Below are 278,906 nucleotides of genomic sequence, written 5' to 3'. Positions count from 1 at the left end.
AGGCGGAGGAAGGAAAATATCACTTAAAGCCCTGAAGAGCTGGGGCTTTGATTTAAAAAAAAGAAAAAAAAAACTGTGAGGACTTTCATTTGTATTTGCTTAGTGAGTTAATGACTTTATTTCTCATTCTGATTTGATGCTCTTGTCTCTGATGAGCCAGACACAAAAAGGGAGAACAGGTAAGAGCAAAGAGGCCTGGTTGGAGGGATGCTAGAGGCTGCTCAGGGCCCAGTGTCCCCCAGCCTGGAGCCCTTCCAGGGGATTTCAGAAATGCTGTTGGCACTGGGAGTGGGACCACAGGCATGGGGAGGGCAGCAGCCACCCCTGATAAGAGATGGGCTCTGCCCCATTATGGCTACGGCAATTGCACTAACAAGAGCACTAGGTATTTTATACTTGGCATGATCTGCCCAGATTGCCCTGTACCACCCCAGCCCTCTGACCTAGTCCTCTTCTAAGAGGAATAAACCTCTCTGATGGGGAGGAGAGGAGCACTTCTTCCCCAGACACCTCCAGCTGGAAGTGGGGACCTGGTTGCCCACCCCTTGCCCCTGGGTAATTGCCAAGGCCTGGCAAGACTGTGGGGAATGCCCCCAACCTGGGGGAGTTAATCAGTCCCAGACAAACTCTGGGCCTCCTGGCTGCATTGCTCTATTGTGAGAAACAAACAGATGTATTTAGCCTGAATTAGCCTTTTTAAGATCGGGAGGACAATCCCAATCTCTTTGCACCCAGTTTCCTCCAGCCTAAACAAGAAGCTGGGAAAAACACACAATTTCTTTGGTGTGAGGGAGGTTTTTCCTCTCCCCCATCCCTTTTTTCCAAGTTCTGCAAGCCCTGTAGAGATGTGAGCAGAGCTCTCTGCAGCTGGAGGGCTAGCATCTCAGCTCTTCCAAATAAACAGAAAAATGACCCAGTTTCTTTATTTTCCTCTGTTCCCAAAGTCCAAGCACCCAAAAATGAGAAGGTATGTGAAAGCCACAAAAAGATTTCATGTACCATGGCAGAGCCGGGTAATAGAACAGGGGAAACGGCTCCTGCCTCCCCTGCTCTGACCCAGGGATGGCGGCAGCACATCGTCCCCAGGGTCAGCTGGTTAGTTCCCAGATCAAAGAAGCAGGAGAGGCTTTGGGGCTGACCCCCAGCTCAAGTCCCACATTGCCTATGAACCACTCAGGAAATCCGTCATTCCCTGTCAAACCCCAAGGGCTCTGGTGCTCTTTGCCCCCAGGTGCATGGGGGTTTCTGGACCAAACAAGGTCCCAGACTGGTGCGAGCAGGATGCTGGCTCACTGACTCCAAGGAACATCTCACTGGTGTGGTTCAGTCTCACAGCCCCAGGCTCTGCTAGCACTGCAGCTGGATGCGCCTCTGCTTCCACCCAGGAATGGCTCAGGGTGCAGGAACAAGGGTCTTCCCCCAGGTTTTTTTCCCTCAGTCCTTTTTTTTTTTTTTGAACGATGTCCAGGGGGTTCATATGGTCCCTGCACCCCACAGGGACCAGGCTCTTCCAGGGCAGGGTGGAAGCCTCTGCAGGGCTGCTCCAGTCAGCTTTGCTCCAAGTATTAAGGTAAGCGGCAGAATGTGCCCGGCCTTTAACTATTCCTATCACGTCCCATCTGGAGACAGAAATCTGCCTTCTAGCTTTACAATTAAAATTGAAATGATTTGATTACAGGGCTTCATTAGTAAAAACAAATACCAGGCACCCTTCTTCCCTCTCCCCTCCACCATACCCACCCAGCCGATCTACCCTGGGGCTGTTTTAGATAAATCCCAGCCAGGATGAGGGCTGGGCACACAAAGGGGGTTTGTGTCTGTAGTTTGTAACTATACTCAGGTGCAGCCCAAAGGAGGGAAATTTTATACCCACAAATCACCCTTGTCAGTTAGAGATGTAGCAATAGCCTCGGATTGACAGCTCGATGGACTGCCACCCAACAGCAGTTGTAGCAATGGCTTTAGCAGCAGCAGGACATCTCCTAGCCCTGCACAGCCTGCTGAACTCTTGCAGACCTTACTGGGAGGCTCCCAAAGCCCATGGGACTTCTGATTTACACTTTGACTCCGTTCCCTTCATTCTGTGAGTCCTTGCAATGGGGCCATTTGCACCTACATGCTAACCTGGACTTGCCATTGCAGGGTCCTTTTTTCTTCCCCGCAGCTGGCTCATCTCAGTGGGAAAGCAGGGAGCATGGGGAAGGGCTGAGCCGGCACAGAGCAGGCTGCCCATGGTGTATGCAGATGTTCAAGTCCCTGAAGCTGCAGCAGTTCTGGGGGAAGTAATTCAATTAACACTTGGGTGTTGGGAACAGGCTGTGCAGGCTGGGAGAGGAGGAGTGCTAATGAAGGAGGGCTTGGGAATGCTGCTGGCTTAGAGTGCCACTGCTGCTCACCCGGCTGCTCCCAGCAGCCAATTTTTCCTAAGAGTTGGGATGGCTCCGGGCAGTGGGGAGGTGAGGTGGGAATTAGGCAGCCTTTCTGCCTCTGGTGCCTGATGGAGGAGAGGGCTTTGGAATGGCTCTTGATGATGAATTGGTGTCCTATTTGAAAGCACCTCTGGCAAAGAGCTGCTATCCCTCCTGTGGCATGCTGGCAGGCACCCCACCAGAGCCCCAAGTCTGCAGAAGGTAGGACACCCCCACTCCCTGCCTGTAGGCAGGGAGGCTTCCCTTCGGTGCTCACCTGAGCTTCTCCATCCCCACTGCCCACCTGCACTCTGCATTTGCTCCAGGAAAAAGCTGCTTTTTAGGTTTCCCCAGCACCACAGCATGTGCAGCAGCAGGGCTATGCCTCTAGCAAGCAGCCAGCTGAGCTGGGAACTGGCTGAGGAGACTGAGCCATGGTGCCTGCACACCAGAGGCTGGCTGGGACTCAGCAACCCCTTTAGCCCTCCCTGTATAATGAGTGAAACCTGGGCCCAGAGCTGCAGGGCCAGGGGCCTGCAGCCACAAGGCTCAGGCTGGGGAGGAAACCCCTGGTTAGGAGTGGGGCCAGTTGTGCCAGCTCCAGCTGATGGCAGTGCCTAGTGGCACACAGGGATCACACACACAACTTTTCCTCAGGACGGCAAGGCTGTCCAGGCAGTGTAAGTCGAGAGAGGAGCAGAGCTGGTCTTAGGAGTCACCGTGCCCAAAATGGCTCAAGGCCATTGCGGCCTGGGGGCCACGAGTGCCCAAGGTGGGACCGAGGGTTTTATTTGGGATGCTTTTGCAGGGATGTATTTGGGATGCACTTGCAGTCCTAAATACCGCCACTGCAATGGCCATGTGCAGCCACCCAGAGGATGGAGGCACGGGGCCACAGGAGGAGAGCTGTGGCCGTGGGTGTCTGTCCCCTTTGCCAGGCAGAGCAGTGAGAAAGGGCAGCTGTCACAGGAGCTGTCAGGAAGGCAGGGAGGGTGCTCTGCTCCTTAACTCCTGTGGCCCCTGGAAAGCCCCAGGGTGCTCTCTGGCAAGCGGAGTGTCCTTGGGGACAGGACAAAACCACAGGGATCTGCCTTTTGCAGCCAGGTGGGTGAAGCCACTCATGCCATGGGGGCAAGGAAGCCCCAAAGGAAAGGGTGCATCACCCCAGGACTGCCTGCTCGGGGGTTCCCTGCCTGGGGCCCCCTGGGGTATGACAGAGCAGAGGTGTGTGGTGCAGGGGCTGGCATACTGGCTGAAGTACTGTCCCCAGCCACTCCAGCTGACTCATGTCACGTCAGGGACCTCCTGGCTTCCCAGTGGCATGAAGCCTCCCCCTGGCCAGTGGCACTGGGCCAAGCTGCGTCCAGGACAGGCAGAGGGGCAGGTTATAAGGTTACACTGAAGAAAGATCAGCTCCTGGCAGGATGCTCCCATCCCTGGCTGTGTGCCATCTGCCTGCCCAGCCTCAGCTCGGTGCCTGGGGATGCTCCAGCTCCATCCCCTGTGCGGGGTCCTAGGTGCGGCCCAGGGATGGTCGGCTCTGACTGCAGGGATGTGCTCCAATAGTGGGGTCTGGCTGCGGGGATGTGCTCCAACAGCAGGGCTGAGCTGCCGGCCGGTGGGCAGGGGGTTAGTTCCCTCTGCCTGGGCAAGTGTCACCAAGTCAAAGATGCTAACAGCATTGTTGTCCTACCCAGGCTTGCCTTGCGGGCTAAATCTTTAACCAGATCAAGGGTTTAACTTTATCAGTGGCTGGAAAAACGTGTCACCATTTCCCTGGGGCAAAGTATCTTGATCCCTGAAGAAATCCCAGGCATGGCTCCTTTTCCTGGGCCCCACTCAGCAGCTCCCCAATGCTTGTGTCCAACTATTCGGCACAGGGACCCATGGGACCCTCTGGGCCAGGGAGCACCCTGTACCCTGTGCATGGCCAGGGCTCCCAGCTGGCCTCATCTTCCTTCCAAAATCATGGTTTGTGCAGACCCAGGCACACCGGCACAGTGCCAGTATGGAGGAGCTGGCACTTCCCCTTGCAGGGTGTAACTGGGCATGGATTGCCCTCAGTGCAGGCAGCACAATAGGAAAGCAACTGCCGGAGCAGAGACTTCTATGTCCCCTCAAGGACAGCTCTCCCGCTGGCACCAGAGTCTCCCTGCCAGCCCCACCAGCACCCCAGCCCTGAGAAGCCTTCCACAGCCACTGCCCATAGCAGAATGATTGATTATCGTTATTAAGGCTGGAGAACAGTTTCTGTGCACATCAGGTGGTTCAAAAACGATTAGTCACCCTCTGGTGAGGGGGGACCAAGCTGCACCTCTGTCCCTGCAGAGGTGGGAGCCCACCACCACCTGAGCAAGGGTCCAAGGCAGTTCCTGGCACTCCTGGCACAGCCAGAGGGAGACCTATCTCCTTGTGGGCAGTATCTGATGGGCACACTACCTGCCAGCCCTTCCTGGGAAAGGGCAGGGCTTTGGCAGCAGCGCAGCCCCAGGGCAGGGCTTGGTCCTGAGCTGACCCCTGCACCCTCAGGGCATCTGATGGCGGGGCAGGGGCAGGGGGAAGCAGGGTCTGCAGCCCCCAGCCTGGCCCAGCCCCATGGCAGGTATTCATCCCCCTCCAGGGTGATACGCCCACAGCAGCTTGTGCTTTTGTGTGGGGTGGGCGCACTGGAGGGGCTGAGGAGGTGGGGAGGGGTCCCTGGGTGGGTACCATCCAGCAGCAGTCCTGGGGGCCTGCGTCAGGCACAGCTCCAGCCAGGGGCTCATCTGGCAGCGCCTCGACAGCAGGAATACTGGCAGCAGCTGGCTGCCTGCTGGGAAGGGAGGGCTGTAATGATGGTCCGTCTCAGCAAAGGTAGCAGAGCATGAAAGAAATTTCACACTTTATTAGACAATTCAGGTGCTGGCTGCGCAGGCCTGGAGAGAGCATTGCTGCTCATGCCTCTGCTCCTGTCTTGCAGCCCCAGGGCCACTCTCCATGGAGCTCAGCCCTCCCTCAGGCCACACAGCACCACGCTGTCAGGGCTGGCGGCATGGCCAGCAAGGACCAGCACAGGCTGCCGGGGGCCAGGGTGCCGGGACTGCAGGCTGCTTCACATGGGGTCCCACACATGTGCAGGTGCCTGGGGACAGCATAGCTAAAGGCTGGCTCTGCTCGGAGCCAGCTCAACTTGGCAGTGGTGGTGAACTCAAGCACCATGCCTGCAAACACAGCTCCACTCAGGCTGGCTGTGCCCTTCAGCCTGGGGCAGCCACCCTGCTCCTCTCCTTCCCTGCCCACTGCAGCCCTGCTGTACCCCTTCTCCCCTCCTGGCACCCCATGATGAGGGGACAGGTCTGGGTGTGGAAGCCCGGGCTTGGGGCTTCCCTGGCAGCTGCTTTCCTCTTGCACGTCCCCTCTGCCTGGGTGCCCCAGCAGAGCCAGTGGACACATCGACACCTGGGCATGCAGCCATCCTCCCTGTGATCTGGGTGTCTCCATCTGGAGATGTGCTTTGCAGCTCTCCACCCTGCCCACGGCCACTGCCGTGTCCCCAGTGACAGGCATGCCCCACAAGTCAAGGGAGAGCAGAGTCTGAGCTGCCAAGGCCCGCTCTCTGGCATGTGGCCAGGCTGGTGCCCTGCACCCCAGGGACACGGCTGTGTGCTGTCACACCTCGTCGGTGGACGCTATCCAAATGCCTGCATGTCCAGGATATGAATCAGCCTGGACAGGAGTGCAGCAGCCACTCCTGGACAACCCGAGTTACCCAGCAGGCTGCTCCAGCAACCAGGCTGTGCTGGTACCAAACCCCTTGCAGGTCAGCAGGCAGGTTGCAGGCAGCAGTGCCTGCATCACTCTGCTGCCGCCTTGCACATCAGCCCCGGGCATGGCAAGACCCCGGCCAGTCACATGTTTCCCTCCCCCTTTGTGCAGCCCTGCTCCCGTGGTGCCAGGCCACAGCACAGTGGCGCCCAGGCAGGGCAATGCCTAACCTTGACCTGACCTGGTGAGGAGCTGTCTCTGCCCGGCTGCCCCCCCGTGCCTCTGGCCACAAGCATGTTCCACCGGGCCAGCCAAAGCATTCCTCCCAGGAGAGCCTGTCCTCACTGGGCTATTTAAAGGCACACTGGTGCCCTTTATTCCCCCTTGTGTTTAGGCTGGAAGAGCCCTGTACCCTCCAGCGACTTCAAGAGGGCACTTCCAGGCTTGGGGCAGCAGCAGGTGCAATGAGTTTGGGTGAAATTATAGGAGAATTGAGGGATGTTGGTGCCCTGTGTCCTGCAGACAAGTACTAGGGCATATCCTGGGGATAGACCCCGTGGGGTAGGTCCCACAGCTATCGAAGCTGGGAGCAAGAGTGGTGGATACTGCAGAGCTCAGCTCACTCCTTCAAGTTCAGAAACGGAAGGAGCCACACAAACTAATTCCCTTCTTCCTAACAGGGATGTCCACAGTGTGCTCCAGCTGCTGCTGGACCTCAGGGTAGGCAGGACACCAGTGCCATTGCTGCTGGGCAGGATGCTGGTACTGGCTGGCTCAGCACCATACGAAGGAGCCTCATGGTGTCTCAGCTGCACCCAGCTTGGAGCACAGCCGTGTTATCTGGCAGGGCACAAGCCTCACACAAGCACCATGTCCCCAGTGTGCTGCCACCTCCTGCAGAGCACTGGTGTGTGGCTCATGCACATCTCCTGGTAGGATGTGCATGGGCTCTTTTCACCTTGCCCTTCATGCCTGTCAGCCCTGGCAAGCACTGGTAGATGGACATTTGATGGGTAGAGTGGCGGCCCAGGAAAGGCAGCGGGGATCTAGGACACCTCGCAACAGCCTGCACCCCCTGTGCCAGCTGTGGGGAGGGCGAAGAGCTCCTTCTGGCCAGCACTGACACACAGGCAGCACTGGCGGTGGCTGGGAAGGGGGAAAGGGGAGCTGTTGTTTCTGAGCACGTGAAATCCAGAGTCCTGAGTGGGATGGAGAAAGCCCAACTGATTTTATGAGCTGCCTATCAAGTCCTACCCACCCCAGGTCACCTTCCAGCAGGCAGATCAGGGCATAGGCAGCAGAAGTTTCTCAGTGCTCCTTGTCTCGGTCTCACCTTTCACCTTCTGAAGGGTCCCAGGCACCTATGGGCTGTGGAGCAGGACCTTCCTGAGCTGCTGATTCCTGCTATCACCTGCGCTGGCGTGAGGCTGATTGCATCTGCACCCCACTGAGCTGGCAGGAAGGTGGCTGGGGAGGGAAATCCAACCTGATGTGATTTGATTAGGAACAGAAAAATCCGGAGGAGCCATCAGCAGTGAGCTGGAGGTGTGAGCCCTGCTGCTGCAGGGCTGGCACTGGGCATGCGAGCCTCAGAAACACAGCCTCTGCCCAGCAGCCCTCATCCTCCCAGGCTGCCTGCTTTCCCATCCCAAGTTGATCATCAACCTTTCCCCAGGCTGGGAGCATCCCCAGGCAATGTCCCCAGCTCCTTCGCTGCTGTCTTCTCCCAGGCTTTGTGAAGGTGAACATGTGCTTGGGCTTTCAGTGGCACCTGGGCAGAGGTAGAAGGTCCCCAACATCCCCACAGATAAAGCCCCAGGACCCTGCAGGTACAAAGGAGGGTGAGCCCCACATGCAGCTCTACCCCAGACCAAGCACCTGGACCCACATGTGGGATGCAGAGCAAAAGCAGAGCAGCGTCTGGGGCCTGTCCCCACCTGCCTGGCACCCACCCCATCCCTCGCCACACAGTGTAAGCTTGGGTGAAGACATACCACATCTGCCCCCCTGCCCAGCCCGCAGCCTCGGCTGCATGGCAGCACTGTGGGAACCCACACCGAGCCACCGTGCTGCCAAAGTACATCCCACGGGGAGCCTGTGGGCAGCCAAGCATGCTGCCTCCCTGCCAAGCAGGGCACAGGAGCTGGCATGCCAGCGCTTGCCAGCTGGGCCATTGCATCTTTGATGTGGGAAGCGGCAAGTGCCCAGGGCAGCCGGGACGACGCCAGGCTGCTGCACTGGCGGATGCCTCCAAGATCCACCACCCGTGGTGGGCGAGGGGTGGGCAGTGTGGCACCACAGGCTGAGCTTTCCCATGGAGGGAACAGGGACCCAGTCCCTTAGGGCTGCAGGTGGGAGCTCCCAAATTCCCCTCTGACACCATGTCAGCACTGCCGTGGGCACGGCTCCCTGCCCTGAGCCCCATCAGCATCATGTAACAGCACAGCATCAGAGCAAGCCATGGGGAAATTGAGGCATAGAGTTATGATGTCTCAGGCAGTGGTGGGAGGGAGTGCTGTCTCCGTACCCAGACTGTGCCTTTGGTCAGGGACTTACCAACACAAGTTGGTTGTCCCAAAAACCTCTTCCACAGGGCCTGTGCTTCTAGAAAGCATGCGTGTGTCAAACCACTGGAGATTTGTGTGGGTTGGCAAGGGGCACATGGTCTCCTGAGAGCCCCAGGGGCTGTGTTCTCCATCCCCAGCCCTGAACAGTACAGGCTGGGAGGGAAGCAGTGCACAGCTCGCTTTCAGCTGCTGCCCCGGCACAGCTGTGCTCACACCGGCACCACCAGCCCTGCCACCTTGGGCTGTTCCCATGCTGGCCAAGGACACGTACACTCCACTGCAGCAGCAAAACCCCTCCACAGACCTGCCAGCGCCCCAAAACCAATGCTGCCGGTGCCTCCGCTGAGGCTTGCTGGTAGGAGGGTGTGGCAGCTCCGCCATCTTGCGGCCGCGCTGCTGCTGCTCCAGGCTGCCATGGGCACTGTGCAGCCCCACGGCACGGCCCCATGCGTGGGGGTGAGCCCATCAGCACGGGTGGGTCAAAGAGACAGTATAATATGTTATAATGTCAGCATATCAGTCACACGAAATAGCACTGGTGGTGTACACAGGGTTTCTCATCACAAGAGCTCAAAGTGCCTCTCAAAAGGGTCAGTAGCATCAGCCCCACGGTGCTGCAGGGCGAAACCGAGGCCAGGAGCAGTGCTTGGTGGCCAGGAGGGCTGGGGAGGACCGCGGCCACAGCACTCAGCCCAGCACCTTCCCATTGCTGACGGCATGGCCAGGCACAGGCTGGCGTTGCCATGCCTGTTAGCAGGGCATGGAGGCTGTGCCCTGGGGGACCACAATGGCACGTCAGGGTGGGCACCCAGGAAGGCACAACACCCTGGTGAGGAACAAGGAGCCATGTCTCCAGGGCTGTTCTGCTTCGGTCTCTGCACTGAAACCAGCAATTTCCCCAAGAGCTCCAGAGGCTCTGTACCAGGCTGAAGATCCCCTCTGCAGCACTGCACCCTTTGCAGCTTGGTCCTTCCTGTCTCATCACCCCTAGGGACACTTTTATCACTGACATGGATTTCAGCAAATCCCTGGAAAACTGCAGCTTCCTGCCCTCACTCCCCCATACTCCTTTCCTTTGTACAAACACAGACAAGGCACCCTCGGGCCTACCCATCCAAACGTGCCTCCGGACTGCCATCCCTTGCACCCACATCCCTGGGCCATATTCTGCCAGCTGCTTCCCACCACCTCCCTGGTCCAGGACCACCACGGTCACCCCACTCCAGCATCTCCCGTGATGAGTCCTTGGGTGCCAAGCAGACAGCTCTCATCCAATCAAGCCTGTACCCTTGGATGCCGAGCTGGCCATGCTCACACAGGTAAGCTCCAGCCCATGGGCTCCTGCACAGGGATGGTCACCAGGTAGCTGGAGGGCACATAGCCCCTCTGGCCGCTCACATCCACCAGACTCCATTCCTTGCTCCCCTTCTTGTCATGTGGCTCCAGCACCACCACAGGCTGCCCTGCCTGGAGGCTCACCTCCTGCGGGCTCCTGGCTGTGAAGGAGAAGCCAGCAACCACCTAGAAAAGGCAGCAGAAAGAGGGAGGAAGCCCTTTGCTGGACGTGAGAGTCAAAGGGGGAAAGGACATACATGGCAGGGCAGCACCTAGAGGGGACATGGAGGTTGTTTCCAAGAGGGTCCCATTGGATGGAGGAACACTGAGGACCCCACCAAGCACAGTTCTTTTGATCTGTCCACCCAAGGTCCCAGCACAGCAGACACCAGCCTCATGGGGCATGTGGCCAGGGGCTGTGACACTCCCCTGCTAAGCACATGGCTGCACATGTATGACCACATGTGTGCTGGAAAAGCAGGTCCACCTTCCCACCCACACACTGCACACACAAGGACCAGCATGGAGCTGGTGGGGTTGCTAGGAATGGCGCTGGGGGGTGTCTCCCCACTCTCACCTGGAAAGCTGGGGTGAAGGTGGCCATCTGGGGCCTGGGAGCTTCAGGTGATGCATACGAATGTCGCCTTCTCTCTGTGCTGCTCTCCAGGGCTGGCATCTGCATCCCGGGCTGCTGGCTTTGTACCGGGCAATAGGGCTGGAGTTTTCCAGCAGGCACAAACCCTCGGGGACCTGGAGGACACACAAACACACACAGGTCATGGGGCCCTGCTGACTGGTTGGAGGAGAGAAGAATGACCACTTCGCTGATGCCTGGCATGGCATAGCAGCCCTGTTCGAAATAGTCCATCACTAGGGGATAACCAGCAGCAACACCCCACCCACCCCACCCACCCCCAAAAGGGGTTTCAATACGTTTCTATGTGCACAGGATTTTCCCTTCCCAGCCATGATGAGGCACGAGTACTCCCTCATAGCTAAGCCTGAACTTTACAGCTAATGGCATGGGTGCAGCTGGCAAGGCAGAGGTGGGTTTGGGCTGAGCAAACCCTGGAGGGGAGGATCCTGGAGACAATGGCCCGCTGTTTCATCCAGGATGAAGAAGTGGTTCAGTTTTGGATTCTGACCCTGGTACCAAGGCAGGGGGAGGCTCCCCGTAGTGCTTACAGTACCTCCAGCATCCACCAGCCATCTGCTCCTGTTCCCCTTAGTGTCCACACTTTGCAGCAGAGCTACAATCTGTCCCCTTTGCAAGGTCAGGTCCAAGTCTTTGCTGCCTCTGATGTTGCTTGTCACTTGGTAAAGTTTGTCTGGGCCATGCTTGCTTACAAGGGAAAGGACCTTCTGCTCCTCAGTGGGGTTCAGAGGCTGGTAGGGAGCAAAAGACACAGGAGCACTTGATGAGACAGACAGGAGGCTGAGGCCTTCCATGTACATGTGTTGTCCTTTCTGCAGAATCACATCCCCATGAGAGGTTAGAGGAGAAACTCCTTCACACTATCTGCTCTACCTCATGGTTTGGAGATGAGTGTCCAGAAACAGAAGAGCTGAGACTGTTTCATCCCTGTTTTTTTCCAGCCAGCTGCTGTCAGGGCCTGGGGGAAATACCATGGCTGTGGCAACTCCCTGTGCCACTTTCTGATCCAATATCACCCCAAGAGGATGTTCTGCCTTGGGAAGCCACAGTCCTACCTCTTCATCCAGCTGGCCTGAGACACCCCCTTCCCAGCTCCTACCTTTGTCACCAGGCTTGGCGTGACCATCTCAAATGCCTGGCAGAAGGTACGGAGCTGAGCACCAGACTGCTGCAAGGTGTCTTCCACCATCTTCCAGAAACTGGGCAGAGGCATGCGGCTATGAGGCATCTGCGGAGACAGACCCTGAGATCAGAGAGGGCCCTGGGGCGGGAAAGAGCTGTGGGTAGGGTCAAGAGAGAAGGAGCAGGAAGAAAAGAGGTGAGAAAGGAAGAGAACTTGTCACTAAATATGTACCTTGCATCTAGGATGTGGTTCCCTTTGGCAAGGAGAGCTGCTGCTCCCTGGCTTTGAGCCACCTGCCCTGGGCAGGGCAGCCACACGTGGAGGACTTGGGCTGTACCCAGCCCACAGCAGGAGTCCCTGGGTCCTGCTGTCCTGTCCCAAGCCCATGGTCCATCCCACCTGACTAAAAAGGCAGACAGGTGGATATAGCTCCAGGGCAGATGTCTTCAGTGTAAGTATCCCAAACTAATCAAGGGAAATCGACCTTCATGACTAGGTACATATGAGCAGTGCCTGAGAAAATACCTCTCCATGGCTGCATCTTATTCTAATCTTGGTCATGGGTCAGGCCATGGTCATGCTCTAACCCAAGGCTCTGGACTGGCCGGACTCACCACGTTTGCAAATGTCAGGCTCAGAGAGTGCTGTGTGGTGAGGAGTTCTGGGAGATATCTCTCAGGGGATGGAGGTTTGAGGGATGCTTTTTCCTCAGGCCAGGAGCTGTCCTTCTCCTCCTTGCCTTCCCAGCACAGTGCTTTCAGGAGCTCAGAGTTAACACTGATCTCTGAGGCAGCACAACAATAAAATACCAGTGGTGCCCTCAAAGAGAGAGCAGGACAGTTCCTGGCAGTGAAGAAGAGACAGTTTGTCTTTCCCCAGCTGAAAGAAAATAGAGATCACTTACAAATGCTAGATAGGAAGCAGTGTGTCTGCAAGGGCAGGCTTGGTCTACAGCAAACCTTCAGTGCCCTGACAACCAAGTGGTGTCCCAAGCCTGAAGAAGGCAGGTCTGGCTCAGCACATGTGCCAGTTTGGGCACACAAACCAAGGGGTCACTCTCACCTGCTCTAGCTCCTTTTCTGCCTGGTGCAGGACCTGGGCAGCCAAGTCCTGTTGCAGGGTGCTGAGGGAACACAGTATCTGCCCCAGGAGCTGCAGAGCCACCTGATTGAATCGCGGGAGCTCAGCCACAAGCAGGGCGTTGATGGCAAGGTAGGTGTTCATGGCTGCCTCCTCGTCGTATGTCACGCTGCCCATCTCGCTCTTCCGCTCCTGGATCTCCTCATAGTCCAGCAGCTTGTCCAGTCGCTTCTTGACCAGCTGTTGTGGCCCCACCAGCATGTCTGAGAGACTGTAGAGGGGCTGGCAGACCAGCCTGTCCAGCCGTCGCTTCTGTGGGGCAACAGAACCCAAATCTCCACGTGAGTCCCCCAGATGGGCCCAGCTGTCTGCATGGGGCACTGTTACACAGGAGAAAAGGCTTGTTGAAGAACCTGTTGAAGGGCTTGTGTAGAGTGGGGAGCACCTGAGGCATCCTTCCCCGAAGGCACAGAGGATGCCAACCAAAGCAAACCCTTGGTAGAAAGCAGTCACGCATGCCACGATTCAGAACTTGTTCTCCATGCAAATGATTGGGTAGGACCTTCACGTACCAGGTCCCATGGGCCAAGGGGGATGATGCAGTGACTGCCCCATGCAGGCCATAGTCTCCTGGTTTGACAGAGGCCCTCAGCCCAGGGTCTGTGTGGTTATCCCACATAGCTACCCTCCCTCCCTGTGCTGGCACTCCCTGGGGATGCTGGCAACCAGGTGTGGGGTTCAGGCTGTCCCAACACACTCTTCACTGCTTGGAAAACCTCCCTTACCACATTCGCAGTGGCACCTACCACCCAAGACAGAGTTCTGGGGAACCAAGCAGGGGTGGTAGAAGGAGGCAGATGGGGGGCTCTTGGGCTCCCAAATGCAAGTACGGATGCCCACGAGGTGTGGGTAGGTTGGACTGAGGTTTGGTGACAAACACCTTGTGTGAGTCAAATAAACGGTACCCCTGGTTTCCCACCACCCTGTGCTTCTCTTCAGCCCTGCGTGCATAGCTGGCCATGAACATGGCAGGGCTCTGAAGGCACAAATAGTCTTTAATGGCCCAGACCAGCCTCACCTGGGGCCTACACACACACCCCTGTCCACAGCCCATTTAAGGGCCTTCAGCTGCTACTTAAGCATTGTTGTGAGTGAGCTGGTTTCTGCCTCTGTCTCCTGGGTGGGCTTTGGACCTCTGCTGTAGGTAATTCAGCTTGTAGATGGACCCCTTCAGATGGACACTGCAGCTTGTCTCCAGCCCTGGATGGACTTTGGAGATGTGTTGTAGCCATGTCCCTGTCTCCTCCTGTGTCCTGGATGGACCCTGGAGCTGGTTCTTCACTTCATGTGTCTGGGACTGCTGATGGACCCTGTTACCTGCCCCTTCACGTTCAGGCCCCAGGAGGCTGTGCCTGTTGGTAAGGTCACTGTCTGGTCTGGTTCCCCTTAGCTCTCGGCTGCCCTGCCCTGGAGCTAACCCCTGCCGTACCCTGGCAGAAGGTGGAACACCAATGCTTGGCTGTGGCCCTGGAGGAGATCTACAGGGAAGGAGCACTCACAAACTCTGGGTAAACAGTGCAATGGAGGTATTCCGCAAAGTGGCAGTACTGCTGGGCAGGTCCCTCGTCGATCTGCAGCTCACACTTGTGCGGGGTGGGCAGTAGGAATGCCTGAAAGGGAGAAAGTCATCAGACCTTACCTGGAGAAGCTACCCAACACTGGCTCACCCATCTGTAAGTTGTCCCTGTGCTCCCAAAGACATGCCAATGCCCCAGCCTGGGTCTTCTATGCTAGCAGACCGGTGGGACTGATGCTCTGGGCTACTCCTATCTGCAAGCCAGGGAACTTACTTGGGTGTTGACAAACCGCTCTCCTTGAGCAGGGGTCATGCACTGGCTTGCAAAAGCACTCCTACCCAGCAAAGTGGCCAAGGCTGCCCTGTGCTCCCAGGCAGCCTGCCCCAGCTTAATGTTGCCTGGTGCTTTGATGCTTGGGTTTGGTGCTCCAGTAGATCCATGGAGTTTCTTGTATTTGTGTACAAAATCTTCCCCCTGCCTCTGCATGGAGATTGAGGCTGGTGGGAAAGGAAAGCAGCTAACGGTGGTTTGCATGGAAATGCTCCTCTGCTTTGAGAGGCTTTGCTGTAATGTTAAATCTGTAGCCAGCAGCCTCCTCCCTGGCTGGAGCCAGATTTTGACCCACAACCTCTAGACCCAGGAGGGAGCACTGAGCTTCCAGAGCCCCAGCCTGCTGCTGGTGCCAAAGGAAGCCTGACCTCCTGCTCCTTTGAGCACTGTTCCTGCAGTCAGTCCTGGAGCAGCAGGGGCAGTTTCTGTTTGAGTCTCATCAACCGTGGCTGCCATCAGGGCACTCAGAGAGGCCCATCTCTGTCCTAAATCCTTTTGCCTGTGATCATCTTTAGGAGACACTTCCTTTGTAGTCCTCCTTGCCATGAGAGGGACTGGAGATGGAAATATAGAAGGGGAAATGCATTGACCCTTTGAGCAGAAGGTGGCAACTGAGACCTGTGTGCTTTTCCCCAACCCTACCGGGGCTCTTACACAAGCAGAGGTGGCTGTGATGATCTTGGACACACCAAGATTCGCCTCTCCTTGTGGTGGGGGCATTGGTACAGACAGACACACAAGAGGGAACTGCTAGCCATCACAAAGGGAGGCCAGGCTGTCTCTGCCCTGTAAGAACATGTCTTCATCGGCTCCTCAGGGTGTCTTTGAGAATCTTTCAGAGAGACAGGGCATGCATGCAGCCTCACCTTCCCCCACCAGCAGCTCCTCTGAAGTAGCATCCAAGCCCCAGCATGAATCTGAACCACAGCTTATTATCTAGGCTGCCCAGCCTATTTGCTTGATGTCCTGTCTGAAGCCAAGAAGCTGGCTTAAAGAGGTGCAGCTCACTGAGGGGCAGTTCCAGGCAGGTCCCCAGGAGCACTTGATGTCCAAAGGAGTGATCACACCCTGTCCCCCTAGCTGATGCCACATCTCACTATCATACAGATTGCCATCCTGTTTTCCATTCTAATCCTATTTTACCCACTCTTTGGGCTATGGGGAGTCTTTCTGTCCCCTTCTCCTTTCAAATCCTGTATGGGGAGCCCTTGTCAATGTTTTTATGACAGGGACTTTCCAGCCTTTGAATTGCTGCTTTCTGAACCCTCTGCCCTTTCATGACACTTTCTTGATAATACCGTGTCTGGAGATTTCAAGTTTTGCCATTGCTCATACTTTCATTTCCCTCAGATGCCCCAAGGGATTTAATGAGAAAACCACAGCAGCTACTCAGCTGGGTCATCTCAGCAGGGAAGTTTGTTCCCTTGATTTGGGAGCACTTCTGCCTTACACCAGTTATGCAAGAATTGCCAGGCTGAACAACACTTAGCCTTCTCAGCTATTTAATGCCTTGAAATAATGATCAGTTTAAGTACTGATTATTCTCAAAAGAGACACAGCTCAGACTGTGTCAATGAAGCCTTGACTTTGCTTTAAGCTCTGCTGGACCCGAGTGATCCTTGGATGTTGTGCAAGCCCCTGGCACAACATATTTAGCTGAGAGATGCTAGTCCCTGAATATCCCCAACTGACAGTGGTTTCCATAGGGCTTGAAAGTGTTCTGCAACCCCAAGAAACAGGTCCTGAGGCCTGGGTGGGGCTAAGCCCCTGCAAGTTATCAGGGCTTTACCTCTAAATGGCCCAGGTAGGATGCCATGTTCTCCTTCAGCACAGCCACGCTGGACACCACACACTGGAATTTCTCCTCCAGCTCGTCATATTCCCTGTCCTCTGTCTGCAAAGCAAGAGGCAGCTTATCCCCATCATGGGCAGGCCAGGTGATGCCCCTCACTGGGTGGTAATGTAAAAAGCAGCCAGGCACCTGCCTGAAGCTCACAACGCTGGGGATGGGCAGGGGAGACCTTGAGAGGCTCCAGTAATCTGAAAAAGGCCAAGATCTAGGGCGCTTGGGATGCATGCAGAAACATGGCTTTCACTGTGGTTGTGGGGCTGGAGAACACCGGGGTGTCTTTTCTTTTGCTGGGGTGCCTGAGGGTCTGTGGGTCCTTTGGGAGCCAAAGCACTCTTCTGCAGTGCTCTGAGGCAGGGAGCGAGGTATGTATCTGCATCCCTCCTACCCTGCTTGTCCCTGGGACTGGGACCAGGAACTACCCTTATGCTGCTTGAAAATGGGACTGTGGCTTGTGACAGCACAGGCCATTGGGTGCCAGCATGGGCCACACCACCTTGGCCCCGCTCTCTCCATCCTGCTGGCGAGGTGTCTTGGGAGGCAGCGGAAAGCCCCAGAAACAACCCAAGGAGAGGCAGTGGGTCCACAGGGAGTGGGGTGCAGACTGCCCACCTTGGCCACAATGCCAGCCTCATGCATGAAGAGCCGGCTCAGCCGCGTGGTCTTCTTGGCAATGGAGTGCGTGTTGAGGCGTGCGAAGCGGTCCCGCAGGGTCAGGTGCTCGGCCTTGTTGTATTTGTTTGCTGCCTCAGATGGGGGCACACAAGGTGGGAGGAAAAAAGATCAGAAGAGGAAACTTCAGGGCAGCATCCTCAGCAGCCTGAGCAGGCAATGTGGGTCAGCAGCACTGACGCCCCAGAGCTGACAAGTCCTGATCAACAGGATAAGCACAACCCACATCAAAGAAGGGCAGCCCGGGGGAAAGTACTATGAAAACCAAAAAGAAGAGCAAGCTCCAGTTTGTGGTGAGCCTGATTTCTCCTATCCCAAGGGCAGGACTGTTCCTCCCCATTCACCAGCTCCAGGAATGCAGACAGACTGGTTTTGTGCGCAGCCCCCACCATGCTACCCTCCTCCTGCAGTGTTCAGGTCTTGCCCAGAGTGGCATCTGCAGGACCAGAGCAGTGCCAGGAGCTCCCTGCATGAGTCTGCAGCTCTACCAGGCAGGACGGGTGGAGGGCTGGAGAGCTTTCAACTGGTTTAAGTGGAAATTACTGCAACACCAAGGGGAGATGACTGGGGTTGGGACAGGGCTTCCCAGACACCATGCTCCCTACCTGCACCGTGCCCCCTGCCTGCTCACCTACTTCTCTGCGCCGTTTGTACTCATTGATGTTGGTGTTGACCTGGGCCATGGCGCAGACAGCTGCCTGCAGGGCTGGGTAGGCGCTGGTGCTGGCAGGGGTGTTCTCCAGGATCTTCCCCAGCAGAAGCGGGTATTTGGTGATCCTCTGTACTGGCATCACCAGGAAGAAGCTGAGGTCCGATGCACCTGTGTGAGGCCTGATGGAGAAGGGGAATCGCTTGAGGTTGGCATGCAGGGCTGCCTGCCTGCCCTGCTGTTCCTCCCACGTTCTCTGCAAGCGTTTTTGGGGGAAAGCAGCACCACTCCAGCTGCAAGGGAGATTTGCCGCCTTGGACCCGCAGGCAAGCTGTGCCCAGCAGCTGGGGAGGTTTTACGGCTGTGAACCCCTGCTCCCTGCAAGCTGCAGGGCCGCTCCTCCGGGTGCGCTGGCAGGGGGATGCCGTCCCCGCTAGCCCCAAAGGCAGTGCCAGCCCCGGACAGGCACCCTGCCTCCCTGAACAGTGCTGTGTTTGTCTAGCTAGGAGGCACGGGATTGGCGCTTGCTCCAGGGGCAGCGGGGAGGGAGGGTGTGGGCAAATTGCAGGCAGGCTGCAGGCAGGACTCCCCTTCTATCCGCATGCAAGGCATTATTCATTTGGGGGTCACATCACCTGTGCCCTGAAGCAGAAAGCAGCAAATTCCAGTAGCTCCTCTGCTGCCACTCCTGCTTCTCTTGGTTCCGACAGTGCTTGTGACCCCCCCAATAGTTCAGGAGGGGTACAGCAGGCCCCCTGCAGCCAGCCCATCTCTCTGATCAAGCTGGGGAACATGAGTCCTCTGTGGACACAGCCTCTTGGGCTATGAAGCAGGCAGGAGCTGTGGGTGCCACCCCATCCCTTGTTTTGGGGTCCACCATAAAAGACTACCAACCTGTAGTGCCCCTTTCGCCCCAAGGATGCAGGTCAGGCTGCCAGAGACTATACCAGGCAATGCCACAAAGGTGATGGCCATGATATTACACTCAGCCTGGTGGCATGTACCCATGCAGGCAGCTTGTCCAGAGAAGGGTAAGGCCAGTAGGTAAAGCAGGGAGAGGGAGGTGGTGGCCTCAAGCAGCAGGTACCTACACTGTTGCATTCAGGGTCTTCAAGATCTCCTCCTGCAGCCTGGGGTCCTTGCGGTAGCTCTCCAGCAGCAGCAGAGCGTGCTCGTAGCTGGCACAGTAGATCTTGTAGACGTTCTCCATCTCCTCCTTGAATTCCTGGAACAGGGCACCTGGGGAAGGAGAGTGAGGCTGGGAAGGATAGTATTTTTCTATGGCCTCAGAGAAAGGTGGAGGTTTCTCCCCAGCCTGCTGGAAGGATGAAGCCAACAGAGCAGTGTCAGCCAAACTTGCCACAGCAGCACTCTGCCCCCTGGGCAGTGCCGCTAAGCTGGGCCTTATGCTGCCCCCATTACCGTGGGTGGTTGTCTGCGGATGGCAGTGTCCAGGCAGCAACGCTTCCCAAAGGTGCAGGAGGTGTCAGGGTGGGGTGGGTGGGCTGGGAGCTGCACAGCGCCAGGCAGCAGCACTGCCAGCACCAGCAAAGGCATGGGTGGACACAGGTCAGCTCTCAGCATTGCACCACTTACTGATGCATAGCAGCTGCTCATGCTCCTGGGTAGCCGTGGCCTCAAGACCCTTCAGGAACCGTCTGGAGACATGGAGGATTTCGTTGGTGTTAGAGAAGAGTCCTTCCAGGTCAAGATCAGGCAGCTGAAGTAAACAAAGGTGCCCCAGGGTAAGCCAAATACATCAGACAGAAGTGGACCCTGTGTTCTGGAGGCACTCAACACCCGCCTGGGCACTTGTGTCCTTCTAGCTGCCCCATGCGACACCTGAGGAGCTGGAGCAATGCTCTTTTTCAGGAGGCATTGGGTATGTGCTCCCAAGCAGGGCAACGAGGCCTTTTCATGTTACATATGCAAAGTTAAAGCCATAGGACCCAAAGTCTATCCAACCCAAGACCTTGGCTGATCAGGGGGGCCCAGGAAGACGGAAGCTCAGCATGTGGTCACCTCTCTGCACTGATTTCGGCATCTTGCAGCTCTTGACAGATTCACCCTAAGGTCCCCAGCCCCTGGTAAAGGGGACGCACCCCCTCTCACCTGCTTCTTCTGAAGGTGTGCCTGAATGTCCAACACGCAGAGCTGGATGTTGTGGACGTAGCTGGCCTCAGTGGTGATGAGCTCCTCCACAGCCAGCTGCTGGCTCAGCTCCATCCTATTGCAGGGTATCACCTCATAGATGGCCTCTTCAGTCTCTGCTGCATCCTTGGCATGGGGGTCTGCCCCGCAGGCATTCGCCATCTTGGTGTGACGCTCTGCAGGGGGTGACAGAGGATTAGGGACAGGCTGTGGCAAGGGCATCCCTGGGACTGGTGTCCTGGTGCCCAACCCAGCTCCATGCCTGTGCTCCCTCCCCTGTGCTGGGGACACCCCACAGCACAACCCTGGGGATGCTCAAGCCATCTGCACTGACAAGCAAGGCATGGACGACACTCCAAAACTGTAAAACTGCAAGCCTGCTGCAAGCCAGGGGGTGGGCTGGCAGCAGAGGGCAGGCACCCACGTGTGGCAGGCAGGGGCTTGCCACACACATGTGTGCAAACCCCGGCAACCACGTGCAGGCAAGGAGAGCCCCAGGTGCAGGCAAGGAGAGCCCCAGGTGCAGGCAAGGAGAGCCCCAGCTGCAGGCAGGGGCCCGGCAGCAGCGACCCAGCACTGGGACTGCACAGGGGTTGGTCCCCAAGGGCAGAGCAGAGTTTGCCGCCTCCATGCTGCCAGGGCTAGCTGTTCCCTCCCTGTTTTGGTTGTCGGCGCCTGGCAGGTTGCCTCGTGTTCAAGAGTCCTATTCAAAGTACAAAGAGTGTTTTGCAGTCCTTGAACAAAGGATGTTTCTGTGGCAGGGAGAGCTGGTTTAAAAAGTGACGGGGATGGGAAGAGAAGTGGTGAAGCTGCAGGCACCTCCATCAGAGGCACTCGCAGCCCCTGGTGTGCAATGCCTGTGTCCTGCCCAGTACAGCCTGCTCCCCTCTAGTTTCTGCCTGTGGAGACTGTGAAAAAATGCAGCTGATTCATGCTGTTTCCTTCTCAGGGAACATCCGCTGCTCTAATTGATGCCGAGGAGGATGGAACAGCTCCCAAAGCATCACAGATAGTGCTCAGTCCCAGGCAGGAGACCTTGAGAGAGAGACACAGTGCATCCCATGTTAGCCTAGCACACAGCTCATCCAGATCCGGGCCCCAGCCAGGGGGAGGGATGCTGCCAGGCAGCCTGTCCTCAGAGGCTGCAGAGGAGGTGGCTTGGCAGGATAAAAGTAAGACTGCACAGGGAGGGTGGCTCGGCATCTGCCCTCCGCTGCCTGCCCAGCCAGTGCCAATGCCTGCGCACCTGACTGCCAGCCAGACCACGCCAGGCCAGGCGCCCCATTTGGAGGCTGCAGCCCCCTGTGCCTGCAGTGGGTGCAGAGAGAGGGGCTGGCAGGACAGCCCAAGCCTCCACTGGGGAAAGGTCCAGCTGATAAGTGGGTGATGCTGTTGCGAGCACTGGACAGGATGAATATCCCCTCCTGGCACATGGCCACAGCTGCGCTGGAGGAGAGCTGGGCTTGGCACAGCAGGCAAAGGCCAGTGAGAAGGTATGGGACCTTCGCCTGCCTTACAGGGGCATGTCACCCTGCCAGCGTCATCCCTGCTGCCGTGCATTTGGCTGCCACCCGTGCATTTGGCTGCCACCCCTGCCTGTGGCATGGCATTGGCTGCTATAGGACACAGGGTGTGGGAGACACTTTCCTGAGCCCCTTTGGGTGCTTCCAAGGTGTCTAGGCAGAATGATGCCCATCAAGGAATGGGACAAGGTTGGACAAGCCCAGCGTACTCTGCCTGGGTGTGACAGCAAAACCCTTGCTCAGAGGAAGTGCTGCAGTGGGAGCAGATGGAAAGCCGTGACCTGAGACACCCCTTGAGCTCTAGAGAGGTGCCCTGCAGCTTGAGGGCATGCAGGTGCTGGGGTGTCACTGGTCCCTGTGCCAGCATCCCCCAGAGCACACAGCTACTTTCAGGGGGGGTGTCCCCAAGCTGGGGAAACGTCTTTCCCTCCCTTCACCATCCCCCACCGCACCCCACCCCCCGCCCTGAAACATCAGAGGAACACGGGAATAGTGCAAAACCAAAAAGACGCGTTTCTGGGTAGCATTGGACCAGGTGGAGGGAGGAGGAGCAGGTTTCATTTCTCCTCCCAGGCAGCTGCCTGCCTTCAACATGTCACTTCGCCTCGGTGCCTCCGAGCATCCCCGTCCCTAACGCAGGGACCAGGCAGTGTGTCCCCGCCCAGCCAGCGCTCAGGACCCCGCCGCGGGGATGGGTGGGCCGGCTGCCACCCCGCAGCCCGCACCCCGCACCCCGAGAGACGGGCTCCGCGCAGGGCCGTGCCACCCGCTGCTCCCCACGCCGCTGTCACCTCCGCCCCCCAAAAAGCAGCTGCCCCAGCTCTTACCTGCGGGGGAGGCAGGGGCTGGAGCCAGGGAGCCGGGCCCGGCTGCGGCCGCTCTCCTGCTGCCTGCGGTGAGTTAATGATAAACCCGCGGTGCCGCAGCCGTGCTGGCGCGGCCGCTGTGGGCAGAGCGAGCCGCCCACGGCGCGGGGCGAGGGCAGCCGGGCGCCCGGCGCCGGCACCCGAGGGAGGGGAGCTGGGGAAGGCGAGCCGGGGGAGTGGCTGCAGCGGCGGGGGTGGCGGGGGGGTGGACACACACGACACACTCTCATCTGCAAAAGCAGCTGGTCCCCAAGGGCCGTGCCTGAATCTGTGTCACCGCCTCCCCCCTTTTTCCCCTTGTCCATTCTCAAAGCAGCACAGGCGCCCTGTGCCGGGTGGCAGCTCCCGCAGAGAGCAGGGACCTTGCTGCCCCTCCAGCGTCCTGCCACCCCAGCACTAGTTGGGGGAGCCCGGTTGGTGCCCTGCTGCTCCTACAGCCCATCCATGAAGGCACAGGCTTCCCGTTGCCGTGTTATCCTGCAGGCAGGCGTGACCCGCGTGCCCCTCTGATCCTGGCTGATCAGCCACAGGAAAGGGTTTGGAGTAAACAGAAACAAAAATATATAACTGAGGAAGTGGTTGCACAGATTGGGCCAGTTGGAGCTAGCAGCTATTTGGTGTGAAGTTTCTTTCACTTGTGAGGTGTTTGCATGCTCATAAACAAGCTATTGAGAAGCTGAGAGCTCAGCCTGGCCTCAGGGAGGGGACGGTGGCACCTGGGTTTTTTCCAGGCTGACCCACAGCGTCCAAAAAGCATCACAGTAAAAAGGACTCTGAGTCTTTCAGTGTCTCACACAGGTCACAGGCAGCATTTGTGTCTAGAGCCAAACCTCTCACAGGCCAGGATGAGCCCCACAGGCTGCACCTCTGCAGGCAGGGTGGGATGCAGGCAGGGAAGGCATCAGGGCAGGCTGGCTTTCCTGGCACCAACACTGGGTGGGAGCCAGTGGGGCAGATACATGTGGGCCCCCATTCTGCCCTGCCCAGCCCACATCAGCTCCTGCACCTCATCTGGGGGGGGCTGGCTCACACCCCCAGAAACAGACCCAGAGGGAAGGGCTGTGCTGGGGGCCCTGAGCCAAGAGCATGAAATGGCCCACCCTCGTCCCCGCACTGGAGGAATGCAGCAGCACACAGGAGCAGTTGTGGATGGATAAGCTGGGCAGCAACGCGGCAGGAAGAGCCAGGGGCGGGAAGAGGCAGAAGCATTAACGCCTAGGCAGGTTTTGGGGGAGAAGCCAATGCACAGCCCTGTTCCCTGGCTGGCTGGGTGGCTAGGGTAAAGCCGCCCCATGAGAATGATTCCCAGGCTGGCCCACACCATACGGGCTTAGGGAGAGACTTGTGGCCACAGGAGAGACCCGCACATGGCTGGGCAGCAAGGGCTTTACCTGGCTGTGGCCTTGGGGACACAGACGTTGTCCTTCCTTGCAGGTGGCAGCAAGGTTTCAGTCCTCACCCAGGTGCTTTCTGAAGCAGCAAAACGCCTGTCCAGGCAGCCTCTGGGCTGGCATTGCAGCAGTGTCAGGAGTTCCCCAGCTCCATCCTTGGGCAGGCCCTCTTACTGCTGCATCCAACAAAGCCATTGCCCCTTGAGGCACATCACCGCCACTTTGCTCCCATCAGCGTCTTATGGCTGATCACGCCAGGGCAGGAACCATGCTCCTGTGGCTGCCAAGGGAGTCCCGGCAGGGCAGTGCTCCCTCCTTGGAAAGCATCCTCACCCCACTAGGGCTGGCACAGTGGGATGGCATCCCTGGCCACTCGCTCCGCCCTGGCTGGCTTATGCATGGGTGTTGCCTTGGGCATATTTCTCATTCCAGTCCGGTTTTTCAGATGCTGGGTAACCTGGCTCTTGCAAGTTCCTTGCAGGATGGCCTCACTGTGGAGCCCTGCAGGGAGCAGCTGATGCCTCCTTCCCCTGGTGCAAGTTTCCTTCCTGCTGTGCCACTGGCCCCATACTCCTCCCATCCAGACCCAGAGCTGGGGCTGCTGCAACTCCACTCAGCTCGCCCAGGTGGCTCAGGGACTGGGAGCAGTGTCGCAGCACTGTCACAACCCCAGGGCTCCCCAGGGAGGCATGAGAGCAGGCTGGCCACCCTGGCCTGGCTCTTCTTAAAAGGGAGAAGCAAATAGGCACCAGCTGTTTGAGCACAAATTGTGTCCCAGGGTAGGGTGTTGTGCTCAGGTTAAGCCAAGCTAAAGGGTGCCAGCAGGGTGGGCCATCCCCTGGCACTCTTGGCATCAGCACCCTTGTGGGCAGCCAGCACTCCCACCCTGCCAACACGAAACCTGGCAAGCAGTAGCAGGGCGCGGGACTGTGCGTGGGGCCATGCGTGGGACCCTGATGCGGAGGGCAGCAGGGAGCCAGGACTGCCAGGTTTGTGTAACCTCATTGCAAAACTGTGTTTGCAGGATGCTTCTCACAGAGCAAGGGTGAGCCACCTTCATGGCACCGCCTGGCCCTCTTCATACCTGCTGCCAGAGCAGGAGCACTCTGCCAGCTCTTTCTGGAGCATTTAAGAAAAAAACCAACCCCAAGATGCTGGTGGGACAAGGTCTCCCTGTGAAGCTCCTTGTGTCATGACCACAAGCCCAGTCCAGAGGCTGGAGAAACACCCACTTGATGGAGCTGGGCTCTGGCTCAAAATAGGCATTGGGTTAAAAGCATCAGCAAGAGGGAGGCAGGCTTGCAGGGCAGGAGGCTGCAGGCTGTCTGAGCCAGGCTCAGGCAGGAACATACAGCTGCCCAGCATGTATGCAGCCATCCTGGAGAAGGTACCATCGCAGCCAAGAAGGCAGTTATTGCCCCCCTACATCTCACCCCAAACTTCTGCTGGCTCCTGGAAAGCCTTTTGCTGTCGACAGGGATTTTCCCAGCTACCTAGAATGTTAAAGCTCAGACTATTACGATGAAGGCCATCAGGGGGCTCTCTGGGCACACACCAGATAAGCTTTGAGTTAGATATGGCTTGCTCAGAAAGTAAACACAACTTCAGCCATGCAAATCACCACAGGCTGTGCCTAATAACAGCAGGCAGGGGTTCCTCTCTGAGCAGCAGGTTTGCACAGGAAAGTTGCATTTCCTCTACTTAATCTTTTCCATTATTACTGTTCTTTGGATTTCTTTTCTGTCTTGAAAGGTCTTTGTGACCACATGCTGTTATCAGCCATTCATGGTGGAAATGAAAACGTGGAAAAAATAGCAGCACAAGAGCGTGCTTGCAGGTGTGTCCTAATCGCAAAACTTTCTCCCACACTGCAGGTCTAGGAAGCAGACTTTGCCTCCAACACCATTGCTTGTGTGTGCTGTGCAAAGCAGGGGAATTTGAGCAAAGGTGATAGGGAAAGGAGGAAAAAAAGCACATGAAATGAAAGGTGTTCATTCTGCTGAGCTGGCCATAAGCATGAGCAACTCCTGAAAAACCACATAGATATCATTCCTTTCTCTTCCTTTTTCCCTTCCCAGCTAATGTAACCTGTGCTTAAATTCGCCATGGGGGGGAAGGAGGGCTGTGCGTACCTGCTCGGGATAATCCCACGCATGAACTTGGCCAGGGCTGTGCCTGCTCCTAAGCAGGTAGAAATTGTGGCAGCTCCAGCAGTCTGGAAGGAGTTGCAGGCTCCAGCCTGACAGCTGGGGGAGCACTGCCTGCACCACGAGGCAGAGCACAGCCTAAAAATAAGCAGATAGAATTTGATCCAAGCAGAATAAATTAAGAGTCAGCTCTTTATTTCTAAGAGGGTTATTTATGGGCCTCAGACCTCCTTCATGGAAGAGGCTTCAGCCTCTCTCAGCCTCTCTGGGGCTACAGCAGCTCAACTCTCCTGTATCTGCATTTTAGTGCTTGAAGCTTCATGTCCATCAGCCTTTGTGGTCCTTCCTTCTTCCTACTGAGTCCCTGCTGCCTTGCATTGCTTTTCCTACCCCAAGATCTCCATTTCTCTCCCAGGGCCAAAGACTCTGGCCCTTTTACCCATCTGTCCTATGTCATCAGCTGAGCCAGCTGATGGTGAGGACAGCTCGAGGAGAAAGTCAGATGCTAATTTGAGGGCATTGAATGCCAAGGTATCTGCCTTTCTGCCCAGACAGCGGTGCCTGCTCTCTTAGGACCACTGCAGAGGTCTGCTGGGGGCCTTCTGCCATCTCTTGCTCAACGAACCAAGCAATACTGCTATTTATCCTTTTCTTCCTCCCATTAATGCAGGGATGCCAGTGGCTGCTTTTCCTGCTGATATCTCTGCTGATGAAGGATAACAGTTTGCTGGAGAGCACAATTACTCAGTTAGCAAACAGGTTATTTTGTAAGGGCTGTGGTCTGCAAGGTCTCCCAACCCTGTCCATCAAGGACACACACACCAGGCCCTTCCTGCGGGCTGGTAGCTCCAAACCTGTGAGCAGGACAGGCACTTAGTCCCTGCTTCTGCCCTGGCCTAGCCTGGAAAGCCATGGCCAAGCAGCACGTGGAGGTGTCCACAGTCCATGGGCACATGGGCAGGGGTGCCAGGGAGGGATGGAGGTGTCTGCAGCACCCTGCAGCTCTGGGAGGAAAGAGAAATATCTCCAGGCCAGTCCAGCCTCAGCTGGGGTCACCAGCACCCCATCATGGGGCAGTGCCAGCAACAACACCCCTTGCCCAAAGCACCCCACAGGGTGGACATACCATCCCACTGAGCATATTCTGCCTGGAGCAAGGAGGTATTGAGACATGAGAAAGGTACAAAGAATTTAGAAAATTCTGGTGGTTTATGCTGTTTAGTCATTTCCAATGATCAAACCAGCATCTTCTCCCTGCCTGACTTTGTATGGTTTCTGCTCCTGCTGAGGCATTGCCACCACCCACCTGCAGAGCTGGAGCTCCATGTGCCCACCACCTCCTCCCAGGGGCATACCATATTTTTGCCCTGGGCCGCCCACATGCCCAGGCGCCCAGGCACCCTGCTGCTGGCACCCCACCCTGGGGTGCAGTTGCTCTCCTGCACAGGGTGAGGGAGTGAGAAGATAAGCAGAGAGGCATCCCCTCAAGATTCACCTTCTCCTTTGGGTCAGGTACCTCTGGAGTCCCACCAGCACCCGCTCCTCCAGGCAAATTCCTGCAAGGGTCGTTGTTCTGGAGGCACTGCAGTAGCTGCCGCCTGCACAGGAGATGTTGCAGGAGCTGACTTCTCTCACTCGAGAGAGAAATGAAGGGTGGCAGGAAAGCAAGAGCAGCCCTTTGAAGCTGCCAAGCCAGTCTGTGTGCAAGCTCTCCATCCCTTGCTCCACTGACGCAATGGGGAGTGCCTCTGCCTTGACTGGGCTTGTGCCTCCACCACAGACAACCGTAACAGCTGCCCCTTTGAGAGGGATCATCGTGTGCTTGTTTCACTACTGAAGGCAGACACCCAGCCCAGGAATCTCAGCTGATGCACTGCATCTCACAGCATAGCAAGGACGTCTGAAGCAAAGACCTTACAGTAGGCCACCAGCTTCATGCACTGCCAGGGAGGAGGGCAGGGGTGGGCAGCCCCCAAGTTTTGTGCAATGGGCTAGGGAAGCCCACGGCCAAGAGCCTTTTCAGGGGAGCAGCCTATTGCCTGGGCTACCCCTTCATTTCGTGAGCAGATAAACAACCAAGCAGGGAGAACCAGGCGTCTCCACTGGAGGCTGCGGAGAGGTGGGGGTGGGCAGCTGCCTGGCATTAATGGAGGTCTGACTGCAGATCCCTGATGGGACAGCGCTGGTGAGGCTGAGAGGACAAAGAGATGTAGCTGAAAAACCCAGAAGGGGTGAAAAGAGGCTGAGGTTGATGGAGAGGTCCAGGGGTCCCTGGAGCCCCAGCAGCTGCAAGGCTCCAGGACCAGCTTATGGCATTGCCCACACATCCTCCTCTACCTACCTCCTCAAATCTTAGCATGGAGGATATTCTACTAGTGAGGAGTTTGCTGTCGAGCAAAACGAGCAGCTAATATCATGGGGTACAAAACAATGGCCAGGAGTCCCATGTGGTGGTGGCACTGTGGTCTGGTTAGAATGGGCACCCGTTTGCCCAGGCCCCAGGGCCCCATACCGCTCAGCTCCCCCCATACCTGTCAGGTTATCCTGGCTCCGGCAATGTGGGGCTTCCTGCCAAAGCAGTAGCACCTGGCTGGGTGTGCTCTGCCCCTCAATCACTTCGGCTGAAAGCAGAACTCCCCTGTGCGTCAGCAGCCACTACTTCATCTCCTTCCTTCCAGCCACAAGATGATGGCAGCGTCAGAAGGATGTCTCCATTATTAATGTGTGTAGATGAGATGCCATCTCCAGCTCTTCCACCCGCCTTGACTCACCCGCCTACGCCCTGGCTGCAGCTCTCCTCCCCAGGCCATGCTGGCGGAGAGCAACTGGCTTTGCCACCCTGCAGTTAGAGACCTCTCTGCCAAGCTTTGGGTCCTGCTCTTGGCCAAGGGGGTTCACAAGACCATCCAGCAAGGATGCGGGGAAGGAGACCTGGTTCACATGGTCTGCTGGGGTGTCCAGTGAGATGTCTGTCCTGGCTTCCCACCACAGGCCCTTGGGGACAAGGTGCTGTACAGGAGGGAGAGATAAATACCCACTAGGCAGATCAGTCATTACAGGAAGGAAAGGAAGGACTGAATAAAGGGTCTGTTTTCACAGCAAAGGGATGTTACCTGTGAGAACCACTGAGTGTGTCTGGAAATGGTCTGAAAAAGGGCAGGAATAGCAAAGCAATCATGTTTGCCACCAGCATTGAGATTTTCAGAGCAGAGCAGACAAGTGCAGGCTGCAAGGAGCTGCCAGGTCCCTCTCACTGAACAGTGGGATGGTAAGGAGGACAAGGAAACTCCATGCAGGCAAAGGCAGAGCAAATGCACAGAAGCCAGTCCTAACGCTGGTAACCCGGTGATGGGCTCTGACCAACGTGACTCCTCCCAGGAAGGACATCTTGGGGTTAGTGCTAAATGATGTTTGCAAAATGTCTGGAGCAGAGAAAGCAGAAAACTGAATGTTGGAAGTGAGCAGGAAAGAAACAGGATGAGAAAAGAAACCCTGCCGCTGCGTAAGCTGGCGATGTGCCCATGGTCAGGAGGCTGCGTGCAGGTCTGGCTCTCCCTGTTGCCTCCATCTCAAGAGGGATATGGAAAAGGCTCAGAGAAGAGAAGTAGGAATGACCAGCCTCTGTGTGAGGAATGGCTCCACAGCCTGGTAAAAAGATGACAGAGAGGGGTGTAATACAGATCTGCACTGTCTTGGGAGGCACGCAAGTCTATGGAGGGGTGATTACTCACCATCTCTTCCAGTATAGGAGTACAAGCTCCAAACGAATCTGCCTGGAGGGAAGTTTAAAACAAGGAAAAGGAAGTTGTTCTCAGTGCATCGTATAGTTAAACTGTGGAGCTCCTCACCACAGGATGTGACAGATGCAAAGCATTTAAACAGGAACTGGATGAATTCATGGAAGAAAAATCCTTTGGGTTATTACATACAAAGAACCATCATCTCTTCCTTAAGGCTGGAGGACTGGTGGGAACTGGGGGACTATTCTTGGGAAGTCTTGCTGTGCCCTTACTCTGTTCCCCTGTAAACATCTGCTGTGGGCCACAGCTTGAGCCAGGATGTTAGCCTAGATGAGCTGTCACATGGCTCTTATGTTTTGTCAAACCACTGCCCTGAGATAAAGCCACAGACTGGGCAGCTCCCCGGGAACATCACACACTGCGTCCTCACCCGGGGGGATCCCAGGCTGCTCCGGTCGCAGGCTCTGCAGGCAGGCTGCCCCACATGAGAGGACTCAGCCCTGCCTGTGCTGCATACCAGACCAGCCATGCCCCCATGAGATGGTCCCATTCCCTTTGGTCATAATAGTCAACTGAAGTTCACTATTTTTCTTGAAGTGCTTTTTGGAACACTTCACCACGGGGAACATCCCTCTGCCTGGTCTCCTCTGGATTTTCAGGCAGCATACAGCCTAATGAAAGCAAATACTTCTGCTGCTAACAGCTGTCTGGTGATGTCCCTGAGACAGAGGAGGGGGAAGAGTCTGGGAATTCATGGAAACCACAGTATATGTTCCAGTCACAAAAAGTAATTTTAAAAAATTTCTTTTGCTAGAACTCAGTCCCGCCTTTTTCACCAGCCCGCTCCTCTGCGTGCATGTCTCCCCTCCGCTGCTTAATGCTCCCAAACATTTTAATCAGCTCAGAGGTGGCAGGAACAGGCTGTTCAGACATAGCAGCTGACTCCAGTGTCTTCTGTTTGCCTGCTGCCACACGGTCTGGTGATAAGATCTGATCATTATGATAGCCAGGCAACCCACTGAATTCAGTCTGAATTTGGAGATTTCAGAACACTGTCTCCAGTTTCCCGGGGTGATAAAGCAAGCCTCACAGCAAGGGCATATGGGGAGATGCTGTCATGTGCCTGGAGTTCCCTGCAATGCACCAGTTCTCAGCAGCTGGGTACCAACTGCTGGGTATGGAGATGTGACTCCACCAGCTTTAATGGGAAGATCTGACTCTGGTCAGGCTCCTCTGTTTGGGATAGGGTCCAGCAGAGGTGAAACAAGGAGACATTTCTATTTTTAGAAACATTTATTTTCAGGATAATTTTTCAAAGAGGTGACCGACAGGGATCCATGTACTCCAGAGACTGAACACACCAATTGCAGTGTGGGTCACTCTGGCAGCTACCTGACCCTTGGGAAGTGAACAGGATGCTTTGAGGGGAATGATCCTTCTTGTAGCTCCTGTCCAAACCTGCCATGAGAAACCATCCTGGTACAGCAGCACAGAGACGCTGGGGATATCCAGTGCCATGGCTGGCAGAGAACTCACAGCCAGGACCTGGAGCCTGTTTTGACTTAGTGCATTGCTGCTGCAGTTCATGCTGCAGCACCCAAGGGGTGCTCTGGATGCCTTGCCCACCTTTTGGCCAGAGGAATGCTGTCACCTGCTGCACCCCATGGCTGCAGCAGGTCCACCCTTGGGTGAACGACAAACTTTCATTTCTTCCCCTCCGGTCTCACACCTTTCTTTTTCTCCCTGCAGAGGGGAGGCAGGTCCCACATGTCTGAATTTTCCTGAAAAGCTTCAGAATGACATAAATTGCCTGTCTCAGACGCAGGTTGGGTGCCAGTCCTAGGAGTCTGGCTCTGTCAGCCTAGGTATCATGGGCTTGCCATGGGGAGCCACGGCTTAGCCACCACGCACCTTCCCCTTCTCTGGGGATCCAAGGGGACTCTGCATCCCACTGGAGGCAGGATCACAAGAAACTTTGTGACAACAGGGCAACCCCCTCACTTAGGAGAGAGGTGATGAGTCTTGTGCTTGGGTCACACGAGATTTTGATCTGCTCCCCAAGCACTAGTGGGTTTTGGACCAGACCAGCAGCACCTGTAATCAGGGCAAGTCATCCTTACCGTGTGGCGTTCCTGTGCTAGGTGTCAGTTGCCACTGCACAGATGTGGCCTCGCAGACCCAAATGAGACGGCTGCAGAAAGGAGCATGGGTACGAGAGCTCTGCACCCAGAGCTTCTGCAGCTAAATCTTGTCATGGGCTGTTAGAGGTGCCTTCTGCTCTGTATCAGGGACCAGTCCCCACCAGCACCCACTCCCCCACAGTGGAGGATGATGCAGAGGGAGTTTGTGCTGCTCACGCCTGAGCTGCAGTGGGTGCAGAGCAGAAGGGAGCCTCGCCCTTAGCTGGTGCTGCTCCCAAATTTGCATCATGGGCATCAGCGAAGTGCCGTACTCTTCAAGGCACCCAGCTACTTCCCAGGGCACTCACATGACTCGCTCTGTGCCTCTGAGCAGCAGGCAGCAATTCAGACTACTACCAGAAAACACGGTGACCAAAAGCTGCCTTGCTGTGTCACAGAGCCAGAGTTAAGCTGTCCCCACAGGGTCTTGCTGCCACCCAGTTCTGGGACTGAAGCTGGTGTGTCCCCAGCTGGTTTCGAGTATGGGCACAGTGAGCTCAGGGCTGCCCATGAGATCCAACAGAGCCATTTCTGTGTCTGCCCACATGCTGGCTGGAGGGTCTAATACAGACACCTGCTTTTGCAAACCATAGCCCCTGCTCCTCTGAGCTGTGCTGAACTGCTGTTCATTGGTGCTAAAATTAGCTGAAGGTCCATCAATAAAGGAGCCTTGAAAGAGCTCGCTCTCAAAAGCATAAAAGCATCAAAGTGGGACAGCCTGCACCCTTTTCATCTGCTCACTCTGCTCCTCAGATGATAAAGTGGAACCCACACAGTGTAACTGCTGGTCCAGAGGAGATGTGGAGCAGGGCCTTGCGCATCAAGGGGTTGATTGATTTGTTAGTGATATTTCCAGCACTGTGGTGACAATAACACGTGATGAGCCTTTCCCCTTATCTGGCACTTTCCACCCTGCGCTTTTCACAAACGCTAATGAACCAGAGCTCGTGACGATCTTTGGAGGAGGGGAGAGAAAAAATTCAGGCATAATCAGACAGCATCTCTAAGCCCATGTGGTTTTTTTTTAATCTCAACAAGAATCAGGTTGTGAATGACACGAAAAGCTGCTCCATTGAGCAGAGAAGGTGTTCATGCCTGCAGGTGAGTGTTGGAAGGGACAAGGCACAAATGGATCCTCCCCCTGGGAGGACACACTCAGGAAGGGGCTGGAGCCCCAAATTTCCAGCCACAATTTGTCTGGAGTCAGGTGCACTGGCCTGAGTCCAAATCCTGGGACACTTTGCCCATTAGCATCCCAGTGCAATGACCTTGTCCCTGGCTTCTGGGAGATGGGCCAGCACTCAGCATCCATCAGAGCTAGACTCCTGCGAATCTCCCTCAGGATTTAGAAATCAGGAGGGATGGCCTAGGAAACACCATGTTTAAAAATCACAGAGACATTTGCAAGCAAGCCCCTGGAGGTATGGGGCTCCTTTCCACGTGCCATGCTCTCCAGGCTCTCTGGGGTGCTCTGAAACATGTTTTTCTTTCCAATATTGGGAGAAACCAACTTGCTTTGGAAAAAATGGAAGGAACTGTCATGCCCTGACTCCACAGGACTAACTCTATGACCCCTGAGGAAGTGCTGATAAAAGCCACCATGTGATGTGCCGTTAGTGATAAAATCACCAGACTCAGTAGCCTTTGATTGGGTCCCTCATCTGCAATCTGCTCGAGTGCTGATCCTTATCCAGAGGGAGCCTCTAAGTATTTTAAGGTTCAGGAGGCAGGAGGCAGAAGGAGCATCCCTGCTGCAACAGGGCCTGGGGGACAGGGGGACAAGGCCTCTGCTCACAGCTCCATGTCATTTCTCTCCTGATGTGTAAAGAGATCCAGAGCACCCCAAGAAGAGGGTGATGGGGAGCCTGCTGGGACAGACTGTGCTCAGCTGGCTTCTGCCACTGGAGAGCAGCAGTGCCCACCCAGCACAGCCAAAGCCTGCACTGGGGCAGGCAGGACCGAGCTGGCCACATCCTGCACTCCAGCCCCACTGCTCTACTGCTACAGCACACACTCTGCACCACCTTCTTTCATTCGTCTTATCCTCCCAGGCATCCTAAACCACAGCACATGGCACATATAAAATCCATGCTCCCTAAAATGGTTCAAGAAACTATACTTAGAGGGAAGATTTACTCCCAGGTGTATCCATGAGCTGAATTTTTTTTGCATTAGAGGAGACTCACCTCAGTGATTTGAACCTGACTGATTTAAGCAGTCTCACAGGGGAAATGTGCCTTGGATGTCAAATACCAGTACTCTGCACTAGCAGGGTAATTAATTCAAAAGCACCAAAAAAACTGCTGCTGAAGACTTACCCATAGTACTTGACATGCAGTGAATCAGCTGTGCTGCCATTTACATATTTTTTGGCCCATGACTTCTTCAGAGTCTCTCACCTCACCTCCCAGTGCATCTGCTCAAGTACCTGAAGCAACTTCACGTCTGACATCACTGGAAAATTTGGACCTCAGCTGCACCACCGTTCAGCAAATTGACCCTAGTGATTGTGCCAAAGGAAAGGAGATGCAGTTCCTCCATCTACCTACAGACGCTTCTGGAGCTGCACAGCCTCTTGGCACTGGATTAGGGAAGGAACCTGCTTTTGGAAATCTTGTGACCTTTCATGGAGTTAAGGCAAGGTAAAACAAGGTATCCCAAAGGAAATCAGATGAGCTCCATCAAGAAAGAAACTTTTTGGGATCTCATGTCTCTGAACCTTTTTGCCTGGGTGGATAGCCCAAGCTCTGCAGCAGAGCCAGGGCAATCCAAGCAGTCTGCAAACACTGCTGCTTGGCACTAATATGTTCACGAGAGAAACTGCAGCAAAGAGTCTTCCAAGGAGCTTCAGCTGTGCACTAACAGCATTTCCTATGAATCATCAAGATGACTTGAAAATCCCCCTTTTCCTGCAGTACTTTAAAAAAACCCCTCTCTCCAAACAGCCAGGAATGTCCCAGACCACAGAATTTCCCTCTAACTTCTTGCAAGGCTTGTAAATGGCGCTTTTAGCTCATAGACATCTTCTTCCCAGACCCAGATACCTTTGGTTCAATTCAAACACTGTGAGAATGAGATTTCTCCCACTGTCCCAGCCCTGCTCCAGGCTCTGCCCAGCTGGCCAGAGCTGTGCCCCAGGTGCAGGGTCTCCCATGTCCCTTCCCTGATGGAGGACGAACAAGGCACGATGCTACATCCACGCTGTCATGGCTGTGGATGATGGGGTCTGTCTGGAGATAATGATGTGATCAAATGCAAGGGCTTGCTGTAACTGGGGAAGGCTCGCCACAGCCTTGCCTGTCTCTGCTGCCTGACTCCCGCAGTAGTGCTAGAAATGAAATCCCAGGCTCCAGGTCAGACATGGCATGGCTGCTTGTATCTTTTCTGATACAATAAGGCATCAATGGTGCTGGCTTTACCCCTGAACTACAAGGGATGACAACTTTCTGAGGGTTATGTGAGAACACTTAAAGTAGGCACCCTTGCCAGAAATAATGGTGCCTCTTGCCTTGTGCCAGCACTGGCATTGAAGCTTTGCACTGAGAGCCAGCCTGGCAAATGCAGCCAGTATCAGACTGCTTTGGAAAAACAGAGTTATTTTCAACCTGGACCAGTTCCCTGGGCTGGCTCCCTGCAGCCCCATGCTTGGCCCTGTCAGCACAGGGGAGGGACCAGCGGGAGGGCAGGGACAAGTAGCCCTGGCAGGGGTGGCCAGCAGCACCTCTTTGGTGCCTGCGGATGCTCATGGCACGGGTGGGTGTCAGGCAGGATATTGCTTAAGGAATGCGGAGGGATCAGATCCCTCCCGCCCCACTCAATGCCCTGGTAAGCCCCACATCATCCCACTCTGCCAGAGGCACCTGCAGGGGAGCAAAGTTTGGCCAGATGGGTGGCAAAGCCACCCTAACAGGTGTCTTCAGGCATGCAGACAGGACCATCTGAAGGTGAGCTACCTCATGTGTGGGATCCCAGCACAAGCCTGGTTTGGTTCCTACCAGTGCAAGCTGCTCCTCTCCAGCAGTTTTCCCAAATGCCAAAAGCTCAGCAAAAAATAGCTGGATGGAGAAACAGCTAAGGTCAGCACAAAGCTGAAGCTCAGGGGCTCTGGAAGGAAGGTGAAGGCCCCTGCAAGAAGGGAATGCTGCTGGTATAATGGCTTGGGCGAGGAGATGCTAGAGCAGAGCAGGTGTCCCCAGACAAGCAACCCGCTGTGTCTACAAATCTGCAACCCAGATCTAATTTAAAACACAAATCCCTCAGCCTTGCTAGAAGCTCACTTGCCCCTCCTGCCAAAGAGCAAAGAAATGCTGAGATGATTTTGGCTGCCCAGGACTCAGTAAAACCCACTGGTGGTGTCTTGGTTTGTGCATCTGCACACAGGTTTTGTCCACTTACAGAGAAAATTGGGGGCAAAACTGCCTTGGGTTCTCAATCTCTCTGAGCCAGTGAACACTTCAGAGAGCAGATCAGACCTTGGTCGGAGATATGGACCCTGCTTGTTCTTGGCTACACAGGGTACACAGGGTGAACTTGACCCTCTGGAAAGGGTCTGATGCCAGGTGGCTGGAGGGACGAGTCAAAAGACAGAAGACAGAAGTTTTATTTCTGAAGATCTTGGGTTTTTGTTGATCCCACTCTTCTTTTTCCTTTGCATTAGCTCCAGCTTGTTTGGACTTTGGCATGAGATGATTTGATTCCCTAAACAATCAGAAAACTAGCCTGGCCAAACAAGGGTGTCATCTCCTGCCAGGTTAGGAGGTGCATTGGCTCAGTGAGGGGCCGGACTGCTGGAGCAGCTGGCCAGGAGTGAGCAGGACTCTGCCACTGGGCAGGGGATGGGATCTGTCAGCTCAGTTCAGCTGTGGCATGCGTCTTTGCCCTTTGCAGTCTGTATTGCTTCTGCGCTCAGGATGTGCATCCGTGGTGTCCTACCTGCAGTAGTGGGAAGAAAGCCATGGAAGATGACAGCTCTACTCTGGAGAGGCTCTGAAATTATAACTTGACCTGAACGCGAGCTGACCGCTCTGGAGCAGAGGCACTGCATGCCCTTTGACTTCTTCAATCGTGACTTTGCTTAGCTTGTCATTTCACTGTTCCTCCCTCCTCAGGAGCCTTTAGACAGGACCTTGGGATATCCCTGCTGCCCAGAAGGATGAGCAGTTCCCTCCTGCTCCAACTTCATGGCAGAACATATTTGCTGACATGGTTACAAGCATGCAAAGAGGATGCTGCTCCATCAGCGCTGCATCAAACAGCTGGTTTATTACACCAGAAACACTCTTCTCCTTTGCTGGGATCAAATTAAGAGGTTTGGGGATGCTTAGTTGCAAAGCAGGCACAAATAAAGGATGAGCGACACTGAGATCAAGAAGGGCCAGTCACACTGGAGGCTTCGTCATGCAGCAGGCCTTCTGGCCTACCTTCTGGAAAGAGAAGAGGTGGGATTTATTCCTTTCACTTTATCAGGTGATACACCTAAGCTTGTTTTCATTGTCTCAGTGTCCCTGAAAGATGTGAAAAATAATAATGAACAGGAGCTAAAGAAGAGCTTGCGGATGCTCTAGTTGTCCAGTTCACTCCATCCTCTTTGGTGGTGGTGCTGAGGCAGGTGTTGTCCCTGTTAGCAGTGAATTCTATGATTCTGGTGTTCTCTCCTGGGTGCCTGCAGAACACCTTTCCAGTCAGTAGGGGATGTTTCTTCAGTTTTCTCATCTGACCACTCCTGTCTGGTGTTTTGGCTGACAGCATGGCATTGCCAACAGGGACAACCCTTGCACTGTCCCCTAGAGCAACTTGAGCCATTCGAGTCACTAGTCTGGCAGAACATTAACCCAGGGAGAACACCAAGAGAAACCATTCAGACCATTTTCTGTAGGCTTGGAGAGCTGAACCAGCCACAGAGGTGCTGACGAGCCACCAGAGCTCGGCATTGCGAGCAGGGTGAGTAGGAGTATAGATGGATGCAGAAGTGAGACCACACTGTATGAGCAGCAGTGAGTCCTTAGAACAGGCCAGCTGCCGTGAAACCACAGCCTAAAATTCCCCTCCCAACTTACAGTTTCAGTGCTTTTATTTGACATAATTTTAAGTCCAATGAGTATCTTTGTGGGTTTTATGGTTGTGTAGACCTTGGTATTGTTTGTATTTGTCTTCACCAACTTCTTTGCTTTCCTAAAGACTTAGGACACAAACACAAAGGCAGAGACCATGGTAGGACTTTTACAAAGCCAGGACTTCTTTCAGACTGTCAGAATCTTAATTGCTCAGCATGGCAAACCCCAGACACGGTGTCACAGGATGTGGTTTTCCACAAGGGCTGGGAGGGGAGTTTTCCTGCACTATGGCATGAAGACAGAACAGATCTGGTGGCCAAAACAAAAACCAGCAAAAGCTCTTGCATGGGTAGACTTTGTTCTGACACAGGAGGGGACAACACACCAGGTGAGACTCACCTCCAGATCTGATCAGATTCTGGACATCTGGGACCCTTCAGGCTATGGGTCTCCTCCAAACCCATGCTCTGAATAGTGCTGTTCATTCACCGGGTTAATTTCTGCCTACCCAGAAATACACATGCACCTTCCTCTTCTCTGAAACTGAACAAAGCTCTCCTTGCTACTGTGGAGATATAAACAGAGCCCTGGAGTGGCTGAGATGTAAATCTGAGAGGGAGGATCCAACCTGGTGTCCCCAGCCCACAAACAGATGTGGTCTGCAACCACAGGAGTGAGGAAACGGGAAACAGGCTGAGGTCATCTCCGCATAGCACACAGTGGGATGCTGGTGCATAGGGCTCTCCAGCTTTTCCTTCACGGAGCAGCCAGAGCTGGAGATGGGGTGGAGGTTCTCACCACACTTCTGGTCCCAGAGCAGGAGGGTGTTCACAGGTATCCTCACTGCTCCTTGCCAGGGGTGATGAAGCTGCAGCTGTGCTGGTAGGTCTTTCTTCTCTTCGGCATCCTGGTTTTAGCCTAGTTTGTGCTGGCTGACTTCTGCCATCTCTCTGCTATCCTCCAGCCTGTCCTGCAGCCCTTCCCACATTGCCTAGACTGATCCTCCTTTGAATCCCCCCATTCCCATTCCTCCTGCAGGACCTGTTAGTGAACGCAAGTTAAAAATAACCAAGACAAAAAATACCAAATGCTGATTGCTGGCCATCTATTTTTGCTCAACCCTCAACCAGACTGCAGACATTTTGGGGAAGATGCGCGCCTGGGTGTATTTGCACCGGGCTTGGCTCAGCCAGTCCCTGCCCTGTGTGATGTTCCCTGACCCAAGGCGCCAGCAGTGTCCCCTGGACACAGAGATGTCCCCCGGCAGGCAGGAGGTGGCAGCATTGCATAGCCCAGGAGATCCTACTCTCCTCCATACCCATGCAGGTCTATTTACCGGCCAGGAGCTGCAGACCTGTTTTTCCAGCTACTCCAAGGATACGTGACTCAAGCCAAACGCCTCCAAACTGCTCAGACCCCATCCAGAGCAACCATTAAAAACAACTAAACCCCAAAGGCCGCTAAGTGCATATCAGTCCTGAGCTGTCTGCAAATCACCATCCACAGCAATGTGAGGGCAACTGGGGACACAGTGGCTCTGCATTTAGAAATGAGTGTGATGTTTAAAGATACCTCATTTGCCCTTGAAACTCCAGCCCCCTTAACTAGCATGTGATGCATCTGAGCTCCTCCACACAAGAGCCACGTTCCCTTTGAGTGACAAGAGTGCAGATATTCTTGCTTGCGCAAATGCTCCTGACAGAACCGAGGCGGGAATGAGTTGGAGGCTAGCTTGCTCTCGGAGCATCGTTTTCATTCTGGTGCATCTGGCACAGTCCGAGCTGAGTTTGAATCCTTTGTATTTTATTTTCATTAGAGATGCGGAGAGACCTGTAGTAAAACCTTGAATCTAAGCTCTCTAAAACACAAGGGGAACTTGTTGCTGATATTTGCAGTTCAGGGCATTGCTGGCTGCCAATCTTCCCTCTCCATTCCTCCTGTCTTTCACTGTGGAGTCATCCTGTAGCTGACTGAGTCCACCACAGGAAGAAACACAGGCAAACCACAGCCTTCCCTCACTGCCTAATAGCCAGATGGACACAAGCCAGGACTTTTTTGCGCTTGTGCAGACAGAAAGTGTTTGTACCACAGTGCCTTTACCAAGCTGGAAAGCAACATGGTGAGCGCAGTAAAAGCGTCTATCACCATGTGGATGCATTCTGTCGAGACAACTCCTCTACCTTTATATGAACAACTTCCTACAGCTGTAGCAATGTCCTAACCTGGACCTCTTCATCTCACTTTTCCCCCAAAATAGTTAGCTATTCAAAAAACTCCATGCATAGACCAGTCTTAAAATAAAACTTTTTATTATTATCATGGCTTTGGGTACACCAGGCAAGATGGAAAGCAGTTTCTTTGACTGCTCCCCTTAAAAGCAGACACTCTGAGTAGGCTTTCCTTCTACATACATGAGCTACATTACCGTAGGAGCTTTCTTTCTCCTGCAGACTGAATCATTTCCCAAATGTATGCTTGCACAGCAGAAGACGCCGCTCTGACAGAGAGTGATGATGAGTCACCGGGAATTCACAGTTTTGTGTTCCTGCATAGGAAAAACTTAAAGTACCAAGCAAGGGGGGAATGGAGGAGTTCTCACTTTTGACAGGCAGCAAGAAACAGCTCCCAGGGCACAAGCTGCTGGTGGGTCAAAGCAAGCTGGGGAAGAAGAGCTGAGTGTAATGGCCACGTGAAGGCAAGGGTTGCAGGGCCAAGAGATGTGGCCATGATGGGTGGCTCTGCCCAACGTGTGGTCCTTGTGAGGGGCCCACAGCTTCCTCAGGCTCCTCCTAAATCCTCACCTGGAGTGAGAAATGCCCAGCAGGAACACACACAGATCTGTACTGCGCTGCAGTCCCAGAGGGCTGAGGCTGAGGGTTGCAGGGATCAATCAGACATGCCAGGCCAGGCAGGGAGGGGTGATGGAGCAGATGATGTGTGAGGACAGGAGCGGGTAAAGCAGCACCGGTCCCTCAGCTCTGCCCCATAACCTGACATACTGTGGGTATCACAGGGAGCATGAGAGACAGGTTATTGTGAATTCATTTATATACAAAACTAGGCCATCAGTGTGCACACAGGCCAGGGTTTGGGATCTGCTAAGAACCTCAAAGCAGTGCCAGCAGCCCAACCACAGCCCCACACAAGAGAGGTGTGAGGCATGCATCATGGCCGTGGCTCTGGTCCAGCCATGCCACCTGCTCCCCAGCCCCAAGGGCTGCTGTGCCACCAGCAAGAGAAGGGCTAGTGACAGGCTCCCCACCACTCAAGGGGTACAGGGTCTGCCGAGCAGAGCGGACACCTGGACGCTCAGCAAAGGCTTCGCCGCCTCGAAGCACCGCTCCCAGCCCCGAGCGAGGCAGCGCTCGGTGTAAGCCCAGCCAAGGCCCACGAGACAGCGGCGTGGGACGTCTGCCCCTTTAAGAAGCGGGTGAATGCTCGTAGGCGTCTCGCCTTCCTCTTCCGCCCGGGCTCGGCTTCGAGCGGTACGCATGCGCGCAGGCACCACGCGAGGCGTCGCTGGGTCAGGGGGCGGGTGAAGAGTGACGCCGATCATTGGCTTGGAGGGCGGGCGGTGCGCGCGCCTGCGCAGAGGGCACAGGGCGCCACCTCTCGCCAGCGGCGCAGCCCTCCGCGCAGGCGCAGTGCTAGCAGGAGGGGCCCGGCGCCCGGCCCCGCCCCGCTCCCAGCGCGCCCCGCGCGGTGAAGAAGCGGCGGCTGCGGGTGGGGGCATTTTGTGTCCGCGGCTCTAGCGCCGGGCGACAAGATGGCGGCGGTGGCGGCCGAGTGAGGGCCCGGCGGCGGCCGGGACCCGGCGGAGCCAGCCGGCCTTGCGTTTCCTTTACTTCCCTCTCCTGTCCTCGAAGCTTCTCGGAGGCCGCCCCGCGTCTTTCTGGAGGGCGCCGAGCGCCGCCTGTCCGGGGAGCGGGACCGAGCCACGGAGGGGGCGCCCGCCGGGGGGGCCCGGCCGAAGCCGAGCGGCGGGGACCCGCCTTCTTCTCCTCTCCCTCCCCTACCTCTCTCCCCCACTCCGGGGCGGCGGTAGCGCCCTCTTCGCCGCCGAGGCTCCCAGCGCCGGGAGGGCCCTTTAGCCACCCCTCGCCATGGCGAGCAGTAGCGGCTCCAAGGCCGAATTCATTGTCGGAGGCAAATACAAGCTGGTGCGGAAGATCGGGTCAGGCTCCTTCGGGGACATCTATTTGGCGATCAACATCACCAACGGGGAGGTAAGGGCGGCTCGTACTGCCTCACCACCGCGGGCCCCTCCGCGCCTGGGGAGGGGGGGTCCGGGGGATGTCCGTGACCCTGCCGAGGCCGCCCCGAAGCCGGGGTTTGCCCCCGGTGTCCCGCCCGAGTCGCCCTCTCTGGGGCGGGGGGGCGAAGGTGCGCACTCCGGGGTTGCGGCTGCCCTGGGCCGCCGGAGGGGTGGCGCTGCCCCTCCGAGCACCGCGGCCGGGACCCCGGCCCGGCGGCGGCACAGCCTGGCCGCCCGCGGCGGGGAGAGGAAACAACCGTCATGGGGAAACACACTTTGTCCCTTCCGAGTGACCACAGTCGTCCCTCTCCTGCCACTCATCCGTCCCCCTCTCTCTCTCACCTGGGGAACACTTTATCTCATTTTCATCAACAGCAATAGAAACAAAGAAGATCCCGTTTCTTCAGCTCTTTTTTCCCTTTTTTTTTCTTCCACCCCCTCATGGCTCTGAGCTGTAAAGAAGAAACACCCACGTATGTTCTTCCTCACTTACATGGATCTGAAGACTTTACATCTCTAGTTCAATTTCATGACCTGGGATGGATATTTATGTACAAATCATCACGATATGGATTTTATTTGAAGACGCAGCAAAATGCAGGATGTTGAGGACCGAGAGCTTAAAAAAATAGTAATTGTACCTCATCATTTGCAGCAGAGCAGGGCCGTGTGGGGGATATTGAAGTGCTGTGCCCTTAAACCTCAGTGGCGAGGCTGTGTGTGGTGGACGCTCTGCTCTGACTCCTTGTTCCCTCTCACTGTAGGAAGTTGCTGTGAAGTTGGAGTCTCAGAAGGCTAGGCATCCCCAGCTGTTGTATGAAAGCAAACTATACAAGATTCTGCAGGGAGGAGTTGGCATTCCACATATACGGTAGGAATCATTTGTGTATGCCATTGCAGTGGATTTTCTTTAATGTTGGTGTGAGGCAGGACACAACCATTAAAAAGGGATTTATCTGGATACGATTGGGCTGTTGGCAGGGCGGGGAGGGGGGGAAAATGCTGCATTCCCAGCTCTACAACTAGTTGGGTATATTCCCCACCCGCCCGCTGTTTTTTCTTGCCCGTACGTACTGTGCTTTGAAAGTGTTCTCACAGCAGTTCCTGAGCTGTGAGAAATACGTGTCGTGATTAGAACAAAGTGTGAGTCTGTTTCGGTGAGAGCCAGTGTCGACGAGGTTGAGAGTTTGGACCCAGTACTGGAAATGGCTGCTTTCTTTTGTTGCCTTTTTTTTTTGTTCCAACATGTCTTCCTCCTCCGCTCAGAAAATGGCGGATGGACGTGATTAACCCTCCCCCTTCTTGTGTTGGGACAAGGGACATGCTTAGGCATGTATCTTTACCTTTCATAGTTAGGTGCTGCAAGGTTTGAGACTGCGGAGAACCTCAACCAGGAATAAAATGGCAGCCCCTTTCTGTTACCCGCAACAGATGTGTCACTGGGATTTCCGTACAGTTCAAGTGCCAAGATTAATCCGTCCTAATTGCTCGTTATGTGGCTTCCTTGCTTCATATTCTGTCTGAAACTTTCAATAGTGTTTAATAATCTTCTGATCTGGAAGAAAATCACTGGTGCAGCAGACTCTAGGAGGAGTTATTTCTCTTGAGATTATTGAGTTGTCATACTGGATTAGTTCCCAACTACTGCATCTGTGCATCAGAACAGATTAAATGAAACTTCAGTTTTCTCCAGGAAGACTTTGTATAAAGAAGTTGTTCTTTTTTTTAAACTTCCTTAATATTTGTTTTTGAAGTTAGTATTTCTTAAGTTTGCACTGTGGCATAAAGGAATTTTGTTCCTTGAGCTGCAGAAACGATTTTGTTTTAAATCAAACTAATCGATTTAGTTCAAACTGTAGATTCCATTTAACCCTTCTGTGACTTTGTTGTATGTGCACCTGTATCACAGTGGCCTGTAGGGTCTATTTTAAGGTTATAATGATGACATGTTCTAAATCATGTATTTATTTTAACAAACCCTAAGACAAGTCTGTATTTCTGAGGTTAATAGCTACGCTCCTCACGCCAAACACAACTGGCTGTAGTCCTGAATGTAAGCTGGAGCTATATAGTGGAGGAGACAGTGTTGCCTTGGCCATCTGTCCTTGTTCAGTAGTCTTTTGCAGCAATAGTGTAAACATACCTGAATTGAGTAGGATACTTGCAGCTTAAACAGAGCTGTTTATGTGAAAACAGATTTAGTCTTGATTTTAGACTACAGGTTCCTTCTTCAAATGGGTGCCTTTATTTCACAACTGAAAGAACAGGAATCGTATTTTGGAAAGCTATCACAGAATAGTTACGTGCTAAAACAAGGATAACTGCGTAAACAGCCAAAGCAAGGAGTATCAGGTGTTTCGTCACGAAACTGGAAAAGCAGGTATTCTTAAACTATTTTTTTGAAAAAGTAAATGAATGTCTGGTGTTATAATGAGGCCTAGGTTGCCAATTCTTCAATTTTTCTGTGTAACAGAAAAGAACTACTGTGTAAGTTCCTGGATTTGGTCAAAATGCCCTATGAGTGTTTTATTTAAAGCTGAAATACTGGCAGTAATCTTGCACGTTGAGAAACTTGCTTCAGTTAAACCAGTCATCTTTAAGTTCTTTCCTCTGTATTTGATGTTTTTGTATCTGACTTTGTTTTCTGCATAACTAGTGACTGTGGTTTAGAAGCCTCACCAACGCAGGTGAATTACAACCTTTCCTTAACACACACTTCCTTCCTTCCCCCCCCCCCCCCAATAATTCCAGATTACAAGAATCTGAATAAGAATGGGCAACTGCGGCAATACTCAAAATAACTGAAATATATTCATAGTGTTAAAGTGTGTGATCTCTTTGATAACGTTACTGAGTCTTAAAGTTTTTCGCTTTCAGGTTCTCACAGCATTAATCTTTGTAGTATTTTGCTATAAAAGTGCCTTTTAGAAAATTTTTGGAAATAACTCTTTTGTCTTCAGAAGCAGCATTAATTTTAAATCTATTTGTACCAGATGCTGCTTGACAGGTTCTTTGACTAGGTTTTTGTTACTGGTTTTCTTCTTGCTGTATGACACCTGGTAATGCTTGGAGAAATCTTAAAATAGTATTTTTATGTTTATCCTCTTTAAGTGGAAGCTGAGCAGGGTGTCCAGCACAGTTCTTGAGACAACCATTAAAATGTGATGTGTTTAGTAGAAGTAGTCCATGGTACTCCTGAATCCAAGGGGAGGACTTGGCCTACGGAATGAGGTGTGTCACTGAGGTGCTTAACAAGGATACATCTTTGAATAGGTGATTACAAGACCAAAGTGAAATTACTGTGCATATTGTTTCAGACAAGTCAGGATTTTCTGACGTGGGTTTTTAGCAGCAGCTAAGCTGGGAGAATGTATGACTTCGTACTTAGGTCACTTTGCATCTGTAATTGATAATACACATTCTGCCATTGTTTTATAATAGTATGCTGTCAAGTCGGAATAATCTGTTTTAGAAGGATGAATCCAGTTGAAAAAAATCTTTCAATACATTTGTTAAAATTTCTGTAATGTGACACCTTTAAACAACAGCACAAACAGAGCATTTGATAGAAAATGAAGGAATCATTCTGAGGTTTTCCCATGGCCACGCTGTGTAAGCTGGGCTCAGCAGCATTTTTATCTCAGTGCTACACATCTGGTTAACAGGCATGTAATCTTGCATTCCTCATTTAAGTATGAGGGGCTTGTTCTCTGTTTTTTGCCTACTTAAGTAATGCAGTGGCCAAGATCAACTTAGTAGAAGTTGCATTATGTGGCTTTGCCTTATTAAAGTGGTCTGCTGTGGTTCTTTGACTCACAAAGCTGAAATAATAGGTGAGGTATGGATTGCTCATTCATTTTGGGAACCTGCTCTTAAAACTGAATCCCACCCTTTAGGTGTGATTGCAAATTTAGTAATAAGATAGCATATCTGGAATTATCTAGAAGCAAGCAGGGTTTTTTTTAAAGAGCCTTTAAGGTTGATTTGATGGCATTTCTGGCTGATTGCAAGAAAGCTAATAAGCAAAATCTCAGTTTTGGAGTTAAGTTTTTTAATATTGCTTCTGTGGGGTCAACTGAGCCTTCATTTGTTGTGGAGGGTGAACAAGGGGCCTTGGTACTCCCACTGTAACACAACATGTTTGCACATAAAATAGCAAAAATTGAGATTGAAATCTGTTTATTGTCTGAATATTCTAAACCCTTTTAGGCTTGCAAATCTCTGACTTATTGTTGTTTCCTGAAAGAGTAGCAAAGCTGCTGAACTTGCCTCCGGAGTGTCACAAAACCTTATAAATGCACTATGGATTTTTTAAGCTGATGTTTGTTCTTGATGAAGAAATCTTGGTTAATTATTACCTTCATTTTGCCACAAAAGGCTCTTGAACCACGCTTAACATTCTAACAATCTGATCTGCTTTTTAGGACACAATGCAAAGTCTGTAGTATTCTGCTGGGCTTATTCTCATTGTTCTCACCATCAGCTGTCTTTTTCTTTTTTCCTCTCCTTTTCAGTGGCAGAGCATTTTTTGCTGTAATCTTGTTAACTGGGCACTGATCCTATTAGTTTGGACTATCTACCTTTATTCCCAACTTCCTGGTTCTGGCTTGGAGGAATGCAGCAGAGTGTGTGTGGTGATTCTGTATGTTGTTTGGTCATAGTGTAACTGTTAAAACACTTTTGACAAAAGCAATTGTTCGAATTCTCTGTGGCAGCCACTCTTGATTTTTGCTATTTATGGTGTTTATAAATGGTTGTTCGTATCCTTCAGAAGATCACCTTTAGGTACTCTTTCAGATGTACTTTTGAAAGGAAAGCGGGCTTCAGATTTTTCCCTTGTCAATATCACAGGATAACTTGTCTTCATTATCATCGGTTTCAAATGGAAAACAGCTATGCTGGAACTAGCTGTGGCTATTGCTGGTCTATTAGATGTGTTGTGCTTAAGAACAGGAAGAGAGCCTAGTGAATGTGAAACAGATACTGCATGTGTTCTTGTGTGGGCAAAACCAAAGAGATACTGTACAGCACTGGAGGCTAATCAAGGTGATATTTAAGATTAGTCATTTGTTAGTTTAAAAACCAAAAGCTACTGACTTAGCGATTTTTGTTGCGACACTGTCTTGCAAACTGAACAAGTAAATCCTTAAATTTCTGAGTTTTTCAATGCAGGAAGTTCTTGCAAAATATTTTGATGTTGAGAAATTCAGTATTGCCACCCATCTATCACTATGCAATCTTCTAAATAGTGAAGCATGTTGTAAAGTTTCTGGCAAAAAAAAAAAAATATATAAAAGCATATAAAATTTCTGTTCTGGTTGTTTGCTGCCATGTTGTTGGATACTCTATTAAAACCAGATTCTGCCTGTATTCATTTTCAGTAATAGATGTAATGGAAATATGGTCAAGTTTGCTAATCTCAGGGTTGTTCTCACAATGGATTTTTTTTCCCTGAGCACTTCAAATTTTGATCGTTTTAAGCACTGTTTTAAAATCTGTAAATAAACCTCTCAAACACCTCCATTTTAAACTGTTTTTCCAATAACTTCTTGCAGCATAAAAAAAACCAAACCAGAAACACACACACCCCCACACACACTCCCACCCCCCGCCCCCAACCAAAATCACCACTGGAAAAATACCCAAACCCACAAACAAAAAACAACCCCCAATACTTCCCCTGACAAAAAAAACCCACACCCAACAAAAAAAAAACCACCAAAACAGACTATACCAAAGCCAAAACTAGTAGTCAGATAAAGTCTCAAGTTTTCTGTTGTCTTTTCATTGGTAAGACCGATGCTTTCATCTAGGTCTGCAAGTAATGAGGAAGAAGGTCCTAGCAATAGAGCCTTCTATTAATTAACCTTCTGTTATTACTTAAGGCTGCATACTGAAGGGCAGAAGCACTCTAGCAGATAAGAGGAAGCCTCATGTTCTGGTAGCTCCAAGTAAAATAGAAAACTAGTCTTTAATACCTAAAATTCTTCTACTGAGATAATTAATGTCTTTAAACAAAATCTATTTTATGTTTTACAGAAATCTAAACTTCTGTTCTAACTGGTCTTTGTGGACTCCTTAGAGGTATCCAAGAGAGACCACGCTTTGAAAACGAATGAAGCTGTCCTTTTTTTATTTTGTGGGTTTTTCCCTTTTCTTCCTTTTTGCCTTAGCTCAGCCTTTGCAGAAACAGCTGCAAAAGTATGCCCTTCCAGTTCAGTGTTACTCTTGTTTGGAACAGGTGATCAGCAGAGGTACTAACAAAACACACTTCTCCTCAGATGTTTCCTGTACCTACAGCAGATTAATGGTTTACCTTCTCAAATGAACTGAGCCTTCTGACTTTCATGGAAGAAACTTGACTTGAGGTCTCCTTGCTTCCTCCCTGGTGTTAATGTACCTCATTAAACAGCTAGCAAAACAGCAAGTCAGCTACTTGGAAGTATGTATGCAATGAACACTAGGCGGATGAAATTACCTGATAGCTTAAGAGATGAGTTGCACTGGCATATTTCATGTATTCATATTTATCTCATAACTGTATAAAAAATGATACCAAATTTTATTTATAGAGTCTAACTTCATAGTGTAGGGTGTTCATTGCTGTTTCTTTATTTAGTACTTGGGTGGCCTAATTTGTACTCACCATGGCAACTATGTTAGATGACATCTGCTAAATATTCCACTTCAGTATTGCAGTCATGCCATATTATATTAGGTTCATGTATATTACTCCTAGCTGGCTAACAGTTAAGTGCTTTTCCAGCTTTGGGGAAGATAAACTAGAAATATAAAATGTGTCAGTTCAGACATGAATCTTACATGTGTTGCTTCAGTATCTGCTAAGACTCAAATTAGTATATTTTTACAGGCAGAATATACTTCCCAATTTGTCTGAAACATCATTATTTGTCAGGAGATGTCTGTTCTGAGAAGCCTAGGACCAGAAGGGACCACTTTGGTCCAAATCCAGCACCTGTTTTGGATGGCATGCTATTCTGTCTGTGAATCAGTCAGGTACAGTGTTAAAACCTTCTAGGTTAGCATGACAGTGCTCATGATTCTGTTGTTGGACAGAGAGAGCAAGCTTCTGTGTACAAGGTAAATGCTTGTACCCATAGGCAGTTAGGGCCTGTTTATTTCTTATTTTGTTAATAACCTTCTCCCTATTACAGTCTGCCTGTATGTATGAAGAAGAGTTGCATAACTCTAGCTGCCTTGCTGGGCTGTTTGAATACATGATTACAGAGGTCACCACCGTCCCATCTTTCTTGAAGTCTCTTTTCTGTCCCTGTTCTGATTTGGATTTCTTTTCCTGAATATGGCTGACAGGGCTTGCATGTCAGCGCCTTAATTATCACTACAGATTGCTTCACAGTTCCTTTGTAGAATACTTATACGTTTTCTGGTTAGAATTACTTGTTATTTTTCAGTGATGCCTGATGTTAGAGCTGTATGATTGTAGGGAGGTCTGTGTTTTCTCTTTAGTTACATCACCTGACTAATGCCTAGTTCAGAGACTTTTGTATAAATGACTTGGTGCTTGCAGAAATGGAATACAGTTCCAGAGTGTTCATCAGTTCAGTGTCATTTGGTTTTCTGTAGGATGTTGGAATCCTTTGTGTTCATGAGGCCTTCCAGTCTTGCATATTCACCCTGACCATGTGCCTGCTGACTTGTCAAACTTACTAATAAGGTGATCTCAGGTAATTCTAGTAGTTAGTTTTTTCCAGCTTGCTTGTTCACCCTGTGCTTTTTGTTCTAACAGCTTTTTAAATCCACCTTAGTTCTTCTGACAATCTCCATTTTTGTCATGTGAACTCTTCCACTTGGTGTTTGAAAGCCCAAGTGCTGGGAAACTAATTGCATAGGACTACACAGTGATCACAGGGTCACATATTATGAATTATGAACATGGTAAAAGTTTATATAATGTCAAAGGAGTCCAAATTGGCCTTCTTTTATGTGACTGTAAAGGCTTCTGGAAGTATAAAGGTTTGAACTTAATTATTCAAGCCTTGTCACAGAAGCATTGTACTTCCTTGCAGTGAGGCACCACGAGATGCTCTTTTGTCTCACAAAAGCGTGACCTTCTGCAGTTCTGTTTGTAATTTCAGGTTGCCACAGCCTCCACTGGAATAGTCAGCAATTGAATTCACAGAAGCCTTTAGTGGAGGATAGGTTACCTGGCAAAGCAGGTGTTGGCTGAGGAGAGCTTTTATTTAGCTGGAGGAAAATAGTTGTGTCACTGTGGTAGTAGGAACACTTTCTTGTGACACTGAGCTGGTGCTCTGGTTTTGTATGTAAGAAACTGTAGAGAAAATGGCATGCCATTATCCGAATGGTGACAATGCCTTTACTACCTTCATGGCTTCAGGATGCATGGGGTTCAGGGTTTCTTTACCAGTGATTAACAGCTGAATAGTTATTGAGCAATTTAGTTCATCTTGATGTGAATTTGACATATTTTCATGGGAATCTTCTGAACCCTTTAATCCATCATGTGACCAGCTGACATGGCTTTGATAATTGTGCTGGTTTTGTTACGTTATTGTTGTAATTACAAGTGCTGATGCAATAGATGAAACTGCTGGTTATCTGCTAAAATCGTGTAAGTGGTACAGTAGTCTGAAAATGGGCCTATAATTTCATGGCCTGTATCTGAATTCTGTTAGCCCTTTGCCCACCTCTCTTTGCTAGCTGACCTACCTGAATTTGACCCTAGATGTGAAGAGAATACTCTAATAACCAAACAAAATGTTTTCTCAGTTAAAAAAAACCAAGCTATTAAGGAACACTTGCTCAAACACTTTTGTCATTGATATTATTTACAAAATAAGCAGTCATTGGAACATACATCCTACAATCTTTGAAAGATGAAGCTCTGAAAATAGAAAAGGATTTTATGTTTGGGTAGGCCTGACTACAGCATTTACTGCTAAGGGCTATGCATCAGTAGTTCACTTGCTTGGATCAAGGTTGGTCAAGGGAGTTAAAAACAACCCACGTGAGTTCAAGTAAACATTCCCATGTCATGTGATCTGGCATCATACCCATTTTGCTGTATGGGATTTGAAAACTAAATAGTTTCAAACCGCTGTGTCTTGTGACTTGGTTGTTCAGCATAGAGCTTCAAATATTGAAATTCCAGATGTTACAAAATTTTAGCCATGTGCGTATACTGGGACAATATATCAGCCTGCTAAACCGCATGATTCAGAAACTTGCTGACGTGGTGAGTCTTGATCTTTCGAATCAGACAGGTCACTGAAGTCAAATTAAGGTTACTGTGTTCAGTCTTTAACCGTGTTTTGACAGGAAGCTCCATAAAGAATATTTACTGTATTCTGATGGATCTGTAGTAATTCAATCAGTAGCTTTAAACAGATGAGGCAAGAGTGGGTGCCGATGCTTAAAATGTATTGCTGCTCTTGCTTCCTTAGCTTTAGTATGAGAAAGAGTACTTCCAAGAGTGCTTAAAAAAAGTCCATGGAGCTCTAACAGACGTGTGGGACACTTGTGTTCTGAGATGGTAATGTTGCCTAATAGTTGCCCAGGGCTTTGTATGGATCATTCCTTCGTATTAGTAGTTCGCTCCAAGTTTCATTGCTGATGTCGTATTAGAACTTCTGAAGAATTTTCTTTGAGACACTAGCTTTTTTTTGGAGTTGTGCTCAGTTTGTTGCCGTATTATTTTGCTTATCCAAAATGTGAGCTTATATGCCATCTTACATTGATTATGTGAATATGGGAGTAAGGAGTACTTGCTGAGCTTTTAATTATCATAATAACTAAGGTTTCCTAAGAAGAGCCAAGACTTCCGACATTTTTATTCGGAGCTGCCAGTAGTAGCAGGTACTTTGAATGGACGTGATATAGCCCTAATTCTTAATCCCCCTTTTCCCTGGAAATGTTCCAAGAGAAATGAAGACTTACTTGCAGTGTTAGCAAAGTAAATAAAGTACAAGTTACTACAGTACCCTAGGAGCAGTTTCAGTTGCCAGTAGTGAAATGAATAGATGGTGGCAGTCTCCTGTAAGGAATTAGAGGCAGATAAATATGAAAACAAAATGTTCAGAGGTCCTGTCTTATTTCTTTGTTTGCAGAGCTGATATTGCTTTCCACCAGTGCAGAATGGTCAGGAGATTAAATTTTTCTTGTGCGTGTGTAGAAGTAGGCCAAATAGAGGTTGTGCAATCAACCTGAATTACTGCACTTACTAAGCAGAGAGATCCCTACAGAGGAACCAAATGCTTTATAAAATGTAGCTCCCAGGGTAGGCATCTTTTTCATGACCTTCACTTTTTCTGTGATGCTGTAACTAAATTTTCTTAGCTCAGTTGAAGACTGATATTTGATCCTTTTCACTTATACTGCAGTCCCTTGGGCACTGGACAGTTACTCTCAGCATCTGAACTGGACTTCCATTTCTTGAAGAAAATCATATTTTATCTAGATCTTGATGTACTCCTTAAAATGCTTCAATTCAGCTCATTGTTCTTTAGACTTTTTCACAACAAACCTAGATTTCATATGCCAGAATAACTGGGCAGGTCATTTGGTACAGTTTTCATTACTCTAGGTGATGATAACATTTCATTTTTCAACTGTGACCTATGGAGTTGTTTATAGAGCCTTGTCGAAATTACTCAGCCGGTTGCAGACGTGACTTTGATAGGAACCAAGTAGATTTACAGGCATAGTCAGTAATTCTTAAACTGAAGCTGGTTTGTAGTTGATTAAGAACTTTTCTCAACAGCATCTCATTTTGACTCTCCATCTCTGCATTGCATTTTTAAATCTTCTTTGTTGCTCTTGCAGTTGAAACTAGTTTCTGATCACTCCTTAAAAGGGCCTAGCTAGGCAGGTCTTCTCAAAATTTGTGCGTTTCATGGCTCGGTGTCAGGTTGCAGTGTGAATATTTTAACCTTCTTATAAATTAGACTTCTTCAAATAATACCATTAGCATGCTTTCCTAATTGAGTTACTTGTAAGGCTTTTTTGTATGTCATAGTGAATTTTTAGAAGGCAAAAACTGATAAATAGTACTTACAGTATTGGTATGGTCATTAACATGTTGGAGGAAAACTGTTTTGTTGACATGTCATTTGAAGGACTGCTTTCAAAATACATATTTTCTTCATCTTCTCTTGATGTAGAGAATGAATAAAGGGTCTAGGCTGACCTGGAAAACAATAGAGTATGACCCACAGCTCATATATAATTTTAGTCAACTTCACAACAATACATTGAAGTGCATGGTTTCTGCTAGAGTCCTGACAGTGAGAAGGTACAGGTTGGCAGTTCTTGAATCGAATCCAAATACAGAATCTTTTCTCTGTGGTTTTGTAAACATTTTACTTAACTACCCTGGATAAGGTTGGAATCCTGTGAGTACCAAGGAATTTTTTGTCATTATCAGTGATAGCTATTTTCCAGACAACTATGTGTTAAATCATATGGAATCATCGCCTGAAAGTGGAAGCAAGATGTCTATGCAGATCTTTAAGCCCCAGCTACTACAGTGTTTGAGCTGAATCTTGGATTTTTTTTTTTTTAATCTGCATGCTCTTATTATGGGGTACGTTCTTGGCGCATCTTGTCTGTGCCACTGTCGCTGGGAACTTCAGGACTCCTCTAGGAGAGAGCTGGTCAGTACTGTATACATTGACTACTAGTACTTGTCCTTTACAAGTGTCATAAGGACTAGGTACCTTGCAACAGCAGAATCACATGCAGCCTTCTGATCAATAAGGTATTGAATGTCTACAGCGATGTACTGGTACTCAGCACAGCTTTGTAAAAAGTTCTTCACACACATCTCACTTAACTGTGGGTATTTGGAATGTGCAGGAGGGCTGTAGAAGGAATATTCAGGTTCTGTTTTTCACTGCCCATTTAGAGTATGGAAATTCACAGCTGAGTTTAGCAGAGGTGAAGGGTGTGACTCCAGGTCTTCTCAAGCAGCTTCAGTGGTGAAATGCTATCCCCCAGTTGTAGATAACATAAAGCAGTACTATTATGGAAATGCTAGCCTTGGATTCGAAGGAAAAATATGCATGGGAGGCCGCCTGCTTGTCCTCACAACATTGCTAACATTTAGGTTTTTGCCCCGAATTGATACATCAGACACTTAAGGGTGGACATAAGTCTGTTTGGCTGCAACTGATATTTTGCTACATTTGTGGTTTTGTTTTTATGACACTGAAGTGTTTTTTGCTTTATGATGTTGAAAACCGGGTAAGGAGTCCTCATCTTCTACTGAACAGGACATTAGAACTTGATTGCTGTTTGTTAAATTTGAATAAATGAACAAAGAGGTAGTATATGAGTTTAACTGCATGAGCTACTTTGCTCTGTTGCAGAGAAGTCACACCTGAAAACAAAGCCTATAAAGTGTTTAGGATGTTTCTGTGAAGTTAAGTAATGCAGGAAACAATGATGAGTGTTAGGTGTCCTGCAGATGAGTTTCAGTTCAGACTTTGTACACACCTCAGTATATTGACATATAATGGCTTCTGCTTTTATTGCAATTTGGTGTTTAGTTTTTTGGTTGCTGCTAAAATGTAGTAGTGTTTTCTCAAGGGAAAATTAAAAGTGCGCATACATACTTGCCAACTTGTATATTCTGTTTGTCCTCGCACTTTGTTTCTGGGAAAAATAAGGCACTACTAGCCTCAGTTTTTAGTTAGCTTGCAAGATTGAACATTAGTCAGCAATGTGCCCTTGCAGCCAAGAGGGCTAGTGGTATCCTGGGCTGTGTTAGGATTCCTGATAATGCTGAATAATTTTCTTCGTTGCAGGTGGTATGGTCAAGAAAAGGACTACAATGTTCTAGTTATGGATCTTCTTGGTCCCAGCCTTGAAGACCTATTCAACTTCTGTTCTCGCAGGTTTACGATGAAAACAGTACTTATGTTAGCAGACCAGGTATGTACAAATTTTACTGTGAGGAAGTTAAAGTACTTTGTGCAACATAGTTCTCTTTGAGTGGGTTAAATAACGTGTTATGCAGCATTGTGTATAGCTAAGTGAACACTTGACCTATATAGGAATGGAGTGATGGTGGCTTCTCTGTGCTATGGCGTACAAAGTGTACATAGGCCCGTAGTGGGAGGGCAGCACAGATACCAACTTGTTGATGCTGCAGATCTAACAAGTGCAACTTGAATAAAGTATTGAGACTGATATGGGTGTATTAACTCCCCATATCAGTCATGGGGGTGGTATGAGGTCTGAAGCGGTCTCCAGCTATGCTTGATCTGATTAAATGGAAACCTGTTGTGTGTTGGCCAGCTGAAGTGATAAGTGGGCAACATGCAAGCCTATAGGTCTGTTTTTATTGAATGTCCCTGTGCACTCACAATGTCCTGTAATGTCTAGTAGCAGACCACAAGCTAATAAATACTGTTTTGGTTGTTGTGGTGCTTAAAGACAGTTCTTAAAGCTGTTGGTGGAGGTGCCACTCTACCTCAAACTCAAGCAAGGCCTCTAAAACTGAGGTCTGTTAAGTCTTTTTGTAGCAATTGTTATTTTTTCAGCTTGGTCATGACAGTAAATGATTTGAAATGGCCAGCCATATTTATTTCTTGGTATTTATTAAGGAGCTAGATTGTGCTGTCTTCAGCTCCTTGAAAGAGGCAGTAGGCTTTCTCAAGTTGAATTTTCAATGGTAGTTTAAATTTCATCTAATACTACGTAATTGGTTTTAGTACCAAGCTGTCACTTAGCCAGATGCTCGTAGAATCCCAGGCTCCTGGCCAAGGAAGCTCATGGCATTTGTATGGAGACAAGGTCAGCAGTCCTTATTCTCAGCTGCCTTCAGTGAGTGGTATGCTTGATTTAGAGAGCCATTTGCCTGCTCCGTTAGCTAGAGTCTGGGCATTAGAGTATTTCCAGGGAATCTGTATGGTGCTTGTACAGTATTCCTTTGGATGATAAACACGGGTTAGTAGTCATCTGGGAGACATAGACGGGGTGTATGATATCAGTGCATGGAACTGGCTTTTAGGGCATAGCGCAGTAGAACAGTTGTCAAGGTTATGATGTAGCAATTCAACTCACTGAAGACTGCATGAAGAGTGTCTTAGTAGCTGGAAAGCTGTACTGCATAAATGCATGTGTTGTGATCTCATGCACAAAAAATCGCATGACCATATATGAAGATATGGACGTGCCAGAGTCGTCACTGCTGACTGTTATTCCTGGATCACAGTAGCCTAGATATGACAGTATGGGCCACAATCAAGTTGTTACTTGCTCTGTGAAAACTGTTACCTGGAATAGTGGTGCTTGACGATGAATGAATAACCAGATGAATTAATAACTGGGACAGGGGGAGGGAATAAGCTTTAAAATTGTCTTGTGGTAGGTATAGAAAAACTTTGTGTGAAGTAAGAAAAAGAAATTACTCTTTAATGGGATACATATGAACTTGAATGTCTGGGAAAGTAGCTTGAGGTATTGAATCAGCCATTTCCTGACTAAGATTATGGAATTTTAACATACATGACAGATAAATTTGAACAGCATAAAGAAAAAACTTGGTTTTCACTATGCAAATATATAAGGTTAGGTTGCAGAGGATTGTAGCACTAAAAATTCATGCTTTCATTGAAGGTTTAAGTGAATTGTATTGTTCCGACTGAAATCTGACCTGTTTTGTTGTCACTTTGTTTTTTACAGATGATCAGTAGAATTGAATATGTGCACACAAAGAATTTTATACACAGAGACATTAAACCAGATAACTTCCTAATGGGTATTGGGCGTCACTGTAATAAGGTTAGTCTAACGCTCTTTGTTTAAAAGATCCAAAGGGAGTGGCTATGTTATGTGATTCAAGCTGCACAACCTTTCTAAAAGTCATTGCTAAAATGATGTTTTGGATGGCTCTTTGATGTGAGAACTTGGATTTCTTAGTGTCCGCTTCTAAATGCATTGGCATGCACATGTGGGTCTCTGACCTGCCCTGTGACCTACCTGCACTTCATTGCAAGATGATTTCTAGGCTTGCAAAAAGACTATAAACTAACCCTAGAGAATACTTAGGCACTTTTCTCAATGATGGAGTTTCATTATTGAGATGACTGTTGTAATAGCATTTTTTTTCCCCTCAAATATAAAGTCAAATCTTATCTTTGGCTTTGGGGCTGACTTCCTGGGATGAAAAGAATTCATGCCAATGTGGGAGCTCCTGACCTACCAGTCACTAGGGCATTAAATCTTGCATTGACAGACTGGTAAAGAGAATTCTTCAGCCATCAGAATTGTGGATATGACTAATAACTTAACATATAGATCAATTGCCTTTATAAATAAATTATGCGAATATGTTGATAGAAAACTGTTAAATTGTAGAGTACCTGAATATGTTGTACAACAAAAAATTGCTGTCAATATGCTTTGTGGAGGAAAAAAAAGGCAGGGTGGGGGAGCGGGCTGAGGTTGTTGCACTTGCTTGGATGGGTAAACGTAGTCAGAAGTGCATGTTTCCTGTTGAAAACCTTATATAGAAGAAAACTTTTAATTTTATTTTTAGTTCTCTTGAGTGAAATATGCTTAATCCTGCAATTTGTATGTCGAGCTCGGGCAGACAGGCAGCATTGGCAATGCATTAAGCATGCTACTTAATAGAAATTAACTTCAGGACAAATGTACGTGATCAAGCTGTTTATTGGAAGCAAGATTCCCACTTATCTTCTCTATATGCCATCCAAGAATGTCTCATCTCTTTAGGCACTACTAGTATTTAAAATGTTTACCTTTGTTTGCCTGTATGAATGCCAACTTCAGGGTCATCAACATTAGAAGGGGAAAGCTTGATTAACATAAGATAACAACTCTTGTCTGAAGAGGTGCAGTGCACTGAATGTTTAGATCCAACCATTGTTGGAAAAGCTCGGAAGTCCAGCTGAAAAGCAGTCTTTATGTAATCCTGTTGCTGTTAAACTTTGCTGTTCCCAAGTTTCATACTTTAACTCTGTAGAGCTCTATTTTTCTCTGCTGTGTCAAGCAGTTAGGCTCCTTATTATTCTGGCATGACTTAGAGTATAACTTAAACTTCAGTTTTTTTCCTAGTTTTAGTTTCTGATTTCCAGTTGCTGGGCCATTTTTCTATACTTCGCATAGTCATGCTAGGTTGGCATTGCTGCACTCTGTTTCATCTTGATGTGGACTAATGGCCTAGAAATTGCCGCTGTGCTTACTTTAGTGGAGGAACACATTAGATTTGCATCAGCCGAAATGAAAAACAAAATTGCCTGTAAACCATTGTATTTTTTCCCTTTAGTAGACTAGGGAGCCACGCAATGATGTGGTGGTAAAGTAAACACTGTCTATAGGCATGGGCTTCATTACTTTTGTAGGGTTTGAGATTAGGGAGGTAATTCTTGATGTGCAAACTGATAGGTTTACATGAGCTAAATGAGGAATGGGTTGCTTCAGTTTGGAACCAAGTGCTTTATCTAGGGAGCGCTTGGCTACCATAGAATATTTACTATGTTTCTTTTTGTAACTAACTGTAGTTTTGGGGTTTTTTGAGATGACTGTACACAGTTTTAAGAAAGTCAGCCACAAAGACTAGAATAGCATGGTAATCTTGTTCCAGTAGCTTCCTGTCAGTCATATTTTTAAAAAATTAAATTGAGTTTTTCAAATTTTAATTTGGTGATGGGGAGAAATTTTGCTCCCACCTTAAAAGACGAATTTTCAGCTCTGCTAGAAATAAGCCCTGCATGCTTATGAAAGTAAACTTTAAGGTGACTAAATGCCTTCTACCTCTTCCTTACTGAAGATTTACTTTTCCTAAATGTCTTTTGGGGGAAGGGCAGTTTGTGGAACCAAGGGATGCTTTTGTAAGCAAAACTTCAATTTCCTTTTTTAATAGTGCCAAATGTCACCATTGCTATCACTGGTCAAGGCAGTACAATTTTGGAGTGGCTCACAGTTGAAATTTACCTTGTCACATCTGTCAAATTTTCTCCTTGGAAAAAAAAGAACATTCAGAGTTTTTTGAAAACTACAGTGCTTGGTGGAAGAAGGATGGCATTTGGCTACCCTGTTCTTTCTTGAACGCCTCGGTGTTGCCTGTCTGCGCCGGCCATTGTTGCAATGTAAGCAATACTGTTTGATGCACTGCCACCCTCTATTGTTTGTTCAGTGTTTAGAATCTCCAGTGGGGAAGAGGAAAAGAAGCATGACTGTTAGTACTTCTCAGGACCCATCTTTCTCAGGATTAAACCAGGTCTGAACTGTCTCCTATTCCAACCTCAACCCCAAATTCATGTGCTTTATTTTTGTTTTGTTTTGGTTTTTTGTTTGTTTTTCTGGAGAATGTAGACCTTGCAAAAGCACCTCTTATGTTGGCATTATTCAGACATACTTGGCAAACATGTAACATTACTAAGATGTTTCCCTGTGGCGCTTGTTTAAATTGTGGAATTATTTCTAAACTTGATATTAGAGGGCAAAATGTATGTGCTTGATTTCATATGCAGAAGCAGGTTTCCTTTTTGCCTTTAAAACTCAAAGGCAATCTACTGAATGTGTAGGAGGATAGATGTGCCACCGTAGTGACTAGCAGGGCTTCTGTGAAGGGCTGTCTGCTTACCTTCCTGTAGGGTTCCTGTGGTGTCTTTGAATGCACGTGGAGTAGTTCTGTAATCACTTCACCCAGGCTCCTTCCCTTGCGGTATTTGTCAAAAATATTTCCAAATGTGTAATGAGGACTCTTATATTTTCATCCATTGTGCTTATAAAACGAAATTACTCCAACGAGCTGTGTCTTGGGGAAGCGTGATCTTATCTTGTCATGTTAAATATAGTATTCCTGACTCTTTAAGAGAAGATGAATTGGAGAGGAATGAAGACATAGGCCAGTTTGTAGCAGGACAGCTGGAAATTGCTGAATATGAATCATAGTTCAGGATTTTGGTCATAGAATCAGCCTGTAGCTTTCCACAATTATAGTCTTCATGTATTAAATCCCAGGCAGCTAGCTGTACACAAGCTGACAGGCTTCTCTGTTCTCTGCTATGGAAACTTTATCAGCTGGGGCAGAGGCTTTGATCTACTTCTCTAGTTGTTCTTGGCTAAAATCTTGCCCTACTTCTCCAGTTCCTGCTGATTGTGCAACAAACAGAATTAAGGTGGTACGAGGTTATCTGTGGCAATACATCCGTGTTCCTGCTGGCTGGCATCGGTACATTCTGTGCTCATCCAAATCAGGCTGTATCTTCCAGCCTAACTCTTTGCAAGATGGACTTACTCCTTTGCTTTCCACTCATCTGGAATGGGAAATACAGAATGAGCATAAGCTGGGAAACAGAGTAAACTTCCCCAGAGAAGTCAGTGCTTTAAAATAATATCCAGTTACTTGACTAGTGTAAAACAGGTGTGTGTTGCTGAATTGATTCCCCCTTTTTGTTTTTTAAGAGGCTCTACCCATATGTCTTGAAAGAATGCAGAATTACCTTGCTCAGGTCGAATATTGAGATCTTGTAGCAGCTGTGGAAGAGACAGAGCATCATTTATTTTTATAACTCATTTGAAGAAAGTAGTCTTACAGTGTCTGTGCTAAAAAGGGGTAGACATCAGCTATTATGTATCAGAGTCACACCTGCAGTGTTAACTATTTTGAGTCATGAACTGGGACTTTGTAAATAAATGTGCAGTGAAAATGTTCTGACGCTATAGTGCTTGGTTTATTCCCCTATAGTGTTTGGGTTTTTCCCTCCTTCTCAAGGCGTAGTATTTTGATGAAACTGATGGGCAAAGTCCCTGCAGAAGTAACTTGTGAACTGTACATCAGAGGCTGTCATCAGACCAGAAAGCTTTAGTCAGAAAATAAGATTGCATTTGAGCTCAGGCTTTGCTTCTAGGAAAGTTGCACTTACAGTATAGTAGTCACTTAGAAGCTGTATACTACCTGTTTTAGGAGTTTAGTATCAAAACAGCTACTTTCCTGGTAACTGGAGAACACGTCTGTACTCACTAAGTAAATAACTACCTCTAGTGGTAGCTGTGGCAGGTGCAAAAAAGGCAAGACCCCTGCCTTCCTTAACGGTCTGACCAGTGTAGTTTAAAAACTTGGTTTTACGTCCTCTTGCTCAAAGCATTCTGGGCTTTCAGGGTGACTTTCACTAGAACAGCAAATGTAGAATTGCTTTGCTTTGTGGTTGCATAGAAATCATGTCAAGGCTTCAACTCAAGGTTTTCTGCTCTGACATCAGTAGTTTAAGAAGGTTCTAGCTTTGTTTTTCCTGTCTAGACTACTATAGTTAGAAAATATTCTTCAGCCAGAATTCTAAAACATACCTACCATGCAATTCAGAAACTTTCAGTCTTTCAGTGTCTTTGATACTTCCATGTCAAGTGTTACTTTATAATTCAGAGCACTTCAGTGTGCCAGAGTGAGCCTTTGTTTCAGTCTTGGATGCAGCTATACCTGCATATCAATCTCCAGTACTTGTTTGCATTTAAAGCTGCATCGTCTGTTCTGGAATCACCTTTAAGAGGATACGGAATAGGTTTTTACTGAGAATTTCTTGAACCTTATGTCATCTTTCCATTATCTCCTTCCCCCATCCAAGTTACTTCTGCAGTATTCATTAATCTGTAGGGATTGTAGTCCTTGATCCTGTAGCATTAATCCAGCATTGGAATCGGGAGCTCAGCCTGATGATTTGTAGCTTGAAGACTGATGGCTAGAATTTGAAGTGTTCCTTACGTACTTCTGCCTCAGCTTTTTTTTGCCTAGTCCTGAAATCTTGTCATAAGAAGGTACAGTCTGTATTAACCTTTGTAGATAGGTTGTATGTTAGGATGCTAATTAGCACGCACTCAGTTGTTGCTAAATATCAAATCATTGGCAAGCTTGGTTATTAGAAACCTAAATTGGATTACATGTACTAGGTTCTAGCTTCCTGGCTGTATTAATATCATCAGCAAGTGTGTCATTGTGCTGTGATGGTGTACTGGTAGTCTTAAAATGAGCATATGATCGAAAGCAAGATGTCTTGTTTGCTGTTGAAGGTTTTGGCCTTATGCTCTGCAGAATGGCCAGTGTTAGAGACAGAAGAATACAGGATGTGCATCATTTGCATTAAACTGCTGAGCTGCCATTAACTATATGTGTAAACTGCTCTAGTGGGGGGGGGGTGTTTGTGAAGCGTGCTTTCACACATACTATTCATTCCTAAATTGTGCGCTGTAGTTATCGAGCTAATGTGATACCGACTACAACAGTAACATAAAACAGTTGCAGAACTAAGCTACAGATGCTGAGTAGCACAATCTAATCTATTCCACTGGATTGAGAAAAGGCTTGAACTAATTCACTCTTAAGTTTTCGAAGTGGCTAGTTAAAGCTAGTTGTGACTCTGCACTGCTACTTTGCTTCCTCTTAACTGTAGGCTGTTACATTGTGTGGATGCCTTAAAACGTAGCTAATGCCTAGTGAAAGATGTCTTGCATTGTATAAGAATATAATCTATTTTCATTTTTCTTTAAGTTATTCCTTATTGACTTTGGTTTGGCCAAAAAGTACCGGGACAACAGGACAAGGCAACACATACCATACAGAGAAGACAAAAATCTGACTGGCACAGCTCGATATGCCAGCATCAATGCACATCTTGGTATTGAGCAGAGGTGAGTTCAAGGAGATGACTGTGGTTTTGGAGGCTGCGAGATTCTTATTTGTAAGCTTCCAAAGTGTTTGAAATAATGTTATATGAGTAAGTGTGTATATCCCTTTGCAACTGCTTTTTTCTTTCTGTCTGCCTAGGCAAGGGGGTGTGTGTAAGATCCAAGCGACTGATTTGCTTCTTGAATAGAGTCTAAGTCTTGCAGGCATGAGGTGGATGTTTTGTGTACCTTTTTTTTTTTTTAAAGGATAAGGTATACTTTCACGTGAATCTCTGAGGACTTTCAGAAGTAAAATGGTGCACTTTCCTGTTTGTGCTGATATCCACTACTGCCACTACCAATTGGCTTGAGGTGCAATTTGTAGCCAGAAAGGGTATTCTAAAGCTGGTGTCTTTGCTGTCTTCTCACTGTCCCTTTACATCAGTTAATTATTGTTTATCCTTTTGTCTGCAAGAAGGACTTAAAGATCATCTACTTCACTGATGCTGTATTTTGGTTTCTGGTATACACAGCCATAGTTGTGTATGTATATATGTACACACATATGTGTGTGTATATACGTATTTATACATTTGAGCTTTGCTTGATCCTTTTAATCATGCTTTTATCATCTGATCAAAAGCATATTGCTGCTATGGTATCCTAGCAGCGGTCCAGCGGAGATAGCATTTTAGGTGTTCAAGTAAGGGAACCCAAGCTGTTCATGTAAGGGAATAGCTGTTCTAGCAGCTTATGGTGAAGGGAGGGAACTGCAAAGAACTACTACTTTTGAAATTATTTGGAGGTCTTTTACCATATATGCTGGTACTGGGAATTCTAATATAATTAGAAATATAGCTTGGTGCATGCTAAAAGCTACTGAACTGTCGAGGCAAACAAATAGCATATTCCTGTAATCAAGATGGTGCTTTAAAGTGCTCTATGTTTCCTCTTTGCTCTAATTTCCCTAAGGTTCCTTAAGTCTGTTTTATTGTCTGTCAGTGTCATTATTTAAGCCTACTCGACAGGTGGGTCAAGCAGGGTGAATGACAGGGGTCACTTCTAAAGTAAGTACATTTCATAGAACCCAAGCTGTTCATGTAAGGGAATAGCTGTTCTAGCAGCTTATGGTGAAGGGAGGGAACTGCAAAGAACTACTACTTTTGAAATTATTTGGAGGTCTTTTACCATATATGCTGGTACTGGGAATTCTAATATAATTAGAAATATAGCTTGGTGCATGCTAAAAGCTACTGAACTGTCGAGGCAAACAAATAGCATATTCCTGTAATCAAGAGAAACTTGATGGCAGAATATTTCAACTGTTAGTACTGTACTTGAACTGCTACAGAACATGCTTTCCTATATGTAAAGACACCTGTTCTCAAGGAGCTGTTTGCAATGTTATCCATTTCTCATTTTAGTAACAGAGTACTGTCCTGTTCTCCAAATCCTGAAAATAACTTTTATCAGTATACACTAAAATGTAATATATCCATTACAGAACTCAATGTTTTCTACTACAAAACCATAATAAATATTTAAAGCAGTGAACTGGATGGGGGATGGAAACTGTTAATCCCTATATTGCTTCTGAATTTACCACTGCCTTCTCAGAAAATATAACTTTGTCATGGCCCCATACCGGTTTGCTGAATCCTGTTGATGAATAAAATCTGCAATTCTAATAGAATTAATAAGTTTTGCAGGTTGGAATTTGTGGTCTTAGTATCACTTTCATCCCTCTGTCTTTGGCTGTGCTTTCATGTTACAGCTGAGATGACCTCAGAGCTAGCTGCTGTCAAGAGGGGTGAATCAATCTTCTCTTCCCTGCCTGATTCCTGGGCACAGCTAGGGCTTTTTTGGCCTGTGGTGAAATGGTTAAGGAAGCCAAGCTGATTTTCATGTGGAATAGCTCCCTGAACCGTTTCCCCAAAATGTCAGAGAGCTGGAATACAAGTTGAGAGAATGACAGGCAGGCCATTTTGGCGTTTGGGGTTATATTGGGTTGGCTAGAATATAAAGCATCACCTACAACTTCTTTCTTCTAATACCACAATCTGGAGGTAGATCTGTCCAGGTTCTTACAGATTGTTCTCACTTAAAGGGAGCTGTTTTACCCTCACCCATATGTTTAATCCTGTTTGCAATATCACTTTCAGCCTTTTGCTTCCTTATGGGACTAGTAGATACGTAGTCTTTCCTGCCACCATTTAAATGCGCTTTTTTTGCAGATCTGCCTGGGTGGCAAAGCAGCAGCAGCAATACCTGTCAGGTTCTCTTGATAAGGGAGCTGGGAGGAGAAAAAATCAGTTATTTTTGTGTCTCATGTTAAATAGATGTCAGCTGCAGAGGGGCAGTCAGGAAAAATCTGATTCTACCACAGCTGGGAAGATGCAACTTTGCCAAGAGGAAAAAAATCATGGAACATTTTTTCTGCTTCAGTGAACTGTACTAGCCTTAGCAATCATGAAAGCTGTGTAGCAAAATATGATGGTGTTCACATGGCTGAAGCATGGATCTGGAGCATATGCAGCAGAGAGAACATTTGAAGCCTTTTAGATGAGAGTTTGTGTGCAAATTCTCAGGGAGGTCTATGGATGGATAACTTCAGAGTTCTTTCGCTGCCTTGAAACTGACTTCTTGTGGGAAGTATGTAGAGGCACCTCTTTGCATGCACCTCTCTAAATACTGCTCGTCTTCTAAAAATCATGGAGACAATTCAGGGTTTGTTAACAAAAGTGAGGAAGGAAAGGAGTTACGCCCTTTTGGGGCTAGATGTCCAGTATCAGTCCCAGACTGAGACACGGTTCAAGGAAAACTCTTCCTTAATGAAGTTAAGGCTAATGTCATGTCTGTCTCCTACAACGCATTCCATGGTTCCTATAGGTAAAACTTTAGTTTCTAGTCAAGCTACTTAATTAGATGGGAAAGGCGTTCTAATATTTCATTTCTTAATTTTCTGAAGTTTCCATGTTTCCCAAATTATTTTAATGTAACTGCAGATGGAAACTTACCATGCACAATATCTACTGACTATTCCTTGCTTGAAAAATTAGTAGGATCTCCTTCCTGCTTTTGAAGACTTGTCACATGCCTGCCTGTGGAATCCTGAACACCTAGATGTCTTAGCTGTTTTATTCCTTGATTATTCTTTTTTTAATGCTTTTACTATTTGGGATAAAGTATGAAATGCCAAAATGCATAATTCATTGTGTTCTTTCTCTAGTCGTCGGGATGACATGGAGTCTCTAGGCTATGTATTGATGTACTTTAACAGAACCAGTCTGCCTTGGCAAGGATTAAAGGTAGGCTATGTTGCCTCCCTCCCCCCCGCCCCCCCTTTTTTTTGGTCATGTTTGGGTATCATGCTTCTGCCTGCTGACCTGGATAGGTGGTTGTATGTAATGTTTAGCTTCAGTTATACAAAGCAGCTTTTCCCAAGGCATGATATTTACAGGATGCAGAAGAAAGGATCTTTCTGCTTCTTGTGCAGCAGGCAAAATGTGTGTTGTTTGACTGTCTTAACATTTGTGCTAAACAATAGCTTATGTCATCTTTGCAAATTATTATTGTCCCATTGTAGGCTGAGGCCCTTTTTGGGAAGTAGAAAATAACACTGTTAGTGGCTTTTTGAATTGCTGTAGAGAGCATGGAAATAATCTCTCACCTAGCAAGTTCAGCTTTAGTGATATCTTTGGCCCAGTTTATGGCATGACTGAATAATTGTTAGCTGTAACAGACTTGATTCAAGTATTCTCATGTATGGTAGCCAAGTACAAGCCTGGCAAATATTTCTTATTTCTGTTATGTAGACTTTAGTGATTTGTTTTTGTTTAACTCTTCCTCCGTGCGAGTTGTGTAACTCAAATGGTGTTGCAGCTGCAAGTTTTCTAAGACAAGCAGCCTGTGAAAAACTAGAACTCTTCAGCTGCAAATGAATGTAATGGCTGCTTACTGAAACACAGGCAGCCGTTGAGTGGGTTACTGAGTGGGAATTAATAGAACTTTGGCAAATGTAAATGCAAGTCCAGTCTGTTTAACAGACAAAAGCAGCAGCTAGAACTACATGAGCTGTGCCATGTGATGGAAGCATTAGACTGCAACAAATGATATTAAACTGTGTCCAAATCTTAATACCAGATTGACCTTCATTCTCTTTGCAATAAGTGTGTGGGACTTGGTGATTTCACGTAAAATACTTCTGGTTGACCAAAGGATTTTTGTCATTTTTTTGCTACTGTCCTTGTTAATCCAGTGTTGCACAATATCTCTTACGTTGTGACCTATGTGTTCCACAGGCTGCAACAAAGAAGCAAAAGTATGAAAAGATTAGTGAAAAGAAAATGTCCACTCCTGTTGAGGTTTTGTGTAAGGTAAGAGTTTCCAAATGATGTCATACTGTGAAATGGGAGTTCTTTTATTTCTTGGTTTTTTTTAAACTACAGCCAATATATTAGACAGTCTTACATGGCATTTGCTGCTGAATAATACTTACCTGGCAGTTGTGAGTGCCTTGTGTTTGGCCACCCAGCAGGACTGCGAACATGTGTAACAGGCCAGGCGTTCGCTGCTCTTTCTCAGTGTAGTTCATGCCACCATCATTCCAGTTCTTGGTGACTGTCAGCTATGCAAGCTCTGCAGCTCTCTTAGGTGAGGCTTGTTTATTTCTTTAACTTGCACTGTGGAAGTTCTACATGTGCCCTATTAGATAAATAGAACCAAGGCAGAGCTGTATAGGTTGCCTGTACTTGGTTTTGCCTCTTCAAGATGGTTCATATAGTCTTCTGTATCTCAAATAGAGGATATAGTGGAATTGGATGTCAAGTGATCTTTAAAGCCATGTCACAGCATTATGTTTTTTCCAACGCAATCCTTTGGGTCTTAAGATTTCTCTTGAACCGTGGCAGCCACATGATTGCTAACAAAGGTCCTTGAGAACACATGGTAGTTTTTGCACAACAAACAGCAGCAGCAAGGATTGCACTTCATAGTTACTCACATTTATATACCCTTACAGTCTGACAGCATCTTCCAAACTGCTGAACTGTTATACCCCGTGTTTTCTTTCTTGTAGTAAAGCTCTATGCTGTATGCTATTACCTGTTTACATATAGGCTTTAATATAGCATTGACTGTATAAATATGTAAAGCAGGCAATCTCTGAAAGAGGTTTTTGTGGGTTAAGTCTGCACACTTAATAGTGGTAACTGACCTTACCTCTAGTATGTTCAAGTAGATTATCAAGGAAACGTGAGTGGGGTTAAGACACAGTTACAGCTTATTTCAGACACCTAGTTAATAAGAACTAGGTTTAACTAGGATGAATGAAGTGCTTTAAATGTGTTGTATGTTGAAGGCTTTGGTAGTAGAGGACATGTGACTGCAAAGCATACATCAGGGAACAATTCTGCAGAAGGAATGTTCCCCTGATAACTTGCTGATCATATCCACTTTCTGAAGTACAGAATAAATAAATAACTAGAAGCAAAGTGGAACTTACACTTCAGAATCTCCATCCAGTTTTTTCTCTGCCATTATAGACAGAAATACAGCCTTTCTGCCTTCTAACAGGGTTGTTAGAATTTTGCTGCAAGTCATGGCTTGATTAACACTGTTGACTTACAGGGATTCCCTGCAGAATTTGCCATGTATCTGAACTACTGTCGTGGCCTGCGCTTTGAAGAGGCACCAGATTACATGTATCTGAGGCAATTATTCCGTATTCTTTTCAGGTCAGTCTCAAAGTGGAAAAGTACAGAAAATTGTCAGTACTTTACCAGTTGATAACTGTTCTGTGGGACTTGTGCTGCAGAAAGCTGCTCTGTATGTGTGTGGCTGTTCTGTGACTTCCATTTCAGAGTCTGAAAAGCTGTTTAAAGGACCTTAAAAATACTGTTCAGTGTTTAATATGAGGGAAAAGATTCTGTTCTTTTTGCATTGCATAATCTGATCACTAATGCTAGAGGGTTGAGCCCATGCTTCAAGTTCTGTTGCAAGTAACTTAAGAAATTGGCCCGTTGGTAGAAGTGTTTGAACCTTTTTATGTTTGGAGATTGGTGATGGGACTAGCAGTGTGCCCAGGAGATCTGTGTTGTTGGAGGGGAATGGTGCAGTTTCATTGAGCTTGTCAAAGAAACCAGAACATAAACTCAACCTTGTGGAGTGAACAGTACCTGTCAAAAAAATAAGGCTGGTATTGGTCTCTCAAGAGTCCCCTCTAGGTTTCTGGAATCCAAAGCAATTTTTATTCAATGTTCTGCAATACTGCAGTCTTTCCTTAAAACTATATATATTTAAGAAAAAGAAGCTGATAGCCTCAATGCAGACAAATGGGTAAGCTGGGTTGTGAGGAAGTGCTGCTTCTACAAACTCCAACTTCAGTGTAAACAGTGAAGAAAATGCTGCTTGATGGTATTTGGTTTGCTTCAAAAATCCCTTTTAAGATAATAATACTTAGTGTTTATATACCATTCATAATCTCCAAAGCAGCTTACAAAAAGACTTAACCTCTAGTGCTGGGTTTTCAGCAAAGGCTTAGATTAGCAATAAGGAAGTTATGATGCGTTACAGTAAAGTATTTCACTCTCTTCCAGGACCTTGAACCACCAATATGACTACACATTCGACTGGACAATGTTAAAGCAGAAAGCAGCACAGCAGGCAGCCTCTTCCAGTGGGCAGGGGCAGCAGGCCCAAACCCCCACAGGCAAGCAAACTGACAAATCCAAGAGTAACATGAAAGGTTAGTAGCCAAGAACCAAGTGACGTTACAGGAAAAAAAATTACACTAATTTGGACAATGTCAGCAATTTAAGTGTTAGATCAAGGAGGTGGTTTAAAAAATATATTTGGCTGTTAATTTAAAAAGCAAAAACAAAAGACGTCCTTGGAGAATTTGACTACTAACTTTATACCAAAATGTCCTTGTTCTTCATATCATTTCTTCTGGGGATGTTGGGTCATTTTAACCACTGCATCTTTTGCTCCTGCATTAACCACTTTCCAAAAACAAGAAACTGACTTGGTGTTGGGAGTGTGACTTTTTTATTTTATATATACAAACATATATTTATATATATAAAAATATACAATACAATCCAAAATCCGAGACCTAACACTTCTTGAGTGATAATTCTCATTAACTAGGCAAGGATCTAGAGACTTTGGGTTCTACTCTGTTCTGGCTGGTATAGTGCTGTGGGTTTGCTTCTGTTCTGTATACCTCAAACATTGGAAACAGAAAATTGTGAATGATCTGGCTTCCTCCAGTGGGTTTACATTGAGACATCTGGTCTGGAGTTAAAGGAAAGGACCAGTGAGATCAAAATATCTTGCCTACATCAAGGAGTAATCCCAAACTGCTTTGGACTGCCAAGTCACAATTTTCTGATACTTCAGAATTTTTTGGATGCTCTGGGGTGGGGCTTCAGGTTTCTTGACTATTTTTAATGTTTCTAGGTTATGGTTTTGAAGGGAAATGTTGTGAAATGTTTGAGATGTAATTGTGTAAAAACTGAAAAATTGAGTTCTGAACAGACACGATTTTTTTTACATGCTCTAGAAGCTTTTTCTTTCATGATGTAAATCTGTTAGTGTTAGTCTAGTAGGTCACTAGAGTGAAACTGCTATAGCTAGGGACTACTACAGCCAGTTTTGTAACGAAAGTGATTTCTAAAGGTGAGCTGTGGATAAAAATTGAAGCAATGAGGTTGTTCAAGTGAGAATAGAGAAGCTATGTTTAAATTATGTACTGAGGTATTGCTAGCACTTGCTATTCTCCAGTACTTTCTTGTCTTTACTCTCACTTTATATGCATAAAATTATATATAAAACTAACATGGCAGACTTGAAAGTCAAAGAAATGCAGATGTGTTTATAATAAACTCTTCCAAACATTGTTTTTCATGTATTGTGGCAGCATTCAAACATTACCATGTGGCTTTAGTCAAAAGAGCTATCCAAAAATATAACACTTCATCCAGAAAAAAGTAGTAAAACAATCTGCTGGTCTTCCCAAGACTCAGTCTGAAATGGTTTCTTGAAGAAAAAAAAAAAAACAATAAGATACCATTAAATGTCAGATTCTTTGGGGCATAGGGACTCCAACTTGTTTTGCTGGAGCCAACAGATGTTACAGCATTGAAGACTGTAAACCAGTTCCTTCAGCTGGAACACCGGAATGTAGCAGACTCGGTGATTAAGCACCCGGGCTGAGATTGCTTCCTGAAATACAGAACCTATGAGTGGAGTTCGGAACCTACTGCTGATCCCAGCCCAATGGCAGGGTGTGGAGAGTTTGGCAGTTAGAGCAGGAGAAAATAATCTCAGCAAAAATGTGGATTCTTCACAATGGCTTGGGCTTAAAGTGAAGGTCATACAGGAGGCGATGATCTGTAAATGGATGGACGCTACCCTGAATCAATTTGTATGCACTTGAAATACTGTTGCTGGTGAAGTATTCTGAGCTGTAATGTGCTACTGTCCTGGCTCAGGCAGTCTCTGACCAAGGGCTGTACCATAAGTGAAGAAAAGGTTGTTATTACCTGACTCCACCTTCTAGTGATGATTTAGTGACAAAGCACAAAGCTGCAGCTGACTGACAAGCATGAGTAATGGGGAAGCTGTCCTGCGGTTGGACCTCATAGACCATTTCTGTTTCTTGATGGACATTCCTCATTGCACTATCCTTTGATAAAGAGGCCCATTGCTATAGCTGTGGGGAGGTTGCTGTTTGTCTAGCTAAATTTCGTTGGCCTTTGCATGGAGTAACAGTGACTCCCTCCTCTCCCCTCCCCATCATGAAGAAAAGGCTTGTGATCTTTGGACCCATCAAGCTGTAATGTCAGCAAAGCATTAAAGTAGTGCATGTCAGGCATCTGAAGACTTCCCCAGCTTCCTAAAATAGTTAGCTTAGTCTATTCGTCAAAGAAAAGATTCCAGATTTCTAAAATCCTACATGCCTTTTTGTTGGGAATATGGCCTGTTAATGAAGGTTTTTCTGAAACCAGCTAAGCTCAGGCAGGAAGCTGTGTGGCTTATATGTTGCTGTCACATTGAAGATTAATGAAAATACCTGGTTATTTTTTCCAGAGTTCAGTTAAAGCCTTATGTACTTGCTGTAGCAAAGCCTATGCTGAAGTGGCTTAAAAGGCTTCACGGGATCAAATTATACCCCTCTGGTAACCATATCCAGTTTAACAAGAGTACTGGAAGTAGCAGTTTACAGGTGCATTTATTGGTTGAAATCTTACAGTAATACTGTATAAGGTGCAAGTACTATTGAAAATGTGCACCTGGGGAGGGTAGTGAAATCTTAATTCTTTCAGTCAATGTCCAGAGACTTTAATGACTTAGATTGTTTGGCCAGTGTACTTATTTATAGATATTCCTGGCTGCCATAGCTCAGATCCGTATTAAACCATCTCACTGAGTCCTGTAGATTATTCAGGCTAAATATTCTGTTTGGTTCCAGGGTAGCCTGTTCTGTCAATGGCCTTTTTTCTCTTTTTTTCTTTTCTCCCTCGTCCCTCTCTGGAACCCCATGCAGTGTCTTTTGTAACAGCAAGATCAGCTGGTTTTGAACCTGGGAGAGGTGAACCGTTTCAGCAGACAGAGCTGCTCTGCTGACTCTGGGAAGTTTAGCTCTCAGTCTCTTGACGGTGCAGCAGTTGTTGAGGTGTGATTTGTAACAATGCTCAGTCAGCTCCCCTCAGTCATAAAACTGACGCAAGCAGTCAATTCCCAGGATAAAGTCTATCAGTTCCACTTGTGAGATGTTTTTATTCACTTAGGTATTGAGTTCTGTAAGCCTGTCAGCAGTCCCATTAGCATTCACCGGACACCTATGGTCATGGCAGTATTTTTCAGAACAGACTATTAGTTCAGTACTTGAGATTTAGCCAGTTGACAACTGAATACTTCTCACTGCTTGTCCCTGCAGCTACTTAAAAGAGAAAAAGCTTAAACACCTCAAGTAGAGGAGCTTCTTAGAGTATGATGGTACAGTTACTTTCCCCTATTGATCAGCTCTGCAGCTATTGCTTTATTAGTACCATTTGAGTATCCCTCATATATCATAATGGTTATCAGAGTTTCAGGTAACATTCTGGAGGGACAAGGAGTGATGAATGTGCAGATTTGAGCTGACCCTGTATGTAGTGAAGATCTATTAGGGAGATGCTGGCATAAACTCCTCAGCACGTTCTTCATACTGGCAGTCTTGTGTGCTATGTGGATGTCTCAACATTTCATTTGACAGCTGTGGTTGGGCTCTGTTTGGGAACACTTCTGTGTAGTCTTAATAGGACTTGCAAGGGATGTTGTGGGTTGAATCCAGTTCCCTATTGCTCTCTGTAGAGCTGGGCTTTCTCTTGCCTGTAATACCTTAGATTTGAGGTATTCTGGCAAATAGCAGCATATCACTTGTTAGCATGTCCTTTGTCTTCAGGTTCAGGATCCCATTTTCATTTGAAATGCCCAGGTTGTAAAGCAGTGAGTTGACCTGTTTCTTTCCACACTGGGAGCACACTCTTCCTTTGTTGCCTTAGTTTTGGCTGCTTTGATGGAGAAAGTGGTTCAAGTGATGAATCAGTGTTCAATGCTGAACACACTAAATGGAAAAACTGTGTAACTCTTGTATGCATTGAGTAAAGGTTACGGACAACTTCAGTTCCACTGGTATACGGAATCACTGGGCTTTCTGTGAGGATTTGCACTGAAGTGGGAATGACTGTCTTAATTCTGGTGCAGGATTTTTTTTGTTAGAATTGCTAGTGTTGGATAGAGAATTGTCCTTCAGTGCAATAAGATGGGTTCAAACAAAGCTATTGAATCTCTTCTAAATTACCTGTAGCCTATTCTGGAAGAGTTGAAGCTCTCCTCTGTGTACTACCCAGATACATTTTTGATTGAATGGCAGGCTATGTTTAAGACTTGTTTGCACTTGCTTCTTTCTGGATGACAGCACAAGCCATAGCTGAGGTCAGGTCTGTCTGTATTTCACTGTGAAGAGATTTCTCTTGCAAAAACTCAGGGCTGTTGCTGAGGTGACTTCAGATTTCAGCAGAATACCATGCTGTTTGGAGGGCATCCAGAATGGAGACTCACTTGGCAAAGTATTTGTTTGAGACTCCTGTTACCTCGTTAAAGCACAGTGCTGCTACCTGAGTCACCAGAAATAAGTATATAAGCAGTCACATGAAGAGCAGACTGGCTTAGCTTACAGTAACTGGTTCTTTGAGATCTGTGTATGTATTCCTTCACTCCCCCTTTTCCACAATGTCTTGAACTTGTAATTTGGAGTACTGCACTCTAAAAGCATTGTTCTTGATGCCCCACCTCTGCTGTCGCATGAGTTGTTTCACTTCCAAAGACAGAAGGTATGCTGGGTTCCTAGTTGCTGTCAAAGGTTCTGTTTTGATTGCTCAGAGCGTCGTACATGTGGGCATGTAGTGAACACCAGTTACTGTAAGGTAAGTTATTCCTGTTCCTTCCGTGTGATGCGTCTCTGAAAAGTATTACTGCAATCAGATGACAGCTTGACTTTCAAGGATATAAACACGAGACATTGCAGACAAGTAGAAAACAATCCTATGAAATTACATCCTGCTTCCTAGTGGCAAAAACACATCTTGTTTTCAAACTGTTGGTCTGAATTCCTAGTTGAGGATTATGACATCCAGCTGGTGCATAAGCCTGTCTTCCAGTGCAGCAATAGGTGTGAGGGGGGAGGGGGGGGGGTGTGTTTGAGCTAAAGGGTGGTGGCAAATGCTGGTTAGCTTTGGAAGTGGACACGAGGAACTCTGCAATTCTGAGACAGAGCAGCATTTTCCCCTTTGAATGACCATAACTGATGTTTAATTCTCCTTCTGTGAAGGCTGTTTCCCATTTTCATCCCGTATCAGTAAATTGCCCTTGTGTTTATCTTGCAGGTTTCTGAGCATGGCGAGGATGGGACAAAGCAGAGCAGATCGGAGCAGGACTTGTCACTCCCCAAATCCTAGAAATTTTAGTTCATACGTACACTTGCCAGTGGCTGTGGGCAACCATTTACTTGGTGTAAAGAACTTACTATCAGTATAAACTGGCTCTGGGCAGTGTCAATGATGCTGCACTTTGAGTTGTAGCAGCTGTAATTGTGAATATTACTGAGATAGTGAAACATGGTGTCCAGTTTTCTATTGCATTTTTTCAAGTGGAAAAGTTAACTAATGGTTGACACACAAGTGGAGAAAATTGTGCATATGCCAATTTTTGTTACCTTTTTACTTTGAACTACACTGCTTATGAGATCTCATTGTTTTGGAAGAATGGCATGAACAGTCTTCGGCAACAGTTGTGAGCATTTACAATTATCACAATTGAGCACTCTTTTCTGGTTATTCCTCCCTGGGTTTTGAAAGTTGTACACTTAAAACATTCTTAAAGTTGTTGGCTTCTATGTGCAACATACCAAGCCAGCTGACATGGTAGTAACCAAAGATTCCAGTTTTTAAGCATATGAAAGACTCTGCCTGCTTACCTGTGCTAGAAATAACAGCATCTAAAGTGAAGACTTAAGAGAAATTTAGCGACTACTAGATAATCTTTAGGACTCTGCATTAACTCTATAATGTTCTTGGTATAAAAGGAAAAACAGCATATTTGTCACAAAATTTAGTTAACATCTTACAACTGAACCTGTATGTAAGTTGCTTAGATAAATGTAATCACTGTAAACATCTATATGATCTGGGATTTTGTTTTTATTTTGAAGCGGGAGCTTTTTTGTTTACAAGTTCATTAAAAAACTAAAAGCTGTTTCTGTAAGGAAATTACATTTTTTTAAAAATTTGCCTTGTTAATTCAGTTTGAAAAATCTACATTACCCTGTTTTTAAACCAAGTTTCGAGGCCATTTGTTAAGCAAAAGAAGTCATATTTCTTTCTAAATCATTTTAGATTTAGTGTTGTAACTCTTCCTCATTTTGTTTTAAAATAAATTTTGTATTTTTTCCTTGATGGGGAAGGGGCAGTCTTGCATTTTTATAACTTGTTGTTTGAGACCAGCCCTCTCTACTAAAATTGGATTTTTAAAAATGAAATGGCATCTTTTGCAGACCTGGTATTGGCAGGCTCTGAGCATTGCCGTGCCATGCATTGGCTGGACTGACTTGTGATTGCTAGTTTTGAGAAAAATTTGAATGGAGTATTTGGATGGCTTTAAACCAAGGCATTTTCTTTCAAGTTCTTGTGAAGTGGATATGACCAGATTTATTCTTGTTCTTTGGGGACAGCCTCGCACCATGCAGAGTTCACATTGGTTACTGCCCCAGGCTGTCTTCCTTCTCACTCCTATTCTAGCCCAGCTGAAAGAAAGAAATACTTTTATTGCTGGTAATTCTTTAACAGTGTAATTTATTCCTTTATAGCATGTCAGAATAAATTAAAAAAAGTCTGAAAATGCTGCCAGATGCCTATTGTGTAAATGTTGTTTGTGTGTTAGCCTTTTAGACAGTTTCCATGCATGTAGCAGAGTTCCTGCTCACAGTACATACTTCTACTGTTTGAAAAGGTCTTTCATTTTGAAAACCATTTCTTTAAGGTCATAAAACTTACACCGTCCACTCTCTGTCATGGAGTGGTAATGTGGATTAAGGCTGCACTCCTGTGTGGTCACTATGCATACTCTTTATGAGAAGGATCTGCCCTGAGATGATGTTAAACTTTAGCTGGAGAACATTGTGTGCTAACAAACATTTATGTAGATGATCTGGGAGTACAGGGAGGCAAAAAGTCTGCCAGGCTTCAGAGATACTGGTGCATATTGAGAAACTTCAAGTCAGAGTGGTCTCTCTGCTACCTGGAAGGTGGAAGAAGAAATGTAGCTCATTTTTCTGGCTAGGATGTTTTTCTACACTCTTGAGTATTGCCCCATCTGAATAGGATGCTTTACAAGCAATGTTTTCATATGAAAAGTGGTGTGTTTCTAAGAACTGGTATCTAGAGTACTATATTATGTCCTTATATATCATTTCACTGTCTAGGCAATGCATCTGACAACATGCATTAGCAGAAGGGGAAGAAGCATCAATGAAATGCCGCCTTGGCAGCTGTTTTCAGAGTGGCTGCTCAGAATTGTTTTGGCATCACTTTTCTTGCTTTGACATGAGATACTCAAAAGTCAGAGGAAATAATTTGTTTTTGGGAGAAGAAACTGTTTCCTCTGTCCATTACATTTATTCATGACTTGATGAGGGTTGTAAAACTGTAGAAACAAAAATGCCCGTGATAAGCACTGTAAGCAAGAAGAGTTCATATGTTTGGAGTGTCAAAATGCCTTGGTTTGCAGTTCTGAAATCTGCAAGCGTTGTCCTGTGGAGGAGCACGGAGTCCAGTTAGTTGTTCAGACGTGGTGTGTTAATAGACTTTATTTCTGCACAGAAGTGTGAGTTCAAACTGTCAGATGTGTCATGCTGCTTTGCAGAAAGCCAGCCTGCATCAGATGTGCTGAACAGCGAACAAGATGGCAACCTTCCTTAAAGAGATGCTGTGATACTGAACACTCATTTGCTGTATAATCTATTTGGTTTGTAATGAAGACTTAAAATTGAAAGCATTAAAAACTGTGGATATTGACTTCTGCTTGCAGCTCTGCAAATCGTTTGTGTTGGAAGGTTTACTCTTACCTAGTGTCCTGATGCAAAGTCAAAATCTTGTGCAAGCAATCCCAGGCCGTTTACAAGTAATTATCATTATAACACAGGCCATAAAGCATAAGAACTACAACCTCCTGTTCCCTGGAAAGTGCTAGAATTCAGGTAATGACTGACAACAGGCTCTTAGTTATCTTACTAAACTGTGTACAGGGTTTCAAAGCAATTTATTAACCTCCTTAAACAACTCGGAGAGGCATCCTAAGGCTACCTTCTAAAGAATCGCTGAATTTGGAGCATGGAGTGCTCTTATGTGCAGCGTGCTGGTTCATTATTTTTAATCTATTGATGCTGTTCCTTGTTACAGGCAATTGAGAGCAGTTTTTTTCTTCTCTCATGAAAGGCTCTGGAAGAAGTGCAGACAGGTCTAGGTCTCAGTTATTAGTAATTCAGTAATGTCGCTCTCACTGCCTTGTCTACTGTTCTGCATGGTGTTGAGTATTGGTAATAAGTGATGAATTCAAGCCCTGGTTGTGTTGAAAACACTGTTGATCTCAAAGTTAGATATGTTTCTGGTAGGTGTCAAGCCTGTCCAGTGTGTGCCATCCTAACTTTCTTTGATTTTTCTTTGTTATTGAATTATATCTGTATGGGAGTTATTTTTTGAGCTTAGATGTTGACTTGCTCCGCTATTGCATTGTTCTGCCTGTTCTCGCAGTTGGCTCTTACAGGTGCATTGCTTACAACTTGCAGGAACTTGTGTTGTGTGTGCTGTGCTTTTCTTAAAACTGACTGCAGCAGAGGTGAGGGTGCCTCAGTTGTAGCTGTGCTGCTCTGAGTGGGAGGTTGGGCTAGGTGCTTCCCTGCAGACCCTTCCAGGTGGAATTTTTCTCTGATCCCAAGTTGGCTTTTTGCATAAGGCTATAATTTTTCTTGACAGCATTCTCCAATTTAGAAGATATTTTGCTTAGCCAGTTCCATCAGCCCCATCTGCTCCTTACTTAATCACAGTGAAATCATGATTTCATATCCGCTTGATGTCATAATAGAAGTTTGAGCATGGCAGGCTCCAGACAAAAAGGAAAAGTGGGCTGGGAGGAAGAGCTCTCTGCTCTGAGCACTGATGCCTCAGGAAACATGAGGCAAGGGATGACACAGAGGAAGTACCCACCCCCCTAACAGGGCCTGTGAGTAGAAGGACTACTATTCATGGCTGTTCTAATGTGGAAATGGCTCTTTAATGTATTCCTTATCCCGGGCTGAACAGGAAAGGGGGTAGGGTGGTATCAGCTCTCTGTGCAAAGAATTGAGATTGACTGTTTTGCTAGGACGCAAGGACTATCATTCTCAGCTGCATTAACAAAGCTTTTTAAAATAGACCCAGGACTGTGTTGTTAGCCATGGAGGAAGGGGTGGTGTGTTAAGGGAAGGCTGCTTCCAAAGCACAGGACTCTGTCCTTGCATTTAAAGGAACCACAGTGGGTTCAGCTGCTTTGCAAAGCTCAGTACTAAAGGTGTGAAAGCTTTTAAGATGCTAACTTGAGGTTTTGCATCATGTGAGATATTCTTAGATGTGACTGTTGCTAGTGCTGAATTCGGGTAGCTTGAAATCAGGAGGAGCTAGGGAGTATTCTCACACCAGACTCCAGTGATTAGGCTTCCAATTATTTTTGTCCATAAAAGTAACTGCAAAGGCGATGTAGTTCCTTTTTCAGGGAACAGCTTGGCATTTTTGTCTCAGGCTGCTTCTGGAAGGACCTGACCACACTTAGGACTAACTGCTGTTTTCCCTCCCTGGGAGCCTTTTAGTTCCTGTTGATAATGTGGATTGTTTTTTTGTAAATGTAACTGGTCTCAACCTCACTTCTTTCCCTTCCTGAGGTTGAAGGATAGCATCATCATCTACAGCTGGTGGAGAAGCTCTTTCAGAACGGCTGTGTACACTGCTTGTGTCCCAAAGAGCAGGCTCCTGGCTCCCTGTACTGCTACCTCTTCACCACCACCCTTGAAACCAAAGTAGCTGTAGGCTACTTTGCAGGTGACGGACTTCGAACTTTTTTTAGTGAAAGCAATTTGAGATGATTGGAAGACCCTGAAGGAGTGTACATGCTGTCGTACAGGGTAGATGGGCTTTTGAGCTTTTCTTGTTGCGGTCAAAGCCCCTGTATGTAATGATAAATCTGGGCCTTATCCTTTACAGCCCTGTAAATACACAGGGCAGGTGCTCCACTCTGCACACCTCAGATAACTGGCAGAGGTGGGGCAGTGGTACTTGCATGACTCGGCTGTGCACTGTGGAACCTCATGGTCCGCTAGACCAGGGGCATGATGAACAAATCTTCCCTTTCCCTTCCTTGTACCTTGGATGAGTCCTTCATATGTTGCTGTGGCACAGAGATGTGCAGTGGGACTTTCCAAATGAGACCATCAGATGTTTTTAACCAAGAACCTGTGGGGTTTAGCACTGGTCTCCTTGGCATTGCTTAACCTGATGTCTGTCTGGCCTGCCTTTGCTGCTGCACACACTTCTCGTGGGTTTTGTATGCCAGCTGGTAACTAATTCTCAGCAGCGTGGGTGATTTTAAAGATCCTTGAGCCCATCTCTATACAACTACAAGGACTGACACTTCACAAATTCTGCTGTCTCCAGGTAGGTACAGGGGGCTGACCAGAACCAGCTTGGGGCTTGCAGCTGGCTCCAGTGTTCAAAAGCAGTTTCTCATTGCTGGCCCCTAGCTGGACCAAGCTGGCTGGCCTCTGCTGCTAGGATTTGCCAGATCTTTGTGGCAGCTCTAGGTAGGGCTTTGCCCAAGCCAGGCAGAGAGGAGCAAGGATGTGTTTTGCCTGCCTTGGTGTTCAGGCAGGTAAAGTCAGGCAATGGGGGAGGAGAGCAGAGAGGTAAGGCCAGTTTCTAGTCCTATGAGATGAGGAGAATCACTTAGGCAGCAAATAGATTCATTCATGTGTATTGAAGGCTTCCCCCAGCACAGCTTTGGCTTGTGCTGTGCTCGTTCTTCCTCCTTAGTGGCTGATGCTGTGGCAGCAGCTGGTGTTGGGCCAGGACTGTTCACAGCAGGTGTGTCTGGGTTAGGGTTACCTGGTGGGGTGTGTGTTCGTGTTCCTTTGGCGCTGGCACTTACATTATATAAGTTGGACCTCGGGTAACTGAACAACAGGTATGGCCAGAAATTGCTGCTGACTCACATCCTGGAAGTGCTCGCCTTCCTTCCTGAGACCCCTTTCTTATGGGGGAGCAAAGGAGAGGAACCCAGCTGTGGCCATTCTTCCCTTGGGCTGCCCAGGAAGTATTAACTGAAGGCTTTTATTAGACAGGCTTGTGCTACAATGGCCCTGCTGTGCTGCTTGCATTTGGGTAACCCAGGAGCACCAGTGAACCCTGTTTGCGTCGCGCCCCTGGTGTGGGAAGGTGCTGCTGTGCTAAAGCTGAGCTGATGCAGTCATAACAAGTTCCTGGCTGGCTAGCCTGAAGCTGTTGACAAATCCCATAAACTGATGATGGGTATAAGTCACTGTTAGTGACCTTTCTCCCTCTTGCCAACAGCTCTTTCCATTGCACCTCTTGACCTTCCCCGTACCTGCTGGCGGGGGGTTCCCAGCTGTGGGGCAGTGCGGGTGGGATATGAGCTGGGCGTGGAGCCATATGCTGCCTGCTGGGGCTGGCTTGTGTGCCAGCAACCAGCAGGCTCTGGCAGTGTCTGTTAGTGTGTTCCCAGGAGGCAAAGCACAGGCTTGGGTACTTGATGCTGATCAGAAGTGGCTTGGTTTTGCTTCTGAAAGTGCAAACAGCTTGTGGAGTCTGATCTGTGCTGGGCTCAGCCTTTCCTAGTGAAAGACTGATGGGGTGTGTTGGCCCACTTCTCCTGCTCCTGTCTTGTCTCCCAAAACCCCAGCTGCAGGCAGGTGTGGCTGCATGGGCAGGGTCCCTTCAGTGCCCACAGAGAGGTCGATCATGGCACTGGACAGACTGGCTCAGTTGTAGCTAAGCAGCTCTCCCTGGGCTGTTTTTTTCAGGGAAGTACTTAAACATGGGTGACAAGGGACACCTGCGTGTCCCTGGGACACACAGTACAGGATGTGTTTAAATGTATTTATGGCCCTTCATGGGGCAGGAGGCAATTTCTCTAACACGAGCTGTGTTCCAGTGCCAAGATAATTGGGGGCAGCTGTCTGCCCCTCTTCCCTCAAGGACTTTGTCCCCAGCCTTGGGAAGTCCCGGGGGAGCTGCCTGGTCCCTGTCCCCTGGTGAGGGAAGACATGGTACTGCCTGCTTGCTGGTCTCCCCTTCTCCCCTGCCTTGGTGGTGGTCCCATGGTTCAGCAGCCAGGCAGGCAGTGCAAGCAGAGCCAGTGCTGCTCTGCTTTCCTCAGCAGGGTTGCTGGGTGACAGATAAACACAGCAAAGGCAGAGGTGGTGGGGCCAGCTGCCCTTCACCCCCTCTTCATTGAACTGGGACACAGCTGTGCCCAGCAGAGCCCAGCAGCTGAGGAAGCAGTGAGGGACTTTGTTTGAAGGGCAAATGGCCCTGTGCTTGGGGCATGGTGAGCCCCAGCTCAAGGGCAAGAGCAGCCTGCCTTGCCTCAGCCAGGTGTGTGGCACACCCTGGTGACCCTCTGCAGGGCTCCTTGCCCAAGGCCGGGGGGGCTGGTGGCTGCAGGAGGTGGCTTGTTTCTTACCCCAGTGTTGAGTTTGGCTACCCAAAGGAGCTCCGCTGCTGGAGCAGCTGTGTGCTGAGCCTCCCTGGGGCTGGCCAGCCCAACTCAGGGTCACACTGCTGTAGTATCCTTTCATGCCACCATGTCTATCAAACACCCAGTCTGCAGCAACTTCCCTATAACCTCTAGGAAGAAGCCTGAATACAAGACACTGGAGCAAGTAGGGCATAGGCAAGCCTGTCGCATGCTTGTCTCTTTCTAGGTGTCACATGGTGCTTATGTGGAGCATGGTGGCAAGCCTGTGAGGTTCTAGTATGTGCAGGGCTGCAGTGGGGTGGTCTCCTGCAGTGCTTGCAGGCTCTGGCAGGTAATGGGAGAGAAAAGTGGTGCTGGGAGCAATCCTGCTCCTCTAAATAGCTTGCCAGCTGCTGTTTGTTAATGTGGCTGAGCTGTAGTCCTTTGGGAATGTGGGGTACTCGGGATCAGTGTTGCAAGGGGAGCTTGGTGAGATGGGAAGGAATCTTAAACCCCAGGGAACACTTTCTAGGAGAAAAGTGCTTGTGCCCAAATCCCATTTCTAGAAGGGAGGGCAGCCTCCTGTGTGGATCTATGGCTGGTTTTATTCTTACTGCAGTAATCAAGCACTGGGGCTTGATTACAAGTCCTGATCGCGGCCTCTCTGCCAACATCCTTGGAGCTAAAGGCTCAGCCAGCTCTATGTCAGCTTTCTTGACAGCTCTTCAGCTGTCCTGGAGCTGGCTGCTGGCATCCTGAGGGTGTTGCCCTGGTCTGGAGACCTGCATGTCTGCTCTGGAGTGGGTTCAAAAAGCACTGGCTCAGCCCAGACCTCAGTCCCATCTGCACCCTGATGATCTCCCCTGTGGCTGGGTCCTCACCCTGGTGCTAGGGAGCATCCGCGAGCATCCTGGCTGTGTGGGGTGAGCTGCTGCAGAGGTGGTAGTGTAACTGCTGCAGCAGCTCTGCTCCCAGCCTGCATGTCAGCATGCCTGGTGGGATCGGAAAGCTGGAGATGTCCACAGCAGGGCCACCTCTGCAGGGCTTGCCCTGCTGTCCTTGGACCTGCAGCTGTGTGCCAGCAGCCTCTTTGGGAAAAGCCCTGATTCTGCTAAACACCCTGTGGATGATCTTATGTGCACACAAAGCAGCTGAAGCCTTAAGCTCATCATTGTGCCTGGCTGCCAGGGCTGTGACAGTCCATGGAGCTGTGCCCCAAGTGGGGTGAATGCCAGGGGACCTGCCATATCTTTCTCTCCCCAAGAAAAATGTTTCCTGCAGCGCTTTGCAGACAGGGGTTTGGAGGTGCCACTATGCCAGGCTAGCAATGGTGCTGGAGGCTGGCTGAAGTGTTTCAACAGCTCTGCTGCAAGACCCTGTAAAGGAGATGTGGGTGGTCCAGCAGCACAGGCAGAGCTGGGTCAGGGCTTGCCTCCTCTGTGGGTCTGCTGGATCAGCTGTGTCTCTGCCAGCTTGGCTAACCTGTTGCTGCTCTTTGGGGCATAGGCAAATGTCGGTGCTGCTTTGCACATGGGTCCAAAATGAAGTAGTGAAAGAGACTTTTATATCAGCCAGATAACACAGCTCAGTCTGGCTGCCCTCTCAAACCCACCCACCCGGTTCTGGGGTCCCCACAGTCCAGCTCAAAAAATAACATTGCTTTTCTTTCAGATGGGGTGAGAATAAACTGCTTGTTGCTTCAGCTCGCATCAGGAGGAGCGTGGTAAATCCCTAGTGTCTAGTCTGACTTTGCCTGATAGCTGGAGTAGGGAGGTGTTGCTGGTTGAAGGCTGAGTGCAGTGTGGGAAGTGCTTTGGATTAAAACGTGTGAGCTGCCACCCAGTCTCCTTCCTGCAGAGAGGCCCCCAGGTGCAGTGTCTGCTCCTGCTGGGGTTGGTTTGGGGCAGCTGGCTTTCCCAGGCTGCAGAGCAGGAGGGGAGGCTGCCAGCTTGGGGCAGCACCCTCTAGGAGGAGAGGTACACACCTGACTTGCACGTCCTGTTAGATAAGCTCTTTTAATGTGCTTGCAGGGTAGGACCAACACCTACCTTTCAAAGCTGCCATCGAGTTGAAGCACTGCTCCTGCTGTCAGCAGGATTTCATCAGGCAAATGCATACCCACCTGGGAATGCTTGCTCCTGCACTGTAAGGAGGCTCCAGCCCCCCACTCCCACATCCCAGCTGAGAGCATTGTCATGGCCCCTGGCAGGAGAGGAGCTCAGAGCCTCCTTACCACTGCTGAATGGGCTGTCCCAGCCCATGCATCTACCCTGAGCCTCTCTCCTGGTCCCTCTACCCACTTTTGAGGCACTGGGGCTGGCTGCGGCCTGGATGGTGGTAGGGGCTGTCCCCTTGCTGGTGGGAGGGTGAAGTGTGAGGTGGTTTCCAGATGGGGTTTCTCTTCTGGTTATTTTAGGGCATTTCTTAAAATGCTCTGAACTGGCTTTTCTGTCCTGTATAAATCTGGGGCTCCTGGGCTCAGCCCGGTTTGTGCTGTGCCACCCCTAAGCAGTCAGCTCTGGCTCCTTCATCTCCCTTAGCCCAGACTTTCTCCTAAATATGTCACTTGTTAACTGAGAGCAAGTACAAAGTTGGTCTGTTTCTTCTAGTCCTCCTGGGCTGGGCAGACCCACTCCAGGACCTGTGAGACCTGGAGCAAGGCTGAGTGTTGAAATCCTCACTGGGCGCTGCAGCTCCAGCTGGAGCCTCTGGCTCCCGGACTTTGGTCACTGGTGTGTGAAGTTGGGAAGGGTGGGTCTGGGCTGACTCTCAACAACCCTGTGAAGCCTGACCCTTGCTCCTTGGCAGGAAGAAGATGGTAAAAGCAGGATTCAGGGTTGTGGTCATTAGTGAGGGAGGGAGGAGTGCTGGTCTAGGGGCATGGGGTTGTGTACTTCCATGGTGGAGGGGAAACCAGTGCTGTGTGTATTCCTGCCCTGGAAAGCTGCTTGGCATGGGGACCCTGGTGCTGTGCTGAGGGAGGTGACAGCTGGGGTGCAGACCCCAGCAAGGGCTCAGGGCTGGGGGAGGAGACAGCATGAGCTTTGCTTGTCACCTCCCCTTGTGGTGCACTGTTGCTGTGCTGTGAAGACCCTGCAGGTGCCCCAGTTGTAAGGGGATCCTGGGGCAGCTGGGCAGCCCACAGGGCCCATCCTGGCGGCAGCCTGCTCCTACCCCACCGCAGGCTCTGACTCCCAGCCTCTGTGTGTGTTCAGCTTTTCCCACTTGTCACCATGCAAATCAGGGTGGATGGAGGGAGCCAGCTGCATCCCTTTGTTCCCAACTCCGTGGACCAAAGCCCATCTAGGAGTGCAGCCATGGGACTTTTTGCTGGCCAGGGAGGGGCTGGTGGAGCAGAACAATCTGTGCCTCAGAGTCCTACCACTTTGGTTATGGCATTACCCTCCTCCTGGATGGTCTGGGGTAGCCAAAGCAGCCTGAAGTTGTTTTATTCTGCGCTGATTGCCAGCCCTGGGGTAGGGGTTAATGCAGCCTTGGGACCTGGTGCAAGGGCTTGGGCTGCTTCCCCAGAAGAGGGGATGAGAGAAAGCTGCAGCCTGGCCTGTGATGCCAAGGCTGAGGTGCGCCCTAAATGAATATTAGTTTGCAACAGCCTGTGGGTGATCCCAGTGAGGGGAGTGGGGCAGGCAGCTGCTGCCCTCTGGGGCTGAGCCAGAGTCTGTGCAGCGAGTTGTTCCTAGTCTCTGCTCTCAGATCCAGCGAGAGGAGGATCAAAGCCATTCTAATCCCGGGCCCCGAAGGGACGCGGGCAGGAAGGAAAGGTGGTGGGAAACTGCCCTGTTGGCGATGGGCTTGCACCACCTCGTCCCTCCCTGGGTGCGTTTTGCTTTCCCAGGGTGCTGGGTGGGAGCGGGGCAGGGTGAGCCGGCCCCGCCTGGGTGCTGTGCCAAGCAGGTTTGGAGCCGCTGGGCCTGCTCGCCGGGGCGGCGAGGGCTGGGAGCTGCTGACGGAGGGGCTTTCGGGAGGCGCGTCGGTCTAGCCGGTGAGCGTGCAGGGCTGGGCCTCCTGCCCCGGGGCTGGGCCGGGCGTGCTGTGGGCGCCGGTGGGTCTGCGCCCCCGGCGTGGTGGGGCCGGGCCGCGGCGGGGCTCCCGCTGAGTCCCCTTGTGCTGCCCCTGCCACAGCTGAGCCGGGGTACGCAGAGGCTGGTGACACGGGCGCTGGCAGTGTCCTGCCTTCCTACCCTTTCCTCTGCCGGGACAGGGCTGCTGAGCTCCTGCTCCCCTGGGTTTGGCACTGCCGGGGTTCAGGCACACCGGGCAGGCCAGGCAAGTGCCAGCTGCTCACACGCCCTTCCTGGGTGCTGACTCAACAGGGTGGGTGGCTGCGAGCCCAGGCCGGGAGCCGGGGAGGCCACGGGCACTGGGCAGGCTGAGCCATCCCCCAGCCCTGCGCGTGGGCTTGCACCCTCCTCTGTGACTCCTGCACGGTTGGACTCCTCAGAAGGGCCGTGCGTGCCCCTTCCTTTTTCCCTCTCCAGCTTCCCACAAACATGCTAATCCCATCCTGCTGCAGCAGCAAGAGTGGCCCAGCTCCAGCCGTGCTGGGTTTGCAGGCACAGCTCCTGATGTGAAGGCCCTGGGCTCCTCTGAAGGACACGATCCTGCCTGGATGGAGCTGCCCAAGTCCCCATGCTCACGTTTCCAGCAGAGCTCCAGGGAGCTGGGGAGCTCAGCAGCATGGCTTGCGGGGAGCAGCTCTTTGGAGCTAGGGAGGTGGTGGGTGTGGGCAGGGGGCTGTGGTTGCAGAGGGCTCCTGGAAGGTCTGTGCAGAGCAGGTGGGACCAGGGGTGTGAGGGGGCGCCCCTAGGGATGCAGGTGGGTTCCTCTGCTCTTCCACCTCTCACTAGGGGTGTATGTGAGCGTGTGTGCACATGCACTCGCCTCCATCCCAGCTGAGCTGTTTGAAAATCTCTATATGCAAAAAGCCTTAATCCCAGGAGCCTTCCCCTGGTTCAGGGGTGTTTTGCCTTTGGCAGGAGCTAAACCTGGGTGCTGTGAGGGCCACAATGCTGAGCGTGTCAGGCACCCAGGGGTGTCTGCCCCCAGGGCCTGCAATGGGGTACGTTCCTGTTGTGCTGGCCCGCAGAGCCTGGAGAAGGGCAAGGGGATGTGCTGCTGTGAGGGATGGTGAGAGCCGATGGGGCGCAGGCGTGCGCGTGCCATGCCAGCACCCACCACTCTCCTCACTTAGAACCACCCAGTTCTGTTCAGGCCCTGGCAATGGGCGGCATCAGCCGGCCCCCGTGGGGGCCCTGTGTCCGAGGCCAGTGCAGGACATGGGGATTAGTTTTAAGCCGATTGCTGCCTGTTAGGGAAGTACTGAGATACTCAGCTGTGGGTAGCCCGGCGGCTGGCGAGTCACAGGGGGAGCATGGCCACTGTGGGCCTGGCACTGCACCCTGGTGGGGAAGGATGAGGTTTTACCCCTTCCCCACTGTATTTATTTTTGCCGCCACAGTTTATAAGGCCTTTCCCCCCACTATGGCCTCTAGGAGTGAGGGTGACCGGCCCCTGTCCTCCCCAATTTAGTGGTCTGGTGGGACACCTAAAGGACCCCTCCTGCCCACCTCCACCCTGGCTGCCCATGGGGTTGAGTCTCCTGTGCTGGGGCAGGAATGGCTGTGGGTTTGGCTTCCAGCACAGTGCCTCTTCTCTCTATAGTTAGCCAGTGAGAGACCCCTGATATTTATTTGGAGGGCTGTGGCACACCACGTAGGGCTCTGGGAGGAGGTGAGGAACAGGCAGTGAAGCACAAGAAGGCAGCTCCTGTGGGCAGAGGAGGATTTACAGCTGCTGCGTACCTGCAGAGACAGTAACTGTGCAGGGCTCTTAGGGGGAGTGGAAGAGGAAAAGCTGCCCAAAAAAGGGAGCGTGGCAGCTGGGCTTCCCTTCCTGCGTGCTTTCGAGAAAGCAGGGAACATGGGTGGCTCATCCTGTCAGGAGCAAGGGAGGAGCGAACATGTCTGCCCACAAGCCTGGGGGAAGCCCTCCTCTGCCATCGCTGTCACATCCCTGGCTCCATGCTCCAGCTCAGGGCTGCGCCAGCGGGTGCTGCTCCCTGTTGGTACGGGCTGTGCCAGCTGACTCAGGGGAGCGCCCTTCCCACCACGGCAAGGCCTCACCGCAGCAGCCAGCAGCACCGGGCAGGCTGGTCCTGGGCCAGTGGTAGCGCTGAGCAGGTGGTGACTGAGCCATGCTGAGTGTCTGAGCGCTCCCCAGTGACTCTGCCAGTGCTGTCACCAATGGGGAAACTGAGGCAGGGAGCGTGCAAAGCCTGTGACTGATGCCAGGGTGGCATCTTGCTGGAGATGGCATGACTTCCCTTGCTGTCCTTGGCGCTGAGTGGCATGGCTGCCCGCCCCACCCCAGCCCTGGGCTCTAGCACTGCCCCATGCCTGCTCTGCAAACCCTGGTGCTGCCCAGAGGCCCCAGCTGAACCCCACAGAGGGATGAGGCTTTGCTCCCCTCTCCTATGTGGCCTGGCCATCCTCATCCCAGTCATCCTTGTCCTGGGATCAGTAGCAAAGCCCTGGCTGTGTTGTTCTTGAGGCAAGGGAGAGGCAGGAGGTGTACACCTCAGTTTCCCTATCAGGTGGATGGGGTCAGTGCTCCAGGCTTTATTCCCAGAACTGCTGGAGCCACTGGTAACCGCATGCACAGGGCTGCGGGAGGCACCCAGTGACTCCCAAAGGGGACATCTGCTGAGTGCGGGGTCTCCCTTCTGCCCCTACAGCTGCTGGCACTGGTGCTCCTGCCCATGTGGGCTCTGCAAACCACCTGGCTGGAAGGTGGGGGTGAGAGGCGGGGAGCCAAAACCCAGCCCTGCTTCAGTGACAAGGAGGTTGGTGCTTCCCTGCAATGGCTGGAGCAGCTGGTTCATAGGCAGGCTGTGGGCAGGTCAGGAATTCTTTAGTTAAAGGGCTTTTTTTTGGCCAGAATTTGCCAATAGTGTCCAACTTAAATCTCTCTCAGGGACAGGTCAGCCTTGATAAATTTTCTGGCTGAGAAAAAGCGGAGGGGGGAAGGAAAGGAGGAAACAATCAAAGCTCTCTGAGTTAGCATTTCCTGAACTAAGTGCCATATTTTTTTAATTTGGGGGTGTGTGTGAGAGACATGGCTTTCCATCCTGCACCAGCATGTTATGTAACCCCAACAACTGAAATAAAAACAAACTGCTTGGAAAGGGTTGAAACAGAGCGGTCGGAGCCATGGCAAGCCAACAGTGCTGTTTGGGGGAGGGGGGAGCTGTTGGGTCGGGGGAGGATGGGTTTGGGTTTTGGCTTGTCATTTCCAGAGAGGTTTTGTGATTTCCACTTTTCTTCCTCGTGTGGGACGGGAAGGACTTTCCTCATTGTTGCCCTCCTCCGGCTGGGTTTTGGGGTGGCCCCTCTGCATGGGATCTTTTTGCCCTCCCAGCCCTGTCCCATCCACCCGCCCGTTCCAGGCACACCAAACCCCACTGGGAGCCTTGGGAAACCAAACAGCAGCAGCCTGGTGCCCCTTCCAGCTGCTCAAATGGGCTGCCAGCCTTTGGGTCCCAGCAGAGTGGGCAGTGAGCACTGCAGGCAGCACCAGATGCAGGCAGGCGTGGTTTGTCCAGCTTTTCCCTGCCAGCTGTGGGGAGAAGACTTGGGCACGCATGGGAGGGTCCCCACGGGGAGGTGCTGGTCACAGGAGGCGTGGGTGATGCGTGGCCCCGTGTTGGTGCCGAGCCCCACCAGGTTGAGCTGGGTGCGCCCTGCTGAGTCAGCGTGATGGGCGTGGAGGCAGTTAGCCCTGGAGCATTTCGGCACAGGCTGGCGAGCCGGGAATGGCCCAGTGGGAGAGGGCTGCATGATGTGCAGGGTGTGCCATGCCAGCGGCGTGGCGTGGCAGTTATGTCAGCATCACATTGCTGTCCCCAGGGACCTATCCCTGATATGGGTGTCTGTCCACCTTACGGGTAAATAGGTCTGGCTGCATTTGGGGGTGGGGATGGCTGAAGGATTAGGGCCTCTCACCTATCCTGGCTGGGAGATGGGTATCAGCTCGACCACCCCACTGTGTCCCCTGGCACCCAGTGCTGCCCCTCACCCCACACTGTTCTTACAGCCAGGGCAAGGGGATGATACTCATCCATTGCTCAGCCATGAACAGTAACCAGAGCGGGGGCAAGCTGGGTCCCTGTCCCCACAGCACCCACCCAGAACAGGCTTTGAGTCTCCCCATCCAAGGCTGGCATCAGCGCAGGCAGAGCATGAGCTGGAGAGGGGACATGGGGACAGCATGCCTGGGGAAGGAGGGGACACTGGCTGTTTCTCCGGTGATGTGAGGACAATTCTGCTGCTGCATGGGATGAAGGTGCCCGGGAGGGAGCCAGGCAGCCGCAGCCCCTGCAGGGCCTGCTTGCTGGATGCTCTGGCAGGGGCCCAGGGGTAGGCAGGGCTGGCAGGGTGGGCAGCCCAGCATGCCTCCTCTGGCCTAAGCAGCACTGCCACCTGCCCTGGCCGCCCTACCTGGCCACGCTGCCTGCACCTGCCTGCTGCACCTGCAGGCAGGACCCCATGCAAGCAGCGGGTCGCAGGGCAGAGGTTCTCCTGCAGCGCCGGGAGCCCCCAGGGAGTCAGGTCAGGTCGGCAAGCTGGGGGCTCCAGTGCTGGCAGGGATGTGATTAATGTGGGGTGGACCTGAGAGCCTGGGAAGCTGCAGGGAAAGATACCAGCTCCCGGATGAGGCAGCCGCAGCCTGGGGTGCTCGCACTGCCCAGCAGCAGCAGGGATGGTGCATCAGTTTGCTTTGCAGGAGCACAGCAGGGCTGGGAGCTAGGAGGGACATGGAGGGGGACAACAGAGGAAGCACAGAGCAGCTCCCTGGGCTATGCTCCACAGGTGGCTCTTGTCCTTCCTTTCTGCCCCAAACTGTGCTGGCACCAGACCATAGGCTCCCACCCTGCTCCCAGCCCCAAAGGACAGGCCAGGAGAGAGTCACTTGGGAGGCAAGACGTTTATTCACCCCAGGTTGGCTAGGTGGCACGTGCAGGGCAGGAGCGGTGGACAAGGCCATCTGCCCACCAGCTGCATCCTCTTGCAGTGAGCGGTGACCCATGGGGACATCCATCACCCCCCCCGGCATGGGGCAGCTGGGGCTGCCTGGGCTGGGTTGCCCATCTCCCCATGTTTGGGGTAGCCAGGGGGCTCCCCCTCCCAGTCGCAGCCCCCCAAGTGGTCCCGTACCTCAGTCACCGGCTCTTCTGCAGGCTGTGGCTCCCTGTGGGATGGGCCATCTCCAGCCGCCGAGCCGTGGCCCCAAGAACAGTATTTCCAGGAATCCCCAACGTAGCGCCTAAGGGATTCCTGGGAAAACTGGACCCTGAGGGCACGGCGACCTGGGCTCTCCACCAGCCCTGAGCATCCTCACCGCTGGCTGGGCTCCGTGGTGGCTCATCATAGGTGCTGCTGCTGCATCCCTGCTGTCCCCCCACCACAGAAAGCTTCCACATTTCTGTGTGACCCCTCTGACTAGTGCCAAGCAGACACAGGGGTCCCTCTGCTGCAAGGAGAAGGCTCCCCACCTTCCTCTCCCTCCTTGCTCTCTGCAGGAATCTGGAGTTTTGGGGTGAGCCCTTTCCTGTAGCAAGGGGTCAGCTCTCCTTCTGTGACTCATCCCAGCGGGTGGAGGGTCCTGGAGGTCCCCAGGGTGCACAGTTCCTCCCTTCCCGAGCTACAGTGCTTCATCTCAGACTCCCAATTGACCAGAGATGCAGCACTGCACCTTGGGCTGGGAGACATGGAGGAGCTGCAGTGACCCTCACTGCAGCTGCCGTGCATCCATGGGTCGTGCCATGGCAAGGCTGTGTGTCTGCCTGCCTGGCTGGGTGCAGGGAAAAGGGTCTTCCCACCCTCCCCCAAGCCATGTGCCTGCATCCCCTGTGCCCAGCCCCAGCACGATGGCAGGACAGATCTGGGCTTGGTAGATCAGCCTGGCGCCAGCTCTGCAGGGACGGACAGGGATAGGGACAGGTTGGGGGGGTTCTGCCTCTAAATCCATGTTCCCCTCCCACAAGCTGGTGCAGAGCTGGGCGAGAGGGTGAGTGTGACAGGATTCCCCCCAGGGCGCAGGGCTGCCACTCAGTGGGGCCAGGACACCTCAGGACAGTTTGGGGCCGTGGGCATCACCCAGTGCATCCCTGCCTGCCCTCTGCCCCTTCCCCACCCCGGGGGATGAGGAGTGTGTAAAAGCTCCTGCTGTCCCTCCCCACCCCTGTCCCTGTCCCAGTCCCCATCAGAGTAGAGCCTGCAGCTGGCCAGCACCTGTGGGAAGGCTTCAGCCTCAGCTTCCTGACCTCAGACATCAGCCCAATCCATTCCCAGAGTGGCAGGACTGAGCCCAGTCCTTCCCATGAGCAAGGGCCAGGGGCTGTAAGAGGGGTGCCTCCTGGACCTTTGCCCAAGGGTGAGGATCCAGGGGGAAGCAGGAGGAGAGGGAGGATGGAGGGAGTGGCCAAGCCCAAAAATGTCTTTCGCAGGCGAACTCTAACTTCCTGAGCAGAGCCGAAACGTGATAAACAGACCATCTATCACAACCGCATCCTGCTGCTGGGCCCCGGCAGCCGTGGCGCTCCCAGCAGCCTGACAAGAAGCAGATGGCCCATCTCTGGCATGAGCTCCTGCATCCGGCACTGGCCCCCCCAGCCGGGTGCACCCAGCTGGGAACAGGGACAGAAATGACTCTGTGCAATGTGCGGGGCTCCCCTGTCTGCTGCTTGCGGTTCTTGGTAGGAAAGAGTGGGGAAAAGAGCCCCATGGTGCCCCAAGCTTGCAGCATCTATCAGGAAGGAGGTTTGGGAGCAGGCATGGGGTTATCTCCATACCAGCCATGGCTGGGCCAACCCTGAGCCCCGGCCAAGTGTGGGAACAGCCACAGGGACCTGGATCCAGGGGAGGTGCTGCAGGGACCCTCCTGTCACCCTACGCCTTTGCGAAGCCTCTGCTTTGCTGCTGTCCCCACCGGGCAGCACCCCAGCCCCATGCACATCCCTGGGGAGGGGCCACTATGCTTTTAGCAAGGAGCGATGTGCAGCACTGCAGTGTACCCTGGGAACCAGCCCTGCTTTGCATGGCTCGGTAGTGGGGAGCAGGGGCAGGTTTGTCCGCAGCATGTGGCTACCTGTGCCCAGGGAAAGGGCACGCAGTGGTGCCCGTGCTGGCAGTATGCCAGCTCTGCCCATATCTCACTGCTGGCCATGTCTCCAGGACTGTACAGTTGTCATGTGCCTTTGGCAGCCTTGATACACCCGGGGACTCCCATGGCTGAGCCTGTAAGAGACAGAGGGTGGCAGTCAGCATGGTGGTGTGGAGCCATGAGCTCTCAAGTCCTTTCCTGGGCAGCTGCCATGGGGGCCCCCTTGGTGCCCAGCATGCCACAGGACTGAGGACAGCAATGCCAACAGCTCTGTGCATACAAGAAACCCTATGATAGCCACTCAAAGGCCTCCCTTTGATTGCTAGAAGCCATATGTGCCCAAAGCCCAATGGCATGGGGCACGTTCCCCTCTCCCAGTGGGTGGCTGGCACGTCCCCAGGTGTGCAGGGAGTCCCGCAGTGGGGCCCAGGGATGGCCCCTGTCCTTTCCCTGCCACTGCCCTGACCCTGGTGAGAAAAGCTGGGATGGAGCCTTCTCTGCCCCCACAGTGTGGAGCAAGGAGACCTCAGCTGCCATCCCCAGGGAGGTGGCGGCGGGGAAAGAAATACCAAGAAAGGCTGGAGGAATGTGCTGGGCTGTGCATCCTGCTGGGCTGGAGGCAAAACATCTGCTGGGGCTCGCCTGCCCCTGCCCGAGGAGAGGTCTTGGGAGGAGGGAGGCATCCTCACCCTGCCTCCGATGTCCAAGTCACAACCTTCTCGTCCCAAGATGGGGCAAAAAAGCCGGTGCTGCAGGGCCTCCCCGTTCTCCCTTGTCTCCACACTCGGTTTTATCCCAGTTTCCCAAGGAAAGGAGGCTGCTACCAGCGTGCCGTCCGGCCACCACCCTCTGGTCCCCAGCACTCATGTTGCTGCTGGGGACCTCTGTGTTGGGGGACACTGGTGTCCCCCGAGCAGTGCCTGCCAGGAGGAGAGCTCCAGCCCTCAGTTGCTTGTCACGTTGCTCATGTGGGTATGAACACGCCACGTGGCTTCAGAAGAAGAAACCAGACCAACAAATGTCTGGACTTATAGTCCTGCTGATGCTGGCAGGACCACCAGCCACCACTGCATCCCCTGGCCGAGGGTCTCCGGAGGGTACCTGGGGCACAGCATGCAGGCCCAGGACAGTCCCTGTTCCCTGGTCATTCCAGCACTGCCTGGCATTGCCCTTGCTCCTACCCGCTGCTCACCTCCAGCCTTTGCCTCTGCTGAGCCGCTTCCTCTGCTTGCCTGCCCTGCCGCTGCCAGTGGGTGCCAGGAGGATGGGAGCAGGCGGGTGAGCACTTGGTGTCCATGAGCTGCCTCCCTGGTGGTGCTGGGCTGAGTCAGAACTCAGCCCTCCCCGTGGTTACAACACAGCGCCCTTTCCCCTCTCCAGGCAGGCCACTGCTGCAGGAAATGTCCTTTTTTAATAACAGTTGGGATTTGTTTCCTCCTTAAAATTCTCCAGCCTGAAGAGGCCAGGCATGAGGCCAGACCTGCGCTTTTGAGGGAAGCCTGAACCCCAGAGCCAGGAGGGTTCTGGGGTTCAGCCTGCTCTCTGGAGGAGGGTGGAAGGCACAAGGTGATGCTCAGCCCCATGCAGGTGCCCTTTCCCCTCCTCCTGGCCCCCAAAAGACTGATCTCCACTAGCTTTTGGGGCTCCGTCCTTGCCCCAGCTGAGCTTTGATCCAGTTCAGGTCATCAGCTACCCAAGCAGCCCTGATGCCACCTCCCGCTGGCTGAGGGACTCGTTGCTAGGTGACACCAGACAAGGTAAATCCTGACCAAGAGCTCCCCCCAGGTGTCCCCTCCTGGGTGGCGAGGACTGGGATGATGGAAGGACTCACTCAACTCAGTAGAAATTTAAGGGACTGACCCCAGGGCAGCTTCTGCTGCCTGCTGAGTGTCCCTCACAGGAAGTGATCACACAGGGATGCTGCTGGCTGTCACTTCGCAGCACAAGCTGGTGGCAGGACAGCTCCAACACTTCTTCCCACTGGGGCCTTCCAGCTCTCCCAGCATCTCCATCCCCCATGGACAATGGTGGCCTCTGCAGAGAAGAGGTGCCTCTTCCCTCCTTTCCTTCCCCCACTCCCTCACCAGGACTCGTATTAAATCAAAGGTTTATGAGAAAATGGAGGGGCCAAGGGAGATCCTAATCTGGTCGCAGGCTGATTAACCCCGAGTTCAGGCTGAGGTCCTGATGTTCAGCTATAAATAGCTCTGCCTTCCCTTTCCCATCCTCCTGCAGGGGCTGTGGCATGCCTGCCCTTTTATGGTCAAAAAGGCAGATTTGGAGACTGAGCGGCCCCCATCTCCCATGCTGAGGACGAGCCAAGGGGGCCCAGAGGGATGCTGCTCTTTCTCACTGGCTTTTGCTGGGATAAGTTATAATGCCAAGAACAAAGGAGCAGGTCTGGGGGACTGAGAGCAGGAGATGGGTGCAGAGGGCAGAGCGCATCTGGTTTGTGCTCCTTCCTCCCAGGTGGGCAGCCCCTCTCCTGGTGCCAGAGTGAGGGGAGAAATTGCCTGATTTGGTGTCTGCAGAGAGCTGGGCTCCTCTGCACCACACTTGAAGCACAGTGTGGTGGCACGGTGTGGACAGCAGGAGGGACCCCGGGAACAGATGAGGCCTCTGCCACCTCCAGGCTACAAATGCAAGCTTACATCTCCCCATTTGTCACCCCAGGGCAGGGGACAAACCTCACCATCCCTGCCTGGCCACCACCGTGCCCAGTCCTGTGCTGCCATGCAGGACCCACCAGCTCCTGCAAAGCTGCTGGTGCTGGCCACTTCAGCAAGACACTGAAACCCTCCAACAACACCAAAGCCTGGCTTGGGGGTGAGAAAGAGCCTCTGGAGGGGCAGGAGCAGCAGGGAGAGGATCCACAACTAGAAGCAGCATGGTTAAGCAAGAGTCAAGGCACACAGCAGCCTGGTCATTGCCTTTCCCACGGCCTCAGCTCTTCCCCACTGCCCCCAGCCCCCCAGCTACCATCTCTCCATCCTTAGCTGGTTTCCTCCTCCCAGAGCTGCCTCCCTCTCCCCAGCCGACCACTGGAAGGAATTTTGGGGGTACGGGGAGCCCACTGCAAGGACTGACGCCTGCTGGCCCTGGTGTCAGCCCTGGGGCACATGGAGCGTGGGAGCGGGCTCCGGCACCAGCCCTCTCACTCTGTTTACACGTCACGTTCCCAGTCCGGAGGAAGTGGTGCAGGGGTGAAGTCCCAGTGGGGTCAGGCCATCACGTCATGGGCCTCCAGCCCTCACTGGGAAGGGCTGGTGGGAACCCAGAGCACTGCGAGGAGAGCTCCCTGTGGACACCGTTCCCAAGCAGTGCAGAGCGGCTGCTCCAGCATCCTCCTTGCTCCCTGGGCTCTACTCCTCACCCCACTCCTGCATAGCTCCCAGCTGAAGCTGGCCGGAGGAGCTGGTGGAGGGGATGCTCCTTGGCATGGCAGGTGTGCAGGAGCTCACACAAACCCAGTAAAGAGCTTGGAGTTGGAGTGGGCAGGGAGTAGTGAGGCTCCCTCTCCTCTCCTGGAGGCATGGCTGTGGTGTGGCTGGAGCTCATTAAGCTGCCAGCACTCTTGGCTGCTTATCCTGGCTTTATCATCTTATCTCTGCTTCAGCAAGGGAGAGGGGGAGTGGGACTGTGTGTGCAGCATTGCCTGGACATGAGAGGAGCCCAGTTAGTAAATCACTTCCCCTGCCGGCCCCTGCTTTCCCAGCCCTGCCTGCTGCCCACCCAGCTGAGCAGTAGAAGATGCTGAAAGACAATGCCCTAAATGGGTCGTGCTCCCAGCAAGCAGGAGATGAGATGTTGTAAAAGATCAAGCACACAAGTTACATCAGGACTGATACTCAGGAGCCACTTCCCTGCAGTGCCTGTAGAACCAGGCTCCGCCATGCTGGCAGACCCTCCGGCCAGGCTGGCCAGGGAGCACCCAGCAGGTAGGGTGAGCAGTGCAGCTCCTCTGCTCAGGTGCGGTGGGGCTCATGGGGGTTGGAGGAGGGGAATAATAAAAATTAAGTTTGAAAAATAAGGGTGGAGGGGGAAAAAAGGAAGGGCAAATCAGCAATGAGTAAGGTAAGAAGGCCAGACTGGAAAAGAAAGACATTGCCCTATGTACCAGCAACCAGTAAGTTGGTCCTGCAGTGAGCACCAGAGTGACCTGTTGGCCGCCACGGAGCATCTGCCCCACACACAGCACGGTGGGTCCCCAGGTCATGTATGCTGCCTTCTCTTGATCAAGGGAAGCTGCTCATCCTAGCTAAGCTCAGCCCAGGGAGAGGCAGTGCTGTCCTTCACCTCCCAGCCCTGTGTTGCCCACCATGACAGGGATGTCCCTGCAGAGCAGGTATGATGCGCTCCCTCCCAGTGGTCTTGGGACAAAGACCTGGCAGCCTGCATGCTGCCGGCTGGCACCCACAGACCCTGCTGCCCTAGGGTAGGAAGCTTCCAGCATTGCCAGCTCATCTCACCTCCCTGCTGGGGAGGGGGCTTACCAGAGCTGTCACACCATCACCCCAAAACAGCCTCAGGGGGGACCAAGCCCCCTGAGATTCACAGGGTGCAGATTGCTGGGGCATACAGCACTGCCTGCTGTCTGGAGCAGGATGGTGTCCTGCAGGGCTGGCGGTGCCCCATGCAGTCCCACCAGCACACCACCTTCCCGCACTCTGACCATCTCCTGCAGCTCCAGCACTGCATGGCACATGCTTCCCTGCTTCAGCAACAGTGGGACAAGGAAGGCGTTGGTACTCAGCACCTCCTACTTTGATATCTCACATCAAACAGAGCCTGGGCAGGCTGGCTGCCTCTCGCTTAGCCTGACCGCACACGTCTGTTCACCTGCCTAGTTGACAGCCGCACACAGCATGCACCTAATGTGGGCACAGGGCTGGCCCTGGGGGCTGGCTAGCCCTCCAGAAGCCCCCTCCCCATCTCCACGGGCAGCATGACTGTACCCAGGTTGTCCACCAGCACAAAGCAGCTTCATCCCTCACCTCCACCCAGCAACCAGGAGATGCTTTCTTGCAGCTGCCACAGCCCAGGGACTGGAGCATGGTCCAGCTGCACCAGCACTGTGATGGGCTCCCGCCATGCTGCTCTGCCGATGCCAGCTCCGCCCCGATGCCGTTCCTTCTCCCTGCCCCAAGATGGTGTTGACACAGCCTTGCATGGCCACATCAGCTCCATGCTGAGCTCTCCCAGCTGCATGGACTGTGCGTGCAGCAGGGATTTGGCTGCTGCTGCTGGGAGGAGTCCCTGTCCGTCCCTAGGGCAGCCTAGGGCACCCACCAGACCCTTTTCCTGCCCAGGCTGGCATTTCTGGTGCGTGGGACAGAAAAGCCCAGTTCCCCCAGGTAATTGTGTCCATGGCTCCACATGGAATCTTACCCCAGCCTCTGCCCTTTGCATCCATGGCCATGGCAGACAAGCCTGGCCTGCAACTGCTGCCCCTGCCTTGAGCCAAAGGGACAGGGCTTCCCGAGGGGCTTGGGAAGCAGCAGCACCTCCCAGGCAGTGACTCCCTTGGTGGCTGGTAGGGGAGGAGGAGGGGGAGGAGGACGCCCTACTCCCCTGCACCATCCCTGAGCCCGGCTGGCAGTTGCTGCTGGCGAGCAAGACACTGTCCTGGCTCCCCGGGAGTCCCCCAGAGTGGGGCAGGCAGCATGTCCCAGCTGCCCAGGGGAGGCCAGAGCCAGGTGTGGGGGCAGGGCTGAGACAAGCCCTGTGAATGTACGTGGTCCCTGGCAGGCAAAGGGGTTCGGGGTTCACTAGTGGTGAGTGCTCCCCCAGCACCCGCTGGCCTGCAGCCACGGGATGTGTGTTGGGCTTCGTCCCCCCCAGATGGAGCCTCCCCCTGTGCAGGATCTGCTCTGCTTGCCTCCTCTGTCTGCTCCCAGCCAAGGTCAAAGGATGGTGAAATGGCTCCAGAGCTCAGATTTCCAGCCTCTTGCCTCATCGTTTACTGCTCAACTACAGCTTGCTCATGAAGACAAGCTTTCGCTCCTTCTGCCCTGCACAGGTTAAGGCGCTGGGGCCACCCTGGGGAGCACGTTGGGCTCCCCAACCCCATGCTCAGCCCCCTGCACTGCCTGTGCTCCTGCCTGCAGGATGTCTGTGCCATGCTGCTGCCCATTGCCTTCACCAAGGCATGGCGGTTACCGGCTGAGCACAGTGCTCACGTGCCTGCCTGCTGCCAGGAGGCAAAGTGTGCTGCAGGCTAGCGGTATGGCTCATATTGGCCCTGTTCACCAGGCACTGCAGCAGGCTGCACCACTGGGCCCCGGGCACTGGCTCGCCCTGCCTGAGCCCAAGTTGAGGAGCAGAGGGATGACAGAGGTGGGCAGAGGCAGGTTTCGCTGGGGGGTGTGGAGGAATGAGCTGCAGAAAAGCCTGATGAGGAACAAGGCTGGTTCTCGGACAGAAAAGGAGACCAAGAAAAGAAAAAAAAAAAAAAATAAAAAGCCCTTAATCATCTCCAGACTGCCTCTTGACAAGTGTGGAGGGAAATGCCACTCTATCCAGCAGCCACCCAGAGCTGCAGCCTGTCTAGACACAGCCTTCACCGAATTCCTGCTGATAACTGCTTGGGAAATCTTTGGCGGAGGCATCTGCCTGTGTTTGCTGGAAATTAACTCCTCTCCTGTTGGCCAGTGGCAAGGAGGCAATAGTGTTGACCTTTGGTAGGCCACCCTGGCTGGTGTGTGGAGGTTGGGGAGCTGGGGCAGGCACAGGCAGGATAGCCCCGTGCTGGGGACACGGCTGCTGGGACAGGGACACAGGCCATGTCGCACTGGTAGCTCCCTGTCCCCATGTGCAGCATCCCAGTGCCGAGATGCCGCAACTTTCCCAGGAGCAGCCAGTGACAGCGGAAGCCCTTGAGGCACAGCGAGGTAGGGACAGACTGGGACCATGGTGGCCACAGCTGCCCTGAGAGGTTACAGCACCCTGGTTGCTGTCACCATCCCTTTGCAGAGGGACATACAGCCCATATAGGAGCTTGCACCCCCAGGGATGTCATTGCACTCTGGCTGGACCCATTGTCCTCATGCTAGACCCGAGTGACAGCTGGTGGTTGTCCCTGTGGCGGTGGGAGCTGCCCTGTAGAGGACAGAGGAGGGGGGACATGGCAGCTTGCTGCCACATGCTCGCTGGGCACCGTGTCCCCAGGTGACCTGCTGGGAGGGGACAGCCACTGCTAGTGCCCTGGGAGCAGAGGGGCAGCATGGAGCCAGCCATGACGCAGGAAAAAGCAGCACCCCATCCTGCAAGGGATGGTCAGGGAGGAGACATGACCCGGAGATCCTTGGGAGACTGTGCAAAGCCTAAGCTCAAGGCTGTCTAAGAACAACCTGTGGCCATCCCCTCACACGCTATGGGGTGGGCAGCCCTGCTGTCACCAGCTGCATGCCCTGTGCCTTCCCCACCAGCCCCGTAGCCAGACCAGGGCTCAGCTGCTGGCTCCCACAGGGTGACCATGCTCGGCTGCAGCTGCTGCAACTCCAGGGGGACGAGGATGCAGCAACCATTCACCCAGTGAGCAACAGAGCCAGCAAAATGCCTATGGCTGAGAGCATGCCAGTGGTGCTGGCTACAGGCTGCGGCCAGGGGGACAGAGCGAGGCAGCAGGACAGGCTGGGCTGGCGTTGGGGTTCCAAGAGCTGCGGGATGTGGGATGCGAGTGCACTGGCTAGGGTGGCTTTAGATTTCTGCAAGCCTGCGGTGATGAGCCCTGGCCCCATCCTCTCCCCAGCCTGTTTTCCTCAAAAAGAGGCAGCAGCACAGCCAGCCAGAGGAGCCAAGTGCATGGCCCATGGCCCCGTTACACAGGGAGCCCGCCTGCCTGGGCTCGCCTTTGGCTTCCTATTTTTTTCCGTCCTAGATGTACACAGAGCAGAAAGCAATTCCTTCCCCAGCCCCGGGAGGGCCCTTCCCTGCCTCCAAAAAGCTGGCTGAGCCCCACCAAGGCCCTCTCCCAGGGCCAGGACGGAGCCATAGGGACAGATTTTGGGGAACCTCTTTGCTCAGGACTGCCTAGCCCCGGGGTGTCTCTGGCCACTCCTCACCAGCTCTGTGCCCAGCAGGTTTCCCTGCCGGCACCCCATGGCCATGATCCGCTCACCTCCCTCCCTCCTCAGGTAGTGTCCATGCACCTGGAGCGGGAGGACCCCTGCCCACCTCCCTGCAGCCAGCTGGGCTGAGCATCCTGTGGCTGGCAGGGGGGGATGATGGAGGAGCCATGTTTTCCCCTGCCTCCCCCCTGCCTGTCCCTGCCCACACTCAGGGCAGGCATCGGGCAGAGCAGGAGCCCCCACGCTGCTGGGGAGTCTGAGTGCCAACCAACTCCTGTCCCCACCGCCCCATGCAGCCCGCTGCCCCACGCAGCCCGCTGCCCCACACAGCCAGCGCGCCTGCCCGCGTGCCCGCCCACTCCCTCCGTCCAGGGGCACCTACCTGCTGCCCCACACCTGCGGCAGGGCACCACGGGGATGCGGGTGCATTTCCGCCACCTCCTCCCGGCACATTATAACCCGCCACTGGGACCCCGGCACTGCCAGCTGGGTTTTTTTAAGTGGCTGGCATGGGAGTCCTCGGTGAAAAACTCCTTCCAGGCTGCTCAGAAGCTGGAAAACCTTTTTCTTTTTACCTTATATGAGCTGCAGGAGGAGGCCAGGCTGCCGATGGGCACCGCTGTCAGGGGCGCCGAGGGGATCCATTGGCTGGGGTGCCGTCACGTGGCCCTGCCGCCACGACCCGCCGCCGTGCAGCTGAGTGTTGCTTTTACCCCCTAAGGAAGGGCTGCTTGACAATTTTCATATTTCTTCTAAATTTGGAGATTTCAGACAATGCTGGGAGGCTTGGCTCGGGATGCCAGAGGCCCATGTGGAAGTCATTAAGGGGGAGCGAGGGAAGGGGGGCTGGGGGGAGCAGGGGGGAGGAGAGCAGCCAGGGCTGCGCAGGCTGCCAGCAACGCGCCTGGGAACCCAGGCCATCCCGCCTGGAGAAAGTTGTTTGCAATAACTGACTTCCTCCCGGCCCCGGGACCGTGCACGGGGTGGGACACTCATCCCACCCCTGGTGGGGTGGGGGTCCGATAGGGCAGGCTGGCTGCGGGGACAGGGAGCTGGAACAGTGCTGGCATCTGTCCCACCGGCCGGTGAGGGAAGCGGAGATGCTCCCTGGTCTGGCTGGAGGTGGCTTATGATTCCCATTGCTTTGAAAAGCTCCATCTGGGCTGTGAAACAAGGCGTTTCAGCAGCCACAGAACTCTCGCCTGGCTGCCCGTGTGTGCTGGGTGAGATTCCTGGGTACCACTGGGGCTGGGACCCATATGGGACGGTAGTGGTGAGGCCAGGGCTGCAGGGCTGGATGCATGTGGCATCTTTCCCCGTGTTTCAGCAGCATGGGGAGCTGGTGTGGGAGCTCTGTCACCATGGATCTGTATTGGCCCTGGCCCCTCCCGGCCCCGCATGGACCATGAGTCCATGTACGGCCTCCAGCCAGCACTGGGGCCCCATTAATGAGCAGCTAGTTGGCAGCTAGGGAGGGAAACACCCAGCTCCCAAGTACCTTCATCCTTCTGCTCCGGCCGTCAGCCCCCAGCATGGCAAGGAAGGGTGTCACCTCTGCTCTGGACATGACCACCCTGCCCTGAGCCCCTCTGGCCTATATGGCTGCTTGCAGGGCTGTGCTGGGCTGTCCCCAGGCAGTGAAGCTAGCAGTGGGGTGCAGCTCCAAAGAAGGAGGAAGCAGCCACTGCAGGGTCCTCTGCAGCAAGTGATAACTGAGGGAGATCTGGGGAGCAAGGGGCGGGGGGGAGTGGGGGGGCAGCGACAGCTTCTCCTCTGGGTTTTCCAAGGTGGTGTCACTCCCTGGGAGGGTGCAAAGGGCTGGTGTCTGGGGTCTCATGCTCTGAGGTGTCCCCTGGCTTGTGGGAAGGAGCTTGATCCTGATCCATGCACAGGTACAGCGGTTGTGGCAGCTGCTGGGGACCTGGTGCAGGGGACGTGCATGCGCTGTCCTAACCTTGGTGGGGACAAACATGGAGTAAGAGTCTGGCAGGGCAGGACTTCCACCAGCAAGACATCCCGGACAGGAGAGGACAGGAGAAGGGTCCTACCAGCCTTCCAAATCTGGGAGCTTGGGACAGCCCCAAAGCTAGGACCAGGACCCCTCTGCCATCATGCCAGGCTTTGTACAGGGACGGTGTGGAGTGTGTGGTATTCCTCCTGCTCTCCCCAGACTTACGCACCACCTCAGCACCAAAGCCAAACATCCCTGCAGCACCTCTGTGTGTCGCCCGGGACATCCCTCCCACACTGCAGCAGTGGCTGGCCACCAGACCCCTCACCCCACTAGCCCCATGCCCCTGCAAACTGGGGTATGGGGCTAGGTGAGCTGGTGAGCCTGGAGGTATCTCTGGAGGGTCAGGGCTGGAAACGAAGCCCTGCCACCCGTGGCTGGCAGGGAGATGGGTGCTCAGAGTCATCCAGCTCACCTGGGTGATACGAAAGAAAGCAATCTGGCAAAGCCAGCTCTGAACCAGCTGGCCTGGTTTTGCTCTGCTGATGGAGAAACATGCATAGCTGGGAAGAGGGAGCATGGGCAAATCACTTACTTCAGGAGTTAAAGAGGCGAGGAGGAGGGGCAGTGGCTGGCCAGGCTGCTGTGGAACACCCAGCCATGTCAGCTGGCTCTCGGGTCAGTGCCCCAGGGTGCGAGTGGAGGGGCAGTGGGGAGCAAAATGAGTGCAGAGGGGTTGTACCAGCAACAGGATTCAGCCGAGGGAGGGGGCGAGTTGTCTGGGACATTACTGCCCTACCAGCTGCAGTAGAGCAGAAGCAGGGAACTGGACTGTGTTTTTTGCACCACTACACACACACATGCTCCCTTGCACACACTCACATCTTCCTCCACCCCCCGTTACCCTGCAGCAATGAACACTGTGGCCAGGCTATCACAAAACAGAAAAATGTGGGAACCACCGTGTGCTCAGCCCTGCTCCCTACTCTGCAATGCAGCTGCAAGGCTGAAGGCTGGCAGGCCAGTGCTACCTGACAAGACACAGGAACGCAGCTGCCAGCACAGTCTTGGGGGATGCTCAGCATCTGCCAGGAGAGCAGGGACAGGAGTGGCAGTGCCTGAACCTGCAAGTGGCATTCCCAAACCTGGGGGAGAGGCAGCTGGTGTCCTCTAAGGAGTCAGAGCCACCATTGAGGTACCTGACCAGGCATACAAAGGACTTCCCTGGGGCTGCTGGCAGCAGACCTGGGGGGGGGAGGAAACCCTGCTTCAGTCCCTGCACACACAGAGGTCCAGTGGCCCCATGGCAGGACAAGCCTTGACTTTGCCAGCTCCCGCCAGGTCTGCCTGCAGTCACGGGGGTGCAGGGACCAAGCCTGGGTTAGGCTGGATGTGTGAAGGGAACTGCACAGAGCAACAGCCCTACTGTGTGATGCCCTGCAGCAGAGGCATCACCCTCCAGCCACAGCAGACAAGCCTTGGTGCCCAGCACAGAGCTAGGACAGCATGTGTAGCATATCCCAGGACACAATGGGGCTCCTCCCTGGGCACAGAGCCATCCTACGCCACATCTGACTCCCATACTCCTCGCTGTCGGGCACCCTGTGCCTGCAGGTACCGAGCTCCTCTCCGTCCCATGTCCTGGGAGCCCAGCAGCCTCCCCGGGATCCAGCACGGAGCTGGCATCTCCCGGCCCCTGCCACCCTCTGTGCCCTCTGCGGGGCCGTGCAGCCCCTGCTCTCAGTGGGCTGGATTTGAGTGAAGCACAACTAACTGCTGCCATTAAACAAACCCTATAATTAGAAACCAGGTTTCTTAAATGAAGTGAAAAATGTAATGTTAGCCTCTGTTTGTTCGCTGGATGCTGCTCTCTTGTTCCATGACCCAGAGGGGTCGTGCCCTGTGGTTTCTGAGAAGCCTTAATAAGGTAATGTTTAGGAGGTTACTATCTTTACAACTCTTGTCTTATTACAACTCCATAAGAAAAACATTTGGGGCAAAGCAGGATTCCTTGGCGCGGGTTTGTTTTTGTTACTCCTTCACTGAGAGGCTGCCCAGTGATCCTTCCTTGTGGCAGATTCAGTTTCAGTATCTCCACAAAAGTGATGTTTTTTCCCCACCCCCTGCCGACCTCCAGCCCCCTCGGCTGGGTGTGAGGGCCTGGGTTGTCCCAAGGGGCCAGGACAGCCCCACTCCTGTTTCAGGCAGGCAGTGAGGGGACTGCTGGCTGCCAGCCATGCATGGGGTGAAGCCGTGGGGCAGTGATGGAGAGGGAGACCCCAGGCAGGCTCCAGAGGGCGGCTCCCACCTTCCTGAGAGCTCAGGGAGCGATAAGAAAAACCCCTCTCCCACAAGTCTTGCTAACATCCAAACACACTGACTTTACAGCCTTTTCATCTGCTGCTCGACATCAGAGGGGGCTGCCAGGAGGCAGGTGGGCATTTCTCAGCCCATATATTATTATACCCAAGAGTAGGCAGCCCCTGCCTGCCTCACCCCCATGCATGCAACGTCTCCGGTTCAGGTGCAGGATGGTGTGACTAATGGACTGGAACAGCTCTGAAGGTGACCTTCATGACTGGCCTGTGCTGCTTTGTAAATCCCTTCCCTCCATGGACTGCTGAAACAGCAGCACGTAGGAGCAGGAGATGGGGACCAAGGCAGAAAACTTTCTGACCTGACTTCAAACCATCAGTTCCCACCTGGTGATGACTCCCCAGGAGCTCGGGGGTCCTTGTATGTGTGGCAGTGGCCCCATGCCCAGGGCTGCAGGGAGGAGAGGTTTGACTTGAGCAGGTGTCAGTGCCGCCGCCAAGCTTTCCATTTACCTCTGCCCTCTGTCTTGCCCTGGGAAACTGGGAACTTCAACGCCTGCCTACAAGCAAAAGCCACCAAAGCCCTAAAATTAGGAGGCTTGCTCCTTGAAGACCCAGAGGGCATTGCTGCCCTGGAAGTGCATCCCTGGGAGCTCCCTCTAGCCCCGTGCCCTTGCAGGGAGGGCAGTAGGGACAGATCCAGGCTGCTCCCTGTGCCCCGCATGGGGCTGGAGCCAGGAGATGGGATGCAGAGGGCATCCTGGCAGGACAAAGACTCACCTCTGCAGTCCAGCACAAAATGCAGCCACCCCTCCAAGGTGCTCAGAGGTTGGTGTTCAACCACCATGTTTGCTGTCTTAGGCTCTGTGGGGAAGCAAAACCGAGTTATTTGGCAAACCAGCATTGCCTGCCCATGCGCTGTGCTGGTGGGCAGGGCGGCACAGCCAGTACGGGCTAAGGCCAGAAGCAGGAACAGCTGGGGAAGCTGGGAGGGCAAGCATGGGGTGCATGGAGGGAGCAGGGTGTGGGTCCAGATGCCCATCAGGCTTAGCAGGCTGAGGGGACCTGTGCCCAGGAGGTGCCTCTGCAGTCCCTGCAGCTGCCCTGCCTGGAGGAAACTACAGCTCTGCCCTGCTCCATCCTATAGGCAGCTGGGGCTGCCCCACGCAGAGCACCCAGAGGGGTCCCGCAGGGGTAAGGGTCTGTCCCCACCATGCCCTCACACCAGCCCCTCCTATCCCCTCGATGGGGCCAGCCAGACACAGGACAGCAGGAGCAGGGAACCGCTGGGGCAGCAGCCTGCACTGCACTGGGCACTGTGCCAGGCAGGGGCAGAAGGAAGCGGGTGTTTCCAGCATGGGGAGTGGGAAAGCAGGCTTTTTCCATCAGGTGCGCTGTCTCCAGGAGCAGGAGGCAAAAGAAAACAAAAGGCAGGAGAGGGATGGGGCAGGAGGAACCTGCGTGTCTGGATCATGTAACCAGTGACGTGCTGTAAACGCTGGGCGGCTGATGGATGTGCCGGCAGGGCCACGGCAGGATGGGCCGGACGTGCACCCTCCTTCCTGCGCCGCCATCCCAGCGCTGCTGGCAGCTGCTCGCCCAATGCCTCTGGCCCTCCATGAGCCTCCTGCCCTGGGGCGAGCAGGCCAGGGTGTTGCCGACCCCGCAGCCCCCAGCTCCAAAGGACAACCCTGCACAGCGCTGCCTCCCGATGCCAAAGCCTGGCTGTTATCGCACACATGTGATCCAAAGGGCATGATGTACAGACAGCCTGGAGCATCACCCTGCTCCCTGCCTGAGGAGGCAGAAGGGCTGCCAAGACAGCTGGATTAGGGCTATAGAAATAATACTGTCCTTTGATGCAGAACCCTGGGCTACTGACAGCTTGTCCAGCCCCTCATGCAGCCAACACGGTCACCCCTCCTGCCCACAGCACCCCAGCACATCAGGGCAGCTCTGCAGCACCTGCATCAGGCGATGCCCCTTCCCTCCCATGGGAAAACCCTTCCCACCAGGGTGGGGACCCTGGGGACAGCGCCAGCATCACAAGAGTGCAGGAGGAGAGGTCCGTGTCCCATGACAGCTGCCCCAGGAGGCCACCTACCCCATTCGATGCCAGCAACGAATTCCTGGCTGCCCTGGCCAGCCGGGACATGGCTCTGTGTTTACGCAGTGGCAGGAGCCAGCAGAATTAAGCACTTTTTGTTTTTCCCTTTTCTGAGAACGGGGAATTTTAATTCCCACCAAACAATGTTCTTTTTCCAGCAAGCTTAAAATAAGCCTTTTTGGCCCGGATGTCTCTGGAGCCACTCATGCGCTGAGTGGGCCTTTGTGCAAATATGGATGCGTGTGCCATGCTGCCAGCTCAGCTGGGCGCTACCTGCTGGGGGGGTGGCAGGGGGACGCAGGAAGGCCTGTGCTGGCCCCCACGCCAGTGGCCCCAGCCCCAGCCCTCCTCCCCACTGTGGCGTGGGGCTGGCTTGCCAGAGCATGCTTATGTTCAATGAGTGGAAAATGTTGCTCATGCAGAGATAGGAGGTGCTGTGACCATGCTGGAGCCTCTCCCCAGCCCCAGCTGCCTGGCCCATGGATGGGTGTGTGCTCAGGTGTGCTGGGGCCTCACAAACCCCGCAGACGATCTGGGCTTGGGAGCAGCCTGGCGCCCGGAGAAGCAGCCATGCCCTGCAGCATGGCACCAGCAATGATGCTGCCCACCACCCACTGCCAGTGGAGGGGACCATAGACCCCACACCAGCAGCTCCCGCCCTGGCAGGGACATTCCTGCTTGTGAAAAAAAGGCAAAAAGCTCTTTTCTGCCAGCATGGGAATTGTGGTCTGATCCCCCCATTCCCTTACCTGCGGCTCCTGTTTGCCCTGCCACGTGCTCCCTGGCCAGCATATCCCTCCTGCTGAGCACAGCACGGCCAGCCTGCATCCCTTCACAGTGGGAACTCAGTCTTGGCTGGGGGCATGGCAGCAGGTTCCCTGATGTTTACCCTGAGAAATATGCACCTGGGTTTACTGAGGGTGGGTAGACCCTAGCTTCACAGCCCCTCCTGCCCTGATTGGGGACCTGTTCCCATCCTCCAGGCTCTGTTTTCCACCCAGGTTTCCCGTGGCAGTGCAGCAATGTGGTGGGGAGGTAGCAGGGATGAGCACGTACAACAAAACCCAGTAGCGCGGTCCCTCTCCCCTCTGGGTAAACCACTGCCAGGGGAGACACGCAGGGATTTCTAGCCCTTCCCCACCACCCACTCCCTCACCTCCTGCCATGGGGCTGAACGCAGCACACCCTGCTCCTGCAGGGGTGGCACTACAGCCAGCACCGGCACACAGAGCCTGCCAGCCACCCCATCCCAGCCGGGCAGGCAGGGGCTGGCCACAACCCAGCTGCGTGTGCACCCAGCCCCTTTCCTCACATGAGGCTGGTGGGGAAAAGCCACCCACACCCACCCCCACCTCCCCCAGCTTATCAAATTTGGCCATGTCTGAAAAGCCCTGGTTTCCTTTTCACCAAAAAAGATCAAAACTGGGTAATTGGCTGCCGGCACAGATGCCTCTGAGCCTCTCTCATGTGTAAACAGCATTGCCGAGCGCTGACACAACGCAGGCGGCTGCAGCACACTCAGGCGGCCGGCACCCTTGGAGCGCCCTGGGCCCAGGGCTGCTCACTGGCCCTTCTTGGGTGATCATGGAATAAGGGGTGAAATTGCTGTGGTGCAGGCAGGGGCTGGCTCAGCACCGCAGAAAAGGCTGGTGGTGGAGGGCTGGGTGCTGCCGTATTGCCCAGTCCAGCAAAGGCAGGTGGCTGCAGGGCCCCTGCTATAGCCAAGCCCACTCTGCCAGGTTCCCCAAGGTGACAAAAGGGACACGCTGTGCTCAGTGAACAGCATCAGCCCTCACCTGAGCGCTGGCAAGGACCCAAAACACTGTGCTGGGGCTGTCCTTGGCAGTTGGGCTGGGTTCCCTGCTGCGTCCCAGGGTCGGCGGGACTGGGAGGAGAGGGGCAGTGTGAGTTGGGGGTGCAGAGAGTTTTACCCCATTTGCAGGGTTTTCTAGAGGCTGAGTTCCCAGATTGGGAAAAGAAGATGGAAATTTCCCACCATCCTACAAAGCATAAGGGCCTTCAAACCCCTGAGGATGTCCAGTGAGTTGGGAGGCAGAGGGAAACCCAACATCTAGTGCTGCCACAAACGCTAGCGGCGCTGGGGAGGGAGTGGGGTGAAGGGGGAGGCAGAAAACGCACGCAAGTGGTGGAGCAGCCCTCGCAGCGCCGCCCGGCCTCCGAGGCCAGCAGCCCTAAGGATACAAAGGGTCCCTCTGAAGGAGCAGGGCTGTCCAGGAGCGTGGGGAACAGCCCCGGGCACCCTTGCCTTCCGCGGCCAGCTGGGGCGGGCAGGGGAGGAGGGGTCGAGGGAGGGAGGGATGGAGGGAAGGAGGAAAGGATGGGGGGGTTGGGATGGAGGGAAGGAGGGATGGAGGGAGAGAATTTGCGGAGGAGGGATGCCCATGAAAAGGACGGAGGGCTGGCGGTGCGGTTGGGTTGAGGACAGCACCATCGTGTGGCACAGCGGCTGCCTGGCTGCAGGGCCAGGGACAGCTCAGGGCCAGGGAGCTGCAGCCCCCGGCGCACGCCCGACGCCAGCCCCCTCCCAAGAGAGGCCCCTTCTCCCCCGTTTCTGGGACGGGGCATCACCCCGTCACCCCCGTGCCTCAGTTTCCGCCACCGCAGCACCCTGCATCCCAATGCTTAGCCCCGGGAAGCCAGAGCAGCACATCATGGGTGGGGCAGCACCCCACCACGAACACCGAACACCCTGCAGCTCTGGGGCCCAGCCCCAAGGCGAGCTGTGTGCAGAGCTGGTGTGTCCCCGCTGCCAGGGGTTGGGGACAGGTTTGGGGACAGCTGGAGAGGAAGGGTTTGGGGACAGACAGACCAGGAGTGCAGAAAGTGGTGGGTGTTGTCACCTCACTGCTGGGCAGAAGGGTCTGGTGGCTCCAGGGGACAGCAGAGCTGGTGGTGGCACCCAGTCGACAGTGGGCCCTCAGCTGTCACCACAGGGACAGCAGGACAGCCCCAAGGCTACCTGCACACCTTGCTGCCAGCGCAGGACGCAGCCCACCGCCAGTCCTCTCACCAGGCCAGCAGCTGTATTCTTCCTGGTCCTGGCAGGGCTGTGTCCATCCTGGTGGTATCAGCAGACCCCAAAACCCCTCCCCAGGGCAGGTTATTGCTCAGCGAGCCCCTCTGGGCTGCCCGGACGGGAGGTGACTGGCCACCGTCCCCAGCCATGGCTGCAACTGGAGCCAGTGCCCAGGGAGGCGGCGGGTGGCCGAGTCCCAGACCACGCTGGCCCCCTGCCCTGCCAGCGCTGAGCCTCCCTGGCACCTCGGGGACTGGACACACCTCTGGCCCAGCGCAGCTGGGGGCTGGGGCTTTCCCTTTTTAGCTCCCCGGCTCACTGGTGCCAGGCACACTGCAGGACAGCGGCCGGCAGCCCCTCCACACCGATGGAGCGGGCTCCAAACCTGGTAGGTGACTGCACGGCAGGTCGGGGCTCACTCCTTGTTTTCCTTCTTTAATATAATTATTTGCATGCTTGTTTACTGGTGGCTACCAGGGTTTGTTTGCTTTGGAGATACATGCTGTAGCCTGCCAAGCCCATCGCCCCCACGCCTGGTGCAGTGAGGATGTAACAGCCTCAGAGAGCAATGCTGTGGCAGTCCAACCGGGCAGTCCGGCACCAGAGAGAGAAACCAGCTGCAGCCAAGCAGTCCCTGCCCTGGGGCACTGCACACCCATGGGAAGTGCTGCGGGATGGCAGGCAGGGTGCGGGGCTGCCTGCCGGCTGCAGGGACACGAATAGCAGGGAGCAGGACTACAGAAAGCAACTTTGTTTGCCACTGGGCAGCCTGCCGCGTGTCAGCACACGGGAGCTCAGCCCTGCGAGGCCGGAGGGAGAAGGAAAGGAAAAAGCATCTTTCTTTCTCTCTCGCTGTCCCTGGAGCACAGAGGAAGGGAGGGAGAGGAGGGTTTGGATAAAGATCGCATTATTGACTGTCTCATCTCCAAAACTCCTTTTAAACTAGAGGCTGCCCAGGTACAGCCTGAGCTGAGGGCATACCCATCCCTTCCACCACACAGCTGCCTCAGGGTGGGGAAGGGACCGGGCACAGCTCAGGAAGCACGGGCAGGGGCACTTTGGGCAATGCAAATTGCCAGCTGCAACCAGGGCAAGGGGCTTTACAGCCACACACATCAGCGGAGGCTTGGGCTAGGGGCTCACCACAACTGTGTGGCCACCACCCCTGTAGACTGCCCTCACATGCTTCCATGGGTCTTACTGGCAGGCCAATGTTGCCCTTTGGGGGTTGCATGTGCCACCCCAAAGTCAGTGTGATCCTGCCATCACCTGGTGTCCTATGGGAGGTGGGACAGTTCCCCTTCCACACCAGCCCTTCGGCCCAAGCAGCCACACACCACCCTCCTTCCTCCTCAGCTCCTCCTCTGCATCTTCACCTTTGCCATGGTCCTGGTACCTGAAGCGAAGGACCAAAACAAGGCAGCGAAAGGGAGGAGAAGGGGCATGGCACGGTCCCCCACGGCCACCCCTGCCCTGGCCTGGGCCCCAGACGACCTCTATACCTCCGTGACAGACTACGAGCACAGCATCCAGGACATGGTCCACCAGCTGAGGAACAGCTCTGAGCCAGGAGACACCAAGTGCCAGGTCAACCTGAGGCTCTGGAGGTCCAACCGGAGGAGCCTGTCTCCCTGGGCCTACAGGTAAGCTTGGGACTGGGACCTCGGGCTCTGTGCTGACAGGAGCTGCAGCACCCACGACTCTGGCATCATGGGGCTGCAGTGACTGCTGGGGGGTGTGATGTGATGCAGCACTCCGTTTCACCCCATAGCAGCATTGCCCTGCCCAGCCCCAGATACCCACCACCCCCTCATCTCACCACCTCTTCAGCCTCGCCTTGCTTTCCCTCTCCTCCAGCATAAACCATGACGCAATGCGGATCCCAGCAGACATCCCTGAGGCCCAATGCCTCTGCATCGGCTGCATCAACCCCTTCACGATGCAGGAGGACCGTACCATGGCTAGCATTCCCATCTACAGCCGGCTGCCTGTCCGCCGGCTGCTCTGCCATGTGCCGGGCGAGGTAGGGCACAAGCCCTCTGGGAAGAAGTGTCACAAGAAGTACCAGACAGTTATGGAGACCATTGCTGTGGGCTGCACCTGCATCTTCTGAGGTTGCAGAACTAACCCCTGCAGCCACGCGTGAGCATCTAACCAGCTTGCTCTTGCTTCCCGAGCTTGCCCAGCCCTCTGGGAGACAGTCACTCAGCTGAGCGTCAGGGTGAAGAGAGCCCTTGTGCAAGGCGATGGCAGCTCCAAGATTACCCCAAAATCCCCCTGCAGACTCCATCAGCCTCAGCCCAAACAGCCACTTGGGGAACACCCAGTGTGGGGGCAGCCCCTTAAAGTCCTGCAGCTGGCCTCGTAGAGAGCGACTGCCCAGAGCCCCCTCACCTCCAGGGGGAGCTCAGCAGGGCAGGCTCAGGGAGAGAGGAGGGCAGCTGGCCCCGGATCCTTCCAGCTGGACAGCATCAGACCTCCTCCCTGCCCAAAGTCCCCATTTGCCTTCATTCCTTCCATCAGCGCAACAGCTCCAGGAGCTCTCAGTCCTCCCACAAGCTCCTCTGTGCTGGGCCAGGCAGCCCGGGGAATGGGGAAAATGGAGGGTGCTTTGGGCAGCTTCTGAGGTACTCAATAAAGTGCATTGCTGGCCCCTGTCTGAGCCGCCCTCTCCTTGGCCCGTTGTGCTGCCCCTCCACCCCGCCTGCCCAGGGGTGGATGTTGCCCAGCCTTCTCCCAGCAAAGCTCTTCTGCCCCCCAAAACACAGCAGAGCCCCATGCTTGGGGAAGCCCAGACGCCCCTGGAAACAGGGAGCACCTGGCAGCAGGAACCTCTCCCTGCAGGCCAGGACCTGCAATAGCCCACCCTGCATGCCCATCCCCAGGGTACCAGGCCAGTGAGCGAGGCTAGGATCCATGCACACATGGCATGGGAGAGGCCATGGAACCTCCGGCCCCAGCCAGGGCCAGTCCTGCCACCGAGCCTCCCAGGGGCAAAGCCAGCAAGGTGAGAGAGACACAGTGGGAGCCAGGCAGCTTGCTGGGATCAGGACCCTGTTTCTGCCCAGGGCCAGCACTCATCTGCTGCTGATGCCAGCCAGCCTCGTCCTTGAAAGCCCCCCTAGGTCCCTCCAAAAACGAGATGCACAGTGACCTTTTTTCATAGGAAAAGGCACAGGCTCCTTGCAGCAGAGCCTGGGGAAAAGGAACAGGGAACCTGAAGCACATGGCACAGACACGCAGCAACACTGGGCAGGGTCTGTATTCCCGAAGGCAAAGTATGTTCAAGTCATCTGGGATACGGCCCATCCCCTCTTTCTCATCTTTCTCAACCCCAAACCCCCTGGTGTCCCCAAGGCAATAAATACTCCCCAGGCTACCACACACAGAAGCTCCTGGCCCACTGCCTCCCCTGGGCATCACAGCTCGGTCTTCACCTTGTGCATCAAGTCCTTCTGGTCGATTTTATCCAGGTCCTGATGCCAGCGGTTGTAAGCCAGCAGGGCCACATTTTTGGCCGCCACCGCTATCATCTCCATGGAGCTGGCCACCCACTCCACGCCACTGAGGTAGAAGAGGTTTTCATGGAGCACAATGGGTGGGAGAGACTTGGTGGCATCATAGCGGGGATATGCCTGCCACTCTGTCACCTGCACGGAGTAGTAAGACCTGAAGAGGGTCTTCAGCTGCTGCTTGTCCAGTGGCTCCTGGGAGAGGACACGCCACACCGCAGCCTCCTGGGGCTGCTTGCGGCGGAAAGCTGCTGAGATGTTGACAGGACAGATGTTGTCCATTGCATTGAAGAAGAGGTTGGGGGTGTCAGTGGTGAGGATGCTGGCAAAGGGGAAGAGCTTGGGGTCAGGGAAGCCAAAGTAGGAAGAGTTGAGGTAGCCATGCACCACAGAGGTGACAGAGGGCTGGAAGGCTCCGGGGAAGTTGGTGATGGGTGGTTCAAAGTTCTCAAAGGTGAAGTTGCTCCTGCTGGGGTGCAGGGGAGTCGTCACAACCACGATGTCATAGAAAGCTGAGCCCTGGCCTTCGCTGCTCTCATAGTGCACCTGGTAGAGGGCTCTCCCCTCTGAAAAGAGATGGTGGAGAGTTAGGAGTAGCCCTGAGCCCCAGGTGGTACTGCCCTGGCCCCTTTTTTCTAGCATGGCCTCCGTCCCCTGGTTTTCCAGTACACACCAGTGCTGGACCATAGCATCTGATGGTTATGGATGAGTTGCTGATGCTTTAGGGCAGCAGAAAGAAGATTTTATCAAGCCTGTGGGAGAGAGTTTCCGGAGAAGCCCAGCCTAGTGGGGCAAGGAGGACTGGAGCAGCACAGCCTACCCCCTAAGCCCCAGCTTACCAGCCCTTTTGTTGTGCTGGATGCGCGAGCAAGCCTGCAACAAGGATGGTGCCATAGGAGAGACCTGAGTGACCTCATGAGGGAGAGAGGGGAACTTGAGGGCCAACACCTGTACAGCAGGGTCCCCACTGGATCAGACAAGGGGAGGAGACGGATAGATCCCTGCCCCCTCACACAAATGCTTTACCAGGACCAGGATGCTCTCTAGCCTCCCAATGCCCTCTCTCTGCCCCAGCATCCCCATGCTGCCACCACAACCTCCTCCCCTAGTACACCCAGATCCACGCCCAGGCTGGCAGCGCCCAGAGCAGACCCCATGCCCAGACTCACCCGAGCTGTGCAGAGAGACACCTGTCACCCTGGCTGGGATGACGCTGGCTTTGCTCAGCTTCAGCAGACCTGAACACACCAGCTTGTTGCCTCCTTCCACCGCCCAGGTGCTGCCCTGGGCCCCCACCAGCGACATGGCTCCTGGCAAGAGAAGGAGGAGGGTGGCTCAACATCCTGCCCACGGAGGGGATGCCGGGAAGGATAGTCACACAGGGAGGAGAGAGGGTCCCTGGTTTCACCTGCGAAGGCGGGCACCAGCACTGACTGCCCATAGCTGGATCGCAAGACGGCCGCGACGACATCGTCTATGAAGCGTTGCGTGACTCCCACCTCCAGCAAGGACTCAGCCACTGATCGCTGCGTCATGTTGACGAAGGTGTCACCCCCCAGTGAGCGCAGCAGCTCCTCCAGGCTGGAGAAGGCGTAGCCATGTGCCTGGTACTTGTAGATCCTGGAGGGTACAGGAGTACAGGGTGCCTTGTGATGCCTCGGTGCCAGGCAAGACTCCCTGTGTCCCCCCAGCCCTGCAGGCTTTCCTACCTCATGAACTTCTCCATCACCTCCTCCACCCACATCTGCAGGCGCAGGAAGCTGATGCCATAGTGCCACCAGAGTCGGAAGAGGTTGAGCAGGTACCAGTCGGTCTCCTCCAGAACGAAGTGCTCCCCACTGAATATGGCACTCTTCCCGGCCACCTCGCGCCGGTGCTTGAGGCCTGTGGGGAGCAGAGGGACCCTGCCAGGCCGGCACGCCACCCTGGAGCTGACTGTCCGCTGGGAAAGGCCAGTGCCAAATGCCACCGCAAGGGGGATGAGGGCAAAGATGCTCTTGGAGGAGCACCAGGGAATGTGAGACCCCAGGGCACTGGGACCCCAGCCAGACCCTATATGTTGAGGCATCCTATGGAGTTGACATGCTGCTGGCTGACACAAACTGGTTGTATTTTGTGAAGCACCCTCCCATGCACTAATTCCACCAGGACCCCTCACCCTGCTGCTCTGCTGGGCTGCCCCATCGCTTTCTCTTCCAGGGCACAATAGGGCTGGGGTGCAAGGACAGCAAGGGGGTCACTGCATGTTCCCTGGGGTGCTGAGGTGGACTGGAAGCAGCCCTCCCCACGACACCAAGGTGCTGCCCCCCAGCTCAGGGAGGGAGGCCATGCAAGCTCTGGGGTGCCCACGCTCACCAAGGATCTTGACGAAGTCCTGCATGTGGAGGCTAAGGGCGTGGATGGAGGCTCCCCTGCTCTCGTACTGCTGCTTGTTGACGGTGACGGTGGCCAGGCGGCCACCCACGCCCGCCAGCTCGTACACATCCAGCTGCACCTGCGGCCCGAAGTGCTGCTGCAGGAAGTAGGTGACGGCCGAGCCGCCTAGCCCTGCGCCCACCACGGCTGCCGGCAAAGAGAGGCGAGGGCGGCCGGGTCAGCAGCTCGCCCCGAGAGAGCAGGGGGCACCGCTGCCCCCCACCCAGACCCCCGGGTTCCCGGGCCGCGGGGAGGGAAGCGGCTGGCGCCGCCTGCGAGGGTGGGGATGCAGCAGGGATGCCGGGGAGGAGCAGCGGGGAGGCCGGGGGGTTGCTGGGGGGATGCCGGAGGGGTTCAGCGGGAAAGCTGGGTGGATGCGGGGGAATGCCGGAGGCGCAGCGGAGAGGCCGGGGAGATGCACCGCAGCACGCCCCGCTCCCGCCACGGACGGGTGCCGGAGCTCCCCTCTCCCACCCCCGGAGGCAGGCAGGCAGGCAGGGAGGAGGCCGGGTGCCCGGGATGGGCGCCCCCTCCCCACCCCTTACCGCCTCCCCCCTCCTACCGATGCTGCGCGGCGGGGCGCGGGCGGCGGCGGGCGCGGCCAGGAGGGCAGCGAGGGCCGGCAGAAGCAGGGCGGCGGGCGGCGGGGCCATGGCGGGGCCGGGGACGGCGGCGCGGAGAGCGGCTCCGGGGAGCCCCGGCCCGCAGGCCCGGCCCCGCCCCGCCCCGCCCCGCCCGGCACTGCGAGCCCTGGGCCGGCGGCGGGGCAGGGGGGAGCAGAGCGGGCTTTCCTCCCGCAGAGCCCGAGGGATGGAGGCGGCCTGGCACCGCTCCCCGGCTCCGGGGAGGGGGTGCAGGGGCAGCACCGGGCTCACCGGGGGTAGAGCAGCGGTACAACAGCAGGCCTTGTGATAACGAGGCCCTGCAGAGAGATCTAGGCAAACTGGGAGGCTTGGCAATCACCAACTGTATGAAGTTTAATAAGGGCAAGTGCCGGAGTTTGCACCTGGGGCACGGCAACCCTGGATATACATACAGACTGGGGAACGAGAGGCTGCAGAGCAGCTCCGCAGGGGGGGACCTGGGGGTTCTGGTCGACAGCAAGTTGAACGTGAGCCACCAGTGTGCCCTGGCAGCCAGGCAGGCCAACCGTGTCCTGCTGCATTGCAGCTGTTTGAGGGAGGGGATTGTCCCACTCTGCTCCGCGCTGGTGTGGCCTCACCTCGAGTGCTGTGTGCAGGTTTGGGCACCACAGTACATTAAGGATATAAAGCTACGAGAGAGTGTCCAGAGGAGGGCCACGAAGTTGGTGAAGGGTTTAGAGGGGAAGCCATATGAGGAGCAGCTAAAGCCACTTGGTTTGTTCAGCCTGGACAAGAGGAGACTGAGGGCAGACCTCATCGAGGTCTACAGCTTCCTCACAAGGGGAGGAGGAGGGGCAGGCGCTGATCTTTTCCCTCTGGTGACCAATGACAGGACCCAAGGGAATGGCAGGAAGATGTGCCAGGGGAGGTTTAGGTTGGATATTAGGAAAAGGTTCTTCACCCAGAGGGTGGTGGAGCACTTGAACAGGCTCCCCAGGGAGGTATCATGGCACCAAGCCTGGCAATATTCAAGAAGCACTTGGACAATGCCCTCAGAGACATGGTGTGAATCTGGCGTTGTCCTGTGCAGGGACAGGAGTTGGACTCGATGATCCTTGAATGTCCCTTCCAACTCAGGACATTCTGATTCTATGAACTTGTGTCCCAGCACTCATCCTCAGAGGATGACACTGGGGCTCAGAGGAGACCCTCAACATCTGAAAGTGCTGCCTGCAGCACATGGACAACCACAGGCACGGCCACAGCAAGGATCCTTACCGCCGTCTGTTCCCCACACGCTGGCTGTGCATCTACCAGGATGCTCAGCAGCATCCCACTCACCATCAACACAATGGTGAACCAAAGGCCCAAAAGCAGGAGCTTGCCCCTGGCACCACCTCTCTCCCACAGCGTGCTGAGAGCTGCGCCGTAGGGCAGTACTTGGGCCAAGCTGTTGCCAAAGCATGTTTTCCATGTGCTCAGTTCACACATGGGGAAAAGGCGTTGGTGCTCAGTACTAGTCTGAGGGGAGGAGGCTGGATCCCACATGCCTTATGCATCAGCAAGGGCATTTCAAGCTTTTGCTTGCACATTCTGCCCTGGGCAAAACAAGGTGCCTGACGGCAAACAGCTTGTGTCATGGGGATCCTGCCTGGGAAAGCCTGCTGCTGCTCGGATTACAAAGGATAGCAAAGACTGAGCAAAAACTCTAGACCAGGTAGGACATGTCATTACAGACCCAGAGCCTGCTGTAGCCCAGGGCTGGCTCTGTACCAAGTGACAAAGTTTAGAGATTCCATCGTTTGAACTTTGTCTCAGGAGAAACACAAGACAAGCACAGGCTCCTACCTTTTCCCCACCCAGGAGCAGCTTCAGAGTGCCTGCATGGGGGAGCATGTGCAACCGAGAAACTCAGACATGAATGTTTTGGGGGGTCATAGACAAAAACTACCATTGTTCAGCTCACCCAAGTCCTTACGATGGGCATTTATCAACCACCAGGACAGGGAGACGTTCCCAAAGCAGCTTGAAACACAGCACACACACCTTTGCAGCATGCCTCAGGTTTTAACAGACTCTTACTTTACTGACCTGATTTCACCGTGGCTGTGGGTGACAAGAAATCTGGCTATACACACAGCAAAGCTCCAAAGAGTCTGGGTCAGTACCGCTCCTGGTACAGGAGTGATAGACCATGTCCTGCCTGCAGGCATTCTGCAATACTGTGCCATAAGCAAAATGCTCTTCCCTTTGCTCACAAGCTCCACTGCTTTCCTGCAGGTGGAGGTGGCTGTGGTTTGAAAACTCCCAACTCTCTCTGTTGCTGCAGAGAAAAACCAGCAGAGTCAGAAATTACTAGCACAGCAGCAGGCAGCAGTATTTCCTCATCTAGTCTGGTTAGTGAACACCAAGTAACACCCACACCTTTTAGGCAGAATGCGGAAGAGCCCCTACCATGGGACATGGCCTCTGTGCTCACAAGGGGACTCTGCTGGCAGATCTTTAGCACAGAAATAGAGATCTCACCCCATAAAGGCCATTTGTAAATGGTCCTTTGTGAAGGCTTTTTTTCTAGTGAGAAGTGCCCAGATGCATTCAGAGCCACAGGAGAACACGGCGAGCGAGGCCCACTGAAGTGGCACCAAGGGCTACAAGACTAAGGCAAACCAGGAACAGAGGCCCAGCTATTTTTGCAGAGGACACGCGAAGGGAGGATGCAACCTGTTGCGATCACACCCCTACAGAGAAAGCCTGTTCTTCTCTCCACCGCATCCCTGAAAACATAACCTGCCTGTGGATACTTCAAGTGTTCATACAGGCTGTCCATTGAGCCATCCTTAATTGAGCTGCCGTACAGCATGCCTGCTACAACACACTGCACACAAAAGGGGAAAATGTCATGAAGTGAAGCTGTGAGAGAACAGCAGCAAAAATAAAACCAGATGTCAAGATTTCAACTGTTAGCAGAGTTCTGCAGAATGAACCACCACCAATGGCCAGTGGACAGCCTTTATCTACATGATGGTCCATGAATGGACTTATTAGGAACAAATGCACATGTGGGCACTGAAGTACCAGAGAACACCACACCTGGGCAGCTAATTAGCGCCGCAATCCCTGACAACTCACCTGCATGAAGAAAGATGACACGCACACACAGGCATGCATTTCTCAGAGGCCACCCAAAGGACTGTTAACATGTTCAAAGTGCTCGAAGGCCATGGACTACAGCCCTTAGTTTAGGCATTTGGATCAGGAATAGTGAGAAAACTTTCAATCATAGAATCACTAACGTTGAAAAAGACTTGTAGGATCATTAAGTCCAACTGTCAACCCAACACCACCAGGCCTCCTAAACCATGTCCCAAAGTGCCACGTCTACACATTTTCTGAGCACCTCCAGGGATGGTGACTCCACCACCTCTCTGGGCAGCCTGTGCCAATGCCTGACCGCTCTTTCAGTAAAGACATTTTTCCTAATATCCAATCTAAACCTCCCCTGATGCAGCTTGAGGCCATTTCCTCTCATTCTATCACTAGTAACTTGGGAGAAGAGACCAACACCCACCTCACTACAACCTCCTTTCAGGTAATTGTAGAGCGATAAGGTCTCCCCTCAGCCTCCTCTTCTCCAGGCTAAACCACCCCAGCTCCCTCAGCCGCTCCTCATAACACTTGTCCTCCAGACCCTTCACGAGCTTTGTTGCCCTTTTCTAGATGTGCTCCAGCGCCTCAATGTACTTGTACAGACAGGCCCAAAACTGAACACAGCATTTGAGGTGCGGCCCCACCTGTGCCGAGTACAGGGGCACAATCCCTGCCCTGTTCCTGCTGGCCACACTATTCCTGATACAAGCCAGGATGCTGTTGGCCTTCTTGGCCATCTGGGCACGCTGCTGGCTCAGCAGTGCTGATTCAGCCAGTGCTGGTGCTGGTTTAGCCGGCTGTCAACTAGCACATCCAGGTCCTTTTCCACTGGGCAGCTCTCCAGCCACTCTTCCCCAAGCCTGTAGCATAAATCCACAGCCCCACCTGATTAAAGTGGCAGTCAGAATGAGCAGCAGTTTGGGGCAGGGAAAAAAGAAAAAGAAGCAACTGCAATTCTTTTTTTTATTATTAGCAAATGGACAGTATCTGGACATCTAAAGGAAATCAGCCCTTTCCAACATTAACTCAAATGTCGTTGTCATTTACTTGCACCACTCCCACACCTTAGTCTTTGTCTTTCACACAGCCAGAACCTTTGGGTAAACAAAGAGCAAAGAAACAAAATAAAAATTACAATATATACAGGCTTCCTACCAACTAAATGGACTTTGATTTTTGGAGATTAGCGATGCTTTGTTCATTTGACTTCGCAAGTAATATCAAAACATCTCAAGTTTTAAAATAAAAAAATACTACAATATTCACATATAAAACTTAAATATATTTGTTTAAAAATTAAAGGATTGCTAATAGCTATTGATTTATCACAGCTGTCTCTTTCAACAGAAGCTCTGCTGATGAAGCACTGAGAATTTAAAGTTCACAAAGTGACATTCACATTCTATGCTGCTCCTGGGCAGAGTTAAGATGCTGCCATGCTTGTGAGACGGCGCCGCTGGAGACTCGTCCGGGAGTTCAACTGAAACATGTCCCACTGACAGGGTAAGGCAAGGCCACAGAACAAGGCAAATGCCCTTGTTCAGTGGGGCTGCCCACTTCCCAAGAGCAGAAATGCAGGTCCTCACATCACCATCACATGCACATCCTATCTAGCTGTCTGCATTCCCAGCTCCAGCTCTTCAGTTCATGGCTGGGCAAATGGAGTGGAAATGACTAAGAGGTACGTGACACTCCCCTCCCCTCTGCAATTCCGTCCCTGCTAACGTACTCCTGTGTTTTATTAAATAGTCATTGAATAAAGTGACTGGAGAGAAAAAGGTCATGGGTCCGTCTCCTCCCTGGTGTAGCTCTGCAGCGCGCACGGGAACCACACCAGCGGGGGTTCTGCCCCACCACGCTGAGCGTGCAAGCTTTACACAAACAGGGCAGACAAAGGAGCAAGAATCTACAATGGATAAATTCAATCCACCCTTACGCAATCTCGTCCACAATAAGAGAGATCATTAAGTGTGCTTGAAAGGCAAGAGAATCAAATTTTGCCTAACAAATCTGGATTCTGTGATGGAATCCAGGTTTGGTTACTTCGTTTTCATGTCACCATTCAAAGGAAGCAGAAACTAGGACAAACAACAGCTACAGTATTTATCTCTTTGGTAACTTCTGTAAAAGAGTCTCAAAGTAACGGGTACATCTTACAGTAATCATCATAAAAGCCCGACAAGATCCTGTAAAAATTCAATAGATTGAAAAAACTGGGGCATGAACAGGAAAAATAGCTTGCTCAAACTTAAATGGGGCCTGTGGGAGGATGAGAAAGACTGCACAGGAACTGGACCCCTCAGATTCCTGCTCTAGCCACACAACAGCGCCTCAGTGAAAGCAGATCCCAGATACACAAGCTGAATCAATAACCTCTTAATACAGACAGAAGGTCTGGAGCGCGTTTCAGGGTATTTCTTTAAGGCAAAACATGGGTGCATACTAGCTGAGGAGACAAGCAGGCTTGGCAACTAGTCCGAAGGTGGACGAAGTACATGTACTATACTTTCACACTCAAGTGGCGCTGGGGGTCAGTTTGAAGAGGATCTGGATCCCCTCACTTCCAGGATGTCACACACTACTTTTAAATCTGGCTCAGGTAGGTCGCAGCCTTTCTTATGACAGAAAACTACCTGCTGTGTAAAATGCCTTTCCTTTTGTTTAGTTCCTTATAAATTAAGTTGCACATTCAAAGTTAGTTTCTACAACCTGCTCTACCCTCAGACTGCAGAAAGACTCAGCTGATACAGCAGCGGCCGAAGAGGCAGCAGGGAACCCAACCGCTCCTTCCAGCTGAAGATGCCGTTTCCTCAGAACAGGCTGCAGACAGGCTTGAGACAGCAAGACTTGCATTGCCATGTTTCATATTTTACCTGTTCTTTGTCTTGAGCAACAGCATAACCTGGTGACCCAGTCAGCATGCAGACCAACAAAACAATGACCAAGAAGTCCTGTATGTCTCTGAAATTTCCAATAACGTGATAAAACAAGAGCACTGAACAAGAGACTTGTCCAAAGTGATCTAATGCTGCCATGAAGCTACCGAGTCACCCACATACAGCTGTCACAAAAGCAGCTGGCACGGAGCATATTAGAAAAGTGCACCTTCCTTAAGTTTCTGGAATGACAACCAACTAGCTGCACATAATCTCCCCAGATGAAAGACTCTCGATAGCTGCTAATTGAAGGCTGCGGTAATCTTGAAGTCCACCAGACAAGTATTATGCAACTGAAGCCTGCAAAGGAATGGGAGAAGAATAAGCTTTCCTCTGAACCAGTGATGTCATCCACCATAAGTAAAGAGTTTTTGGAAGTGGATCTCAACACTGTCAGGCCACGGATCCAATTCCAGAAAGTGAAACGGCAAGAATTAACATATCAGTAAGAAACAACCTGAAAACAACCATTCCTGCCTTGGTTTTGCATAGTGCAGGTCATAGGCTGGTTTATATAAGTTTTCTGTCATTATACTGCTTGCTGCTCTGTAAAGGGTTAAATTCTGATCTTACTCGGTGACTGTACCCTTTCAGCTGAGATAAATGGACTCCCAGGCAAAAGGACCACAGGGAAATACATATGCCATGCTGTGAAAACAACATGCCTCTAACTAAGAGGATGGCTTGAGGTCAGCTTTCACTTCCTCAGCCTTCTGCTTCTCTTGCTTTCTTGTCACCGCTATGAAAATTGGTTCAAGGGCACTTGGGACTTTTAGTAGAAAAGATTTTTCTCCTTGCGTCAAAACCCAAAAGGTTTAATCTTTACTATGACTATGCAAAAGTAGAATCTAAATGTCATCTAGAAGCTAGTGTGATCTGAGTACCATTATTGGAGAGCTGAGAATATAAAACAGTTCAGATTTCCTGCTTAAGGGCATGTCTCCATTTTGCCAGCAGCTGCAAGGAAGAGCATATAGTCTATCATGTTTGAGAGCTGCACAATTACCCATCTGGGAAGAGAGATGTCTCTCCTCTAAAACAGACTTTTTAGCTGGAGAAAGAGAGATTTGAGAACAGTTTTCTGGCTCCACCAAGAACCGCTACTCCCTGTTTTACCCTTGGATACAAGGGGGCAAGCTGAAGTTTTACCTGGAGAACAAATATTAACACGTTAGAGTCTGACCTAACAACAGAATTCTCTTAAAACTTCATCCCTATTCAACTGTAGTACGACAGAATTTCATTAATTCGGGATTGTTTTCCTGAAGTGACATGAGAAGAAGCTGCCCCTAAATGTCATTTCAAGTGATCCCCAACAGAGGGGCCTGGGGACAAGGGAAGACACCAAAACCAGCCTGATAATACTACTCAGCCATTTGGACTTTTCCTCTTCCGAGTGCTTTGCAAAGAAAAAGCCTTACCACATCCCTGTGAGGTAGGTCAATACGTATTATTATATTCCCTTAACACAGATATGGAAACTGAGGCAGAGAAGTTACTTTCCTGAAGGCCACTGCAGGAGTCTGTCTCAGAGTTGGAACCAGGAGACAAGATTCCTTAACTCTCAGAGAACTTCCCTTTCTCTCCCCTATCTCCCCTCTTCCCCATGCAAGTCTTAATGGAGAAATGAGCAACAGAGAGAGGGGCTACAATGCCACGTTTCTGGCAAATAGCAGGACTCCTAGTACTACTCCACACACCCCAAAAAGGATTATTAAATATACAAGTACCTTAGAATTAATGGCAAAATGACTGCACACATTATAAAGAAGCCAACGTACAATACAAACCTAGCTCAATAAATAAGCAAAGACATGCAGCTGCAGTTGTGACTGGGTGCTGATGGTCCTCGGCTCAGTAAGGTCCCAGATGCCGACAGGGAAGCCCATGTCATTCCTGTGATTCTACTGCCACACCAACGAGTGCGTGTCTGATAGTGCGACCGTGGAGTTTGTAGCCATCCTGAGTCACCAGTGCTATCGTGCCCGGCTGCATTCCCTCAGCTGGTACGTGGCAGACTATTTCATGGTCATAAGGATCATATTTGCCACCAACAGGGTTCATCTTCTGAAGGCCATGTTTGGCAAATACACTTTGCAATTTAGCCTCTATGAGAGAGAGGCCTTCATAGATTTTCTTCAGGGTTGTATTTGGATTACTAGGCTCCGCTTCTTCTGCGGCACTCTCGGCAGTCTTCTCCAAGATATCTGCTACCTCCACGAGGTCCCTGCAGAAACTCTGGATCCCTACAGGCACAAAGAAGCAAGAAGTAAACAAAGGGGAGTTTACAGAATGTACAGAGCTACAGCACCAATGACAAGCACGAAGTCAGAGCAATTTGAAAGCACCTTTAAAGCTCCTGATTGATTTAAGCTCTTACTTTTGTGAGAGCACACAGTGTCTTCTGTATCCTATAGCCAAAGCTTTATCATTACATGGGTTTTCATTGAAAGACTCCCCAAATCCAGGTATATGAAGGAAAGGTACATCTATACACATCAACACAGATAGATAGAAAGATAGCAAGTATACCTGACAAAGAAGAGCATTAGTGTTTCACTCCAAAAACTTCTTGCAACTAAGACATGTCATTCAGGACTCTGTTCCACACCCTCTCATGCAGTCACAGAATCACAGAATGGTAGGGGTTGGAAGGGACCTCTGGAGATCATCTTGTCCAACCCCCTGCTTGAGCAGGCACACCCAGAGCAAGGGGCACAGGAACGCATCCAGGCGGGTTTTGAATGTTTCCAGGGAAGGAGACTCCACAACCTCTCTGGGCAGCCTGTTCCACTGCTCTGTTACCCTCACAGTAAAGGAGTTTTTTCTCATATTTAGGTGGAACTTCCTGTGCTCCAACTTGTGCCCATTGCCCCTTGTCCGGTCATTGGGCACCACTGACAAGAGTCTAGTCCCATCATCCTGACACCCACCCTTCAGATATGATGGGGGAATCTCACCAATACCTCTCAGTCTTCTCTTCTCCAGGCTGAACAAACGCAAGCCTCTCAGCCTTTCCTCATAAGGGAGATGCTCCAGTCCCCTGATCATCTCAGCAGCTCTCCACTGGACTGGCTCAAGCAATTCCCTGTCCTTCTTTAATTGGGGGGCCCAGAACAGGACACAGCACTCCAAATGTGGTCTCACTAGGGCAGAGTAGAGGGGGAGGATAACCTCTCTTTACCTGCTGGCCACACTCCTTTTAATGCACCCCAGGATACTGTTGGCCTTCTTGGCCACAAGGGCACAGTACTGGCTCACAGGGTCAGCTTGTTGTCCACCAGCACTGCAAGGTCCTTCTCAACAGAGCTGCTTTCCAGTAGTTCAGCCCCCAGCCTGTACTGGTGCATGGGGTTGTTCCTCCCCAGGTGCAGAACCTTGCACTTGCAAGTCCCACAGACATAAATGTTTTGCCAAGCAACTCACACAAATACCCATGCACACAGGGAACAAATGCAATGGGGGGAAGTAAAAATAACGCATGACCATTCAAAAGTACATCCGCTATTTTATGTGTAAGTTAAAACTGTTGTGGAAAGACTGGACAAAATGGTTCTTGGGTTGGTGACCAAAAGTCATGCAGTCTTCTTCATTAGGAAAACGGGTTTAGACCAGATGCATTTCCAGAAGTGGTGTATTACACAGTGCAGAAATTTCAGGAAAACCAGCCTCCCTCAGTGATGTAGATTGCATAACTTACTTACTGGAAAGACACATTAGGAAAATGGAGAAAGAGAAACAAGAGCTTGGTGCTGTCTATACCTGAACACATGTGTTTAAACACGCACAGAATGAAGAAGCATTAAGGAGAAGCAACAAAGGAGCAGGCAAAAGCAGACCAACTACCAACCATGCCACAGAATCATAGAATCACTTAGGTTGGTAGAGACCTTTAACATCATCGAGTCCAACCATAAACCCAACACTGCCAAGTCCTCCACTAAACCAGGTCCCTAAGCACCACATCTGCACGTCTTTTAAATACCTCCAAGGGTGGTGACTCTACCACTTCCCTGGGCAGCCTGTTCCAGTGCTTGACAACCCTTCCAGTGAAGAAGTATTTCGTAATATCCAATCTAAACCTTCCCTGGCGCAACTTGAGGCTGTTTCCTTTTGTCCTATTGCTTGTTACCTGCGAAAAGAGCCCAACACCCACCTCACTATAACCTCCTTTCAGGCTTTCCTCTTGCAGCAGAGTCTGTTTTAATGCTCTACAGACCCCCATGCCTCACTCCACGAGCAACTTCTAATGAAGAATCTCATTTTCCTTCAAATCTGAAGCATGCTACATATAAAATTCAAAGAGCTCAAAAAAAATCATTTCAAAACCAACTGTGGCGATTATCCCAGAACTCAACAGCCATTTTACAGCACAACAGGTAGAATGGTAAGAAGAATACAGCAGCTCTAATTTCAAAGCTACTGGAACTAACAAAAAACCTTCTGAGAGTCATGCAGTGTGGAGAATGTGTTTTTCATTCTCAGAGATGGTGCTGGCAGAATGCAATGATTAAACAGCAGTTTCTTTGCCCATCACCTGCCCCCATTGCCAAAGCTACAAATCCAGCTCAATTCACTGATGCTAAAGTATTTATTATATAAAGTTTTAAACAACATCTGACATAGGAACTGAAAACCTTTGTCCCAGGCAGAATCTACCTCCTAAAAGCTAGAGCAGAAGAGAAGAGCCTGTTAATACAGTAAAGGAAATCACAACCTGATGGCACGGTTAAGAGTATAAAATACACCCTTCCAGAGCCAATTCACAGCATACAGAAGGACTTGTAATTTCAACCAAGTCAGTGGAACTACACTCAATTGCACCAAGACTATTTTATTAGAAAAAGATCACAAAACAGTCACTGAGATAAACCTGACAGGACACAGCTACTGGACATACAGAAAAAGTAGCAAGTAAGCCCAGACACCAACTGTCCAGGCCTAACTTCGTGCTTTATAATGAACAAGGGCAGGACGAGGGGAGCGAAAAGCTGTTGATCAGCTTTTTATGCTCAGACAGGCAGGCAGGCCAGCCACTGCAGTAAACACAGCTCTGCCTCACTTTCCTTACCAAAGAGCTTGGCATCTTCCACAAACTTCTGCGTTCTCCTCCGGACATTCTCAGAATCTGCCAAAGCTTTCCGGTATCGCTCCTGTAACCACAATAGCAAGGGGAGACATCAAGCACAGAGGTAAACCCCACTTCCTGACAAGTTGGCAATCCCTTAGAAACGCCTTAAAAAGAGCCCACTTCACATCAGAATGTCATGCTGGGCTCCTGTGTTTTCATTACATACAGACCCAAGTCCCTCTCCTACTGATTAATCAGCACAACCACAACTCCCTCAAAAGACCCAAATGAAGGCCAGAAGCATTCAGGGCGCAGCTCAACTGAACACCGCACTGTCAGGCTGCTGCTTTTTGCATGACTCACTGCAGCTATTGAGGCTCTCCTTTCCCTAGCAGGCAGGTTGGCGGTCTCAGCAACAGGCCTACAACCAGCTGATTTATCGCTTGGTGCAGTAGTACTCTCAGGGCGATGATCTCCAGAACTGCCTGCCCAGTGCTGTGGTATCTAATCCTCTCCTTAGTCACATCTGTTCTTCAAAGTCCCTATAACATCATCCCTACCATTTCTACCACATACAGCTGTCACTAAAGAGGACTTTCCTTCTCAGACAATCTGGCTCCGGTGTGACACAGTACGTGACACAGGACGAAGATACTGCCATTCCATCCCTCTGTACAATGCTGTGAAATTGACCAGACCAACTCCAACATATGGTTCTGCCTGCCAGAATCACACTATCAGTGTCTTGCTCCTAGGTGTGACTGACAGATGATGTTTCTGGGGAAGGGAGTCTGTACTTTCACAGTGCACCCTCTCACACTTGACAGCTGCTCTGAAGGCTGCCACAGCACAGTGGTGTTGGTGCATATTATAGGGCTTATGGAAAAAGGTAGGGCTGAGAGACAGTCAAGGGGACTAAATTAATAAATGCCATGAGCAGCATACTCACAGTTAAATCCCGTACTTGTTCTTCCAATTTGATAGCTTTGTGCTGTAGGGCACAGTCAGAAAGGGGATGCTTGGGCTCATCATGGGGATCTTCTGGGCCACACTCATCTCCTGTACTTCGCTGCTGAGCTGCAGTGCTGAAACCACATGGGGACCTCCTGAAATACAAACTAGTGACAAAGAAGGAAAGTTAAGTAACAACAGGGTCAAAAAGAGAATTCAAGTTTAGTGTCATTACTAAAAGCAGGCTCACTTAAAAAAGGTACACAGGATTCTAGATGAAATTTTAGTTCTTTTCAGAAAATATGGACAACTAGCACAGAACCACAGAGAGATGTTTTGAAAATTTCTTTATTTTGGACTCACACGCCACTACAGATGCTGTACACCACTTCTTTGACATACCTTGAAAAGAACCACATTTTCACAGGAAAACAAGTTACGCATTGCATTTTTGCTGACCTCCCGGTACAAGTGGTCAATACTGGATGACAAACTTCAGAAACATTTTTGCAAGATAGTCTTGAAAAGGAGGCAGGTGGTATAAAGCTGTTTCTAGTTATTAAAAAAAAAAGCAAACACCACAAAAAACCCAACCAACACAAATGTTCTGAGCAAAATTCAGTAAGACCGACAAACCCGTGGCACTTAGTAAGACAGGCAGGCAGAGCCTAGCCTGCTACTTAAGATGGCACAGTGTCTGCAAAAGGGCAAGTCACACCAGGGGAATGGTTGTGGATTTCTGTGGAGCAATTCAACAAGCAAGGAAAGACACCCATATTTTGAACCACTGGCTAACAGAGAATCCAGTTCTCGGATGCTCTGACCTATTTGTTCTCCTGGGTGCAAACAGATGTAGTATTTGATGTATTCAGTTCTTCTCCTATTGAATGAAGGGGAGGAGAGTTTGAACCTTTTGCCAATCAGTTCTTCTTACAAAGCAGCAAATGTTAGGCTGTACCCAGCTGTTTCGTCCACTGCACAAAGAATGAGTAAGAAACCAAAGAGAACTGTCAGAGACACAACCAAGTTGCGCACAGCCCAAATATTCTGAGGCCTTCTGCCAGGGCCTTCACAGCACTATCAGCTGGGTTTGGAAAAGGGACCGAACATGCCAACCAAGTACTGTCCGTAACATTCTCCAACAGTTCTAAGCACTTCAGCTATTCTACTAGTAATGAAAGTCCCAAAGGCAAAAAAACCAAAACAAGCCCAAGCCTCAAGTGCTGAAGCCTACCTTATTTCCAATGACTTTTTCACCCCAAATACACATTTCAACTAAAAAGTGGTTTGCCAGTGGCTTGCATTGGTACATCAGGTGGAGCTCACCCAGGAGGCTGACTCCACAACTTGCACATGAAACAACCAAAACAACCAAAGTGTCAGATAATTGGATTCAGCTGTATAAACACCGCCTAGGCGCTTAGCAGCTTATTCTTTACTGTAACAATCTCACAGGTTTCCCAAAAACCAGATAACAGAAGCCTGGCTGAAAACAGTTTGGTCAGAAGAAGATGAAAGCCAGCACGCTAGACACTTTGAAAAATAAAGAAAATATGTTTCACTTAATTCTGTTCTTTTTCAGAAAGCCCTTTGCCTGCAGCAACACTGCTGTCACTCCAAGAGCGAAACAAAGACTTCACTCCTCCTACACCACCCGCTTTTACAAACTGACCTGGACAGGACCTGCTCCTGCCAGCACAAGGCCAAAGCCACAGCCCAGCTCCCTCTCACGCCTTCCACCAGGAACAGAGTCTTGCAGAAGGAAGGTTGATTTACTCCCAAACCAGCTCCATTCAGGAAACATCTTAGCATGCGCTTAACAAGGAATGGTGTGTCCTTTTTTGGGAACACCTGGGCTCTTCCTCTGAGGAGGGCCTTCAACATCCCCTTTAATAGAGGGGTTTTGCATATTCTAAGTGCACATCTACAGAGTGAAACGCAGCATAGCACAGAAATCACTGCACTGGCACCGACTCAAACTTCTGTATTGAGACAGCACAATTCAACACTGCACAGAGATGCTAATTTAGGCCCCAGAACCAATATAGCTGAATTCAGGTTACCAGGTGCACCATTAAGCTTTCTTTACTTTTCAGCAAGGTTGTATTGCTCAGGTACAATGTCACAGGAGTGCACAGCTTTTGTTTCTGGGTCTACCAAATCAGTCATGCAACATCAGTGCTGTTCAGCAATCCACCTAAGCTGAGCTTGAAGTGGCAACTGGAAGGAACAGGTTTGCTCCCCTTGTTCCAGTACTGGAGCTGTGCAGAATGACGGTTCAGGGAGTTAAACCAGCTGAAAGCTAACCCTACAGAACAAAAAGACTTTCTGTCTGTGTCCCTGAATAGGTTTGCTGACAGATCAGATGAGTGCAAGTGCCAGTACAAAAGAGAAGACAAACATGTGAAGCCTGGTGAGGGAGGATGAGGGGAAGGGAAGAGGTGTCCCCCTTTGGGTGGCAGCCAGGGCTTCGACCGGCTCAGCACCATTACCAGAGTACAGTTTAAGAGACCTGTATCTGCCCAAAGACCACCAAACATCTCCTACCACTCCCTGCCTAGCAGACCAGATATTCCCTCATTTTATTGATAACAAAAGGTTGCCTCAAGTCCCACAACACTAATGACAAGTTTCCTTTTCCCACCTGAAGACATTTGCACAGAAAATTTTTCATGAAGTGGGTACTAAAAACATAATCTGTATGTCAAACTGCTCCTTTTCAACACATTACCTGCGAAATACAAGTTGGAAAGTGCTTTTGGTACATATGCTTGCTCTGGAGTAGCACGTTCCGTTCCTCACAGTAATCTTTGAGGAACCAGGTGAGGGGCTGGCACCAGGCTCCTTCAAAAAGCTGCCCAGCCATTGCGGTGCTGGGTTCCAGGAATTCCCACATAGCAGAAACACTGCGCCCCCCCTGCATTTTAACCCTGGCTGTAGAAAGATCTGTTTGGGGCACAAGACCCCAAAATCTTGAATGATTTTTAAGACGCTTGTCACATTCATGTTGTTGACTGATTAACATAGCACTTTTTCAAAGTTATAAAAAGTGGACTAAACCGGAGGTGGGGACAGAGAAGGACCCCTTCAACAATGCTTTGAAATCAATCCATGAAGCTTTTAACAACTATAAAGCTTTCTTTGCAAATAAAAGGTGTGTCTGTGGCAAGCACCAGCTATAAGAGTTGCCCTTTATCAACTCACAGTTCACTTAAAGAGCTGCAGGGATGGAAATGAGCCATGCTACAGATGATCCAAAGAACCTGAAACGCAGGTGAGAAAGCAGCCTTGCTAGGCACCTCACAGATTAGGCTCCTGTATCTTAAAAAAGCTGTACAAATTAGTTAACTCTTTTGCATCCAAGAAGCGAAGGTTAGTGAGTCATTTCCCTCTGCAAGTGATTTACACTCTACAAATGGGTGTGTTTCAGTGTGTAGGAGGAGAGGGGAATGAACAAGCTGGTGCCTCGGCTACTGGGGCCTGCCTACGTGAAGAAGAAAGCTGCCAGCATGGACTCCTTTCTCCAGTTTGTGAAACCAAGCCAAGCTCCCCCGTGCAGTGAAATGCCCTGGGTACCACGTGCTGTTCAGACAAGCCTGCTTTAAAAGTTGCAGGCGAGAAGCATAGGCTGACTCCAACAGGAATTCTTAAGATGAACTATTATGCAGAATTGAAAATGCTGCTCAATTCACTCCTCCTCCAGGATGAAAGAAATACTCCACTAAAAAGGGCAAGTGCTATTTACAGTCTGTCCATTGCAATGTGCTCCATCATCTAAACACAGTCGTGATCACAGCTGCCCTAAAAATAGGCAGAAATCCCACTGGAGGAAGTTGACACATCCTGAAGTGACAGACATGTGGAAGCCCCAGAGTGTGCGAAGGGATTATACAACTAAGCTGATGATACAAAAAGATTTACAAACTGATGTCACAAAAAGCCAGACAGATAGAAGTAGCAGAGAAGCTGATTGTATCCTTATGGTTTAAGCCAGCTGATCTTGAAGACTAGAATTTAAAATTATGAGAACAGGTTCATGAGACCAGGTCTCTCCAGTCAGAACAATGGTATCACATTTTTCTGGAGCACAGGCACCACACCCATGGTTCCAAACAAACTCTGTCCTGTTCCCTCTGAACACAAGAGTCCTACCTCATCTCTCCTTAAACACTCCCTCCTCCTCCTCCCAAATCAGCATGACAAAGCATGCAAGTGCTGAGACACACAGAAACATCTGCCTTAGCATTTTAGGTCAGATGAGTGTGCTTTGGACAGAAATCTCCTAATTCCCCCAATTACTGTGCTCTGTTTCATCAGGGAGCCATACCAGAGATTAATACCATCCAGATTCCTCTTTGATGAAACTGGAGAACAAGCTTGTGCAGTGCACCTTAGGGCAGGGGGGGCTGTAAACCGGCCAGTAGGTTCCCAGGCTACAGCTAGCCCGGGGTAAGAAGTCCCCAAGATGCGTACAGCGTGCGTGTCTGTGCCTCACCACCCACCGCTTTGCTGCTGGCTACAGTGTGGGGACAGCCACAGGGAACTTGCACACAAGGAAGAGTTTCAGCCAACGGTAGGTTCTAGCGATCCTCCAGGCAGGAAGGCTGCTCAGCTCCCATCGGACAAAGTCACCTATTCCCAGGTCGGGCACATTTTGACAGGGGCAAAGCAGTTTTCACACATACAAGAATATATGAAAGTGGAAGGACTTTCAGACACACATCTTTATATTTAGCCTCACAGTTGCTTCTATTATGTGCTGCAGGATTATTTTATTGCATTTAAATAGTGTTTTGGGTTTGGGTGGTTTTTTTAAGAGAAAACCCTCTAGGATAAACTAATGTGCATTTCGACTTTTTTCCTTTTCACCCACCCACATTTCACTCAAATAAACAAAGCACCTGTTATGGATTTCACTTTTATAAGCCATATTCCACAACGTCCAAAAATGTGGCTGGACACCATTTCTGTCAACACAATTAGATGGATCCTCTCGCCTCAACCATCCAAAAGAGGCTGAAAGTACAGGTGCTGCATCGCTACCAAAAACAAAACCCGAGGAGTACATTAAACATATAGTTCAGGAATAAACGGTTCGGATGAGGAAGGAGAGGCAGAAATCACCCGTGGATACAGGTAACGGCAGGAAACAGCGTCACGACGTGACTTACTGACCGCAGAAACGCTTTTCCCTAAAAACGAAAATGCATTTTTCCTCAGAACGCCACCTTTCCAGGAAAACGCGTGCTTACTGATAGCCCATTTCTGCCCTAGGCCCTCCAGGGAGCGCGGGGCCGGCGGCCAGCCTGCCCCCGCCGGGGTTGAGGCGGGGACCGCCAGGGCACGTCGCCCCTCCAGCGGGGCCCGGCGGCGGGCCCGGGACGCTGCCACGTCCCGCACCGAGCCCGCCGCGGGAGGGGGAGGCGCGGCCCAGGGCCGCCGTTCGTGGCTGGGGCGGGGGAATGGCCCGGCCGCCCTCACCTACCTTCCGCGCCACGGCACGCCGAGGACGGTCCCGAAGCGCCGCAGGGAGCGGGCGGCCATCGCCCTACAGACAGACAGACCGACGGAGGGAGGGCCGCACGGACGGACGGAGGCGAACGACGCGCCGGCGCCGCTCGCCAACTACAGCTCCCAGTAACCTCTGCGCGGCCTGCGAGCCCTGGCGGGCGGGGCGGCGGGACCGGGCTGGGGACGATGGGCCGGTCCCTACTCCTGCCACCGCCGGCTCATGCCGGGTAGTAACGCGCCAGGCCACACCTCTTGTTCAATAAAGACTGAGAGAGGCTGGGGCCAGCAGGCAGGTCTGGAGTGGAGGAAATGGTGTTTCTTACTTCATGGTGAAAAAACATTAAAAAACCGGCAAACTCAAAACCTTGGCCGGGTGTGCCTTTTAACTGAGGACTAACTCCACGAGGGACCCCACAGAAAAAGTGAGGAGGGTTTCTTTGTCAGGGAGTGCAGTGATAGGATGTGGGATAATGGTTTTAAACAGAAGGTAGATTTAGATTAGATGTTGGGGAGAAATTCTTCACTGTGAGGGTGGTGAGGCACCGGAACAGGTTGCCCAGAGAACTTTGGGTGCCCCACCCCTGGCAGTGTACAAAGTCAGGTTGGATGGGGCTTTGAGCAGCCTGGTCTAGTGGAAGGTGTCCCTGCCCATGGCAGGGAGTTGGAACTAGATGATCCTTACGGTCCCTTCCAGCTCAAGCCATTCTATGACTCCATGATATGCTTTCACGGGCTATGGTGGTCCAGCTCCATTTCTCCCTGGATGAAGAACCAGTGCAGGGCCCCCATTTCTTTAGTGAGAGAGGTGACACTTTGAGGAGATGGTTTTTACCCATTTCTAAAGTGAAATGGGATGGTGTGGCTCCAGGTTCCAGAGGAAACAGAAGCAGTGACAACCAGAACAGGGAAGCTGTAACCGAGAAGAGGACGAGTACAGCCAGGAACAGAGCTTTCCTGCATCTCATCCCTGGGAGGTGGGGAGCCCATCCAGCCTGGGCAGCAGATAGCTAAGCTCGTGGCTGTGAGCTAAGCGCAGTCACTAATGTGGTCTACAAGATTCACCCAGCCTGCCAGCCCTGTCAGCCACTGCTGCAGGGATGTCAAGCCTGCCCCAGACACCTCCTGGCCCATTTCACTATGAGCAGGAGTAGTTTACCTGCCACACACCCTGCAGCCAGGGGAAGGGGCATGCCAGTGCCAATGTTTTTATTAAAAGCTGCTTACCTAGTTACCAAAAAGAGAACTTTGAAAAAGCGAGACCCAAAAGTTAATCATGGCAGTTGTTAGCATGAGCAGTGGGTGATGGGCCTGCTCCCTTGTTCCCAGCACAAAAGCCTGGGTCTTTCCTTTTTATTACTGTCCCTTTTTTCTGCCTGTGCTAAAGGACCCTCCTCTATTTCTCTTTTCTGTTCCAATCCCTTCATTTGAAAGCATCTTTCTTTTTTTAGTTTTTAAACTTCCCTTCACTCCATTTTGACCACATGCCTTGGCAAACTGTGTCTGACTGCAGCAGCAATAGTGTGAATGTGCTGTTGCCCTCCCCTTTCCCGCTCCCCCAAAAGCTGGCATGGGGCTAGGGCAGAGAGTGCTGGGCTGCCTCCAGCCTCAGCCCTTTGCAGCACTTCTAAGCTTTTAGCAAGGTTGAAATCTATCCACTGTTAATTTGCTTTCAAATGCTGACACTTGAGCTTTGTTCATTCCCAAGGGAAGCCAGTGTGCCTTTACCCTTACTGTGTGGAGGACAAGAAGGAAATATTGGACAAGGGCACTTGGTTGAGGCACAGTGAGCTTGAGACATGAGGAACCCTGAGATGAGACCCTGCGGAGCTGTGAGCGCAGTGAGCAGGGCAAATGATTGGCATCTCTGAAGTGTCCAGTCCTGACCAGCTCATGAACCCAACACTGAGGCAGCCAAAAATCCCCAACGAGTCTGTGGTCGCTTTGGAAAGTGTTAGCGTGGCTTCCAGCATCCCCAGGGTGGCACACGTTGATGCTGGTAAATTGGAGCCCAGCCCCCACGCTCTCCCGTCCTTCCTTATGCACCACCATGGGCACACACACCTTGTGCCAAACTCCTGGCTTCCCCCAGAGATGGGTTTCCCAGTAGTATGTGACCCTGATTCACAAAAGACTCCCCTTCCCCACCCACCTCCCAAATCCCCCTCCCACCCCTTTCCCCATGGTTTATAGTGTTGCCAACGAGACAGACGGTGCCACAGTGGTGGGGCATGGGAGGGTGTCTCTTTCCCCCGCCATGCCTTCCCAGCACCCTCCTGGTGCCTCGGAGAAAGGGGGCTTGTAGCTCCTCCGTGAGCCCCAGTGTCCGGTGGGGCTCAGCAGGTGTTCCTGCAGCCTGGCTTAAGTCTGCTTCTTTTCCCATTCCTGCAGAGAAAGGAAAAAAATGCAGGGGATGAGGAGACATCATTGGAGAAGAGAGCACTGAGCCCTTTGAGGACCTCCTTCCCTACTGGGGGCTTTGGCCCACCTCAGCATCTTCAGACCCTGGGGTCACTGCTGCCCCAGGGGAGGGCCTGATCAAGGGGAGGCTAATAACAAAGCCTTCTTACTCCAGCTACAGGAGGCATCGTGCTTGCAGGTTCTCATCCTGCTGGGGGACTTCAACTACCCTGACATCTGCTGGAAAAGTAGCACGGTGAGCTGTAGGCCATCCAGGAGACTCCTGGAGTGCATTAAGGATAACTTCTTAAGCCAGGTAACAGAAAGCCCTACCAGAAGGGATGCCATACTGGACCTGGTGGTCACCAACACAGTGAGCTAATAGGTGATGTTAAGACTGGAGGAAGCCTGGGCTGCAGTGATCACGCACTGGTGGAGTTCACAGTCCTGAGGGATATGGGTCAGGCAAAGAGTAAAGTCAGGACCCTGAATTTTAGGAAAGCAAAATTCCAGCTGTTCAAGGAACTGGTCAGTAGTACCCCCTGGGAAACTGCCCTCAGGGACAAGGGAACAGAACAGAGCTGGCAGATCTTTAAAGGCATTTTCCATAGGCCCCGAGAGTTCTTGATCCCCAGGTGTAAGAAATCAGGCAAGGAAGGGAAGAGACTGGCATGGATGAGTCAAGACCTGCTGGTCAGATGAATGGGCAAGAAGGAAATGCATGCGCAGTGGAAGCAGGGACAGGTATCCTGGGAAGAGTATAGCGATGCTGCCTGGTTGTGTAGGGATGGGGTCAGGAAGGCCAAAGCATGGACAGACCTGAACTTGGCAAGGGATGCAAAGAATACTAAGAAGGACTTCTATGGGTACATCAGCCAGAAAAGGAAGGTCAGAGAAAGCACACCCCCCTGATAAGCAAGACTGGCAAACTGGTAACAACGGATGAGGAGAAGGCCGAGGTACTCAACAATTTTTTTGCCTCAGTCTTCACTGGCAACCTCTCTTCCTACACCCCTTGGGTGGACAGACTGCAAGATGGAGACTGGGGGAGCAACGTCAACATCCCTCTCACTGTAAGAGAGGTGACCACCCTAGTGGCCTTCTACGATGGAGTGACTACATTAGTGGACGAGGGAAGAGCTACAGATGTCATATATCTGGACTCCTATAAGGCCTACAACTTCCTTCTCTCTAAATTGGAGGGAGATGGATTTGATGGGTGGACTGTTCAGTGGACGAGAAATTGGTTGGATGATTACATCCAGAGGGTAGTGGTCAACAGCTCAATATCCAGATGGAGATCAGTGACAAGTGGCGTCCTTCAGGGGTCTGTATTGGGACCAGCACTGTTTAATATCTTCATCAATGACAGAGATTGCAGGATCGAGCACACCGTCAGCACGTTTGCAGATGACACCAAACTGAGTGGTGCGGTTAACACACCCGAGGGACAGGATGCCATCCAGAATGACCTGGACAAGCTTGAGGAGTGGGCCTGTGTGATCATCATGAGGTTCAGCAAGGCCAAGTGCAAGGTCCTGCACCTGGGTCAGGGCAACCTCTCGTACAGGCTTGTGGAGCCTCGTAGAGAAGGACTTGGGGGTACTGGTGGATGAAAAGCTGGACATGACCCAGCAATGTGTGCTTGCAGCCCACAAAGCCTGGGCTGCATCAAAAAAGGGTGGCCAGCGGGTCACGGGAGGTGATTCTGCCCCTCTACTCCACTCTGGTGAGACCACCCCTGCAGTACTGTGTTCAGCTCTGAACCTTCAACACAGGAAAGATATGGAACTGTTGGAGCAGGTCCAGAGGTGGGCCATAAAAATGATCAGGGGGATGGAACACCTCTCCTATGAAGACAGGCTGAGAGAGTTGGTATTGTTCAGTCTGGAGAAGAGAAGGTTCTGAGGAGACCTTATTGCAGCCTTTCAGTAGTTAAAGGGGACCCATAAGAAAGATGGGGACAAACTTTTTAGCAGGCCCTGTTGCGACAGGACAAGGGAGAATGATTTTAAGCTGAAAGAGGGTAGATTTACACTAGATATAAGGAAGAAATTTTTTACAAAGAGGGTGGTGAAACACTGGAACAGGTTGCCCAGAGAGGTGGTAAATGCCCCATCCCTGGAAATATTCATGGTTGGAAAGAGCTTTGAGCAACCCAACCTAGTTGACCTAGTTGAAGATGTCCCTGTTGATTGCAGGGGGCTGGACTGTAAGACCTTTAAAGGTCCCTTCCCACCCAAACTATTCTATGATTCTATGATGCTCTCCTCTGTGCCCACCCAGCCCTGCACCTCCCAAATCTTCCTGTAAGCTGGGCTCATGCCAGCAGCAAGTGCTGCTGAGCTGGGACAGCCTGGTAGCAGGAAAGCCTGGCAGTATGCATTTTTTTTGGAGTAGGGAACATTCCTGATCTCCAAATTTCATGGTCAAGGAAGGGAGATGAGACGAAGGGTTAGATTTCCTCTGGGGGTGGGGAGGACAGGGGGAGTGAAGTAGGACCTTGGCCTTCCGCAGCACATTTCCCTTGTTGGCAGGGAGGATGGAGGGACTTCTCTTCCTCAGCTCGGCTGCACAGTTAACAGGGACCAGGTGCTCATGGGGGCTCCCATTTGGCTTGTTTGTAGCTTCCTGTGAAAAAGGGGGAGCAAGAAGGAGGAGCATTTAGGAGACCCAGGGAGCAGGGGCAGCCAGGGTGGAAAAAAGGCACACTGTCATGAGGTCAAAACTGATGTGGCCAAACCTAATTGACGCTTTGCTTCCCACCTCTGTCCACAATGGGACAAAGCAGCAGGGATGTGCCTTCTTCCCCACATGCTGCTCTCCCTGCTACCCCAGGCACAGTTACTGCGGGAAACCAGAGCTGCCAGAGTGAGGAAGAAGGGGTGCATACCACATTTTCAGCCTTGCTGGTCACAGCCAGCCCCAGGGCTGGCCCTCCTGCCAGTGACTGTTTCAGCTGCTCCTTCACTTCAGTCAGCTTGAGCTCCAGGTCAACACGTTGTTCCTCCTTCTGCCGACACTGCTCCTCCAGCACCGCCACCTGCTGCTCTAGGTCCTGCAGCTTTGACCCTGCTTGCACAAGCGTGCCTAGCTCAGCACAAAGCTACCCATCCTCCTGGATAGGGACGCTAGATGGGGCTGCCAGCCCAGCAGCATGCTGCAGCCAGCTCTACTCACAGGCCACAATGTCACTGCCAGCCCAGCATCCCCATCCCACCCTGGCTCTGCAGCCTTCCCCCCCATACCTGAGTGCCTTCAAGCATCCTCAGCTGCAGCACTCGGATGGCACCAACCTACCTGTGCTGCCCTTCATGGCTTCCCGCAGCTCTCGCTTCTCTTTCCGCAGCAACACTAACTCGCTGCGGATCAATGCTTTCTCCTTCTCCAGCTTCTCTTTCTCAGTCAGAAATTGGCGGGCATCTTCCTCAGCCCTGTTCTTCCCGTACCTGTACTGGTTGGCATCTGCATGCACAAGGAGATCCTGTCATGAAGGCTCTCGCCCTGGCTGCACTGATCCCACCACAGTCCCGCTGAGCTGGCGCAGCGCAACCACCCATCACCTGTCTGCTGAAGCTGGCCAGTCTCAGCCTGGCCACAGACCCCCTTGGGGGAACTGCATCCTGCTGCACTCGCCAGGGTCCCCCCACTGAGGTTTGTGGCCAAGGGCCCCCACTCACTTGACGCATGTCTCTTCACTTTGACTTGTGGATCCACGCGCCGTGACTTCTCGCTACAGGAGGAGGCATGGCGCTTCACCTGGGCTCCTGCCAGCCGTCCCGGCTCCTCCTTGGCCTGTGGCATGGATGGGAGGTAGAACATGCTGAAACACCCGCAGGGCCATCATGGCCTGGCCAGGGGTCCCTGGGGCATCTTCTGGAGCCCAGCCACAGTGACAGCAGAGGGTGAGCCCCTGAGCCACACTCACCTGAACCTTCTCATAGGGGACTTCATCGTACACCACGCGGGAGGCATCTGGTCGGTGGTCCTGGGATGAGCTGGCCCACCTGCAGGAGGAGGGATGGGGTCTTCCTTTCCAGGACATCCCTGCCAGCCCCCCAGCGAGCCCTGCCATCTCAGGGGGCTTTCTGCATTGCTCTCCCAGCTTCGCTCACGAGCACTCTACCCTACCCTACCCTACCACACATATCCTTTAAGTCCTTCATCAGCGTTGATGAAACACCTTCACTTTCCATCTTGCCTGAGGGAAACTGCACTGCTTCGGGAACTGCCAACCCCTGGGACACCAACTCTTCCCGAGATCACAGCACAAACTGTGTCCCACCCTGTGCCTTTTCCAGGGAACACGCAGGGCTGAGGATCACCATGCCCAACCCAACACTCTGCCCCTGGCACAGCCCCTTCCCAGCCATGGCGCAGCAGGAGGACATCCTTACAGGTAGGAGTGCCTCACAGCTGTCACTATGTTGGCAATAGTCTCCACGTCCACGTAGTCATAGTGCAAGGCCTCTGGTGCTGTCTGTGAGCCTGTCTCCACCAAGAGGAGACCCAGCCAGCGGCCCAGGTCTTCAGAGCAACTTGCCTGCAGGAGAGAGAAAGGGTTGGGGTACATGCCCAGCTCATGACCCTCGCTCTTGCTCCTGCTTTCCAATGCAAAGGCCCTCTGTGGAGAAGGGTTCTCTGACACAAAGTGTGTGAGCAAGACTTAGGAGAGTCAACGAGAAAGCATGCAGGCACGTGCAGGAGGCCCCAGTCCCAAACCCTCTGTCACTCCCTGAAACTTGCCTGCTTCAGCCCTGCCAGCCTCCTCCCTGCCTCCAGCCTGCAAATACCTGTGTGGCTGCCCTACCTCTCCCAAACGATGCCCTGGTCTTCCTTAACATGCAGAGCAGGGGAAAACAAGGCACCGCTTGCATGCAAGCATTAATCATCACAGGAGATGCTCCCCCAGCTTGGCAACCCCCTCCTCACAGGACAGGTACACCATGCCTGCCCCACTGCATGCTCACCTCCAGCGCTGCCACCTCCTGCCCATTGCGAAGGATGCGGAAAGCGAAGGGGTGTTTGGGGCCCAGACCCGGAACCACCTCGCAGCCCTGGAGCACGATGGTGTTCACGTGGGTGCGCAGGTCGGTGCGGTCCTTGTGGAAGTAGAGGGTGTTGCCCTTCAGGCGACACCAGCGCTCCTTCCAGCACTGGTTAACCAGGACACTGAGATACCCTAGGAGGTGGCAGGGCCAAGGGAAGGGTCTCAGTGCCTGCTCAGCCAGACTTTTGGCATGCTTTATTAAGACAGGGCTGCCCAGAGATTATGGCATGGCTCCCTACTCATTTGGTCCTTCTGTGCCTCAATTTCCCCACAAAGAGCCAGCTGGGACCCCTGGACCCAGGTGAGGTGCCAGCTCAGTGCCACACAGTCACCCAAGTCCTTTTTCTGGGAGGACAGGAGTGACCCCTCGTCCCCTCCCCACACACCACAGGAATTTGCAGAGCTGGGACCAAGCACCATTTCATAGCCTGAGGCAGTGTCACGGCCCTCCAGCAGCTTGGTGACCTTGTCCCCATCCCACTGCTCCTTTAACCCCTGCCTGTCCCCCATATGGCCAGGCGGGGGGAAGGATGCCAGCTTCCCACTGCTCCCAGCCCCTTGCGAGCTGAGCCCTGTCTCTACCCCCAGCCGCACTAACCACAGGAGGGGATGTCCTCCTCGGTGGAGGAGGTCTGTGTGTCCTCAGGGGAAGGCTTTTTCTTGGAGAAGCTGATGATTCTTGTGATCTTCTTCCCTGCCGCCCGGCTCATTGAGCCCTTCAGGTCAGCCAAGCCGCTCTTTTTGCCTTTCCCTGGAAGGAGGACAGGGTAGCTGTGTGCCCATGGCACGTGTCACAGCATCCCCCCTCACTGGGAGAGGAGGATCCCCAGCTGTGGTGCACACAGCTGCCCCCCCGGGCTGGGGGGACAGCCCTCCTGGCTGGGTGCAGGGGCCATACCTTGCTCACCAGGCTCTCTGCGGGCTGCTGGGGAGCCATTCTCACCCATGGCCACACTGTCTGAGTCGGAGGTATGCTTCTCCTGTGACAGCCGCTGCAGGGGAAGTGGAGCAGGCACCATGTCAGCAGCGTCCCCCTGCACAGCCCCAACAACTGCCACTATTGGCCCTTTGTCCCTCCCGTGCAGGGCTGGGATGTCTCCCAGTGTCAGGGGAGCCCCGTTCTCCTTCCCCAGCAGCGTGGAGCCCCATAAGCCCCACAGAGCTGCTGCAAGGATGGGAAGGACTCCTCGCACAGTGCCAGGAGCTTGATGCTCCCCTGGCCCCACGTTCCCCAGGCTTGGCTGCAGCAGCCCCATGCACCACCTCACCAGTGTGGTTAGAAACCATCACCTTATCCAGGTCCATCTTGCACGGCATCACCGGAGAGGTGGGGGCTTCCACCCCGCCCACTGCCAGACTGCTGGCTTCCTTTATCACCTGCAGAGACATCCCCCAGCAGTCACTCAAAACAGACCCGAGGGCCAGGGCTACTTTTCCTGGCTCAGCATGCTCCTGTCTTGCTGCCAGCTGAACCATGGGGAGAGAGGTTCTGGCCTCTGCGGGACAGGACAGCAAGCCCTGCTTGGGGCACAAGCCCAGCTTGCCTGGGGGATTGCACACACCTTGACCCCTTGAAAACTGCAACCAGTTTTGCAGATTTTGTCAGATTTTTGGAAATCTCAGAGGTGAGGGACTTGGGTGCCAAGCTGTCATCCTGCCAGCACAGGATACCTCATGCCCCCGTGTTTTACAGGCAGGCACAGCGTGGCTTGCCCAGGGCATGTAAAATGACCCTTTTCTCCCACAACTGGGGTAACAGCTGGGTTTGGAGTGTGCGCAGATACTCCTTTCCTACCCGCAGCCCCTGCCTCCTGCCCCTGAACAAAGGCAGGAAAGGGCCATGGGAAGAGGAGGGGGAGTGCAAACATCCCCACCTCACAGGGGCTATCAGCTCCGGAGACTCCCAGGCTCTGGGGATTGACTGGCCAGCCCACCCCCCAGCCGATAAGAGACAGGAGTAAAGCCCCTTCCCCTTCCAGCAGGGCAAGAGCTTTCCTAGGGCAGCCCCCTCCCCACCTCAGCCAGGGAGGATGCCAAGAGGAGTCTGTGGCCCCCTGAGCGAAGCAGCAGGTCTAGCCATGATACCTTCAGCCACTCCTCAGCCTGCTCCTTGCTCTGCACGGCCAGGACCAGTGCTTCAGCCCCTGGCAGCGAGAACCGCAGCTCATGCTTCTTGCGCCGCCTGTCCTTGGGGACATAGATGACATTGCAGGTCCCCAGGGGCACCTCCACATGCGGCTGCTGGTCCTTGGAGCTTTTGTAGCACTAGAGGAAGCAAAGGGAACCACTCAAGGCTTGGCCAAAACCTGCCTGTCCCACTGCCATGCCAGGCAGTGCTGGGGTCCCTCTCAGGTGGAGCAGATGGAGGTGGCTCAGTCTCCCCAACAGCCTTGGTGGCGGAGGGCTGTGGGGTGCCCTCTCACTCCACAGGGTCCCAAAAGAGGGGAGCCCTCCATTTGCTCGCAGGAGAAGTGAGGGCAGCCCCACCACGTGCTCTGCAGGGCAGTCACAGCCTTGGGGCAGGGTCTTGGCCTGGATAGTGCTACCTTTCTTCGGCCTGGACCCGACCTCCCTCCCAACCCAGCAGTGGGTTTCTGTCCCCCACCAGCTCTGGGCTCACCAGCAGTTTGCTGTCCCGTATGATGGTGAGCTGCTTGGCCCACTGTCCAAAGCGCTTCTTGCGCAACAGGAAAGCGCAAATCCTGCAATCCTTCACCAGGTTCATGGATGCTTCCTCTGATGGCCACTGATGTGTCAGCTGCTGGCCCTTCCCTTCCTCCTCCTCTTCATCATATGACTCATAAGAGCTGCTCATTGCATCTGAGTCATTGTCTAGAAGGAAGCAGGTGAGTCAGCCCAAGTGGCACCCCGGGGCCCTGACTGCTGGGCATGCTCACACACCATCAGGGCTCCCTGTGCCCAGTGGGCTCCAGCACAGAGACTGGGCTGGGTGCCGCAATGGATGGACTCCATGTAATCCCCTGAAAACAGCAGTGTTTTGATCCAGCTGTCTCCTTTTCCCTTCCAAACCAGGCAGGATGGTTGTGGGCCAAATGCCAGTCCCAGGTGCTTCTATCCAAACTCTTGGGTTGGCTTATCTCTTTGGAAGCCTCAAACATTGAAAGCCTGGATTAAACCTTCTACCTGCAACAGAGGATCACATGCTGGCCCTCTGCCCGGGCATGGAGGAGCAGGGCTCTGCAGCGATGTCCCTGCCCTGGCTATGCTCCACCATGGCAGAGGCAGATCCTGCAGGGCACGAGAGCTGCGTAGGCAGGGACACCCATTTCCCATGCTGGTGACAAACACAGCACCGATTACATCCTTTCCGCAGCGTGAGGGCTCTGGCTTGCAAGACAAACAGCACTCCAGGCTCCTTGTTTTTGCCCAGCAGGCTCTGACATCCGAGAGATCCTTCAGCCTTAACTCCACCAGCCCCCAGCCCAGCCCTCAAGCTGCCATCTCAGGGCTGGACTTTGCCAAAGTTCTCCCCTCCCCGGAGAGGGCACCCGGATACCTACAGGAGTTTTTTTGCTCCCCATTCATCCTGGTGACAGGGTAGTTGCTGTCTGCATCCTCGTAATAGCCATCCTCAATGGAGTTGGGGGGGCTGGAGCTATCTGTTGAGGAAGCAGAGGGCAGCTAGGGCTGTTACACCTGGTTTCCCCCCAGGGATGCTCCGAGCAGTGAGTCTGCCAGCCAGGGTATCTCTGCATTGGTCCTCCTGTAGCTTCGACTTCTCCCCATCACCCCCTTCCCAGCTAAGCCAGAGCAAACAACTCCTTGCAATAACAGGGCAGTGGGATGGGAAGGAAGTGGGACAGGAGTGATGCCAGTGGGAGCGGCAATGTTTCCTTCCACAGGACAAGCCGCGCCCGCTGAGGGCTGCCTGCTTTGCCAGCAGGCAGGCAGGTGGGGGAATGCAGCAGGCAGCTTGTGGGGCTCCCCCTGCCCTCCTGCTGTCCTGATGAGGAGCGGGACTCACTGTGGGAGGTGATGTACTCGGGGGCCTTGCCAGGGCCCAGGGGCAGGGCTTCCTCATAGTAATCCTCAGGTGGAGGAGTGGTGGGTAGTGGTGGAGCAGGGTCCACAGGAACCTACAGCAGAAACACCACTGGCATTAGCCAGGCAGCGGAGAGGGTCATAAGCCCCACCAGCTACCTTGGTGGTAAGGGACAGTAGGGGGTCTCAGCCCTGGTCACCGCCACCTCCCTGAGCAGGTGCAGAGCAGACCCTGCAGGTGGGCATTCAGGGCCTTACTGTTTTTGCTGTCTGGCTCCTCGCCAGCTCCAAGCCAATGCCATCACCGGTGTCCCCCTCCTCCTCCTGCATGTCTTGGAGATCCCGCAGGTCACAGTCTGCCCGGGGGTAAGCGGAGAGGGTGAAGCGAGCAGGAAACCCCGGAGCTGGCCTCCCCAGCCATGCCCTCCAGGGACCCCCAAAGCAAGCACCCATGGTCCTTCAGTGGGAGGGTGTTGGGAGATGGGCAGTGGGCAGTGCTGGTAAACACAGCTGGTCTGAGTTGTGCATGGACCCTGCCATGACCAGCCCCCAAGCACCTTCAAAGGAGGAAGCACCAGGCGTGACAGTGCTTACCCCAGGCACAAGAATGCAGCTTTCACCCAGGGCACTCCAAGAGCTCCCGCCGTCAGCAGGGACCCCAGGGCCAGCACTGCACCCACCCAGCATGACCCCTGGTGTGTCAGTCTGGGTCATCCACACATACCAAACTCCTCAAAGAGTGACTCCACGAAGCTGGTGCCATTGCTCAGGGACGCTGTGTTGACATACATGTAGTCCATGTGCTTCCCTGGGAGCAAGGCAATGTTCTCAGCCCAGGGGTGGGCAGGGTGGCCGGGACAAGCACCGACACCCCTCCTCCCTACAAACACCAACCCAAAGACACAGGCCAGCCCACCCCATCATGCCATGGGGTGCTCCTCTGGAGCAGGTGCCAAGAAAGCAGAGAAGCCCCCAGGGCTGCTGCCACCCCTGCCCCAGGAGGGCAGGAAAGTGGGAAGGCTGTGAAGCCCCAGGTGCATGGCCCTCCTGGCCTTCCTGCGGAAACCCCTGCGCTCAGCAGAAACCAGTGGCAGGAAGACCTCTGTGACGTGGCGTTTCCACCAAAAGCAGGCCCCCTGCAGCCACGGCTGGGCTGACACCGGAAGGGAGAAGCTGGGAAGCAAGAGCGGGAAGCAGAGCACCCCAAGGGGGCTGAGCAGGTGCTGGGCGCTGGGCACAGAGGCAGCTCATCCCTGTGCTGCAGATGGCTTTCCCTACCCCACTGGGGTTTTGGCCTGGGGCAGCTGCCGGGTATACCCACTGGCCCTGGGGACAGCCACCAGGCACCATGGAAGCAGGACACAGACCTGCAGGTGGCTGCAGCTTCTGCAGGATGGTGGAGACAGCCAGCTTCTTCTCCTGTGTGGTGGCACTCAGGTACTCGTGGTCCAGCAGCTTGAGCAAGACGCTGAGCTCTGGCAGGAGCTGGTCCAGCACTGGGGGAGCAGGAAAAAGCCTGTCAGCCAGGGTGGTGCCAGGGTGCTGGGGTTGAGACAAGGCAGAAGGGGCTGGAATGTATGAAAGACCCTGGGATGGGGGTCTTTCCCAGCTGGGCCAGCATGGCTCAGGCAGTGTTTGCTAAGCGCACACATGCTCCTTCCATGCACAAGCTCTTCCACCTGCACGCAGATGCTGGGATGCAGCCTGCTGAGCCTGTGAACAGCAACACCAGCTCTGCAGGGCTACTGAGCCACTATCAAAGGGGTCAGCACACATATTTTTCCACAGAGATAAAACTACACCTTTGACCACCCGACAGCATATCATTGCTGCTGGTGCCCCCTTGCTGTGATGGGTACTGGGTGGTGACGAAAGGAAGGAAAGGAAGGAAAGGAAACCTAGATGCCACCTCAAGAGCCACCTGGCAATGGCACCCAGGGAGACATCCTCCCACCCCTCGCCTACTGGGAGACATTCATATTGCCCTTCTGTGATCAGACTACCCGTGTAGTCTTCTAGCCCAGTGCCACCTCCGTAGGGTCTCCATACACAGGCTAGAGTCTTCCTCCCCACGCTCACCACCAGTAGCTCCTCTGCCCTGCTGTCACTCTTTCCCTGTATCATCTCAGCTCATCTGCACTACTCCAAGGCCACCTCACTCTTCCCTCCAGGCATGGTGTCACTGCCCCATGGGACAGTCCTTGCTCCACAGAGGTGGCCTGAAAGGTGCCCAGGGCAGGGGTCAGGGACTGCAGCACAGGAGGGACTCTCCCCACCCAGCTCTGTGTTAGCTGAGCCTCAGTCCAACACACATGGCCCCAGAGGCAGCCAAGAGGATCAGAGCAGCTTAAGTCCTGGCAAAGAGGAACCGCACCAGAAGCCACCGCTCATCCGCTTTTCCGTCACTCTGTGAGATCCCAGCACCTACCAGCTCCCAGGCTGCCACATCGCTTGAACACAGCATTATCCCAGCAGACAGAACCAGGCAGGAGAGATGGGGAGAGCCCAGCAAAAAGCAGGAAAAGAGAATTTGCTGCAAATCACCATTACAGGCACAACACACAAAAGTGTGGCTCTTCTCTTTGACGTGATTCATGGGCTAGTTTTTAAGACGCAAAAGCACACTGCAGCTGTGGGGTTGCCCATGCAGCAGGGCTCCAGAAAGCACTTGGATGTTTGCATATCAGAGCAAGGCTACAAAAAAAAATTAATCACTGAAAGCAGTATTTACAGGCTGGCAGCAGCTGACCAACAGCTTTGGGAAAATGTGTTGGCCAGGGATGGGAAGGACTGGGAGGACTTGAACAAGGCAAGCTCTGGACTCCAGATCTTTCATGAGCTCCCACATACCAAATTCTGTGCGTGCACTGACATCCTCATCCCAGGTCTTTTCCTGTGCCTTATCTCCTCCAAGCAGGGTAAGACAAAACAGCCAAGCTCCCGTTACACCCGGGACTACGCACCCGCTCAGCTCCACTGGCATCCAGGGTAGCTCCTGCAGAGTCCGGCGCCTGTGAGAGATGGCCTGCATTGGAGAGGCCAAGCTCAGGGACAGAGGCTACAGAAGGCGGGAGAAAAAAAGCTGCTGTTTCTTCCAGTGCAAGCGTGATCAGGATCCCTTCTCTTGGCAGCGACCGAAAGTCATCGCAGCACAGCTGGGGCAGCGTGCAGCTGGGGCTTTGGGTCTCCAGGGACAGGAGGAGAGGCCAGAGGTGACCGCAGAGGCAGCTCAGACATGCCAACTGGTGGGGATAGATTGCAAGGAGGGGAGAACACGTGCCCCAGCAGCATGGAGCATCAAGGATACCCTGCCTGGCCTGTACCCATCCCCACTGCTGCCACTCCGGGCTTTGCCAGGGGAAGGGCCCCAGCAAAGTAGAGCCAGGTGGCAGTGAGGGCTGACACAGGGGGCATTTACAGGGGAGGGGCAGGATGCTGTGCTGCTGCTGCTGCTGAGATCCTTGTTACTCATGTCCTTTAATAAGCTTCTGCTGGTCCCTGTCCAAACACTGCATCCACTCTGCCCAACACCCATCAAAACTGGTCTGCTATAGGTTTGACCCAGGATTTTGGGTGCCCACCTTCCACCCCCATGAGCCACAGTCCAGAGCAGAGTGAGTCCTCCGGGACCAGGCTGGCCTGCTGCCCAAAGCAGGGACACCGCAGTAAAATCAACTGCTGTTTCAAAACTTTTCGGCTGAAGGGGAACCCAACACTAGTGCGTTGATGCGGATCAGCGGCCAGTCAAGATAAGCCCTTAGGCAAGGAGACAGCATGCCCGGCAGAAAATTACCACCTCCCCATGACACAAGGCAGGATGCTGCTCACGAGCCTCTTCCTGCTACCCATGCCAATGGGCTTCTATCTCCACAGACCTTCTGCTTCCTCCTCCCTCCCCAGCGCCAAGCTAAACAGCAGCCACAGCCCTTTTGGCACGGGTGGCTTTGCCAGCACCCATCCTTGTCAAACCAGGACAGGTAGCCCACAGGCAGGGGGAGATGCCTTAGCACAGGTCCAGAAGGGGCAAGCAAGCCTGGTGAGCTGGCAGCATCCCCCAGCCCTTGGGGAAGGAGAGGACAACCACAGGGGGAACAGGGCTCCTGCTCCCTGAGCTAGAAAAACACCCCCCCAGCAGACAGGCAGCCACAGAACCCAGGTTCTGCTGATGCTCTGCTCACTGCTCCCCTCCAACACGCAACTCCCAGGGCAGGGACACGCTCCAGCTATGCAAGAGCCTCACGTGTGTGATGAGCAAGGGTAAGCACTCAGCCTTCATGGCCCTCTCATTGTCCCTCCACAGAGACAGGAAGGGAGGAAAGAAAGGTAGATCCTCCCTGGGGTGTTTACAGAGCACTGCAGAGTTAGGATGGCAGCAGGCTTCTCCTCAACAATGCAGTTGTGGTCTCTAAGTGAGACATCCTCTCCCCTGCCTTGCCCAGGATACAGCTGCAGGGCTTGGTGGGGCATGGGGCTAGCAAGGAATTAGCTGGGACAAAAAGCAAGATACTCCCCTGTCCACCCAGGACCTGCAAGCATCTAAGGGGACACTTACCCATCTTCCTGCTGCCCCAGCTCAGCAGGCTCTCAGCCAGCCATGAGTTCCCACAGAGGAGATGGGGACCATGCACACACCCTACCTCAGCTTCCTACAGCACACCAAAGCCTAGGCCATGGTGCTTACCAGCATCCTCATCCCATTGTGTGTATGACATCTCCCATCACAGCCACCAGCTCTTGTGTCAAGCCTTTGGACCAATCAAAGGCAAAAGGGCAAGCGGGTTTTTATTAACAGTGACAAAGCAGGCAGTGTGCATGGCGAGGGCAGCGAGGAGACGCCCCTGCATAGGAGAAGCAAGAGTGGCTGATAAGCAAGGTTTGTCTCCTGGCATGGCAGGCGGGTGAGCTCATCAGCAACGCCCCAAGTGCCAGCTCTGAGCCGGGGCGCACGAAGCACAGCACAGGGTGAGCACTGAAGGCGCCTTTGTTTCCCCCCAGCTGAGCTGTCCTCTCCATCTCCCTTGTTAAACATCCTCCGAAATACAAGGCGAGGCTGGGGGTGGGGGGGCAGTCAAAGAGGCCTGTGATCCCGGGAGGGTGCGTCGCCCACTGAGCTGAGGAAGGGAAGGAATTAATTTCCTTCGCTTGTTAGGATCCCAGCCTAAATAAGGCTAATGGGGTGGCTGCAGGAAGCAAGGGGAGATTGCTCCAGGGTTGCTGTGTGGAGGGCAGCGGGTGCTGATGTGACAGACCTGAGGTCACCCAGCGAGCAAGGACTGGCACATTACTTCTGCAATAGCCAGCAGGAGCAAGCACAGATCCCACACCAGCCTGCATTTGTGCCTGCACCACAGCAGGCAGGGGACTGGGCTCATGTGCCGGGGGTGGGCACATGGGCACTGGTGTCGGTGAATACCACTGCCCTTGGGAGCTCTTGTGAAACTGCAGTGTGAAACTGTGGAGCCTGGGGATGGAGGTGGTGGCAAGATATCAAAGGGCTGCTGGGGGAAGGTGGCAGGACATAAGAGTGGCCACAGGTGCTCAGCAGGTGACACAGCTGAAAAGGGACCCTGCATCCCCCACCCACCAAGCCACCCCCTCGCTTGTGGGACACCTCCAGCCTTGTGCCTGCCTCTGACAAATGGCTCTCACCAGCTGCTTTCTTCTGGGGCTTCTCTTGCAACCAAAATCCTGCAGGATTGCACCACTATACTGGGCTCAGGCTTTGGCCACAGGCCTCCCAGGACAGGGAGTGACGCCAGCTTCCCCTCTCTCAAACTCACTCCTCTTCACATTTGCAGCTTGATGAGGAGATGTCAGCAAGGTCTCTGAGCCTGGGAAGGCCAGGAGCCGCAGCAGCAGACAGCTTTAGCTTTAGCTAACTTGGGCTGGGTGGGCAGAGGGGACCCAGGGCAGCTCTGCTGGGATGGAGTGAGCTGGGGGACCAGCAGCAGAATGCTGCAGCTGTTGAGGACAATGGGGCACTATTTCTTCTGCTGCTAAAATCTGCCCTAGAAGCAGCACCAAGCACAGTGCTGGCAGAAGAGCTGCATCCCCTTCAGCACCCTATACCTCTCCCTACCCTGCACCCAGGCCTGCTTTATTTTTAGACCCCGCGAGTGCTCCCCCTGCTCAGGGACCTGCTTCCACAGTGTGGAGATAAGGGTCCAGGCTCAGCCTGCAGCTGCAGAGCCCATCTCCCCCTCCCTGGCCTCTGCTCCATCACAAGAGCAAAAATCAGGTCTTGTTCCAGCAACCTGCAGAGAGGAGGAAAAGGCGCCGGCCAAGCCAAAGCAGGAGTTTCCCAGTGTACAGACCCAGCTTTTGCAGGGGGAGAGACAAGACAATGCACATGGAGTTGTCACCCCAAGCAAAGCCTGTCCACAGCCCAACAGAGAGTCCCCAGCTTTTGCAGGGGGAGAGATAAGACAATGTGTGTGGGGTTGTCACCCCAGACAAAGCTGGTCCACAGCCCAACAGAGAGCCCCGGGGAGGGGAGATGCTGTTTCACAGAACTGAAATGCTGCGAGGCTGCTGCAGCAGGGACATGCACAGGGACCCCCATCGCATGGCTGCTCAGGTGCCGGCAGCCCCACGGCCACAGCTCTCTTGGGTCCTCCGCCTGTCCCTGGCCATGCTTCCTCCCACGCCAGGTGAAGGCCGGGGGCGAGGGAGGTGGGGGAGTAAAATCGGATGCTGGGAGTGACAGCCATTGTTTGTAGCTAAAATAAAAACCAAGCAAAAATAAATCCTTCCTGTTAGCACTGGCAGGGCCCTGGGACGCTCTGCCTGCCTGCCTGTGCAGGGTTGTTCAGAGCCGCCACTGGCAGTAAACAAACATTTATAGCTCCTGGGATGCCATAAATATGTGGGGTGTAGGCCAGGGAAGGGGACACAACCAGGGGCTACCCCAGCAACTGGTGAAGGCAGCAGAGATGGCCCAGTCTCAGGAGGACCCCTGCAGGGACAAACAGACCCAGTGCTGCCGGAGGAGTTACTTGCAGCAGAAAAACTGCTTTGCCCTCTCCATGGGCTGATGTTGAGCCACCTGCAAGAGACACCCGGGTGCTGGGATGTGCCTCCATACCTTGCTGCTTGGCCCCAGCCTCCTCCTGCCCCAGCATGGGCTGTGGGCATCACTGGAGGGGTGATGCCTGAAGTGGGTGTTGGCAGCCCCCTCTGAGCCCAGCAGGGACAGCTTTTCCCTGCCACTGCTCCTTGAGGAAGGCCGTGGCCCCCTGAGCTCTTTGCTGAGCTCCCGGGGCAGTTCCTGTTCCCATTCCCAAAGAGGTTTCTTTCCGATGGCGAGGAGGCAGGCATGCAGCTGGCGAGGAAGTGTCTTGGCGGGGGCGGTACAGTGCTCCCAGAATTGTTCCTTTGTGCAGAAGACAGGAGGACAGACAGCTGCCTACTTGCACCCTGCCTGCGGCCACCGCTCCTCCGGTGTGGGCAGGAGGAGTGCCCTGCCAAGCAGGCAGAAGAAGGGCAGTGCTTAGCCCCAGGGAGGCAGCAGGGGCAAGCAAGGCATCCCTGCCAGCCAGGCTCAGCTTCCTGGCCAGCCATCACCAGTAGCTTGTGGGGCAAACAGGGATGACTGGGATGGGCTGGTGGGGCCAGGAATGCCGGCCTGGAAAGTACTTCCTCCTCCCAGGGTGGCTGTCTGTACAGCTACAGAGCAACTTGGCATGCTCCAGCCTGGAGAGTTTTTAGAGAAAAGCCAACCATTAGTGATCACACTTGAGCTCTGACAACATCCCCTAACAGTGGAAGATCTGCTAAGGGGCCATTCGATGCATATGAATCATCTCCTCCCTGGAATCAAGGGCCCCTTGAGTTGGGCGGATGGGGGGAGCGCCTCTGACTCGGCATCCAACAATGCCAGCAGGAGCCTGAGTGCTTGGGGCTGGCTCCCGCACGGCTGGGAGGCCCCCACTCTCCCTGGCTCTCCAACTGCCCAGCCAGTGCCTCTTCCTACACCTTGCTATGATTAACCCCCTTGCTGTTAGCCCCAAGACCCCAGCAGCAGTTCCTGCTCTCGCAGCAGCTCCCAGCTCAGATGCTGCAGCATCCCTGAGGGTTGCAGAGCACAACGTGAGCTCAAACCTTTTGACCTGTCTCCTAAACTCCCGGCACCTCCCTGCTGCCTCCCCACCACCCCACAGCACACCCTGCACCCCACCAAGCCAGGCTGCAGCAGGCAGGGCAAGGATGAGCATCCCCTGGGGATCTCATCATCATGACCTTACAGTAACTAATATCCTTAGCTGATAACCTTGGAAAATCAGTCCTGGGAGATGACCATGAAACCTCCTTGCTCAAGAAGGCAGAAGGTCCCTTGCCATCTCTCCCTCCTGACACAGTTGCCCACTGGCTTCTCTCCTTATATGAAGGACCCTGCAGGGTTCCCAGGGCCCCTCCATCCCACTCCAGCTCTGGGAGAGGGGGTGATGAGCAACTGGAGAGGTTAAATAGCAAGAAGGCTGTCCTGGCTGTGCTTGCTGAGCCTCCTTCATCTGTGGCCCCATCTGCTCCAGATGCACGCCCTAATGTTGACAGCAGCTTTGGTGTGTGGGGGATTCCTTTCCCAGCACAGCCCCAGCAGCATGGCCAGCTCAGCCACTTTCAGCAGTGCTCATGTGAAGGGTCCTGCATCTGGCCCAGTGCCTTTGACAGCAGCGGCTCATCTCCCAGGTATAAATAGCTCTGCAGAAAGCCTTATTGCATGGCCTGGCTCTCAGCCGCTCACCCACTCCAGCAGAGACTGGCCGAGCACCAAGTCCAATCCGGGCCTGAGCGGCAGATCTGCCCTCTCAGCCACATTTTCCCCAAGCCCTCCTGCTTCAGCCTGGCTCTCTGTGCCAAAGCAGTTTCTCAGAGTCCTGCAAAAAGCCAAGAAGAGCAAGGGGAGCTGCGGCGCATGGCTGGGCCTGGTGCTCTGCCCAGTGCACCCAGACAGTGACGAGAGAATGGGCACAAGGGAATTGGCTGCAGGAAGAGGACCCCAGACACCCCAAACCCGGTGCACTCTTTGCTGCAGGAGAGACAGTTTCACAACCTCCCCACAGTTTTACATATAAAAACAGGAGCGCTGACTAGAGAGAAGTGTAATTACAGGCTGACAGAGCTTGCACAGGGCAAAGATTATCACCCACATTCACGCCCCTGCCAGCTCACACACTGCAGGAACCATCACTCACTGCTGTGGGGCCAGTCAAGCCTCTTCTCTATAACTGGATTAAAGGAGAAACTGGAGAACAAGGGTATCATGGTGGTTCCTTTCCCACCGAGACCCATGCTGGCAGCACAACCCTTGCAGCATGGCCCAGAGGAAGGGGTGCTGCCCTGCAGTGAAGCCCCAAGCTGGGTTGAGGCTCTCCTGGCCATGCCCATGCTCAAAGCATGGCTGCAGATGGAAAATCTCTGAGGGCTGCAGCATCCTCACCCTGCCTGCTCTGCTTAGTACCCCAGTCCCCTTGGGCAGTGACTCCTGGAGGGGTGTCATCTCACCAGGGAGCCCCCAACAGAGCCGTGGGGCCTTGGAGGGGGCAAGGCTCTCTGAACTGGTATCACTGCTGGAAGAAAACCCTGGTGCAGCCCTTGTTGGGCTGCAGGGTATGTCCTGCCTGGCAGCAGCCCACATTGAAGCAGAGCAGCTTCATACAAGCAGTACAGGTAATAATTAACAGGCTGATTAAATCACCCACAAACACTTCCTGTGACCCAGGCAGATAAGGATGCTCCAGTGCCCCGTGCTGCAGCAGGACTCCTTCTCCAGTGGCTGCTGGGGCTGTTTCCTCTCCACTGACAGCTTAGCAGCCCTTTCGTTGCCTCCTGGAGAAGACTGCAGTGGTTTGCGTTAGCTCACCAAAAGCACACTTTATCCCTCCAATCTGAAAAGACTACAGCTGCCCCCACCCCAGAGGAGGACGGGAAGGTTGTGGATCACCCTCTCTTACTGCTGAGCACAGCAAGAAGCTGAGCAAATAAAAGCACCCAGGTGAGATATTACTGGGTAACCCTGCTCATGCCCCCAGTCAGCACACGGGCAGCCTCTGCCCTGGACCCCTGAACGCCAGGGGGCTCCCAACCCCAGGTACAAATTATTTCCAGCCACAGCTCAATCAATGCAATTAGCTCTGCATGGACCAGATTCAGCGTTTCCAGGTGACATTTCAAAACTCAGTGCCAGCCTCAGTGGGCACATGGCAGGATGCTCTGCTGGGCCAGCCTGGGAGCAGGGCTCAGAGGTTGCTGGCTGGAGAACACATTTAAATAATGAATGAAAAAGAGAGGTTTGGGATGCCTTTTAAAGGAATAGTCAGGCAGGGGTGAGACCTGCTGAGTAATGTATAAAAAACAAGCTTCAGGCAGAGGGGAGATGTTAGGATTAGTCAGAACTCAGAATAAACTGTATTCTTGTCAACCAAAATTTTGGCGTTGGCCTTTTCCAAACAAACTTGACAGTGCAGGGAGCAGCAGGTTGGCCTGGGCTTGCTTCTGACACCAGGAAAGGCCCCAGGACCAGTGCCACAGCCATTTGCCTACCCCTGCGATGGGCAGAGCACCAGAAAGCCTCCCCATGTGTCACCTTCCTGCCTGTGCCCCCTCCAGCTTGGAGCTGGGGGGACCTGAAGCTCTCACCTCTCAGCAGCCTGTCATCTCCACCAAACGTCAGCCTCCAGGACAGCAGGAATTACAGGTAATTGAAGGCACCATGGTGGGAAACTCACTGACTCAGCACCCCAGTGCTGATGACTGCTCCCCCACAGGCATGCCCTCCCTACCGCCCTGCACCCAGGCAGGCGTGGCCACATTACTATCCAGGACTGGGTTCATCCTTCATCCCCCAAGTCTCCAAAATGGACTCCCCAGCCCCACCGTTGGAAAGATCTCTGCATCCCAAAAGGCTGCTCTCCATGTCCCTGTACATCCCCTTTCCCTGAAGCCAAGATCCAAAATGTCTCAGATGCAATACCTGACTTGCAGGAGTGAGATGTGGGGAGGCCGGCAGGGCTGACACATCTTTCTAGGAGGAAGGGTGACACGAGACAGTTGTGCCTGGACCCTGAAAAGCAGAGGAGGGTATGGGACCCTCACCCAGCAAGGGTATGGGCAGGAAGGGCGTGGGGTTTGGAGGAAGGAGCTGGTGGATTAGCCACCAGCCAGCTCTGCTTGCCTAAATACTTTCAGCCACATCACACAATGAGGAGCCCTCGTTTCAGAGGTGGTGGGATGAGAAACCGCAGGCGTCCTGTGGGGGAAATTACCCTCACTGAGTCGGGAGGGAGGGAGACAAGTGCCCAGCAGCCAGCCTCCTGTTTTGGCAGGCATCCATGGGCAGCCCTGCCTCAACCCCAGCGATGCCCAGGAGCTTGGGAGCTGAGCTGGGCACAAGTCCTCCCTGTCCCCTCAGTGGCCACCTCAGCCCTGTCCCTGCAGGAAAGCGATGTTCACAGGCCAGGGCAGGCAGGGCACAGCAGCGGGTCTCTGTGTTCAGGGGCCGGGGCCGTGCTGCCCCGGAGGACCCTCGGAGGGCAGGATAAGCGTGTTTTCTCAGCTGAGAACAGCCCTTCCGTTTCCTTCCCTTACCCAGCTCTGCTGGGAGCATCAGGTGTAGAGGCAAGGCCACCAGCCGACAGCATTTCCTACCCAGTTAACCCCTGCAGGGCAGGGGTGGAGAGGCAGGAAAGCCAGTTTATCCCAGCAGGAAAGTTGGCAAGCTTAAGCACAGGGGAAGATGCAACTGCTCTGGTTATTAATGATGGCTCTGTACAGTGTTCACTGCATTGGCTTTTAACTCCAGGACACAAAAGCCAGCTATCAAACCTGTTCCTATGTAACTTCTATTCCTGGCTCTGTCCTTTACAACCTTGGTTTCCCAAAGTGTAAAATGACACTGGGACCACGTGAAAATGGGAGGCTGAAACCACTGGACAAGGAGCCAAAAAGGGGCTTTTCCCCCATCACCAAGTTGAGTGGGTTTAATGTTCAAAAAAACACAGAAGAAAGCCAAAGCCATTCTTCAAAGCTGCTCTTCATATATCTCCTGCTAATTGCCAGCAATCATAGCATACCAGCCTCTGCCAGAGCTCCCTCCTATCACTTCCAGGATCGCATGCTCATGAAACCCACTTCAAAAAAGGTATTTTGAGCATGGAAACCCCTTGAAGCAAAGATCTGTTTTCATTCCAAACTGTTACGAAATGTCAGTGTTTTCCCTCGCCTGCCACAGAGCCTGCCTTTGATGCAATGGGAGGCATATCAGGAGCAAAAATGGAAGGGGCTGCAGCAGTCGTGCCGTGGGGGGAGCCTGCGGGAGGGAGGGCCAAAGAAGTTATTTTCATCTTTCCCCACTGTGGAGGCTGTAGATTCTCAGCACAGTGTCTGCAGAGGAACCTGAGCTCCCCAAATGCTGATGCTTTTAGCACTGCAGGGTGATGAACGGCAGGCTGTTCGTGGCTCCATGGGTGCCCTCCCTATGGGTGGCAGGACCTGCTCTATTCATCCTGCAGGTGCCCTGGCAGGAGGTGTCAGCCCCTTGTTTGCACACAGTGGGGCAGGGCTGGCAGAGACAATGCAGAGCTCCTTGGGAGGTTTCCAACTAAACTGTCCTGCTGCTTCCCTGGAAGAGTGACATTTAATAGCTAGTTTGCAGGACTGACAGCTGTGCCATTTATTTTCACTAGAAGAAGGTTCCTTATATACAGGAGGAGATGTGTGTTCCTCTGGAGAGAGCTTTAGCTGTGCCAGACTAGAAGGTACCTGGTGTAGCGAAGGGTTAAGGGATTAGGACATGGGCCTGGGATGCCAGAAACCACTTCAAGCCTCTGCTCTTCTAAATAGTTATCTCCTGTCCCCAGCAAGCTATTTGGCTACTGAGCAACAAGCAAATCTTGGTTCAAGCTCCATTTTCACTCCATGTCCTCCCCTGAAATGCCTTCCTACTATTTGGGATGAGACAACTTCTTAAAATCCTTAAACTTTTCCTCGGCTGGGATAAGAACCACCCACCAGCTGTGGGCAAGAGGATTTCAGGCACATTGGCACTCAGTGCTGCTCCATAGCAGACAGTGTGTCAGCCTTGCATGAGCTGCACATATGCACCGGAAAGCAGCATTTCCAGGTCAAGAGCAAACACGGGAAAGAGGCAAGTTTTCCAGACAGCGCAGGCAGATAGGACAGTCCCCAGAGTCTCTGGCTGGAGGACGCTACCCCCGCAGCAGTCAGTAAGGGCAGCAGCCCGCTCTTTCCCCCCTCCAGCAGCCCCTGCTGCAGAGGGAACCTGCAATGTGCTGGGCAGGGGAAGGTCCCACTTCACCGCTCACTCCTGGCTATGAACAGGCGGTGGCTCCGGGCAGCTGAGTTTCCTGCAGAAGGAATGGCTGCAATGCGGGGGAGAGCTCGGCACTTGCCTGGCATGCTAACAGCTGGCCCGATCTATGTTTCGCACCCACTCTGCACCCCCTTCCGCGCGACTACGTGCACGGGGCGGGCGGGATTCCTGCTGCCAGCTTGCAGGCGTCAGGTCAGGAATGATCCAGTCTCCCTCCCACCAACCCCATGGCCTCCCCATTCCTGCGGGCGAGCTGGAGCCAAGTTTATCCCTGACACATCTCTGCTGGCTTTGCTGGATTTAGACCCTAGATAACTTTGGTGCAGGTCCTAAATTCTGGTGGCACAAAAGGTCAGGAAAGAGTCACTAATGAGGAGGAGCTATGTGCAAGCACAGCCCTGCTAGAGCAAAGGCTCCTGGTACAGATCACCTCTCAAATCACGCATACATGCACTTCTCTATTAGCATATCCTGAAACAACTCCATAAACAGCCTACAGCACCAATTTCCCAGGTTAGGTGCTGGTGTAGAGCTGAGCCCCGCACTGGGTGCTGCCCAGCCTGCTGGGTAAGGCAGCAGGCTCAGCTGGAGCATGGGAAGTGATGAAGCATCTGGTGGATCATAAAGCAAGAGCAAGTCAGGAGCTGAGCAGAGCTCCAGGTGAAGAAAGGGGCTGCTGAAGAGCAGGCAGAGGCTGGGAATGGGGCACAGACCTCCTACCCACCGCTGGATCCAGCACCCCTTGCACTAGGGAGGGTAACCTGGCAAGGCCCCCACACCTTCCCTCCATGAGCCACAGCCCCCAGAGGGATCCAGCGACTCTGGGTGATGAGCAGGAGGGTCTGGAGGGGGTTTACATTAGCAAAGAGCCATCCAGGTGCCAACAGCAATTCATTACAAGCACTCAAAGCACTGCTGCCGCTACCATAGAAGGCACGGGTGAGGAGGATCAAACAGCAGAGCAGCTTCCCCCCTCCCAGGGGAAGCCTGTGGAGTGGCTGCACTGTGCCTGGGCCTGTCTCCACAATGCTCTAGGGTGCTTTCTGCAGTGTGCCAGGCACCCCCTGCCCTTCCCTGTGGTGAGGTCACAGGTTTGATTTTTGGGCTGGGCTGGGATGTAAACATGGCAGCCTCCCACAAGCTCGCACAGCAAGAGAATGGGGAAGCCAAGACCCTCGGCTCTCCCCTCTCCCCACTGGTGAGGCCCTCAGGGACCCTGAAGGACAGCTCTGGTATCATCTGTCATTTCACAACACTCCCCCTCCTGCAACAGCATCCTCCTTCAGAGCCAGCAAAGCCACCCTCCCTGGCTTGCAGGCAGGGCAAGACGCAGCCATGGGGGAAGGCTGTCCCTGTCACCATCTCTGTCCCCTCTTAGGCTGCTGGGCACTGACACTGCTCTCTGAGCACTAACCCTGTAAGCTGCAGCCCAAGAGTCAAATTCTTCATCCTGCGTTTCCACTGCGGAAACACCACCCCATCCTTTTACATTGAGAAGGGGAACTCCTGACCCTCGGTCTTTCTGGTGCTGACCCAGAGCTGCAGATGCAGCACTCCCTGAACCGCCCTGGGACTTTAGCGTGGTCCCAGCCCACAGAGCTGGAACAATGCCCCTGGCCCCCCATTATAATATTTGGCTGAAACTGCTGCATTACCTCCAAGGGCAAGGACCCTCGTGCCATCACCTGCTCCTCCTCTGCAGCCCTAGGCCATATTCTGCAGCAGCAAGAGGCAATCCCCCTGAAAACCTCCCTCTGCTCCTGTCCAGGGACCTTCCAGCCCCAGCGCAAAGCCAGGACCTTCTCTGCAAAGTTGGCCCAAAGCCCTGGCGGGTTTATTCGTGTCACAGATCAAAGCCTAACAACTACATGAGCCTGATGCCACAAGCTGCAGGCAGGAATCGCACACATGTGGGAACACAGCCATTTCCCAGCAGGGTGGGGATCAGGCCCTCCCCTGCTTTACGAGACGACCACCGGCATCTTCCCCAGCTGGGGAAACTCTCTGGATCTGATCAGCTCCATCTAGAAACACCAGTCACCTCCCTTTCTCTGAGCATAACTTCCCCTAACAAGTGCTTCCACCCCACAGGCTTGCTTACAAGCTGCTGCCTTTTCGCCCATCTGACCAGGAAAGGCAAACTGGTACCAGTTTGTGTCGCGGGTGGGGGGCAAAGGCACCCTGGGGGCAGGGTCCCACATCGATCCGGTGAGCTGCACCGGCTCGGTTGGGAGGGGATGCGCGAACCCGGGGACCGGGACGGGCATCCCCTGTCCCCGCCGTTCCGGGCGCGGAGGGGATGCCGGTCCCGTCCCGTCCCGTCCCGTCCCGTCCCCGCTTACCGCTGAGGCGGTCCATGGCTCCGGAGCCGCGGGGAGCACCGGCCGCCCCGGCAGCCGCGGGCGGGCGAGTGTCGCCGGTAGCGGCCGCCCGGCGGGGCCGGGTCTCGGCTTCGGAGCGGCCAATGGCTTCGCCCGCCCCTCCCTCGGTGCACGGCAGCGCCGAGCACCGGCCCCACCCGGCACGGCACCGGCAGACCCCCCCGGCGCTGGTGACACCCCTGTGCAGCCCTGCAGCACCCACCTCCCTCCACCCCCCTTGCACGGCCGAGGGTGTCCCGGGGTTCTCCCCCTTCACCCTCCCCGCCCCCCGCCAGGCGCTGTCCCGCACCGGGCATTCAGTATCCCCAGCAGCAGCACCTGGAGATCCCCCCCGTGAAGGGTGGGGGTCCAGAGCGGCCATCCCCACCTGCCTGCTGCCTGCCCACGGGGCTTGTTGGTTTAGGCAACTTCGGTTTGGGCAAAGATCCAGAACTAATTCCCCCACCCAGACACCCAGTCTGCAAGCACAGCCCCCCCCTTCCCACCTCACTCTGTTTCGTTGGTGCTGTCCCTGCTCCCTCCTGCCCCCAAACCCCTTCATATTTGCTCCCTACTGGTGTCCCTCATGTGCCCGGCCTCTGCCTGGCCGTGGTGCTCATGCCACCATCACTGTCCCTCCCCAACAAAGACCTTAGGGGCGTGGGAGACTTGTGGGGTGTGCAAGGGAGCATCCCATGCATGGCTGCAGGAGCAGTGACTCCTGGCACCCCCAGGACAATTTCTCCCGGCCTCAGGTCTGCAGCTGAGCCCTCTTCTGGGGACAGCAGGCTGTGACAGAAATGTGATTCTGTTTCACATGTACCAAATTATCACTTGGGAAAGCAATAATTGAAACATTAGCTGTGCATTAACAACTGGCCTCCAGGGCTTCCCCATTTGTGGCACTCAGTCCGGGGCAGACTAGAGACAGCTATAGCCCTCTCACACCCCTCTGCAGAGCTAGCCTGTGGCACAGAGAAGGTGAGACCCTTGCTGTCCCTCAGAGGAACCCTGCTGACCCAGCTCTTGCAGAGGTGCCCCATGGCTTGCTGGCTTGTTTGGGACTGCTCAGTCCTGCAGTATGCCTGAAAATTGTGCCAGACAAGCAAATAGGAAACTGGAGCACCACAGACACCAGGAAGGATGTTTATGTGGAAATAGCACTATTACTTTTAGGAAAAAAATAAGTGAAAAAAATAAGCAAAGAGAAAAAAATCCCAATAGTTCGCAGTGGAGCAAATGCTGAATGGCCCTGGTAATGGCCTTCATTCCTGGAGGCTTGCAGAGGGATTCATCTGGGACTCAGGCATCAGTGATGGGGTAATTCAGGAAAACTCCTACAAAAAGGTCCAGCAGTTACTGGGACTGGCACCCCTGGCTTCCCTCCTCTGGCCTTGCCCCCAGCTCCTGGCCAGACTGCTCCTGCCGCTGCTCACGTGGGAGCAGCAGGGCTGGGTGCTCACACCACTGCTGGTAGGGCCCGATGCATGGCAGCCCAGGACCAGGCAGCACTGCAGCTTGTCCACTCTTGGGCCTTGACAGCCCTGAACAAACCTGAAGAGCAGCAAGAAACTGCACAAGGCAGGAGGTGGCATTCGCTGTTTAAGAAGGGCTTGGTTTTGGGATGGCCTGGAAAGCTGCCGTTCCGGCACTTTGTGAGGAAAAACTGGCTCTCTAGCAATATTGGGTTTGCAGGGAAAGCCAACAGTTGGGACTCAGGCTTGCACCTTGACCTGTGGGTCTGCACCCCTGCTCCTGGCTGGGTGCCCACCACTCCTCCTCCTTGTCCCCTGCCCCAAGCTCTGTATTTCTGATCTGGAGGGTGAGGCTGAAAGTACTCCCAGTGCATAGCCATTTTAAAGGCAGGGAGGGCATTAAGGAGCCCATGGTGAGATCCCACTTATCCTGCAATTGTAACAAGGGCCTTTTCCAACCTATGAGTAAATATACAGACCAGCTGAGCAGAAAGGGACAGGACACTCACATCCCACAACCCCACTCTTTCCCAGCCCCGGGTGCTGTGGGTGCAGAAGGAAAATCCTCTCCCTGTTCTCCTGTGGGGCAGCACTGACAGATGCCAAGTGCTTCAGGGCCCATGTGGCTTTAGCCCCTGGGAGAATCCAAGGATTGATACAGAAACAAGGTTGGAAAAGAAAAGGGAACAAAGAGCATAAAATGATCTGCAAGACTTCCATTCACTCTCATGTGCAGCACTGAGAATCATACAGAGCTGTAATATAGAGATCTTTCTATGTATATATTTATAGGTATGTATATATTTATAGTGCACTGCGTTTAAAACAGCCGGGCCTGCTTCTTCAGCTCATTCCTCTTCCACAGGGCCAGGCGGTCGAACTCAGCGATGGTCATACCGAAGATCTGGTAGAACTCCTCCTGGGAGAGGTGACGCTGGGGAGGGATGGGATACTGGGCCAGGGCTGGGGACTGCAGCTACCACCCATGGCCAGCCACCACCATGCAGGCCATATGGCTGCAGTGGGGTGGAAGGGCATGTGAGGGGGTCTGACAGCATCCCCTGCCTGGCTGGGTGCAATGGGGTGCTACAAGCCCCAGCAGTGCTTACTCAGGAGAGGGGGAGCACCTGGATCCCTCCTGCTCCTGCAAAACACACTCGTGCTGTGGGCATGTGGGACAGCTCTGCCCAGCCAGTGGAAGAGCAGGACCACCATGACAATGTGCTAGCACATGTGTGCTCCTGGGGAGCTGTGGAGACGCTCCTCACATGTTCATGAGTCCCTTGCAGCCCCACACTGCCTGCTAGGGGTAAGGGGACATTCCGTGGGATTGGGTCCCTCTGAGCCCCAAGGAGATTGCCCCTGGTAGGAAAGGCTCTCCTCACCTCTAACCGAGTCCTGTCCACATCTTTGGGCAGCTGGTTCCTCCCCCTTGTCTTCACCAGGAGCAGCTCATAGGGGTATATCTGCACAGGGACAGGAAGACCATGTGGTAGCTCTGGAGCTAGAAGAGGACAGCTGGGGCACACCTGGGAATGAGGCTGTGGGGCCCACCAAGGAAAGCCTCCTCCTGCCATGATTAGGAGGGTTTGGGTGGCATAGCTGCCTCCAGGGCTTGTACAGGACAATGGAGAGGGGGACTTGCTCTCCGGGTGACCCTAATCCACCTTGAATCACCTTGGTGGCTCTGGAATAGCCTGCTCACGATGCAAAACCAGGAGTGACCCAGGGATGAGTGTGAGTAGGGAACCACCAGCACAAACACCCTTCTCTGTTCCTCAACCAGGAGACGCTTCTACTTGGATAAGTGCTTGGGACCCTGGCACGAGGGGAAGGACTCTGGTCTGAGTCCCCCAGGATGGGGCTCTCAGGTAGGGGATAGAGGGGGATTGAAGGTAGGGCTTTGCGGGCAGAGGTCAAAGCTTCCTCCTGAAGGGCCTGGGGACACACAGACACGGCTCTGGGACTCCTTCTGGGTAGCACTCTACCGGCAGGCAGCTGCTCCTTGGAGCACGAGCATCTTACCTTGTACTCTGTGGGGAGAGAGAAAAGACAGGAGACGTAAGCCATGCTGACCCATCTGCTGCCAGGATCCTCCCCCTGGGGCTGCGGGGACCCTGCCTGTCTCCCCCCTTCTCCCCCAGCCTGGACATCATTTTCCAGAGCTGCTTGTGGTGGGGTAAGCAGCCCCATGGCATCTGGCTCCATGCCTACAGGGTCCCCTGCCCACACTGCTTCCCAGCCCCATGGCGCCTTACCTCGCATCCCCCAGTTGACGGCATTTGTGCTGTCGTAGTGGAAAAGCTCGGCACTGGGAGGCTGTGGGAGGGAGGCAGGGAGGGAGGAGTAAGAGGGGGTTCCCTCCAGATGCTCAGCACAGCACATCCCATGGCTCCAGTGGGGAAGGCACCTACGCACCCCAAAGCAGGACCTGCTTACCACACTTGGCAGTGGGGAAACTGAGGCACAAGGAGGTGAAGTGACAAGCCTAGGTCACACGGAGGCAGGACCAGGTCTCAAAACCCCAGAAGTTGCTGCCCCAGGGTATAAAGCAAAGCTCTGATGCTGGGAAGCAACACCAGAACCCTTCTGAAACATGCCCTGCAGGACATTCAGGGCAGCCACCTCTCTCCTGCAGTGCCTGGGCAGGGCACTTTGGTCCACCATAAGGGTCATTTTGGATTGGCACAGACCAGCAGTGACAGCAGAGGTGCAGAGAAGGTGGGGGAGCAGGACACCCTAGTCATGAATGGGGAGCACTGGAGGCTTTGTGAAGCCTGGGGAGAATGATGAAGGGTGCAGAGATGCCTGGCAGCAGCAGGATGCAGGCAGGAGGCACCTACCCTGTGCAGCCCGTTCCTCCTGTAGGCAGGAAGGGAGGCCGACTTAGAAATGAGGGGATCTGCAAAGAAGCCACCAAGGTGCATAAGGGCAAATGCAGGGGTGAGCCCCGCATTCTGGGAGAGCACCCACTGGGCCACCCTACCTCTGTGCTCCCACAATGCTACCCAGCTCCACGTTCACCCAGCTGTCTCCTTCCAGCTCCAACTCGTTTCCAGCCTGGCTTCCTCCAGTGCTGATATTCCTCTCCCCAAAATCCCTTTCCCATGGCAGCCCTCCCACCTCACCCTTCAGCACAACACAATCTCCTCTCTCGGTTTCTCTGACTTGACCTCTCCCAGTGCTGCCACCAGCCCTGCCCTGGTTCAGCTCTACCCTGCCCAGCATTTCAAGGGCTCCTTCTCTCCCCTTCTTCCCTCCCTCATCCCAGCACCTCCTCCAGCTCAGGCCCCGGACCCCATGGCCCCTGGGGGACCAGCTGTGGAGTGCTGCAGGCTCACACACTCACCGCTGTCTGCCAGGTAGTGCGTCCGGGGAGCTGCAAGAAGAGCAGAGCTGGGCATCAGGGAGGACCGAGTGCCCCATGCCATGCAGAGCTGCCTGGCTGCCAGCCCCACGGGCCCTCCTTGGGGCTCCCTGAGCATCTCCAAACAGCCCCAGCTCCAGGAAGGCAGATGCGCCATGAGGAAGAAGAGCATGGAGTGGGCAGGGGCATCTGTGCTGCCAGGCTCCCCAAGGCCCCCAGCCCCCCCTGCAGCCCCGAGTGGAGTGTGGCTGGGTGCCCTGGGTGCTGTGCAGTGAGAGCAGCATAAGCAAGGAAGGCAACCCTGGGGACAGCCAGCAGCTCTGGGGTGCCAGGATGTCCCAGATGTGTCATTAAAGAGGAGGTACAGACACAGAGAGCCAAAACAGGTCAGAGAAAACTCAGCGTGGCCGTGCCGTGAGATTCCCAAGGCGCCCCAACCACCCCATGAGGCACTTCACTAGACTGCCTGGACAGACTGCAAACAGCTGCCAGGTGATGCCTCATACCAGCCAGGGCACAGGGAATCAGTGGAGCTCTCCAGAAAGGAAGAGAGCCTCCCAGGTCCAATTCTGGTGCCCACCACCTCTCCCACCATCCCTTCCTAGTCCCCTGTCCTTCCCTCTCCACCCCAGCAAACTTCCCACAGGGACTGGGGCCCTGCTGGGTGGGACAGACAAATGACGGGCAGGATCATCCTTACAGCCATTGAGGGAGCCCTCGTAGCCAGCTGTGTGCAGGGCTTCTCTGCTGCTGGCTGAGCTGCGAGGGGGTGTCCAGGGATCTGCGTATGAGTTGGACCGAGCCTTCATCTCCTCCCTCAGGATCAGCCTGCCAATGCCACTCTGGATCTGGGCAGGTGGGGGGGAGAAAGACACTTTACACCCTTCCTTTCCCTGCCCCACCTTCCCTGACTGCTGGTGCATCACAGCAGGGCATGGCACCTCCTGGCATGGGCTCAGCATCTCCCAGCTGCTCCCTCATCTCTAGGAATGAGGTGCTAGGATGGGATGCCTTGGCAAGGGGTTGGATCCCATGTTGGGGGTGGCCATGGGGGGAGAGATGGCAAAGGGTAGCAGGGATGGTGCAGGAGCCAGAGCAGGAAAGGTGGCCCCTTCCTGGGTGGCGGAGCTGGGCTGAGCCACCTCCCCAAAGCCAACTTCCATGGGGGCAGCTTGCTGCCAGCTCTCCCCTGCCAGGCTGCAGGCAGGGACATCACTCACCTTGTGCATGCCCCGGTCGTACCCATCCTCCTCACCTCCCGATGAGAACCTCCGGGCCCGGGGTGCTGTAAGGAGACACATGGTGGTAGGGGCATCACACGGGGATGAAAGTGGAGGCAGGTAGGGAGGAGATAGTCCCCAGCTGCACAGGGACAGCTGAGTCCCAAGGGCTGCTAGGACTTCGGGGTCACTTTGGCAGGTATCTTGGCCCAACCCCACCTTTGGGTCCAGACCCAACTCGGGGAGGGATCCCTCCAAGGGAATGGCTGGGTTTGGGGGCAGGAATGGGTTTTGCTTTCCCCCTGCCCAATGCAGGGGCTGTTACCTTTGGGGGAGCCTTGGAAGGACCAGTACTCTGACTCGGAGTGGTAGTATGGGTCTGGGGAGTAGGCAGGGCTGTACTTGGATGACTGTGCAATGTCTTCGCTGGTTTTGCTTTTTGTGGCTGCAGGAAGGTTGTCTGCAAAAGAGCAGGCAAAGCTGTAATGAGGACTGTGAATCCCACCAGCAGGACTTGCACAGGTCCACCCTAGGATGGAGGCAAATCCTCTTCCCTCCCCTCTCCCCAGTGGCTGCCAGCAATTTATGTCCAGGACAGCAGGGAGCAGAGCTGGGAATAATCCATTTTCAAACTGCTGACACCTCCTGGAGACAAGGGTGCAGAGGCAGATGGTGGGGATGGCGACAAGCAGAGGGGCTGTTGTTGATGTGGCTGGGAAGGGACCCAACCCGCTCACAGCCTGCAGCACCGTGACAAGCTCTGGCTCCTGTATAGTGCCATGCTCACCTCAGCCTCAGTACCACCAACCTCCCCATGCCCCTGTGCCCCAGGCTGTCCCACCACCTGGAGGGCTATAACCGCAAAGGTGTGAGGGGATGGAGGAAGGCTCAGTCCTGGCGGGGAAAGGGTTCTTGGTGGGTTACTGCCAGGGGAAGATGGCGGTGGGCTGTGCAGCGGGGGAGCAGAGGGGTGACCCCAGCAGCTCCAGCTCTGGCAGGGGCTCGGCCTCCCATGGCAGGGCCAAACACAGAACTGTGCTCAGGCTGGGGACTGAGCCTCAGCAGCACATGTGAGAAACCCAAGGGTGAGCCCTGCTCCTTTTCCCCAGAGGCCAGGAGGCTTGCAGGAGAAGGAGCACCAAGGACAGGCTATGTGGCAGAGCCATCCCACCACCTCAAGCAGGTGCACGGAACCCTGCCAACGGCAGCTACTTACAGCAGCGGAAGCAGCCAGCAGCAGTGTGGTGGGAGTTGGGCGGGTGGGAAGGGAGAGTCCAGGGAGAGAGAAGAGACACAGTTACTGCTCGGGGAGCTGCTGTCCCTCTATGTGCAGAAGCAAGCAGGGACAGTGCAAGCCACCCCGCTGAGAGACACCGAACACCCCTGTGCCTCCTCCCCACCCCTCAATACCCCCCAGGCCCATTTCACCCCAGAGCATCCATCCAGCATGGGCTGTGATTTTTCTCCAGGACTCCATGTGAAACTGCAAATTATCTCCTTCATCCCTTTCCTGAGGTTGCTCTGGCTCCTGACATCAGCAAGCAATGGCCACCCTTGTCCCCTCTGGCACCCCTCCATGGCCTCACTCCCACCCCCTCCATAGCTACCCCTGTCCCTGGCACTGCTGACAGCCTTCACCTCCATTTCTTGCAACAGGGATGTGGTTCAAAGCTGCCTTTTACTTGCGCTGAACCCTGCACCCAGGAGCATCGCCCACCAAAGCCCAGCACCCCAACATCTCACCTTGATGCCTGCTCCCATTTCCTGCCCTGCCCCTGACCGCAGCTCAGCCAGCCTAAGCCCTGCACTAGCACCCTGCCCCGCTTCCCCTGGGCAGCAGAGCCCGGTGCGCAGATGGCAGACAGTACCATGTCGCTTATAGATGGGGGGTTTCCGGTAGATGTTACTTTCGCCGGCAGCTGATGGCAGAAGAAAGAAAGGAAGGGAAGAAGGGAGGAAGGGGAGGTCAGTGTGGGCATGCTGAGAATGGACAGGACAGAGGTCCTGCAAGATATGCTATCCCCACGCCACGTTTCCATCACACGACTGCCTCTGGGTCCACGTGTCCCACGGGAGTGCAGTGCCAGGCCAGGGCCAGGCAGGCTCCAGGAATGGCAGCAGGAGCGTGGTCGCAGGGCTGCCCTCAGCAGCGGTGCACACAGAGGACATGCAGCGAGCGCCCCAGCGTGAGCATGCACTGTGGGGTGGCGGGCACCGCTGGCCCCAGGAGGGAGCGGCGCAGCCAGGAACCACCAGCCGCCCCTGCCAGCCGGCAGCAATGCACCACGGCTCACGCTGGTGCAGTTTCTTGGCAGTGCCAGCGCCTGGAAGAACTGCCTGCAATCTACCTGGGGGCAAAACAACATCAGCCAAAGCCTCTTTCCACAGCAGAGAGAGAAAAGAGTGAGCTGGGAGGAAAAGCAAGCTGAAGCCTGGCACTGAGAACTACAGCCCCCGCACAGGGGCCAGGCAGCAGAGCTGGTGGAGCGGGGAGGGGGCCATCCATAAACCACCGACCGTCAGCAGGAGGCCAGGGCAGGCAGCAGGGCCAAACCCTGGCAGGGATGGGATGGGAGCAGGGGACCATGGTGGGGAGCCTCTGGGTGTCCTCGTGGTGCTGTTCCAGGGCATCAGCTCTACATTATGGAGGGTTTGGCACTTTGGAGGAGGATGAGGGCGGCGGGAGGTGCCTACAGCTGAGCAGGGTGGTCTGGGGCTCTGGCCCCCCTGCGTGCTTCCCTCCCCACTCTCCCTTTCTTCCCGCTCCATCCCCGTCCCCGTGGGCTCTGTGTGGCCGGGAGTGGGTGGTGGCCCTTACCTGGTGGCCCCCTGCAATCCCTGCAGAAGGGGAGCAGGCATCTGGCAAGCCCAGAAGACTCTGGGGGGAGGGAGCGACGGGCCCTAGGGGGAGTATAAAATAGTCATCTGTAGCGGATGGGTGCGGAAAGGCCTTCGGCAGACACACTTCGGCTCATAATCCTGGGGGGGAGGCAGGGGAGGGGGCAGGCTCTCTGCAGGGGACTCGTCCTCATGTGGGGGGTGGAGGAGGGTTGGGGAAGAGGAAGAAGAGGGGTATTGCAAGGATCAAGCAGACTCCAGGTGGCTCTGGGACATCTGGGTGGTGATGGGGAGGGAGGAGGGTTCAAGCTGCAGGTCCTGTTTATGGATGGCCTCTACACCAAGGGTAGATCCTGCTGCCAGCTGGCTCTGGGCAGGTGGTGGAGCTACGCATGCAACATGGGGGACAGCACATGCGGGCATGCCACAGACACGGCGCTTCCCTGGGGACTGGGGCGCTCCAGAGCCTACCTGGGATGTGGAAATGCTTGGGCGCTTGGTATGAGGTTGGAGTGGAGGACCTCACATCTAACTGGCTATAGTAGGGGGAGCTGCGCCCACTTTCGGTGCCTACGCGGTGCGGAGCAGAAGCAGCCATAAGTGACCAAGAGAGAGAACAAGAGGCAGAAGAAAAACAGGTGTTAAATGCAGAGTGGGGGGTGACCCATGTGGTGGGGGGTGATGGGGACGTGCACCAGGCCATGGTCCAGGATGGGGCATGATGGAGCTGGGGAAGATTTCCCGCATATCTGGAAGAAGGCAGGATGCAGAGGAAACTCCCTGTGTGGGTGCTGTTACAGGGCAGCAGGTTGCCCTGCCGCTGGTAAGAGGAAAGCCAAGCGTGCTGCAGAGGCAAACGGTGACAGGTGCTCGGCAGTGCAGTGTGTGGGTAGCTTGGGGAATGCAGGACCTCTGGAATTACTGACCTTGGATTTTCCCAGTCGTTTCTCCCTGGCTCTGAAGGACAGGAGACATGGCACAGACACCCTCTGTTCCCCCCAACATGCTCCAGGGCATGTGCGCATGTATGTGTAAGGACCCCCCTTGCAGCTCTGGCCGGGCACAAGCACTCTTGTACATGTCCCTCCCAGAGCTATCAAGCCAGCTGCAGGGTCTTCAGTGGACCTGGGGGTCACCTCTCTCCCCACCCCATCCTCCATGAGCCCCAACTCAGGTATGATCCAGGATCAAGGCCCCTCAGCCCCTCCTTGCTGCTTGCAAGACAAGAGTGAGGGGAACCAGAGGATGGACGCAGCAGAGTTGGTCACTGACCCACAGCTCCTGTTGATGTCAGCCCCACCTGGTCCCTGCCAGGCATCCTGCCAGAGGATGGACCACCCAGGTCCCTTGGGAGAAGCAGGGGACAGTTTGGTGATCCCCACTCCACTTGAGCCTGAGCTTAGCCCAGCCTGGGGTTGCAGCTGAAATCCTCACCTGAGCGGTAGAAATGGTGGGGGGACCTTGGGATGGTGGGGGACATGCCCTGGCGGCTGTAGGTGGGGGAGTCAATGTAGCCAGGGCTGGAGGCTCGCCTCTGCCGCATGTCAAAGCTCTCGTAGATGTCCTGGGAATGGGGAAAGGCATGGAGAGAAGCAGTGTTAGAGCTGGTGGGTTGAGGGACAAGGCAGGTCAGTGCCTTGGAAGCCCTGCGGGAAGGTATCCCACAGGTGGGGGTCCCTGTGCTTGTCAGGGCCCAGGAGGGTGCATGCTCTGCGGGGTGACATGCCAGGCACCGTGTGTGTCCTGTGTGGCTGGAGGGTGTCCCCAGGCTGCTCCGCCTCCCGACTGCCAAAGTATGGGCAGCAAAGCCCAGGGTTTGGGACCAGATGAGTGTCCAGCCAGAGGCTTTCACCCTCTTGCCTGGAGATCATCCCCTTCCCCTGAGCTTGTTCCCAGTCACTGGTGTCCCCCTCCATGGGGCAGAAGCTGCACCCTGAGATCTCTCTGCCAGGGAGGGCTTGCATTCTGCTCTCTCTGGGGCCCGAGGGACAGGACCTTCCTGGACAGGGTCCGCCCACCTAGGGGCAGGACCTGGGTGGGGGTATGTTCAACAGAGCCCCAGCGGCAGAGGGATGCCCTGTGGCAGCAGCAGATGACAGACACCCCCTGGTGCCCTCTGGGGCATTACCTGAGAGTACGGGGAAAGGGTCCCCAGGGACTGGAGGCAGCAGGAGGCAAAGTGGGGGGAGAGAGAGAGAGACAGCACACAGTTAAGGGGAGCAGTGACAGACTGGGGCCCCACAGCGCCTTGTTTTCCCCATGTTACAGCCTCATCACAGCTACCAGGCAGTGAGGGTGGCTGGTGGCACAGCCGGAGCTGAACTGTGGCAAGATGCTGGGCAGGGAGCCCATGGCCAGGAGCAGAGCCGACATGAGGATGGCACCTCCTGAATCAACAGCCTGCACCCCTTCTCAGAGACCTTGGTGCAACGGCTGCATTGGGAGAAGGTGGCTGCTGGCCCCGTGGTGCTCCACAGTGGGCCATGGCCATGCTGCCTGCACCATCACCAGGTGGGCTGGAGGAAACCAGACTTGTAACAAGGCTTGGGACTGGAGATGTAAGGGATGCTGCTGATGGCCATTACAAAGTCCTCTTCCAGGACCACCTCAGGTCCCCCATCTGTGTGAGCTGCTCAGTCCCTCTTCTTCCACAGGCTCACTGAAATAATCCAGCATCCCAGGGGGGGCAGGGCAGTCCTGTGCCATGTGCTGCTTGGGCATCCTCTCATCACACACTTGGAAAAATGTACTGACCAAGCCCCCTTCACCTGGCTGCGGGGCTGGCACCCAACAGGGGCAGCCCTGCTGTGCTCCAGAGATGCCATGCTGGGGCTGTGTGGCCAGGATTGCCTGCCAGGGGCTAGGCTTTGGGCTGAGCCTGCTGGCATCTGTCCCTCCACCCCAGAGTGATGCACAAGTGCTGTGTGCCTTCCTTGTCTCCTGCTGCGGGCTGCGATGGGTGAGCTCCCTGCCACATCGCTCCCGAGGGTGATATCTCCTCCTGTACAGTGTGGTCTGTCCCTGTACATCAGGTCTGTGGCACAGTGTGGGCAGGGCACTGCCATCAGCTGATAAGGTCACTGGTTGCTTTCTTACTCTACAGCAGCAGCACCAAGATTTCCCTTCCACCCCAGGCCCTCTTCCCAGTGGTGAGGAGCCTCTGGGAGAGGTCTTATCCCCACTCCTACCTCACTGCAGTATTCCCACTGGAGTGTGTGAACCCACATGCAGTTTTCCCAATTGCCCCGAACTGGGGTCTGGCTCCCTGCGCAGCCCAGCATTGGGCATATCAAGACTCAATACCTCCCCATAGCTATATCTCTCCAGTGTCTCATCCGACGTGTATCTGTGATAGGGCTCGTAGGAAATGAGGTCAGGACGCTGCACTTCATAGATGGCTTTAATCTTGGGAAGCGCTGCCAGGTCTTTGTAATTAAGGATCTCATTATCCACTTTAGCCTAGGGAGAGGGAGAGACAGAGGCAGAGGGACGGAAAGAAAGAGGAGGAGAGAGGGAAGGGGAGGCTGGAGTGCACTATGTGGAGCCAGACAGAGCAGACAGCCCACTGTCACCCTAGCAGCAGGAAGAGGTAAGAGGAGATGCCTGAGAGGCAGCAGTAGGAAGGGGCAGAGGAGCTGGGAGGCTGGGACTGTGCCCCTCCAAGTGCTCCTGGTCTGTGCCAACAGCACTGGCAGCATGGCATGCCGCTGGGGCAAAGGGGCATGGCTTGTCCGTGCTGTCCCCAAACGATGGGCTCGTCCCCAGGGGACGTCTCACACTGCAGAGCAGCAACAGGAACTGCCGCTCCCTTCCCTCGGGCTGAAGCAGCCATCCTGCCTTGCGCAGACGAGGGGCAGAGCTGTACTTACGCAGATGATGCGGTTTGGGGAGCCAATGCTGGAACCGGGGGGTGAGATGGAGGTTTCTGATGTCCTTCTGTGCTGTGGAGGCAGAAAAGCGGAGGACAGGTGGTAGCACAGTGAGGAGGGACCATGAGCAGGCACAATGCTGGGTACAGCAAGCAAATCAGGTTTGGGATTGAATTTCACTCAAGGTCCAGTTCCTCTGTCCTTTCATCCACTTGCTGCTGGTGCCCACAGCCATTGCAGGCTGCCCTGCTGTCCAGCTTTGTACCCTGGCTTCTCTTGGGGCCAGATCTGGAGTCAGGCAAGTGGGCTGGCAAGACCCAGCAGGCAGCTGTCCCCATGGCCAGCTGGGCACAGAGAGGGAGCAACAGCTCGAGGGGTGTGGGGGGTTGGTGAGGGGACTGCTGTGCCCCCTCCCTGGCTGTGGCATGGGCTGGTGTCAACCAGGAGTCAGGTCCCTGCTAACAGGATTGGCCACAGCCACCTGCCATCCTCTGGGCAGCAGGGACAGAGCCCGTGTGAGCCTCAGGATGCCACCCCAGGTTTGGATGCTGCCACAACAGTTCACTTCCAGCAAGGACTTGGGGGGAAACATCACCTGGGATGTGGCACCTCTCAGAGATGACCCTCACCCTGCTGCCTACCTTTAGCTTCTTCTCTGCTCTGGCTGCCTGCTTGCAGATGGGGTGCCACACTTCGGAGCCTGCAATGCAGCAAAGAGAAAGTGTTTCAACTCCACACACAGCTCACGCACAACTCACCCCTGCTGCTAGGGATTGTCCAGGTCCCCCTGCCATGAGGGAGTCCCATCCTGTCCCTGCCACCTCCAGCACTGACCTGAAGCCTACGGTCCTCTGGGGAGGATGTGTCAGTGCTCTCCCCAGCAGCAGCTGCATTGAGCAGCCTGTGTTGCAACCCCTGTATGCTGGGGAGGCAGCTCCCAGGGGACCCTGCAGGGACAGGAGGTATAAACTGGAGTCTCTCCATGAGGAGCAGAGTAGGATGGAGGCAGTGAACCCTGAGCGTGCAGAAGGGAGGGTCACCTGCTCAGTCCCACCAGCTTTCCTGGGTGCTTTCTCCAGTACAGCATAGCCACAGGCATATGCCCATTGGGAAGGCAGGGCAGTGGGGACTCGGTGTCCATACTAAAAAACTAAACAGCTCCCAAGCACTGTGTGGTAGTGTAGTGGCCAAGATTACTAAACTGTGACAGCAAACCCAACCATGTTTTTGGTGCAGCCCAACCAGTGCTCAGCCAGACAGCTCCTGCTGGTTAAACCTGGGGTAACACCGAGCCCAGGGCACCCACAGTTCCTCACACACCCTCTGGGCTGGAACCAGCAAAGCTGCTGAGCTTCATCCAGCCATGCTGTGGGATGGATGCTGAGCACACCCATGCTGCTGCCCATGACAAGGCCTTGCTGGCACCCCCACTCCAGCTTTCCCAGTGCACGAGTACCCCTTTGCCACCCATGGGGTCATTATTGACGCATGGTGACAGAGAAGCACAGGTTACTAAGAGAAAACAATCCCTTGCTCTATGTTGGAAATAGCCCCTAAGGCAGCTCCAGGCAGGGATGAGCTTCATTGCCAAAACAAACCCAACCATATGGCTGTGCCAAGTGAAAGCCTTACCTCTTCAGTGCTGCTTGCAGCGTAACCTGCACAGGGGGAGTTGGGGACAGTGGGGAAGGGGTCCTGGACCACCTCCCCTGGGGCTGGGGAGAGCAGGGAACCAGTCACCCTGCACCCATCCCAGCCTCTATTCGCTGGGTGCAGGCCAGGGGCACATCCAGGCATGCCCAACAAGTGCTCCCCAGCTGTGCAGGGAGACTCACAGGGAGCAAAAAGCTGCTGACGAGGGACAAAGTCTCCTCCAGCTCAGCAGCAGGGAAGGTTTCATGGAGAGAAATGATTGCCACACAACCCTGGAAGAGCGCAGGGGCTAGAGAGCAGTGGAGGCATCACTGGCGGGCACTGGGACTCTGCTGTACAGAGAGATCCTTTCGGCTTTGACCACTATAAGGACCTGAACCCCAAGTGCCCCCGCAGCCAGCACACCTCCACACAGCCACGCTGGACTGCCCCGCTCGAGTCCGTGGCCCAGTGTGGGGCAGGGGAGTCCCTTCTTGCCTCAGCAGGATCCCTACCTGTGAGGTACATCTCCTCTCCTTCTGTGAACATCTGGTGGCAGCGGACACATCTGGCACAGGTGGGGTGGTAGTGCTTCCCTCCTGCCTGCAAGGGCAAGCAGAGGAGAGGGCCCCTGAGCAAGGCAGGACATGGTGACCTGCTCACATCCCCGGCAGCCCTCTCTGCTGCAGGCAACGATGAGGTGAATGTTGCAAAACTGCTCCGAGCGGCCTCAGAGACCACCACAGTGTACGGAAAAAACCAGAGACGACTTCATCACTAATGCTTTGGCAGGACTACAAGCCGGACTGGGACCCTTCTGCTCTCCTTGAACTGCAACACACAGGAAAGCAGAGCTAGGAGGGTCCCATACAAGGTATCCCTACAAACCTCACCCCTAATAAATTGTCCTTGAACTCTGGAAATAATTGAGACACCCTGAAGTAACACTCAGCCAAGCAGCCATGCTTTGCACCAGCTCCTTCCCTCTACAGGTGTGAAGAGAAACAGCCAATTTGGCCCAGGATGTCACAGCAGGGAAGCAGTAAAGGCAGAAGAAGGGCCCCAAAGATAAACCTTGCAAAGCTCAAGCTTCCTCTTGCTGTCAGATTCCCCCTGGCTACCACTGCCAGCCCCTCTCCCTAAAGAAACTTTTCTCCTTCTGTGAAGCCATGCCCAAACTTCAGCACTAACAACATGCTGTTCCCCAGATGAACAGCAACTGGGCTGCTCCCTTTGCTCTTTGACAGGGATAATAGCTTTAATTGGTAGCTTGGTTCCACTCAAAGTGTCTGCTAGCATTTCAATTATAGGCTCATTTTCTGGGCTGGGAGCTGGGAGGCAGGAGCTGGCTCAGGGCAGGAGGAACCTGCACTGTGCTGTTAGAGCTTGACCCCAAAGGACATTTTATGCCATAATAATCCAAGAGAAGAGGAAGGATAATTTAAGGCAGCAGAAGGAAGATGAGGCTCTGGCTGACAAAGGGGAGGGTTATGACAGAGGGGGCTGGAGCTGGTTTGAAACAGGGAGGATCAACAGGAAAATTTGCTGCAAAAATAACTGAGAATCTGCCACTGATTTCCCATAAAGGTCAACCTGGAACTCAGTGTCCTGGGGGTGCAGATGGCAGTCAGTGGCTTTTTCCCTCCACTTTATGCCAAAAATGAGTGGAAGGTTTTAGGACAGGCAGGGGAGATGAGTGAGAGAGTTTGTAACCGTCTTCCTTTAACTGCAGTGCACCTCAACCCAGGGAGGGGACAGCCCTGCACTCCTCATGCCAGCTGGGAGCAGCACAATGTACTCCTGGGCTGGCCCAAGTGAGCCTGCAGCCCAGACATCCCCATTTCACACCCAGAAGCTTGATAACACGGCAGGAAAGTTCCCTATTGGAGAGTTGCAGACTTAGACCCACCGAGAATGCAGATGAGCAGCAAGGAAGGCCCCAGCCCCGGTCCCCAGGCTCTCTGGTGTGACAGGAGAGGTCCCAGCGGCAGCCCCAGCAAGGAGCTGCCCTGAGCCCCGGTCCACCTGCAGCACCCCATGGCAGGGGCTTGCACTGAATGCTTTGCCAGCCCGAGCGAATGTGCCAGCTAGTTGCAGGCTATATAGATCCTAAACCAATTTTACCCCTGAAGGCCTTATCTGGAGCCCCTGGTGTCATTGACATCGTACCAATGGGCTTGTTCTCGTGCCCATTGCTCCAGGGGGGTGACCCACCAGCCCCACCAAGGCAAGAGGCTCCTTAAGGATAGCTGATTCCTCCTGCTCTGCCCAAGCCCCTGTGCACAGAGCCCTGCGTTGGCAGCTGCCCACCATAGCACCATGCCAGCACCCCCCGCAGCAGGCACCCACCAACCAGCAAGGTGCACCCAGGACTTGCACGCTGAGCTGTGTCAGTCAGAGGAGACAGCTGTAAATACATGGAAAAGAGATGAAAAACAACCCAGCTAAAGCCCAGCTCCTAAACACTTTGGGCTACTGTGCTTGCAGTTCCCCTCCCTTGTATTTCCAGACGAGTAGAGACAGCCAATGCTCGGGACACAGGGCCCTGATGACTGATGCTCCCCAGTCCTCTGGATCTGGGATGGCTTTGGTTCTCTTGGACCCTCTCAGTACCCCCAATGGTTTGGTGTGCTGATGGAAAGAAAAATCTTTTCCTATCTAGACTACGTGGGCTGCTGTCACAGGTCAGACCATGTCAGAAGGCGATGCTTTGCAGATCTGGGGGCGTAGATGTGGAGCGAGGCTGATTGCTTCCCGGGGGGCACATATCAGCTCAGTCCCAACTTTCATTTCAGTGAAAGTCCAAAACACCCAACACCTCAACACCCACCATTTGCCTTGAAGAGCAACTCTCCAAACTGTGCACAAACCTTGCTCCTTTTTTATTGGTTAAAATTACAGCTTGTAAAAGGCAGTAGAGCTGTGAGGGAAGAGACCTGCTCGTTATCACTTGTGGTCCCTTAAAGACTCATTAATCATCCAAGCCTGGCTGCACAGCTAGGAGTGGTTGGGAAAGCCTGGAGGCTGCCGGGAAAGCATGAGAAAGCTCCTTAAGGCCTGAAATCACTTAAAGGCACCCTTTCCATTTCGCGCTCTGCTGGAGAAGACAATTAAAGCCTCTGGTTTTACAGGAGATCATTCAATACTGTGAGCAGGCACATACCTGGGAAGGGTGGGGAGCATGGGCTGAGCCCTGGCGACAGGGAGGCAAAGGGTGCTCTGACATCCTCACCCAGCACAGCCCCCCAGCACCCAAACCATACGCTCCTCTTGGCTTTGTGACAGTGCCTGGGAGGAGGTTGCACCTCTGCTCCACCTGCAAGGAACCCTGACACTGAGACACATTACTTCTAGCCTGCTGGAGTCTTGTTATGAAGGAGGGCTCCCATGCCTGGTGTGGGTGCGGCAGGCAAGGTGCTAATGCAAGATGACAGCCATTTGGAGCATCTTGTGGGACTCAGCTGGCTTCTTCCCACAGCCTGTCAGAGCTTCCCAGCTACTCCAGCCAGGGAGAGCTGATGCTGGGAGCAGAGCCTGGGATGGAGGGCACAGGGAAGAGGTGGAGGAAAAAGCGGAGGGAATGTAGAGCTAATGCTAGGAGAACAGCCGCAGGAGATGGAGGTGAGGGAGAGCAGGGAAGGATGTCTCCTTGCCACTGCACCGGAGCCATCTCCAGCTTGCAGGTGGGCTGCCACCACCTGCACGTCTGTCATGCCCAGCAGAGCTGCTCTGTGTCTGTCCCCTCAGACATGCAGCAGCAGGAACATCCTACACCCATCCTGATGCCACTGTGGTTGCACCAAGTGAGGAAAACCCTGAGTGATCCAGTGAGGAGGCCACAGTGCCTGAATGTGCTGGCCAGGCTGGCAGCACAGCCTCCAAGCTCAGGGCAGGGGTCCCAAGTCCCGTCTGGCTCCTCTCACCCACCCTCATATGCCAAACATCCCACACCATGCAACATCCAGCCTGCTTGCCCTGCTGGGCTGGCTGAGGATGCTTCTGTCCTGGCAGGGGCTATTGGAGACCAGACTGCCCAGGGGAGCAGCAGCAGGGGTTCAACCTCAGGTGACCCTCTAGCTTCATCCTGCTCTCCTCAGACATTTGCTAATCAAGTGGCCCCATGATGGGCAGCCAGCCCGTGGCAGCCACTGCAGCACGGAGCTCACACTCACAGTAGCCAGCACCGGGACTACTGCCGAAGCCTGGAGTCAGCAGAAAGCCTTCCCAGGCAGAGGCAGGTCCCTGAAGAGGGGGAAGATGCTGGAGGGCACCTGGCATCTGGCTCCAGCTTCAGGAGAGGCTCCCTGGCCAGGCTGGGTGCTTTCAGGGCAGCCCAAGCCAGCAGGACCAGAGGGGGTGACCACTCCTTGGTAGGCTGTGCATGAAATAGGCTGGAGGTGTCCTGGAGCAGCTCTCAGCAGGCTGGAGGCCTACACAGTTATTGCCACTCCAGCCCACAGCACCTGCAGTTTGTCTCACTGTGGAGCCACAGTACCTCTGATTTTGGGATATAGCTTCCTATCACTGCTGTCTGGAGATGGCAGAGGTGTGGGTGCCAATGCCACCCACATCTTCCCTTCCCACAAATGGAAGGTCTCAGGAGTGACTGAGCACACTTTCAGCATTGCTGCCTCTCTATACTATCACAGCCCAGCCCCACAGCATCACCAGGGAGTCTTAAAAAAATAAAATCACAACAGGTTTCATTCTCACATCTTTCTTGCTGCCTCCTGGGCCTTTACTTTACCCTTGGACGAGATTTTCTGGCTTTTTCTTTTCACCTACAAATGCTGTGGTAGAACAGAAAGCATGACAGGACACCTCACCTCTGGGAGCAGGAAGGACCTGACTGCCTGGCTAACAGGAAGGACCAGCCCTGACGGACCTCTCTGTCCCTCCCCAACAGCAAACCCCTCACCTCTTCTGGCTGTATAGCTCCACCATCACGCAAAACATCCTCCACAGCCACCTGCATCCATGCCTTGCTGTGGGATCCCTGCATCCCTTGGTGGCTCTTCCAGAGCAGTTCCTGCTGGCCGGCAAGGTGATGAACAAAGCACCCTCCGGATTTGGCCCAGGGCAGGGGACCCCCTGTTCCAGTGGCTGTCCTGTGAAGGGATGTGCTGTGGGGATGGCTGCCTGTGGGCAGGGTGCTGCAGCCCCTCGCCCAGGGTCTGCAGTGGGCAGCTGTGCTGGATGTGTTTCCAAGGCAACAGACAGGCTGCCTGCACAGGGATGAGCTCAGAGGAGGGCTGCAGTGAGCATGGTAGGGGCACTCCACAGCTAGGCATGGTAGCAGCTGGTTAAGGCTAGTGTCCCCATATCTTGGGCTCCGGACACACCCCAGCACACCCAGGCCACCGCGTGCTTTGGCTGTTTCTGGAGCTCCAGTACACAAGCTGCCACTCCAAAGGTCTGCAGTGTGGCATTGCTCCTTCCCCCACTCCCACCCTCCAGAGAAGGTGGTCAGATTGTGTCCACACACCCGCCACAAGAAGAGCCATGGCCCCAAGAGACCAAGGGCAGCATGACGAGGTTGCAGGATGATGAAACTCCCATGCCTCCCCAAGGCATGCATTTTGGGGTGGGACGCACATGGTCCCTGTTACAGAACGGGATGGGGTGGCCACAGACCCAGGACTCACCTCCAAGACTCTGCCGCTGATATACCGGTTGCAGGTCTCGCACTTGATGCCGAACTGAGCATGGTAGTCGGACTCGCAGTATGGGACGCCATCCCTTTGGGAGAGGGAGGAGAAGGGGGTGAGCAGTGGGTAAGCCAGGCTGGGCAACCACTCGCTGCAACCCCAGCCCCTGGGGGCACAGCCTGGCAACGGCCGGCACAGCCATGCCTGCTGCCAGCACCATGGCACTCACTTGCTGATGTACTCGCCAGTGAGGATGATCCCACACGTTTGGCACTTGAAGCAGCTGACATGCCACTGCTTCTCCAGGGCGAGGAGGGACTGGCCTTGCTTGATCTCCTCCTTGCAGCCTGCACAGTCTGGGGGGAGAGAAGATGGGGGGAGTGTGTGGGACCACTGCAGCTTCCTGGCGAGGGGTTCAGCAGTGCGGCGGCAACACCCACATCTGCTGGGCCACACTGAGGCACCCTGGCTGTTTAACCTGGCACAGCTAGAGGAGGCCCTGCCCCAAAGGACCACCTTTTCTAGGGGATGCTGCTCTTAAAAAAACCCTGCTCCTGAGACCACTCCAGGGCAGCCCCTTGGGGATTTCTTTACAGGGAATAATTTCTTTACAGGTATATGCCACCTCTGGTTGTTCCCAGCAAAGGAGCCAGGAGGAAGGCCTCCTGCTGGAGCTTGGACCTCTGAGGCTGGTACCCAGCTACCCCAGCCAAGCACCCGCTGCAGCACAGAGCTGGGTTTCCTGACTGAGCAGCAAGCTCAGCCGGGGCAAGTGCATAGGCTGCTGGGGCTGTGCTGCCCTAGCAGGTCCCCGGGGGCTTCCCTCTGGGGCAGGCGTGGTGGAGTGTCCAGTAGCGAGCGTAGCAGAGGAAGGGCTGTGCTCTGTGGCAGCCATGTCCGGACCCGCTGCAGTATTTACGAGACTCCCTTCCTTCCCCACTTCCCCTGGCTCCAGTCACGGCTGGGAGCAGGAAGCATATGGGCCTCAGACCCCTGACCTTGACTCTTCCTTGTCCTCTTCTCCCCTGCGAAGCAGGTCTGCCTGGATGGGGTTTCCCTTAGCTCTCTTCCTGCTGTGGCACCACAGAGGTGCAGCAGCACTGCACAGGCGGCCAGAGCAGGCAGGCTTTTCTGCTGAGCCATCCCCAGGCAGCTCTGCACCAAGTCCCTGCCCGCTGGGCGAAGCTGAAGGGTAGTGGTGGATTTTTGACCCCTGGCAAAAAGCAGCCTGGGCCAGAGCTGAGCCAGGATCTGTTCCCTCTCTCACACAAGTGCTGCTGGGTTTTTTTTTGTTGCTGGCAGGGCTGGGGCTGCAGGGAGAGGCTCAGCATCTTTCTTCTAGGGGTGTCCTCCCTGCAGAGTGCACCTGTGTGGGCTCCAGCAGGCAAACCTCCCCTGCCACCCTGTCTGGGTAGCACTGCCAGGGCCCCTGGGCCGCAAGGAGCACATGCAGGCATCAGGCTTCATCTGGCTGCTGCCTGCAGCTGCCTATGAATAAAGCATGGTACCCTCAGGTAACCCCGCTCTGCAGGCCAGTGAGGAATGCTGTGAAGGGAATGGAAGGCAGGCAAGAGGCAAAGTGTGCAGCTGCCCTTCCCCTGCCTGCTGCCCCAGCCCTGCGACAGGAGACAACAGGGTGCTGCAGGCTGGCTTCTGATGGAGGTAGATGGAAGAAGCCCTGTCCTCTGGCTGGGGCTCACTCAAACCCCACCATGTCTCCTAACTGCACCAAGGCCATTGTGAGAGCTAGGGGGAGCTCCCAGACACCCATCAGCACAACTCATAACTAAACATGTCTAAACATGTCTAAACAGCCACCATGGTGACTGGTTGACAAGGACCATGGGTGACACCACAGTCCTGGGTCCAGGCCTGGCTGCAGGGCTTGGCTCCAGGCACTGATGCTCCAAGGCTTGCTGAGCCACAGCAGCAAGGCACCCTGCCTAGTCCCCCCAAAGCCCCCCCACTGCTCAGCCCACTGACATGGCCGGGTTTGGGCACCACAGTGTGGCACAGCTTACGCCTCTCCCTGCCTTCTACCACCTGCCCATGCACCATGCTGAGACAGCTGCCCTGGGACTCGACAGCAGCAAACATGGGGTACATGGGAGACAGCAAAGCATGGACATTAATGCTGCAGTCCCCTTGCTCTGGACATGGGCTGAACAGAACCCTGAGTACGGCAGCTCCATGCCACAAGGATGTTCTTCCAGCCCCCCGAGCGCCGCACCCATAGGATGCTCCGCAGTGGCTTGGGGAAGAGAGCCAGCAGCAAGAAAAGACTGAGGGGGGTAAAGCCCCATGAGAGGGGAATGGAATGAAGAGAAGGTATCCCAAGGAACAATCTGAGGTCAAAACCAAGGCCAGTTCCACCCAAAAAAAGCCTGACCATTGCTTTTGCTGAGTTTTAGCTTAGGTTCATCAGCACAAGGGGGCGAGGATAAGAAGCCTTTTCAGTGCTTGTAGAGGCAGCGGTTAACACTAGCATTGGGAAAGCCAGGTGAGCAGTCCCAGGGCCGGCACTCAGACAGAGGCCTTGGTGCAGCTGGACACAACGCAACATCTGGACACTGCCTCAGAGCAAACCCAGCTCCAAAACCTCCCCACTGCCCCAGACAGCTCCCACTGGGGTGGTGGCACCTGCCCAGATCACAAACAAGCCAAAGGAATTTCCGAAACCAGCAGTGAGCTGCAATCCCGGGTGGAGCTGTGGAACTACTCTCTTCCTCCTCCATAACCTCCGCGAATGCCTGTGGCTCCATGCAGTGCTGCACGCTGGCCCCAAAGCCTGACCTGTCACCTCCCCGAGCACTGGTCCAGGGGCAAGCTGTCCCTCTCCTTGCAGCCATCATGTAACACAAGAGCAGACAACTTACGGCTCGGCCCATGGATCTTGATAGGTTTGGTGCTGATGAGAGAATGGGAGCAGTTTTGGCAGACACAGTCCTTCCCGCTGAACGTGACCTTGTCTCCGATGGGGAATGGCTTCCTGCAGCCAAGGAAAAGGTAGGGAGGTGTGAGCTGCTTGCTCCTCTCCATGCACTACCTGGGGATGCCCACGAGCTCCTTCACCAGGCGCCAGCAGCACCTGCAGTGCCAGGGAGCCAAGGGCCTCCAGGGTGAGGACTATAAGGGGAGGTAGGGAGTGTGCCAGGGCAGGAGGACCAATGCAGGCATTAAGGCAGGTCTCCAGGCTGCAAAGGGAAGGTTCAGAGCCATTTCATTGCCTCCCAAGGGCTTCCACTAGGAAAACACAGACGAGGCACGTGCTGTGGTGCTGAGCAGGGAATGACGGGCTGTGGGCTAATGAACGCCCCTCTCCCTGGTACATGGCCAAGGACTGCAGGGCGCGTCTCTAGAGGGCTTGCATGCCCTCAGTGATGGCTTCAGCTCACCTGCAGGTGCTGCAGACAAAGCACTTGGGGTGGTAAGTTCTCCCCAGGGCAGAGATGACCTCTCCGGTGATGAAGTCACTGCAGCTGTCGCAGCGGGTCCCGTAGAGCTGTTGGTAGTCGTGGGTGCAGATGTACTCCTGGTTCTTAAAGAAGAAGCCTGACTGGGCCAGGTCACAGCCACACACTGTGGGGGGAGGACACGCACTGGTCAAGGGGGCAGCAGGCAGGTCTAGCCCCGGGGCTCAGCCACGGTCTCTGGGCCCACCTCTGCTGCATCTCTGATGGTTCCCCTTCCCACCAGAAGCGCTGGGGCCTTCCCCCAGCACCACAAGATGTCAGTGTTGGGCTGTGGTGGGGTGCAGGATGGTCCTGCCCAGACAGCCAGGGCTGGGCACTCCCAGAGGAAACACCAGTGCAGGGAGGGGAACCCCTGCAGCCCCCACCCACCTTGCACAAACAGCCCAGGAGGGTCTGTGGCATCCCTTCCTGGACCCACAGCACCCAGATGGGGCTCACAGAGTGTCGGGAAGCGAGGAACAAGACTGCAAAGAGTTGGGCATGCCCTAGAGACAGGTGGGGAGAGGTCTTCTCCATGCCCTGGGGCATGGCCTTCTCCATGCTGGGCCACCTCCACTCCCTGGCCTGGACACAAAGCCATGACCTAATGGGAACAGGTCCTGGGACACACTGAGGTTGGTGCTCTCACTGCTTGTTTTTCCATAGGTGTCCAGCCCAACCTTGCTTCCTTCCCTCCTGTGGCAACTGTGGGTGGTGCACAGCCCATCAGAGTAATCCAAGGAGATGTGGCAAGCCCTGGCCCTTAGTGTCATTTCCCTCTAACGCCTTCTCCATTCACAGAGAGACCTCAAGTGTATCCAATCCTGGAAGACACCTCAGGAACAGCAGAGGGACCAGGTCCTGAGGCCTTTGCACAATGCCCATCACCTGTCCTGCAAGGTGATGGGGTGGAAGGGGGAAGTACAGAGCAACTGAGAACTCACTGGCACAGCCCATCATGGTCTCTGCTTTACCCTTCCACCCCAAGCACCCCTCTGTCCCATCCTCACGCACCTCACTTGCACCTATGGGCCAGCCCACACAGCAGCCACCTTCCCCAGGGCAGAGCTTGACCCGCTGGCTGCAGGGCCTGCAGGGATAGAGTCGCAGCTTCTCTCCTGCAGAGCATCCCCTGCAAAGCAGGGCAGACAGCCAGGGGGTACAGGGCCAGCACCTGCTGCTTTCCAAAACAGCCTGCCAGCATTTCCTCACCAATGACTAGGGACAGGCCACCAGCTCTGGGACAGTATCAGGAAGCAGAAGCAAAAAAAACCACGTCTTGGTTCTGGGCTCCAGGGGCTGCACCAGCAATGCCAGGCTCCCAGCTACGCATCAGGGACAAGCCGTGGGGCTGGTGTGGGAGCTGGTGGCAGCCAGCCTGAGGTGACAGGGGGTAAGAGCTGTGAGGGAAGGTGAGACAGGAGGATTTCCTCTCATTATTTATTCCCTTTCACTTGGAAACAGGCAGCAAGCACTGCCAAGCTCTCCCTGCTGGCTCCTGGCCCCTTTGAAGCTGGCGGCTGTCTGAGCTCTCTGTCTGGGTGTGCAGCTCCCGCTCGCTCTCATGCGCCGAGTGGGAAGGGGCTCGGCACAGTGCTCCGAGCCTGTAGGTCAGCCCTGAGGGCAATCTGGGGCCCATATCTCCTCCCTGAGGTCCGGGGCTGCCTGTGCCACGGGGATGGGGCTGCAGCAGGGGTGGTGACAGCCCAGCAGAAGAGTCTCCTCCAGCCGAACCCTCCATCCCCAGGGGAGGAGCAGCAAAGCATGGCCAAGGCGCTGTGGATTTATGTCCTGCTTAGCACAAGGTGCTGGGAGCTTGGAAGACAAGAGACCTTTAAAAAGCCCTGGTAATGAGGTGCTTTACAACATACAGAAGTGGCCACTGGCCTGGTTGAGAGCAGCTGCTTTAATAAACATGCTAAAGAGCCCTTCAGTGTCAGCTCTAGGCCGTTAGCTTTTACGGCTCCACAGCACTCCCCTTGGGCTCAGAGAAGATTTGAGCAACCTCTCTCCTCTATTTCTCCGAGTCCCTGGCAGCCAGAGCCCCAGCTGCAGCACACGGCATCCCATGGCACCTTGGTTGCATCCCACGGGTGCGTGGCAGCAGTCCACCCCAGATCCCTCAGGAGCTGCTCTGGGCATCTTCTCTGCCTTGCTGCCTCTCAGGCAGGCTGGCAACACCTCCTCCTCCTCTCAGTTTGGGGGCAGGCTGGTGGCTGAAGGACACAGTGGCCCCCTGAGATCACAAATGGGCCATGGGTATGTTTGGGACCAGTGCAGCACAGGCTGTTGGCATTCAGGCAGCTTGAGGGTAGTCATGATGCCCAGGTCTCGGCCACCCTTGTTCACAGCCTGTTGGCTCTGGCATCTTGCAGAGGCATTGCCTGCACCATATCACATCCACCCCTGCGGGAAGCTGCCACCCCCAGGTGTATGACCACATCTCAGTGGGCCAAAGTAGGTCTGTCCCCAGCTTTCTGCTTTCCAGACTGCTTCCAGGGCTGTGGGCCACCAGCTCTTTGGGCGACACCATCCTACCTTGGCAGGTGAAGCAGCGGATGTGGAAGTGATTGCTCTGGACACGCACCACCTCTCCCTTGCAGGTGTCCCCACAACGGTAGCACTGGATGACGTTGGAGCTGCTCCCAGGGGTGTAGGGGTTTTGCTGATAGGGAACTGCTGGCAGAAAGGAGGGAGGGAAAAGCAAGAGAGGGGAAGGGTCTGTTAGCATTCAAGACACAGCTAGGTGTCACGACACTGACCTCAGCTCAGTGGCTGCAGAAGAGATCTCTGGCAACTGTGACAGAGCAGCCAGACATCAGGCCATCACTGAGGGCAAAGGACAACTGGGACTGCGCCCATGCCCAGTGACTCTGAGCTGGGTGCACAGCTCTGTCTGGATCTGGGATTTCCCTGTCCCCACAAAAGAGGCACTACCCATGTTTGGCTGACAGGTCTCCAGTCCTCAGTGTTGTGCAGTGCAAGTGCCTGGGCACTGCTCTGTCTCCCTTCATGGACAACCAGGTCACCTGCACCATCGCTCCAAAGCCATGCAGAGCTCCCCAGATGCTATCCTGTCTCCTAAGCAGGTGCAGAAGGACAACACAGGTACCAGCTACCCACTGGGTCTGCCTCCGCTCAGCCTTTAGGCAGTCCTGGCTTGCTACTGGCCTGCTCAGGAACATACCAGTGAGCACTGATTTGGCAGCAGCATGGGAAGGAACTCCTGGTTTTTTTTGAGCTTTCACTTGTTTGATTAGGAACTCGATGAAGAAGTAATTTTTCAAGGAGCTTTCAAGATTTCAACATTTTAAAGAGCAGCTCCTGCATTCCCTGCCCCACCTGCAACTGCATGGGCTGCTCACAGGAGCTCTGGGCTGGCTGACACCATGCTAACTGCTGGAGGCATGGGCCAAGCAGCAAAAGACTTGTTTGCTGTAAGATTTCAGAGAGGGAGTTGCAATTTGGGCAACTTGAGCAGTGAATGGCAGGATTTCAATGGACCAGAGACTTTCTGACCTGGTGCTGAACTGCGTTCCCAGGAACAAGAGAAGCAGCTGATTGAAACATGGTATGTGAACTCCCTCCATAGCAGGGAGGAAGGGGAACAGGACAGAGGACATCACTCATCAGAGAGGCTCCTCATTCACCACGGGGCAGATCATGTGACAGGGAAGAGAAACAGCCCATTATTGACTTCTCTGTCAAAATGGCATTGAGGCTGTCTCACAGAAAAATCCCATGCCATATGCCAAGTGCCCAGAGACATGTGCTATGGACGTGCAGCACTGGGAAAATGGGCTGTCCCTCCCTGAACACTGCTCCATCCCCTGGGGCTATGGAGCTGCTGGGGACTAGCTGCCTTGCCAAGTCCAAACTAAGTGCTGCAAGAAAAGCTGAGGTGTTTTCCTGTGAGTGCCCACCAGCAAAGCTCAGGCTCCAGCCTTGACATGAACTTCCAAGCATTGCTGGGACTTCCCTCCTGATCATGCTCTTGCAGGCCAAGAGCACTCAGAGGCCAGAGGTACTCGAGGTACTAAAGGGTACTGCAGTGCCAACAGAGGAGCTATAAAACAGGAGTCAGGCCTGGAGCTCAGACCAGCAGAGACACTAACTAGTCTAGATCTAAATCACTTTGAGGTACCAAATATGATGAAGAACACCTATAATGGGAGCAGGGGACCTCCATCCATGCTTTTGCAGGCATGCTCTACAGGGAAGTACAAGCCCTGGAAAGAGGGGTCCAAGGCCTCCTGCAGCAGCAGCTGCTGCTGCTGGTGGGCACCCATGAACTCTGCAGCAGTCTGGGGGCACCCAGGCCTGACCCCAACAGGATCTCCTGAGGCTGGGATAGATGGGAGATCTCTTCAGTAGGGGTCTCCAGCAGAGCAAGAGTTACAGCACTGAAACTTCCTCCCACACACCCGTGCTCACACCCTCGCTGAGAACGAAGCAGAAGCCAAGCCCTGGGACACAGCCACAGCAATCCACAAAGCTTGAAAAGAAAAGCAGGAGGGAGGGGGGGAGAAAGGCTGGGAATTAATCAACACTTAAACAAACATTAATAATAAAAAAGTGGGAAGAAAAAATACAATCACTGAAAATGCAGGCATCCCTTATTCCAGGCTTCCGGTCTCTAGGGGAAACTTCTTGGTGACCATAGCAACACACCACCAAGCCTCTGCACTAGCAGGTCTGATGGGAGGGAAGGCAGAGGAAAAGGATTTGAGGATGGAAGAGATGCTTATAGCTGTGTTACACCACTGGCATAGATGAAACTGGTATGGTCACTCCTCTTTGCACCCATGGAGATGAGTCAGGACCCAGCTTTGTTCAGCACTAAGCCAAAAGCTCCCCGATTTACGATTAACCTCTGGCCCATGCTGGAATTTTGCTCCAGGAACATTAACGCATTGTTTTGCTGGGGCTCTGCTTGTTTTCGAGCAGGCAGCTGCCCGCCTCATGGCCTCGTGCAGGAAGTATTACACATCACAACACCCCTGAGCAGAGGGACAGCTGAGCAGGGCAAAGCTCATTACACCAAAATAATCCAGTAATAATGTAAGTAGCATTAGTGGCCTCGCAGGCCAAGATACAGCAGTCGGGGTGAGGGGGGTGGGAGCCGCCCAAGGAATGCCTTAATCGCACCCCAGTTTACTCCCACTTTTGCTGGTAGAGCAGGAAATTAAGCTGGCTTCGCTCAGCGATTAATGCATTTGTGCTCCACAATGCAGCACAAAAGGCAGCCCAGGGCTGGGTTCCTGCTGGCGCTTGATCCGCAGGGTCCAAGGAGCCACTGCGGTCACAGCCAGGCAGCAAACTGCCACGCGTGGGCACACAACAGATTCCCACTGATCGGGATTAAGGTGGCACCTCTGGTCAGGGACTGGTGCCCTGTACAGTCTTAGGGACAGACAGCAGCAGCCGTATGCAAGCAAGGGAGCTTGTGACCTGGGGCAGGGAGAGATGGTGCCCCAGATCACACTCAAGGCTATGTAGAGGAGCTTTTTCCCCCTAGGAGTGCAGAGGGACCTCACTCAAGAGATCCTCCAACTCATGCTGCAGTAAGCAATCTGCAGGATCCTGCTGTGCATCCTGAGGCAATCCCCCTCCTTCATTCCCAAAGCCTTCTGCTTCAGGAGGGCCAACAACCTCGTTTGCCTTCCTGTCCTCCTCCTGCACAGCATCCCAGCCTTCCACAGAGAAGCAGCAGGACAGGGGAGTGCTGAACCCCTACACTGCCTCTGAAGTGCTTTAAGCCCTCCAGGGAGGAGGGAGGCTGATGGGATGATCCTCATACACCTTGGAGGGATGGCAGCTCAACACCAATGCAGAAAACAGGTGAGCTCAGGGCTGAAAGGCTGACACAAAGCAAGCTCCACCAGCTGCTTGGGACCCCCACCCAGGCACCCCCATGTACCACAACCACACACCCCAGCAGCAACACAGAACTGAATTTCCAGGAGCACAAGCTGTAAGGAGCAGGACACCCAGGGGTATTTATAAAGATCCATCCATTTTCCCTTACTGGGATCAGACCAGGTCCTGCTGGTTTCCCACCTATCTCCTTCTCCCAGCCTATTAGCCCTCCAGGAAGGTCAATTACGTAGAAACTGCTGCAGGTGGAGTTTGCAACATTAGCAACAGGTAATTGGAAGCTCTCCCCCCCAGCCTGGAGAGCTTGCCCTGATGCTGTTTGTTATCAGAATGTTTATGAAACAACATCTTCACAGGGGGATGGGGAGGCCTGATTTAATTAATTACCAGTAATTAATATTTGCACAATGCTTAGAGAGCCACAGGTGAAAGGGACTGTGGAAGAGCAAAGCATTCACCCTTTAATTAATAATGAGAGGCAGTGCCACTGTGGGAAGCTGAGGTGGGTGGGTGCCAGGGGGTGGGAAGGTGTGCTGCTGGGGCTGAGTGCTGGCAAGTGCAGCCAGGTGTGAGCAAGCAGGTGCTGGCTGTGTGGAGGGGAGGGGAGGGTGCTGTGGGTGTCAGCATGGGGTCCAGCTCCAGGGGGTGCTGGGTGTGTGCCTGGGTGAGACCTGAGCTGGGGTGGATGCTGGGAGGTGAGGGAGAGCAGAAGCAGTGTGGCAGGGCAGACATTGCTCTTAGAAGTCCTCACACCTCCATGGGGCTGAGCCCCCTACAGCAGCTGCTGTTTTTCGATCCTCTGCACTCACTCACAGTGAGCAATTCACCACAGTTATCCTCTGTATGCTCCCTGAGCTAACAAGGGCTGTAAATCATCCTCTCGCAAAAACCCACTTGGGGGTGGTGGGACCAGCATGGTATGGGACAGCTCGTGGCACAGGATGGGGCTCCCCCTAGGGAGGGTGAGGGGACCTGGCCACCCCTGCTGGGCAGCTGAACTCTAAGGTGGGCTTGGCTGGCAGACCCCGTGCCCTCACGTCTCTAGGGAAGGGCTGATGCCATGGCACTGGGCGAAGGCGAGGAGGGGGCCAGGAACACGGTGGGAGCCAGGGCGGCTCAGGAAGAGGAAGCCCTGCCCCGCCAGCGCACTGGCCGCAGAGGCGTCGAGGCCGAGGGGCGGCAATGACTGGCCAGAAAGGAATTTTACTGGAAGTGCTGGAGGCTGAGGGGGAGGCTGGGGTGAAGCACTGGCGATGGGACACAATGTGCTGGGTTGGGGGCAGAGAAGAAAGCCCCACTGGGATGCAGGGAGAAAGAGGTGGCACTCTGGGAGCTTGCACCCCAAATCCTCTCCCTGCAGCAGGGGTGCAGGGTGACCTGGATGGCTCTTAGCCCCATGGGAGGTGAAGGGGAGGATTTCCCCTCCAGGTGGGAGCTGTGCTGCATCCCAAGGGTGGCTGGGGAGGAAGGGTGGGAGCTCCAGCAGCCGTGGGATATGCGTTTCCCATCAGCAGCAGGGCTGAGAACATCTGCCTCCCATCCCACAGCGGCCAAAGAGGTTGGCCGTGGCCATAAAAATACTTTTGGGGAGGAAGGGAAAGACGGGCTTGGAGTCAAATGATGCTTGTGCTGCAGCCAGCCGTCCTGCCAGGGCTGCCTCCGACCCTGGGGTGGAGAAATGAGCCTGCTCTGGCCACCACAGCTGTTCATCCACCCCAGCACCCTGTGAAGAAGGTGATGGTGGGGAAAGGTGCTGGGGGCTGTTGGCAGCGGACAGCTAGGTAAGGGCCACAGTGTGGGTATGTGCACCCTGCCGTGCCGGTGGCCCAGCTGAAAGATGAGCAGAATTACCCCTGAAATAGAGGAAGGGGCCAACAGTTATGGTGCTCAGCTCCGGTGGCAAATCTGACACTTGCTGTGACATCTGCATGGCCATCTCAGTGCTCAGGCAGCTGCCCACTGCTTTCCATCAAGCTTCTGCAGACGAAAGTCATTTTGACCAAGAAGAAAATTACATATTTACCCTTGGTCAAGATATTTTCTCTTCTGATCTTTCCCCTAAGTAAAATCCAGAAGTGTCACATGATTCCTTACTTAATGTTTAGGTTTTTAGGCTGGGGCAGGCCGGGTGCTCCCGATAAAAGAATGGGCTGAGGACAGGTACCACAGATCTGCTGTGGGATAATTTGAGCCTGGAGCAGCTCTAGCTGCTTTTCCCACTGTTTGCATTGCATACATTGCTGTCCCTACATGTGCAGCACAGCAGCGAGCTGAGATAGGCACTGGCAGGGAAGGTGGACTGGGAGCAACAGGGACGGACCTCCTGTCTTACACAGACCAGGCACTGAGGTATTTCCAAACCATCAGAAAACAGTCCTGTTAGTTAGCAGAGCATTGTGCAGGCAGGATTATGAACCCCAGCCAAGTCTATGCCAGCCTCTCCTCTCCCAGCTTGCAGGCAGAGCCATCTGCGGCTTACAGCTAAAAAACCTCCGTTGTGTCACAGCTCCTAATCTACCCCTAGGCTTCTCTAATTAGATCATGACCAATTATTGCTTCCACCTGCCTCACACTGTCCCCTTGCCCCCACCACTGTCACTCTGCACTGTATCGCCTCCCTCGGTGTGACACAGGCCGCAAACAAGATGTGGATGCTGTGAGGATGGCAGCCAGCAGAGCTGCAGTGGCAGATGCCAGCACAGGCGAGGGCATGTGGCTGCCGGCAGCAGGACGGGGCTAGGATGGGGACACTGGGCCAGCACCAGCATTGCATGGGGGAGGGAGTCCTCTTTAGCTAGGTATTATGGGGAGGATCTGAATGAGCATGGCTCATCACAGAGGATAATGCTAGCTCTATTCTTCCCAGCTAGGCTCTGTGCAAGTCCTTTCTTTGCAGGGATAGCTCAAGGATGCAGGGCAGGGGTGCCAGTCCTGTGCTCCCACCCTGCAGCACCCTTGCTGCTCCCCGTCCACGGCATTGCCTGGCCCGTCTGCACCTCCCCCCACCTGCTGCCTCTCCCACGAGGGCTGGCAGCTGGGCAAAACCACTGCAACAGGCTCCTAATGAGCTCAAATGCATGCTCTGGCCCTGCTCCAGCCTCTGACCCTGGGTCTTGGTGCAGAGTTGAACCTTGGGATGCTTGAAGGCTCATGCCCTGCCTTGGCAGGACAGCAGGTGGGAAGGATGAAGTCCAGGGGTGTGGGCACTGCCCAGAGAGCCAGCAGCACTACTGTGCTTTGCACCACACAGGCAATGCTGCCTGTACAGAGAGGTGCAGTGGGCAGAACCAGCCTCTCCTCTTGCTCCGCTCCCCATGCTCCCAGCACCGTGCTAGGAAGCAAAGCAGCCAGGGCTGGGGGCTTCCCAATGCCCATGTCAAGCTGGAACTGGGAGGAGGCAGCAAACTGTCACACAGACTTGAGTGGTGGCAGCTGCTGTGGCTGGCCAAGTGACATGGGAAGGGGCCCAAATGGGTGCCAAAGCCTCATGCTAACAGCAATGGCATGGCAGGACCCTGTACTGGATTGGGAATTGGTCTGGGGGGGGGACACGACACTACTACCACTCTGAAAAGAGAGAGGAGGAAAGTAGAAAACACAGTTGGAAGAGACTAAGGAGAAAGAGGATAGAAGGGAAAAGGAAAAAAGAAGATGGAGCAGTAAATAGCGAGGGCCCTGCCCATGCGGCAGAGTTCACTTCTGGCTGCTGTGGAAATTTTTCTCAAACGTGAGCACTGAGGAAGCTGTGCTGACCCGGCTGCTGGGCCCGTGCCTGCCTGCAGGATGTTTACTTCCCCAGTACAGGCAGCCCAGGCAGGGCATAACGTGCTAGGGAAACCCAAAGACCCCACTGCTGCTGCTGGCTGAGGCTGCAGCAGGTTTTTTCTCCTCCCCTGCAGAAATGTGCAACCCCCTGGGGAACCCCCCTGGCACCACCACTCAGCCCCACCGCCAGCTGGGCCATGGGGCGTGCTGGGCAAGATGCCTGATTTGCTGAAAGCACCAACTGCTGCAATGGTGATTTTTGCAGATTCTCAAGAAAAAGAGGAAAAAGTTGCTCTTCCAGTTCTTGCAGCTGCAGGGAAATTTGAAGACTTCGGTGCAGAGCAGCATGACAACAGAAAGCCTTGTGTAGCGCTCCTGAGCTTCCCCAGCCTGACAGCTATTCCATGGGCTGCCCGGAGCTGGTGAGCCAGGGAGGACACTGTCCCAGCAACCCCCAGCCATCCCGTGGCATCTTCACTCACAGGGTCGGAGCGATGCAGCCGTGCCCAGGGCACCACTCATGCAAGTCTGGGGAAAGAGATCCTTTCATCACTCAAGAGGCAGTGGAAGGAGAATGAGCATGGCACCCTGCCACAGCCTAAACAGCATCCCCAGCCCCATGCTGATCCATGCCATATGGTGGGTGCCTGGAGCTGGGGTGCATCTCCCACTACCAATGCTCTCACGCCAGCAGCAGTACCTGCCCAGAGGCACCAGGGATTTTAACAGTGTTTGCTTCCCAGCACAGAACTACCCTTTAAAGTTTTATCATCACTCACCAGCCCCTGTTGCTAAGTAAATGAAGCAGTGGCGGGCTCGGTGGGCAAGAGCCTCCACTGCCTGGCAAGCGCTGCGGCATGGGGCCAGCATCTCTCGAAAGCTTTGCTGATACTTTCCATTTCCTGCAAGGGCCCTGCCCTGACAGCTGTGTGTGGGCTGGAGGAGGGCAAGGGCCCAGAAAGGCTGCTGTGCGCCCTGTGTGTGGGAGCTTAGGGGGTACAGAGCAAGGCAGGAGGTCTTGCTGGAAGATAACACACATTAGGAGTTCAACATCTGCAGTTGAACACACATGCTTGCAGCCACATTAGTGCATGGCTTGCGTGGTATGTATGTGCCCGCCATGCTGGCTGTGTTTCTCCCGTCTCCCATAAGCATTGCCAGGGTCTTTTTTTTCCCAGATAATGCTTGTACAGCTTGTCATGGCAACAAGATCTCCTTGAACTGCAATTGCAGCTGGGATGCCTGGCGCTAGCACATTTGCCTGTCTGCAGAGATCATGGAAGCCCCTTCCAGCAGAGCTCTGGGCTCCACAGACCCCCAAACTGGGTGAGAGCAGGACCCCCAAGGGAGGGCAGGGGCCTGCCTCCCTGCACCAGGCCCAAGCAGGCCCCCCAACCAGGATGCAACTGGGATTTGGGGATTTTTTGCAATGACTTACAGACAGCACCAGACAGTTTCTCCTATTTCATCACCTCCAAGAAGGGCCTGTGAGATGCTCAGCCCCCCTGCACTGGGCCAGCTGCTCCCCACCTTGTGCATGGCCCCCCCAGCAGCAGCTTGCAGGAGGAACAGAAGAACTGGGCGATGTGGGAGACGAAGGCTGTGCATTCAGCAGCCCCCTCCTCACAGGCAGGGCAGGGGCTGGGGTTGCTCCTCCCATGGTCACTCTCCTGGGCACAGCACTCCAAGCTGCAGGCAAAATCCACCTCTGCTCCTAGCACCATGCTTACACTGGGAGCCGCTCTCCCCAAGCAATACTATTTTCATCCTAATGTGCCATATCACAGAGTGCCTGTCCCACTGGGGCTCCAGTCTGCATCCCAGAACTGACACCGAGTGCTGCAGATAACCACAAAGGTTTGAGATGAGGAGTTCAGCCCCTCTGATAGCTCACACGAAAGAGATCCCTCAGCACCTGGTATACCTTATCTGCATGCAGGCTGAATGCAGCACAGCTGCCTGTGTATTTCTTACATGGCATCCCCAGGCAGGCATGGTATTTCCACTGAGCGTGGTGCTGGAGACATAGTACTCAACAGGGAATCTCAGGCTCTAGGAACAGCAATAAATCTCCAAAAGGCACAGCTCAAATTTCACAGTAACAATTTAATTCCACTACCCTATTATCCCTGAGAATATTTCAGCAGTTCTTGATGTCTTGGGGAGAGGAAGAGAAAGGATAGCTGCATTTTAATTAATAATGGCTGAAACACATGACTGCCCAGGGCAGAAGCTGTGGTGAGCCCGGAGCAGGGAGTTATGCCAAACAGGAGGGGATGGCATGGCAGTTCCCAGGCACCAAAGGTACTAGGGCCTGCTCTGGGGTAGATCCAGCAACTGTGAGTAGCCCTCTCTGCCCCATTCTCAGGCAGGCACAAGGATGCTCCGCACCTCTGCAAGCCAGGAGGCTATTTTTCTTCTTTCTCTTAAAATCTTTGTGAGGACATTAGCTAGCCATAGCCCTGAAGCTCTTGCCCCACTCTGACATGAGGTCAGACTCATGAAAATAGCCCAGTGAAGGTGAAGCTGCCCTGATGGTGAAGCTGGGGTGTGGTGGCTGTCTGCATGGCCAGCTCCTGCTGCAGCACACAGAGGTGGCTGAGGCTCTTGGTTGTCAGAGCCCAGGTTCAGAAGGATACCAGCGAGGATCGCAGCAGTCCCAAGCAAGCTTTTGGAGTGAGCAGGACCACTCTTTGCTGGTGCAGCTCCCTAGCTTGTAGCTATCCAACTGCTAGCCAGAGCCACTTCAGTGGTATGAAGCCCCCACTAGCAACTTGGGACTAGCAGTGCTGGGAAGTGAGATGCTTCCCCCAGCACGTGGGATATGTATCTCCATCTCCTGATGGCTATGAGGTGACTTCTGCTGCCAGCTCTTCCGGGTCCCCCACCCCCTGCAAGAACAGCCTGGCTGGGAAAGCACCCTGGTTTGCACAGAGGTATCGGGTGCAGCAGGGGTGGAAGGGACCAGATCAGAGTTGCTCTGGCCCCATGCACAAGCCTCCAGGGCCCTAGAGCATCACTGCAGCAGAGCTGGATCAGATCCTGGTTCCACTAGGCTCCCCACAGCCATGCTGAGGTCCCTGCACAAGGCACTTTCACCCCAATCTTGGGTGCCTGGTGGTTTGGTGCCACAAGCCATTCCTCACAGGATGTGCAGGGCTGAGAAGGGCTTCATTCAGACATCCCAAAGCACCCTGCAGCTCCCATGGCCAGGGTCAGGAGCCCAAGTGCCACCTGTGGTCCAGGAGCCAGCCAAGCTGTGCAGGGGCTGCCATCAAGCCAGTGCACAGCCAGCAGCTGGCAGAGCACCGTAGCAGCACACCAGGCTGCACAGCACAAGCTGGTGTAGGGCCAGGGAGCTGCAGAGAACCACCCAGGAGCACAGGCAACTATTGATTTGCTTTTGAGAAAAATGGAGCAGTGAAGCCATGGGGGAGAGGGGGTGAGAGGCATGAGTGCATGAGCTGAAGGAGAAATGGAGGATGCAGACAGCAAACAGGCATCCTCAGGGGCCGAATCCAGAGCACATGCACTGCCCAGAGCTCTTTTCTCTCTCTCCCCCTCACCCCAGCAGGAGATGACAGAGGTGCCCCACCACCATGGGGGACACACTTGGACAACCTGAGCAGATGCCTGCACACACGCTCATCAGCTCTTCACTTGGAAGGCTGTTAAGATGCTGGATCCAGGCCCAGAAAGCCAGACCAGGTCCTTCTTGAGGGACTGCCTCTTGATTCAGAAGGTCAGCCACAATTTAGGAGGACTGATGAAGCAATAATCATCAGGAGCAAAGCCTAGGGTGATGCAGAGGTACAGGAGCCAGCGGGTAGCTGCCAAGAACCCCTGGCCTCATAGTGTGCATCCCAGCCCTGCACTAGGGCATCACAACACTCCAGATCCAGAGCCCTCGCAGCACCTGCCAGGAGAGATGAGACCAGGCTCCTATGGTGCTGCACAAAACCACCCTTTTATGCACAAAGCCAACAATCTGGCCAGGGACATGGTGAGAGCTGACAAACACTCCTGCCCTCTCATCCCACGTACATCTCTCTGCAGCATCCCAGCCCTGACCTGCAGCTGGAGACATCCCCTGCCTCCTGCATGCGGCTGAGGACCTGCGCAGGCTGCCGGTGTTTGCCGCCACTCCGGGGCAGCCCCCTCCCCGGCAGACGGGCAGCACTCTCCAAGATCAGCATTTTGGACTGCAGAAAGGTTTATTTCAGGCAGGTGAGGAGAGATCCCTGCTGAGAGGCTGAAGATGGGATTTCATCCTTACATCTGGTTCAGCTTAAAAAAAAAAAAATCTTGTCAGAGCTGCTATAGATACAAATAAACTGCATATGAGCAAGGGGGTGTGACATGGATGAGTACATCCTGCACACAGACACATCACACATCTATGGCTCAAGCTCTGCCTGTGTCCCAAAGCAGGGCTGGGGTGGGGACTACCCTGGGACAGGGATCTGGGAGAACACAAACCCACCTGAGTGGTCATGGAGATAGATACATGGCTGCTTTTGGTGACCCTCTGTGGATCCTAGGTGCCAGAGGACCATCTGAGGCCACGTTCTCTGGCAGACACTGCTGCAGCATACAGCCAAATACTTGATGGCAACCTTCCTCTGCTCTGCTGCTGGACCCTGTTATCCCCAGGGCATGCTTGCCTGGCTGGGGGAACACACAGCCCCAGCCCTGAATCTCCAGTGCAGTGGGATGCTGCAGAGCAAGAGCAAATATGAAAGCCTCCCCCGTATCACCTCCCTTACTGTGGCCATCCCACAACATGCCCCTCCCTCAGTACATGTGGCCACTGCATCCCACCCATTCTCTGAGTGCAGGGCCAAACTAGAGCTGCCGCCCCCAGCAGGAGCTTTGGGCCACTCAACACCACATGGGTCCCACCAGCCCCACTGCCGCCCCTGACCACCCCAGCCTCTTCCCTGCTCACCTGGCTGGGGAGGGGACCTGGCAGGGTGGTCTCAAAGGATGCAGCATTCTTGGCAGCCAGGCACCAGCCAGAGCATTTCTCCGCCTCCCCCCCCACCTTCCCTGATTTTATTCGTGAGGCATGACAAGTGGGTGAGCTACAACCAGCCAAACAGCGCACCCAGCAGCCTCAGACAGTGAAAACAAAGGAGGAACATGCCTCAGCTGGGGGCTGGACCCAGCCCCAGCCCACACAATGCCATTCTCTGCTCTAATTGGGCTGGAGCAGTCTGGGGGGGTCCATGTGAGAGGATGCTCTTGGGTCTCAGAGTCAAGGGATGCCAGGTATGCATGGTAGGAGAGACTAAACTTGAAGTTCTTGCCAAAAGATGAGAACAGTTAGCTCATCATTTTGCTGAGGCCAAATTTCCTGTTAAATAGTCTGTGTTCAATGCTGGGAGGCATTCTGTGCCACATGGAGTGCAGGGAGCCCAGGGGGACTCTCCTTTCTGCTGCCAAAGCCCACCTGCCACCACCATCATGGTATGCAGCAGCCTGGGCAAACTTTAGCAGGAAGAGTACCAGCTGAAAGAGATAAAAACCCCCAGAAAGCAGCAAAGGGGCTTTCTGAGGAAGGGAAAGGGCAAAGGAGCTGTTAGATGGTCTCCGACACAGTGGCATCTCCCGCTGGGCCTTGGAGGGGGCTGTGGAATCAGTGCCAGGGTGTCCAGGACAGGAGCTGACACAATGGAAACATTCAGGCTGGTTCCTCACACGCACACGAACGTGCCAGAGACAGCCAGGACAGAAAGGAGCTTATTTCTGGCTGATGCATGGAGGGATTTTCTGTTTGCTGCTGTATTTTGTATTTGCAGCCTGCCGTATGGAAATGCTTTTTCTCTTTAACCTCCACCCACAAGCCCAATGGATTTTGTTGCCATTTTCAAAACATATGGTGCATACATCAAAAACATAGAATGCTATATTTAAAATATTACAAAGCAAGCCAGGAGCCAGCATTTTTAAACTAGGGCAGTGTCTGAGAGTGAAAAATGTGGGGATTTAGGATTTTCTATACCAGATCAGAGAAACAGCCCCAATAGATGAGACAGAGCCAGGTTGGCAACCTGCCACCTTGCAGCAGACTGTTGCTTATGTAGTCTGGTACCCACATCTGGGAGAGGATCCACCCAGTTATCCCACACATCTGCACCCTGCTATTTCAGAGGGACCACAGCGCTGCTGAGCCCAGCACCCCTCTGCCCCGATCATTCAGTTTAGTGTCCAGCCAATACTTGGCAAGGTGATCTAGAGTACGTGATGCTCTAGAAAGACAGCCCCAAACCATAATGCACTGAGCTAATCTCTTCCTGGTTTCTTCTGTGACAATTGATTCCCTGATGGGCTGAATACCTCCTGTATTACTCCACTAACCGCTCTGTGTTTAGCATCATTTATCTGGCTAATATAAGCACTGCAAGGAAAAGAAATTCTTGCCTTTTGCAGGCACAGGTTAGAAGACCAGAGACTCCTCCATATAATTTTTCCAGGCTGGAGCTTGTTCTCCTATTCTGCAGAATGCAGTACACTTGTTTTATTTTAAACCATTCATGCTGGCATTGTAACTCCAACCTGGGAGACTGTGTCATAGCCAGGGAATGTGGGGTGTTTGATTTGCTATTTTTAACTCCTACTCCAGGGAGGGAACTGAAATCAAATCTCTACCCAGAAACACTGTATAGATATTAATGCAATGAAATGGGAATTTGGACTGGAGGTGACAGCTGGCAAAGCAAGCCCTGGCATCACAGAGGGGACAATGTCCCCATAAATAGGATGCATGGAAGGGGTGTACGTTACAGAGCGATCTCAATGCCATCAGAATGTGCTCAGAGGGACAGGAGGTTCAAGACCAGCCACCCCCAACCCGTTCCATTCCAGGGGATGAATTACAGCTCAGGGCTGGCAGCAAAACACCATCAGGAGCTTTTCTGACAGGCTCCAAATTCCTCTGTCTGCTCTTACATCCTGGGAAGGTGCTTTCTAAAACGACTGGGATCTCATCAGCTGTGCTCCTGGGAGGGTGACAGCACAGCTGCAGCACGAAGGGCACCACCACATCCTTTTGGAGCTCTGCTGAACCATCAAACTGCCTGCAAACCATGGGGTTGGAAGAGACAAAACATACACCAATTATTACAGATCATCCCACAAAAACTGTGCAAACCCTCTTTCAGACAAGGGCTCAGCAGGGCCCCAGCTGGGTCCCTGCAGACAAGAGCCATGCGGCACAGAGGGTGTTTACTGCTTTTCTTAATCTACTGTGATCCCCACTCTAATTCTGTTAAAGGTAGCAAATGGAGCCTTTAAGTGGTCATAAAAAGATTGTACCCACCCCTTATGGAGCTTATTTGAGGCACCCACCCATGCATATGAGTGGCAGAGAACAGCTGCCAGGGTTGTGCAGGTGGTGGGGTGCACTGTGGGACAGTGCCATGCCAAGGAGACCCCCATGGCCACCAACAGGTTTCAGGCTCCACAAGCACTGCAGGACAGCACAAGGCATCAGGCAGGCATGCTGACCCACAGGCTCATTAGCACAGTGCTAGAAAACACCACATCACTGGCCCCTTGCTGCCTGATACCCATCTCACCCATCCCATCCTTAGTGCCTGCAGGTAAGGTAAAACTCTGTAGGGACAGAGCATCTTTCACAAGCTAGGAAGAGCACAGCCCCTTGGCACTGCAAGGATCAACAGAAAGGCACCCCAGAGGGGGCACTCGCCTACCAGCAGCACTACTAAGCACAGTGATGAGTCACTGGCCAGTGGTGACAAGTGCCCAATGGCAGCATCTGAGGCCTGTCTGCCAGCCACTGCCCCAACCCACCCAGCAGAGGCAGCAGGTGGATTCAGAGGGAAACAACTCCCTGCAATGCAGGGGTGCACTAAGGAGTCCCCAGGACAGAGCAGAATGGAGCAGTCACAGGCCGACCCTGGGGCAGAGCCAGTATGGGGCTCTTGGGAGTCTGCAGCAGCAAGCCCTGCCTGCAGCCTTCTCCTAGCACAGGCAGGCGTGCCCTCATGCAGGCATACATGGCCAGCCACCACTGCAACCTGGCCTCCCCACTCTTCCACTAGCAGCTGCTGCGGGCTCATGTCCATCCTGCTGCCCCAGGAGAGGCCGATCCCTCTCTGGGCTCTTCAAGGGCTTGAAGAGCTCCTGCACAGGCTGGCAAGGCACTCGTCTCACCCAAAGCTCTTAGCATTTAGCTTCTGCCATATGTTGGTTTCAGTTGGCCAGAAACTGAGCTTTCGATATTAAAAGACAGCAGTTTTTGTTATTCTTGCCACCTGTATGTTTGTGTATTTCCCATACCACCGTAATTAGCAGGCTGGGCTCCAGCCAGGCTCAGGAGGATCTCTCAGTAGATATCTTCCCAGCAATTTGAACAGCTTCATAATTTCTTTTATGGCTCCCCTAGTACAGTCCCCATCACCAAGATCATCACAGCCCCAGCTGTCACTCCCAGTGCACCAGCAGAGGCAGCAGGGATAGGGTGGCTGCACTCCAAACAGCATCAGCCCCTGCAGCTGCAGGGGCAAGCACCTGAGCAGCACAGGTGAGGGGCAAAACCCCACACCATGAAAGGCAGCAGCAGATTTGCCATGCTCCTGCCAGGGACCCACATCACCAGCCCCTCCAGAACTCTGCCAGAATGAGCCCAGCTCTCTGCCCTTGCTGGCATGTGCACCACTGCAGCTAGCTGCCTGCTATTTGCAAAAACAAGAGTATAAAAATAAATCAATGCAGCCCCGACAACAGAGCACAGCTGATGCCTGGATGTTTGATGCTGGAGATTCCCCTCCAGCCCTGAAGGAATCTGGCAGCACTGTGTCCAGCTAGTCCAGGAATGGATGCTTCATCTCCCTGTGCCCCCCCACCATCCACTGGGCACTAAGGCTTGAAAAGTCATCGCGCCTGGCCCAAGGGTGGTCAGGGCCCAGAGAAACTCAACGAGACCTCAGTTTCCATCCCAGGCTACTGCTGTTGGAAGCCTCTGCGTGGGTTTTGGCAACTGTATCTCTCCTCCCCGCCGCTCCCTGAGCGCACCCGCACCCCCGCACCTTGGGCAATCCCAGGTTGCTCCAGGTGCAGTCTCCTACAGTTGCTCCTGTTCCCCTCACTGCAGACCGTGGCACAAAAATGACAGTCAGGGAAGGGCCACCACAGCAATGTTTGCAAAGCACTTTGAGCAGCTCTGGCAGCAGGAAGACGAGATGTGCAGGGTTCTCTGTGTAGGACCATGGGAGAGGAGCGTTGCTGTTACTGTAACTGCTCCACCTTGGCAAACCATATTCTGCTTTCAGGCTGTCTGATAAACAGACTTGAGCTTGCACATACACAGACATCTGCCTGAGGGAAACAGCAGGACAGAAATGTACAAGCAGATTTGGCAACTTTATGTGAATTAAATGTGCATTTAATTGATACTTATGGGGGGGTTGCAATACCAATTGATTATCAAAATCAGATTTATGGGGGTTTAGCAACTATACAGGAGATTAATGTTTCTGGAATAAATCCTCAGTAAGTATATATTCCCCCCATAATCAACTAATAACACATCACCCTAATTATCTCATGAACGGGGCACAGAAGCTCTGACAAATACTGAAAAGATATACTGTTGTCTTCAAAGCAGCACCAGAAAGCCAAAAGCCATGCTCTGCCTCCAAACCATGGCTCCACTTGCATCCTCCAACACCAGACCATGGCCAGGGGATGCATCCAAATCCCTGCTGCCAGCCTTAGTCCTCCACATGCCATGCGCAAAGGCTCAATCTAGGATCCACGCAACACTTCGCCCATAGGCACAGGGAGGTTTGCACCCTGGGGCCCCAAGCCTGGACAAGGCAAGGTCAAGTCACTCCAGTCACCTGCATGGTGACAAGTGATGATATCAAGAGAAGAAATAGCATGGCTTCTAGGGTGGGAAAAGGAAGCTTATTCCCAAAACCAGTAGGAAAGGTGCACATGTCCTGCAATGGGGTACAGCTCCATATTTATGCAGTTTTATATTCCTCTCTGCTGGCAGGTGGTGGTTGACCATTAAACCTAAAGGGACTGCCCGGGCTGCAGCAGCTCCTCTATTTTCTTTAAGTAGCACTTGCTCATCAAAAATATATTTATTGAAGATTAACAGTTCTGACAGCAAGAGGCAAATAAAGCTGTGCCATGCAGCCAGCCCTGCCAGTGCCTCCCCCAGCCCCCTGCACATCCTCAGCTGCCAAGGGCCACCCTGTGCCCTGACCTGTCCTCTTCTCAGACACTGGGATGTGTTTCTGGGATGTCCCCAGGGATCTCCATCCCTAGGAGGAGGGGGCAGCTGGTCCCTCCAAGGGGCAGGAGGGTGCCCTGCCACTCTCCATGGCCAGGGCAACCACAGGGCCACTACTCCAGGATGCAGAGATGCTCTGGCAGTCACTGTGGAAACCCTGGTACACAGCTGGGGTGAACAAAGCTCACAGGAGAGAAACAGAGAAAAAGGAAAGAGAAAGGCAGCAGGAAGGGACAGGCGGGGGAAAAAAAAAAAAAAAAAAAAGAAGGGAAACAGTCTAAACCCATGGAGCAGGCTAGGGCAGGACTGAGCAGTGGGGTGGGAAAGCACAAGTGTTGTATTAGAGGAAGAAAGCTGCCTTTAGGCTGCTCACCTTGGGACAACCTTCAGCAAGGCAACCCAGAGCGTGCACTGGGTGCACCACCAAGAGACACTGTCTCTCAGACCCTCTGCAACTGTCCCAGCAGGACATGGCACGTCCCCCCTGCCAGTTCCCAGGCTGGCAGCCTGAGGCCATGCTGCAGGATGTCCCGCTGTGGTGTGGGTAGGCAGCACCCGTGCCGTGCTAGAGACCCAGGAGGCTGCAAGAAGCCTTGCCTGCACCCTGAGGAGTCTCTCAAACCCCAAACTGAAGAGACCCTTATGGTGACAGATAGATGGGTGTGCAGGGCCAAGTTATTCAGCACCTCCCTTCTTCCACTAGCACAGAAGGATTGGCCCAGCTTTTGGGCTACAGCACATCACACGCAGCACAGTAGCTCAGGGCTGCCCACATTCCCACTCCCCACTGCACCCCACTTTTGGGGTCCAGGCCAATTTCTCAGCCCAGCTGTGCCAGCTCTTTGTCCTGCTACTTTCCAAGTGGAGCAGGACTGCCTGCATCCCCTGAGCCCCCAGGACGGCATTTTGGAGGCCAGACTACCAAGACCCTCCAAGTGGAACACAAGGCCCTTCAGAGCAATAGTCAGTCCCAACCCCACAATGCTGGGCCATCTCTGTGGCTGGCTGTGAAAGGAGAATGGAGGCAGCAGGGAACAAAGTACGCTTTGGTGCATGGCTTGGGGCTTACCTGAACCCCTGACCCAATGTCAGAGTACGAGGCAGAGATGCAACCACAAATACCTTGACATAAGCCCTTGCACTGCAAGAACATGACCTGCATCTACTGCCCAAGCACACTCCACTCTTGCTTCTCCATCCCACTTCATTAAAGGTAGAGAACTGAAAAAAGCAGATATCAGTTTGGGTCAAAAAGCAGCAACTACCACCTGTCTCTCAGCTGGAATAGAAAACATCATCCCACTTGGCTGTTTATTCTAATGAAATAACAAATCCCAAAGGGAAGCTCCCCCTCTGCTGAGCTGCCCTCACGATAACTGAACAAAAAACACAGAAACAGCTCTTGCAGGCAGATAGCAAGTGCTGGGTGGTGACTGCAGGGATGAGAGCAGGTACCTGGGGAGCAGGAGGTGGTCAGTGGGGCTAGTGGTACATGAAAGCCTAGTGGGAATGGGGAAAAAAAAAACTGGAGAAAACTCCAAGGAAAAGCACTGGGTGAAACAGGTCAGCCATTTTAGCAAAGAAGACAAGAGACACCACTGAAGTAATTAGCGCAGATGGTTCAGGAACGCCTGGAGCAGGGCAGCAGGTGATCAGCACCCAGAAAGTTGCTGCTGTGGGAGAGGAGCAGCTGTCTCAGCAGGTAAAAGCACACCTCTGCACTGGTGCTCACATAACATCACACTCTAAGGGGGCTTAATATCCCCACCAGCCACATCCTCAGCCTCTGCTGGTAGGACATGGGGCAGCCCAGCGATGGGGCCAAAAGGCATCAAGCAGGGCTTGGTGCTGGGCAAGGACAAACCACACTGGGGACAGTGGGGGACGCAGCAGGACGAGGCACGTCTAGAACAAACTCCATGAGCATACGAGGGGTTTCGGCACAGATGTAATCCTCTCCCTTTCTCCTCCCCCGCACTCATGCTCTCCTCAGCTCCTGCGTACACCCAGCAACCTGACTTCAAAAGCAGAGCGGCTGCCAGCACGGGAAGCAGCAGGGAGGCAGACACAGCTGGCTCCTGCTAAAAGCCTTTGGTGCCTTTCATCAGGACTGGGGAAAAAAACAAAACAAACAAAAAACCCAAAAAACAACCCCAGCCTTCGACCATTGGGCTGGAGGCTAATAGCCAAGCTGCCCAGAAGCCCTGTGCTCCCAACATACACCAGCCAGTGAGATTTAACCCCCCCCCTCCTGGACAGGGTGGGTTGTTTAGCCCTCCCCATCCCATCGCCCTGCTACATATACGTAAATAAATCCATCTGTGTATAGTAACCACCAGAGATCCTCTTAACCCTCCATGCTCTCCACTCTGGAGTCAGGGCTAAGCGCTACCATCCCATGCTGTAGGCACAGCAATTGGGGCATTCTCCAGTAACAAACCCATTCATGCAGCTCAGCTCACCCGCATCGAGGTCACAGCTCCCTTCCCCGCTGAGATGTCCCTCCCAAGCCTGTGAAGGCCTGTTCCCAACAGCCTCTGGAAGCCACATCTCCCAGCTCCTCATTAGTGACTATTAACAGGCAATCAATGGGCCTAGCAGAGCTGGCATTTTCAGGGAAGAAGTCCCCTTACAAGGGGGAAAAAAATGAACATGTGCTTTGTTGTGCATCCTTTTAGCTTAAATGAACCAAAAGCTGCCTGCCAGGGAACAGAATTATTTCCCAAACTGGACCCTTTATGCCACCTGACCCGCCACACGGGAAATGAGGGCTGAGGCAGCCACAGATGATGTCTCTTGACAAGCCACATGCCCTTGGGATGCTCTTACAGCAGACCAGCAAAGGGCAGGCAAGGTGGGAGCTGGGACTGGAGATACCCTCTTTCTTGGGGAGTGTAATGGGCACTTGCCAGCAAGGACTGTGCTGCTGGCTCAGACCCTCCCACTGACCCTCCAGAAGTTATTTCAGTCCAGGTGAAAAGATCCTCAGAGTCAGCAGAAGCCAGCCAGGGCAGGAGGCACCCTTCACCCTCCCCAGACTATGGGCTGCCGCAGGGTTTGGCGACGGAGGTAGGGTAGAGACCTCAGCACCCACAAAAGGTGGCTGAGCTTGGACTTCAGCTCCCACGCTACAGCATTAAAAAAAAAGCTGTGAGCTGGAGAAATACAGCACAAGGACCAAGCAGCACCATCTCCAGCTTTGCCATTCCCCAGCCCAGACGAGACAGGGCCAACCCATCACCAGCCTTGGCTTCCCCAGGTATTTGCCTAGCTGATGAGGAAGGAGAAGTTGGGGGAAGACAAGAAGAAAGCAAGCCAGAAGGAGATGGCTTGGATGTGACAGGCTGTTAAGTTTGACAGAGGAGTCTTTTTAGCAGTGTTTTTTCCCCTGCAGTTCAAGCACGGGCAAAGCCAAGGAATGCTTCCCAGCAGCCTGCACCAAATGAGCCCGGCTGCGCAAAGCTTTAATTGCCAGTGGCAGAGCAGAGGTGGGCAGCAGCAGCTGAGGGGTCTGGGAGGACAGACAGCAGAACAGCACTGACTGCTGCTGCTGCAGCACGAGCTCCACCCTCTTCCCTGAGAATGGGAAACTCCTGTTATCTCTCCAGCCACCCTTCTTCCAGCACAAGGAGTACATTTGACCTCATGATGTGCCTGCTGGGGGCTCAGCGTGGGTGTTTCACCCCAAGGCTGCAATGCCCCAATGAGAGTGCCCTGTGCCTTGAGCCACCGGGTATTTGGGACCACAGGTCTGGGCCAGCTTGGGCACAAGCCTGCAGCTCAGCTGCGGCCCAGGGATATGGGGATCAGCAACTGCCACAGCAAATCTCCACCAGTTCTCAAGGGGAAGGAGAGGAAGGATCTGGCTGATCTCTAAGCTGACTAAGAGCTCTGAATGCCCAGTGGCTTTGCTGTATTGACCACAAGCCAAAGCAATTAGCATTTCTTGGAGACACTTTGTGTAATCTTCCCTGAGTGATGGGGAGAGCTGCCACAAGCACAGGGAAGAGCTTGGAGCTGCTTCCCAGGCCTGGGGAGACACTGTGCCGAGTGTCACACAAGGCAGAGCAGGGCTGTCCCGCTGAAGGGACCTCCTGCCAGCGGCCCTGGGACTGTTGCTCCAGCCAGCAAAGGGGTACTGCACCCTCACCCAGCCACCACAGTTCTGCCACGGCCCCAGACCCACCAGATCTTGCCTCCAGGTGCTGCAAGCTGTCAGGCAGCAGAAAGCCAGAAGACAGAGCAGAGATGCAGCTCTCAGCATCTTTCTTAAAGCATGGCCCAGGTGGGAAAGGCCACCTTGGGGAAAGCCAGGTCCAGGACCAACCTCATCCATCAGTTCCCAGGTAAGGCTGTCAGCCTGAGCATCAAGGCAAGGAAAGGAGCACAGATGAGCCTGGAGCTGTTTGGGGAATTGTGCAAAGGCAGCAGCAGCCAGCCCAGGCCCAGCCTTCCAAGAGTCACAGATTATTTTTAACAGCTACATGTAAAATGCAGTGAGTGCCCACAGGAGAGGCAGCCTAAGCTCATGCTCACCCTATCTCTCTCCCCGGCACGTGCAAGGAGCATATCTCACAGCCAGGCTTTTTATAGGGTTTCCCGTTCCTGCTGGGCGTGCAGCTCAGCCGCTCAGTATGACCAGACTACCCCCTCCCTCAGTAATCACTCACATGCCGTTCACTAAAGTCTTTCCATTCCCTCTCTGTTTCCTCTTCTCTCCTTATTAGGGATCCACCTACCTATCCATCTTCTCCCCCTCTCTGTGGATATTTTTAAAATGCCATAAAAGCTTTCAACTGGTAGCATCCTCAGGGATGCAAGGGATTTTATACACAATCCATCATGAGCCATCATCACCACATAACTCACATGTGGGCAGTGACTTTTCTTTTTTCAAAAGCGGGGGAGGGAAGAATATCCACGCTCAGTCCCTCAGCTCTCCCTGGCCAGCTCACCCAGGACAGCACTGCCAGGCACCTCCCATCCTGGAGGGGAAGGATCAGGTCCAACCCACTCTTCTCCCAGGGGGCAGCTAGGGCAGGTGGTGGGGCAAAAGTGCAAGTCCTCTCAGGTAGCATCTGTGGGTGTATGAAGGGATGGTTTTGCTCACTGAATAAGTCTCTGAGCTGGGGATCATCCAGCTTCATGCTTCAGCATCTGCCACCAGAAAAAGGAGGGCTTCCTTGCTGCGAAATGGCTGTGTTTCTGTATGCTCATGCACATATAGACTGCTGCACTGCTTGGTTCCCATGCTAGTCAGCGGTCAAGAGGTGATCTGAGAGAGTCAAGAGGCAGGGGATATTTTGGTGCTGCTGGCAAAACTCCCTCCCAAAGGCACAGCCTGCCCCAAGAACTGAATCTCTCTGGCAACAGCCTGGATGAATAGGGAGGATCAAGGTTTCCTGATCAACCCTAGTCCAGCCTGGATGGAGGGAGCAAACGAGCATTCAGGGACTACACAGGTACTCTACCAGCACTATGAAAACCACTTTTCTCTCCCAGACCCGAGTATTCCTTACAGGAGAGCTGCCTTCCCCTTCCCTCCCAAAGGCCTAGCTGGAGACCTGACACATGTATCAAAGATAGCCCTTGCCCTGGCCTGTCCATGCCACTTGTGCCCCAGCACAGTTTGGCAAGAGCTGAAGGCAGGTTGCTAAGTCTTTACTGCAGGGGAAGGCTCCCTGCTGCAAGCTGTCTGGCTGCCGCTGCCAGCAAGGTACAGGCATGCTGACCCAGCCGCAGGACACCAGCCTCAGCAGCTGCCAGATGGGATTAGGCTGTGCATAACCTGAGAGGTGTCCTGCCACGTGCTAATGTGATTACACACTCCGTGTCACCAGTGGGACCCACAGGGGCCCTGTTCCATCGACTCTGATGATCAAGTGTTGGGTGTGTCTGCAATGGATGCAGCAGGTCTCCAGGAGCCTGAACTTGGTCACATCACTCTCAGATGATGCTTGGGCGACGCAGCTATTTATAGCACACAGGAGGTTGGTGGGACCTCATCTTACCTTGTTCCACACCTTCATCCTCTGAGGACTGGGAGCTGATGCAGAAGATACTAAGGCAGAGGGGAAAGCAGGGCAAGGGGGAGGGACACCCCACGGCCCCTGGCACAGCACAGGGCAGCCAAGGTGGAAAAAAGGAAGAAAGGGTTTGCAGGGACCAGTGCTGTGATCTGAGTGCAGATGAGAGAGAGGCTGTGCAAGTGCAGACAAGAGCCAGGGGAAGCCTGTACTCTATCATACTCCAAAGACTGCAATACAAGCAGAGAGAGGGAAAATCTGGAGCAGAACCACCTGCTCAGACAGCAGGAAAAGCTGGTGCTGAGTTACACAGCATGCTTGCCTGCCCAGACCCAGCTCCCACAGCCCCGTGCAAGCAGCTGCCCTATGTGGGCTGTGCTTGAGCCGAGTGCTGAGAGTGAGTGGGGTCTGTACCACCTCCAGAGGGGTTCTGGGACCTCTGCGTGCCCACCCTCCATTTCTTTGGGCCAGGAAAGGAGACCGTTTCCATGACTTTACTGTACTCAGCACCTGACCACTGAGCCCCAGTTCACAGGGCAAGCATGAACCATGGGGACCTGCTGTAGGTCCCTCCTGGCAGGCAAGAGACCTGTTTGCTCATGTAGCCACATGCAGGCATGCTGGCTGATGCAGACCTTGCAGCGCTAGCAGTCACACCAGCCTGCTGCCAGAACTACCCACTGCTCCAGCTGGGCACTGCTGCGGCCAAGCCAGCTGGGTGTTATTTTACCCATGAAGAACACTCAGTGGTGACAGGCAGGGCAGCAGCTGACGGACAAGCCCTGATCCAGCCCTACTTTGTGGCCAAGGCAAGGAAGCCCCTTCTTTTTGGGGAAGAGCTGCTGGGGGATGCTGAGGAGGCAGCTGCCCCCCCTTACTTGGCACTGAGGCTTGGACTGGCTGCAGCTCTCAACATGCAACAGAAATGGGTTTAACGCACAACTTCCTTCCCTTCTCCTCGTTTAAAGCTTTTAGCAGTGAAAAGTCCTTGATGAGGGCCCTGGGCCAGTCACCCTACTGGGGCCCTTCCTGCCTCCACTGAGAATCCAGGCTGGGGAGCAGCTGCAACAGGGAGATCCCTGCCACAGCACCCGACATGTCCCAGCAAGTGCTGCTGAGCTAGGGAACAACCTGTCTGGTGCCCCAGCTGCTTTAAAAATAGCTCCCCTTCACAAGCAAGCACCCCTGGGCTGGGCAGTCCTCCTCAGGATGCCCCCGTGCAACGGGGTCCCCAGGGCTGGCAGGGGATGGATGCCAAGAGAACAGCAGCACAGTCCTTAGAGTCAGCTAATATGAAACACAGATGCCAGGAAGAACAAGCAGGGTCCTGTAATGTATTTTCACAAGCAAGACGCTACAAGCATGTTTGTGAGTGCCACCGTACTGCAGAGTCTGGCACACGCACTTTGGGAGCTCACAGTTCAAGTCCTGGTCTAGGTTACACTTGTCTCTACCAGCTGCAGACTGGCTGCATGTATTGAGAAACGGTCATATAATTCACTACGGTGAGAACAGGTCAAACCCTGAAACTTAAATTCAGATTGCAATGGACTCAAATTGGGCAGAGGAAGGGCTCCAGTGCTGGCATTGCATCAGCAAAGCCTTTCTTGCTCCACAACAGCATGGTGCTCCCCAAAATATGTCACTTGCTGCCAAGAGAGAACATGGAAGCCAACAGGATGGCTTCAAACCCTCAAGGCACATGCTCCCCTCTTACACTGTCCTGTTTCTTAGAGAAACCTTCTCCCCAAGGACTTTCCCAGTTGTGCAGGTCTCAGAAACAAGATGATTCAAAATGGAAGTGGAATAATATGTCCACAAACAGAAAAACAAGTGATGCTTGGGGGTTAGCGAAGAACTTTGCCAGGGTAAAAAGGACAAGAAGAAAGCAGTCTACAGCTTCCTCACAAGGGGAAGAGAAGGGGCAGGTGCTGATCTCTTCTCTCTGGTGACCAATGACAGGACCCAAGGGAATGGCAGGAAGATGTGCCAGGGGAGGTTTAGGTTGGATATTACGAAAAGGTTCTTCACCCAGCGGGTGGTGGAACACTGGAACAGGCTCCCCAGGAAGGCACCATGGCACCAAGCCTGGCAATATTCAAGAAGCACTTGGACAACACCCTCAGAAACATGGTGTGAATTTGGGGTTGTCCTGTGCAGGGACAGGAGTTGGACTCGATGATCTTTGTGGGTCCCTTCCAGCTCAGGGCATTCTATGATTCTATGAAAGGAAGGTCAGGCAGGCTGCATAAGGAACCCATAGTACCAGCTCCGTTTACTTTCAGATCTCTGCTCCAGGCAGCAGAGAAGGCACATCAATTCCCAGCCCAGGGCTTACAGCTGGTATTGATAAGGCATTCAGCAAACTACAGCCAAACTGAAAAATACATGTATAAACTATACTTACCAAAAAACTGAACCACCATCAGATATGATACCTGTGTGCCCAAGTTTGCTGCCACACTAGGTCAGGTTGGCACTGTTAAGCTTCAGATAGCGCTTTTTTTAGAAAAGCAAGGCATGTCCATCAGGGCTGTGCATCAGCACACTCGAGCTCTTCTATCTCCCCAGTGATTTACTAAGCCTATGGTCTCAAAAGCAGGGAGGGTAGACACAGGAGGACTTAATACAGCCTAGGTGTCCTCCAAGCAAGAACCACGTTCTCTGCTGCAGGTTGCTAGTCATGCTTGCCATGCACTTGCATGCAAGCCTGCCATGCTTGCCCTGAACTGCTCACAAGCATAATTCCTGGGCCTAGAATGGCTGGACTTCAGCTCTGCCTTCCCTATGGCCACTGTGGTTACTCCTAGTCCCCTTTCATCCTGCAAAGCCTGTTCCTTCCCCCATCCCTCTCTGCCCAAGTCCTCGCCATCATCAGCCTGCCCCCAGGATGCTTTCTGGAGGTGCTGCAGTGCTCTCAACTGAGAGGCACTGATGTATTTAGTCCAAAAATATCTAATTGGACGTTCCAACCACTTCATTATGGCACAATCGTGATAGGACTGCAGGGTCTGGCAGGAACTTGGTGGTTTTTGCCTTCACTCCTTCACAGCTTTGCAGAGAGCAAAGGCATCACCACGCTGACTCCTTGCTGATAACAGGACAGTCTGTCACTAGTCCAGCCTGCTGGCATCACAAATACAATTATCTGACTAAACCAATAGTCACTTTGTCATTAGAAACCTTGCTATTTATTTTATAAGAGCATGGCAGGCCCTTGAAATAATTCAATTGCTTCAATTGACTTTACAGCATGCACTTCATTGGCCTGCAGGGCCACTTTCCATGGCTTCTGCTCTTCAAAGAGGAAGCTGCCAAGAAAGATGGTTTGCAGGAGAGCTTGGTGAGAGGTCAGAGTCCATCCACCAGCCTGAGGACAGAGAGAAGCTGCCTGGACTCTGAATTTTCTGGCACCAAAGTGAATGCAGTGGATGATTGTGCCTTTTCTAGGGTGCCCAGGAGAACAGAGGGGACAATTTGTATCAGATTGTGGCAAAAGAGTCAGGCTTGGGGGTTAATTGAGAGGACCAAGATGTGGGTGGAGAACCTGGAGTTCTCCTTTGTGCCCTAATTCTGCAAAAGACAGTGCTAGAGAAGCATGGACACTAGGTAATATTCATGGCTGGGTCTTGAGAGAACATACTAGGAAGGTAGCTTTTGATCTCTTCCAAGACCCTGTCTTGCATCTGTGTCCTTCCTTTCTTCTTTCTCCCACCTGCACCCATACCTTGCACTCTGAGTCTACTCCAGCCTTTCTGAAAGCTCTCCTCCTTCGACAAGCCTCCTCCATGATAGCCTGCCAGAAAAGGAAGAGCTCTGCTTGGACACCTGCCTCTTTCCCCACTGCTACACTACACATGAAGAGCCCATCCAGCAGTTCTTGGGGTGAGGAGCATGAGGACTTATCCAGTGCCAGAGCCCAACTCACCAAGCACCCAAGCAGTAGGCAGCAGCACCACTGCCCTGGTCAGCATCTCACTCTGCTGGGTCCTCCCTCACTGAAGCTGTGCTTTGTCCCCAGTTCATTGCATGCCTCTGGCAGCCTCAGCATTGCAAAGATGAAACAGGAACCAGTCTTGACCAGCAACCATGACTGCTATTAACGAAAAGGCTCCTCTGTACAATAACACCCTAGGCCTGGTGTTATCCTCACGAAAATTAGAGTCTTCTCACAGCGAAAGACAGTAACAATGGTCATCACACTGACAGGCTGATCCCTCCAGGTTCGCTGTACTTCTGAACACAAGAGAAACATCATGTTCTCCTCAGCAGGTCCCACCCTGCTGGGTGGGGAGACCTGGTGAATCACCCTGCCAGATGAACTGTACAGAGCAGAGCTGGAGCTCTCTCAGATGTGCGGAACCATTTGATTCCTCTTTAATCACACAGGGGCTTAGAGTTTGCTGGTAAACACCTTCTAACCACATGTGCCTAGAGATTACTGGGTAATTATGCTTAGTGGATCACTTTGTAACAGGGAGCATGATTTATGAAAGACAAAAATAACCAAGAAAACATGCTGCATTCATGAATATCTGTCACGAAGACTTCCTGCCCAAATGCTTAGCTAGCCAGCCTTTCCTCACATCTCCTTCCCCGGCATTCTGAGACTAGGGGAGGCTTTGTTGAGGAATTTAAGAGGTGCCAGAGGTTGGGATGGTCTGGGGAAACTTTCCACTTTGCATACCAAAACCTCTGCAAGAGCTCTCTGTGCTCCAACAGGCTGTCAGCTGCTCAGAGGAAAGAGGATGGGGGATAGATGGTACTTGTTACCCCCACCCAGAATTAACTTACCATGTGGACAGATTCCAGACTCCCTCTTCAGGGTGTGTATTGGAGACAGAAAGGAGTCTGGAAGATCTCTAGTTTGTGAGCCAGTTTCAATCACCCATTGCAACACTGATCCAGAACCTGCCAAACCTGGTTCAACCCAGGAGTTCACCAGGGTTTAACCCCCACCAGGACTTGCGCATGTCTTTGCTCAGACCAGGGTGGCCCATAACAACAAGGGGCACCTTGCTCCTGACAAGGCCAGTGCCAAGACTTCCAAGCAGCACCGCTCCTACCCCAACAAAGCTAGGCCAAAAGAGACAATGTGCAAATGCCATCTCCCATGGATGCCAACAGAGTGACCCTACTCACAGACTGTACTCACTGCATGGATCTGCAGCACCCAAACCTTTCAAAGAAGCAGAAGGGATTCTTCACACTCATTTCAGAGTCTTAAATCCCTGAGGCAGTTGACAACTTCAACATTCTGCCTTTTAATGAGCACAAACCCAGCGTTGGCCATGTTAGCCTCCCTGCATAAAGCCAGTTTCTGCAGGAAAGGTTGAGCCCAAAACTTAGGGAATTTCAGGGGGTGACTTTAAGGGATGCCTTCTCAGGCAAGGGTTTGTACTACAAGATCCAACTTCCATAGAAATGCAGCACAGCACTGATAGACCTGTTTATGAATGTACGAATCTATTTGTAACCAATTAGCAGTGCTAACCGGAGTGGGAGGTATAAATAGCATAGCTAATGTAAATATCAACACTCTGTTCTCCAAATGCTCACTGCATGTGTGGTGAGCCGAGAAGGAGAGGCCGCCTTCCCAGCCAGCACAACCTTTGCACCCTCAGGGCTGTGTGATCTGCTCTGCAGCCTCAGGATACGAGTTTACACCCAAGTTCAAGGGTCTTTTCCTCTTCCCCTTAAAAAAAAAATAAAATCAAGATTTCCATATGGCTTTGCCTTCCTTGCATCATGGGAGAAGAGATGACATGGGGCCTCTAATGCCAGGACCCATACTGGGGTGAAAAGCAAATCCCTGTCCCCTCAGCAAGGGCAGGCAAGACTCTTGTGTGCTGTGCATGAAGTGCAATCAGCACAACCTGCATGTGCACCTGCACAACCCGGCAAATCCTGCCTAGAACTCCCTGGAGGCCTCACCGACAGTTTTACACAACAGCATGGCTTAAGGCCAGCCATGGCCCACAGCCCCATGTTTCCTGCCTCACGTCGCTTCAGACAGGATAGAAGTGTTACGAAAATGTACAAATTAAAATGGAAAGGAGCAAGAACTCACAGATCAGACGTACAGATGAGGAGAAAATGCTACCATCTCATTGATTTGTCACCCCCAAAACTTTGGGCATGCGGTGACGACCTACAGGTGTACCTGTGGCTGCAGGACCAATCTGGCTTCATCATCCATCCTCCTCCTCCGCCTCTCCCTCCCTCCTTGCATCTGCATAGGTAGGGTCCCATGCACCAGGAGAGAGACCAGGCTTGGGAGGGTGGAGTGCAGCTAAGCCTGCTGACTAGAGCCCATTGCATCTGGACCCTCAGTCACTACAGGAGCTAGGGGAACCTACCAACCAACCAAACAGGGGAAAAAAGGGGAAAAAAAAAGGGGGGGGGGGGGGGGGGGGGAGGAAAATCAATGCCAAGAGCAGCAGAGCTGACCATGCCTGGGAGGCAGAGTTGCAAGCAGGGGCCGGGAAGCCTTTAACCAACAAGTGGCACCAAGCTCACCTGAAACACTGGCTGCTAGCAAAGGGCTGCAAAAAACCATTGCAGGTCAGGTAGCATCAGTAGGGCGAAATGTGAAGTGTGATGGCACAGAGGGCACTGACACAGGGTCCTGGGCTCCTTTTTAGCTGCACAGGCACAGGGACCTGAGGGATACAGGCTAGGTAGGGAGGCAGAGAGCTGGGCAAGGCAGCAGCAAAAGGGGAGACACAGCTTTTAGCAACACTCACACCAGTCACAGAACATGCTGATGGAAGAGGTGGACCCACACCCCACACCTTGCTCACAGAATCAGCTCTGAGAGGATCGTGCCATTGTTAAGAACAGACATCAGCCAGCTTTTGGGTATGGCAAGCCCTGATCTGAGCCCCTTGCTTACTGTGAAAAAGTCTGGAAGCCTAACAGGGCAGAGTCCACTGCCTTGTGGGGTTTGCATAGCCCTTGTACCAGGTGGGGTCCCAAAGGGACCCTAAGTAATCCATAAGTCATCAACCCACAGCACAGAAAATGATCAGCAGATGTTACAAAGTTCCTAAACCTTTACTGAAACACATGGCTGCTTTGAAAGAGGTAACAGTAGTATTTAGGCAAAGATTGCAAAGCCATCCAAAGGGCCAGGCAGCAGCCATGGTGGCAACCTGCTGCTGGCAAATCTAGAAGCTGAGACACCCAAGAGTGATATGGCCAAGGTCACAGAGCAAGGCAGTGCCTGAAGGAGGAGCAAGACACTCCAGTGCTTTGCACTTGCTGCCTGCCTGGCGGCCTGCTAGGAGTCATGTCAGAGCAACAGGCAGGTGGCACGTTTGGGTTTGCTGGCACCCCTGTGTGGGAGGACCCAGTGAAGGAGCTTTGCAGCACAATCAGATACTTATAACACACCAGCACCATAAACAGCCCTTATCACTATCAGCACCCAAGCTGGCTACTAAGAGCTGGAAAGGAATTCCAAGAGGAACCAACACACATTTGCCAAAATTGGCTTAAAGGAAGCTTAACAGTCCTACTGTGGTCACTGACCCCAGCGAACACCATGTGCCACCCCAGCCCTCCACATTAGACCTGAGCTCCCCACTCAGAGACAGAGAGGACCCTTTGTTATCAGGCATCCAGCAGGCTCAGAAAGAATCAGTCCCTATTGTTTCCTACCTGGGCAGCACCAGCCCTGCTCCTCCAGGAAGGCAGCTAGCACCTCTCCCAGGTGTGGCTCGCACAGAGGGCACCTGGAAAGTCTTCTCGCCTCTGACACAGCCCAACAGAGCTGGTATCACCTGTTCCATTGCCCTAAATCATGCCAAGGCATTTTTCACCATGTTTTCCTTGGGAACCACCCCAAGCCCTCAGACTGAGAAACCTCAACATGCCAATGTTATGGAGAAGTCGCTGCTTTGCCGCTTTCTGCTTGGGGGAGCCCTTTCTTCACACAGCCTCTAGGAACCACAGGAGGGAGGACACCTTCCTCAAGCAAGTTGTCCCACGAGGAAGACCCTCAGGTGGCCATCAGGATTTACTCCTTTGGCTGGTGGCTCACTGCTGTTACACAGCTGTCACACATCATCACAGTGAGGAACGAGAAATTGATTGTGACTTGATCAAACCTGATCAATCTTTCCAGACTTTGCAACAAGGACACAAAAGCAGGAGTAACCAGACTACTACCAGTTCTCACCTTATGCAGCACATTTCCAAGCTCTGCTTCCTTAGAAATGCATACATAGTGCATGAGTGCCTCCATCCCTGTCTCTCTCTCACACACAACCAGAAACACAAGCACCCCCAGCTGCAGAGGGTTCTTCAGTATTGCACCTGTGCTTTGCTCAGGTCCCTGGTTTCTGGGTCTCTCCTTACCCTGCTCCTCTTCCCCATCAGCTGTTCCCCTGATGTCCATTTATACATAAGCAAGCAAGCGAGCCTCCTGCCTGTCAGACTGCTCCTGGCTCCTTCTCACCATGTTGCATATTGACATTTTAGTCCATGATCTGCCCTCCGAACCCCAGAAATACAAGCCAAGAAGAGTACTCAATGGAGATGAGCACCATTGCTTAGCCCACATGAAAGAAGGGCCACCAAAGCCAGAGCCTGTCAGAAAGCAAAAAGGCAACAAGGCAAATAATAATAATAATAATTTAAAAATCCATCCCATTAGGGTTGTCAGCCCCGTTGTGATATTTTCATTCCAATGCATCCCAGCCAGATTCATACAATACCGGCCCCGTTCCTGTAGCAAAGGCAAGGGAAAGCCATACTTACTGCTAGTGCTCATCTTGCTGGTCCTCCTATGCCCTTCTCATTCAACAAAGGGGGGCAAAGAAGTCCTTTAAATCCTCTTTTTCTTCTGCCTGCCCGTCAGCGGCAGAAGGTTGCCTCTCTCCTTCCTAGGAGAAATATTTCGGTGCGATCCACCGCCTAACGCATCCCGAGGTAGCTCCGCTATCCCGCCGGGTATCCCCCCGGAGGGCGAGGTCAAGGGGGCGAGGCGACGATGCCGGGGGACGATGCCCGGGACCGGCCCGGGGGAGGCTCCCGGGGGGGGGGCTGCGGCGCCCCTAGCCCGGCGCTGCCATCCACTGCGGAGCGCGGCCGGAGCCGGGCCTCTTATAGCGGGGTGGAGAGCGGCGGCGGGGGATCGCAGCGCCTCTCCCCGCCCGCCCGCTCCGGTCCGCCCCGCTCCGCCCCGGCGGCTGGGCCCGCGGGCGGCCGCGCCGGGCGGAGCAGCGCGGAGCTGCGCGGAGCAACGCGGGGGCAGCGCGGGGGGCGGTGGCGCGGCCTCAGGGGGCGGCTGCGGGGGGCACCGCCTCGGCTCCGCCGCCATCTGCTGGGCACCGCCTGCCCGCTGCCCTGCCTGCAGCCTTGCCTGCAATCCTGCCCGCTGCCCCGCCTGCTGCTCCTGCCCTGCTTGCAGTCCTGCCTCCGGTCGGGCCCTGCCAGCTGCCTGCAGCCCTGTCTTCAGTCCTGCTTGCTGCCCTTACCTGGTGACGTACTCACTGCCCTGCTGTCAGCCCTGCCTGCAGCTCTGCCTGCAGCTCCCAGGGTTCCCAGGCTGGCCCCCTCCTTGTCACGGGGATCCCCATGTGCACCCACCGTGGGGCTTTGTTGGAGCCCAGTGCTGCTCCCACCCAGCCCTAGGTGCGACCAGCTGCCGTTCGCCGTTCCCATACCGCTTGCTCTCCGGCTTGGTCCTGTGGTGGCTGAGCATACAAAAAAACGCTGTCCCAGGACAGAGGCATGGTGAGGAGGGATACAATTTATGCTGAAAAACTGGATTTTCTCTAGTGCTGAGATTCCCCTCTGGTGGCTCTCCAAGCTGGCCACCCCCAGCTGTCCTGGCAGCCCCATGCCAGGCAGCCTGGGTGTCTGTCCCATGTTGCAAGCAGGGAGGGGGCTGTGTGTGTTTGCACAACACCTGGCTGCAGGATGGAGAGGGGGCTCTTCCCTCATGATCAGCAAGCAGCCTTCTCTGCCGGCAGCACATCAGGATTTCTGGAAGGGCTTCAAAGCCATTAGCGCCTTGTTTTGTTTGTGAGATGCTATCTATCAGAATAAAGCCTTACCCAGCGGAGCTGCTCCCAGGGTGCAAGCGGAGAGCAGGGCTGTGCCTGCCCTGCCTGTGGAGCCCCCGAGAAGCTGCGCTGTGATTCAAAGAGGCAAGCTATGATCTTGCTGCTGATGAAAGGGGTTTTTCATGCAGCGTGACAGGCACAGCATCTCTCCTGTTCCTGGGGCTGGAATGCCGTCCAGAGAGGGCCTTTTGCTTTCCCTTTCTCTTGCTGTTTTATTTGTGGCAGCAGATATTTGTGGTGACATGACAAGACAGGTAGCAGGTCGTGTGAGCTATGCCTGTGCTGCCAGTGATGCAGCCAGCTCACTGCAAGCCTTGCTGCCTGTCCCCTTTGGCTCTGCCCCTCCCCAGAGGTATCAGGTGGGTGGGAAGAGCAGGGACAGGGGTCTGGGGGTCCCTGCAGGGCTGAGGGGGAGAGACAAGGGAAGAGCAGTGCTGCTGATACAGCACGGCAGGATGGCTCAGGCTGCCCCATGGTGCTGATTTGGCACCCTTTGTGAAGTTTCCTTGTGCCTGGCAAGTGTCTGGGGTGTCCCCTCCTCAAGGCAAGAGTGCAGGCCTGTGGCGCAGCGAGGCTCATGCCTATCGTATCAATAATGTCCATTTGGGGAGTCAATAAAGCAAACACGATGTGAGCTGGTCCCCACGGTTCAGCGAGCTAATTAAGCTTCTTCCGCTGCCCTGGTTTCCAACTCTTGTTAACTTAACTGCCTTCAGAACAACTTGAAATTTCCAGTACAGACAGGATGGGACTGCAGAGGGCTGTGGAGGAGGATGGGGTGCTTTGGTGGGATTCAGGATGCAGCAGTGCAGAACCTCTTCCCCTATGTCCCCTCCCAGCTAGCCAGTCTCAGCACGGTCAAGCTGCACCGTGGGGGACAGGCAGCGGGTGCTGCCAGTGGGAGAGTTGAGCAGGGCATTGGGTGCCCCTTGCCATGGGATTTTTGGGTTTCAGCACTGGTGAGCAGACAGCAGGAAGCTCAAACCCCTGCCAACCCCCCACCGTAGCCAATGGCTCCCACCCAGGGACCTGACCCCCAGCCAGGCTATGGCAGGGGCCTACGATGCAGGGCACTGGTCAGACCCCCTCACCATCAGCGCTGTCACCAGGGTGTTTTGGAAATCCCATTTCCTTTTCTTTGAGGAAACTGCCTGTGAAAGCTGCCACAAAAGGGTGGTAGGGATGCCTGAGAGAAGAAGTCAGAAATGAGGAAATGTCAGGATGTTAATGCAGCCTCCTTTCATCCCTTTGTGTCTGTGCATTCCGACACAGTCTTTCACAGCAATTACTAGATGTGTATTTTTCCTGTAAGATGCCTGCCTCAGTACCCAGCATGTACCACGTAGCTCAGGCTGTGCAGAGGAAGCTGCTGCCTGCAGGACCCTGCATCATTCAGTGAAAAGGGACACAGTAGTGATGGGGGTAAGAGGACAGAAGGAAAAAAAGGTGCTAATTTAATTTTACTGACAGCTTCCCTGGACACCAGGTTTCTTAACCCTGTGTCCTTGGCCTTGTGAGATGCTGAGAGAGTCACCTGAACCAAACTTTCCCCTCCTGGTCGATAACTGTATTTCTTTCCTGATGATTGATTGAAACACTAGCTGGCTGATTACTGGGAGAACTGGAAGTTGCTGGCTGCATGTGAAATCACCAGAAGCTGGGCTCAGAATGTATCTGGTACTATACCAACACCAGGAACTTGGAGAAATCAGGCCCACCACCTCTCCAGCTGGTGACCTGGGAAGCCACCACCTGCATGCTTCTGTTTGAGGCTGCACTCGTCCGCTGTCCCTGGGAAGGGATGTTGGTACCCTGAGCAGCATGCCCAGGGAAAGCTGCAGGGAAGGGGATCCCTCCTCCATGACTTGGGGAGCAGGTGAGGAAAGGAGAGGGAAATGCAAGGGAAATATCAGATAGCAGGTCCCAAGGCCAGGAGAGACGGGGTTAGGAGAGGTCAGAGAGTTCAAAGATCACGTAAGCATCTCTGTCCTCAAAGTGCATGCAGGGACGGTTCAGTAGCAGCCTTAGCTCAGGCATTTCTGTTTTACTTGAAGCCACAGCATCCCTTTCAGCATACCTTGATCTGACACATGCATACATAGAAGTTTGCAAACACAGACACGTACAGTCACAGCTTTCAGAGGTCTCTCTGTAGGAGCCCCAGGCTTTCCACCCACTTTCTTTCCCCTTCAACTGGTAGTCATCTTGGTGAACAACCTTCACTGCTGGACCGTGTGAATTGTACTTGCAGCAGGAGTGGAAATGCCTTGGCCAGAGATCCCAGCTGCAACCCTTGCTCCAGGGTGCTGTAGCAAGGGCTGTTTGCCCTTGTCTGTCCCAGAGGCACCAGCTGGCCAAACGCATCCTGGCCAGCCCAAGTTCCTGGCAGACCTGCTTGCATGTGTACTGGCAGTGAAACGCTCTCCTTTCTCAGCAACAAGATTTAAGTCCAAACAAGAGCAGCAAGATACTCATGGGGACCCCGGCACAGCCCAGCCCAATGCCTCATATGGAGCACTGGGCAGGCTGCAGCGAAGCAGGACTCTGGCTCGTCAGAAGCTGGTGGCATTTTCCAAAAAAACCCTGCAAGTGTGGGGCTGTAATGTTCCCAAAAGGCAGCAGAGAAGCCTAAAAGGTCTGGAGACACCATTATACCACAGCACGTGGTCCATGTCTGCAGCACTGGGCAGTTCCCCACCCATTTTTCTCTTGTCCCCTGCTTCCCCTGTGAGGTGGGATCTGGCAGAAGTAAAGTCAGGAGTGGTCAGATGCTGCTGCCCACTGCCGTGATGCAAAGCCAGACACACTCTTCTAGTGACGACAGAATTACTTTCCAGATGATGGAGATCAGCATTTTGCTTTGGGAGTACCTGGAAAACATAGCAACTGGGACCCGAGGCAGTGAACTGGGAAGTGGGTGTTTTAAAAGTGGGCCCTAGGTGGCTATGGTGGGACTTGACAGCACAGCTGGTGCCTCATCCAACACGGGACCCCACTCCTCTTCCTCAGTTACAGCAACCACCAAGTAATTTGCCAGTGGTTTGGCTTTCTTCCAGTTTACACAGCAGCACAACAGCCCTTCCCAGCAATTCCCCGTGTCAGCATGAGGAGACACAGACAGGCAGAGGCAGATGTTCCCCAGGCTGCCTGCATTAAAGTGATAATCAAATGATAGATTATTTTCAAGCAAACTCACATTTTCAGTCATTAATTTTAGTGCAGCGCAAATGGTTTCAGTGTTAAAAAATACCCAGACAGCTGAGAATGGTTGTGAGCTGGAGCTGCTCCAGGCAATGCTGGTATGCACTATAGCCCATCTGTGACCTGTAGCGATCCTGCAAAGGCAGGGAGGGATGCTGATGCTGTGCATGGCAGGAGCTGAAGGTCCTTATCTTATTATCATGGGGGCTAAATCCCTAGGTCAAGTACAACAAATGTTCCCAAATCAAAAGCAGACAAGGGAAGACAAGTGCTGCAAAAGCTCTGGAGTGACTCTTCCTGCATGTCGGGAGTGCTGGGCCTTCACCTCCCCTCCTGAAAGACTAGGACACCAGGAGAGGAGAGGTCCTGCATGATCTGCCTAAGAGAAGGGTTTTAGGGCATTGGAAACCATTGTCCTAAAACCTGCAGGAGTCTCTCATTCTCTAGCCCTTCAGGAGAGCTAATGTCCCTGTGCAGACCTTTGTTGCATCAGCATGCTGGAAAAGCCAAGGAGCATCGTGTTGTGGCATGCAGCAAGGCTGGGGGCTCCCAAGCAACATCAGGGCTTATTGCCCGAGGCTGGGCGTCTAGAGGCTGCTTTGCTTCCCCTCTCTGTGTGTGTAGCTGAGTTTGTGCCCACCATGCTAGTGCAGCCCCTGCTCCCAGTCCTGTGGCAGGGCGTGCGGGGACCCACTGGGGACAGCTGCCCCGCAATGCCTGGCCAGTGGCTCCTGCCAAGCAGCATCAGCAAAGCAGTGCAAAGGGAGACTTACACCAGCTGCAGCTCTGGCCCCCAGCATACATGACCCACTTTCCCATTGCCAACTATGTTTCAACCCATTAAAGGTCATTGGAAGTTGGGTTTATTTTTAGTTTTCCCTTTTAAGTTGCCCTGAAGCAGAGAGGACTGATGGAAGGAAGAAACATCCTCCCTTCCATCAGCCGTTAGGTCAGGATCCCAAGATGTTGTTAATGGACAGCCTTGCCCATCACAAGCTGCCTGTGAGAAACCCAGCCCATGGACCACTCCACTTGTGGAAGCTGGCTGGCACACCTCCCATCTCCCCAGGGCTCCTCAGGGAGCACCACATTCTCAGAAAGAGCAATTTAGCCTTGGCAAATGCTGCTGCTTTCTTATTGCTGGAATGGCGTTATCATGATAACTTGTTTTCCCTTTTGTTCCTCATACTGTTTCCTGAGGAAACTGAGAATCAGGGTGATTCCTGAACTTGGGAATCTTCAGGACTGAGCATGGCACTCCTTGCTTTGGGGACTGATGGCAAAGCTCGTACCAGGTCTCTGGACCATGCTGCCTGTGCAGTTCAGAAGGAGACCGAATAACGTAATTCAGAAAAGATAATTTCTTTTTGCACTTATAAGCATACAAAATACTGCAGAATGGTTAGGCCTGGGTAGGGAGTGGGTTACCTCTTTTCTAGGAAATCTCACTTTTTTTCTCCTGGTCTAAAAATGGAATGTAGACACTTAAAATAAATTCCTGGAGAACAAAACTGAGAAAACACAACGGGATTTGAATCAAAGTGTTTGGATTAATTAGCTTAAGCTGAAAGCGTTCATTCTGATTTCAGCCTTGGCTTCATGTACAACAAATTAAAGCAGCAAAGCTTTGTAAGTTAAAAAATCCAAATGTTCCACCATTAAAATATCAAAATGAGATGCTTAGCCTCACTGAGCTGCTTTGTTGCTTTCTAAAAGGAAATGGCATCAACACCAACACCTTGACAAGCCGCTTGGATTGTTAAGAGCTTCAAAAAAACCTCTAGATCAGCATAAGCAATTAATATCTTAATCAGTTTTTCTCTTCTTCCAGAGGAAAGTCTAAAAATATAGGTATTTTTTTCCAAGTTACCAGAAGATTTCTATAAATATTTTCCCTTTACTGTATGGTTAAGATTGAGCTTGAGCTGTGTGAATTAGACAGAGTGGTTCATATGAATCACATCTTTGCTCAGGCTCCATGGCAGGCACTGCTCAAATCAAAGCTTGCTGGGCTGGCAGTGGAGAAGGCAGCACTGCATTTGCTTTTTGGTGCTATATGTGTGGGAGACAGCTATTCAGCGTCTTACAACTTGTATCATGGATGTTGGAGGGGAAAGTATTATAGAGATTGGAATTTTATACGTTTGTAGTCTAAAGATGAACAAAATGCTTTTTCATGATCATTTTCCTACTGTGGTTGAAATTGAAAAATGAAAAATTGGAGATCTGGAGGGTTGTGCTCACTTTGTCATTTTCTGTTCTCCTTCCTCATCCGGTTCATTTCTGTTCCAATGGCAAAATAGGAACAGGGTAAAAGCAGAGGCAGAGGAGAACAGTAAAGGAAAAGGGATACTAGAGGGAAGAAATACAAGGAAATTGAGGAGTTGAAATCTTTTTAAAGTTTGATTTTCTAGAGATATTTCCAATTAAATACATTTCCTTTGGAAACCTCTCCAAGGAGAACAACTTTGACATTTTGATTAATTTTTTTTTCTGATTTTCAGTCAGCTCTATCCAACACAGCACCTGACCGAACCATGACTGCATATCCCAGGCAGGGTTTGCCTGGTGTGTTACCATGTCTTTAACATAGAGACAATAAAATCACCACTGGAAATTAGTGTAGCCTCACCGACTGCTTGTTAGTGCAGTGCACGGAGGCCGGTTTTGGCAAGTCAACAACTGGTGTTTCCCAGCCATGTGCTCACAGCAGTCACTTGCAGATGGACTCCAGGGAGTCATCTTCCTTAGAGATGTCCTCAGGACTGGGTTGGTTGCACTTGTGTGAGCCTAACACTGAGCCCAGCATTGCTGCTTGGGATGCCGGTCCCCTATTTTGGACCCTTCCCACATTTTCCCTTGCAAGCCCAGCTCTGCAGTCCCACAGCCCTTGCCTCACCCTGGGGTTATTTCCCTATCCCAGGGTCCTCCCTGTGGATCAGATGCAGTCTGCTGGTGCCTGAGGGCTGTGGGCAGCAGGGCTGGGGCCTGGCTCCAAGACTGGTTTTGCAATGTTTGGACTGTGTGGGCAGTGGGACCCTGGTGGCGTGGTAGCTGCTGCCATCTAATGGCTCTGACAATTAATATGCAGGAGGAGGAGAGCCCGACTGCACTGTGCACATCACCAGCTGGGTTGCTATCGGTTAATGAGCTCTCCTGTGGGGCTGCGGGGCTGCTGGGGGGATGCCAAGCCTGAAAAGCAGCACAATGTCCTGTAAGGTGACACTGGGCACAGCGGGGAAGGCAGAGTTTGGGCATTCCAATTTCATAGAAGCATAGAATCACAGAATCATTAAGATCATCAAGTCCAACCCCCAAACCAACACCACCAGGCCTCCTAAACCATGTCCCAAAATGCCACGTCTGCAAGTTTTTTGAACACCTCCAGGGATGGTGACCCCACCACCTCTCTGGACAGCCTGTGCCAATGCCTGACCACTCTTTCAGTAATCACATTTTTCCTAATATCCAATCTAAACCTCCCCTCATGCAGCTTGAGGCCATTTCCTCTCTTCCTAACACTAGTTACACCTATGTCACTACAACCTCCTTTCAGGTAGTTGTAGAGAGCGATAAGGTCTCCCCTCAGACTCTTCTTCTCCAAACTAAGCGGCTCCCTCAGCCGCTCCTCCTCAGACTTGTTCTCCATGCCCCTTACCAGCTTCGTTGCCCTTCAAACCCTGGGCCAAGCTCCTTAGAGATGATGCTTGCCAGTCCTGGTAGGGTAGCTTTGTCCTTCCCGGGGGAGGTCAAAGACACCATCACACTCTGCCATCTGCAAGCCTGTGGAAGCAGTGGGCTTTGCATACTGAAGGTCTGCATCCCAAACTCACCTTGAGACATGCAATGGGAACCTCCTAGCAGCCAGCAGGCCCCTCAGCTGATTCCCTGTCTTGCAGTGAAGAACTGGACAATGCAGCAAGTCCCAGGCAGGGCTACGCTCCCAACACTGGCTGTGCATGTCCCCAGACAGGAGCCCCCCAGCCTCAATGCACTCAAGTATCTCCACTCTGCCGACAAGGGTGGCCTGGCACTGCCTGCGGTGCCCTGATGCAGGCCCCATACACCTCCCGGGGTGGAAAAGCAGCTGCCTGGCTTGCATCTTGCAGCCAGCAGCTGCATGCCAGTGGCTCCCAGACCAGTCTGCAACTTGCAGGAAAACAACTCAGATTCACCTCTCTCGGGCACATAGCCCTGATGCAATGTCTTTCTGAGCACCTTTGCAAAGAAAGGCATAGTGCCACAGTTTTCCAGTTTATTGGATGGGAAGAGCACAGCTTGTGGGCTTAGCAACAGCTCCCCAAAACATGGGGAATACATCAGAGAGACCTTCCTCTGCTGTCCCCACCACAGCCTGATGGCTGTGGCTGCCTGAGGCCACAGGAAAACCTGTCCAGCACATACAAGGCCATGGTGCAAAGGCTGAGATGGCTGCTTACACACAGCCGTTTCCAGCCAGTGCTTTCCCTGTGTTCCTCTGGCTGGTGAGCAGCCACCTCACATGGGCCAGCAGAGAGGACCCCCTTTAGGTCATTCCAGCTCCAGAGAGGTGGGCAAAGCAGGAGGGCTCCCAGTCAGATCCTGTCTGAGCTCAGCACCCCAATGAGGGCTGCAGGTGTTTATCCACACCCCAGGTCTTGCCTGGCCATTCTCAGGGAGGTCTTGGTGCCCCTCAGAGGCTGGCAGCTCTCTACATGCTACCTGCCATCAATTCTCCTGCATATTGATAGGGTTAAGCCCATTTTATGTTCTGGACAGTGCTGGGCAGACATACTTCCAGTCTGGGAAAAGAGCTGGGATGAGAGGCCAAGGAGACAAGCTGTGACTGAATGGGGCAGCAGGAAGGGTGGAGCTGTGGGACCTCTTTGCAGCAGCTCTTCTCATCCAAGAGGGATCAGGTGGCCAAGAGACACTTTTCATCACCTGGGGACCCTCTTCTGCTCTGAAGACTGGCTAGATCTGGCTGCCAGCTGTGAGTCTGTCCGTGTGGGGCTTATTCCTGGGGATGGTGTCTATCTTGGCTGGGTGCATGGCAGGGCCAGGCTTCATGGTGGTAGGAGAGCTGAGAAAGCGTTCTTGGGGTGAGAGGTTGCACAACAGCTCCAGAGGAGGCACTGTTTAGAGGGGTGGTGGGAAGGGGTCCTCTTCTGCAGGTGGCATGGAGAGCAGCCCCTGCTCCATCCCAGGAGAGTCAGGGGTCTGGGACTGTGCTGCCTGGGGATGTGGGACAGGCTGGGAACATCAGAAGCTCATGACACATCTCCTCGTGTCCCTTTGTGCCCTCTGCAGGGGAGCAGGTATCCTTGTGCAGGATGGAGATGCTCATCCCTGCAACCTTGTCATAGTGCAGGCAGGAGAGATCTGACAAGAGTTAGAGGGAACTGGGAGGAGTATCCTGAGGGTGTGTGATGGTTTCACTAGTTGTTAGCTCAGATCTCACAGGATGCGAGGTCCGGGCTACCTCTGCAACCTTGGAAGAAGCAGTTCTAGCAGAAGAAAGAGGTTTTCCCTGATAGTCCTGTGCCTAAAAACTGCTGTGATGTATGATGCTTTGGCTGTGCCCCCTGAACCATTGCCAAAGCAGTGGTGGTGCTGGAAGGTGCTGTAGCTCTGCTGCAGGCAGGATGGCCAAGGAAGGGATGCAATGATCAAAAAAGCTCGAAAAGGCTTTGAGAGGCAGCGCTGTAGTGCTGTACGCTTGTGACTGCTATTCCTTGCCACTCTCCTACGTCTTATCATTAAGCTTTCTAGCGTGAAACCGGTGCCTCTGAGACAGCTGCACGTGGAGCTTTCCCTGTCGCCTTCAAACCTTCCTGCAAGCTGACCTGGAAAAAAACCCAAGATGTTTGCAGAAGGGTGAACTAGAAGGCTCCTTTCCACAACACAGTGACAGGCAGGGGCTGCAGCAATCTTCAAATCCTGGAGTTCAGCTGCCTGGCTCTGGTCCTTCTTTCTTCCTTCCCATGCCTTATCTGTGGCCTCCACTTCCCTGGCTCTGTCTCCGTGCAGTCTGGAGGCTCCCCTGGGCGGTGGCCGTGCTGCTGCTTTTGAAGTGGTGGTCACATTTGGAGGACTGCAGGGAGGATGCTGGGGGTTCACACCTCAATGCCAAGGAGGAGACCTCAAAGCAGAACCCCAGGCTGCTCCCTGCATGGCTCCCTCCGGCGCGGGGGCAGCCACTGCATGTGCTGTAAGGGTGGTCCCAGCCGCCTGACCAACCCGCGCATGGTTGACACACAGAGCCTGTTTTCCAAGAGTGCTTACTTCCTCCGCTTCTGGCTGAAAACAATGCGAGAGGAGCAGGCCTCAGCATTTCTGAAAATGTAGTGCTGAGTTCAGCTTAGTTCAGCCCCAGAGCCCGCTTAACCCTTTAGTTGCAGGATGGAGCAAATTTCCCAGTGCAGGCAGCAGCTTTGGATTGACGTATGCGGCGCAGCATGGAGAAAAGTAAGAAGGGTCTTGGAGGTGGAAGAAAAGTCTTGAGTGAGGGCATCAGCAAAAGAAATATCTTAAAGAAAGGCCTGTTGGGCAGCATTTCAGTGACTTGCCACACCGGTTTTGCTGGTGTCCTGCAAGCCATGCATCAACTCCTTTCTTTGAGAGCTGCCCCCAGCCACCCCATCTTAGGCATGCAAAAGCATGCATGGAGGTACATAGAAGCAGGTCCCTCTCCCCTATGCTCCTGTCCCCTGACATGAGCAGGCAGGCAATGGCATGCTGCCTGAAGGACCCAGGATTGCAGGGGGACATGGTGCCAGCAGGTGCTTATCACCACTCTGCACCTATTTGCAGAGAATGCAAGAATAAGGAAATATCCCCACTGGCTCTGCTCACTACTGCCAGCATCCCTGTGGCTCCCAGGGCTGCAGTCAGTGCTCAGGCTGGGTGAGCTTTCAGAAGAGGAAAGGAAATCATTGCTCCACCTAATGCCAAAATGGGTCCCCCCACCCATATCAGAGAATCAAAAACATGAAACAGGAGTTTGTTTGACCTGAAACAAAATGTTTCATCTTGTTTGTTTTCTTTTTTCCCTGACTGAAGTTAGATTTAGGCTGACTTCCTTTTCTTTCAGGTTCATTTTTAAATAACCTGAAAGGGAAAAGCAAGAAGGCTTCATTTTGAACCTGCCAAGAAATGGTCAAATTCTGAGCACTCCTAGAAGGAAACAGGAGTGTTACAAAAGCCTGATTGTAACTCTTTCATTGTTTTCAAAAGAAAAAAACAAACCTGTATTTTTCTCTGCTATCGCTGTTTGTGGAGTTTAGCCAGGGTGCACAAATACTGCTGGGTCCACAGATCTCTTGTTCTATGTGTATTTGCAATTTGTCAGAGGAGGGGTTTTCAGAGCTGAGCGGCTCTGCTGTCTCCCCGGGATGCCTGAACCATGGCGCAGGTAGAGTGTCTCTCTGGGCTCTGCTGTAGCAGAACAGAGTCCTGAGCCCTAAGGATGCAGCACCAGGACTGGGAGCAGGGGATGGGTGAGTCAGGGAGAGGCTGTTCATGCAGAGCAGCTGCTTGCAACAGGAGGGAGCCGCAGCCGGTGCGGCCACTCTCAGGCTTAACAGAGCACCGAGCTGCTCCCTGACACCATGCCTGTGGGCAACCTTGCTGGATCTTGTTTAATGCAGATCTGGGGTGAAGGTGGTGCCTGGGCTTTTGTGCTTCCCTTCGGGAGCCGATGGTCTGCTGGTAGCCCAAGCTGTTTATAGCATAGCTCTGGGTAACTCATTGACCTCTGCGCCGGCGGCTGTACTGGGAAGCAGAGGTTCCCAAGATGATAAGCCGCTCTTGGAAGAAATTCCTTTCCCTGTGTGAGGGAGTGGCAGTGCTGGGCACGCTCGCCTGGCTTGCAAACACGTACACAGTCCTGTGCACACACACAGGCGCGCGCTGTGTTCTGGCACTAGCAACATTCCCTTGGGGGACCTGTCTTGGAGAGGTCGGAGCTTCGTGGGCAAGAGTTCTCCAGGAGGAAGGCACTGCTGGGGAGAAGAGCGAGGGGCCCCACGCAGGCACACGTGCAGGAGAAGGTCAGTACAGCCGCTTGCACCACTCTGCCCTTGCAGCTGCCATGCCAGGTCTCTTACTGGGTGCCAGTGACATTCCTGTGCCCTTCATCCCTAGCTGAGCAAATACAGCCAGGACGCAGTGGCTGCATGTGGTTGGAGCCATCCAGTGCAGGGACATGGCTGCATAAATCCAGGTTGCAGCAGAGACTTTACATTTTTGGTCCAGGCTGAATTTGAGGCTCAGATCCGGTGGTGATGAGGACACTGGGGAAGGATAGGTTTGATTTGGAACCTTTGTACCCAAGAACTGATACAAGAATGACAGGAGAAATCCCAGCAGGCATGCTGGTTTTAACAAAGTGGATTTGGTCCCAGAGAAGGGTGCTTCTGCCTGACAGCCCTGGAGAGTGACAGTGTCTGCAGCAGCTACCTACCCCAGACAAAGGGTGCCCAGACAGTCACTCTGCCTCCTGTTTCATGCCCTGGGGAGGGATGCGTGGCCAGCTTGTTCTCCTCCTGCAGAGGCTGCCCAGCTGGTATGGCTACATCGGGTTTGCAAAGGGAGCAGAGACCCTGGAGAGCTGGCACAGGCAGAGACCCCTAGCCAGCACAAGCTGAGACACCCTGGAAATTTCTTCTGTGTTCATTAGGACCGGGCTTTTCCAGTGAGACCAGGCTGAGGGCTTCAGCTGGTACAGTGGGGCTCTCCAAGGGAGATCCAGAGGTGGTAAGCAGCAGGGTAGGGAGTGGAATGGGAGGTTTTTGGGTTGCTGCCCAAAAGGAAAATTACATTTCAGGTCAAACAGGAGGTTGATGCCTTTGCTTGTAGAGGGGTGGGTTTGGTCACTAAGTTATCTAGGTAAATTTAAAACCAAAATTAAATTTCAAAACCACAGATGAAGACATCTTTATTTAGAAAATGAAACAATGTGGTGTTGATTTAAAAAAGAAAAATATTTTTTTCCCCTGGGTAGCAGAATTTAATGCTAATTGCTGAGCAGATATTGCTAAACCCAACAGCATTCTGAATGAAGCAGAAAGCTTTGGCTGAAAACACCTGGCCTGTTCGAGCACTAACCATGTTGACATGGGCTCAAAACAGCAACATCTTTTTTGTAAAGATGTGTCTGACTTCATCACAGAAACTCAGGCAGTATGCTCTGAGCACAGGCAGGCAGGCCAACACCCATGCCTGATTTGAATTCCCCCTTTGGTTTCTGCACCTTCAGAGCTTCCCCAGGTCAACTGGGGGAGTTTTCTAAATTTCCACGGCCAGCGTGCAACAGGAACAGTGTCCTTGCCACAGGGAGAGCAGCACTGGCCTGTCCCAGCAGCTCACCTTCATGCAGGTCCCCGTGGCTGTGCAGCTTTGTGTGGGAGACATCAGCTTGATTTTAACATGCTAGGAAAGAGCCCACAGCGCTTTGCACCCTAATGTCTGGGGCTCAAGAGGGAAGGTGAGCCACAGCAAGGAGGATGAAAAGGATGGTCCCTTCTGCCAGCAACCCCAACGTTTTGACATCTGGTTTCTCCTGATGAGGCCTAGAAATCTGCACTCTTTCAGCCTTCTCCTGAGTAGGCAGGCTGGTGCCTGGCCAGGACTGCACAGGAGCATTGCTCAGTGCAACCCTCCCAGCAAAGCCTTTTGGTTTGACTTCACTTTTGTTAGAAGTTTCCCAGCCAGCTCCATGAACACGGGCCCTGTCCTGCCACAGCCTGCCCCACAGCTGGCTACTCCTCTAGCTTTGCTGTAGGGGTACTGCAGTGATACCTGGCAGCCCCCATCAGGGCACGGGAATCTGTATAGTGAGAAATTACTCACTGGAGTAATTGCTCACTACTCTGGAGAAGCTCAAGGCCTTGTCATGCAATGGGAGAGCAAACAATGCTCCTGGAGCACACCACAGCAAACAAGTCACCGCTGTGGTGGCACTGGCATTGGCTGGTTGCTGAAGTAGAGTTCCTTCCCTAGAAGTCCTCCCTACCTGTGACTTCTCTCCCTTTTGGGTTTTATTTTGCAGGGGCTGTGTTGCTCTCTCCCAGAGATGCTCTGCAGACGTCTGCCACCCTGAGTCCTGGCCCTGGAGGCTGGGGAAGGTCGGAACATTTGAGCGAAGAGGGAATGAGACTCCATCCTGGGTGGTCCAAGGGATCCTGCAGAGCAGCCAAATTGGTCCCTCCTGGGGTTCACATCTGAGGTTCAGACAGTTTTGATCTTAGAGATGAGATGAGCCCTGCTAGCCCCACAGGAGCCCACAGTGTCTGTTCTTGCACAGAACTCATCTGTGGCTTCCCTGGATGTATCTCTGCTCTGTTGAGGTCAGTGTGGAGTGGGCAGTGCTGCCAGTTGCCCTTGGTGTGAAACAGGGAGAGCATAGCTGTGCCAGCTCGGCTGGGCAGGAAAGCAGTGCACAGCCAGCCCCGGATGGAGGATGCTGGATGAACCCCAGTGGGGCATCCCAGCAGGAGAGGCTGGTGTTTGCAGCAGCATCAGGAACAGGGCTGCCTTTGAAGGTGGGTGGAGATCAGCATTGAAGCTCTCTGAAGGGGCCAGCTGGAAACTCAGAAGGGCTTGGCAGTCTGTGGGGTGGCTGGTGGCAGGAATGAGAGGAATGTGCCACGTGGGCCAGGCAACACACTCTGAAAGGCAAGGGCGAGAGCAGAGCCCGGGGCAACAGTGGGGCCAGTACAGGGCAGCAAGGCCAGCAGGTGGAATGAGATGCCCCCAGAGTGCTGCATCCAGCTCTGCAGCCCCCAACACGAGAAAGACATGGACCTATTAAAAAGGATCCAGAGGAGTGCCGTGAAAAGTTATTGGAGGGTTGGAACCCTACTTCTAGGAAGAAAGGTTAAGAAGAGAAGGTTCTGAGGAGACCTTTATGCAGCCTTTCAATACCTAAAGTGGGCTTAAGATAGGGTGGAGAGAGGTTTTTTTACTAGGGACTGTAGTGATAGGATAAGGGGTAATGGCTTTAAACTGAAAAAGGGTAGATTTAGATTAGATATAAGGGAAAAATTCTTCACTGTGAGGGTGGTGAGGCACTGGAACAGGTTGCCCAGAAAAGTTGTGGATGCCCCATCCCTGGAGTGTTCAAGGCCAGGTTGGATGGGTCTTTGAGCAACCTGGTCTAGTGGAAGATGTTCCTGCCTATAGCAAGGGGGTTGGAACAAAGTCTTTAAAGGTCTCTTGGTAGCTTTCATCTTCCAGATGCTTGTTGGAAATACCATACAGCAGAGAGGAAACAGTGTAGGAGGTTCCTGAACTGTGTGGAAAAGACCTTCCTGACACAGGTGAGGGAACCAACTAGGGAAGACGCCCACTGGACCTGTTGTTTGTGTGGTCCTGTGGAGAGAAGGACCTGTGGGTGATGCGATGGTTGGAGGCCATCTTGGGCATAGCAATCATGAACTGAGAGAGTTTTTGGTTCTCAGACAAGTAAGGAGGGGGGTCAGCAGAACTACCACCTGGGGCATACGGAGGGCAGACTTTGGCCTGTTCAGGACACTGGTTGACAGAGTCCCTTTGGGAGGAAGTCCTAAAGGGACAATGGAGCCCAGAAAGGCTAAACATTCTTCAAGAAGGAAATCTTCAAGGCGCAGGAGCAGGCTGACCCCATGTGCTGAAAGACGAGCTGGTGGGGAAGAAGACCAGCCTAGCTGAACAGGGAGCTTTGGGTGGAACTCAGGAAAAAACAAAGAGTGGCTCACCAAGCTACTCTCAATCCTTTATCAGCAGTCGTGGCTAACTGGGGAGGTCCCAGTTGTCTGGAGGTTAGCAAATGTGATGCCCATCTACAAGAAGGGTCAGAAGGAGGATGCAGGGAACTACAGGCCTGTCAGCCTGACCTCAGTACCAGGGAAGGTTATGGAGCAGATCATCTCGAGTGCCATCACATAGCATGTGCAGGACAACCAGGGGATCAGGCCCAATCAACATGGCTTCATGAAAGGCAGGTCCTCTCTGACCAACCTGATCTCCTGCTGTGACAGGGTGACCCACCTAGTGGATGAGGGGAAGGCTGTGGATGTTACCTACCCAGAACTTAGCAAAGCCTTTGACACTGTCTCCCACAGCATCCTCCCAGAGAATCTGGTGGCTCATGGCTTGGATGGGTGTGCTCTTCGCTGGGTGAAATACTGGCTGGGTGGCCGAGCCCAGAGAGCTGTGGTGAATGGAGTTAAATTCAGCTGGTGTCCGGTCACAAGCGGCGTTCCCCAGGGCTGAGTGTTGGGGCCAGTCTTGTTCAATATCTTTATCAATGATCGGGATGAGGGGATTGAGTATGCCCTCAGTATGTTTGCAGATGACACCTAGTTGGGTGGGAGTGTTGATCTGCTCAAGGGTAGGAAGGCTCTGCAGAGGGATCTGGACAGGCTGGATGGATGGTCTGAGGCCAATTGTATGAGGTTTAACAAGGTCCAAGTGCTGGGTCCTGCACTTGGGTCACAACAACCCCAGGCAATGCTACAGGCTTGGGGAAGAGTGGCTGGAGAGCTGCCCATGGGGAGAAGGACGTGGGCGTGCTGCTTGACAGCCAGATGAACATGAGCCAGCAGCGTGCGCAGGTGGCCAAGAAGGCCAACAGCGTCCTGGCTTGTATCAGGAATAGTGTGGCCAGCAGGAGCAGGGAAGTGATCGTGCCCCTGTACTCAGCACTGGTGAGGCCGCACCTCGAGTACTGTGTGCAGTTTTGGGCCACTCACTACAAGAAGGACATTGAGGTGCTGGAGCGTGTCCAGAGAAGGGCAACGAAGCTGGTGAAGGGTCTGGAAGACAAGTGTTATGAGGAGCAGCTGAGGGAGCTGGTGTCCGTCTCTTCTCCCAGGTCAATAGTGACAGAATGAGAGGAAATGGCCTCAAGTTGCCTCAAGGGGAGGTTTAGATTGGATATTAGGAAAAATGTCATTACTGAAAGGGTTGTCAAGCATTGGACTAGTCTGCCCAGGGAAGTGGTTTTGTCACCATCCCTGTAGGTATTTAAAAGCCATGTAGATGTGGTGCTTAGGGACATGGTTTAGTGGTGAACTTGGCAGTGTTAGGTTTATGGTTGGACTCGATGATTTTAAAGGTCTTTTCCAACATAAATGATGCTATGATTCTATGATTCTAACCCAAACCATTCTCTGACTCTGTGCTCATCGCCCCCGCCTTGCCGGTAGACAGTGCCCGGTCAAAAGGCGCATTGTGCATTGTGGCTGGGGCTCGGGCTGGGACCGAGCTGCGGTGCCAGCCAGGCAGAAAGCTGTGTGCTCACCCCTGCCAGTGCAGCAGCAGCCTCAGGGCTGGCAGTGTTGCTGGATACATGGGCTGCTGCCTGGGAACCCCCTGGCACCAGGACCTCTCCCTGGGATGCACAGGTAAGCTGTCCATGGGGATGCCATGGCCCTGCTCTATCTGAGCAGGGCTGTGAGACCTGTGACGCAGCGCTCACCCCGCTGCTAGGGCTGCTGGATAAACTCCAGCACTGAGCAGTGGCTTCCTTTGGCTGCTTGCCTGCCCTTCCTGAGATGGCTGCTGGTGTCCTCTCCTCTTGCTGGGCACTTGTGTCACTAGATTTGGGCGCATGGGGAACGAGGCAGGGTACTTTGGCCAGGGAGGCAAGAGGATGACTCAGAGGGTTGGTTTATTCCCATGCTGTTGGCTTTTCAGGAGACCCCTTGCTACCCCTCTCCTTCTGCCACTGCTGCCCAGGAGCACCCCAAGCATTGCAAGGCTTGCAGACCCCATGGGGTGCTGCCAGGCCCTGAGGCACGACTCCTAGTAGTAGCACTCCCAAATGAGCTAATGGGGCTGTGCTAATGGACGGACGGGAGTAGGGAGGTGGCTCAGAGCCAGCAGCTGTGGCCATGTGTCCCCTGGGAAAGCCAGTGCCAGTGTCAGTAGGTGCTGTGAGTGCCTCAGCCTCGGCTGCCAGGAGTGCAGCCCCGCGCACAAGGATCTGTGCTCGAGTCTGGGCTGGGCTGTTTCCTGCCCACTGTTGCAAAATACTTCAGCACAGAGGAGGTAAATGAGTCATTGGCACAACTGGGAATGACTTCCCACCAGCAGTTGCAATTGGTCTCTTGAAAAACCTCTCAGTTCCCTTTCTGAGCCTGGCCCAAACAAAAATAAACACTGAATCAGTGAGTGCTGTGGGGAGCAAACCCATTTCTCCTTTCATCCAAGTGAACCCTGATCCCTGCCTGGCTCTGTGGAGACCCACCAGCATCCTTTGTCATGCTGCTGGCAGAGGTGGCATGAGTGGTATCCAACCTTCCACCTCCTTCGGCACATCATATGGTGTCCTCTCAGGTGGGGAGCATTTTTCCAGGGGTCCAAATGCCTCTCCCTACCACCTGTCTTCCCAGGTGAAGAGTGTGACTCCTGCTGCCCCGACTCACCTGTGCTCCTGCCCTGCTGGGATCACCTGCAGCGCACCACAGCCGAGCGCCGGGGAAAATGGTGGCGGGAGAAGACCATGGCATCAGGTACCCATCCCCATGGAAAAGGGACCTAGCCCCTGCCCACTGGGCCCTGCTGAACCCAGCAAAGCCTGCCAGTGTCTGCTGGGTTGCAGGTTGGAGAGGAAGGGAGGGAGGAGAAAAGCAACTGACAGGCAAGCCCAGCCCAGACGAGCCAGCTTGGGTTTACCTCTGCCTCTGGCTTGTTTTGCTTCCCCATCTCCATTTCCCCTGTGTATGGAAGGTGATGGAGTTGCTGGATGAAGTCCCTTGCTAAGTGTGTTTGAATCAGCTGTTGAGAAATGTAGAGCCTTTTCTTTCAAAGAGAAGCTCATTCATTACATGTCCAGCCTTGGGCCATTCTTTTCTACTGCTAACTAGAAATAAGGATTATAATTCTGCATGCAGATAACAGTTTATTTGACTGACTAGCAAAGCAAAGCTGGCTCAATAAAAAGAACTATGGAGTATAGTTATGGTCACAAAAGTGACTTACAAAAGCCGGTTGCACATTCCAGCTGCAGATCTCCGGGTACGTGTTTGTCTTACAAGTCCAATCTGATTACTGACAAAAATTGGTTTTTAATCTTGTTATCCCTCCACAGCCCATACAGCTGTGGAAGAGCAAGCTGGATTTTTATGTGCCTCAGCCTTCATTAACATAATTACCAGCTAAAGTTGCAGTTCCGGTATCCTTTATCGTAATAGTTGATGATGTGTGAAGCAGAAAGAATGCAGCTTGGATTTCAGATACTGGCCAGAGCAGGCAGGGGAGAAAATCTTGTTTTGACTGTCAAATTGATGAGCAAAGGGTTTTGCAAGCCCATGGCTCTCCTGTGCTGGGGAAGTGCTCTTGCTCTGAGGTGTCCAGAAAAATCTCAGTGTCACAGAGTCATTCTTCTACCAGATTTCCTCAGAGAAGGTCTGTGCCAAGAGCAAGGAGGGAAAGTTCCCTCACTTCAAAGCCACTCCAGCAGTGGAAACAAGCCAGTCATAAAGGGTATCATGTAGTTAGGACACATCAGTCCCACAGATCTTACCTCCAACCCTGAGCATGATTTTAGGGTGGTACCAGATTCACACAATCCTCAGCCAGATCTGCAGTGCAACGCATGGGCTTTGCTTTCAGGTGGCATGGTTAGGCAGAATATCATAGACACCTGCCGCAAAATTTGACAGCAGCTCTTCTGTGTCCCACCTCCTTGATAGGTAAGGCTTGGGCATTGGAGCCAAGTGACCCCACTACCGAGGCAGCAGAAGGCTCTCTGGACCCTTCCTTGGTGCAGCTGGCTATCGGGGAGGGCTTTCCACCAGGTAAGATGCTGTCTTTGGCATCACCCAGATTTCCAGTAGTTGAATGTAACAAGGCCTGGCACTGCAGCTAACCATCCCTCTGTCATCTCTTGAGCTTCTCATCTCTGTTGCTGGAGGGCAATGACAGGCTGGGTTTGTGTTGTTTGAGCATCACGACCAGGTGAGGGCTGGAGGCACTGGGGGGGCTGGCTGCAGGGAGGCAGTGTGGCAGAGGCAGCTCTGTGTGGCATGGAGCTCCTTCTCTCCCTTCACCCTGCATATTTTATTTCCAAGAGATTTCGCTCTTTTTCTCCGTTGAGAGTCGCTCTTCCCAGTGCCTCAATTCCCAGCTCCAGGAAGCCGCCAGAAAGAAGCTGTGGGCCCTAGAGAGTGATGACAGAGACGTCTGTGCCCTGTTCAAGGTAGGAGCCCCAGCCCAGCAGGGCAGATCATATGCTGGGAGGCTCCTGGCGTAACAGGTTGTGTGATGGGACAACAAACCCAGCTGAGAAAGAGATTTTCTTCCAAGGCTGCTGTAGGTTGTGTTCCTGCACATGGGGACTCTGTAGGGGACTGGAATGATGGGGGAAATGAACTGGTAACAGGTGAGAGGCAGAGTATTGGGCTTCATATAGAAAAATCACTACAGGTATAGAGACATTTCCTGTACTGAACTCTCCTTTCCCAATGGTTTTTAAGGCCCTGGCCTCTCAGGGCTCCCTGCAGAGCTTCCCAGAACACCTGGAACAGTGCAGACATTCTAGTGCCAGCAATAGTGAAAGGAGAGCTTCTCCCTCAAGGCACAATTACTTCTTTCAGCCTTACAACTGCAGTTTGGAAGCTGTGCCTGTCCTGACAGAACATTAACCCTCCTGTGGTATGGTTCAGGTGTCTGGGTTTCAAAAGCACAGTGGTTCTGGTGTGTGCCACAGGGGAAAAGATTTGGAGAAGGAGATGGAGCTCCTTCACCCTCCCACTGCTGCACCATGGGGAGTTGTCACTGTGGGTATTCCATTCCTCTTGGCTGCAGGACTCAACTGGCTGGATCACTCTCCCCTTAACCGCAGGCAACCAACTTGAACAGCTTCAGTCTCAACTATGCTAATAAATGAGCGCCTAGTCTCATTCCAGGGTCTAGTAGTATTGCCACACTGACAAAGGAGACCCCCTGTCAGAGTCCCAGGACCGTCCCTTAATCTTGTTTTGTCTTTTGTGTGTAGGAGCTGTCAGCCAGGCTGGTCTGTATGCAAGCACAGGAGGATCGGTTCCTCCTCACCTTTAAAACCCTAGAAGAAGTCTGGAAATTTTCCACATATCTGACTTTAGGTAATGTTTTCAGGGTGTGGAAGATCTAAACAGACAGTGTGAAAAGCATTTTTGGAGAAGGTATTATTTGACACCCAAAAAACAGTAAAGTAACAGGGTGGACAGATAAAGAAGATGAATTAGAAGGCCTCGGTGTCCATCTACAGATTTGTGAAACCACTGTCTGGATCAGTGAAAGACACCCAGGAGGGTGCCTTTTGGGTAATGCCTCTCCTGAGTTTTGGGGATGGAGACAAAATTAGAGGCTGTTGCCTCACAGCGTGATTGCTTATGACAGACTGGGAGACATCCAAAGAGCACTTCATCCTGACCAGTGAAGGAGGATGATAACACTGCTTTCCCTCTTGGTTTCTTAGGGTATGTGGGCAGCTGCTTGGAGCAGCTTCTCTTTGACCAGGAGTACTGGCTAGACTGTGCTCTGATGGAGGACACAGAGATCAGAGTTACTGTGGATGAAGATCACTTGGCCACCATATATATGGGTCTGCTACTCCAGGAAGGTGAGAAGGGACTGCATAGCTAGGGACTTCCTCAAAAGCATCTCAGCAGGGCTGTGTTGTGGCCCTGTGCTGGGCAATGTCTTGCACTGATGACATTGACCTGGGCATGACTCTTTCTATCTGCAGGTAACTTTTTTTCCAGAGCAGTGCCTGGTGTCTGGCAGCCAGAGCAGGAGGGAGAGGAAGGCCTGCAGCTCTGCAAGAATGAGCTGATCCACGTGAAGAATGTTAGAGATGAGTCCAAGTGGGAAGGGATGTCCTTACTAACGGGTCAACGAGGCCTGGTGCCTGTGACAGCTCTAGAGCCAATACCTCACCCATTTTACCAGTAAGTAGACTGGCCAATTAATAGTGCTCAATCCAAGATTTTTTCCTGATCCTGGTGCATGAGCTAGCACAAAGCCTGGGGTCATAAACTGCTCTTGCCTCTGGCAATGGGCAAAAGCAACATAATTTTGTGAGGATATATATTATGTGTAAAGACAACCACTGAATTTTTTATTCAGGACCTGTTAATGGGACTGAGCAAGGACATACTTCAGATATCATTCTTGTATGACATTGATTTAAGCCATACATGAGATTATTTGTGATTTACAGGTGAATAACTGGGACAAAAAGCATAGCCCAAGACTTAGGTAATGCCAGTCAAAGTGGGGCCTCATGCTGGACATGAGGCTGAGCCTCAAAGACACCTGCAGCTCCTCTTGTACTCACATGGTGAAATCCTCCTTACAGGCTGGCAAAATTATCCTGCATTTACGATGTGGTGTGAGGCTGCAGTAATGAGATGCAAACTGCCCTCCATGCCCAGTAACACCATTACAAGGAATTACTGGACTGGCCATGCTGGCCATGCTTGATAGCAGCTCCAGCACTCCCAGGGAGCAGAACATCTGTCCTGCTGTGTGACACCATCCCTGGTGGTGACCTGAGGACAGGACTGCTCAAAGAGGACCGGGGTGGATCCCCTTTGCCTTGCAGGTGGTTTCTGAAGAATTATGCTGTGAGTTTTGGCATCTCCCAGGAGATCAGTGAGACAACCTCTCAGCTAATTGGTGAGTGATACATGTGCAATGCAGCTACCCTTCCCAAGGAAGGGCATGACTCTTGCAAACTTGGGTTTGGCCACACATGCAAAGGGCCCATCTCTGGTTCTGACAATGACACTCCATTGCAAGGTGCTCTAAGGGAACACTGCATCTTTGGACTTTCTTGAATGGAGAACAGAGCTTGCAGATTGCATGTGCTTAGAAGGGCAATCTGAAGAACACAGAGTACAGAGGGCTGCTGATGGCATTCTTCTGCCACTGGGTTTTTCTATTCTATTGCGGTTTTATCTCTCCTTTAATTCTTTCAGGACTGAAGTTTTAAATAATTAGGCTTCCACCAGTGTGCACATGAAACCCATGCCCACCATTCACCCATGGGCACTGTTCAGAGCATGCTGGACACAGGAGGTCACTGTAGGTGTGCACTTGGCGAGTAGTTTGATGGACATTTGCACTGTTAAAGATTTCACTCCTGGAAGAGAGTTGAGACAGTGCAGCTTCTGTAAAGCTCCATGTTTCCAACCACCTTCCATACTGCAGCTCTCAGAGGTTTCAGTCTTTGGCTGTGTGGCATTTATCCATGCCTCTTGTATGTTTTATTATAATCCTGTCCTCAAGTAGAAACTGCAGAGAACTGAGTTGGAGAGCACAATAAATCTTAGGGGACAGAGAGGCAGCTTTCTCAAGCTGAAATCATGGCCTCTCCTTGCCCAAGTATTTTCTGGTGAGGAAGTTTTACCAGTGGCCTCACACTTAAATGCCCTTGTTTCCCTTGGTTTCCCAGTCAAAGGCAGGTGTACAGCCACAGAGGACCACAGAGGAGCAGCACGGGATGAACTGAGTTTCTCCAAAGGAGACAGCATAGAAGTAATTGGCTTCCTCATTCCAGGACTCCCATGGTTTGTGGGCAAATCCCTCAGCAGTGAGAGCATTGGCTTTGTCCCAACCCGATACATAAATCCTGAGGCTTGCGAACCTCTGTAAGTTTACTGCTACCATCTAGATTAATTTAAACTCAGGAGAAAGTGAAGGGAAGGTTCCAAGTCCAATGTCAAGGCTATGTGAAAGTCCAGGGCAGGTGATTTGCTTTGCAAGGCCTTCATAGGAGTTGCTTTTGAAGTCTGTCCAGAAGCCTTGGCCAGGCTCTGCTGCCAACAGGCTGCAGGAGTCTTTGCCCAGACAAAGCAATCATATTTCACTTGCCTCAAGTGATTCTTGGAGAAGAACAGATCTGGCCCTCAGCTAGACCTGGCTTTATGTTAAGGCAGTCCAGGGCATCTGTGTACCAGATGAGCTGGCTTCACAGTTTCACCCAGAAATGTGACTGTCTTTGTAGCTTTGTCTGAGGGGCTGTGAGCCTGGCAAGGGTGGGGAGAGTGATCACTGCCAAGGAAACCAAGTCCTGTTTTGCTTCCTTCTGCCCCTTTGCTTTCTGTGGGTTGTCGAGGCAGAATGACCACTGGCAGAGTTCCCCACTCAGCAGAATTACACACCCTCCCAAGGACGCAGACAAGAGTTATCTGGGGAGGGAGGGTGACACAACTCCAAGCTGAACACCTAGGCATTTGTCTTTGTTGGTGGCTTAAAGACATAGCTCCAGTGCAATACCCACCCAAAAAAGCTTCTCCTCCAAGAGTGTGTGTGGGAGAATGGGGTCTTAACCTGTTTCTAGGTCTGTTGGGCTTTCCTGGGTCAGGGTCACTCAAGATAAATCTTAGGCATTTTTCTCTGACACTACAGAGAACAGAGAGGAGATCAGATGATGCTCTGGCCTCAGAAAAGCCTTCTGGAGAATAAAAAGACCAATAGGTCCCTCCCTCTGGTGCCCATCAGTTCCTCCATGGAGAAGCTGGATCTGAGACTCCCGATGGGGAAGGTGTCCAGACTGTAGCAGAGCTTTTCTGGTGGGAGGAAGAGGAGGGATTGGAAAGCCCATCTCCATCCCACAGGACAGCTGTAGTGTCAGGGGATGGGGAGACACTCTTTTCCCCTAATGTCTGCCTCAACCTAGGGAAAAGGACTTGGTGTTTCTGAGTGAAGAAGAAAAATCCCCCCTCCTGCGCTTCCCCTGCAATGGTGGTGAACAGCACTTCACCACCCTCCTCAGTGACCTGGCACGCACTGACATCACCTCTGTGTACCGGCTGGGTGAGTTTCCCCTCTCCTTATGTGCCCAGTCCCAAGGTTTCCCACAGAGAGCAATGATGGGCAGTGTCTAGAGAGCTCCTTGTTCAGGGCTTTGCAGGGGAGACAACTGCTGTAGTTGAGACAGCCTCCAAGCCCTCTGCTCAGCCTGGTGGTGGAGGCTGTAGATAACCCCAAGATCTGGGCCTTGCCACACTGCAGTTTGCAGGGATCTTCTCTGGTTCCAGGGGAACTCCTCAGCTGTGCTTCACCCTGGCAGATACTGCTCTCGACTGATCCTGGCTGTAGGTCCCTGCCTTTAGCAGGTGCCCTGCTCTTCTTGTCTGACCTTTGGGTGTATATTGAGAGGGATACCCAGCTAAAAGGGCAGGTGACATTGTCTCCATGCCTACAGCAGGAGCCAGGAGGTCAGGCTTCCTGGCTGCTCTTTTCAGTTTCATTATGATTACTGTGTCACTTTTAGATCACAGCTAATTTCTCTGTCTCTGTTTCTTGCCTTCTTGCTACTTAAAAGCACAACACGGCCATGCAGGGCTGAGCCTGGGATTCCCTGGGGTTCAGGGGGCCTCCCAGACCAGTCAAGTCAGGTGCAATGAGCCCAGGGCAGAGCCTATCAGAGATACACACATATCTGAAACCTCTGAATAGACACATTAAGAGAGACAGTGCTGATAAAACTCTACCTGTGAAAAATAAGACCTGCTTGTTTCCAGGGAAATATAATGTCACTAGTGCTCACCCCATCACCATCTAAAAGCTGTTCTCCATGGTCTTACATGGAGCCAAGCCCCAGCAGACAGGGGGGTTGAAACTGCAGCTGCATGTGGTATCTGTGGCCAAAAGTGAGGCTGCTCTCCCACATGCAGGTCTAGGGTTTAGAAGAGCAGCAGCAGATCTCTATAAGATTTGAGCACTATGTCTGCACATTAACACTGGCCAAAGCTTTTGGCTTTTTGTTTTCTGTTTGTCTCTTTTTGTGTAGATGGTTTTGAACCCACAGCCATGTTCCCAAAAGTGCCATCAGGTGAGTATGTGGAGGGGAGAGAACGGGATGCTTTAAGATGACTTCTGAGGGTGAGTTTTAACAAGGGGAAACATCCCACTATGGTTTGCTTGTCCCTTCCAGAGGCTGTTCGCCATGGCTGTAAAGATATCCAGCTGCTCCAGTCTTGGGAGGAAGTAAATGGCTTGGCTACAACTAGCACCTCCGAACTGTCTAGCCCAGGAAGTGCATCAGCCCCTGCTATGTTGGAAGATGATCTCCCAGAGAAGCTGGATGATTTTGATGATCCCAAGTTCTTTATTGACCTGAATGCTGGACACATGGAAGATGCTGATGTCTTTAACCCCATATTAACCTTCCTTAACCAAGACAGTTATGTGCCCAGTTTTCAAATCCTCTATGATCTCAGTTTTTCCTTTCTCAGCTCCATTTTTTATGGTTTCTCTGATGAGGATGAACTGGTCTTGTACCTTGAGATGTCCAGAAACTGGGCCAAGAGGACTCATTCAGTTTGGGCTCATGTCAGGCTCTGTTTCCTCTTGGGTAAGCTGTGCATCAAAAAGGTCAAGTTCTCCCAGGCTCGAGTCTACTTTGAAGAAGCCATGAGCATCCTGGACAGGGGTTTTGGGGACCTGCCCCTGCTGGCTGCATTGCATGTCAACCTTGCCTCCATCTACCTGAAGCAGAACATGAAGCACAAGTTCTCCTCCCTGCTGGGAAAAACATTGGCCTTGCTTGTCTGCTTGCCCGACCGCTCTTTCAGCTCTGAGAATGAGCTGGAAGTCATGATGTACGTCCTGAGAGAAGCCATTGCTGTGGGTAATGCTCCCTTGGAAGCACGGGTCTGCTTCCTTATTGTTAAGCTCTTCCTACAACTAGGCAAAAATGATGAAGTGCTGCCCTTTACTGAGCATCTTCAATGTCTCAACACCACTTTACTCAGCCCGTACACTAGTTCTGTGCCATTGGATGCTACTCCCATCTTAAGCTACCTCTATGACAAGAAGTACTTGCCAAATATCGCACTGGCCTCTGCCAGGTTGTTTGTTCCTAGTGGCATCAAGGGGGCACTGACACCCATTTGGAGAGCTGGCTTCATCGTCCAGAATACTTCAAAACTCCTGGGAAGCCAGATGGAGAGGAGTGGCATCCCAGCACTGGCTTGTTTCTATCTCAAGCAAGCACTGCATTTCTCCTGTGAGACCAGAGCTGTGCCTATCCAGAGGACGCTGTGTGCCATCTTGTCCAGAATGTACCTCCAGCATGGCGTGTTGGACGGAGCGGTTTGTTATGCAGCCATAGCCGTAACCCTCAGCAGACTCATGGGCGAAGAGGAGGCTTTTGAGTCTTCCCTCTCTTTGGGGTGGATGTATCTCCTGAACAGACAGCCAGGCCCAGCTGCAGACATCATGTACCAGCTCCTGCGCTCTCTGCATGGGACAGACAGCGTGACTCAGGGGGGAGCCGTACACAATCTCCTGGCCATTGCCCTCAAAGGAGAAGGGCAGGTGCAAAAGGCTGCAGAGAACTACCTCCGGGCCCTGCACAAAGCCCAGGAGACTGGGAACAAGAGGAACCAGGCTATCGCCCTGGCTAACCTGGGACAGCTAAGCCTCTCGCATGGGGCGAGCCAGTTGTCTGAGCTCTACCTGCTCCAGTCAGCTCAGCTCTATGCTGAGCTTCAGGGCAGCGAAGACCTGGAAATGGAGTTGGTGCAGGTGCTGCTGTGGCTAGCACAGGCCATGGTGAACAGGCAGAGGATGGAAGGTGGCAAACTCTGTTATGAACTGGCATTGGTGTTTGCCCTGAAGTGGCATAACATGAGGAGTGAGTACAGCTTTGCTGGCAGGAACCAGGAAAGAATTCACCTCTGTGCAGCACCCTGTCAGGTGCTAATGCAGCCCCCTAACCTGTCCTTTTCCCTTCCCTGTACCATGCAGGTCAGCTTCACATCACTGAGTCTCTCTGCCATTTCTACAGCAAAGTGTCCCCCAGTCTCCAGGCTTGCATTACCTACCATGAGCACTGGGTATCTTTGGCACAACAGCTCCAGGACAGAGAGATGGAAGGCACCATCCATCAGACCCTCAGCCAGCTCTACCAGGCTTTGGGCACATCTGAGTAAGTCCTGCCTGTGTGTAGATGCTGTTAGAGGGGAGTCCCTGCTCACCCAAAACAAGAGCAGTGAGTTTCCTAGGGTGTCCCTCGAGAGAGGTGAGGAAGTTGTGTGGTAGCTCTAGCTGCCCCATAGGCAGGCTGTGGGTCAGTGAGCTGCTGAGATTTGTGAGCTGTCAGTGTGCAGAGAAGAGGGGAACCAGTCAACCAGGGCACCGCAACAATGCTGGGCAAATGCTGGGCTGTTAGCTGGGACAGAACGGGGGTCAGGCCAAACACAGTTTTCCAGAGGCACATCCAGCCTTGATCAAAGGGGACCCAGTGACAGGGAATTCATCACTTCCCTTGGAGGCTTATTCCAGTGATTAATCATCATTCACCAGTAAAAATAGGTTCCTTATCTGTTATTTGAATAAGTCTGGCTTCAGCCTCCAGCTGCTGAGTCTGCCCTTCCTATCTCTGCTGGAATATTTTCCCCAGGGAGGTACTTAAGACCCCGTATCAGCTCACCTTTCAATCTCCCACTTGACACATGTAGGTGACTGATTAGATTAGATGGCTGGGGAGAGAAAGAGACCTGAACAGACCACAGACTTTCTTCAGTCTTGGAAGGCAAACGTGTCAAATAGTGAAAAGCTAGCTCCCACATCCCAGAAGGACAAATAGGCAGGGGCTGTCATTAACTTGGGTGTTAACCTTCCCATGCTAGGTCACAGTGAGTTCAGAGGGAAGGAATTTAGGAAGCAGATGCCTGTCATGTGAACTGTGCTATTTAAGATCACAAAGTACCCCATTCCCTGGATTTGAAGGACAGCTGGAGCCCAGTTGCCAGCAGGCAAGACACCAAGCAAACAAACATGCCCTGGGCAATGCCCAGTGCTCCCTTCACCACAGCTGCCTTCTGCAGTCAGCATGTCTAGCCTGCTGGCCTGTTCTGCTGCTTATCCCTTGATCCTCTAGTGATCAGGGGCTTAAAAAGGAGCTGTAAGGTCTTGCACACGTGGCCACAGATCTGCCTTTTTGGCTGCACCAAGAGGCAAATAATAGGTAGAGGTGTTGGTTTGGGTGCCAGATGCTGACCAGAAAATGAAGGTGCAAGCACCCCCGCCTACGTTCCCATGTGTTGTTGGGAGTCACTTTGGGGCTCACTGTCGGGGGACAAATAAGGTTTGCAGATGACTTGGATAAAACCCTTTTTATCAGCTGGAACAAGTAGGGTTGGGGAGCAGCCTTTTCGGGAGCGGGCTGCCTGAGGGCTGTGCTGAGCCCTGGGGTCCCAGGCTGGTACAAGGTTGCCAGACGATACACATATGTGCACTAAAGCATGTAGACTTCCACGATTTTTCCAGGACACATCACTCAGAGCTGTGACTGTCCGTTTGTCTCTAACCCTTGGCAACTGTAGGAGGAAAAGACAGGATTGCCAATGGAGAGGTGGTATTGTAGCTTTGCAGCCGATTGCTGGGGTGTCCTGTGATTTCTCTGTAATAACTTTTGCCTGTTATCATTACAGGACTTTGAGACAGTCTCTGGACTGCACCAAACAGAGTCTAAGGATCTTCATTGACCTTGAGGAGAGTGTGAAAGCAGCAGAGGCCTGGCTGCAGGCAGGAAGGCTCTACTATCTTATGCAGGAAGATGAGCTGGTGGAAATGTACTTTCAGGTACGGAGGAGGTGGCTGGAGTAGTCCCATTCTCACCTTGGCTACCTTGCACCTACCTGTGGTTTGGTAGGAGCCTTTTGGGGCTGGAAGACCTGGAAGGGAAAGTTCTTATGAGCAGTGTAAATCTGCTGCTGGAAGGAAGAGCTGTTGCCTTACACTCATGCACTACCTGGCACTACATTTCCTGTCTTTCCTTCCATTCACTGGGTTTAGAGGATTCTTGGGTGAAAGTAAGTGAATTTATTGAGTAAGAAGTTGATGTAGGAGTGCCAAAGGAAGCTGGAGGTGCCATGTGACCGGTTTCCATTGAAATGCACATAGATAAGGGGTGAAGTGCCAGGGAAATGCTTGGAGACTTCTTGGAGTAGAAGACTACTGGCTTCTTTCCATCTCTAGCATTATTTTATCAGCTAAGCTGCAAAGAGGAAGATCAGCTAATAAAATCTTAGGCCTCCCTCATTCAGGGAGCAGCTTCTATTAAAAGATGGGAGATCCTTTCACATGCCCAGAGTAGGCAGAGCAGAAGGCTGGTTAGGTCTGTTGGTGTTGCACTGAGCTAGGATATCCAGCAAAGCACCAGCCTGCACATATGTAGAGGATGTTTTGGGATCTCACGCTTATCCCAGAGACACTTCTGAACTGGTGAGGCTGGGTGACTGAGGTACATGGTGGGAACAAGGAGAGAAGCCTTTTCAATCAGCCACTCCAGGCTGCCCCTAAATCAGGTGGGTAAAGGCAGGGGGTTACTGGTATTGGGTGGCTGTTCAGTGACCTGGGTGAAATTAATAAGTGGCTTTGGCATCAGCCTGTTTCCTAGCATTCACAAGGGAGATCTGAGGCCCATAACAAAGAGCCATCATTGCCTCCCTGGCTCATGGTTTCAGCAGGGATGCAGGTGCTAAAGCAGGAGTGACTTCCTATTAAGAAGGGCCAATCGACACCAGATCTCAGCAGGTCATGTCTGAGTCCCTGCAGGGCCCCTTCCCAGGCAAGGTCATGAAAATGATAAACAGTCATGGTGTGAGGAACGTGTTCTTGTTGGAAGGTGGCAGCAGGGCCAAGTGCAGAATTAGCAAAAATAACTGTTCTTCCCAGAAGTTATTATACCTGCCCCCCCTCCTGCTGACTCTTCCCTTTCTTTGTATAAGCTGTTTGTTCCCTTTGTCAATCTTCACATTGGCTCCATCACACCAGTGACAGACGAGGGCCAGGACAGCTTCTGGGTGCACTGTCCCGACTCTAAATCCTGATGCTGTTGGATATTGCAGCTGATCAGTCTGGCACAGGGTTGGGTTACCTGGTTCCTGGCTCCATCCTTACACACATCACTTGCAGATGCAGCACAACAGTCCCACACGCCTGCTGGCCAACCTGTGTCCATGCTGTTTGGAGCACTGTGGCTCATGTTTATGATGACTTGGTTTTATTTAATCACACCAATGTTTATGTGCAAATGTCTCTTTCCAAGTCTTACTCCAGTTCCTTTTCCTTCTAGGCAGCCATTCAGACTGCTCTGAAATCCAAGAACTTCTCCTTGGCCATGGATCTTTATGAAAAAGCAGGTGATACCTTTTTTAATGGTAGCCGAAACAGAGCTCGAGCGGTGGAGTTTTACAGGGTACTGATCCCTCTGAACATTTCTGTCCTTGTGTTCCCACAAAGCAACATCTGTGGGGAGCTTTGGTCCAGGGCTGGCTGCAGCACTGCATGGCCAGGCTGGAGGGATGGAGAGAGAAGAGGGATGGAGGTGGTTTTGAGTGTGCCAGAGTGTAAACATTGCTGCAGGGGGGAAGCCTAGAGCACAGACATAATTTACAATGGATGCAGGTCAGCCCACAGATCATCTGGGAGGCGGGAACAGAGTCTTTACATTACAAATCCTGGTAGTGTTAGGTGTGAGCTGGTTGCTCCAGGGGACATGCTCAGAGTCAGAATTCCAGGCCCTGAGGAAGGGAAGAGATGCGAGGCTCTGGTTTTGAGAACCACGCTCCTCTGGGATATGAAACTCATTTTCAAGGGAAAAAAAGGGGCTAGAACCTGAACCTGCAGCACTCAACCAAACCATTGTCTGCCTGCTATGCTTATGCTATGCCTGCTGCTCTGTCACTTCTCTGTGGGCTGTGCTGTACCCATTCCTCCAGGAGCAGCCTGGACTCACTGTTCTCCCTCCTCAGGGAGGTGCTGTGCCCTTGGCCAGGAAACTAAAGGCCATTAAGACAGAGCTACGGCTGTTCAATAAGCTGGCAGAGCTGCAGATTGGGCTGCAGGGTTATGAGAAGGCGCTGGAGTTTGCCACGCTGGCAGCCAGGCTGAGCATCAGTGTTGGTGAGTGATGCACACCCATAGGGTATGGGGAATTACTGGCTCCCGTGGAGGGGGTTGCCTTTCTGGGTGAGAACAGTGTACATGTGAATGGGGGGATCTCCTGCTTTCATACGGCCTTCGGACCTTTTCTTATCCTAAGGGGTAACATATTTTTAAGGCCACTTCCCTTTTAAAGCTGCATGACAGCCACATGGGAGAGCTCTGCCATGGCGGTGGTGGGACACCAGAGCATGGGAAGTCTGATGAAAGCACAGGACTGAACGGTTCCTCCCTGTCCTGGCTTGTCTAATAAACTCATCCCTTCCCAATACAGAAATAGTTTGAATGGGCAAAATGCCAGCATAGATGTCTGAGACAGAACCAATATTGCAATAGCCCTTTCCAGCACCCAAGAAATCCCCTGGTTGAATGATATACTCCCTGGCAATCTATCCAGCCTTGGTATCAACAACCCTGCCCATGGCTCTGATTTCTCTGGACTATCTTCAAAGCCAGCATCTCCTTATAAAGGCATGCACACCTCCAAGCTGTTGAGCAAAAGCATCCTTGGGTGGCTCAGCATGCTGGGCTGGGAATGTATTGTGAGTGTGCTGCAGGCTGACTGTATCAGCAACTCTTTTCCAGGAGACCAATTGCAAGAGCTCGTTGCATTCCACCGCCTGGCTACAGTCTACTATTTTCTGCATATGTATGAGATGGCAGAAGATTGCTACCTGAAGACACTTGCCTTGCGTCCTCCCTTACTGCAGTGCTCTGGAGAGGCCCTGTACTACTCCAAGGTGTACTGTCACCTTGGCAACCTGACCCTGCACAAACTGAAGGTAGGAAACTTCTTTCCATGATGCTGTGTTGAGCACTCTGGTGTTGATGGAGAGCTGGAGGTCGAGTATCGCATCTGCTGGCAGAGCAGCCATACCTGTAGTCAGCTACATCCTGTGACTCTCCATCCTACCTGCAGCTTTAGCATATATACGCACAATGCTGGCACAACCAGGTTTTCAAGGGGGAAAGAAGTGCTGGCACTTGGCTGCAAATATATAGACCCCATTTCAATGGAGTCAGGTGTTACTGAGTTCTGCCTGGAACCACCAGGCTCTGCTCCAGCTCCCTTATACCGTGTGACCTTCAATTAAACCACTTCCTAATGCCTGCCCTATCCTTATGGTTAGGATGAACAGGATGCAGCAGCCTACTTCCTCCTGGCCCTTGCTGCAGCGACCGAGCTGGGAGATCAGGATTTGCAAGACCTCATTCACGCCAAGCTGGGTGACATCCCTGGTGCCCTGCGGGGGCCTGAGGGCATGCCAGGCTGTGCCAAGTACCGGCCCAGGTGGCTAAGTGAAGGTGGCCACGTCGTCTGACCAACCCGCCACCCCAGGGACTCACTCCAGTGTGAGCTATCAAGCAGCATTGTGCCATGCTGCTGGCATGGGTCCATGTGCTCTCCGGAACGACTATCCCAGGAGAGGTCCTACGCTGCATCCTAAGGAGCTGTCAGCATTTGGTCTTCTTGTCCCTGAAAGGCAAGGGACCAGGCACTTGGGACCCTACCCTCATTTTTCAGGAGCAGGGCGGTGAACTGCAGCTCACGTGGCACAGAGAGTTGGGCATCTGGGCAGGATGAGGCCCCAGCAGTGGTGCTGGAGCATGAGATGGAGCGGGACTGAGCAACAGATGGCATTTTGGGACTGTGGCTGCCCTGCCTGGAATGGGGACAGGCGAGTGCTGCCATGTGCCTGCCTGCCCCCCCAGCTGCTCCACACACCTCAGGTCCCATGGGGCAGCTCAGCCCAACCCAAATGTGTTTTAAATTGAATAGCAACTCCTTTTTTTATTCCTATCTGGTTTCTGTCCTGTCTGCTCTGCAGTGGCCTGTGACCCATACCTCTGCAGAGCCCGGCTCCTCTTTGTTACAAAGCACCAACAAAGGTTTTGGCAGTGAGAGGCAGAATTAGGGAAAGGAGGAGAAATGAAAGGTACTGGTCAAGCCTCGCCTGGGGATGAGCCCTGTATGCAGGTGGGCGGCTGCTCAGGGAAGGAGGCAGAGCCCACCCTCAGCCCAGCCCTGTGGTTCAGCCTCAGCTCTGCCACTGGAGTAACCAGCGTGGCCTCTTCTGCCTCACAGCCCGTGTGCACTTTCAGCATCTAAAGCATGAGCCTGCTGTGGGACCTGCACAGTAAAAAGAGCCATCAGTCCCAACCCAGCCCAGGCTTTATAGGCTAGCACCCTAACCAGCCTCTCTTCTCCAGGCTGCAGAGTCCCATGGGATGCAGGAGCACTGGGGAGCAGACGGTGAGGCTGGGCGCACAGACCTGTGCTATGGCATGCGTCCAACTCCCTGGGCAGGGGTGCTGACGGGACACAGGGGGACTGTTGGTGGGGAGAGGCAGCTGCACTGCCTTTGCATGGGTCATTGGCAGCCCAAGGAGAAGCTGGCCACCTGGCAGGCAGCAAGCACTCTTCAAGTGCCCTGAGCTGCGGGGCTGGGAGAGAAGCAAAAACTCCTCTGTGGAGAGAGCAGCAGGAACAGGAGGCACCCCGAGGAGGCTTCTCCCAAGAGCTGCTGCCCAGCACCAGGAGCAGCACACAGCTCTCCTCCACAGCCTTTCTCACCACCAGAGAGCAATAAATGCCCACGTTTGCAGCCTCACATGGGCACGTGCCACTTCCTGGCTAATACCAACCTCGGTTTTCAGTCTGGACTGGTGCAGAGTGAAAAATGAGCAGTTTTTCCAGCTCATCTCTTTGCTCTGACAGCCAGTGGCCAGACACCCAGCTGGGGCATCACAGGGAGACCGTGTTGCAAGTCCTTCCACTTCCCTGATGTGTTCCACTGCTTGGATATGCTAAATGCAGAACATTTATTTCCTCACCGCTCTTTGCAAACACTGAGTTCATTTTCCCCTTTGCTGGGAAGGGGAAATCCCTGGGAGGCATCCATCATCTGGTCAATGAATAGTTTACTGCTTGTTTACCAAGCATTCCTGCAGTGCCATTACAGGAGCCTCAGCCCTGAGCTCAGAGGAGGTAACTCTTTGTCCTATTTGAAATATGGCAAGCTCGGGCAAGAACTGGTCCCCAAAACCTTCCTGCCTCACTCCACGGGACTGCCTGTTCTCAGGTTAGGTGGCTCATGCTCACCATGCTAGGGCAGGATCTTTTCAAGTTTTTCACTTCAGTTCCCCTTTTTCTTTTCATACACGGGGAAAATCAGAGTCTCACATCTTCCTTCATACCAGAAGGCAGGTGGATGACTGGACATCAGGCTGTTGAGGGTGGGGAGAGAGAGAAGCTTTGATGGCTCTGGAATACCTGAGTGTCCATGTGGTGGAGAAGTGTCCTGCCCTGGCACCAAGATCTCCACCATCTTTCCTCCTGCCTGACCCCAGCACCTTGCTTAGGGATGCCCCCCAGCCCTGCTGCACCCCGCTGGACTGGTGCTCAGTAGTGCTATTTGATGAGATGAGATCCAAGGCCACCACACGGCTGCTGTCCAGGCACCCCAGCGGGGCTTTTGTTAGCAGTGGTTGTAGTGGCTGGTGGTGCGCTGCTGGCCAGGCTTTATACTTGGAGGCTGGAATGTGGGTGGCTGTGCCTCTGTCTGTGGCAGAGCCCCCAGACCCACACCGGTGGCCAGTGGCTGTTGTTAAGCCCAGTGGGGGATGAATCATGCAGACGGTATTCCTGCCAAAATATTCCTTCCAGAGCAAAGCCTGAGGCTCTTCTGCCTAGCACCAGTGAGAAAATACGGGCTTTGTTTAAACATAGAGGGTCAGCATCTCAGCTGGTCTAAATCAGCTAAGCTCCATGAAGTCAAACAGAAATGTTCTGATTTGCAGGGACTGTGGATCTGGCCCATGGCTTTTAACCACGTGTCTTCTTTAAATCACAGCAAACAAACTTGTGGCGCCTGGGGAAACAAAAAAGAGACTTGCTCCTTGGGAATGTCCCATAAACCATCATTTCCTCTCTCCCTCATCTGCCAGCCCCGCTGTGATAAAGCTGGGCTGTTTTCCTAGTGGGATGAGAGGTCAGGGTGGCCAGGACTAATTAAACTCCATAATAAGACTTGTAAATAATGTGAAACTTGGAGCTGTCAGTCCTGCGTACCAGCTCCTGGGCTTGCACCTGAGGAAGGGTGAGGATAGCACATCTGTCTGGCTACCAGTGCAGTATCATGGGCAGAAAAGCATGGTTTGGGAACTTTGTGCCAGAGGAGGTCACCAGGAAACAAGTCCTGGGGCAGCCAGGCTGGGGGTTATCATCCTCCACCCCTTCCTGGGTCAGAGGCATACTGTCCATCATGCCTAGGGCGTGGTGTCTGGGAGCTGCCTGTCTTTTAGACAGCAGGGAGCACCCACATGTGTATGTAGGGAGGGAGTAGAGGGACCACATAAGGGGTACGCACCCTGAGGTGCTGCAGGGTGCAGAGCCTGGCCCGAGTGGTGATGTTGCTCCAAGAGAAGGTTAGAAGAGCAGGACTATAGAGACACAGGAAGTATTTATCCTGTGGTAGGCACAGGCCAACAGTGTCCAGCCCTCCTTCACTAGCACTAATGTCAGACAGAGGAACAAATAGGGGAAAGGGAAAGGATTAATCAAGTCTCCTCTTATGCCAGGTGTCATTAACTTGCTGTAGCTTGTGACTTATTTCTGAGCCACATGTGACTGTCTGCTCCATGCCCAGCCCCAGGAGTTTTCCTTCCTTCAGGCCTCAGCCAGCCAAGCTGGAAATAGCACCAATGGGGACCACGTGCAGCAGCATGTGCATTCATACAGCTGCTAAAAGCAGCACCTTCCTTCCCAGCACGTCCAAAGGGTGAAGTGTGCTGTAGGAACCTCCTCACTTTGGCGATTCTGCATGCCAATGTCTGGACATGGTGCTGACGCATCTTGCTCTGATCTTTTCCCAGTGCAACCCTCTGGGTACCAGCACTACCAGTCCTGATGTAAGCCCACCTAAGAGCCAACACTGGCACTCTGGCCCCATTTTTGTTTAATGCCTCAAGGGGCCATTTGAGGCCTGGAATAAAGAGGGATTGGATTTCTTTAACAAATATTCATTCTTGGACAGTGGAAATACCACAACAAGAATAATTCTTGGATCATCTGAGCTCTGGTATGAGCCTCCCAGGGCATTGGGAAAAAGGAAGTGCTGATAATTGTAAATACAGATATGGACAGAAGTATAGAGTTAGCTAGATTTATTTCAGTTTATATGGAAACTACTTTTTCCTGAAGAAATACAACACCCAACAATAATAAGTACTATCAGCAGATATCCTTCATCATTCCTTCACTGGGCCTGTGCTAGATGGAGGAAACCTCCTTATTTCTATCTATACCATACAGTTACATCCCAACCTTTTTCCACCCCATGCCTCATACCCCATGGGTTAAATAAGAGATAGAAACCCCCTCTGAGTACTGTCAAAGCCTAGCAGTTAGGCAGGGAAAGCACTTACTCCTTGGGAGGAAGGTCTGAATTCTGGTGGTGTGCTGCACATATCTGGGGTGTGGATGGGAGCTGCCTCACCTATCCCCAGGACTTGCACCTGGGCCTCCTCTTAAGAGTATGCCACCACAGCTGATGCTGCTGTGCCATCCCTGCTAAAAGCACACTGTGGCTCTACAGGGCTCTACTGGAGCTCAGTGCTCAGATTTTATAGCTAGCATCCTAGGATGTCACATCATTTATCTGTCTTTATCAGCCTTGGACTTTGGTAGAGACTGGCTTCCAGCACAGCCTGCCTCTGCTGGAGGTTCATCAGTGATGTGGAGGAGCAAAGAGTCTGAGGCAGAGGTAAACCTGAGCTTGTTTTATCTCAGAGGTGGCTGGTCCCCTCCAGCCAGCATCTTCCTGTGTTGCTTGGAACAGTAATGAGACGTTGGTAAACACCAGCTGTTCTGCTAAGCAGAGCTTGGGGAGGTATGTAAACTGGCCAATTTAGATTAAAAATAATGTATTTTCACAGCAACCTGGGATTTTGTTCAGTGATAATTGGGATCATAAATATGTATACCAGGAGGTGTAGCAGAGGTTGATGCCAGGAGGCTGAGCAACAGCCAGGAGTCACTAACTGTAACTGCATGTGTTTAAATAATCCTTCCCTTCCCTGCACTGTGGTAAGGCAGGCAGCAGCACAAGGCAGCCTCTCTATGTGTGCTGAGATGGGGGCCTATATCTGTGCTGCTGGTGTCTCTGCCCTGGGAGCTTGCCGTGTCCCTTGGGGAGGGGATAAGCAAAACTGAAATAAGAGGAAGGTCAGGGCAGTTGGGAAGTGGCCAATGACTATGGACAGGGAATAGTGAGGCCAGGTGTTAAAAATTCCTATCTGAGATTAAATACTTGTGATGATATGGCATCAGGCATGGGTTAGCCCTGGAGCTGTCATCCCTGCTGTCACTAGCCACAGAACACACAGGTATCACCAGGACTTACCAGCACTGATTTCCAGAGTTGCTTTCTGCTTTTGTGGGCCCTTTGCATTCAGCAGGACTGGTGGGAGACCATCACTGGATGCTGTGCTGGGCTTTGCCAGGGAAAACATCTCTCTGATGTTTTCAGAGAGGGGAGAGAGAACTGGTGAAATGGTGAACATGGTGAAGAAAACATCCCTTCCAAGGTCACAGCTGCTAGAGACCATGTGTGCTGGTACAGGCACACATAGAAGGGCAACTGTCTCTCCTTGGGCAAAGAGCTTTATGTTCCTGCCTTGTCTCAGCTCTGCAGACAAACACAATGGTGCCAGGGTGCACTAAGGGTCCTAGCTAAGCTGCCTATAGCTCCCCAGCTCCCACATGTTGTCCAAACATCTGCGTTCCTCTGAGCAGGAAACAGGCAGGAAATGTGGCAGCAAGAGGCTCCCCTCACCACAGCACTGGAAACAAGTGTAGGAAACAGCATGAGTGCCAACGATTTCCTTCACACTACGGGGGTGGAAGGGAAGACTCTGTATTTGGCTGCCTTGAAGACTGTTGGGTACAGTCCAGGAATCAGGATGAAGACAAAGCAATGAGCTCCTGAGCAAAAGACAGGCTTTGAGAAAGGAAGAACAAATTCTTACATTACAAAATTCCCTTTGTGCATTGGTTATGGGGTGGTTGTTTTATTTTTCTCTTTTGTTTAGGTTTTTTTTCTTTCTTTTGCACCTGCTCTGACAGTGGCTTTGGGGCCACACAGGAATGCATAAACATACATCAGTGTGTAGGGAGCAACGGCTGCAGCATTTACATCCTGACTCTAAGGCTTAATTCTGCCTGGGACACATTTAGTTCCTTGCAGCTGGTTTTTGAATTGCAGCATGACTTTTTCTGACTGCTGTCCAAGACTTAATCAGGTTTAAAACCCCCCTTGTTTCAGTGCTTTCAGAAGGATTTGCAGAAGTTCTTATATGACTCCAGTGTGTCAGGCTTGTGTCCTTCTGAAGTCTCTTCAAGACTTTCCTAAGCCATTAGCTGGGCTTTCCTGTCTTGTCCATCTCATGACTTGACAGAAGAATAAACTCTGTGCTCTGGTGGTAGCTACCCGTGGGGCAGACCCTGCTGGAGCACCACTAAGGTACACGGCACCTGCAGGGTTGCTCAGTATCCCTGGGCAGCCAAACTCTCCAGGAGTGTCATTGCCTTCTGACTTGTCTCTCTGTCCTCTGAGTCTGCATAATCTTATGTCTATTTTGGAATCTATTTGATACTCCAGAAGCTCCAGTCTTTGGGGATGACAGGACCTGCTTTGTACCTGACTTCTTCTGCAGAGTAGGGTTTGTGAGTCTGTCCTGGCTCCTGTCAGTCCTTTATCAGCTCTGTTTTCCTTCTGTGTCCTACTGGACTCCTTCTTAAAGTGCCTTTGTCTGGGGTTGACATCTTTTCCTCTTAAATGTCCTTGATGCTGTCTTGATAAACTAGTAGACATGAGCACTTGCGGGTCTTAGTTTAGTATGGTTTGTTCTCAGGTTCCTTCCAAATCTGCCTTGAAAACTGGCAGATGACTACTTTTTTGATACCCTCTGTGCTCTCAGTATTAATCTCAGATAGTAAATCCTTTGATCTTGTTTTTCTGTTGTATTTTCACGTGGAAGGATACAATGGATATAGAGACACTTAGGAAAGAGTGTCTATTAGATATTTTACAAATCATAATAGTCTCTGAAAGGACATCTGGTGATTTGCATTTGCTTTTTGGCAGGAAGGTTGTTGCCTTTGGAAGTCTGCAGGTGTCCCTTCGTTGGTGCCACAGCTGTTGAAAATTTCATCTTTCTTTTGTCTAAGCTGAAATCTGCTCCTGCCTCTTCTCGAAGGTCTAAGCCAGGGCTGCGAAGGGTGATGTTTCAGTGCCTTCAGTGCCAGAATGTCATCTGCTGTCAAATGGTCCCACAGCTTGGCATGATGCTGGCAGTCTGTTCTTCCACTTTGCATTTTAATTCAGTGTTGTGACTGTTTACATCTGGCTGGTGGAGAAGGAAAATGTCACATAAGACCTGAGAATGGCTGATGGGCTCTGCCTCATTGGTGTAGGGGCCTCTCTTCCAATTACTGTGTTCCTTCCCTTATTTTTAGTTCCAGTGCAGTAGATCTTCCCTGGGCAAGATCCTGTACTGCGTGAACCGTTCCTTTCTTTTTACTGGTACCAATTCTGTAAGACTGCCCCTCCTGGAAAACCATCTTGGGTACTTTACTCTGTGTTAGTAGGGGCATGGCACAACACATTTCTTGCATTAGGGTCTTCCTTGTGCTTTTCTTCTGCCTGTAATGCACAAAGATTTCCTCTGAGGTTAGTTGGCACTGGATTTGTGAGCTGGTGGTATTGCCTGCACTGACCAAAGTCTCCAACTGCAATGCTTCTCATGGTGTTGTGGGAATTTCCACCCCGCAGCTTGTGCTGTGGTTGAGCCAGCATAGACACTTCATTGTGGCTTTGCCTGCTTGGTCTGTGCTGTCTCCACTTCCAGAGCACTGAAGAGATTTCTATTCACTCCCAAATCCCCTGATGTCCTGGTGCCATTTTGACACCAAGTTTGAGGTTGATCTGCATGCAGCTGCCCTGATTTGACTGAGATTGTATGGGCACTCATTTCTCTGAAAATTTGCACTACCTGCGGTATCATCCATGGGCATAATCTGAAACCCTCAGTCATGGCTTTGATGGGGTAGCTTTTGCCCTTGCTTTTCTGCTCTGTAAGCTTTAGGTTAACGATTTCATTTGCCATGGTGACCATACAGGAACCATATGCACATAATTTTCCATTGTCATGTTTTACTTGGCACCACCCACAGACCTCTCTTTGCAGTTATCTTTCTGCTTTTTATCTCTGCATACTCTGCTAGATGTGCTTTGCTTTTTTCTCTTATTTTCTTTGCTGGGCTGTGGAATATTGCTGAGTCTGCTTCACTCACCCAGCAAGGCTGCCCTTACGTGCCCTGCCTCCGACAAGTTCCTTCTTCCCATTCTGTAGTGAACAGACACAGCTCTGAAGGCTGGATTATCTTACAGGTTTGTGAACTTCAGCCGTACACAAATACGTTGTTTTCCAGGCTCATAACTGGATGTTGTTTTCTTGGATCACAACTGTTGACAATGTGCTGCTCACTGATGTGACTGCTAGAATACATCAAAGCCTTTCCCATGCCTACCTGTCCCTTCTTCAGGTGGGATGCTGCAGGGGTTTTCCAGAGCCACCAGCAGCATATACACGTACAGCCTGTGCCTGTTTCTACTTGTAACACTGATGCTCTGGCTTCATGACCCTCTCCCAGTCAGCTTTGCTGCAGTTTGGCTGTCTCCACACTGTACTCTGAAGAATGTTCAATTGCTAAACACTTCCCATCTTGTGTTGAAAGGCCTGGGGCCTGGAACCTGGTGTACTGCTGTGCATACTGTTTTCTGGGTGCCGTTTGTTTGGGTTTTGTTTGCCTTGCTGGATTTCTTGGCTCTGCCTGTGCCTATGGGAGCCAAATTGTCTCTTTGCCCCTGTTGGTGCTTTAGCCAAAGAAACAGGGAATTGGCATGGCACAGCTGTGGGCACTCCTCTCCATGCTTTTAGCCAACTCTGCTCTTGGGATGATATGACTACAGGCATGTGGCTCTGGACCCACTTGCTAAACTCTGCTGAGAGGCAGAAGTCATTTGCTTGTCCATGGGTGCCAGGCTAAGACAGTCTCCCCACCTGTGCCTGGTGCTTGCTACAGCAGGCATGTGGTGGCCAAGCACATGACACAAACCCATCCTTCCTTGCCTCCTGCTCCAGGTCCTCCAATGCTCCCTGAAAGTACTAGTCCCTGCCAGTCTCTATAGTCCCAGGTGTTGCCTTTATTGCTTGGGCATCCTCCTAATAGGCCATGAGGTAGCTGCCAGTGCACTGTTGGCAAGCTTCAGTGCTTGGTCCAGGGCAAGGCACCAAGGAAGCTGCAAGTGCTGTTTCCTATTTTTCAGTCACATATCTACCACACATATGCTACTGCAGGAGCCTGGATTTGCTTGATTTGGCAATCTGAAATGGCCAGTACCCTTGTTTTCCCAGGACTGCAGGAGGCTTGGAGGTTATAGTGCTGCGCACTAGCAGCTGAAAGTAGGGTGAAGCACTGCCTGGCCAGGGCAACACTGCTCTGATCCCTCACCAGCCTCCTGTTGTTCTGGAACTAGTGTCCAAAGCAAAGGACACTGTGACACCCATCTACAAGAAGGGCTGGAAGAAGGGTCTGGGAACTACAGGCCTGTCAGCCTGACCTCAGTACCAGGGAAGGTTATGGAGCAGATCATCTCGAGTGCCATCACATAGCATGTGCAGGACAACCAGGGGATCAGGCCCAATCAACATGGCTTCATGAAAGGCAGGTCCTCTCTGACCAACCTGATCTCCTGCTGTGACAGGGTGACCCACCTAGTGGATGAGGGGAAGGCTGTGGATGTTACCTACCCAGACTTTAGCAAAGCCTTTGACACTGTCTCCCACAGCATCCTCCCAGAGAATCTGGTGGCTCATGGCTTGGATGGGTGTGCTCTTCACTGGGTAAAAAATTGGCTGGGTGGCCGAGCCCAGAGAGCTGTGGTGAATGGAGTTAAATTCAGCTGGTGTCCGGTCACAAGCGGCGTTCCCCAGGGCTGAGTGTTGGGGCCAGTCTTGTTTAATATCTTTATCAATGATCGGGATGAGGGGATTGAGTATGCCCTCAGTATGTTTGCAGATGACACCTAGTTGGGTGGGAGTGTTGATCTGCTCAAGGGTAGGAAGGCTCTGCAGAGGGATCTGGACAGGCTGGATGGATGGGCTGAGGTCAATTGTATGAGGTTTTACAAGGCCAAGTGCTGGGAGGCACTTGGGTCACAACAACCCCATGCAATGCTACAGCCTGAGGAGGAGTGTCTGGAAAGCTGCCCAGTGGAGAAGGACCTGGAGCTGTTGGTCAACAGCTGGCTGAATGGTGGCCAGGTGGCCAAGAAGGCCAACAGCATCCCGGCTTGTATCAGGAATAGTGTGGCCAGCAGGAGCAGGGAAGTGATTGTGATATCCTGAGGAAAATGGGTTTTTTTGCATTTTCCACTAAGGAATAACATGAACTATGTGAGCCTGGCAAAGCAGAATTTGATGGCCAGAGACGGGAACTGAGAGATAGAGAAGCACTTGTTTTAGGATTATGTCCTTGAGGAGAGCTGAGAGGCTGATCAAAGCAAACATCCCGACTGAGAAGTGGCTGAGAACTGGGTGATAAAGTGCATAGTCAAGGAGGGCAACTAATTGGGATATAGATAAGAACTAAGTGCCCATTAGGGGAACTATCCTCATTTTAATACTAAAAATCAGGCCCATAGACCATGAACTGACCCCCCTCTAGTAAGTACCTTAATCTATGAGCATGTGTGGTGAATTAAGTGAGAAAGAAATTAACCAATTATTAGCTGAAGTGTGTGAATATTAGCTGTGACTGACACATTTAACTGTACAAATGCCTTGTAGTTTCTCGGTGTGGGGTACTAGTTTTGTGGGGTTACCACCTAGCACCAATCTTTGCACAAAAATGACTTGAATAAAATACCTCTGCTCTGTGTGTAGTTTAGTGTCTTGCACACCAGGTGAACGAACCCGCTTTTCTGGATAACAATTGTGCCACTGTACTGGTGAGGCCACACCTTGAACACTGTGTTCAGTTTTGGGCTCCTCAGTACAAGATGGACATTGAGGTGCTGGAGCGTGTCCAGAGAAGGGCAACGAAGCTGGTGAAGGGTCTGGAGGACAAGTGTTGTGAGGAGCGGCTGAGGGAGCTGGTGTTGTTTAGCCTGGAGAAGAGGAGGCTGAGGGGAGACCTTATCGCTCTCTACAGCTACCTGAAAGGAGGTTGTAGGGAGGTGGGTGTTGGTCCCAAGTCACTAGTGATAGGAAGAGAGGAAATGGCCTCAGCTTGCACCAGAGAAGGTTTAGATTGGATATTAGGAAAAAATGTCTTTACTGAAAGAGTGTTCAGGCATTGTAACAGGCTGCGCAGAGAGATGATGGAGTCACCATCCCTGGAGGTGTTCAAAAAACATGTAGATGTGGCACTTTCAGGATATGGTTTAGGAGGCCTGGTGGTGTTGGTTTGATGGTTGGACTTAGAGGTCTTCTCCAACCTTGATGATTCTATATTTCTATAAATACCTGCTCCCTGGACATAGAATTTCTCCAAAGGGATTGCACTGTCTGAATTACAGAGAAGGGGAAACATTTATAGGTTGTCTGTAGAGGACAAGGAGATGAAGATGCTCAGACGGCAGGTGAACATGTGGGAAATAATGGGAGGTGGGCCTGGGAGGTTTGGACCACAGGGGAGAGAGAAAATAGCAGAGAAACAGACATTTTTGGAAGACTGAGATGTTGCCAACACCTCTTGCCCATCCCCATGTGAGTGCATGTGGGCAGGGGGTGTATGTGTAAGAGAGAGAGAGAGAGAAGCTCAGGAGTAATTAACAGCTCATTATTTCCTACATTCCAGGCTAAAGGCCATTTCCTTGGGCAGCCTCACAGACACAGTTCCACTCTCACAGGCATTCTGAACCCATCCCCTGCCAAACCACAGCTGCTATTCCTGTGTGATTGAGGGAGAAGGGCCCTTTCCTTCAAACAAGGGTGAGAGGCCTTGGCTGATGCAAAAGTAAACATGAACCATGACCGGGACAAAGGCCATTATCATGGACAAAGGATGATGGGTCAGCTGTTGTTGTAAACAGTGCCTTTCCTGCCCTCCCCGTGCACCAGGCTTTCCTGGAGACCTTCTCTGGCCCCTGCTAGCCTGGATGTTCTCACTGCATCTGACTTCCCTGCCTTGTTTTGGTGTTACTTTCCAAAAAGCTCACAGCTGGGCAGATGTGCAGAGTAGTGCTGTTTGGTATCTGTGTGAGAGGAAGATGATGAAGGCAGCAGAGAAGGGGAACTGCAGTCACTCCTCACTCCTGGGAGATGCAGGTATTTGAAGTATTGCTTTGGTGTTCATCCACCTACTACTGCAGCCCTTCCCAGGCACCCCACTCTCCAGGCCTGGGAGCAAAGCCCATCTGTACCTGTCATTGTGGTGAAGTGCCCAGGAGGTGTATGCTAAGCCCCCTGGCTCACTGGTAGCCCATTTGCACTGGACTTTGGAGCAGATAATGTTCCTGCTCTGTCCCATCTTGCTCATAAGCAGCAGAAGAGGAGGAGGGGATGATAAATGGAGACAGATGCTGTTCTGAAACCAAGTGCAAGCAAGATGGAACATCTTTAGTGGGGAGATGCTTTGCAGCCCTCCTTTGGGATGGAGGACCTCTTAGTCAGCTCCCTAGTGGTGCTTCAGTGGAAGAAAGGTGCAGCACAAGCCAATTCCAGAAGGCTGCAGGTAGCTGTCCTCAGTGTCAACCTGTGTCTGGGTGTTGGTACTTGCCTAGGGTAAGGGACGAGCTGGCAAGCATGCTGCCAGTATGGTGAATGACAGGGGACAGAGCTGTAGGTGACCACCTCATACCCAGGGCTTCTTGTAGTGAGACAAATTGGCTGATCTCAGCCCACAGTGGCCTGTAGATGCAGAGATAAGCTAACACTCAACTCACCTGGGAACATGGAACTCAGCCAGCCTTGTCCCTTTCTCCTCTAGAAAGCATTGATTAGGCTGGATTTACTCATCTACAGGACACCTCAAGTCAAGACATGTCTAGGGTAACTGTTTATGCATTGCTTCTTGAACAGCTAGACAGCAATAAATTATAATCATTATCAGGTTCTGACACTGAGATTGTGTAAACACTTAAATTACCCTTCTGGACCTCAAAAGGCTTGTCCAGCCAGGCTTGGGGAGCTCCTCTGCTCCCACTCAGCCCAGACACTTGTGTCTTTGCCCCCTGTGAGTGGCTGGCAGTTCTTGATGGCAGGAGGCTGGTTGGAGGGACTCTGTGTCCCTGCCTGGCCTCCCACTGAGTGCACCTCCAAGGTGTTAAGCAGCTCAGAGCCTCACCCTGTGAGTGAACAAGGGCCAGCCTTGATGGACTGCAATGTGTGCCAGGATGCATGCTGTAATTTATGCATTTTTTATGTGCTAATATCAACAGAGATGGGCTTTGTTATGGTTCTGAAAGCAGCAGGCACCAAACTGCAGCCCAAAACAAGGTACAGCTGCTTTAAGATGTTCTTCAGGCTGGCAGGCTCTGATCTGCTGCAGACGTGGCACATGCAGACTATACATCACACTGTGACTGATACAGTGTTTCCCTGCTGCAAGATGGAGTTTTCAAAGGTTTTGAAAGCAGGTTACAACCTCAGTTACTTCCCTCATAGTACCTTTTAAAATCCCAAATCTTTTCTTATTATTCAAGTTTTTATCAATATTAATTCTGAAAGTTATCATTACGGGTACCCCAGGACACTAACACGTATTCCCCTATTGGCCCTAGACCTCCTAATTTAGCTGTTTAAAAAGACATCCAGTCCTGATTTTCAAAGCCTGCAAATAACAGTGAATCACTCCATTCCTGTGCATGCTGTTTTGCTATTTAATTACTTACCCTGCTTCCCATTCTGCATTTGTCTGATTTCAATTTCCAAGATCTTGATCTGCTACTCAGTGAAAGACCTTCTTATCATCACAAAGCTTTTTCCAGGCTGGCATTTATAGCCTGTAATCAAGTTACCCATCTGTCTACTAATTTCCAAATTAAATAGATTGAGCTTCTTTAATCTGTTACCACAAGTCCAGGTTGCCAGATCTTTTTTATTTTCTTATACATAGAGTGCACCTCAGCATGAATTGTAGGTGTCGTATATGTCCTGAGGGAGCTTTTTAAGGAGAGGAGAGCGAACTTCTCCAAAACTGGTTGAACTTTGCAGTTCAGATTAGCATTGCACTCACTGGTTTTGATACTGCTTCCATATATTAAGTAATGTGGTTAATATTCAGTTCCACAGGTTAATAAACATGACCCTTTCCTGGCTGCCTTTAGTTAGGCAAGATGATGTTTTTATACTGCAAAACTCAGCCCCTGTCCTGAAGCGCTTACAATTTCATGTAAGACAAGGTTCAACAAGGGAAACCATTTACACAGGCAGATGAAAAAGCACCAGGGGATGCGGTGAGAGGTTTGCCTGGGTACAAATGTCTGCTTCATGCTTACAAAGATGGCTAAAGCCATGTAAAGGAATGGAAATAAGTGCTGACATGAGGGAAGCATCAGCCACAGGCACATTCAGGAGCAACGCAAGTCTGAGTACAGTGGGTGAACCTGTGTGTGCAACTGCGGCTGCATGGGAGCCCAGTGCCAGGAGCCAGACTGGGTCTCTTGGGGCAGGCAGCCAGTGTTGTCTTCAGCTGCTCTCTGTGGGTGGGAGTGTTCCTTGGTGTGCTCGGAAGAGCTGGTTGAGGATGTTGGGCTGGTGGTACAGAGGCAGTAGGAGAGGAAGAACAGGACATGGTGGGAGAATTGCTGATGGGACTGTGCATGGGGATGGTTTTGGAGACCGAAGAACAGTCCATACACCACTTTCTTGGCTCTTGTTCTGTGATAGGTTGGCTATGCCAGGCTCACAGGGCTGTGATTACTGCTCCCAGGGACATGCCACAAGTAGCCGCAAACTTGTTATCATTGCTCAGTGACCAAGCCTGGCCATGACAGTGTTCCCCACCGCTGTGGATTCATCAGTTCTCAGTGGTTTGAGACTGCCAAAGAAATAACGAAATAGACTTTAAACCCAATCTGGGAAGTTTGAGTCTGTGGGATATTTCCCACAGCCCTGCAGTCAGTTTGTCTGCTGCCAGAGCAGTGCCAGAATGTCTGTGCCTTAGCCACCTCCACCTGGAGCTGCCTCTCTCCTGCCATACTGGATAGGGGCTGTAGGAGCAGCACAAGCAATACTGGGTCATTGGCTTACTTGGTTTATCATGAAATTATTCATTCAGACAGGCAACTCCTAGGATAGCCATCTGGCTGCTTAATTTGTTCACTTCTACAAGATCAATATGGAAAGCTTTGTTCTGAAGAGGCTATTCTGCATTTTCTGCATTCTTTTAGGGTATGGGAAGGCTGGGGTCTGCACCCAGTGGGTTGGACTGGAGGATGGGTTTTTGAGGGACAGTGTCTAAAACGCAGAAGCTGTCTGAGAAAAACATGAGCCAGGACTGGCAGGTGGAAAGGCTGCACCACTTGGCCAAGTAGAAAGGGCTTACCATGGCAAGGAGCACTGGCTGCTCCAAAGCAGGACTGTGCTGGATTGCCCCAGACCTCTTCCAGAGAGAAGCCTGAGCTAGAGCCTGTAGAAATCATCGCCACCCACCAGATGATTGCCTGTTTATAAAAAACCAACAGATTTTTAAAAACGACTGATATTCAGTGACTGCCCAGGAGACATGGATTGATTTCCTGCTCATCAGCCAATCTTTATTATTATGCATCATTTTATTTAGTTTCATAAACAAAAGGCAATTAAACCAAAGAGATTAACAGTAGATACCTATAACTTAATTTACATGTAATAGCTTTATTAGCTCAAAGCCTAGAACATTCCAGGAGAGTTTTAGCCCATGTTCTTGACATATGAGTGCTCATGATAGCTCTCCGGCAGCTTTAACAAAGTATGTGTCACAGTGCCTTGAACAGAGGCAGACTCTCAGAGAAGTCAGTGATCTTCTCCCACCCCTCCTGCCAACATCTGCAGTGCCAGGTGCTCACGGAGGCAAGAGCACCCCAGGGTTCAAGAGCCCTGAGTCTCTATTGAGGTGCGTGTTAGTCTCACTTCAAAAAGTGCTCACATTTCAATGTATATTAGCACGTTATCTCAGAAAGCTTGCCCCACAGCTGCTACTTCACAGGGCACCCGAGGCGAATGCCACAGAGTACTCAGTGGCCCTGTCACTTCTTGTACATGTCATGGCTTCATCATATGTCTTGTTAGTTAATTAGAGGACAGAAGAGCAAGCGGTGGCAGTCAGAGAAGCCCTACAAAACGTGAAAAATGTCATATGAGCTCAGAAAGTAAAGCCCAAGGTGCTGCCCTTTGTGAAAGCCACGCTTTGGCCTGTTGTTCAAGATGAACATGGAATGCAGGCAGATGCTTGTGCCACACCAGAACAGCTCTGTTAGTGGAAAAGTACACTTAGCACAGCACCTTGCTGCTGCACTGTGCCCAGAGGACACGGCATGTCCAAGGGTGGCCATCAGCAGCATGCCATTGCCCCACCTTTCAGCAGGCACTCTCCTCACTGCAGAGCAGTATGAAGGAAGCATCTCCAGAGAGTGTCCCATGCTGGTACACTCTGGCTGCCTGAGGCCTATCCTCCAGTTTTTGAGGGTGATTTCCAGCATTGCATCATTTTTACGGTACTGGACCTGAGTTACACTGCCCTGGGGAAGCCAAGATGCCTGTTAGTCATGTGGTGGGTGATGACTGCTCTGCGCCTGTTTTGCTGTGAGCCCTTTCTGCCAGCCTAAGCTATCCTATTAATTTATTAACTGAACAAATGGCATTTCCCCAGCTCTGCAGTGATGCCCACTCTCTGCCCCATACCACAACCAGCCAAGGAAGCACCGACTCTTGCCCCCACCAGCACCAAAGGAGAACAGGAGGAGGTTGTCAGCCTCTGCCCAAGAGGCAGACCAGGCAGTGCTGAATTTGCCTCTGTGCAAATCAACCTGAAAAGTGAAAGACCTTGCTGTAGAAGTTCCACCAGTGCCCTCCTGCAGCCCACACCATGGGCAGCACATACATCAGTGCTGTCCCAGGCTTGCTGGGGAAACAGGAAGGCAGGAGTAAGTCTTCCATTGCAAAATGCATATGGTGCTTTCTGGAATTTGCTTTTGCCATGTGGCGTGCAATATTGATTTTTAAAACCCTTCTGCTGGTTATTTAGTTCTGAAATCGAGCAGTGTGCCTGTAAGCTCTAAATTTTAGGGAGTATATCGTACCTGACTAATTTTATGGTCTGCATTGCCTTTTATCTTGCCTTGCTATTAATTTAACAGCAGATCTCTCTTTGTCAGTTTTGATTCCTGGGGCACCATATAATTTCATTTGTAAATTGATCTGTGCTTTCTGATACTTCAATAAACCCATTTGGTATAAACACAGCTCTTAATTTCCCTGTGAATATGTGGTGAACAAGCAGAAACTGAGCACAAAAATAGACATTTATTTAACCAACAAGTATAACAAGGGGAGGGCAGCAGGAATGGGGCGGTCAGTCCAGCAGTCTGCTGACAGCCTTTAAACAAGGTGCAGATTACAGTGCAAACTAACCAGCAGCTTTATCTTCAGGCAGGACCTACTGACTGCAATATACTGCTTATTCACCATATGCTGTGTGCAGGCAAGAGGTTTTTTGGCACCGCTGGCCTCCCCCAGCCTGGCACCCCCATCTCCACAGGTGCACATTGCTTGAGATGCCCTGGTGTTTCCCAGCCTGGGCACCTCACCAGGTGTGAAACACACTGGAGTGGGTGAGAGTGGTTGGTTGATCAGGGCCAAGGGAAACCAAGCCAAAACTGGGAGCGGGCTTGGTCCCTTGTCTCTGGGAGGTCACCCAGGCTCCCTGCTCCTTCTCCCCACTGCATGTGTCTCTTTTCTCCATGCTCATTCTCTCCATCCCCTTCTCATGCCCGATTTCTTACCAGCCTCACCAGCTGTGCATTGAGACACCAGGTGCCACTGCCAAAGTGGCATGAGAGGACAGGCGTGGTTAATTTTAATTGCTTTTTTGCAAGCAACTTCTCTTCTGTGTAATCCTGCACAATGCCAAGGCCATGGCATGGAGAGTTCATCGTTCTCACCCTGCCCACATTTCTCATGGGGAGACAGGCTGCAGGCTGAGGCTCAGCCAGATGGCTGTGCAGCCACTGTGGCATGTTGAGTGCACAAATGGCTCTTGAAAGCCTGCAGTAACTACTAATTAAATTAATTTGATAGCTGATGTCCCAGCTCTAGGTGTTGGGTGATTCACAACAGGGCTCTTGTTACAGCAGTATTGGCTCAGAAACCTTTTTCAGCCTGGGCACCATGTGAAATGCTGATGAACACAGAGGAGAGACACGGCATTCTCAGCCAGGAGGGGAGCTCTGCCAAGGGCCATGCCTACAGGCCGGTGTACCTGCCCAGTGTCCTGGCAGGAGAAGGGGATGGAGCAGAAAACTGTGTGACGGATGAATCTCTGGCTGAATCCCTGGGCTGGAACCGCTGGCCAGTGGCAGGTGGCTGGTGCCCACCGCAGGAGCCAGGAAACCCCAGGCAACATGGCCCAGCTGCTGCAAAGCTGGGAGCACTTGGGCACAAGGGCTGACCACCCTGGTGTGCCAACACACCACCACCTTCCTGGGAAAGACCAGGAGGAGGTGAACAACCACTCTGGAGGCTTTTAGCACTGAAGACGTGGCCATTCACATGCATTTATATTCTACGCTGTCTGTGCAAAGGAACTTTCAAGGAGAGCATCAGGTTTTGCTGACTGTATTGCTAAGTACTTTGGTATATGGGATGCAACATATAGCCTGCATGAGCAGTGCCTGCAGGAAAAGCAGGGCAGCATCCTAACAGAGCACTGAGGGCTAGGAGAAAACGTGCTGAAAGTTGTGAAGATAGGGGGCACATGGAGAAACACCTTGATATGTAGGACTACACTCCATCCGTGCAGTAGGGTATGCAGAAGAAAGTGCTCAGAGTCACTTCAGATTATTCATATCGATTCAGCACTGTTAATGATTATATACAATGTTCTTCAAAGCCTGCATTTAACAGGAAAGCTTGATTGGATTTACTGTTTTGAGGTTGGGTGTGTTGTTTTCAGTTACATTACCAGGCTTTTTCATCTTTTTTTTTTTCCTTGTGGAACACCATGTCATTTTTGCAAATGGAGAATTACCCTCTTGCTTTTTAATAAGAACTTCCGTCTCTGTAGGATTCACATCTGCCTGCTTAATCAGACAACAGATATATTGCATGCCCCACTGTCATCTCTGGGGCCCTCTCCCCTGCAGCCATCACAAGCAGAGCAGCTCCTGCAGGTGCAGCAGGCTGAGCCGACCATGCCCAGAAACCACAGCCTGGAGACAACACAGGTCCCAGTGAAGGCAGATGATCGCACAGTACCTATCTGTGGATGGGATTCCTAAGGCTCCCTTGATAGGGAGAATACCAATTACAAAAACTTGTGCTTGTCCTGGAGAGAGCTTCATGCCTTTACAGAGGAAGTCAGAAGACAAAATACAGATTTAATTGCAGTTCCCAGCATACTATTGGCAGTGCTGGGAAGAAATCCCCCAAACTGAAGTGCAATGCACTGTGCAGTTTTGCCTTCAAATGGTTCATCAGGCGTCCATCCATCCAAACACTGTCCATCCATCATGGAGTCCCAGCCTCTGTAGTAAATGTCCACACTTAAATCTGAAGGAGGAACAAGTTTGCATGCAGGACCAGCAGGATGCCATTGCTGCACATAGCCGGGACAACAGCTGCAGGTGAAATGGGGCATAGTTTTACTGAAAGCTGTCATTGTATATAGTTCTTGTCTTGTCTTAAGTGAGACAGCATGGGAGGGCTCAACCACAAAGGCTAAGAAAGGAAAACCAACGAAAGAACACAACAGTGAAATTGCTGAGTTGCTTGCTAGTTAGTGACAATTTAAAAAGAAGATGTGAAATCAAGGATTCAGGAAAAAAAGCCCATACCTGACAAAGCACAGAAGCCTTATGAGAAGCATCAGAGGGAATTCGGATTGTGACTCAGCAAAACTGGTCCATCGCAGGCAGCAGCAGACCAGCATTTAGTGGAGGGATTGGCGGTGTGCCTGTGTTAGGATGGAGACACAATGCATGCTTGCCCCAGCCCAATGCTACGTGCATTAGCAGTGGGATGATTGCTGTGTACATGTGGGCATAGGCATGTTTCTGCTCTCAGCTTTCTGTGCCTGATAGAAGATGGACAAATAAAAGTGACCCAGAGGTCTGGGGTTACATCTGGTCTGGTTAGACTCAATGAGATTAAATCCATTTTGGGATCTCTATTGGCCCTCACTCAGCCGTGTCACACTGGAGCCAGGATATTAAGGGCACCTGTCAGGGTTATTTTAGGAAACAGAGGCCTCCTTCTTGGTGCCCCCCTCCCCTCTGCACTGAGCTCACATTGTGCCAAATGAGGTCTGCTGGAACAGGGCATACAGAACGTTGTGATTTTAGTGGAAAGCCTGGATGAGAAAGTGGCTTTCTAAGCCCCTTTATCACACACAGCTCCAGCCTGGACTCTGTGGGTTTATTTTTGGTATTTTTGGTATCCTCTGTGTAACTTCCAGCTGCAGGTTTTGGACCTAGCTGCACACCTTGAGCTTTGCCCATCCCCCAGGACAGGACAGGTAAGACTTCTCCTGGAGAGGTGCTTTGTGAAGCTGAGCTGTTGTCTTCTCCCATGAGGAGAGTCAGCCAGGGTGAGAAGGGAAACGTGTTCAGTGTCTACACACAGAGACTACTCTCAACACATTGAAATAGCTTGTGTGCTGGTCATACACAAACAGGCAAAGCAGCTGGGTTCTGACCTGCCAAAGTGCAAAGCTTTGAGTTTCAGATGTGGGTCTTAATGTCAAGCCCGCCAAGAGGCTGGAACCCCTAAGCCTTCATGTCCTGGAGGGTCTAGCCTGGCTCTGACCCATCACACCAGCATAAAGGCAGCAATGACTGGGTTTGCTCTTCCACAAGAACTATTTCTGGAACTACATCACTTTTTCTATTCTTAATTACTGCCATAGGTTCCCTGGTTTTGAGCAGGCATGAGCTAAGCTGATCTCAGGGGCAGTTGGGCTTTGGTTCTACCACAGCCTGCCCACACAGAGCCAGTGGTGATTAGGAGCACTACAGATGCAGTGTGCTTTGCTTGATCCAGGATAATGCGGGGAAAAACACATAACAGACGGACAGAGTGTTTTAAAAGAGACTACATGGCAAACTTGTTAAGTGCTCTGTGTGCAAATGCAGGAGGAATCCTTCCAGCTCAAGAAATATCCTGCTGTAATTTGCATGTGAAATTAATTCTTGGTGAAGGAAAGGACACACTTACCAAATGAGTGGATCAAGCAGCCAAGAACACACTTTTCAAGATTATGTTGCAATTAATTCAATTTAATGTCAGAACCACTTTTTTGGTTTTGTCCCATTATCTCCTCCAAGGCCTCATCAGACTCAAACATTCTCTTAGGAAATTCTGCTTTCCAGCACAGTGGAAGCCATCACTTTAGTTAGGAGATGTCTGACCAGCTCAGTTAACCCAGAATACTGTCACAGCCATGCCATGAGCTGGATTTCGGTAATATCATCCACCTTTTGCTTTCAGCCTCTATCATTATAATAATTGCAAATTCAGGCTTTTTCTTCTTATCTCAGACTAGATACAGGGAAGATGCTCCAGGGAGCTCTTTATGCCAAGGAATGGGATTTTCAAAACCGCTAGTAGTTTTGGATAAGGAGCTCAAGACCATAGCCAGTCACATACTGATGATTTAGTAGCAAAGCTACTCCCAGAGATGGCTTGGTTGATGAGGGGTCAGATGGTGTCCTGTCTGCAAGTACATTTCCAGCCACCTAGCATGGTGGTACTGAACCTGGTTTTCAGATGTCTTTAAAGGCATCTGGGTACGAGCAGGCAATGAAAGCACCCAGAAATCCGGGGGGGAGGGGTGGTAGTGGCAGAAATCTAAGTTTCTTCAAAAAAATTAACTCTCATATTGGCAGCAGTGAAATCCTCCCAGTTTCTCCTACCCTACTTTCTTCCCACTCTCCAAGGTGACCTTCTCTGAAGGACTACAGATTGACACAACAACCATCACAGCCAGCACAAGTTCTATGAACACCAGCAGTAGGTGTTATGCCTATATTAGCATCCCCTATTCCAGACATGCAAGAAGCATAGACAAATCCTTGCTTCTCAGACCACATTCTCCCTGCCTCTACAGCATTACCCTCCCTCAAGCCTTTGTCTCTTATCTGGATTTAAGAGCGTCCCCCATTAGCACTTCCCTTTTACCCACCTGCAGAGCTACTTTAGAAAACAGAGCACCAGCTCCTGTTTCCTCCAAAATGTACCCACAACACTTACAGCTGTAGATTAAGGCTAGCTGTGAAGAATCTGAAGACTCATCTGTGCATGAGCAGATGCTGGCAGGAATAGAGGGAAGACAGTACTGGCTGCCCAAGTATAAAGCCTTGGTTTGCTTCTAGTACTGCTTGGCTGGGGAGCAGCTAGGTGATCTGAGCTGTTAGAGTTATAGCTGAGGAAGCTTGTTCTTTTATGTCTTTTGTCAAAGGTGCTTATGTCTGTCTCTGCTAGGCCTTCCTGATGACCTGCATGTTTCTCCCATGCTACTAGTGACCTTGTGCTCTTGGTGAGCTGCTCCCTAACCAGCTGGCTGCAGGCAGGAGCAAGGCTGAGCCCTGTGGTTAGGGTGCTTGCTCTATTCTGCAAACTGCATTGCATAGCCAGGTAGGGGGTGCTGGGTCTCCACTGATCCTTCTTCTGGGTTTCACATGCCAACCTAATCATTAGGGTATCTTTGTGGCTGGTGTTGCTTAAGGAATGAGTCCCTCCTGAGATTTCTGCTTGGAGAGGTCTGTCCACACCCCAGCTACTGTGTAAGAGCCCACAGTAAGCCCCTGTCACAGGGGACATGACCACGCATGTTGATTTAGTTTAGTTATGGGGAGGGTTGAAAGACCTGTGTTTCAGTTCTTAATGTGGAACTGAATGTGTAAATGATCCTCTTGCTTATAAACTCTGTTGCATCAGCAGAGCATTTTATGTTGCTGAAGGCTGAACCAATCACTAAAAGACAGAAATATATCTTCCACTGAAGTTTATTCCCGCACTTAAGCAGGGAATACAGATACATCTCAACCCTCTGCACCCAGGGCTAGAAGGAAATGTCCCACTCAGAACTCATGTTGGCTTTCCTTGCTTTGGCTTTGGAACTGTTGAGGGTGGAGGGAAATGGAAGAAAACAGGGAGATCCACATGGGTGAAGCTTGAGCTTTGTCCACCTGTTTCTGGCCAAAAGCTGCAGGGCTCTTTGCTGGGTCTCCCTGTCCCTTTGCAGTCACCACCGAAGCTGTGTGTGAGTGGGGAGGACCGAGCACCTCTGCCCATGCTGCCGACGTTCCTCTCTGGGCTGTAACCAGCTACTACCTGCCCAGGCACAGGAGGGACCAAGCTGCAGCAGGTGGAGGTTACAGGCAGGTATGAAGGGCGCTTCTGTCATCAGACGGACATCTGCCTGCAGCGGGACAGAGTCAGGGAGCCTCCTCCAGCAGGCACTGCCCTGGAGAGATTAACCCTGATAAGGGGATAGAAAAACAGCCCTGACATGAACTTGCATTCCCTGCTAGTGACTCTGGAGGGAAATTAAGACACAGATGCAGGACCTGGTGAGTCAGGCTCCTTTTTCTCCCCTCTGATAATACCACCTGGAGAAGGGTCCCAGGGAGCTGGGACTGGGTTACGTGAGGTCATGGAGGAGCCTGAGCAGGGGAGGTTTCCAAGAAAAAGTGGAGCTTTAGGAACTCTGGAGGGCCTGGCTGTGCCGCAGCCCTGCAAGGCTCAAATGGTTTTGGATATACACCTGTGTAAATGAGAGGTGAGATCTGGTTTGGATGAAGCTTCCCAATAAACAGGCACATATACACATATGGGTACAGCACCCCTGAAATGGGCACTCTTCCAGCTAGCAGAGCTCCTGCAAAGTCCCACATTGGAGTTTTTCTGTTCCAGGAGACAAGCCAGGCAATAAATACTGGAAAAAGCCATGAAGGATAAATTGTTGCTGCAGAAAGCAACCCCCCCTCAACTTGGCAGAAGCTCTATTTATCTCTCAGAGACTTTAGTCTCAGTCTCTCTGAGGGGAACATTAATGGATCTCTTTAGGAGCTCCCATGACAAACAAACCCTTGTCACATGCCAAGAGGACAGGCAAGCCTGCCAGCTTCCTGGTCCCTCCATAGAGACATGAGGGGATGCTTCATGCTGTAAATGCCATGGCAAGGGACAATGTGACAGTGCCACTGAGAAACCTGTCTGCATAGGGCGGTACAGCAGGGCTGCTAGTGAAGATAAGACCCCTTGCCCCTGAGGTGCTGTGGCCTTGCCAACCCCCCTCCCTGTCCGAGGAAGAGGGCTGGGTATGGCAGCAGTGCTTCCAGGGCTCCACCTGTGTCCTGCATCCACAGGAGCTACCATGGGTCTGGGTTGATGTTGGCACTTGTGCCTTGTCCTCACCATGTTACTCACCTTGCTGCTATGTATGGTTCCCATCTTTGAGTTGAGCTAATCTCAACACCCAATTTATGGAGTTGCCTTTGATGAAGACCTGGACCAACAGCTGACGCTTGTCCTATCAGGCCTGGTCTTGCTCGCTTGCCCACTTGGCACTAGTGTTTGTGGGAGACCGTTTTTCTGTGGTAGGGTCATGCTCTCATCAGGGTAAGTTACTCAGCCATTGGCTACATTCATTAGTCTGACACATCATGCTGAAGAAAATTAGGAGGACTGCTACAGTGACTGCTTTATTGCTGTCTGTTGAAAAAAAGCTGCTCCCCATTTGCTTCTCCCCAAAAAGCTGTATATTCAAAAGGTCAGAAGGATGTCTCAGCATGAATCAGCCAGGAGACATATATCTAAGATCAGAAGGACTGTCAATCCAATTTA

The 278,906-nt window shown here is 52.7% G+C and overlaps 8 protein-coding genes and 1 long non-coding RNA gene across 36 annotated transcripts; 3 read left to right on the top strand and 6 right to left on the bottom strand.

Moving 5' to 3' along the window:
* Positions 1-5,262: 5,262 nt before the first annotated feature.
* On the bottom strand, positions 5,263-29,840 carry ARHGEF37 (Rho guanine nucleotide exchange factor 37). Of its 6 annotated transcripts, none has more exons than XM_075102048.1 (15): positions 28,599-29,840; positions 27,563-27,665; positions 26,053-26,205; positions 20,102-20,316; positions 19,586-19,709; positions 19,081-19,228; positions 17,972-18,171; positions 17,281-17,411; positions 16,609-16,713; positions 14,472-14,582; positions 12,895-13,224; positions 11,809-11,937; positions 11,245-11,440; positions 10,632-10,804; positions 5,263-10,240 (listed from the first exon to the last, which is right to left on the bottom strand). In XM_075102048.1, the coding sequence occupies exons 4-15, from the start codon at positions 20,300-20,302 to the stop codon at positions 10,031-10,033; spliced, it is 2,058 nt and encodes a 685-aa protein (XP_074958149.1). In that variant the 5' UTR covers positions 20,303-20,316; positions 26,053-26,205; positions 27,563-27,665; positions 28,599-29,840; the 3' UTR covers positions 5,263-10,030. The 6 variants fall into 6 exon arrangements, with proteins under 6 accessions (XP_074958149.1, XP_074958148.1, XP_074958147.1 ...); XM_075102047.1 differs by having other exon boundaries at positions 27,563-29,076; positions 29,181-29,840; XM_075102046.1 differs by having other exon boundaries at positions 27,563-29,840.
* Positions 29,841-41,730: 11,890 nt separating this feature from the next.
* CSNK1A1 (casein kinase 1 alpha 1) lies at positions 41,731-76,376 on the top strand. Of its 5 annotated transcripts, none has more exons than XM_075102041.1 (11): positions 42,000-42,266; positions 43,060-43,166; positions 55,099-55,225; positions 56,981-57,079; positions 59,457-59,540; positions 62,808-62,947; positions 66,153-66,231; positions 67,225-67,299; positions 68,552-68,658; positions 69,520-69,632; positions 74,857-76,376. In XM_075102041.1, exons 1-11 carry the CDS (start codon positions 42,144-42,146, stop codon positions 74,862-74,864), a joined length of 1,062 nt encoding a protein of 353 aa, XP_074958142.1. In that variant the 5' UTR covers positions 42,000-42,143; the 3' UTR covers positions 74,865-76,376. The 5 variants fall into 5 exon arrangements, with proteins under 5 accessions (XP_074958144.1, XP_074958143.1, XP_074958142.1 ...); XM_075102039.1 differs by having other exon boundaries at positions 69,520-69,668; XM_075102043.1 differs by lacking the exon at positions 59,457-59,540 and having other exon boundaries at positions 41,731-42,266.
* Positions 76,377-91,234: 14,858 nt separating this feature from the next.
* LOC142061242 (uncharacterized) lies at positions 91,235-102,050 on the bottom strand. Its single transcript, XR_012662081.1, has 2 exons — positions 101,879-102,050; positions 91,235-93,561 (listed from the first exon to the last, which is right to left on the bottom strand). It is a non-coding gene; the product is annotated as an uncharacterized LOC142061242 (long non-coding RNA).
* Positions 102,051-111,241: 9,191 nt separating this feature from the next.
* Positions 111,242-113,565, top strand: IL17B (interleukin 17B). The gene is made up of 3 exons (XM_075102038.1): positions 111,242-111,294; positions 112,263-112,549; positions 112,764-113,565. Exons 1-3 carry the CDS (start codon positions 111,274-111,276, stop codon positions 113,017-113,019), a joined length of 564 nt encoding a protein of 187 aa, XP_074958139.1. The 5' UTR covers positions 111,242-111,273; the 3' UTR covers positions 113,020-113,565.
* A 585-nt stretch (positions 113,566-114,150) lies between these two features.
* PCYOX1L (prenylcysteine oxidase 1 like) lies at positions 114,151-117,566 on the bottom strand. The gene is made up of 6 exons (XM_075102035.1): positions 117,396-117,566; positions 116,774-116,980; positions 116,128-116,302; positions 115,827-116,038; positions 115,588-115,728; positions 114,151-114,984 (listed from the first exon to the last, which is right to left on the bottom strand). Exons 1-6 carry the CDS (start codon positions 117,484-117,486, stop codon positions 114,326-114,328), a joined length of 1,485 nt encoding a protein of 494 aa, XP_074958136.1. The 5' UTR covers positions 117,487-117,566; the 3' UTR covers positions 114,151-114,325.
* A 3,947-nt stretch (positions 117,567-121,513) lies between these two features.
* On the bottom strand, positions 121,514-135,189 carry GRPEL2 (GrpE like 2, mitochondrial). 2 transcript variants are annotated; one of them, XR_012662080.1, is made up of 5 exons: positions 135,008-135,189; positions 129,521-129,689; positions 128,572-128,653; positions 125,291-125,746; positions 121,514-123,800 (listed from the first exon to the last, which is right to left on the bottom strand). XR_012662080.1 is itself a non-coding variant. In XM_075102037.1 (4 exons), the coding sequence occupies exons 1-4, from the start codon at positions 135,064-135,066 to the stop codon at positions 125,391-125,393; spliced, it is 666 nt and encodes a 221-aa protein (XP_074958138.1). In that variant the 5' UTR covers positions 135,067-135,189; the 3' UTR covers positions 121,514-125,390. The 2 variants fall into 2 exon arrangements, 1 of the variants encoding a protein (XP_074958138.1); XM_075102037.1 differs by having other exon boundaries at positions 121,514-125,746.
* A 1,033-nt stretch (positions 135,190-136,222) lies between these two features.
* AFAP1L1 (actin filament associated protein 1 like 1) lies at positions 136,223-162,308 on the bottom strand. 3 transcript variants are annotated; one of them, XM_075102033.1, is made up of 20 exons: positions 162,155-162,218; positions 149,446-149,540; positions 147,850-147,978; positions 147,207-147,290; positions 146,741-146,838; positions 146,466-146,577; positions 146,002-146,100; positions 145,101-145,312; positions 144,566-144,745; positions 143,771-143,857; positions 143,379-143,472; positions 143,079-143,231; positions 142,401-142,612; positions 141,828-141,973; positions 141,359-141,437; positions 141,111-141,225; positions 140,731-140,895; positions 140,324-140,502; positions 139,933-140,061; positions 136,223-137,415 (listed from the first exon to the last, which is right to left on the bottom strand). In XM_075102033.1, the coding sequence occupies exons 4-20, from the start codon at positions 147,280-147,282 to the stop codon at positions 137,392-137,394; spliced, it is 2,160 nt and encodes a 719-aa protein (XP_074958134.1). In that variant the 5' UTR covers positions 147,283-147,290; positions 147,850-147,978; positions 149,446-149,540; positions 162,155-162,218; the 3' UTR covers positions 136,223-137,391. The 3 variants fall into 3 exon arrangements, with proteins under 3 accessions (XP_074958134.1, XP_074958133.1, XP_074958135.1); XM_075102032.1 differs by having other exon boundaries at positions 149,446-149,507; positions 162,155-162,205; XM_075102034.1 differs by lacking the exon at positions 149,446-149,540 and having other exon boundaries at positions 162,155-162,308.
* Positions 162,309-164,410: 2,102 nt separating this feature from the next.
* On the bottom strand, positions 164,411-220,782 carry ABLIM3 (actin binding LIM protein family member 3). 15 transcript variants are annotated; one of them, XM_075102023.1, is made up of 23 exons: positions 220,372-220,536; positions 188,212-188,352; positions 185,617-185,800; positions 185,098-185,210; positions 182,451-182,577; positions 182,219-182,312; positions 177,089-177,176; positions 175,583-175,641; positions 174,942-175,013; positions 174,376-174,531; positions 173,201-173,230; positions 172,507-172,636; positions 171,999-172,029; positions 171,053-171,135; positions 170,103-170,153; positions 168,560-168,679; positions 168,235-168,299; positions 167,715-167,862; positions 166,997-167,026; positions 166,491-166,549; positions 165,901-165,966; positions 165,033-165,113; positions 164,411-164,581 (listed from the first exon to the last, which is right to left on the bottom strand). In XM_075102023.1, the coding sequence occupies exons 1-23, from the start codon at positions 220,382-220,384 to the stop codon at positions 164,468-164,470; spliced, it is 2,055 nt and encodes a 684-aa protein (XP_074958124.1). In that variant the 5' UTR covers positions 220,385-220,536; the 3' UTR covers positions 164,411-164,467. The 15 variants fall into 15 exon arrangements, with proteins under 15 accessions (XP_074958124.1, XP_074958126.1, XP_074958131.1 ...); XM_075102018.1 differs by lacking the exons at positions 164,411-164,581; positions 165,033-165,113 and adding an exon at positions 165,222-165,680 and having other exon boundaries at positions 165,906-165,966; positions 188,212-188,349; positions 220,372-220,689; XM_075102017.1 differs by lacking the exons at positions 164,411-164,581; positions 165,033-165,113 and adding an exon at positions 165,222-165,680 and having other exon boundaries at positions 165,906-165,966.
* Positions 220,783-232,553: 11,771 nt separating this feature from the next.
* On the top strand, positions 232,554-271,306 carry SH3TC2 (SH3 domain and tetratricopeptide repeats 2). Of its 2 annotated transcripts, XM_075102015.1 has the most exons (18): positions 232,554-232,912; positions 239,240-239,359; positions 240,542-240,646; positions 240,920-241,047; positions 241,846-241,951; positions 242,308-242,451; positions 242,578-242,779; positions 243,436-243,509; positions 244,288-244,483; positions 245,515-245,651; positions 246,631-246,672; positions 246,775-248,478; positions 248,592-248,772; positions 250,280-250,430; positions 251,926-252,048; positions 252,605-252,755; positions 253,380-253,576; positions 253,925-271,306. In XM_075102015.1, exons 1-18 carry the CDS (start codon positions 232,657-232,659, stop codon positions 254,114-254,116), a joined length of 4,209 nt encoding a protein of 1,402 aa, XP_074958116.1. In that variant the 5' UTR covers positions 232,554-232,656; the 3' UTR covers positions 254,117-271,306. The 2 variants fall into 2 exon arrangements, with proteins under 2 accessions (XP_074958116.1, XP_074958117.1); XM_075102016.1 differs by lacking the exons at positions 232,554-232,912; positions 239,240-239,359 and having other exon boundaries at positions 240,553-240,806.
* The last annotated feature ends 7,600 nt before the right edge of the window (positions 271,307-278,906 follow it).

Source organism: Phalacrocorax aristotelis, chromosome 8 (genome assembly GCF_949628215.1).
Source record: "Phalacrocorax aristotelis chromosome 8, bGulAri2.1, whole genome shotgun sequence".
Lineage (NCBI taxonomy): Eukaryota > Metazoa > Chordata > Aves > Suliformes > Phalacrocoracidae > Phalacrocorax > Phalacrocorax aristotelis.
The sequence above is the reverse complement of the archived record's forward strand: the minus strand, read 5'-3'. Positions and strand labels throughout refer to the sequence as shown.

Bases quoted from the DNA above. Each gene is read 5' to 3' on its own strand.
- ARHGEF37 (XM_075102046.1), bottom strand. From the start codon at position 20,302: ATGGCGAATGCCTGCGGGGCAGACCCCCATGCCAAGGATGCAGCAGAG. The intron at 14,583-16,608 runs GTAAAGCCCTGA...TCTCCCTTTCAG, and splicing joins CCTACCTGGGCCATTTAGAG to GCATTCCTACTGCCCACCCC. The intron at 10,241-10,631 runs GTGAGAGTGGGG...TGCCTTTTCTAG, and splicing joins CCTTCACCCCAGCTTTCCAG to GTGGTTGCTGGCTTCTCCTT.
- CSNK1A1 (XM_075102039.1), top strand. From the start codon at position 42,144: ATGGCGAGCAGTAGCGGCTCCAAGGCCGAATTCATTGTCGGAGGCAAA. The intron at 43,167-55,098 runs GTAGGAATCATT...TCTTCGTTGCAG, and splicing joins GTTGGCATTCCACATATACG to GTGGTATGGTCAAGAAAAGG. The intron at 57,080-59,456 runs GTTAGTCTAACG...TTGTTTGTTCAG, and splicing joins TTGGGCGTCACTGTAATAAG to TGTTTAGAATCTCCAGTGGG.
- IL17B (XM_075102038.1), top strand. From the start codon at position 111,274: ATGGAGCGGGCTCCAAACCTG. The intron at 111,295-112,262 runs GTAGGTGACTGC...CTTCCTCCTCAG, and splicing joins TGGAGCGGGCTCCAAACCTG to CTCCTCCTCTGCATCTTCAC. The intron at 112,550-112,763 runs GTAAGCTTGGGA...CCTCTCCTCCAG, and splicing joins CTGTCTCCCTGGGCCTACAG to CATAAACCATGACGCAATGC.
- PCYOX1L (XM_075102035.1), bottom strand. From the start codon at position 117,486: ATGGCCCCGCCGCCCGCCGCCCTGCTTCTGCCGGCCCTCGCTGCCCTC. The intron at 116,981-117,395 runs GTAGGAGGGGGG...CTTTGCCGGCAG, and splicing joins CGCCCCGCCGCGCAGCATCG to CCGTGGTGGGCGCAGGGCTA. The intron at 116,303-116,773 runs GTGAGCGTGGGC...TGCTCCCCACAG, and splicing joins GGACTTCGTCAAGATCCTTG to GCCTCAAGCACCGGCGCGAG.
- GRPEL2 (XM_075102037.1), bottom strand. From the start codon at position 135,066: ATGGCCGCCCGCTCCCTGCGGCGCTTCGGGACCGTCCTCGGCGTGCCG. The intron at 129,690-135,007 runs GTAGGTGAGGGC...CTTTGTCACTAG, and splicing joins GGCGTGCCGTGGCGCGGAAG to TTTGTATTTCAGGAGGTCCC. The intron at 128,654-129,520 runs GTGAGTATGCTG...TTGTGGTTACAG, and splicing joins AACAAGTACGGGATTTAACT to GAGCGATACCGGAAAGCTTT.
- AFAP1L1 (XM_075102034.1), bottom strand. The intron at 146,839-147,206 runs GTATGTGTGGAT...ACCCCCGGGCAG, and splicing joins GTCACTCTTTGAGGAGTTTG to ACTGTGACCTGCGGGATCTC. The intron at 145,313-146,001 runs GTAGGTATCCGG...GCTTCCTTCTAG, and splicing joins TGGGGAGCAAAAAAACTCCT to ACAATGACTCAGATGCAATG.
- ABLIM3 (XM_075102017.1), bottom strand. The intron at 173,231-174,375 runs GTATTGAGTCTT...TGCTGCCTCCAG, and splicing joins AGAGATATAGCTATGGGGAG to TCCCTGGGGACCCTTTCCCC. The intron at 168,680-170,102 runs GTACTGTCTGCC...ACCTTCCTGCAG, and splicing joins CCCCATCTATAAGCGACATG to CCACAAAAAGCAAAACCAGC.
- SH3TC2 (XM_075102015.1), top strand. From the start codon at position 232,657: ATGATAAGCCGCTCTTGGAAGAAATTCCTTTCCCTGTGTGAGGGAGTG. The intron at 241,048-241,845 runs GTAGGAGCCCCA...TTTTGTGTGTAG, and splicing joins ACGTCTGTGCCCTGTTCAAG to GAGCTGTCAGCCAGGCTGGT. The intron at 242,780-243,435 runs GTAAGTAGACTG...TTTGCCTTGCAG, and splicing joins ATACCTCACCCATTTTACCA to GTGGTTTCTGAAGAATTATG.